This window comes from Prunus avium, chromosome 3, assembly GCF_965620075.1.
Source record: "Prunus avium chromosome 3, drPruAviu1.hap1.1, whole genome shotgun sequence".
In the NCBI taxonomy this organism is placed as follows: domain Eukaryota; kingdom Viridiplantae; phylum Streptophyta; class Magnoliopsida; order Rosales; family Rosaceae; genus Prunus; species Prunus avium.
The window spans coordinates 1,969,809-2,248,862 of record NC_142286.1 but is presented as its reverse complement, the minus strand read 5'-3'; the positions used below and the strand labels follow the sequence as shown (position 1 = coordinate 2,248,862).

General features: G+C 36.9%; 26 protein-coding genes, 1 long non-coding RNA gene and 1 pseudogene across 55 annotated transcripts in view; 18 read left to right on the top strand and 10 right to left on the bottom strand.

Moving 5' to 3' along the window:
* Positions 1 to 6,109, bottom strand: part of LOC110761676 (ATPase 10, plasma membrane-type) — a 6,792-nt gene extending 683 nt beyond the window's left edge. Inside the window, exons 1-21 of the mRNA XM_088250161.1 lie at positions 5,884 to 6,109; positions 5,224 to 5,306; positions 5,023 to 5,142; positions 4,788 to 4,886; positions 4,557 to 4,694; positions 4,331 to 4,469; positions 4,017 to 4,192; positions 3,706 to 3,912; positions 3,384 to 3,503; positions 3,130 to 3,249; positions 2,926 to 3,048; positions 2,606 to 2,710; positions 2,280 to 2,424; positions 1,979 to 2,146; positions 1,539 to 1,777; positions 1,274 to 1,306; positions 1,106 to 1,187; positions 858 to 1,018; positions 562 to 735; positions 261 to 443; positions 6 to 143 (exon numbers count right to left, since the gene is read on the bottom strand). Of these exons, the coding sequence (XP_088106287.1) occupies positions 6 to 143; positions 261 to 443; positions 562 to 735; positions 858 to 1,018; positions 1,106 to 1,187; positions 1,274 to 1,306; positions 1,539 to 1,777; positions 1,979 to 2,146; positions 2,280 to 2,424; positions 2,606 to 2,710; positions 2,926 to 3,048; positions 3,130 to 3,249; positions 3,384 to 3,503; positions 3,706 to 3,912; positions 4,017 to 4,192; positions 4,331 to 4,469; positions 4,557 to 4,694; positions 4,788 to 4,886; positions 5,023 to 5,142; positions 5,224 to 5,289 (2,736 nt within the window). The 5' untranslated portion in view covers positions 5,290 to 5,306; positions 5,884 to 6,109. The remainder of the gene's footprint in view (positions 1 to 5; positions 144 to 260; positions 444 to 561; positions 736 to 857; positions 1,019 to 1,105; positions 1,188 to 1,273; positions 1,307 to 1,538; positions 1,778 to 1,978; positions 2,147 to 2,279; positions 2,425 to 2,605; positions 2,711 to 2,925; positions 3,049 to 3,129; positions 3,250 to 3,383; positions 3,504 to 3,705; positions 3,913 to 4,016; positions 4,193 to 4,330; positions 4,470 to 4,556; positions 4,695 to 4,787; positions 4,887 to 5,022; positions 5,143 to 5,223; positions 5,307 to 5,883) is intronic.
* A 6,528-nt stretch (positions 6,110 to 12,637) lies between these two features.
* LOC110761628 (Calcineurin-like metallo-phosphoesterase superfamily protein) lies at positions 12,638 to 18,173 on the bottom strand. Of its 2 annotated transcripts, none has more exons than XM_088250935.1 (11): positions 17,723 to 18,173; positions 17,287 to 17,422; positions 15,624 to 15,720; positions 14,903 to 14,962; positions 14,718 to 14,818; positions 14,489 to 14,523; positions 14,332 to 14,389; positions 14,145 to 14,219; positions 13,916 to 14,073; positions 13,562 to 13,822; positions 12,638 to 13,146 (listed from the first exon to the last, which is right to left on the bottom strand). In XM_088250935.1, exons 1-11 carry the CDS (start codon positions 18,085 to 18,087, stop codon positions 12,894 to 12,896), a joined length of 1,599 nt encoding a protein of 532 aa, XP_088107061.1. In that variant the 5' UTR covers positions 18,088 to 18,173; the 3' UTR covers positions 12,638 to 12,893. The 2 variants fall into 2 exon arrangements, with proteins under 2 accessions (XP_088107061.1, XP_088107062.1); XM_088250936.1 differs by having other exon boundaries at positions 12,638 to 13,143; positions 17,723 to 18,171.
* A 1,070-nt stretch (positions 18,174 to 19,243) lies between these two features.
* On the bottom strand, positions 19,244 to 23,612 carry PSY1R (Leucine-rich receptor-like protein kinase family protein). Its single transcript, XM_088250934.1, has one exon. It carries the CDS (start codon positions 22,668 to 22,670, stop codon positions 19,446 to 19,448), a length of 3,225 nt encoding a protein of 1,074 aa, XP_088107060.1. The 5' UTR covers positions 22,671 to 23,612; the 3' UTR covers positions 19,244 to 19,445.
* A 4,272-nt stretch (positions 23,613 to 27,884) lies between these two features.
* On the top strand, positions 27,885 to 36,817 carry LOC110761661 (homeobox-DDT domain protein RLT3). Of its 2 annotated transcripts, none has more exons than XM_021964197.2 (17): positions 27,885 to 28,298; positions 28,685 to 29,047; positions 29,489 to 29,547; positions 29,657 to 29,896; positions 30,017 to 30,079; positions 30,160 to 30,373; positions 30,490 to 30,590; positions 31,183 to 31,269; positions 31,353 to 31,484; positions 32,068 to 32,208; positions 32,780 to 32,902; positions 33,019 to 33,477; positions 34,005 to 34,418; positions 34,524 to 35,138; positions 35,697 to 35,801; positions 35,889 to 36,108; positions 36,292 to 36,817. In XM_021964197.2, exons 1-17 carry the CDS (start codon positions 28,235 to 28,237, stop codon positions 36,294 to 36,296), a joined length of 3,405 nt encoding a protein of 1,134 aa, XP_021819889.2. In that variant the 5' UTR covers positions 27,885 to 28,234; the 3' UTR covers positions 36,297 to 36,817. The 2 variants fall into 2 exon arrangements, with proteins under 2 accessions (XP_021819889.2, XP_021819888.2); XM_021964196.2 differs by having other exon boundaries at positions 27,886 to 28,298; positions 36,216 to 36,817.
* A 16,480-nt stretch (positions 36,818 to 53,297) lies between these two features.
* Positions 53,298 to 55,445, top strand: LOC148295430 (uncharacterized). 2 transcript variants are annotated; one of them, XR_015834626.1, is made up of 4 exons: positions 53,298 to 53,568; positions 53,609 to 53,695; positions 53,801 to 54,403; positions 55,016 to 55,445. It is a non-coding gene; the product is annotated as an uncharacterized LOC148295430 (long non-coding RNA). The 2 variants fall into 2 exon arrangements; XR_015834625.1 differs by having other exon boundaries at positions 53,299 to 53,695.
* Positions 55,446 to 55,656: 211 nt separating this feature from the next.
* Positions 55,657 to 58,762, bottom strand: LOC110761662 (mannan endo-1,4-beta-mannosidase 1-like). The gene is made up of 5 exons (XM_021964199.2): positions 58,412 to 58,762; positions 57,063 to 57,257; positions 56,633 to 56,755; positions 56,343 to 56,548; positions 55,657 to 56,225 (listed from the first exon to the last, which is right to left on the bottom strand). Exons 1-5 carry the CDS (start codon positions 58,760 to 58,762, stop codon positions 55,841 to 55,843), a joined length of 1,260 nt encoding a protein of 419 aa, XP_021819891.2. The 3' UTR covers positions 55,657 to 55,840.
* Positions 58,508 to 62,156, bottom strand: LOC110761663 (knotted 1-binding protein). 4 transcript variants are annotated; one of them, XR_015834624.1, is made up of 7 exons: positions 61,999 to 62,156; positions 61,809 to 61,904; positions 61,581 to 61,715; positions 61,376 to 61,449; positions 60,966 to 61,103; positions 60,442 to 60,500; positions 58,508 to 58,644 (listed from the first exon to the last, which is right to left on the bottom strand). XR_015834624.1 is itself a non-coding variant. In XM_021964202.2 (6 exons), the coding sequence occupies exons 2-5, from the start codon at positions 61,854 to 61,856 to the stop codon at positions 60,968 to 60,970; spliced, it is 393 nt and encodes a 130-aa protein (XP_021819894.1). In that variant the 5' UTR covers positions 61,857 to 61,904; positions 61,999 to 62,156; the 3' UTR covers positions 60,346 to 60,500; positions 60,966 to 60,967. The 4 variants fall into 4 exon arrangements, 3 of the variants coding, with proteins under 3 accessions (XP_021819894.1, XP_021819893.1, XP_021819892.1); XM_021964202.2 differs by lacking the exon at positions 58,508 to 58,644 and having other exon boundaries at positions 60,346 to 60,500; XM_021964201.2 differs by lacking the exons at positions 58,508 to 58,644; positions 60,442 to 60,500 and adding an exon at positions 60,629 to 60,845.
* A 718-nt stretch (positions 62,157 to 62,874) lies between these two features.
* On the top strand, positions 62,875 to 91,655 carry LOC110761714 (vacuolar protein sorting-associated protein, putative (DUF1162)). Of its 2 annotated transcripts, XM_021964265.2 has the most exons (47): positions 62,875 to 63,279; positions 63,537 to 63,614; positions 64,508 to 64,620; positions 64,880 to 64,973; positions 65,496 to 65,533; positions 65,731 to 65,799; positions 66,134 to 66,195; positions 67,387 to 67,588; positions 68,664 to 68,732; positions 68,818 to 68,897; positions 69,558 to 69,707; positions 69,821 to 69,884; positions 70,870 to 70,971; positions 71,114 to 71,311; positions 71,389 to 71,513; positions 72,695 to 72,845; positions 73,339 to 73,434; positions 73,575 to 73,676; positions 74,221 to 74,279; positions 74,403 to 74,505; positions 75,526 to 75,708; positions 75,796 to 75,912; positions 77,160 to 77,467; positions 77,953 to 79,532; positions 79,674 to 80,773; positions 81,177 to 81,305; positions 81,387 to 81,536; positions 82,773 to 83,345; positions 83,418 to 83,489; positions 83,576 to 84,037; positions 84,183 to 84,366; positions 84,453 to 85,221; positions 85,304 to 85,420; positions 85,591 to 85,864; positions 86,260 to 86,373; positions 86,454 to 86,537; positions 86,918 to 86,968; positions 87,053 to 87,232; positions 87,308 to 87,630; positions 87,710 to 88,051; positions 88,144 to 88,207; positions 88,486 to 88,632; positions 89,665 to 89,769; positions 89,841 to 89,951; positions 90,031 to 90,135; positions 90,218 to 90,287; positions 90,454 to 91,655. In XM_021964265.2, the coding sequence occupies exons 1-47, from the start codon at positions 63,183 to 63,185 to the stop codon at positions 91,140 to 91,142; spliced, it is 10,455 nt and encodes a 3,484-aa protein (XP_021819957.2). In that variant the 5' UTR covers positions 62,875 to 63,182; the 3' UTR covers positions 91,143 to 91,655. The 2 variants fall into 2 exon arrangements, with proteins under 2 accessions (XP_021819957.2, XP_021819959.2); XM_021964267.2 differs by lacking the exons at positions 62,875 to 63,279; positions 63,537 to 63,614; positions 64,508 to 64,620; ... (7 more) ...; positions 69,558 to 69,707; positions 69,821 to 69,884 and having other exon boundaries at positions 71,164 to 71,311.
* A 1,969-nt stretch (positions 91,656 to 93,624) lies between these two features.
* Positions 93,625 to 97,921, top strand: LOC110761683 (Enhancer of polycomb-like transcription factor protein). Of its 2 annotated transcripts, XM_088251110.1 has the most exons (12): positions 93,625 to 94,229; positions 94,313 to 94,415; positions 94,693 to 94,816; positions 94,956 to 94,976; positions 95,203 to 95,268; positions 95,473 to 95,511; positions 95,623 to 95,703; positions 95,815 to 95,862; positions 95,970 to 96,020; positions 96,125 to 96,193; positions 96,839 to 97,066; positions 97,331 to 97,921. In XM_088251110.1, exons 1-12 carry the CDS (start codon positions 93,941 to 93,943, stop codon positions 97,580 to 97,582), a joined length of 1,371 nt encoding a protein of 456 aa, XP_088107236.1. In that variant the 5' UTR covers positions 93,625 to 93,940; the 3' UTR covers positions 97,583 to 97,921. The 2 variants fall into 2 exon arrangements, with proteins under 2 accessions (XP_088107236.1, XP_021819918.1); XM_021964226.2 differs by lacking the exon at positions 94,956 to 94,976 and having other exon boundaries at positions 93,626 to 94,229.
* Positions 97,922 to 102,235: 4,314 nt separating this feature from the next.
* Positions 102,236 to 114,668, top strand: LOC110761699 (histone acetyltransferase HAC1-like). The gene is made up of 17 exons (XM_021964245.2): positions 102,236 to 102,606; positions 103,264 to 103,576; positions 105,201 to 105,309; positions 105,494 to 105,788; positions 105,869 to 106,354; positions 106,500 to 108,319; positions 109,249 to 109,545; positions 109,642 to 109,920; positions 110,743 to 110,871; positions 110,959 to 111,159; positions 111,266 to 111,408; positions 111,506 to 111,818; positions 112,081 to 112,220; positions 112,621 to 112,699; positions 112,807 to 113,199; positions 113,677 to 113,894; positions 114,005 to 114,668. The coding sequence occupies exons 2-17, from the start codon at positions 103,380 to 103,382 to the stop codon at positions 114,117 to 114,119; spliced, it is 5,214 nt and encodes a 1,737-aa protein (XP_021819937.2). The 5' UTR covers positions 102,236 to 102,606; positions 103,264 to 103,379; the 3' UTR covers positions 114,120 to 114,668.
* A 451-nt stretch (positions 114,669 to 115,119) lies between these two features.
* Positions 115,120 to 119,985, top strand: HCF173 (high chlorophyll fluorescence phenotype 173). The gene is made up of 13 exons (XM_021964237.2): positions 115,120 to 115,878; positions 116,005 to 116,217; positions 116,388 to 116,592; positions 116,678 to 116,753; positions 116,877 to 117,012; positions 117,094 to 117,198; positions 117,477 to 117,557; positions 118,301 to 118,390; positions 118,529 to 118,594; positions 119,114 to 119,170; positions 119,319 to 119,396; positions 119,472 to 119,519; positions 119,637 to 119,985. Exons 1-13 carry the CDS (start codon positions 115,243 to 115,245, stop codon positions 119,706 to 119,708), a joined length of 1,863 nt encoding a protein of 620 aa, XP_021819929.1. The 5' UTR covers positions 115,120 to 115,242; the 3' UTR covers positions 119,709 to 119,985.
* Positions 119,986 to 123,090: 3,105 nt separating this feature from the next.
* Positions 123,091 to 124,519, top strand: LOC110761701 (uncharacterized). The gene is made up of 3 exons (XM_021964249.2): positions 123,091 to 123,657; positions 123,739 to 123,783; positions 124,235 to 124,519. Exons 1-3 carry the CDS (start codon positions 123,200 to 123,202, stop codon positions 124,290 to 124,292), a joined length of 561 nt encoding a protein of 186 aa, XP_021819941.1. The 5' UTR covers positions 123,091 to 123,199; the 3' UTR covers positions 124,293 to 124,519.
* Positions 124,520 to 130,216: 5,697 nt separating this feature from the next.
* On the top strand, positions 130,217 to 132,027 carry LOC110748078 (coniferyl alcohol acyltransferase-like). The gene is made up of 2 exons (XM_088250084.1): positions 130,217 to 130,677; positions 130,878 to 132,027. Exons 1-2 carry the CDS (start codon positions 130,270 to 130,272, stop codon positions 131,850 to 131,852), a joined length of 1,383 nt encoding a protein of 460 aa, XP_088106210.1. The 5' UTR covers positions 130,217 to 130,269; the 3' UTR covers positions 131,853 to 132,027.
* A 9,440-nt stretch (positions 132,028 to 141,467) lies between these two features.
* Positions 141,468 to 149,564, bottom strand: LOC110761710 (ubiquinone biosynthesis protein (Protein of unknown function, DUF547)). Of its 2 annotated transcripts, none has more exons than XM_021964259.2 (13): positions 148,931 to 149,564; positions 147,493 to 147,648; positions 147,267 to 147,369; positions 146,976 to 147,065; positions 146,122 to 146,235; positions 144,847 to 145,032; positions 144,036 to 144,173; positions 143,438 to 143,943; positions 142,842 to 142,941; positions 142,677 to 142,736; positions 142,424 to 142,516; positions 142,206 to 142,325; positions 141,468 to 142,099 (listed from the first exon to the last, which is right to left on the bottom strand). In XM_021964259.2, exons 2-13 carry the CDS (start codon positions 147,528 to 147,530, stop codon positions 141,782 to 141,784), a joined length of 1,866 nt encoding a protein of 621 aa, XP_021819951.2. In that variant the 5' UTR covers positions 147,531 to 147,648; positions 148,931 to 149,564; the 3' UTR covers positions 141,468 to 141,781. The 2 variants fall into 2 exon arrangements, with proteins under 2 accessions (XP_021819951.2, XP_021819952.2); XM_021964260.2 differs by lacking the exon at positions 148,931 to 149,564 and adding an exon at positions 148,191 to 148,300.
* Positions 149,565 to 150,565: 1,001 nt separating this feature from the next.
* LOC110761631 (uncharacterized) lies at positions 150,566 to 153,917 on the bottom strand. Of its 3 annotated transcripts, none has more exons than XM_021964163.2 (3): positions 153,627 to 153,917; positions 151,387 to 153,155; positions 150,566 to 151,164 (listed from the first exon to the last, which is right to left on the bottom strand). In XM_021964163.2, the coding sequence occupies exons 2-3, from the start codon at positions 153,050 to 153,052 to the stop codon at positions 150,773 to 150,775; spliced, it is 2,058 nt and encodes a 685-aa protein (XP_021819855.2). In that variant the 5' UTR covers positions 153,053 to 153,155; positions 153,627 to 153,917; the 3' UTR covers positions 150,566 to 150,772. The 3 variants fall into 3 exon arrangements, with proteins under 3 accessions (XP_021819855.2, XP_021819854.2, XP_021819853.2); XM_021964162.2 differs by having other exon boundaries at positions 151,315 to 153,158; positions 153,627 to 153,910; XM_021964161.2 differs by having other exon boundaries at positions 151,315 to 153,155; positions 153,627 to 153,910.
* A 3,395-nt stretch (positions 153,918 to 157,312) lies between these two features.
* Positions 157,313 to 162,096, bottom strand: LOC110761712 (myb-like HTH transcriptional regulator family protein). 3 transcript variants are annotated; one of them, XM_021964262.2, is made up of 9 exons: positions 161,828 to 162,096; positions 160,380 to 160,451; positions 159,356 to 160,056; positions 158,820 to 159,027; positions 158,556 to 158,632; positions 158,421 to 158,460; positions 158,194 to 158,266; positions 158,034 to 158,103; positions 157,313 to 157,895 (listed from the first exon to the last, which is right to left on the bottom strand). In XM_021964262.2, exons 3-9 carry the CDS (start codon positions 159,983 to 159,985, stop codon positions 157,569 to 157,571), a joined length of 1,425 nt encoding a protein of 474 aa, XP_021819954.2. In that variant the 5' UTR covers positions 159,986 to 160,056; positions 160,380 to 160,451; positions 161,828 to 162,096; the 3' UTR covers positions 157,313 to 157,568. The 3 variants fall into 3 exon arrangements, with proteins under 3 accessions (XP_021819954.2, XP_021819956.2, XP_088106484.1); XM_021964264.2 differs by having other exon boundaries at positions 159,356 to 160,451; XM_088250358.1 differs by lacking the exon at positions 161,828 to 162,096 and having other exon boundaries at positions 159,356 to 160,531.
* A 5,086-nt stretch (positions 162,097 to 167,182) lies between these two features.
* NIAP (Major facilitator superfamily protein) lies at positions 167,183 to 172,174 on the top strand. 2 transcript variants are annotated; one of them, XM_021964269.2, is made up of 6 exons: positions 167,183 to 167,549; positions 168,243 to 168,519; positions 169,281 to 169,518; positions 169,981 to 170,512; positions 170,612 to 170,814; positions 171,764 to 172,174. In XM_021964269.2, exons 2-6 carry the CDS (start codon positions 168,251 to 168,253, stop codon positions 172,007 to 172,009), a joined length of 1,488 nt encoding a protein of 495 aa, XP_021819961.1. In that variant the 5' UTR covers positions 167,183 to 167,549; positions 168,243 to 168,250; the 3' UTR covers positions 172,010 to 172,174. The 2 variants fall into 2 exon arrangements, with proteins under 2 accessions (XP_021819961.1, XP_021819960.1); XM_021964268.2 differs by having other exon boundaries at positions 168,220 to 168,519.
* Positions 172,175 to 173,824: 1,650 nt separating this feature from the next.
* Positions 173,825 to 180,545, top strand: ECT5 (evolutionarily conserved C-terminal region 5). 6 transcript variants are annotated; one of them, XM_088250401.1, is made up of 9 exons: positions 173,825 to 174,076; positions 174,945 to 175,083; positions 175,480 to 175,660; positions 175,783 to 175,957; positions 176,363 to 176,439; positions 176,527 to 177,045; positions 178,344 to 178,877; positions 179,036 to 179,248; positions 179,826 to 180,545. In XM_088250401.1, exons 3-9 carry the CDS (start codon positions 175,613 to 175,615, stop codon positions 180,195 to 180,197), a joined length of 1,938 nt encoding a protein of 645 aa, XP_088106527.1. In that variant the 5' UTR covers positions 173,825 to 174,076; positions 174,945 to 175,083; positions 175,480 to 175,612; the 3' UTR covers positions 180,198 to 180,545. The 6 variants fall into 6 exon arrangements, with proteins under 6 accessions (XP_088106527.1, XP_021819898.1, XP_088106526.1 ...); XM_021964206.2 differs by having other exon boundaries at positions 174,936 to 175,083; positions 175,623 to 175,660; XM_088250400.1 differs by having other exon boundaries at positions 174,936 to 175,083.
* Positions 180,546 to 181,683: 1,138 nt separating this feature from the next.
* LOC110761680 (Polyketide cyclase/dehydrase and lipid transport superfamily protein) lies at positions 181,684 to 185,916 on the top strand. Its single transcript, XM_021964225.2, has 6 exons — positions 181,684 to 182,010; positions 182,547 to 182,691; positions 182,903 to 183,163; positions 183,626 to 183,707; positions 184,171 to 184,367; positions 185,069 to 185,916. The coding sequence occupies exons 1-6, from the start codon at positions 181,733 to 181,735 to the stop codon at positions 185,342 to 185,344; spliced, it is 1,239 nt and encodes a 412-aa protein (XP_021819917.2). The 5' UTR covers positions 181,684 to 181,732; the 3' UTR covers positions 185,345 to 185,916.
* Positions 185,472 to 193,249, top strand: LOC110761678 (protein STRUBBELIG-RECEPTOR FAMILY 5-like). 9 transcript variants are annotated; one of them, XM_088251009.1, is made up of 18 exons: positions 185,473 to 185,526; positions 185,704 to 185,789; positions 186,881 to 187,467; positions 188,296 to 188,428; positions 188,562 to 188,633; positions 188,733 to 188,798; positions 189,047 to 189,118; positions 189,199 to 189,270; positions 189,657 to 189,728; positions 189,805 to 189,870; positions 189,976 to 190,038; positions 190,120 to 190,433; positions 190,795 to 191,042; positions 191,259 to 191,530; positions 191,682 to 191,802; positions 191,898 to 192,034; positions 192,125 to 192,281; positions 192,641 to 193,249. In XM_088251009.1, exons 3-18 carry the CDS (start codon positions 187,377 to 187,379, stop codon positions 192,815 to 192,817), a joined length of 2,133 nt encoding a protein of 710 aa, XP_088107135.1. In that variant the 5' UTR covers positions 185,473 to 185,526; positions 185,704 to 185,789; positions 186,881 to 187,376; the 3' UTR covers positions 192,818 to 193,249. The 9 variants fall into 9 exon arrangements, with proteins under 9 accessions (XP_088107136.1, XP_088107135.1, XP_088107133.1 ...); XM_088251010.1 differs by lacking the exon at positions 186,881 to 187,467 and having other exon boundaries at positions 185,472 to 185,526; XM_021964221.2 differs by lacking the exon at positions 185,473 to 185,526 and having other exon boundaries at positions 185,707 to 185,822.
* Positions 193,250 to 200,683: 7,434 nt separating this feature from the next.
* Positions 200,684 to 205,788, top strand: LOC110761679 (beta-amyrin synthase). The gene is made up of 16 exons (XM_088251004.1): positions 200,684 to 200,927; positions 201,198 to 201,461; positions 201,935 to 202,120; positions 202,255 to 202,344; positions 202,446 to 202,643; positions 202,741 to 202,825; positions 202,928 to 203,094; positions 203,179 to 203,370; positions 203,467 to 203,580; positions 203,731 to 203,850; positions 203,936 to 204,058; positions 204,145 to 204,243; positions 204,521 to 204,577; positions 204,704 to 205,072; positions 205,174 to 205,338; positions 205,428 to 205,788. The coding sequence occupies exons 2-16, from the start codon at positions 201,261 to 201,263 to the stop codon at positions 205,545 to 205,547; spliced, it is 2,286 nt and encodes a 761-aa protein (XP_088107130.1). The 5' UTR covers positions 200,684 to 200,927; positions 201,198 to 201,260; the 3' UTR covers positions 205,548 to 205,788.
* A 3,785-nt stretch (positions 205,789 to 209,573) lies between these two features.
* On the top strand, positions 209,574 to 215,112 carry LOC110761681 (beta-amyrin synthase-like). The gene is made up of 16 exons (XM_088251005.1): positions 209,574 to 209,833; positions 211,025 to 211,210; positions 211,347 to 211,436; positions 211,569 to 211,766; positions 211,925 to 212,009; positions 212,111 to 212,277; positions 212,362 to 212,553; positions 212,648 to 212,761; positions 212,881 to 213,000; positions 213,106 to 213,228; positions 213,306 to 213,404; positions 213,564 to 213,620; positions 213,737 to 213,927; positions 214,008 to 214,185; positions 214,614 to 214,778; positions 214,870 to 215,112. The coding sequence occupies exons 1-16, from the start codon at positions 209,633 to 209,635 to the stop codon at positions 214,987 to 214,989; spliced, it is 2,286 nt and encodes a 761-aa protein (XP_088107131.1). The 5' UTR covers positions 209,574 to 209,632; the 3' UTR covers positions 214,990 to 215,112.
* A 3,968-nt stretch (positions 215,113 to 219,080) lies between these two features.
* On the top strand, positions 219,081 to 221,059 carry LOC148295429 (uncharacterized). Its single transcript, XM_088250157.1, has 2 exons — positions 219,081 to 219,264; positions 220,332 to 221,059. Exons 1-2 carry the CDS (start codon positions 219,081 to 219,083, stop codon positions 221,057 to 221,059), a joined length of 912 nt encoding a protein of 303 aa, XP_088106283.1.
* An 8,649-nt stretch (positions 221,060 to 229,708) lies between these two features.
* On the top strand, positions 229,709 to 234,540 carry LOC110761677 (beta-amyrin synthase). The gene is made up of 16 exons (XM_021964219.2): positions 229,709 to 229,954; positions 230,156 to 230,431; positions 230,723 to 230,908; positions 231,030 to 231,119; positions 231,267 to 231,464; positions 231,649 to 231,733; positions 231,841 to 232,007; positions 232,091 to 232,282; positions 232,379 to 232,492; positions 232,632 to 232,751; positions 232,858 to 232,980; positions 233,054 to 233,152; positions 233,312 to 233,368; positions 233,485 to 233,853; positions 233,953 to 234,117; positions 234,209 to 234,540. The coding sequence occupies exons 2-16, from the start codon at positions 230,231 to 230,233 to the stop codon at positions 234,326 to 234,328; spliced, it is 2,286 nt and encodes a 761-aa protein (XP_021819911.1). The 5' UTR covers positions 229,709 to 229,954; positions 230,156 to 230,230; the 3' UTR covers positions 234,329 to 234,540.
* Positions 234,541 to 246,885: 12,345 nt separating this feature from the next.
* LOC148295428 (uncharacterized) lies at positions 246,886 to 247,930 on the bottom strand (annotated as a pseudogene).
* A 10,118-nt stretch (positions 247,931 to 258,048) lies between these two features.
* On the top strand, positions 258,049 to 263,667 carry LOC110761667 (beta-amyrin synthase-like). The gene is made up of 16 exons (XM_088250010.1): positions 258,049 to 258,456; positions 258,663 to 258,956; positions 259,909 to 260,094; positions 260,229 to 260,318; positions 260,438 to 260,635; positions 260,726 to 260,810; positions 260,913 to 261,079; positions 261,163 to 261,354; positions 261,438 to 261,551; positions 261,724 to 261,843; positions 261,949 to 262,071; positions 262,145 to 262,243; positions 262,403 to 262,459; positions 262,588 to 262,956; positions 263,054 to 263,218; positions 263,383 to 263,667. The coding sequence occupies exons 2-16, from the start codon at positions 258,756 to 258,758 to the stop codon at positions 263,500 to 263,502; spliced, it is 2,286 nt and encodes a 761-aa protein (XP_088106136.1). The 5' UTR covers positions 258,049 to 258,456; positions 258,663 to 258,755; the 3' UTR covers positions 263,503 to 263,667.
* A 302-nt stretch (positions 263,668 to 263,969) lies between these two features.
* Positions 263,970 to 271,467, bottom strand: LOC110761668 (cycloartenol synthase). Of its 2 annotated transcripts, XM_021964210.2 has the most exons (18): positions 270,968 to 271,465; positions 270,034 to 270,219; positions 269,730 to 269,819; positions 269,261 to 269,455; positions 269,088 to 269,172; positions 268,677 to 268,843; positions 268,148 to 268,336; positions 267,396 to 267,509; positions 267,131 to 267,253; positions 266,926 to 267,048; positions 266,761 to 266,859; positions 266,533 to 266,589; positions 266,073 to 266,119; positions 265,831 to 265,974; positions 265,251 to 265,428; positions 264,960 to 265,040; positions 264,626 to 264,709; positions 263,970 to 264,215 (listed from the first exon to the last, which is right to left on the bottom strand). In XM_021964210.2, exons 1-18 carry the CDS (start codon positions 271,178 to 271,180, stop codon positions 264,102 to 264,104), a joined length of 2,289 nt encoding a protein of 762 aa, XP_021819902.2. In that variant the 5' UTR covers positions 271,181 to 271,465; the 3' UTR covers positions 263,970 to 264,101. The 2 variants fall into 2 exon arrangements, with proteins under 2 accessions (XP_021819902.2, XP_088106135.1); XM_088250009.1 differs by having other exon boundaries at positions 266,761 to 267,048; positions 270,968 to 271,467.
* Positions 271,468 to 275,236: 3,769 nt separating this feature from the next.
* On the top strand, positions 275,237 to 275,746 carry LOC148295427 (uncharacterized). The gene has a single exon (XM_088250156.1). It carries the CDS (start codon positions 275,237 to 275,239, stop codon positions 275,744 to 275,746), a length of 510 nt encoding a protein of 169 aa, XP_088106282.1.
* Positions 275,747 to 279,054: the final 3,308 nt, after the last annotated feature.

Here is a 279,054-nt window from a genome sequence, read left to right as displayed (position 1 = left end):
CTGGCCTGTTCTGCGATCAAAGAAGATCGCTTGCCAGTCTTATTGATCTCCATGTCTGCCAACCCTTGTAAACTTCTCTGAGAAAGTACCCACTTAGCTGCCCTATCTTCCTTCCCATAATCTTTCTTAGAAGTGAAAGCCGTCTGTTGAAGATAAAAAGTACATAAAAATCAGAAGTTGTCATTTCAAGCCAAGGCTTGTTCCTCGTAGAAACAAGTGATAGCAGCAAATTTTAATGAAACTTATAACATTGCACAAACCTTCCTATCAAACAATAGATTCCAGGCATCTCCAGTCAAGGCGTAGCGAATTGCAAATTTGATGATATCCAGGGGAATGTAGAAAATCAAACTGTACAACCATATGACACCAGCCCATCCCCATCCAATGCCACTGATATAAGCAAAGCTGATGCTTGCATAGACAGCAATTAAAGTAGCCACCTAAACAACAGACAAATTTTTTTTTTTCATAAATGAAAATCTAATTCAGCTTTGGTTTTGTTACCTTGAAAATCGAGTTTAATGCATATATTTAAGATTTGGTTTGCATAAGTCATACCAGTTGAGCCAGCACAAATGCGCACATCAAGAGAGTTCCAGGCCTTTCAAGAAATGACCATCCCTGGCTTCTTGTAACAAATATGAGAGCCTGGCTAATGATGCTAACTTGCAGATATACAGCAGATGAAATTTCCTCACTGTTGCTGGATAAATCTCTTACATGGAAGGTGGTCTGCAGCCATATAAAATCAATAAGCACTGTAGAAGTAAACCAAGCAATTGTATCTTCTGCTGTTCATGTTGCAGAGGGTCTCAGAAAACAAAGTCAAGAAGCAACATTTCTGTGTTTCATACCTCAAAGAAGTCGGTGTCGACTACAACCCAGTAAAATAATACAGTTACCAAAGCAAGATATGTGCCAATGACAATGCCAGTTGCAAATATCTCTTTAAGCTTCCAACTGTCTGGCTTTGGAGAGGGCTTTACACGATCCTGGGAAATCGTCATGATGGTTCCTGAATTTAAAATAATGCACAGTCATGTACTCCTTTTCGATAACCAAGAAGAAGAAATAGTAAAGCTAGAGCTAGTTGAAATATTACCATCATTGAGTATTGCTATAATCAGAACCATGAAAGGTGGGAAGTCATATTCCCATATCAAAGCAAGAAGAACGAAACCAAGCTGCAACACGATTGAGTTTAACATTATGAAAAGTTGAAACCTAGTAATATTACTTGAATATGGAGATGATAAGAATATAAGCTTACCACTATCCTTATGGTTATAGAGACAGCATATATCTGTGTATGCAAGTAGGCTAGTCAGTTTTACCATCAAACCAATGTAGAAACGTAGAATAAAATTACAAATAAAAACAAAAAATGCAAGTAAAAATCCTATCTAGTAGAAATTGAAGAATTTCTGGTTAAAAGGCAAAGTAAGCACTGCTTTATGATTTTACTGCTCTCTACCTGGTATTCTACTGATACAAATGTACCATTATTTGAATGCAGGGAAAAGATTACTACTCACTGTATAATTCTTCATTCTTTGGAATATAGCTCTACTGGTCAGGACAGCACTGACAATCACACTTAAGCCAGGCTCAGTTAAGACTATGTCAGAAGCACTTCTTGCAGCATCTGTGGCATCTGCCACTGCTATACCAATGTCTGCTTTCTTTAAAGCAGGTGCATCGTTAACACCATCTCCGGTCATTCCAACCACATGCTTCTTTTCTTGTAAAATTTTTACGATTTCGTACTTGTGTTCTGAAAGTGAAAGCAGTGATAAGGTAGGTGAGTGATCCAGAGATGGAAATATGTATGAAACAAATATGTGCTACAAATGTTACATGCACACACACCCCACCAAACAGTAACCTGTCTTTCATATTTTCAAGTCTCTAAAGAATTAGGGAGCCTTAGGGAGAGAATTTACTTATTTCGTGAAACAGGTGTTCGATTATTTACCAGGGAAGACTCCAGCAAAGCCATCAGCCTTCTCAATCAACTCATCCACCGGAAGAGCTTCGTGTTCTTCTTTGTCACGGTCACGGCCCAACAATGAAGAGGAAGGGTACATGTTTGTTCCCATCCCAAGTCGTCGCCCTGTCTCCTTTGCAATTGCCAACTGATCACCTAATGTGAGAACAAGCATTTAAGAATCAGTGTCTATCTTTGACATTTATGCTAAACGATTTACAGTTTTAATCAAGAAACAAAGATGATATTCACATTTTTTATGTAAGGCCAAGATGATACATGTATGTACCTGTAATCATCTTCACACAGACTCCAAGGTTAAGTGCTCTTCGAATAGTCTCAGCACTATCATGCCTTGGAGGATCAAACAAGGGCAACAACCCACAAAATGTCCAAGGACCTCCAGGGCTTTCTTTAGTTTTTTCTGGAACTTCCTGGCAGTACCATAACATGGGAGTTGAAGTATGTCAGAAATTTCATCTGGTGCTGAAAAACTGTTGTTACCTAAATTTTGGATTTCCATCTTCTAACTGATAATTTAAACTCTTCCTTTTTTTAAGTTCATTACAACTCTCACACCAGCACTAAAAGGATTAGAGCATAGCTATGGCATACCTGATAAGCAACTCCAAGAGACCGCAATCCCCTTTCAGCAAATTTGTCAATAATGTTATGCACTCTTCCAGCAATCTCATCTTTCTCGGGGCATAGATCTAGAATCTGATTTCAGGATGAGAATGGAAAAGAAAAAACAAAAGAAAAATAATTCAGGTTTTGGCATTGCAACAACAAAAGAATTTCTTCTCATACACCATTGGTTCTCATAAGTGATCAGCTATTGCTTCTAAAATGTAAACTTAATTGTGTTGTTTACTACTTTTCTGTTTGCAGGGGATCAAAGAATTAAGGTACTTGTCCTCTGAATACATCAGTACCTGTTCCGGAGCTCCTTTGCTGGCCCGATACCAGTTACCATCAGCATCAATGTATGTAATTGCAGTACGCTTGTCCACTGGATTGAAAGGTAGAAAATGCACTTCTGTGATGTTTGCTCTTGCCTATAGATCAAAGGATATTTTTATGCATAAGTAACCATCACAGAATAGAAAACAAACAAAACAGCAGGATTGTATCCCTACCTCCTTCGGATCAGCAAGCATATTGACGATGGCTGCATCAATAGCATCCTGATTCTCCAGTCTTGCTGCTCTGGCTGCAAACAAGATAACCGCATCCTTGTCTATATCTTTGTTGAAAACCTGCAAAGATGCATATGTTTTATGTTATTCAGCCAAACCATATGGCCAAAACATGATATATCAAGGACACTTAATATTAACTTTTGCCTCCATGGTTTGAAATTAAGAAATTCTCATGGAGTCAGCTTTCATACCTCGACTAGATTTCGATCAACAGTGAGGCGATTAAGGGTGAGAGTTCCAGTTTTGTCACTGCAGAGGACATCCATTCCCGCCATTTCTTCAATTGCTGTCATCCTTTTTGTAATGGCACCCTGAATTAAAGAAAAATCAAAGGTATGCAAACATTGTCAGTCTGAATATGTGGGATTGATGCTATATTGTTTGCAGAACAAAGCACAAAATTGGAGGCTTTTTCTTCCACTGAATATCCAAAGTACCCCTTTTAATATGTGGGAGCATAAATATTTTTTGACTTCCAAAATGTTATGTGACTTAAACTATAAAGAGATGCACCTGTTGAGAGAGTCTATGAGAACCAATTGCAAGTGTCACAGATAACACTGTTGGCATAGCAATCGGTATTCCTCCAATTAAGAGAACAAGAAGGTTGTTGATCCCATCCCTGTAAGAGCGGTGCTGTATGGGGAACATGACAATGATTTCAAGAATCATTCCCACAGCTATAGAGCAAATGCAGAAGTTCCCAATCGCGGTAAGGACCTGCAGAAAACCGCGTCACTGATGTCACCTCATGATTTCAAACTTATGAACTATGTCACTGTGAGAATTTAACATCAGGAGGAGCATGTTAGGCGCTCAATTACCTGCTGGAAATGTCCAACAACCTCTGTGGAGTCAACTAAATGTGCTGCTTTTCCGAAAAAGGAGTGAACCCCAGTTGCTATCACTACAGCTTCAATCTCTCCATGCTTACATGTTGAACCAGAAAACACTTCATCTCCTGTCCTCTTGGTGACAGGTAGAGACTCTCCTGTAAGAGCTGACTGCAGGAACAAATTCCACAAAACATTACTTCATTCTGTGGATCATATCACTAAGCCAACAAACAGGTCACCCGGAGAAAGTGACAGCTATATAATTGCTGATAGTTAGACAACAAAGTTGGCTTTTCAAGCACTTGCCTGGTCAATTTTTAAAGGGTCTCCTTCAAGTAGGCGAGCATCAGCTGGAACGATATCCCCAAGCTTTATGCTGATTATATCTCCTGGTACCAAAATAGCTGCATCTTGCTCTTGCCAGCGCCCATCTCTGAGAACCTGCAAGAAAGAAATGTGAGCTAATCTGCTATTATGGGCATAAAGGTGACATTCTCTGTGCCAAATGCATCAACCAAAGGGGCATACCCTTGTCTTCGGAGCTAAACGAGCCATAAGAGCCGATGCAGCATTCCCTGCATTGTTCTCCTCTATGAAACTAATTGTTGAATTGATTATTAACAGGATAATAATCCCCACAAAGTCCTGCCAGTCAGGACCCTCGCCCTGAAATATCATTTCATCACAGAATAAAGTTATAAACCAGAATTTACATTGCCCTGAAATGGAAATGAATACTTAGTGTAAGACTCTACTTACTCCACCATTAGCAAGGACAAGTGCCATAATTGCTGCAGCTTCCATAACCCATGACAAGGGGTTCCACATGAAACTAAGAAACTTCAAAAATTTGTTCTCCTGCATTGAAATTAATGAGGGGGCTTTTAATAGCAATTACTCTGTCAATCTAGCTTTAAGCTGATATTGAGTATTCTACTTGCCTTAAAACAATAAAACTGAACTTATAAACATATTTAGGAACTGTGGTGCTTACCGTCTTCTCTTCAAGCTTGTTAAAGCCAAAAATCTTCAATCTGGCTTCAGCATCTTCGGATGAAAGTCCTTGCGGTGATGTCCTCAGTTGTTCGAAAACTTCTTCCAATGGTAAGCGTTCCTGTTATATTTGAAGTGTCTTAAAATGCTATTGTAGGGAATGAATTCCAAAATGTGGTTGTCGTAATGCAACTAAACCTACCAAATCGACACCTTCTCTATTGAAATTCTCGGGATCCAACAGTGGTTTATCTAGATCTTCAGCCATGATTCAAGCTTCAAATCCTGTGATTAAGAGAATCAAATGTGCATTGCAACATTAGGCAGGCATCAGTGCCACAAGTAAGTAGGCAGAACTGACAGCATGATTTGGAAAGAGAAAATCAGCAAACATAGTGTCCTTGATTTTTTGAATTATGGTGAAGGATAGGCCTTAGGGTCAAATCTCACCGAGAAAAAAAAGGAAAAGCAATCACTGCATTCCCTAAAGGTATGCATCAGAATCAGAACCAATTCAAACTAGTCTTAATCTTAACATTAGTAATAGAATAAAAGAAAGCTCAATGTCTTTGTTTTGTCTAAAATTCCCTGAGATCAATGCCATTTGAGTAGATCATTATGTCAACAGTTTGAGCACAGAACTGAATCTATATTCAACTTCTGCATCACCTCCACAAACTTACAAGAATTCCACATTAACTTCATTGCATAACAATTGGCTCTAATTAAGACCAAACATTACCAATAAGAACTAATCCTATCTGCCCAAATCATCAATTAGCATCATGCACACAACCAACATAAAGAATCAAATATATAAATGCAACCCAGAATAGAATTTGAACTTGAGAATTGCACTTACTGAAGATTGAATCAAACTTGGAAGTTTGGGAAGTGCCCTAGAACTTGGGAGAGTTGGGATGGGAAGCAGAAGAAGGATGAGATTTAGCTCTCCTCCTCTGGTATTGGTGAAGACTGCAGAGGAGTGAACAAGTAGTAGGATGTATAAAGAGTGATTAGTGTTCCCACACGTATCTAATTGATTTGGTAGCTGACCGTTGGTTGAGCGAAAAGCGGATGATGATCTGCTATTTGCATCTTGTCTTAATTTGGGTCTTGCCATTTTATACGTATTCTTGTCCTTCTCGATTGAATATTGATTGGGATTTGGTTGACGAAACAAAGGAGAGTGTGTGTGTGTGTGTGTGAGAAAGAGAGAGAGAGAGAGAGAGTGAGGAAACTCAAGAACTGGGTAGGAAGAGCCGTTGGCTTTAACTACCTTTCAAAAGCTTACCCTTCCAACCTAACGGTCTCTCCCTCCAAATTCTCAAGCTTAAAAAAAGAAATGTGGAAAAAAAAAACACAAATACTTTGTTGGGTCTTTAGCAGCCACCGGTAACGTGCTTACCAGTTACAACTTGCAACATATGTGGCCTGCATGAATTAGGCTCGCGCGAGATAGCGACATGACATAGCAAATACTAGATCCGCCAGAAAAATTTGTTTTTGTCAAACAATGGATTGAGCAACGTGTTGTTTGAAGTTCGAGTAAATAATATATAATAAATGTTTTTAACCACTCAAACTCAAGTCGAGTTATAAATTCTTGCAAATAAGTTTTGATATTAAGTTTTTTATTAAAATTAGATAGTTAAGCGGCCTTTGATTTTATTTGTACAGTAATTTTCTCACACACCCTGTCAAGGAAGGGGAAATTCAAACTTGAGACCACCAGTATGCAAATTAAATCCATGTTTATCGGGCTAAACCCCGTTGGTTTTTACTGCAATTTTGAAACAACTATTCACTATAATATTATTGGATGGGCAAAACTGGACGGTTAGACACCAGCCCCCTCCATTCTGCAAAAGGAAATATACTTTTGAAGGCCCTGCATAAACTTTCCAACCTTGCTTAGCTATCATTAATTCCTAAAATAAGAAACCCACCCCCATACGGGAAAGGATGACAGTTGGGAGGACTTTTTCCTCACCTACCATCTCTCATCTTGATGACACTTAGTATTGATTTTTTGTCTAAACTCTAAAGTAATCAATTATTGCATTAGGGTTATGCATGACCATTTGACCACCTGTATTATTAGGTGTGTTCCAATTTGTGTTTGGACTCTTTCTTTCAGAGGACTTTTATTACGCCATTGAAGGAGGCTTTCGTGTTGTGTTGTTAGGTTCAAACACCATCCAATCTATCATCAATAAGCAAACACACTATTTCTCATTCTCATCTGTGTGTTTGCTGTCATTCATTTCCATTTATGTTATTTAATTTAGCCAGCAACAAATCTCACTACATATTGTTTTTAGCCAATAATTAATGTATTCTATAACTATGCTGCATATGCATAATATTGTTTTGTTCCAGCTGAAAATGAGCATTTAAAAATTGCATGTGACCATTTCATCTTCACCTGAAAAAATAAATAAAAACAAGAGTGTTATAAGTACGTGACCAGATTCACTTTCTCTACCATACACAAAAATTTATCCTTTTCTTATTCTCCTCTTTACTAACTTAAGAAAAGAAAAAAAAAAAAAGAAATAGTAACATGTGGTTATTCAGGATTTTATGTAATAACATAGATTCATATTAAATATGCACATGCCCTCCCCTCGAATGAAGATGACACGAATTGTCTATAAAACTACTGCAAATTTGCAAGATGATTAGTAGTTCTTTTTACGTACATCTAATCATGATCATTTATTACGTTGAATGAAATATGAAAAAATCTATGGCAAAAACTCCGGACACATTTTTAACCCTTGCGTCTTAGAGCAAGTCCAGCGCAGGAGCCCTGCCTGGGCAAAAGGCCCCCTGCCAGCCCATTTCTCCCTCCAGCGCAGCAAATCCAGCCCGGGCAAGTGCTGGGGCCCACCGAACCGAGCAAGCCCACGAGCAGATCCTGCCTGGGCTGCAGCTCGAAGGCGCTGATGTCAACGAGTGAAAAAAAATCCAAAAAAAATACCAAATTGGGGTGGATTCTTTTTTTAAAAAAATACCAATTTTTTTTTATATTTTGTTGCATAATATTTTTTTTTTTTTGGCCCTTGCCCTAAGCCTTTTGGGGTAGAGCCAAAAAAAGGCAAGGCTGCCACTATTCACGTGAATCGTGGCAGCCCTTGCCTTGCCTTTGCCCTACCTTAGCCTTTTGGGGTGGATATGCTCTTAAGAGGTTTGTTTTTCCTTACTAGGGTATAGATTGTGATCTAATCAACAAGGATCATGTTGGACTCCAACCCAAAAAAAAAAAGGTGAGAATTCAACAGAAAACCAAACCCATTGGTCCTTAGCAATTAGCGGGAAGAAGTCTTACATTGGGTTAATGGGCTTAGCTGATAGGACTACGGGATCTACAATGTATCTATTTTTGGGCTTAGCATATTGGGCACATCGATCCTACGAACCAGGTTTGCTATCAAATCCTTCGTTGAAATTGAGCTCTATTAAGGCGAATTCTGTCACTTATTGTTTTTTGCATTTTCAACAATGATGCTTATCTTACTTCTGTTTTACAAATGACAGAAGAGATTTGCAAATTAAGAGAGTCATCCACATCCAAACTATTAGTTAGTGTGAGACTCTATTTAACCAATGAGATTCATATTTAAAAACAGTTGATAATCACTCACGTGCACGTAAACGATTAACAGTAGCATTTAGGGTATCATAATACATACATTTTAGATTGTCCGTAGCATTTCTTACGATAAAATTATCATACATTTTAGATTGTCCAACCATCTACTCTAGTAGGAACAAATCTTGCCTATTAAGACATCCTCCTTGTACCAAATACAAGGTGCTACAAATCAGGTCAATGATTATTTTGTTTGAGGAGTACACAACTTTGTACTAGTAGAATACGAAAAACCAATCTCATTAACAACGTTGCTTAAGTAACAAATCTAATTAGTTAATCATACTATTTTTGTCTTGGTACAAGATTAAGTTAACAGGCTGGGGATGATGGCTACTTGTAATATACTCTACTACTTTAAGATGTACATTGCATGAGGATATAATATTTTCCATGGCATTTTCCCCTTCACAAGTTAAGAAGGCATGTTCCTCGAAGGAACAATCAAACCCTCTTTGGATCTTCTTCATGTTCCATCGAATTTGGTACTCAAGCTATCAGTAAAAGAGCAAGCACTATTCAGTCCCCCCTCCATCTTTACGGGAACTCTATAAAATCGAAGTTCGATTTTCTAAAAATTTATGAACCAACTTGAAGCCCTTTAGATTTGATTCGAAGGAAGTCAGATTATGAAACCAATCACATGGTTCCTTCCCTAGTTTTGAAACTAACCCTTCGAGCCAAATATAATGGGCCGGGTTTGGTTTGGTCTCGCTAAAAGTATGACATGTTATGTTGATGGTCGATTTTGATTTGGTCTAGTTAAACGTATGGCATGTGATGTTGATCAGATCATATGAATGTTGCAAATTCAAACATTGCTTACTTAACTAACAGTCTATATGACAATAAAGAATTACTCTATATACACATCGTTTTGAACCATTAAAAAGAAATTTAGACTTAAATCATGCTAATTAGCATCATATATTTACTAGATCATTGAACAGCCTTACATATCTATTGAGATTGGGGTTGTCTGCATTGGCCAGCTAACCCCAATGTGATATTTGGAGAGAATATGGATCCGGACACCAAATCTGAAATTCACCTAAGGTAAGATTTGCCACTTCAAGTGAATTAAATGATTGTAAAATATTCAATTCAAAAATTAGTTGACCCCTTATTTAATTGATGAAAAGTCCATGAAGCCTCCATATATATTTACTAGCCAGCAGCCCACATATCACATCCTCTAAGATTTATTATATAGATAGATATGCAATTGGCAGCACTGTAGACACATGACTGAATAGGATCATATACAGCTAGCTTCAATCTATACAGCTAGCTATTAATTAAGCTTGTTTCACCTAAGATTATATAATTAGTTCCTAATCTCTTTTCAATTGAGCTAAATTAATCAACCAATCAGGCTTTGGTAGTAGTTGTCTCTACTTGGTTCGATAATGTCTCATGTTCAACTGACATGGATGCGAAGACGATATATATTTCTAATGAGTTAGATAACTAACTGTGATGAGTCATGTTGTAGATGTATTGTTACGTTTTAAAATTATATGTGTAGATATCGTATCGTTAGTCATATATTCATAGTTTATTGGGATATTGAGATGTGTGACGACTAATATGGTAGATGAGAATGCTAGAATCCAACCAAACCAACGTACCTCAGAATTGAGGTCAGATTGCCGGTCTCTGGTTCCCAATACCACATCCCCTTGCCTTGTCTTGATTAAGCAGCCCTCCTGTTTTCAAGTTTTCATGCCACACCTTTGCCACTTTTCTAATCAACCTCTCACTTCAACTCCACACTCCAACCAACCTACGTTACTCTGCTGAAATTTATAAACAAGTCCCTTCCATAATTTTATATTACTTTGAACCCCACGTTCACTCCCCCTTCTTGCATAGAAAACTATGCTGCTGAGGCTGCATATCCCTCAGTTTCCGAGCTTGACCATGTTCACTCCCTTCCTTCAAACTTCAGCCAACCCCATGCATTTTGAAATTGTATATATACTTCAACCCTCCTTAACCTACACAACTCCCTCTTAGCTCTCCTGAGCTTTGTCTTCTTTTTTGATCTTTTTTTTCTTTTCTTTTTCTTTTTCTTTTTCAACATCATCAGCTACCAGCCATCAGCCATGGATATGGTTCAAGTGCAATGCAACAAGGGTGAATCATCATCAGCCACAGCCAAGGCTCATGCAAAGCGAAGCCTGCATGGGTTTAGCCGGAAATGTGCTGCCTTGGTGAAGGAGCAACGTGCTCGTATTTACATCTTGCGCCGCTGCGCCACCATGCTCCTTTGCTGGTACATTCAAGGAGATGACTAGCTAGCAACCTTCTCTACTTTACCTTCATATTCCACAAAACTAATTGTCTGAGTCCTGCCATATGCGACTTTCTTCTCAGAAGAACATGTGTACGAGATGACACTCGCATACATATATTGTGAGAGGAATATCGTATATATGACGGGTTCATACAAGAATTACTCAATCAACCTCACCACCTGGTCTCTTGCTTTTAACTTTTTTCCTTATACCTACACTACACTACTCCATGAAAGGATGCCTGTTTCTGCTGGTCTGGTTGGTTTTAACTGTTGTGTGGGTTATATTCTACTTGCTCTAGAGTGCCAACTCTATTTTTTTACCTGATTTGGGGCAAACCCAATTAGGTTTTTGGAGCACAGAAGAGGTTTATGCCCACACTCTTGCTTTTTAACTAGCTGGATCTTTCAAGCATGGACACTGATGTAAGCTGACATGGAGGAGTATCTGTATCTGAAAGGCTGTTTGATTGGCTCATGTTGCTTCAAGAGTCAATATTATTACAACTACTACCACTGGTGTATGCTTTATTCTCTTTGCTGTTTTTTTCCTTCTCCTTTTTCCTTTTCCCCTCATTTCTTTTGAGTGGGAGAAAATGTTTTCACCCTTCTTGTCAATGTGGGGGGATATATAGTATGCAATAATTTCTGGTTGCCAAGCTTGAAATGATGCATTGGCCAGAAAAGATAAGAATTTGTAATTGTGGGTTGTGCAATGATTGTGTTTAAAATTAAAATGTGACCTTAATTAGATAAGTTGACTCAACACTCTCAGTTACAACTTTATAATTGCCTGCATTAGGAGAGATTCTGTGACTCTAAACACAAGGTATGAAATCCACTACTGTAAGCAGTAAGTTCTACATCCATTCTTGCACTCCACTCTTAACACACAAGGTATGAAAATCCACTAGAAACAGCAAGTTCCACATTCATTCCATGCTTGTGACCCCACTCACCATCAGATACAATTAGATATGCTGTCAAGTTGAGGAAAGTATGTAGAGTCAATCAATACATGAGTATGTCCTCCCACTTCCACTCTAGAAGCCAAAATATGGCGACTCATGTGCAAGGGTACATTGCCTTGGCCAATAGGTCTAACCCACATTTGCAATAAGCGTGCTCTTTATAATGCCTGACAATATACACGGCTCTGGTTGTTCCAAGTGAGTTAAAAGAATTCACGAGAGCTATTATGCTTGGGATAGGTTCGACCTATCTGTTTTCTTTACTCCACTTGGTTCATCGCACTTGGAAATAGGACGGGTGAGTCTAAACAATGATTTTCCTGTTCAGCCATACTATCTGAATCTTCAACTACCAATCATGTTTTGAAGATAATGCAGGCTTCCTCGATTATGTAATTGGACTTGATCTTAATCCTATTTTAAACTAACCCCCAGTGTAATTAATCTTGCCCTTATTTCTACCAATTCCATCATCACGGTTTAAAAATTCCTCGGACGCCATCAATTGGATTTAGAGGAAAAATAACAATAATCATATTATTTTGTCCGATAACTAGCATCTGGTAATTTCCTTATTTTCCTTTCTACCAGTACGATTGAGGTTCTGTTGTTATTACATTTCTGTTTGAACTTTGTCTAAGCCAAAATTTGCTAAAGCTGTTGTTCAAATTTCAAAAGGATATGCTGATAAAAGTGAATGAGGTTTCTTTATATAACATAAAGTAAAATAAGATCCTGATCCAGTTTACATCCCTTTCACTCAATAAATGAAACACTTCCATTTACCACTCAAAAGTACAAAAGCACGATGGGATCAGATCATGGACATCAGATCAAAGCGATAAAGATTCACCTGATTAACTTCCAGATGGGAGCTATACTTTGACATGCATGGTATTCCTTTTTTGTATTATGCAGAGCCCACTGAATGCGCAAATTGGATGTCATTGGTCAATCCAGTCCTTGAAAAGTAACATCACATAGAGAGGTACATTTACTGCAGCGATGATTATGACCATTCTAAACATCCGCACTAATCTTTTGATCACTCTCTTTGTCCATGATCTGCTTGCTCTAGGCAGTAATTTTGCCATAGGATCAAACACAGCATCGGTGTCGGTGTCTGCGTTCACAGTAACCTCTATCTCCTGGGAACTATTCTTTCTAGCTGTGGGCCGCATCACAGCAGTGCCTCTGCTACAAAAGAATGAAAGAATGTAAAGCAAATGTAATAATAAATCAATGGACCGAACAGTAATATAAATAACTACCAAAGTCTAATTGAGGGTAAAATAGATCCCTTGTAAAAGAAATTGAAGTGCATATTGTATAGCAACTAATGAAGCTTCCCATAATCACTTATACAGTCTATATCAACCCACCACACAACCATTGTGTCCTTTTCAAGACCCACTAATACCATTTGTCACCGTCCTAAGAACGCACTTGTTACATGGACACAATACTCCAAAAAGACTACTGTGGGGCTACCCATAATAGCTTATATAGCTCACATTGAATCAACACCCAACTGACGTGGGACTCAATATATATAACTACACAGCTGCATACAAATAGAAACAGGGCGTACAAATGTAGCACAGAAACAAACCTTTCTACTAAATTTTTCTCGCTTGTACGTGCAATAGGAGTGCTCAAGGCTTTCTTGACAAGATGCATTGATCCTTCTGCATCCCAAATCATCTCATACTCACAGTTTAGATCTTCATTTTTCTCTTTTGTTCTACTTCTGATGCTACTTATTAGTTGTTTTCCAAGCCCCATTAAATCACTAAAATGATGCCCAACACTAACACCACTGGATGGCCAAAGCAGGAGGGCAAGGAGGGTCAAAGCAAATAGAGAGAGGTACCTGGAAATTTGAGAAAAGACAAGTAAGAAGTAGGAACAAAACGAACTGAAAAGCTTAGCATACAAATCTACACACAACAATATGGAGAGTTACCATATGTAAATGTGTGTTTGCATAGGAAGAAAGCACGGCTGAGTTAAGATTGCCTCTTCAGCATTGGATGCAGTTGAAGTTACAAAATTACTAGTTGACACTAACATGAAAGAGGGATACAAGTTTCCCTGCTGCCAACTTACTGTCCCTACAGTGTACTGAAAGGTATTTATCAATAATATATCAAGCCCTGGTAAGAGTTATACATGCAAACAAATTGGGTGCTTACCTCCCCCACAGGCCCATATTTTGACTCATGGATCACATGGCACTGATCATGATCATGACCAGATAAAACAAGTACCTGTAAACAATGAACAACCAAGGTGCAACTTGAATCCAAGGTGCAATGGACAATGGACAAACAAGTACCATCTCATGGACAAGATGCATCCCAGAGAGAAAAGAGAAATTACCGGCTGAATTGAATCCAATAAGTATTTTGATGATTCCTCTGTAATGTAATTCTGATACCTGTACAATGGTAATAATTGTCAAACACCAACCATACTTGCAAGTTAATTTAGTTTTATGATATCAATTTAAAAAAACACAAGAGAAGAAGAAGCTTACACTACTTCTTGACCATCAGCAGAGTGCAGAATCCGCTAAACATTTCAAATAAGAAATTAAAAAAATAAAATTAAAAGAACCTCGTGAGTTTATATACTGAGAGAAAATTCAACATCCACAAACCCATTACAATATGGTGAAATGCGCTAGAAAGTATAATGCCAATAATATACATACAAAGATATACTTCGCTTAAGTCTTGCCCCAATAAAATGCAATAAATCCGTACCTGGTTGACGATTTCTGAATTACGATTGGGGCCACAGTCTGTCCAATCTTGTCGGTACAATGGAATATGGGTCAACAAAACCCTTGGATACGCTTGAACATCTACAACGATGTAAATAATTAGATGAATTAGTTCAATATATGATGTGCAAAGTTAACAACATACAATGAGCATATATGATATACCCATGGAGACATTCTTGATAAAATCATGAGTAGAGGAAGTCAGAATTCCTTGAGGATTTCCTGCAGATGATACATACACGAGATTAATTGTTTTAAATGGACATTAGTAAAACTCAATATGCACCCATCTAAATGCAATTGCAATTACAGTGGCCACCAAGCAGAAAAGAAGCTGCAGTTTTTCAGTCCAATTCCCTATTAGAGATTTAATTTCAACTAAATTAAGCATGATTTGACTTGCCGTTTCTAAAAGCATAATGACAGACGCAGATGCATGCACAAAGTACATTTTTACACAGATAAGAGGACCAAAATTATTGTGCCTGTATAACAAGAAAACTTCTTCAAGAGTACCTCCTGATATATAGGCACATATGAAATTTAAAATATGCCCCTACTATTTCAACTGATTTTAATAATAACTTAAAAACCAAAGATCGTATGTTATTAGGTGTTCTTCTAATTGGTTCCTTATTTTACTCTCATTTTCTTCTTCCAAGTTCCAACCAATCCACTCTCATCCCACATAAGCTACCTTCTCAGCTTCTCTTACTATATCAAGCAATCTTGATTCACTATATTACACTTTATGCAGTAAATCATGACAATTTGATGCAGGAAAGAGGAAAAGTAGTGCAAATATATATATACACACAGAGATATTTACAGGAACAAAACAGAAAAACGATACAAACATACAGAATGTTGTTTGCATGCATACCATCAATAGTTTGAGCGTCAATGGCAATAAACTGCACTTTTCCAACTGCAAATCGATAGTTTCTGCTACCAAATTCCTTTTCATATCGTTTGATTGCCTGGTACAACCATATAAGAAACTATTTAATTAAAAAGCAAGTAAATATGATTAAAAGATGACAAAATTGCTGAAAGGGTGTCAATAAAAATCTAGTCCATGACAAGATTTTATTACACCATAATAAGCACAACTCAGAAAGTCATCAACTAGACTTTGTGAAAACATGCAGATAGCCAAAATACAGCTTAAATTCCATACATACTTGGACAAATGAGACCTTCCTCAGAGTCAGAAACAGAAAACTATGCATAAAAACAAATAAGGAAGATTCAGGATATACTTGCAGATACGATTTGATAGAGGTGAAGTTATTATTGCACACAATTTCATTTTTATAACATGCTAAGACCACCTGATGCAGGATGCATAGGACCTAAATTTATTAGTTCCCTAATATATTTGTTAGTTTCCTAGATTCTCTAGTTTTCCAAATTCTAGTAGGATTTCTACTTTTCCAGATTTCCAGATTTCTAGTTTTAAGTTTCCTATTTTATTTGGGTTAGGATTTTTGTTTAAGCAAGGGATTTCTATCCTATTATGTCTAGGTTTTAGTTTGCTATAAATACCCCCATGTAGTTCTTTAAAATTCAGATTTGGATATTGAGTAAACCTTCTCTTAAAACTATGTGATTTCTGTTCTTCCTTCTCTGTTCTCTGATTTCGGTCCTTTCTTTCGTCCCTTCGATCTATATTTTCGTCTCCTCGATCTTTTATATTCTTCTATGTCCTATTGTTTGAGTGCTTAATCTAATACCTACGGGCTGTACTACATCACCACCTCTTGCTAAATGCGACTCAGTCACAAGCACACTCATCCAGTTCTAATATTTCCAAGGGTTCTCTTTTCATTTGTCAAATTTCCACATACCTGTTTCCTCATTTCATATGGAATTTCCTTTAACATAGTCACACACACATACATTGAAATATACATGCATTTCTATACATGTGTCATGACTGTAGATTGTAAAAACCTTATCTTACTTTTAGAAATTCACTCAGACACATGGTCTTGATCATACTGGGGGCCTTTACTCCTGTGGCCAGATCTCGCCGATCTAAGTGAAATAGTTTACATGGCTCAATGCCACGTGAAAATCAGTTAGCTAATATCTTTACTAAGACCTTCCAAAGCATGGTTAAAATATTTTTGCTGATATCTTCTCTCCAGCTTGAGGGGAGTGTCAGTAGTATAAACTGCAAACATCCTTCTTAGCTTATCTTTTGGGGGTGATCTCTAGGACTGCTTGAGCTGATTTCTACGGGTACTGATTGAGCCAATACGAAACTTGAGGGCTAATTTCTAGGAATAGTTGTTGATCTTTTCATGTATGGTTTCTCTATAAAACTATGTACATTACTCAGTTCAATCAGGGATAATGATATTCTTCTCCCTTTCTAAATCTTATTTTCAACAGTATGCGTGCAATACTTATTTTGTCATGCACACAGAAACACACACACACATACGGAGATGTTTTTATCCATGCACACAAGTGCACAAGACAACAAAATCTAGACCAAAAACTTAGGGTATCATTTAATGGCAACATAATAAAAGTACCTCTGCCCTACGAGAGTGGAGAATTCCATAGCCAATGTCATGGTTTCCAGAAAGGTAGTAAACTGGGATATTTGAATATCTTTCATGCGCACTCAGGGAAAAAATATGTTTGAGACGGCTTAAAGATTCCTTCCACCTAATCAAGCAACAAACGTCAATGCCATTCTACAGCAGATAGCAAATACATTGCACTAGTTTACTAGCAATCTAAGATTAGAAGAAGAAGCGGCTAACTAAAGCAAACCAAGTAACAATTTTTACAGGACACCCAAAAATTCTGAGCTCATTTCCATGTTAAATCACATGATGAAGCTAGAAAATACACTAAAACACTAAAAAAAACCAAGTGCATTGCATAGAAGCAGCAAAAACCCAACTTTTATTTGAAATTGAAAGGACAAAACAAAAGAAGACAAATTTGCGGTGCCTTACTTACTCTTCATCCGAAAGATAAGGACCGCCATCGAAATAATCACCTAAAAAGAAAATAACATCGGGCTGCAGAGGAAGCACAGATTGATGAAAGGCTCTGCGCATGAACAAGTCGGCGAAGAACTGAGCCAATTCGAGAGCAAGTGATTTTGGGGGAAGAGGAAGCGAGGTTCTGTCCATGAGCTGTGGGTCTGTGAGGACCGCCACTCTGACATAATCGCGGTCAGCAATGGAAGAAGAAGCGTTGTTGCTCTGATGAGGCCATGAACAAGACCCGAGAGAGGGCCTCCAGAAGGCCACCATCTCGCCATAGAGGAGAGTCACCGCCCATATCACGCAGAGCAGCCCCGTGAGCTCCGCCTGCTTCATCTCTCTCTCTCTCCACTGTTTATGGTGGACTCATTTTCTGTCCTGTTTCTTCTTTCCTTTTTCAGATTTCGTATTTTTAGATTCCGATTTATGTTCAACCCCAAAAATAAATTTTTTTATTTTTTTATTTTTTAAAATTTACCCTACCCTGACGGTAAAGCAAAGCAAGATAGTTTGACTTATGTTTTTCAAATGGCATCTCGCCACGGGTGTAGTCTAATGAAAAATGACATTGACTTGATACGAGAAAACCCTCCTACCTTTACTAATGGCCAAAAAAGAGTGAGTTGGATGGGGATGAATCTAACTTACTGTGTTGTTCAAGAAAAGAAAGAGTATCTAAATAATGTAAAGCATTAACTGTTTTATCACATTATGCTTTCAAAATCAGATTTTTATTTTTATTTTTTTGTACAAAATTAATGACTCACCAAGCATTTGCTGTGTGCTGGAGTGGTGTTTTTACACCTCCAGAGGTCAGTGTTTAAACAGATTGATATTTTGCCTCCCCCACACTCTTCATGATGTCTGCCTCATGAGGTTGACAATTGTGCCATAAATAAATCAGTCTTAAGCACTAAGCAGCTTGCTGTTCCTTGTGTATGTGATCTTCATGCAATGCATGTGTGATATTTGACCTAGAGTTTTTCCCCCAAACTGAGGCTCTAATTTAATCCATATATATTATGAAAGAGGGATAAAAAAAACAGCTCAGCAAACATTGCAGTTCACTGGATTATCCAGACAAGGAAAAGAACAGAGTAACTTGCCAGACCAATTAAAGATTCATGTCGAAAATTTCGGTTTGAACTTTGAATCATAAATGACGACATAATCAACATATGCATTGCCGGAAAATCATATAATTTGTAGTTTGTAGTCCAGATTCAGACAATTAGTGTTATGCATAGATGAACCACCTCTAGATTTTTCCTTTATTTGAGAAGAGGAACTGCATAGTTTCAATTCACAGAGGTCTCACAAAAGCCCTTTTGAATTGAAACTATGCATCAGCAGGTGTCATTAGAGATTTACACAGAATCTGAAGTAAGATAATTACCAAAAATATTGAGCATCAGAAATTATAAAATTGCTGATTTACAGATGCATGTGTGGCCACTTTCTCATTACACCACCTTGATTTGCAACATCATCAGAGCTGTAATCTTAGACATATATATACTTATGTACTGGGAGGCTCAAAATTAACAAGCAAACCGCTTGACTATTGCTGCCTCATAGATCTGTAAAGCAAAATATCATTTACACAAGTGATTTTGTGAAAGTCTGCAATAATAAACCCAAATATTTATGTGCATGTATACATATAAATACTTTCTTAGGAAATTTGTTTTTCCTCACTGGTCTTTATTTTGGTGTTGGTGGGATGTCCCTACATTTTTCAGCCAATCGACAACTTCCTTGATGGTTGGTCTCTTAAGAGGGTTCTGGTTGACACACATGCAAGCCACATCAAGCACCTGCAGCATCTCTTCGTCAAAGCCCTTCCCTCTCAGGAGAGGATCAAAAACTTGCTCTGGTTTGCCCTCTCTCCTCATTTGCTGCACCCAGCCAACCAACTCTCTCGATGCCCTTGGCTTGCATACCTCAAAAGGCCTTTTTCCGGTTAGCAGCTCAAGCATGACAACCCCAAAACTGTACATATCTCCTCTCAATGTGGCCACCCATGCTTGTCCATACTCTGGAGGAATGTAACCAAGGGTACCAACAAGCTCAGTTGTAACATGAGTCTGGTACGGAAGAATCAACCGGGACAACCCAAAATCAGCAACATGTGCTTGAAATTTATCATCCAGGAGGATGTTGCTGGACTTGATATCACGATGCACAATGTGTGGCTCACATATTTGGTGCATGTAAGCCAACCCGCAGGCTGCTCCCTGTGCAATCTTCAGTCGAGTTGGCCAATCTAACTGGGAAGCACCATCAGCTTTCTCATGCAGCCAGTAATCCAGACTTCCATTTTCCATATAGGAATATATTAACAGGCGAACTCCATCATGCACACAATAGCCTTGCAGGGAAACCAGATTCTCATGTTGGGCAGTGGACAGTGCCTCAACTTCTGCTTTGAATTCCCTTTCCATCAGACCCAAGTCTCCTGAGAGTTTCTTAACAGCTAGCCTGGTCCCATTTGCGAATGTTGCACTGTAAACCAGACCAAAACCTCCACAGCCAATGATGTTTGCTTGATTGAAATTGTCAGTTGCCTTTAAGATTTCAGTTATAGTAAGATCCTTGATTTCATTGGTATTGGTTGGGAACACTATGACTAAGCTGGTATCCTTGTCAAGCTCAGGAGTAACAGCAGTGGCTGAATGGCTAGACATTGTGTCAAAATCCATCTTGTCAGTATCTCCTCCTGGAATGATCCTTCTCTTAGACAACATCCACACTACTAGCATAACAACAATAAATACAATTCCAAAACAGATCCCAGAGGTGAGTCCAATAAGAAGATTTTTGTTAGACCTTCGAGCAGCAGCCGGTGGTAATGGTTGAGGGCATGTGCGATGCACAGTTGGAGGACCACATAAGCCTCGATTCCCTTCAAAGCTATAGATGGTAAAAGTATCAAACTGACCTCCAGATGGTATAAGTCCCTGAAGATCATTGTATGCCACACTGAAGGAAGACAAGAAATGCAGACCTTTGAGAGAAACAGGGATTTCACCAGATAGATTGTTATAGGAAAGATCCAATTTCTCTAAGTTAGTGAGGTTAGAAATCTGATCTGGGATGCTGCCAGAGAATTTGTTATGACTAAGGTCCAACACATGAATAAACTTCAATCGGCCAATCTCAATGGGGATACTGCCATTAAGGCTGTTGTTACTCAAATATATGGCTGGGGGGAGGTTGGACAGTTGATTGTACTGCTGATCAGTAGCATTATTGGGCTTCACAAATACTGGCAACTCTAAATAACTTCTGTCCACCTTATCACTGGCCTCTTTCGATGTCAAAACTGGCATCCCACAGAGGTCATTAGGAAATCCGCCTTGAAGGAGGTTATTGGACAAATCAATGTAGAAAAGGTTGGGCAGACTAGCCAACCAACCGGGTAGAGAACCAGTTATAAGATTAATTGACAGGTCCAAGACTTGAAGATTTTTAAGCTTGCCTAGCCAGGTGGGTACTTGACCTGTGAATTGGCAACCCCCCAGCGCAAAAACCCGAAGACTCTGAAATCCATCTGGGTCTCCTAGGCTTTCATCATCTGGCACAGGCTCAAACAGAAAATTCACGGACAGGACCAGAGTGGTCAAGTTCTTGCAACCCTTTAGAATCCTAAAAGCCCCAGTGGCATTTGTCAGATTGTTGGTAGAGATGGAGAGGAAAGCCAAGGATTCTAATGCAACTATTTCAGGTGATATCTGTCCTGTGAGCTGATTATTGGCCAATCTAATAGCTGTTAATGACTTGCAAGAGTAGAGACTTTTGGGTAACTCACCAGTGAAGTTGTTGTTGCCAAGGTCCAGAGTGGTGAGGCGTTGGAGAGGGGAGAAGTTGAAGGAAGAGAGGTCTCCAGTCAAGTTGTTGACCCTCAAATTCAAAGTGGACAGCTTTGTACTGTTGGCGAGAGATAGAGGTAAGGGACCTGTGAGGTTGTTGATGTGGAGCAGCAGATTTTCCAACCTGGAAAGGTTACCAATTTGGCTTGGGATTGGCCCAGAGAACTGGTTTGAAAAGAGCTCCAGGGTCTGGAGATTGGTGAGGTTCAAGATACCATCGTTGATGGGTCCTGTAAGACTATTGACAGGCAGAGAGAGCTGTCGGAGATCAGCAAGGTTGAAAATTTCATCAGGGAGAGAACCAGAGAGGCTATTGAAGCCTGCACGGAAAACTTGGAGCTTGGAACATAATCCGATTCCAGGAGGAATTGTGTCATTGAGTTTATTGTAGGACAAGTCCAAGAAGGTAAGGGATGTGTGGTTGCTATCGTTGTCGATGGGTATCGACCCGGAAAAGCTGTTGTTGCTGACATTGAAAATGGACACCGATGGGACAAGGATCGAAGATGGGATTGTTCCATTGAAGAAATTGCTAGACAAGTTCAGAACCTGAAGCTTACTGATTTTATTTGAAGAAGGTGGTAGGCGGTCAATGAGACGATTGAAGCTCAAGTCAATGACTTGGAGACTAGAGAGAGAGGAAAACAAATCATCAGGGAGAGAACCCAGGAAAGAATTGTGGGAAAGATTGAGGTGGGTGAGATGGGTGAGGCTTGTGATAGATGGATGGATGACACCAGTTAAGCCTCTCCTAGGCAGCCATAGCCGGACGACGCGTCCTTGATCATCTTGGGCGCAGGTTATTCCTTCCCAAAGGCAACAGTCAGTGGAAGAAGACCAATTCAAATTCAAAGGGAGAGCCAAGGACAATAGAGCGTCCTTATCGAGCTGGTTACAAGCAGCAGAAGCAGAGCAAGGAAGAAGAAGAAGAATGAAAACCCATTGACCCAAAAAGAGATGAGGAAGGAAGGTTGGTATTCTTCTTGTTATTGTCGGTACCTTCACCTTCCTCTTGTCGTGTTTCATCGGAACAAGAGAAGAAGACATGAAGACTCTCTCTTTCTCTCTCTCTAACTCTCTCACTTAATCATACACAACAACATGCTGTAACACATATCACCATCAGCATCATCACAATCTATTGGAACCATATCAATTGGTAGAAGCAGCACCAATCTACCAAGATCCTACAGGTGTTTGAATAAATGGTCGAGAGAGCTAGCTAGCTAGCTAGCCAAGCTAACCTGGTGCAGAAAGATTGGGTTTTTGGGGATTGCAGCAAAAACCCAATTGAGCAATTGACCCAGAGAAACAAAGACAGAGAGAGGTTGGGTTGGGGGAGCTGCTGTGCCTATGTGAAGACAACTGACGTTGACATGGAAGAGACGATAATAATAATAAATCACAGGAAGAAGCGTTTACTTTGTGGGCGGCTGGTAGTGGCTGTTGGTGTTGTTGGTGCTGTTGGACATTTTCTAATCTAGTAATCATGATGATGGCGATGATGATGATGATCCTTCACCACAAGAGCTTAGCGTGTATAGTAGGATTAGGATATTCACATATCAAAGGCAAAAGCTTTCTTCTTTATTTTTTCTTTTTCAAATATTCGTTTCAGCACTTGCCCATTATTTATTTTCTTCTTCTTCTTTTTCTTTTTTCTTTTTTCTCATTTCTCTTTCTCGACGTCTTCTTCGGTTGCTTTGCTTTGCTTGGCTTGCTGCTTAAGCCCGACAGAGAGCTGAGGAGGAGACCGATAAGCTAACGCAGCAAATGGGTTTTGCATCCGGCAAGTGACAGATTGGAGATTTGGGTTTGGTTGGTTGGTCAATTTGGTAAATGATGGGGTTTGGAATCTTTCAGATTGTTGGAGATAGAGAGGCAGTCAAGGTTGTAAGTGGCAGGTCAAGTGGTTAAGAAACTAGGGATTTGGAAAAAGAATTGGGGCAAAATGTAGATTGCATGAATTTTTTTCCTTTTTTGAACCCACGCAAGTGAGAGTTATTTGAGGATATTTACACTTTAGCAGATTAATTAGCACACTCATCAACTAACCAATATTTTTGAGAGGAGAAAATATATATATATATATATATATATATATATATATAGCAAAAGGAAGAGAATTGTGAAACATTTAAAATACTAGAAAATGTCATCCGTTAATGTAAATATTAAGAATTGAAATTATTAATTAAATAAGGATAATATGGTAAATTCACATTTTTTCATATTAAAAAAATTTAAAATTTTTTTAAAAAAAAGATAATAGACCCTCTTTTTATGGAACACAACTACCCATTATCTTTTTTAATTCTTAAATAAATTTAATTTTTTTTATAAAAAACCTCTAGCAGGCACAGAAACACGTGCTGAGAGGCTAATAGAATACTAAGGAAGTTCAATTTCCCTATTACCATTTTTCATGTGTCCGCATATTACCTATCTAACTTTTTGACACATGTCCTTCCACTTAACTCCAAATTAATAATGTTAACCTTTAATTAAGGGTGTGATTTTCCCACTCCCCTTTTATCCACCTACACTTCCTTTTGTTTTTTAATACTTTTTACTATAGGATAAAAGGGAGTGTAAATGAACAAAAGAATAGTAATAACATACAATTTAAAAAAAATGGAGTGTAAGTGGATAAAAAGGGAGGGGGAAAATCAGTACCTTTAATTAAAAAACACTTATAATTGAAGGAAGAAAACCCAACAACGAAGGAGTTCCTTTCTCCTTAGCCAATCGTCGCCCAGCCGGAACATCCTGAGCCATGAGACGGAGGCAGCAACCATGTTGATGACTCAATGGGCACGTTAGAAATCGGATTCGCTTGTTTCTGAGATTGGAGATGCTTCTGAGATCTTGAAATGACAGTAAGTGGTTAAAAGTATAGGTGTCTTAGGTTTGCAAATGCAAAGAAATGAGCCACTAGAAAAAGGAAGCTGAAAAGAGAACCTAACTAGTGGCTTGATTATGCTTCATTTTCTACTTGGTTATTTTGCAAATTTCATTCTTTGTACGATGCTCCAATTATGTATATCCACGCATCTTATTGTCACAAACAAAACCCAACAACGAACTCCTACCCACCTCCAACCCTCAGCAACCCCAAACCAGCCACCAAAACTCCCACCTACCCCACCCGGCCGGCGACAACTCCTTCTTATTCTCGCCACCGACAAAGCCTCATTTTCTCTTTTCTCTATCTTCTTTTTCATTCCTTCATCCTCAATCTATCTCTCTCCTTCAAAGAATAAGCTAGAAGAGCAGGGGAAGAAGATAGATCTAGATCCAAAATAAAGGGGGAGAAGAGAGAAGATGCTTTTTTGACGGCAAAAAGGGGAGGGGCTGCACCGGCAGGATAGGGTTGTTGACGGAGAAGGAGAGTCGCTTCGCTGTTGGGTTTTTCCCCCTTCAATTATTAGTTTTTTATTTTTTAATTTAATTAAAAGTTAACATTGTGAATTTGGGGTTAATTGGAAGGACATGTGTCAAAAAGTTAGATACGTAACAAGGTGGGCACATGAAAAATGGTAACAGGAAAATTGAACTCATACTAAAATAATATGGTCACGTGATACACTTATAGGTTTAGGATTGTTTGTCTCACTTAAGGTCTCTACTTCCTTTTTAGTTTAAATACATTTTTATTTTTAGGATAATGATTCTCACTTTCCTTCGTGGAGACGGAGATAATAATGACATATTTGGCATCGATCCATCTCATTGCCGTTCATATTATCAAAGCTAATTTTGCATGACAATGGTTGTCAAAAAAAAGAAGAGAGGTTGGTTTTATTAAGGGTATTTTTGGTGTTTACTTTGAGCAAAGCAAATGATTTATTTTAAAAATATTTTAAATATACTTTAAACTAATCTAAATTATAGGGAGGGAGATTCAAACTCGAATACAGAGCGGGGAGCACATCCCCTGTAACCAACTTAACTAAACTCATGTCTGCAAAGCAAATGATTTTACATATGAATGAAGGGTGTGAAAATAAAAGATGGTACCCATGAAATACATTTTTTTATACAAGAAAATTTTGTGGCCATGGAACATTGATAAGATAAGTGGGTCCATTTTTTGATTCACCTTGATAATTTTCCCATTAGCATGACTTTAGAGCAGGGAGGATACTTGGTGGCCATGAAATATTAAGGGAGTTACCATTGTCCAATTCTGATTTGTTCATCCATTTTTCACATTATCATGATGATTTGTGCGCACTACTTCATCTATATATATAAAGCAAAATGCAGAGAATGGTGAAACATTCAAAATACCAGAAAATGCCCTTGATTAATACAAACATTAAGAATTGAAATTATTAATTAAATGAGGTTAATATGGTAAATTCACACTTTTCATATTTAAAAAATTAAAATTAAAAGAAAATTCAGATAATGAATCCTATTTTTATGGAACACAACTACCCATTCTCTTTTTTAATTCTAAAATAAATGTAAATTTTTTTAAAAAAAACCTCTCGCAAGTGCGGAAGCGCATGCGGAGAGGCTGGCTGTTTTTACGTGCAAAGTCAACTTGTTCTGACCAGCAGTTGTCCTAATATATTTAATTTAAAAAAATGTTGGGAGACAAACTTTTTCTAAAAAGGAAATTACCAGGTAGGAGGCATAAAGTCAATATAATAGATAGTGGAACATAAAAGAATGCATTTGTCAAACTTAACTACATGCATATGAATGTGATCCAACTATAAAAAAAAAAAACACACCTCCAATTTATTATTATTATTACATAGATGATAATGTGAACCGACCCTTGTTCTTGAATAAAATATTGAGATGTGAATCTCTGATGGATTGGGTTTTGGGTTTTTCTTTATGCCCACCACCATATAACCTGACTTGGACTCAGCAAAAATGGCTTGAATGAGAAAGTGGGAAGATTTGAAACTTTGAAAGGGAGGGTTAGAGGACGAGTCAATGGTTCTGGAGGCTTATTAATATTATTGTGTTTTACTTTACACAATAGATATATATTTGTTTCACCATTAAATTAATTAAAACGCCCTCCATATTCAACTGCTCCACTTTGTTTGTGCCTTGCCATTGAAGACCATCTCGGGGCTTCAAATTTGTACCACATGCATAACACAAGTTGAGAGAGTCCCTCATATTTTAAAGTTGTTTGACATTACGATATTTTATCATCCTTCCTTGTGAATTGTGATTTCTCATGACAAAATGATCTGTTTTGGTTTAAACTTTAACATGGGAGGCCATTCTCGAATTCCAGCCTTACGTGTAGGGTAATGCTCGCTACTATTTGAATTACAAGTCTCTATAATATGAACTTTGTCCTCCTTTCTCTTTACAACATAAATAAATAAATACATTCTCACTTGCTACTTCCCACAAAAACTTAAAAACTTTATTTCTTCCAGATTTAAAACCTTCTATTCAAATATATAGTTGTGAAAAATTGCCCATAAGATTGTTTTTTTTTTACTACAAATGTGGGTTCAATTGACTAGGATTGTGCATCCAAGTTCAAGTATCCTTTCCTGTAGATTTAATTAAATCATAGTAATTTAGATTATCACTTATATAAAAAAAAATTATTTTTGACTGCTCATTTAGTTTTTGAGACTACACATAATCGCATGTTGTCAGTTCCAACATTAAATTCACTAGACAATTTTTATTTTTTTGACAAAGCAATATTTTAAACTACTCGTATAATGGGAAGGGTATCGAACTTGAGTGCAAAGCCGGCACACTGCCTTGACTGCTAATTTCACTGAACATAGATCAAGATATCAAACAAAAATGCTTCCTAAATAAGCAAATTTACTGAACATTGATCAAGAACTTAGTCAAAAAAAAAAAAAACTTCCCAAAGAAGCAAATCCAAACAAGGTATCCAAGCTACTTGAGCAAACAAGGTATCCAAGTTGAGATGGTAAATGGGCTGACAGGAGGATAGTTATCCCCAAACTCAATTTTAAGCCCATATTTTAAAAGGCATTCAACAACGACAAAAAAACTATAAGGATGACACTGAAAAAATAAAAGTGTGAGGACGAAAGTGAAAATTCGAATAAACTATAGGGAACCATTGGGCCTTCCAAAAAAAAAAGGGCCCAAAACTCCAATGTAAAACCCTACAATTATCCAACCAGAATATTTCCTCTTCTTGTTGTAAGCCAAAAAGTGAACCCGAAAAAATTAAAAAAGAAACAAAAAAAAAAGATGATGATATAAATATTGAAGCTAATTAATTTTTTTCGTCAAGAATTTGATGAAGATATTTTTTTGGTAAAACCCAAAACCCTACTTGGTTAGTTTCCCATTTCGTTATCTGCTGCTTCTCGTCCCCTTTCGCATCACAATTAGACGGTGTCTAAGGACAAGCATGCAGATTACAGAGCTCACTCTCCCACCTCCATTTCCCTGCGGCTTCGACGCTGCCACTCTCACTCTGATATCGCCACCCACAGTCTCGCTCTGCTAATTTGTATAGTTTGCTTCTGCGTTCTCAACCGCCCCAACCATTTCTGCTTTGGGTTCTGTTCTTCAACTCCTTCTGGAAATGGTTTTGAAATTTCTGTGATTTTGGGTACTTGTGGAAGAAGAAGATGATGGAAAAGATAAAGAGGAAAACTCAATCACAGCTTGAAGCCCTTGAGAGCTTCTACTCAGGTACGCTTCTTCGCTAATTGTCCTCTCTCTCTCTCTCTCTCTCTCTCTCTCTGCGTGTGTGTGTGTTTGATATATGTAGCTTTTGTTATTATTGCTCTGTTTCTCTATTGGGTTCAGAATTAAGCCACCCAATTGACAGTTTAATTGAAATCAGCATTTTATACGTGCAATTATTGGCTCAAATTTGGAACAGACAACTGCAATCGTTCCGTTGTTTGTTTTGATTTTAGAAAGCAATAAGGATATAGTTGCAGAATACAATTATACAAGCACTTAGGATTGGTCGTGCATCTGTTGCTATAGATTCTATAAATGGTAGCGAACTTTTAGTGTTAATCACAAGAGAGCGAAACCCAATATTTACAACCTTTTTGTTTTCTTCACAGAGGATAGGTATCCTTCACGAACGGCAATGGAATGCCATGCTGCTGCCTTCAGATTGACTTACAAGCAGGTTCGGGGTTGGTTTGTTGAGAAGAGGAGGAGAGAGAAGCGAGAAAATAAAACCACTGAGGAGTTGGGTGGAAGAAATGGGTCGGGAGCTGGTGCTCCAAGGGTAGTTAAACACTGCCTCTCAAAAGCAAAAGCTCCTTCGTTGTCGAGATACAAGCAAACAAAAATGAATGGGAATCATATTCAGGAATTGTTAACTCCAGACTACATTCTCAAGAAGGTGTTCCGCAAAGATGGTCCTCCCCTTGGTGTGGAATTTGACTCTCTCCCCTCTCGGGCACTTTTCCATTCTACAGGTAAGAACTGAGAAACTTTCAGGTCTGAGAAATCATAGGCAAAATGAATCATTTCTATTGTACATTTTTGTCTATCTGAGATCTATTCTCCTTTTCCGTTTGTTTAAAAAGTAAACTACACATCAGTTGTAAAATTTTCACTCAGAGTGGTTTGGTGTGTTGATGAGAACATTCTCTTTGTTGATTTTTATATGAGTTGTGAAGGGAGAGGACTTGATTCTTTGAGATATTGTTGTTTCGTAATGTTTAATGCCATTCAGAATTAGATGTTTTTGGTAGTTTGCGTCTAAACTTCTTGACAGAGTTAATTTGTATTGGTGTTGCAGTAGCTGTTCGGAAAATGTTCTCTCTTTGTTCTTTTCGATGCTATATTGTAGATTTTTTCTTTTGTTGCACTACATATTTTAAGAAGGTTTCACTCACATTGTTATTTCCATTTAGATCCCGAAGATTTACATCCCCCTTGCAAAGAGAACCAAAGAGAAACTAAAAGGAGGAAGGTAATGGATAAATTCTTTTGTTGGCACCAGCTTTCATGATTCTCTTGTTTCTACCTTAAGTGTCCTTAACTGGTCCCACAAATATTCTTACCCTTTTGACTTTTATTAGGTTACCGAGCATGCTGTCATTGGTCATCAGAATTGCGACAAGAGTGCTCCAGTGAAAAAACATGGTGTTGGAAAAGGTTTGATGACGGTCTGGCGGGCAACCAATCCTGATGCTAGAGATTTTCCTGTTGACATGGGTTTTGCGAACGGTGAAGTCACTAGTGTATCATTAAATCCAACTTCTGTATCACGAAAACCAGTAACTCGGAACAGAAGATTGCAACAAAAAAAATGTGTTCCTGTAAGTGATTTAGTCTGTATTGCTTGCAGATATGTGAGAAAGTCTTTTGGGATGATCATCTTAAAGGTCGATCTGAGTGGTTACCTTTAGACAGTTGTCTGACATTTGTTGCCTTTACAGAAACAGGGACGGGTACGGAATAAGGTACAAGAAAAGAGGAAACATTTCGTCAAAAGAAGAGAAGTAAGTGAAAAAATTGTTCTTGCAAATTTATGGTTTAAGTTAGCAGATTTAACAACATTCATTTTGCTTTTGGATGCAAGGTGGAATCTAACAATGAGAATCAGACTCTGCCAAGCAAAGAAAAATGTGAACTTGCTTTGGAAGGAGCAGGTTCCCAAGAACACTCGGATAAGATTGCAATGCTTGTGGAAGATGAAGAGCTGGAGCTGAGACAATTACAAGGAAGGCCAAATGCATTGGGGTGCTCTGATCATTTTACTACTAATGGAGATCATGCCTGTTCACTTTGCAAAGGTTGGTTTGAAGGAAGAACGGAACAAATTTTCCACTCTAAAATGAAATGCTGTAATATGTATGTGTCTGCATGTATGGTATTTTGAGCTGTGGATAAGGAATTTTTGGGATTTCAGATTTCCTGGCCAAGTTTCCTCCAAATTCTGTCAAGATGAAGCAGCCATTTTGTATGCAACCTTGGGATTCTTCTCCAGAGATTGTCAAGAAACTGTTCAAGGTATGTGAATTGCAAACTGTTTGTGGCCTGATTTTGTTAAGTTCTTTTGCAAATATAGGACATCGTTCATGAAAGATGTCATACACTCCATCTATTATTGCATTTGCCTTTTCTTATTTATGAGGTCTGTTTTCTTATTCATGATTGTACGGTGTATAAAAGCTTGGAATAATTATTTTGTGCTCGCTAATACTGCCTAATGGTCTCTCATTACTCTTACCAATCTTTTTTGTTGATGCTCTCATTGCATAGATTGAAGTCATAGGTTGTTCTTGTAGAGATGTTATGCAAACAATGATATACTCAAGAAAAACATATATCAAGTACTAGAGATATATGGAATGTGGTCTAAATTTGATATTGGAATCTACTTGTAAGTTGTAATTCTCTTTTGTGTAGTTCGTACCGAGTGTAGGAAATTTATTATTATCTTGTCAACTTTATGATTCCTTATGGAAACTAGAGAGTGAAAAGATCTGCAGTTTTTTTTTTTGGTTTGTTAACAAATGTGTCTAGGGGCCATCAATTCAGATTGCTACATTTTGTTTAGTTATTGTACTCAAATATATTCTGGGTTGACTTTCTTGGGCAGGTTTTCCATTTCCTTTGTACTTATGCCGTTATGGTAGACATAAGTTCCTTCACTATTGATGAGTTTGCCCAAGCATTTCAGGACAAGGTTATATCTTATCTTTGATCCAACATCGGATTTATTGTGTCTTCTACTTGCTCAACATCTTTGTTTTGTAAAATGCCTTTTAGGATTCCTTGCTACTTGGAAAAATTCATGTGGCTCTTCTGAAGCTTCTTCTATCTAATGTTGAAGCCGAGCTTGGCTGTGGATCTATACCTCATTTGAGCAAATCATGCAATTTTCTTGCATTTATTCACTCGGTGAGTTATGAACAAACAGCATATAATCGTGCAGATCACAGACATTTAAAGTTCATTTAACTTATGATAATGTTGTATAGTCATATTGACCATTTCATTTGGGTACATATATGTCACAGCAGTTTTCTAAAGGCTCATATGTTTGGAACTTTGTTGGTAACAAAAAGAGAATGCAATCTATAAGACTGTTGACATGTTTCTTTACAGGGAAGTTAAATACCGCTGAAAGTAGCAATATGATATCAGAAAAATTTAAAGAATACAGGAAAGAGGATATCATCTAATAATCAAAAGTTTGGTGTGACTACAGAAAAGGTGTACACTCCAGAATTTCTGATAGATATGCTTAGGCGACAAGAAATTTTCCGAACAAAATCATAATCAGCCTATTAGTAGTCCATCCATATGCACGTTTAGAAGATCCACTTGCTTTTTGTGGTATAGTTGATCAGAGATACTTATTTTTGTCAACCTCTTTAGACTTTTTTGCTCATCTCTTAAATCAATTGTTATTTCATATTATTATGACAAAATTGAATGCAAGTACTCAATAACTAAGCATCTTTGTCAAATGATTTGGCAGGTTGAAAATCAAGAATCCACTCTGGAATTCTGGAAGAGATCACTTAACCCTTTAACATGGACAGAAATACTGCGTCAAGTACTGGTTGCTGCTGGTTTTGGTTCAAAGCAAGGTGCAATGCGAAGGGATGCCCTTAGCAAGGTCTTCTAATTTAACTACCGTAGTTGCAATTGATTTTTCTAAGCTCCATTTCCTCTCTAGTAAATGTATTTAATTAACAATACATCTGTATTCTGCCAGTTAAGTGCTACATATGCCTAATAATATGTGTTCATCACCCAAAGCCTTGAGCATTCAAAGCCTTATTGGCAATCGTCTTTTAAGATCTGTCATTACCCTGAATAATCTGTTTCTACCTTGAGGCAGAGCCCCAATTGGATAGATTCATTTTCCATACTAAAGGACCAAATCAGAAATTTTAGGTTTTACATATAACATGTAGTGATTGAATGTTAAAGGAAATAGTTTCTTCAGTTTTGTTTGTTGGCATTATCATGCATTCCTAAATAACATCTGTTGAGCATATGCATATTTGTCTCCACTTGTCTCTGGAATTATTTGCTTTAATGAACAGACATGCGCAGGAGCCTTTATTTACTTTCTTATGGTGGTTTTATTTATGTTCTACAATTAATAAGCTTTATCTGTTGTTGCATAAACCTATCTATAAATGTAAAATTTGGTTTTTCAAATTGAATCTTCTGTTATCTAGGAAATGAGCCTTATGGTGAAGTATGGTTTACGCCCTGGTACTTTGAAGGGTGAATTGTTTAGAGTTCTTCTAGAGCAAGGAATTCATGGGTTGAAAGTTTCTGAGTTGGCGAAGTCATTGCAGGTGCTTTTCTTGAAAATGTTATTATCATAATCTCTCATGTTTTAATCATTAAGTTGATACCAGCCAAGCACAGCATTCCACTTGAATTAGTGATGGACTTTGTTTTTGTTTTGCAGATTTCTGAATTGAACCTTTCCAGTGGAATAGAGGAACTAGAGTCTTTAATTGGTTCAACTCTTTCAAGTGATATTACATTATTTGAAAAGATTTCATCATCCACATATCGTGTGCGTATTAATTCTTCTGAAAAGGAAGTGGAGGAATCCCAATCAGATACCGAAGACTCTGGAGCAGTTGATGATGACCTCAGTGACAGTGGTACATGTAGCAGTGATGATGATTCTGGGTGCAATTCAGGAAATTCCCAAATTAAAAAGCTGACTTATATGAACCATGGAAAAAGTAAAGATAACATGGTGACAGTATACACCGAAATTGATGAGAGCCATCCAGGAGAAGTATGGTTGTTAGGACTGATGGAAGGCGAATATTCAGATTTAAGCATTGAAGAAAAGTTGAGCGCAATAGTGGCTCTAATTGATCTTCTTCATGCAGGTTCTAGTTTTAGAATGGAGGTAACATATAGAATCTTTGCATGGACTTTGAAACCTTTTCTTTGTTTTTATTTTTCCCCCTACTATGAGGTTGCCCTATTAAATGGAACGTGTTCAGTCCTTTGTAAGATAATATCATCTGAACGGTGCAAACTGCATTATATATAAAATACTTTGACAGTAAATATTATTTGAATATTCAATGAGATTCAAGTAGCCGTAATTATAATGGTGGTTTATAAGTTTAATATTGGTTCGTATTATTGTTTTCCTTAAAATTTGATCTACCTTTTGTGTTCCACATATGTGACCTGACTGAAGTCCTGACGGGTTCATTACGGCTGCCTTCTTTGGCTTCTCCAAATAAAAACAAAAAAACAGAAACTGATAGCTTCTAGTTGTCTATGCTATTGTTATGTATCATGTATTTCCCCACTGAGTTCTTAAATGTTCTTCAATTGTAACTATAGTTTTCAACAGCATTTAAACATGCATGGTATTTAAGTAATTTTCAGCAGATTAAACATGTCTCTCTTATTCCTTTATAGGATCCTATAAATGCCATTGCTGAATGCATTCCTAGCAGTCTTCATTCTGGTTCAGGGGCGAAAATTAAGAGGTTATCAACTAAACAACATGGCATGCCCAGGCCAACCTGGGTCCATGCAGGACATACGAGTGGTGCAAAAGAAGATTATACATTAAAGTTTCACCCTATAGATTCTTCAGGGTCAATCTCAAAGTTCTCTGACGAGAGATTCTCTACAAAAGAGAAAAATGGAAAAGAAAGAGAAGTGCGGTTTGACTTACACCCAATGCAATCTGTGTTTTTGGGGTCTGATCGTAGATACAATAGATACTGGCTTTTCTTGGGCCCTTGTAATGCATATGACCCAGGACATAGAAGGGTTTATTTTGAATCTTCAGAAGATGGTCACTGGGAGGTGATTGATACAGAAGAGGTATTCTGCTGAACTTTTGTTATTCGATCAATGTGATTGTTGTACATATTGCTTGACCTTGTATAAGTTATGATATTTACTTGCTTTTTCCTAAACCAAATGCAGGCTCTGTGTGCTTTGTTGTCAGTTTTGGATGACAGGGGTAAACGAGAGGCTCTTCTTATTGAATCCCTAGAGAAACGAATAGCGTTTCTGTGCCAAGCGATGTCAAGTAGAATGGTAAATAGTGATAGAATTGACAACTTGGCGCAATCTGATCAATCTGAGCTGGATAGTGTTAGAGAAGACACTTATTCACCAGTATCTGATGTAGACAACAACTTATCTGGAATTGCAAATGATTCTCTGCCTTCATCTGGAGTTGTGGTTCTTGAAGTTAGAAAGAAAGGAGAACAACAGAAACAGAAATGGAGCCGAATCCAAGCATTTGATTCATGGTTATGGAATTCCTTTTACCTAGATCTTAATGCTGTCAAACATGGTAAACGATCCTATTTTGATACACTTACTAGATGTGAAAGTTGTCATGATTTGTATTGGAGAGATGAGAAGCACTGCAGGATTTGCCATACAACATTTGAGCTTCATTTTGATCTGGAAGAAAGGTATGCCATCCATGTAGCCACATGTAAGGAGAAAGAAGCGAGTGATACTTTTCCTAAGCATAAGGTCCTCTCATCACAGATCCAATCACTAAAAGCTGCGATGCATGCAATTGAGGTAACCCATCATTTGGATTTTAGCTTTCCATTTTCTGATATTTGTTTGTTATAGTAATGAAGATGTCCTCCAGTTAAAAAGATTTCAAGCTACACATATCCTTGATAGACTGGAGGAGAATAGGACTTCAGTTGAGGATCAACCTAGGAATGAATTAAGTGTTCATGGTTTGGATAATTAGAATGTGACTTTGAGATTTATGTGCAATCAAATCCGATAGCTTTTATATAATAAAAAAAAGAAGAGAAAATCTCTGAAGTGCAATAAGATTTTAGATGAAGGGATGGGGGATGGCGGGAAAACAAGGCCAAAAGAGGAATTTAGCATGTGTTACTGGGAAGGGATTGATGAAAATGCATACTGCTGTGAATGGAGCAGAATGGTTGATTAGTATCCACCTGCCCTGTCTGATTAGTTCGGGCCCCTGGTAGCTAACCCTAAATAGTGGGATTATTTTAGTTGGATTTTGGGGCCTGAACCTTCTGATTTCTATTCGCCCCAAAGTTTTTAATGTTTTTCCGTGCAATATTGATCTCCACCTCCCTCTGCTTTGTGCAGTCAGTCATGCCAGAAGATGCTTTGTTGGGTGCTTGGAAAAAATCTGCTCATAAGCTATGGGTGAAACGACTGAGACGTACCTCATCTTTGGCTGAGCTTTTGCAGGTTTTCTATTTTCCTCTTTTCACACTATCTATTTTTTGTTTATTTTCTAGTCAGAACCATCAGTTTCTTTATTGTTTACTCATGCAGGTTCTTGGTGATTTTGTTGGTGCCATCAACGAGGACCGATTATATGAATGCAACATAGTGCAAGGTTCTTGTAATTTTAGTGAAGAACTGATTGCGTCCTTTGCCTGTATGCCCCAAACAACATCTGCAGTTGCACTCTGGTTGGTGAGATTGGATGCCTTAATTGCTCCATACTTGGAAAGAGCCCATTCTCAGAAAAGGCTGGAAATTAGTGTCAGAGGTAATGATTGAATATAATGCAGATTGGTGCTTGACAATTGAGTGACTTCTTAGTTGTTTTCATAGCTGTTCAAATTTTCGCCATCTTAAAAGCTTCTTTTACTTCAGGGAAGCATGCTCCAAAGCAATAGCACCGCCTTTTTTCGGTAGATTAGCCAAATTCAATCCCACATTTTTTTGACAGATTGAGGAGCAAATATATGTCCATTGTACTGCCAGATCAGTGGAACTGTTGCAGGCTTTGAAACCGCGGTACTTTGTATGAAGCTATGCTTCAAGTTTTCTATTTAGTTGCCATATATGGCTATTGAGCCGTTAGATGTACAGCATGAAGGAAAGTTGGACGTTTAATAGATACAAGAGTTTCATATCACTGAAGCCTGCTCCAGAGAAATATCCACACGTTTATCCTATATTCTCTTGTATAGAATATGGCAGCCTCTTTACTGTCTCAGTCAATGGAGGATTCAGATTTTGTTTCATGTATGCTTGTTCTAGTTTTTTGAAGCAGGAATAAAATGTTGTCAAATGTACATTGTTGTAAAGAAAAACAAAATACTGTTTAAAAAAAAAAAAAAAAAATGAAGATTTGAAAGTCATCTTTGTGATAATCTTTTGTAGCTAGAACAATGTTTGTTGTAGTTGAATATCCTCGACCTCACAGTTTGTTGCCAAAGACTTGTTGGTTTATTGAAATTCGTATTTCTTCATTGTGGTTCTCGTAGCTATTGATTAGTAAAAAAATAAACATTCACCAAGTATGCTCGAATTATATTACACAAGAATAGGGTTTGGCTGTACTTTTTCTATGGCGTTTTTTAAGATAATAATTGCTGCATAATTTCACGAAAGACTCCATGCATTCCTCGAAGCCGCCTTCTTGGTTTCGGTAGCAATTCTCAGTGCCTTGAGCAACAAACTTTATATATGCCTCAATCTTTGTGGCCATTTTAACCTTAAAATTATCAGTTGAAGAGGAATGAAGAAACTGAGAGGGATGATGCCGAGGAGGAAATAAATATGGAGAGGAAGAAATATCTTTATCTTGCACGGAATAATTATCACCTTGAATAATCTCAAATGAGTTCTCTTCATTGCTAGCTTTTACAACTTGTTTCGAGAGGTTTGTATATTTTGTTTTAAAGTTGAATAAATATATAAAATGTACTTATGGAATTTATTTTAAAGAGTATATATGTTGTGTGTATAGTGACTATTTTTGGGCCACCTATTTTACTAATTTGTTTTTTTTTTTGTTGGAACCTATTTTACTAATTAAAAATCAATTTAAAAATCAATGAGAAATGAAAAATAGTACATGTCCCTTTGTTAGAGACATAAGTTATCTTCCCAGTGTTTATTTTTTGCCTTACACATTAAGGATTAAATGTGATAATTAATTGGCTTATAAAAGGCATGTCACTACCTATATTATAGAAAGTTGCATATACCGTTAAATGTAAGTTTATTTATTTATTTTTTGTTGGAGCTTAAATGTAAGTTAAAAATCACTCTTCAATTAAAGGTAAGTATCTTTATAGAGCATCTGCTTCAGCAAAAGACAAAATAACGGTAAGAAAAAAAAAGGACCCTAAACTAGCCTAGGGGCTAGGCGCCCGCCTAGGTCTTTTAAATTTTTTTTCCTGACTTTAAAGAAAACCTACGTCAATAACGTGGTGATCAGAGCATATGCGTGTACAAAAATCAGTGATGCGAATGAAACTCTTTCTTCGTTTGGGTGGTTGTTATTGTATAAGCAAATGCTCTGCGATGGCATTTCCCCTAATTGTCTCACTTTTCCGTTCCTTGTAAAATAATGCACAAGTAGGGTTGATGGTGGCACATGCCGGAGTTTCCATGAACAAGTCGTTAAGTATGGGCTCGACATGATGTTTTTGTTCAAAATTCGTTGATTGGTATGTACTATGCATGTGGGTTTCTGAATAGTGCACGTACATTATTTGATGAAATGTTGGAATGGATGTTTTGTGGAACCGATGATTAAGGGGTATTTGAGAAGTGGGAATCTTGATGAGGCATTGAATCTGTTTAGGAAGATGAACAAGAGAAGCATTATTACTTCGAAGCAATAATAAAAATAAAAATTTAGTTTTATACCCAATCTTAGACATAGTCTTATAAAGAAATCCTATACCATTTAAAAACTATAAACACACCTAAAAAAAAACCCAAAAATCGACAGCTGTCAATTTTTTCAATTTAATAGCAGTTTTTTAGTTTATTTGTGTGTTAAATACCTATATTGCCCTTGTACTACGGATTTGAGAGAAAAAAATCAGATCTGCCCATATCTGCCAAAAAATCAAAAAACTAAATCTGCCAAAAAACCAAATCAGATTTATTTTCTCCTTTCTCGCTGGTGCTTTCTCTAGTGTTGGAGTAAGATGAGCTTCCATTGAAGCTCAGTCTTAGGTCCAACTATATTCTTCATCTTTAATCTACAATTTTCAATATTCCACCTTCGATTTCTTGTTCTAAAATTGTGCTTCTTTTGATATATATATATTTTTTCGGATTGTTCAAGACCTCGAACAAACCTAGATCAGATGCTCTTAGCTCTACTCCTCATCTTCGAGCTCTACTGCTCTTTCGCCACGTCGTCGTCGTCATCGTCGTCGTTGTCATTATCATCGTCATCGTCGTCGTCGTTGTCGTTTGGTTTGGACTTGAGATTTTTGATCTTTTGCTTCAATTATGTGTTTCTCTTCGGATTTTAGTTGATTTTTGAAATGTATTTTAAGCTTTGATGATCGATTTATCTTTTGTTACTATTTAAGTTATGGATCTCATTTTTGTTTAACGATGTACTTCTATGATAGAGTATTAACAATGTACTTCTATAACATAGTATTAACAATGTACTTCTATGACATAATAGTATTAACAATCTGGGCTCAGCTTGTTTTGAGTTGGTATGGTTTGTTCTTTCTTCATCTTTTCTTTGGTGGACATGTATTAGAAATAGCAACATGACAAGCATTAATCAACATGACAGTAAACTAGCAGTGTTATTACCCTAGACTGGAACATTACAGGGGTAGACATGCATTAGAAATAAGATGTCATAGAAAACTAGCAGTGTTATTACCTAGATTGGAACATTACAGCCATTAATCAACCTGACAGTAAACTAGCAGTGTTATTACCATAGACTAGAACATAACAACCATTAATCAACATGACAGTAAATGTGTGGAACATTATAGTCATTAATCAACATGACACGTAAATGACGCTATGGTTTTCAAGACGTTTTGTTTGTAATGAATTATTTGGGTTTTTTTTAATAAATAAAATTGGGCTGGGCTTGTTTTGGGTGCTATTTAAGTTTTTCTGTGTTGGACTTCTTTTTTAAGTTGATCAATGACAATCATGTAATTTATAGGAACTTAAACACCAATTTCTTTTGTAGTAAATGAGTTTTAGGTGTGTTTCTAAAGTACATTCCATGTGGGTTTTTTATTTATTATTATTTATAATTTCAACCCTTATTTTGAGTATATTAATGAAGCTCCTAATAAAAAACCGTAGTATGCGTCACAATGCGGCTATACTATTTTTAAAATCGTAGTATTAGCGTCGTTCAGATAACTCTCTCCCTTCTTCCTCACGCAGAGTCTGAGCCTCTTTGGCTGTGTTTCCAGACATGGGGAAGAAGACGAAGAAGCCAGGAAAAGGCAAAGAGAAAGCAGTGAAAGCTGAGGAAAAGAGAGCTCACAGAGAGACCAGGAGCTCTCACCTGAGGATGACATCGATGCCATTTTGGTAATTTCATACTCGAACTATATATATGTCTGTCATTTTGTGCTTGTTAATTATAGTTATGGATCATTTGAGAACAGCTGAAATAGTTTGTGGGAGTTTTAAACAGTGTGGGGAAAAGGCCGATTTTTCACAATCGTTGTCTGTGATTCTCATATGTATGTCATTTTGTGCTTGTTAATTAGAGTTATGGATCATTTGAGAGCAGCTGAAATAGTTTGTGGGAATTTTAAATAGTGTTGGAAAAATCTGCCTAGGCGGCGACTAGGAGCTTGGCGGCCGATTTTTCGCAATCGTTGTCTGTGATTCCCATATGTATGTCATTTTGTGTTCGTTAATTAGAGTTATGGATCATTTGAGAACTACTGAAATAGTTTGTAGGAGTTTTAAACAATGTTGGAAAAATCGGCCTAGGCGCTGGGCGGCCGATTTTTTGCAATCGTTGTCTGTGATTCCCTCTCCTTTTTTGTTATTGTTTTGAAGATTCTGTTCCCTATTTTCTATCTGATAGTTTATTTGCACCAAGGGTATGATGATTGTGGAAATTCAGAATTCCCATCTAGATTCATTGCAAGAATTTCCTAAATTGTATGTATTTTGCAGAGAGATGAGAACTTAATAATATATGTTACTGCCTCAATCTAAAACTATTATTATACTCAAGTATCAACGGAGACCAACTTTTACATCCCAAAAGATAAGTATCTTGCTGTAATTTCATTGATATTATTTAATCTACTATGTCAATGTAAATTACAATTTTCTAATATATATTTATGTGATGCTTTGCAGGAAAAGTAGTATCCATAAACCAAAATTTCCAACAGAACATATGGCACTATCATGGAGTGTGTCAAGTTGGGAGGGTTGTTGATAAAGGATATAGAGTTCTTGGTATTGATTCTCTGAGGGTTACTGATGGTTCAACGTTTTATCACACCCTGGGTGCTAATCCTCAAGCTACTGTCATGATGCTTGGAAGGCAAGTATGCTTGGAAAACATATCATATATACATAATCTTCACGAAAATCTTATATTAATTGCTGATTAAACCTGCATTTTGGTTTCGTTTGTTGTGCATGTGCTGCAGATACATGGGGCAAAGGATTCTGCATGACAGATTAGTCCATGGATCAAAAAAGAAAATTGATCTGGTCACTTGTGTTTCCCAAACATAATTAAAGTCAATTAGTGATTACTGGAATATATGTCTCTGAGACATTTGAATAATATTGTAGAGATATATTGGAACCTAAAATTTTAAATTCTATATAGTTGATGTCAAGTTTATTTTAATATCATCACATTTGGTGTTGAATTGATCAGATCTGGTATGGTTCAAGCAAAACTTTCTGTACTCAGCTAGACTAGATTAGCCTTCCTGTGATTAAATATTTGCCTTGCTATTAAAACTAAATTAGCTATAAAAATAATTAGTTAGTTTTTGTTTATTTTTTTAAGAGTGTAATTAGGAAGGAAACTAGTAAGGAGGTGAGGATGACACAACACAACTGCTGGCAGTTTCAGAACTTTTGATCACATGGGCTGCTCTAACTTCATGAAGTCTGTTCGGTTCATTTTTACACATGATTTTTCATGTTATTCACCCACTATTTTGAGTTAGTTCTTGACATTTTATAGCTTTTTACTTCTTTTTTGTGTTTTAATAGGTTTTACCTTGGTTTGTATGAAAATGAGCTAAAAGTGCATTATTTGATATAAATTCTGTTTTTGTTCATTTTCGTAGGTCAACTTCGTGGCCTTGGATCAGCATGTTCCGGTCCTTGGATGAGGTGATGATCTTCATAAGACTTGTTCCAATGGATGTTAACTACAACATATCCAAATTTGAGCTCCATTGGGCAAGTGTAGCCTATCCAGCTGATCGGACAATTGACGCTGGCTCTGGATGTTTGTTTTGGCCCAGTTTTCACCCCCACTTAATAGCATTTTATTTCTACTTGTTACCACACCTTTTGGTAACAATGGATTGCATTTGAGTGGCATTTCCTGAGTCAATTGGAGCCTTGGATTATACCTTAAAACAAGGTTTCATCATTTGCAAGGGGACAATGGGCAATAGCTTTAGAGAAAGAATAAGTTTTATACTAAAAGAAAAGCTGGAAAGGAGGAGAGAGAGAAGTCAAAAGGGATTGCAATCAGATTTGGGGGAGTTTTTGCAACGGGAGAGAGGGTATTCCACCATTCTACACAATTGAGAGCAGATTTTGGAGCTTGGAGCTAGGAGAAAGACAAGGTGCAGTCAAGAAAAGTGGAGAAGAAGACTTCCACCATTGATGATCTTGAAGCTTTCATCATTTTCTGAAAATCTGTAAACTCTTTCTAATTTCATTTTGAATTTGTGTTTGAAATGATTATGAGGAACTAAACTCCATAGCTAGGGCTTAGGTTGAAGCCCTAAACATGATTACCTTATTGTTTTGATGCTTGAGTGTATGAATTTCTAGATGTTGTTGATGAACCCCATTCACTAATTGAATTTTATGATATGTGTTTGCTTCCTTTGCTTAATCACCTTAGGTTGTATGCATGTAGCTAAAGTTGAGAAGTTGTGTAAGATAACCAAGAACACAATTTCTAATTAGCAACAAATGATTGAACTTGTTTAAGTGAGCATCATGTGAATTGGTTTCTTGACAACAATTGATGAATTCCAATTCACCAAATTAATCTATCCTTGATGTGTGTTTTCCTTGATTGATTACCTTTGAAAGCATGCTTCTTGAGGTTGTTGGGATTATGTGTATCTTCATGTTTTCCTAAGCAATAGATGGATGGAGTAAGAACCATCCATGTGAATTGGTTTCTTGAATACCTAATGTAAACACCATGCTATTAGGGTTCTTGTGATGTTCATATTCTCTTTGAACTTAATGGGTTTTCCTTGCAATCGAATCGAAGTACGAACCATACCTAGGTTCGGTTATGAGGAGGGCACAAGTATTGTAGCACGAACCATGCACTTTACGTATATTAGAGAGAATCAATGCGTCTTGAGCCACGACCCATGGTCTTGATTGCGAACATCTTCATCAATACATTTAGAGTTCATCACTTGAGTATCCATGAACATTGGTAGAATTGTTTAGGGTGGATTCCGAAACCCTAGTGTTTGTTACATTTTAATTTCACATTTTGATAATTCATCTCTGCCATTCACATTTAAATTCAAAGTCCATTTACTTTCATGCAATAGAAATAGGTCACTTGAACCAAATCAAAAAACCCCCCCAATGTGTGTGTGAGTTGCGTGTTTGACACGTTTTGTGTCTTTGTCACTGAATTTTGTTTGTTTCGTAATTGTTTTGGACTTTTGGTCCGCGTTGTGTTCTTGCATTTTCTGTGCTGATTCCAACCGTATAAAGAACGTGAATTTTGGATAAACAGTTGGAAAGTTATAGGTCAAAAACTGGACAGAGGTCGAAACTGAAAAACAGAGAAACGAATCTGTCCAAATGGTGATAAACGGGTGATAGAAAGTGCTGTTTGTGTTTTTCTTTGTTTTCTTGTGTTGTTTCATTTCTTTTATCTTCCTTACTTCATTTTTAGTTTCCAATTTGTATTGTGTTTGTGTGTTGTGTAAAATTAGTGTTCTTTACGTACTCAAATTAGAACTTATAGGAAACCGACAAGTTCTTCGTGGGATCGACCCCGTACTTACATAATCTATACTTCATTAGATTCGTGCACTTGCGGGTATTTTTAATTGGTTGTTTGCACATTAATTTGTGTCCTTTTAGGAATGCAACAATTTTTGGCGCCGTTGCCGGGGAACTGGCACGGTTGCTTATTTGTTTTGTTTGAGTATGTTTAGAGTACTTAGTTTTATTTTTGTTTATTGATTGTTGTTTCATTTTATCTTGATTTATTTTTGTTTCTTTTTCTTACAGGAACATCCGAGGAGTCACCTCCACCATCTCCAATGGCAGCCGCAACTGAAATTGTGGAACTTACTATGTAAGAATACTCCAATAAATTTGTGATGGAAGAAGCAAATGTTTTTGGCTCATTTCATAATGAATTGCCTATGAATGAATATTTCCGACAAACATACAATTCGGAGTGGAGAAATAATTCAAACTTCTGGTGGACCGACAATCCAAATTTTCAACAAGGGTCATATCAACCATATCAAGGCCAACATAATACTTGTCCACCTTATGGTCAACCCCAATATTATAATCCACCACCACTTAGTCAATCTCACCAACCACCTCAAGGACCAACTTTGGAAGAAATTGTTGCTTCAATGGTTAGACACACAGATAGTTTCATCATGCAGAGGAATGACACCCATATGCAGAGGAATGATACCCACATGCAGAAAATGGTTAAGGCCATTGCCAATCTAGAAAATTAAGTGGGGCAAATTGTCACATCTTTGAGTCAAAGGGAAGCTAGGATAATGTCTAGCCAAACAGTGATACAAAATGGGCGTGAGCATGTTCAAGCAGTTACCTTGAGAACTGGTAAGGTAATTGGTGAAATTGATGGTTCTAAAAATTTGATTCACAATGTTGATGAAATGCAGGTTGAGCAAGTGATTGGGCCTAAGGAAAATGATGAAATCAACAAGGGGGAAGATAAACAAGCAGCATCTTCACCTGAGTGGATCCCAAAGCATGAACTTGCAAGAAGGGCAAGAAAGGAGAAGGTAAGTCGTGAACCTACTGATGAAGATATCTTACATGCTCCTTTTCCTCACAGGTTGATGAGTTCTAGGAAAAATCAACATGCCAAGGACATATTGGAAACTTTCAAGCAAGTGCAAGTCAATATTCCTTCCTTGGATGCAAACAAGCTCAAGGAATGCGAAACTGTTGCATTAACGGAAGAGGTTTCTGCTGTTTTGCAAAGGAAGCTTCCTCCCAATTTGCAAGATCCAGGAAGTTTCACAATTCCTTGTATAGTTGGTGATAAATTATTTGAGGAACCTTTAATTGATTTCGGTGCTTCAATTAATCTAATGCCATATTCTGTTTTTGAAGTACTAAAGGAAGACAAGCTGAACATCCATGTTCCAAGCACCAATCATATGTTCAATGTCACTCCTTCTACTCAAATGAGAAGGCCACCCGACCCTAAATTTGTGCCTCCTCCATCTAATCCACGTATTGAAGAGCGCTTAAAATTGCTTTTGAAACCTACTCATGTGCATAAAAAGAAAAGAATACGAAATGGGTTGATTAGATGGCAAAGGGATTTGAAGAAACTTCATGTTCGGCACAAGGAGGCGATTGAGCCAAAACCCCCCAAGTGACCCAAGTATGTTGGAAGTCCGGCAAAAGACTTTAAACTTAGCGCTTCTTGGGAGGCAACCCAAGGTGAATAGAAGAAGTTTGTTGTCGTCCTAATCGCTTCAAAGTGGAGTTTCTCTAGACTCAAACTTACTTTTATTTTACTTTATTTATTTATTTTCCTTTTGAGTTAGGATTTCAATCTCCAACCAAGGTAATTTCGATTTTCTTGTTGTTTCTCTTTGTTTTTCTTACTTTTACTTTCCTTTACTTGTTTGTGTTTCTATTTTGTTGTTAAGTTTGGGAAGTAAATTGCTTCATGATTGCACACACTGAACTTTGGCTCAAATGTTTATTTCATTCCATACATGTGATTCCAAACACAAACTTGAAAAAAAAAAAAAAAAAAAAAAAAACATAAATTTCTCAATCACATGTTCATTGTTGCATTTTGCACCACCTGAGGCTTCTGCTAATTGCCTCTGTCTGTTCTTGCTTGTAGAACCTGCAAAAGTTCTACATGATCTTCATTCCTCTTTTGCAGCATCTCTACATGCTGGCTGGCACTGTAGAGCCGCTTCTGCAGGTCCGCCACCAGAGCTTTCAGGGCCGCCACCTCCTCACTCAGTGCCCCGCACTCTCGTGTTCTCGCCAGTAGGCGCATGCCCAAATTTGTGGCCGAGACCGCGTTGAGTACGGTTAGATTGTGGGACTCGTCCACTGCCATCTGGTCAGACCTCTGCGCCACATGCAGGTGATCTGCAACTGTCAGTCTGCTGACAGTCATGCCCTCCGGCATTACTGCCCTTCGCGGCACCACCTCAGAGAAGTTTGAGGCCGAGCCATGGTGGTATGAGGAGTTTGGGAAGATAGGGTTTGGAGGAGCCCTTATCTGGGAATTTGGTGGTGCTAGTGACAGCTCAAGGTTGAGATCATCAAGGTGAGTACATGTGGATGCCATTGTTTTGTTTTTGGATGTTTTTGATGGTTTTCCTTGAGTTTGCAGAAAGAATTGCAGGGTACTCTTCCGCTTGCAGAGGCGTGGCTTAAATAGACATATGCAGATGAGAGGGAGAGCCAACGCCATTTCGGATTTCCCGGGCATGCTCGACCTAATCGCTTCAAGGGGGAGCACATTAACTTTCACTTTACTTTTCTTTTTTCCGTGTTTTTCTAGTGTTTTGTGTTTTTGCCTTTCCCTTTCGGCTATCACCTTTGTCTTATTTTAGTTAGGAAAGTGTGTTTTCCCTTTCGGCTGTCGTCTTTGTTTTGTTTGGGAAGTGTGCTTCTTTTTCTTTTGCAACTTCATTTTCTTTTATTTCTGAAAAAAAAAAAAAAAAAAAAAACAACAACAACAAACAAATACACGGAAAGGGCAAAGACAACCAGGCACACCACTAATACATTAGAAATTATTCTTTCACAGTGCTCGGTGTCTCGGCCATTGGACCTTTGAGTTTAGCCCTATGGCTATCCTCTTCCGGGGCTTCACGCACAGCCTCTTGGGGCTCATCACTCGAGCTCCCAAAGATCGCACTCTTAGCTTGAGCATACCTACTCTCGCGATCGGTTTTCTTGCGTTTACCCGGTTGGTCCAGGTCCTCCAGCTGCTTTCTCATGTCATGGGCGTAAACACTTACCATCTTTGAGAGATTTTGGTTCTCTTCCCGCAACGCCTCTAGCTGGTGTCGATTCACCTCCACTATCCTTGCCCTTTCCCTTTTTAAACTTTTAATAATACTCTGGCACTCTTCCACCATACTTCGCTCCGCCGCCAACTGACCTCTTAGCACCTCCACTTCATGGGACTTCGCAAGTAGGCGATGACCCACACTTGCGACTGTTGCGGTGCTTTGCACGCTTAGTGCCAGAGCATCGCTCACGACCCGGTTGTCATCCCTTGATCCCAGCACCCGTATATCCTTGGGAGTTACTAGATTTCTAGCAACTCCAAGGGCAACATCGTTGTCCAGCAGTATCGAGTCATTCACTGTCACGTGCCCCCGTGCAGAGGCAAAGTAGGGCATCCACACTGGTGCCACTGCTTGGCCCCGAGTCTGAGTCGGTGGAGCTAGGTTGAGATCCAGCGAGAATGGGTAGGAAGAAGCCATTTGAACTTTCTTTTCTTTTGTTCTTTCTTTTCTCTGTTGTGTGTTTCTGCGTTTGTGTGTTTTTCCCCAACTCTTTCTCTTCTTCTTTTATAGAGTTAGTTTCTACGTAACCCTAGACACGGCGCTTCTGCGTTTTGCGCGGCCCTTACGGCCTATCCCCTTAGGTCACCTCACCTGGTCCCCAACCCCTTTAATTACAGTTCTGCCTTTCAGCACTTTTGAGAAACAAAAGTCGTCACACCTTCCTATGAAGCCAATAATTCTGGCTTGGGACCGAGAGAGAGACCGCTGCTTGTCGACACGTCTCTCACTTTGTTTCCCGTGACTCACAGGTGCCGAGACTTCAGGGCCCACTTTTTTCTATTTTACTGAGTCCTCGCTCTTTGTGCTTCTGACTTGGTTTCTCTGTTTTTTATTTTTTTTATTTTTTTATTTACTTTCTTCGCTTTTGGGCTTTCGTTTGGGTTGGGCTTTCATTTGGTTTGTGCATTTCATTGGGCTGGATTTCTGCATGTGTAAGATTGTTGTTAGGGCTTACTGTTTGGTTTTGTTTGGTGTTGTTTTGTTTTGTTTTGTTTTGCAACCGTGTTGTAGTTGTTTTTCTTTTTTGTTTTTGTATTTACTTGCTCTTTCCCTTTATTTCTTGTTATAACGTTGTTAATGCCTGAATTCTTTAACATTGAGGACAATGTTTATTTCTAAGTTTGGGAAGGGATAGCAAGTCTTTTTCGTTTCGCTTAAATTCTTGCTTTAATTTGTTCTGTTTTCTTTTCAGTTTTGAGTCTTTTTTGTTTTCAAGTCACTTTCCGGACATATATGATGAGATTGTGATGAATGTTTACATGACTTGATTGAAGATGTTAAAAAAAAATAAAAAAAATAAAAAAAAAAATTTGTTATTCACTAAATGGCATCGTTCTAGCATGATATGTTTGAAACCCTCTATGCACTTGCCATTTGTTTCATAATTCTCCAGTTGAGGGACTTGCATGATCCAAAGAATTGTATCAAGCATGAATTAGACTTGTATAACCATATAATGTGAGCTTTGAGCCTTGTGCTTCAATTCATGAGTGTTATACACATATTCTTACTTTTCTTGTCATCTGAGTTGTTGTCTGATCTCATTATTCATTGATTTGGTTGAGCACTTAAAAGTTACTCATTCTTGTGCAATTTGATTACATGACATTTGAGAAATGATATTAAGGCCCTCTTTGGACCGTTTGTGCCTTTCAAGCTAACCCTATGCATGCTTAAGCATGATTTTCCATTGTTAACCACCTTGAGCCTATATGTATGCCTTTTCTTTCAAGTAACCAATTATTACTTCTAGCCTTAGCCTGAAAAACAAGAATTCACCTTTCTAAGGAACTCGTGAGCTTTAATTTAGATGTGTTTTTCATGCTAAGTTTGGGAAGGGTTATTACATTCTTTAAAAAAAAAAAAAAAAAAAAAAAGTACTTCACTCAAAGGGTGAAAGAAAAGAGAAAAGTCGTGGTTAAGTGGCAATGGTTTCAATTTCAATTCCATGTTTCTTGGTTGTTCAAATGGAAGGAAGGAGTGTGAATCATAATTAGTGGAGGTATAAGGCTTTGTGGTCTATTTGATCACCAAAAACTGAGTGAAAATCTCAAGCGTGATGTTTCAAAGTCTTTTAGTCAACGATTATATGCTCTTACATTGTGAGTTCCTTGGACTTTGTTGTATCCATATCCTTCATTTCTTACTCACCTTACACCCTTAGCCCCATTACAACCTATAATAAAGACCTAAATTGATCCTAAATGTCATGTGGTTGATTTGCACACATTTTTCAGCTTTTAAGTGTTTAGCATCCTTCTTGAGATCATATTCATGCATGTTTTTCATCTTGCTAATTTTGAGTTAAGTCCCGTATGGTTTAACTCTATTCTCATATTTATTATTGAGTGATGCATTGTAACCCTCTTCCGAGTGATTCATTTGTGAGAGGACAACTTTGGTGAGATTTGAAGTTACATTTGTGCTTGGTATGATTTTTGAAGTTGTGTGAAAACTGAAATTGGAGAATGAGTTCCATTTGGCCATCACACAACTACACTTGAGCATGTTGTGTTATGAATTTTGCCGCTTTGTGAATAATGTGTAAACTGAGTTTTTCTTGTGAAAACTTTTGAGTCGTTTGCATGAGTTGCTCTCTCCTTAGAAAGTGTTCGGAAAGTTTTGTTTCGAGTCTTGTTTTAATTTCTGTTTTGCTCGAGGACTAGCAAAAGATAAGTTTGGGAAGTTTGTTCGGTTCATTTTTACACATGATTTTTCATGTTATTCACCCACTATTTTGAGTTAGTTCTTGACATTTTATAGCTTTTTACTTCTTTTTTGTGTTTTAATAGGTTTTACCTTGGTTTGTATGAAAATGAGCTAAAAGTGCATTATTTGATATAAATTCTGTTTTTGTTCATTTTCGTAGGTCAACTTCGTGGCCTTGGATCAGCATGTTCCGGTCCTTGGATGAGGTGATGATCTTCATAAGACTTGTTCCAATGGATGTTAACTACAACATATCCAAATTTGAGCTCCATTGGGCAAGTGTAGCCTATCCAGCTGATCGGACAATTGACGCTGGCTCTGGATGTTTGTTTTGGCCCAGTTTTCACCCCCACTTAATAGCATTTTATTTCTACTTGTTACCACACCTTTTGGTAACAATGGATTGCATTTGAGTGGCATTTCCTGAGTCAATTGGAGCCTTGGATTATACCTTAAAACAAGGTTTCATCATTTGCAAGGGGACAATGGGCAATAGCTTTAGAGAAAGAATAAGTTTTATACTAAAAGAAAAGCTGGAAAGGAGGAGAGAGAGAAGTCAAAAGGGATTGCAATCAGATTTGGGGGAGTTTTTGCAACGGGAGAGAGGGTATTCCACCATTCTACACAATTGAGAGCAGATTTTGGAGCTTGGAGCTAGGAGAAAGACAAGGTGCAGTCAAGAAAAGTGGAGAAGAAGACTTCCACCATTGATGATCTTGAAGCTTTCATCATTTTCTGAAAATCTGTAAACTCTTTCTAATTTCATTTTGAATTTGTGTTTGAAATGATTATGAGGAACTAAACTCCATAGCTAGGGCTTAGGTTGAAGCCCTAAACATGATTACCTTATTGTTTTGATGCTTGAGTGTATGAATTTCTAGATGTTGTTGATGAACCCCATTCACTAATTGAATTTTATGATATGTGTTTGCTTCCTTTGCTTAATCACCTTAGGTTGTATGCATGTAGCTAAAGTTGAGAAGTTGTGTAAGATAACCAAGAACACAATTTCTAATTAGCAACAAATGATTGAACTTGTTTAAGTGAGCATCATGTGAATTGGTTTCTTGACAACAATTGATGAATTCCAATTCACCAAATTAATCTATCCTTGATGTGTGTTTTCCTTGATTGATTACCTTTGAAAGCATGCTTCTTGAGGTTGTTGGGATTATGTGTATCTTCATGTTTTCCTAAGCAATAGATGGATGGAGTAAGAACCATCCATGTGAATTGGTTTCTTGAATACCTAATGTAAACACCATGCTATTAGGGTTCTTGTGATGTTCATATTCTCTTTGAACTTAATGGGTTTTCCTTGCAATCGAATCGAAGTACGAACCATACCTAGGTTCGGTTATGAGGAGGGCACAAGTATTGTAGCACGAACCATGCACTTTACGTATATTAGAGAGAATCAATGCGTCTTGAGCCACGACCCATGGTCTTGATTGCGAACATCTTCATCAATACATTTAGAGTTCATCACTTGAGTATCCATGAACATTGGTAGAATTGTTTAGGGTGGATTCCGAAACCCTAGTGTTTGTTACATTTTAATTTCACATTTTGATAATTCATCTCTGCCATTCACATTTAAATTCAAAGTCCATTTACTTTCATGCAATAGAAATAGGTCACTTGAACCAAATCAAAAAACCCCCCCAATGTGTGTGTGAGTTGCGTGTTTGACACGTTTTGTGTCTTTGTCACTGAATTTTGTTTGTTTCGTAATTGTTTTGGACTTTTGGTCCGCGTTGTGTTCTTGCATTTTCTGTGCTGATTCCAACCGTATAAAGAACGTGAATTTTGGATAAACGGTTGGAAAGTTATAGGTCAAAAACTGGACAGAGGTCGAAACTGAAAAACAGAGAAACGAATCTGTCCAAATGGTGATAAACGGGTGATAGAAAGTGCTGTTTGTGTTTTTCTTTGTTTTCTTGTGTTGTTTCATTTCTTTTATCTTCCTTACTTCATTTTTAGTTTCCAATTTGTATTGTGTTTGTGTGTTGTGTAAAATTAGTGTTCTTTACGTACTCAAATTAGAACTTATAGGAAACCGACAAGTTCTTCGTGGGATCGACCCCGTACTTACATAATCTATACTTCATTAGATTCGTGCACTTGCGGGTATTTTTAATTGGTTGTTTGCACATTAATTTGTGTCCTTTTAGGAATGCAACAAAGTCCTTCAGGTATAGGCCTTATTTTTCTTTAGTTGTGATGATTTTTTTGTACATCGTTTGCAAAAGAAAGATTTGAAAAATGATTACCAAATTAACGAATGAGGCATTGCGCACAATCATGGCATGGTTAGAAAGAGATACCCATAGAAGGACTGAAAGTGCAGCAGATTAACTAAAGTCAAACTAATTTGGAGATCCTATAATGATGGCTCACTATAAAAGTGAGGCTCTTTTGTATTCAAGACAGAGATTACTAATATACAGACGTACGCAAAAAAGAAAAGAAGACGAATAAGATTAGGATGTGCTGTTATCCCTTCTTTCTCAGCCCCTCATAATAATATGGGGAGGCATCTCCTTTCATTTACTTTTTTCCTGCTTCAATTTCATTGCACATTTTCATGGACACATAGAGTGGAAGAATCTCATACGCTAGGAAAGACAAGGCTCAGATAATGAGGAGAAAAATCCAGCAGCAGAATGAGCCCTGGCCCTAACAGAATCCCTGAAAAGCAGCCCTTGATGGATGTTCACAGCATAATACTGGTTTATTCCATCTCTTGGAGTCTTTGAGCCCTTAAAACACAAGCAGAAGCAGCTATGCATACTAGAAGAATTATACTTGTCAAATAAGCAAAGCAGTCATAGGGCTCCTCTTTCTTGGCAGGCACAGGTGACTAATGCAGCTACAAATGTACAATCACTTTCATTGACCTGCCAAAGAAGAGTTGCCCTCCGATTGCTTTGGCTTAATGAAATTTGCAGCCTGTCTGATCATGTAGTAGAGCCCTGTCATGCAAAACATATACGGCAAGGTATAATATTAGGCTAGGCTAGCCAAGGATATACTTAGGTTTTGTCATATTTGAAAATAATTGTAGAGGTAGAGCTATAATACTGAAGTTATTTTTGTTGTACAAAGTTGTTCTGCTTTGTGACTAAGCAAGCAGGCTAAGTGACTTTACCATGTGGCTTTGCACAATGCAGGGAAATAGTGTGATTTTATATAGGTGGAATGGAAGGTGGAAGCCATATATACAAGCAATTACTAATTTCCCTGGTCCATTTTGTCAGTTGTGGCCATATAGCAAATTTGTCTGAGAGGATGTTCTTGTTTTGTGCTTAAACAGTGCGTATAAAAATAAAACAATTCTGTATAAAAGACCAGTAAGTTTCTTTTCTACAACTATTTTTGACACCCAAGGGAAGTCTAGCCGACCAATCAAGCCACTTTTTCAAAGTAATGGACTTATTTTTGCTTCTTTTTGGATAAAGCGAAGAAGCAAAATGTAGTTTGGTTTGGGATAATTGTGATCATAGTTATATATCCCCCACTCCAGGTCTGGAAAGTGTTTTTAGGGCTCTTGTTTCTCGTAATGTCCTTCTCCGAGACTTTACGGTCCATCTTTTGAAAATCTTTTTCCTTTCATCGGAAATGCACGTAGTATAGCCGACCGGCTATATGTTTTTTAATTTTAAAAAACGTAGTATAGCCGGTTGGCTAAACTATTTATTAAAAAATTAAAAAGTTTATAGGGCCATTTGAATACAATGTTAAGCTCGTTTTACAAAACCCAACTCGTTAGGTTAGTTGTTTTCTTCTTCCCAGCGTAGTCTACACTCCTTCCTCTCGCTGTTTCGACTTCATCTCCCTCTCTCGGTCTTTCTTCATAACAAGCAGCGCCTCAGTGCCACCTTAAGGGTCGCCGCCTCCTGCGCCCTTCAACCGGTCGTCGCCTCAACGGCAAAATGCCAGCCCAGGCCAGCCAGGCGGGCGCTAGGCGGCCTAGGCGGGGGCTAGGAGGCCTAGGCGGGCGCTAGGCGGCTTAGGCGGCTTAGGCGGCTTAGGCGGGCGCTATGCGGGCGTTAGGCGGCGCCCAACTCCCTGGCGGCTACTCCTTACGATTAGGATGAAATCGCGACGGCGCCCAACTGGGAGGTGATTGATACAGAAGAGGTATTATGCTGAACTTTTGTTATACGATCAATGTGATTGTAGTACATATTGCTTGACCTTGTATAAGTTATAATATTTACTTGCTTTTTCTTAAACCAAATGCAGGCTCTGTGTGCTTTGTTGTCAGTTTTGGATGACAGGGGTAAACGAGAGGCTCTGCTTATTGAATCCGTAGAGAAACGATGCCAAGCGATGTCAAGTAGAATGATAAATAGTGATAGAATTGACAACTTGGCGCAATCTGATCAATCTGAACTGGATAGTGTTAGAGAAGACACTTATTCACCATTATGTGATGTAGACAACAACTTCTCTGGAATTGCAAATGATTCTCTGCCTTCATCTGGAGTTGTGGCTCTTGAAGTTAGAAAGAAAGGAGAACAACAGAAACAGAAATGGAGCCGAATCCAAGCATTTGATTCATGGTTATGGAATTCCTTTTACCTAGATCTTAATGCTGTCAAACATGGTAGACGATCCTATTTTGATACACTTACTAGATGTGAAAGTTGTCATGATTTGTATTGGAGAGATGAGAAGCACTGCAGGATTTGCCATACAACATTTGAGCTTCATTTTGATCTGGAAGAATCGTGTGCCATCCATGTAGCCACATGTAAGGAGAAAGAAGCGAGTGATACTTTTCCTAAGCATAAGGTCCTCTCATCACAGATCCAATCACTAAAAGCTGCAATGCATGCAATTGAGGTAACCCATCATTTGGATTTTAGCTTTCCATTTTCTGATATTTGTTTGTTATAGTAATGAAGATGTCCTCCAGTTAAAAAGATTTCAAGCTACGCATATCTTTGATAGACTGGAGGAGAATAGGACTTCAGTTGAGGATCAACCTAGGAATGAATTAAGTGGTCATGATTTGGATAATTAGAATGTGACGTTGAGATTTATGTGCAATCAAATCCGATAGCTTTTATATAATTTATAAAAAAAAAGAGAAGTGAAAATCTCTGAAGTGCAATAAGATTTTAGATGAAAGGGATGGGGGATGGCGGGAAAACAAGACTAAAAGAGGAATTTAGCATGTGTTACTGGGAAGGGATTGATGAAAATGCATACTGCTGTGAATGGAGCAGAATGGTTGATTAGCATCCACCTGCCCTATCTGATTAGTTCTGGCCTCTGGTAGCTAACCCTAAATAGTGGGATTATTTTAGTTGGATTTGGGGCCTGAACCTTTTTGATTGTCTGATGCTTAAAACAGGTTTTCTAGGTTATATATCGAAGACATTTCAATTCGCCCTAAATTTTTTAATGTTTTTTCGTGCTATATTGATCTCCACCTCGCTCTGCTTTGTGCAGTCAGTCATGCCAGAAGATGCTTTGTTGGGTGCTTGGAAAAAATCTGCTCATAAGCTGTGGGTGAAACGACTAAGACGTACCTAGGAAATGAGCCTTATGGTGAAGTATGGTTTACGTCCTCGTACTTTGAAGGGTGAATTGTTCAGAGTTCTGCTAGAGCAAGGAATTCTTGGGTTGAAAGTTTCTGAGTTGGTGAAGTCATTGCAGGTAATTTTCTTGAAAATATTGTTATCATTATCTCTCATGTTTTAATCATTAAGTTGATACCAGCCAAGCACAACATTCCACTTGAATTAGCGATGGACTTTGTTTTTGTTTTGCAAATTTCTGAATTGAATCTTTCCAGTGGAATAGAGGAACTAGAGTCTTTAATTGGTTCAACTCTTTCAAGTGATATTACATTATTTGAAAAGATTTCATCATCTCCACATATCATGTGCGTATTAATTCTTCTGAAAAGGAAGTGGAGGAATCCCAATCAGATACCGAAGACTCTGAAGCAGTTGATGATGACCTCGGTGACAGTGGTACATGTAGCAGTGATGATGATTCTGGGTGCAATTCAGGAAATTCCAAAATTAAAAAGCTGACTTATATGAACCAAAACAAAAAAACAAAAACAAAAACAAAAAAAACAAAAAAACCGAAACTGATAGCTTCTTGTTGTCTTTGCTAGTTCTTAAATGTTCTTCAATTGTAACTATAGTTTTCAACAGCATTTAAACATGCATGGTATTTAAGTAATTTTCAGCTTGAGCCTCTTCGCTTTAGCAATTTATTGATGAGTAATCAGCCAACACTAGATTCTAGCTTCTTTAACAGATCTCAAGTCCTTGTGACATTAATTGCTAGACTAGCCTTTAACCCATTAAGCTTCCTAGACTGTTGAGCAATGACAGTGGCAGTGGTAGGGCTCTGCTCCAAAACGACTTCGTATCCATCTCTGAAAGTGTCCATATTTGGAGCCATGAGCTGCCAGAAAAGCCCACCTACACACGAGCCCCCTCTGCTGGCACTGCTGTAAATGTCACTGTATATTTTTCCAAAGTAGGCGTCCCTCTTTTGTAGGACATAGCCCGGCAATTTATAAGACTTGCCGAACTCAGCCACGAGCAGTGGTTTCTTCACCACTGTGTTGCAGTCTTGAATGTGTGCTTGCACCCATCTGTCCACAAAACCAGCTTGAGCCTCTTCGCTTTGTCCTGATAACCTATCCATCATCATGTTCTCATATATCAGACCTTTTTTGAAGTTTTCTAGTAATGTACTTGGAATATATACCACAAATTAATGAAATAGCTAAGGGGGATAGAGGTTTTGAACGTACCATTGATCAGCATAGATATGTATAGTGGCAAAATCGATTTGGGGAAGCAAGTTGGTGGCTATGAAATCAGAGCCAAACTCTAGGTTACCAGGGTTGTACTGCTTCTTGTCCGGCGTCGTTTCCCCATAAAATCCTTCAAGCCCTATTTCTAGTAAATGCTCACTATCAATGGACTTAACGTGTGCGGCCATTTCTGTCACCCATTGCTGCACAATAATAATTTACCAAAATAAGTTAAAAATAATTTATTTTTTTTAAAGGAAAAACAAATAATATTTGAAGAGAGATACCTGAAGAAGGGCTCCAGAGACATCAGATTGGCAACGAGGTTCATTTATTAGTTCCCAAGCAAAGATGGTTGGATCATCTTTGTAGGCCACCCTTGTTATGGAGTTTATTCTTGTGAGCACAGTCTGCATAGGAATTAGGATTGTTCTTGTGATATCGGAACAGACTAGAAGATTTCCTAGCAGGTCCAACATTCTCACATACTCGTATGCAAAAATACACATGGGAAAAAGTAAATCTATGCAACGTTAATGACTAATAATTCATAACAAATGGGAGACCCTTCTAAAGTGGTATTTAATAATTTGTCTAATACAGGAAACGGATTGAAAAAAGAAAACATTTAATTGATAACTGAAAAACTAAGCCAAAAAATTAGTAAATTAATTAATTAATGTGAAAAAATTAAATAGGAATTAATTAAGCACCTACCTTAATATGATCTTTATAATATCCTTTGATGACAGCGTTTGAATAGAAGTCGTCATCGCTGCTGATGGGTTGGCCACGGTCTCTTGCCCACTGCACGTATTGCTTTCTACCCCCAAAGTCGCTAAAGTTGTTCACAAAGCTTAGAATCACATATACTCCGAATTTTTTAGCCTCTGATATCACAAAATCTAATCCCTACCTCAAAAGAAAATTTATAACTAATTAATCATATAAGATCGACCATAACCCAAAATTCAAGAATATCTTTAACAACAAGAAAAGGGGGGAAATTTTAATTAATAAGTCATACTTTCGGCGGCCATAGAAAAGGTTAATGCTGGAATTGATTGAGTGAAATTTAAGACCCGTTTGGAATTGTTTCTATATGAAGTATTTTTTCTAGAAGCGCTTTTAGTTGTTCCCATCTCAATCATGCACTTATTTTTGAATGACTATGAATATGAACCATACATATACTCAAATTAAATTTCTACTTTTGTGAAATCAATAGTTCCAATTAACAAATTTTTAGGTCATCTCAACCCATGAGGCCAAACTCAAAATATTCCAAATTTTAGCAAAATTCCTCTCCCAACCCAAGAAAATTAAGAGGCTAGAAGTTGGGAAAACCCAAACTTGGGGCCAAATACTAGTCCAACTATTGCTTGGATTGGAAATTTTTTCTATGGAGCCCACTAAAAGACGTAGGCCATGTACAAGCAGCTGTGAAAGGGGCCCGTGCTGCTGCTGTTGTAGACCTCCTTGTACCACGTATTGCGTGCATGTGATGTAGCCATTGGAATCCAACAACACAATTCAAACAACCCTTTTATTTTATTTTATTTTTATTCCCATAGTAACCCAAATCAATGATCTAGATTAAATCCAAGCTATTTTAATGGTAAAAAGATATCAAACGGCTGAAATTTAAATCCAATGATCAAAATGATATTTTTAAATTAATTTAAATTAGATTCAACCCCAAAACTCTATAAATACCCACCCATTTCTCAAATAATCTACCAAAAGTTATATTTATGGAATTTCAATTTTTTTAGGTCAAATTGTTCAAAAAATTAAGTTATGAAATTTAAAAAGATTAAATGAAGAAAAATTATCTATTTAAAAAAAAATTAGACTTAAACCATTCTTAAATAATTTAATAAAGTTTCGGACTTAAAATTTGAGTCTGAATGGTTGGGGAAAAAACGGTTTGAATCCGAGCAAAACCCAAATAGTTACTTTTTGAAGGGGGAAAATTTGGGTTTAGCCCCAAATGAGTTGGAGAAGACCTTACAACAACATAACATGTGAAACTATATTGAAAGAACATAGCTACATATATGTACCTTGAATGTGTCCTCGTTATAGGAGCCAGGAGAAGGCTGAAGGGGTCTGTCTGTGCCGTTGCCATCATTGAAAGCCCAAGTTCTAGCAACATTCATGCCATACCTGGAGGCTTGTTGGAATGCAGAGGTGACCTTGGCTCTTGAAGATGGGTCAGATGCCATGTACATCATCCAATATGAATTGAAACCATTTATGTAAAACGGTCTCCCATTCATAACAAAACGGGTTCCTTCTGTTCGAGCAAAAGCACCACCATTAGAGGCATGTTTGGCATCACCTTTACAATCTCCAAGTTGAATGAAGATCAACACCAAAAGAGTTGACAAAACAAACAAACCCTTCCCCGACATGGTTGTTTTGTTGAGTACTATAATTTTATGCCTTAATTAACTTTTCTATTTAGTAGCTAGGGCTAAGCTAATATATATAGTAATATAATGGATAATTAGGAATAAAAAGAAATTAAGAGAAAGAAGAATTGGGAAAGCTTTGTGTTGTTCATGTATGCATTAATAATACCATATCTTAGTTACTGGATTGTACATATATACATTAAAAATTAAGATATTTTACCATATTTAAGAGATTTGGTTGGTTTCTGTTTTAAAATATATACCATAAACAGATCTCTTACTGGGATTTGCCTAGCTTCTTTAATAATTAAAAAAAAAACTACGTGTTCAAAAAAAAAAAAAAAAATTACCACAACTAAGCACTCTCTGGATTTCCTTTTAAAGAGATACCATATTAATGAGAAATTCAGGACTTGTTATTATCAATTCACACGTGTTATATTTAGCCTTTGGTCTAGTGGTAATTTTCTACATTCGGTTGGAGAGGGCGATATATATTGTGATGAGTTCAATACCTAATTAGTTGTGGCTAGCCTTATTGTGGCCGTATTGGCCCGTTGTAAATTGTCGTGACTGTATGAAAAATAAACTAAATTCTATAAATACAAGTCAAAATAAAGTAATATATAAAAAGATAATTGACAAACAAATAGTTTTGTTAAGAAATTCTCATTCAAACACGATAAGTCATTACTTATACGCAAGTTTAATTAATTTTTGGAGTTTGTTACATACATGTCATGAACATGTATGTAACAACCAATGAACAATTTGACCGTTAAACAGTCCAACAACGAGAAAAAAATTATGGAAGCCCAATAGTTTGAAAGTCCAGCCAATACCTCTGGCCCAATCTGTTAGACTTTTTGCTAATATTTACTAACCTTTTCGCACGTGCTTCTGCGTCTGTGCTAATATTTACTAACCTTTTCGCATGCACTTCTGCATCTGTGAGAGTCTGTTTTTTTTTTTAAAGTTTAAATTTTATTTTAGAATTTAAAAAGTTAATGGGTAGTTGTGTTCTATAAAAATAAGATCCATTATCTGATTTTTTATTTAATTTTAATTTTTTTAATATGAAAAAGTGTAAATTTACCATATTATCCTCATTTAATTAATAATTTCAATTCTTAATGTTTGTATTAACCAAAGACATTTTCTGGTATTTTGAATGTTTATCATCCTTTGCCTTTTGCTTTATATATATAGAAGATAAATAATGACAAAATTTATCGTCATGCGCCACCATATAAGTGACTGACAAGTTGTATAATTTTTCTTATTTAATAAACAGGACACATTGATGTTGAGCAAGTCAAGAGAGTCAGTAAATTATGCTATGTTTAGATGACTTTATTAGAGAAGTAGTCGAAATGTTAAATAGAACATCCATTTGTACTAAAAGGACAAGATTACGTATTCTAATACTCAAGTCGTGTTGATATAGAGTACATTACCTTTCGTGTTGATATCAAGATGGATGAGCGATAATATACTAAATTCATATACAATACGGACACTAGGACTCAAACATATAACTTTTCATGGGGAAGTCCAAACCACTACACTAATGGGTCCTATACACAAACATCTTTGTAAAAGAATAAAATCTATTTTGTACATTATCTACTTATTGACAACATCTCTCGTAGAAGTAAGACTATTGTGGATCTTACCTCTATGACAGAAGCGGCCAGCAATTTTGTAGACGATCGTGGTAAATTTGTGTCATTCCCTATTGTAAAAACACATAAGTAACCATGGAAAAAAGGTTAAATAGAACATATGTAACTTGAAATGTTCTATGCAAGGGAAATTTGTTGGTTGCAGTGTGGCCCTATATAAGGGACTTGATCCTTAATCTTAAGAGAAATTATCAAATCTTTAAACTGATAGAAATATCAAAGCTACAACCACATGCTAATTCTAAATCTCGTTCAATGCAACAACAGGTACACCATCAGAACTATCCCATCACAATAAGCCAGTAATTTTAACATGTCTCTTTAGCTTGTAGCTTCCCAACATCAATGGAGACAGCAAAACCTGCGTATCAGTTTCCTAAATTACATTCCAAGACCTATTGAGCCACACAGAACAGCCAGTTGGGTGGAATTTTTTAAAGCCTTCAATAATTGGGGGAAAAATCTGAGAAATTTGTAGAAACAGAGAATTCTTGTAATATTGGGTAGAGTGTTACCTTCAGGAATCAACATGAGCATGGTGAAGCAAACCTCGAGCATTATGCAGAAGAGCATTGGCCTCCTCATTTGAGGCATCAAGCATGCGCAATTCTCTGATCTCTTCCTGCCATTTCTCAATTTGTTCCTTGTGCACCCTGCACCCACAAATTTCAATCATCGAAAACTCAAATAATAAATAACTCTCTGTCTAAATTATTTTGATACATGCAAAATTGGAGGAGGGAGTTTGAAAACAAGACTTCGGGAGCAGAGGTAATTGCTCTTAACCACTTAGCTACAACCCTTTGCGTCTCTCTCTAGAGTATTAAATTAATAATAATATTACCCGATATATATTACAAAAGCAACAGAAAAACAAAACAAAATAAAATTACTCAAAAACATATACTATAACTTTGCAACTGACATAATCATCCGCTCTTCGAATTCATCACCAATCTTCTGAAACATAGCCTTCCCTGATCCCAGAAGTTCAGATACCTATGTAAAACTCCAATTATAACAGAAACAAAAAAAGAAAAAGAAAATTGTAAATACAATCAAACAAGGATTTTTTATTTTTTATTTTTTTGTTTTTGTTTCATTTACACTGAAATTGAACAGTTAATTACCAGCTGAGTGAACCGTTCGATCTTTTCAAGAATATGAGCGACTGCAAGCTCCACCTCCTCAGATCCAGCAACGAACGTCTCCAACTCTTCATTCTGTGCCTTTTCTGGGTCTGAGATCGCTCCTTCTTCTTCCTCCTGGTAATTTCAACAATCAGATTTCAGACACTAACACAACGGCAGAAGAAGCACAAGGCACCGTTCGGAGATCGCAGAATGCGTTATACTTACATCTGGTTTCATGCGCTTTCTTCTAGATTCACTGTCTTTGTTCTCCATTTGGATCGATCGTCGACGAAGCTAATTAAGCGATCAGCCAAACAGAACCTTGCGATTACAAAAACAGTACGAAATTAAGCATAAATCTTCACTATAACATTAATAATATTACTATTAAGCATAACGTAATAAGCATCCGTGCCTTCGATCTCAATCTGATTGACTGCGATGAAGACGACGATTCAAATCTTCGTCTTCGTCTTGTCTTCTCCAACTTTCAGACGCGCGGGAACTCTGCTTCTACAGACCAAATTTTGTGAAGGAAAGCGTGTTATTTATTGGTTCCAAGCAACATTTTGGTTGGGCTTGATCTTTATTTTTAATTTCAAAATAGGCCGAACTGGGTAGGCCCACCTTGGCTCATTGGGACGTGTCTGATCTGCTAAAACTTCTAAATACCAATTTTTCTCAAAAACTGTTGATAAGTGCTAGCAACATAAAGATTTTCTTTTTAAGAATATATTTTTAACCAATAAAGGATTACAAAAGAAAATTGTAGCTCAAATGGTTTAATAGAACAACATCCGAAGTCCAACGAATCCTTCTTTTTCCGATATTACTTGTATCAAAACAAAAAAATAGGTTCCTTACAAATCAATATGTGCGGATAAATCATAGTGATAAAATTTGACATTTAAGAATTTGTATTGCTCAAGTTTGGATAAAGGATTTGAAAATTACATAGAATTCTAAAATGAAAGAATTTAGATTTCCATCATTTCAATTTATGGCAATTGAAGATTTCAATGTTTAGATTTATATACGGTCGAATTTTGTAAATAATAGACTTTGCAAATGGCATTATGAAAATTGTGAAATGACGCATATTTTGGTGGAAATTAAACTCGAAAATTTGATGTCCTAATTTTCATGTTTTCTCTGCTTATCATTTAATAAATTCCGCATTTAAGTTACAAGGGAATTGTCAAAATATTTGGCTCATATGAAAAGAAAAAAAAACTTTGGCAACATAGTCCAACGGATAAAAAAGAAAAAAAAATGATAATGAATTGCCACACAAGAAAAAGAAAATAATAATTGGACTGGGGAGGTGAGCGCTCTATTTCTCGGTTTCTTATGCAACCAACTACGGCGGTGGCCGCTTCTTCTTCTTCTTCTTCATTCTTCTTCTGGAAATTTATCTCTTGGAGGCTCTGCCTGAACCCTAAACCCTAAGACTTCCATCTCTCTTCCTCTTTGTCAATGCCTCTGAGTCAAAATTCCTTATCTTGCTTTCGGTCCTGTTGTGGGCGTGAGGTCTAATTGTAATTCTCAAATGGGAGTGAATGAAAGCTGAGAAGGGCGGGAAGCCATACACGAAAAGAAATGTTCGAAGGAGTTGTTAATCAGGTCATTTCGGGTTTTCTCGGTCGCTACTTCAGAGATATTCAGAGACACCAGCTCAAGTTCACCCTATGGGAAGGTATAATTTTTACACAGAGACATAAACCCAATTTTTTTATATTCCGTATTTAATTTTGGGTTTTATGATATTGGTTTCATGTCTGTTACTGAGAATTGATTGAATTATGCAGCTGTTCTTTGATTTGCACACTTGAAAATACATGGGCCACACACACAAAACACAAAATGTTTGGCAAAAAATTGGTCATAATATAGCATAGGTAAGGAATCTTAATTAATTGATGTGTGAATTGAATTTCATATGTTATCATGCAGGGGCATTGTTCTTGGAAAATCTAGAGCTAAGTCTTGAAGCCTTTGATTATCTCCAGTTGCCTTTTGCTCTAAAGCAAGGTATTTTTGACCTCCTCTTCTTACTATCGTCGTTCTTAAAAGTTCTTCCAAGTTGGACATCTGTAAATTTTTTTATTTGTTAATTTATATACGAATGAACCAGTGTTTTGGGGTGTATACATTATGTACTGATGTAAGTAAACTTGTATCTTATTGACCCAGTAATTTGGGGTTTCATGTCCTTGGTTTAGTATTGTTCAGCAATGCTAATTGGCGATCTTTTGAACTTCAAATGGATTCAACACACTGAAAAATGTCACTTGTTCCTGCACATGTATTTTTTAGTGATTCCAATAATTATTTTTTCTTCTAAGTTTAACTACATTGTGTCTTCGTTACACTTAGAAAATCAGATATGCACGGTCCAGATTTTAATTTTTATGGGAAGCATATTTGTTTATTTTACATTATTATTGTAGAGTCAATGTTTGGGACCAATGACCATACATTTAAGGTTTGTATGGCTTCTAACATAATTCTTTAGGATCATTTGGTGGAATAATTCTGTGAGATTGAGATTACTGGGATAACTAATAGAATAATATTGAATTTGTGCTGAAACTATTAACAGGGTTTATTTGGCGCTGTAGTCTTATGTCTAATAACATGGCACAATGGTTCTATAAGTGCATTAGGAATATTATTGAGAGCAGTAGGTGTAACTTTCTACCTATGATTTTATTTTATTTTTTGTTTTATCTTTTGGGATGGATGGATATCTTATGTCTCATGCGGTACAAACCGGATGTGGTGCTCTCATACCTAGAATCCTGCATGATAACTTCTTAACTGGTGGATTAGGAGAAAAATACTGTGATTTTCATGGCATTATTGTCTATATGTGTTCACAGTTATTCTTAGTAACTACATCTAATCATGGATTTCATTGATAGGGCGGGTTGGAAAGCTAAGCATCAAAATTCCTTGGAAAAAGCTTGGTTGGGACCCCATCGAAATTGTTTTAGAAAATGTCTTTCTTTCTGCATCCCAACGGGATGATCAAGAGGTAATTTTCACTCTCAGATATGTTTGTTTGAAAGAAAATGTACTTGGATTTGACAAGCAGAATTCATTGGTATATATAGTGAAAAGAAAATAAATCGTAAGACTTAACTGAAACCATGAAAAATAGAAAGAAATCTGTTTTACAGATAATCTAAAGGTATCCAATATCATGTAAATTTCAAAAAGGAGAAAATTGAGAGAGTATCTGGAAATTTTTATTTATTAAAAACATTGTTGTTAAGTTATTTTCTCTGGTGTAGTGGAGTTTGGATGAAGTTGAAAGACGAGAGCTGGCTGGAAAAAAGGCCAAACTTGCTGCAGCAGAGCTGGCAAAACTATCAAAACGTGTTTGTGGTTAGCTTCTGAAATACCATTTTCAATAATGTTAAATTTTTTGAAAATGTAGTTATTCTGTGGTAATACTTCGATAATTATAAGGGCTGCAGTGACATTTTAAAAAGAGTTAAGTCAACTCATAAGTTTAGGCAAACAAATCATCAAATGAGGTACCACTATATTATTGTTATTTTAATGTTTGAGTGAAGTCTGGTTGGGCTTTTGTTTCATCTTGGTTATCAATTTTTTTTTTCATATACGAAGTAATTGTTCTGTTTACTACAAAAAAAAGTTCAGATTGTGTTAAACCAATTAGGTGATAAGCTATCACCATATCTTGTCTGTACTCATGGAACGTGGCCTACAGTTCATGGGTAGCTCCTCACTGTCTAGTACAGATTGCAATGATCTCATTCTTGTCAAAATAGTTCTCTTAGTATTCATGGAAGTTCTAGATTTTTAAGGGGAGAGGTTCTTTACAAATTAAAGTTTGGCAACTACTTGAAACCATTTGTGCTTATGTGTTTCTTTTTTGGGCAGAAAATCAGGCTGGGCTTATATCATATATTTCTGCAAAGGTGACATTACCTTCTGAACTTCAAATTTTGGTTGATTTTTGTGATGCATTTTGTTCTTTATTATTCCATCTCAATACTTTAAAAGAAAAAGAGTTAATTGTCTAATTTGGTACTCTTGAAGACATCTTAAGATCAATTTTTTTGGGATTTATGATCATTACTGGATGGCACTGATGTTTATTCCTTTCCCCTCCTAGGCTCTTGACAGCATCCAAGTGTCAATCAAAGATTTTCATATCTTGTACCATGACAAGCTGAGTGACTCGGTAAATTTTCTCCATGTTAGTCCTTGTTAATTTTTTTTTAAAAAAAAATCTTTGGTGTAGCTAGTTGTTCTGTATTCAATTCATGGTTTTGGTCTTAACATTTTTTGTTTATTATGTTTCCTATTAAATAGAAGTTATTTATTATACTAATAAAAAATTTTATTTGTAATTTAATATTATTATACAAGTTAAAAGAACTATTGAAAAACCTACTTTATATTGTTGTTTGCTAAGATGTGGATGTTATATGGTATTTGAAGTTGCTTTCCCCTCTTCACAACTTTTTTCTTAATTAACAACGCATAAATTTCCAGTCTTGCTTATTGTTTTCCAGGCGTATACTGTATTCGGGTTAAAGTTGTCCAGCTTGAGGACAATGAAGCAAAATCCTTTTGGGTAATTCACAGTTTCTTCTGGTATATTGGTAGTTTCGACTGTTTTTCTTAAAGTTATTCTTTTTCGTGTTTACATTGGTTCAAACTCAGGAGAGTCTTTGAATAGGCGTATGGATTGTTCAAGTGTGTTTTTTGGTCCTACATTGTTTTCAACTGCAGTAATGTTAGCTAGAATTTCATAGTTGCATTGTGCCCCCTTTTCCATCTCTGTTAACTTATATGGACGAATGTTAGCATGCAACTGGTTTATACAATGCTTGGATGTTTTTGTCAGTTAACAGTTTCAGGAAAATAAAAAATCTGATTTGATTGTTTGTGAATCACCATTATTGTCTTCCTTGGTTTGATGAAACTGCTGAAACTGCAGAACTCTTAATAGGAAACGAAATACTGGAATAAGATGAAAAGTGTACGACAATTAGTAGGATGCGAACATCTCACAATCACAGGAAACCGTAATGACATAATTAAATATGAAAACATAGAATCAACTCCTGAAAAAATCCACTCAATACAGCAGTTCTCCCAATAAAAAAGAATTGCAATAAGGGGAAATTCTTCCAAATGTTTGGATAGAGAATCCATAGCGAGGCTAAGAACGTAATCCTATCCCACATTAATTCCACAAAAGAGCCAAATCAGCACATTGCCGAAGGGTAATCACTTTGCTTTTAGCCCCTAACCCAAGAAGTTCCAGAAGCAGCCCATAACAGCTTCTAGGTTGCACCCACGACAGACCAAACACATGGAGCACACCCCAGCCCCCGAACCCTGGATCTGACTAGTAAGCCTACAAAGCAGAAAATGTAGCCCCAGATCTGAAAAGTAATATAACTTTTGTGTATTTCTGAACTAAGAATGAGGTCGACAATAGCAGTATTTGACCATGGAAACTTCAATTGATAGTGCAAAGTTGGTGTGCTTGTTGGCATAGGTGGTGGTAGTGAACTGTGGAGCTATGAGGTTGTGGTTTGGGTTATGGGGGTCATCACGGGCTATGGATGTGGGTTGGTTGTGACGCTAATGGTGTTGAATGGGTGAGACTATGGGTGGGTTAGTGTTCTGGTTGAGTGACTTATATTGCTTATTTTGCCCTTCATAAACAAAATATATGGCCGTGGATTGTGGACCTTTTATGTTCTTATAGCATGTGCCAAATGGCTTTTAATTTTATCAATCTCTAATGTCTCAGGTCATCAGGTGGAAAAGGGGGCCAAGATAATAAATATGTGGATATTACGGGTTTGGAATTTTATTGTGGCACATTTCATGGAGCCATGGAATTGATGACTATGAACAATGGTGGGGACTCTGAATTGTGGCACGATACAAGATCGGACAGGGAAAGATATGACTCTATATTGTCACCTTGTGATGTTTCCCTGTCACTTTCGGTATGAAAGTCAATTTTTTTCTATCTTGTTTCTTCTGTTGTAGTTGTATATCATGAGCTTTCTCTCTCTCTCTCTCTCTCTCTCTCTCTCTCTCTCTCTCTCTCTCTCTCTCCTTGTTTTTTTTTGACAAAGGTTTGTTTATGATTTTTCACAGGATTTCAATTATTTTGTATCAACTTGTCTTTGGAATATGAGATAGGTCATTGAAGAGTCTCTTTGTTTTTTACCCCATCTGAAACCTGAAAAAAATTCCACCACCACCCTCAATTTTGAGTTGTAGACACCAACTTCCATGTCCAATATGTCAGAAACAAATGCATCTTTATCAACTACCAAATTTTTAAATACCTGATGTTGGGTTTCTTTTTATTAGTCTTATTGTATGTAACTGCTAATCTGATGTTGTAGCTGGTATAGTTGGTTGGTGTAAGCAGGGTTAGTTTCTTAAGCTCTCAGGACATCTCGTCGACTGTGTTATACATTTCATTTATTTATGAAATTTTGTTTCCTATAAAAAATAATAATATAGAATTACAGATGAAATTGTTCTCAGTCCGTTGATAGTCTGACCAATACAATGTGTTTCTCAAGACAAGAACAAGAAAAGAATACAAAGAACACAACATCAAGCAAAAAAAAAAAGCCACCATAAGAGAGGGAGGAACTTGCTCTGACACCACGTTAAGAAAAATAAAAGAAAGAAGAGAGAGGGAAACAACCATATTATCAAATGGTTGCATCTTGCAAAGAATGATAACTAATGCATAAAATACAAGCCCTTTAAATTAGGCAACCTTGAAACGCTAAAGATGCTAAAAATACAAAAATACTCTTGACAATATAAATATTTTTTATTAGTAAGTTAAATATTCTCATGGTTAGTAAGTTATTTTTGATTGTATTGTCCAGGTATATGCATATATATATATGTGTGTGTGTGTGTGTGTGTGTGTGTCTTCATGGCAGGGAGTCCTTCTAATTATTCAAAATGAAGTTGTACTTTGTATAACAGATGTTAATAATTATAGACTTTTTTCTCCTGTATACGGAGGTTGAGTGACATACTTCAATGCAGGTCAACAGATCGGGACAGCTTGATAACAATAATCCACAGTACTCTATCAACGCTGAGATAACTGGCTTGGTTGGTAACTTGTCTTTAAGGTGTCTGTAAATTAAGTTTAATTGGTGTACTATCTTCTCATATATTTTCATGATGTGCATGTCAGGTGATGTCTTTAAATGAGGTTCAGTTGCAACAGATTTTAATTCTGTGGGATTACCTATGCACATCTGAATTGAGAAATAAGTAAGTTTTTTTGTCCATACTTCTTTTAGCCTCTACATTTGTAACCACTTTGTTGATAAACTAAAAATTTGTTCCACTTCTTTGTCAATAAGACTCTAGTATATAGAGGGGCTTCAAGAAGATGGTGCCTAGCGCCTTCTGGGAAATTTTCTTGTAAATCCAATTTAAATAAGTTGAGACATATACCAGGCAGTCCGCCTTTTCTTCCTTTCAGCATATTTTGGAAATCAAAGGTTCCACCAAGGTTAAGGTGTCCTAGTTTGTGCCCGCATCAGTGTATCTTATGTAAAAGATCAGGGGAGAGTGTGAATCATGTTTTCTTATCATTCCCTTTTAGCTGGAAGTTATGGTGTTCTTTATTTAATGAGATTAATTAAGGCCAACCTACTTCTGTCTTTATTTCAATTTTTTTTTTCTTTTATCTTAGTTATCAATTTTATAAAAGTTGGCGATATTCCAAAAAAGGAGAATGTGTTTCGCCTAAGACTTTAATATTTTTCTGCATAGCTGGCTCCCTGTCGTGATACTACTGTTGTTTCTGTTGTTGTAAAGTTTATGTTCAGCTGAGGCATTCCTGGTTGAAACTTGAAACTTGCAAAAATAAGTAACATCTGAAGCTCAAGTGGGTTTAAATTGATCTCTGGTGTTTGAATTGTGAAGGTATTGGCGGTATCGTCCATGGTGTAGTTTGTTATCCAAAAAAATGAAGGGCTGGCAAATACTGTGGTGGCGTTATGCGCAAGAATCTATCCTATCAGATGTTCGTAAGAGATTAAGAAAATCCTCGTGGAGATACTTTGGACAGAGACTGTAAGTCTGTTTCTGTTTATACTTTACCCTCTGTCATACCCATTGAGGCATAACAAGTAATTTTTTTTAAAAAAATTTAATGTTAACATTGCCATATTTATTCCTCATTGCAGAAGTTCTTGCCGGAAGTATGTTAACCTATATAAAACTAAGCTGGATTTTCTTCGCCATTATCAGGTGATTGTTGTTCTTGTTTACCGTCTTCGTCTGGGTGTTTGGTGTCATTTCTGCCTGAAAATCCATATTGTATATGGTTTGATAATATTGCGCAGGGCTCTTAATGCACATGCAAATGTGTGGATGTATCTAGTTATTTCTGGTATGATTGTTTATCATAAATGTTTTCTAGTTACACTAAATAGTAAGAGCAGTGGATATAACATCATATTTGTTGAAAACACTTGTGTTCTCTAGTTGTTCTGCTTTTGGCAGAAATATATTCAAAGCTCCCCTCTTTACCCCCACTATGGTGCGAGAACTAAAAATGGCCTTTGTCGAGGAATCCAGCTCAATCAAGCCAGAAGAACAATTATGTTAGAGGCCTTTATAGTTGAATTTAACTTCATGAGGGCCTTAGAGGTCAATGATAATTCGAGTCTTTCTCAAAGAGAAAGAAATTTTATTCAATGCAGACAAGGCTTCGACTATAAACAAGTACATTCAAACTACACTCACAACAGTTCCGAAATCAAATCCTAGATCAGCTCGTAACAGCCACATTAACAGGCAGCATTCGGTTTCTCATAAAAAAATTATACTACATTAAAGATGAACTTATTGTAGGGCTGGTTGTGTAAAAGTGCTATTATTGTAGTTATATTATGATAGTTGAACTTGGATGGATAAGAATTCGTTCAACTTTATCTTTTTTGTCTCCCTCGATAATTTTTTTGCGACTTTTATTTTAGAAGGTAATGAAGAAATCTACGAGGATTTTATTGGAAGTCATATTTTATGTCCTGTGCGCAGATATTAATCTCGAATAGAAAGCGATATTAATATCCTGCACACTGTAAGTCCGGGACCATGTTGTACTGGATACATATGATGTTACCTTATAGGGCTGGTTGTGTAAAAGTGCTATCTTCTTTTTTAAGCTTGAGGTAGGAACATTCAATTTAAAGGTTGGTTTCAATCATGATATTATGTTTCTTGTTATCAGCCAATTGACGAAAGTACTCAATGGGAATTGGAGCAAATGGAGAAAGAATTAGACATAGATGATATTTTAAGTTACAGGTCTACTGCTGAATGTGAGCTGCAGGTATGAGTGGCATTCCATTATCATAAAATTTGTTTCTTAAAAAGAAATTTCATTACCTCTAGCCGTTTTTAGTATTAACTTATGAGAAGTTTTGCTTGTTAAATTTAGATATTTCTATCCATGTGGTTGTATGTTCGTTCAGGAATTTTTGTCGAACTCTTCAACTTCACACACAATTGAAAATGTTGCCAGTATTTCTGTGGAGAGGATGCCTAATGATGAGCGTTCAGCGGGCAAATCCCGTGGATGGCTGAACTGGCTATCCCGTGGCATGCTTGGTGCTGGAGGAACAGATGATTCGGGTCAATTTTCTGGTGTTGTTTCTGATGAAGTTATTAAGGTATTTCTCATCCAATTAGGTAGCAGTAAACTAGGTTGTTGCTAAATTTTAAATACTGTGTTTTATTACATGTGCAGGATATATATGAGGCCACAGAGTTCAATCCTCCGGTTTTATCTAATCGGGATGCTCCGACAGACAAGATCAGTATATGTGCACTCCAGTTCAGCATTCATCAAATTTCTGCAACGCTGAGAAACATGTATGATGCCTATTTTCAGTACTTAATCTGGCTAAAAAGAATACTAAGTTACTAATTGGTTAAGTATTTGGCTGCTGGAGTTTGGATTTGCATTATGCTTGAGCTTGGCATGAGTGAAGAAAAACTTGACAAAACTGAGGTGAAGCTGAGCAGAGTTGGATGTTATTTCTGCATGTCACTTTCACTTTTGACATTGTCTTCCGGTTGAAGATATCTTAGTCTCACATATAAATTAAATTGAAAACTTGTATCGTAATTGGTGAACAGAAAATAGTAGCTAAACTTTACTAAAAATGTTCTTACTAGTTTTGGAAGCATTCCCTTGCCAGACGAGAAAGTCGAACACTGGATGTTGCCAGACTGTTAATTTGATTCACTGATAAGATGACAGTTTGATGGCATAACATGCCTAATGGTCTGAAAAATAAAATTACCCTAGTAGTGTTCATCTCATTGAAACCTAATCCCTGGATCCATGAATTACACGATTCCAAAATTTTGTTGAGATCGTAGTTCAGATGTATTTGAACAAAGAACTATCCCAGAAAGAAAGAAATGTTAGGGATAAGGGTTCAGGCAGATAGCAATTTGCTGTGATAGGGGGCATTTTTCTATTTTTCTGTAAGAGGTCAAAGAATAGCTGCATTTGATGGCGCATTCTATCCTAACTCGTAGACAAGCGGAAGCCATTGTGAAATGTTTGTTTTCTATGGTTTCAGTAATGTTACAAAATGCCTCTGTTGATTGTACAGTACCATTAGATTAGAGTTAAATCTTCTTTTTGATGTTCTGTCGTCGTGGATTTCCAATCCATCGTTTGTATATATTTATAAATTAATTATTTGATGTCTCTCTTCTGGAAGCTGTTATTGGCAGTCCAAAAACATACCTTGAACTCATTCCTTGTAATAACACAAGGGAGAAATTGCAACTGCAAGAGTGCATGATGACTTTTTTGGAGTTTCAAATACAGTCCCCCACCCTTCTATTTTTTTTTCTTTATATGCCAACCAAAAGGTTTTATTTTTATAATAGTTGCTTCATCTGTCTCTGTAAGTGATCTATTTTATCTTTCACGAACAAAAGATGCATGCACTGGTGTTTTTTGTCTTTTTTTTTCCTGGTGTACTATTACCTTTATCATTTACTTATTTTAGGTACTATATGGTTTAATTTGTCAGGAAGTATGGCCAGGAAATTGCTGAGTTGATGTTGAATGGGGTGATTGTAGAGTGTAAGTTTTGGGAAGAATCTGCTACCATTGTCACCACTGTCAACTCAGGGCAGATGGTTTATCCTTGTAGCAAGAAAGTCATTCTGCATATGAGAAGGGTTTGTAATTGATTTTTTCGTTTTCCTTTAGTTGATGTTTCTTTTTCTATTTTTTGGGTAAAATTGCAGAATTTTTTTTAAACAAAATTTATAAAAAGAAACAAAGGTTTTCTTTTATGGGGAGTAAATGACTTTCATATTAGGTATTAAGTGTTTCTGTGAAACTCCAGTGGATAATCAAAGCTCATTCAACCCACCTTTCTGATGGTCTTACGTACTGGGGCAATATGCCTGAGTTAGACAGAGATGAAACTTTCTATGCCGTTTATTATATAATTAATTTGTTACTCGTGGGTGTTTAGATACTGTTACTTGCACCACTGTGATTCATGTATCTCAAGCCATGCTAATTTCCAAACCAGTTGACCGCATACTCAATGGACTCTCTTTCCACTAGGAAATGTTGCTTAAAATAACATCTTTATGGAATCGTTAATTTCTAGTAAGCAATCTTATAGAAGACAGTTCCTGTGAATGATCATTTTCTTTTCAGCCTATTATTGAGAAGAAACTATTGGACAATGTGCATCCTTCCTGTAAATTGCAAGTGGATGTGTCACCAAACCTTGAGGTTGAATTGTCCATTAAGGTACCATTACCATCTATTGTGGTTAGATACTGAGTAGGTTATTTAAGGATCCTCTATTGGATATCTAGATATGTTTTGGTGGTTATTATTTGTCTGGAAGTTGTTTACTGACTGTTGCATTATCCAACCCCTGTACCTAGGGCACGCTTCAACCACTGGAAGTTACTATTGATGCAGAATTTTTCCTAAATCTGATTGATTTTTTTGGAGTTTTGAAGTCCTTTGAAGGTCAGCATGGAAGGGTAAGAATTGATATAAATTTGTTGCTACAAGTTTCTGTTTTATTATTGGTCTTTTGCCATGCATGATTATCAGCAACTCTGTTGAAGCTCGATATCACACACACACACACACATGTGTATATATATATCTCCCCCTCTGGTTTGCTTTTCGTCTATTTTGCTAACAAAATTGATTCTTTGTTGCTACTATTGTTTTCGGATCCAGATTTTTTATATATAAAAAAAACATTTAAAATGCAACTCAGAGTGTGAAGTTGCTCGAATTTCTAAAGTTGGAGAGTTTTAATTAGCAAAGGTTGCAAAGGTTATGTGAGAAGAAACCATTTTAGTAGTGTTCTAAAGTTGGGGAGTTTTAAAAATAGAACATACCATTTTAGTAGTGTTCTCTCGCTTTGCTCACGGAAAAATGATACAAGAGTGAAAACTTTGTTCACTATGCTTAATGAATTCCTTCCCTTACCACATTGATAAGCTTTTGGATGTTCTTCTTGACTGGAGGTTTTCTCCCTTCAACCACTGACACTTGAAATATGAACTGCTGCAGGTCCTCTTGTCGCTGAATGGGATTGAAAATGTCAATGGTCGACTGTTGTCAAAAGCTGAGTAAGTTTTCTTGTTGCCACTCGCAATGTTCAATTGCTTGTCTCTACCCTAAGAATTATCGACATCCTTGATATTGTCAAGGCTTGTACAAACTGATGAATATATCAATGTTATTGTTTGCAGATACCTTTTATCCCATCTTAGGAAAGTGTTGTGGGATGTTAGTATCTTCAATATTATCATAAATGTTCCTTGGAGAGATGCAATATCTGAGCAGCATAACTTGGTAATTCCCATGATGCATGTTACATAAAATGTTGCTTTTTGAATTTGACATTTCTTGATGCTATTTTATGGATAAAAAAAAGTACAATAAATGCGGACAAGAAGCCCGCATCAGAATTACAGAGCAGATCTACAGTAAAAGCTACAACATATCCCATACCAGCGCCAAAACAAACATGTAACTACCCAAGTGCAGCCTTCGCTTAAAAATAATAGAAGATAATATAGATTCCCAAAATGAAGCTCAAAACCCAATTCTAGCCCAAAGCGATACGCACCTGCCTCTCTGTGATCTCACAGTTCCTCCTTTTCTTCTCCATCCAAATGACCTAGAAGACAGCCAAAATGCTGCACCCCCAAGAGGACTTCAGCCATCTTCCTTTGTTCAAAGGCCACATGTTTTTCGCTTAACAAGGAGAAGCACCTTGCCGATATCACTCAGCGCACCCCAAAATCCAAAAACAAATTCTCATAAACTGAAAGCTACCATGCAATGCATGAACAAGTGATCTGCATTTTGTGCCTGCATCTTGCACACAGTGCACCAATGACGTGAAAACTACAATATGGTCCACTTCTTTGTAGCAGATTAAAACAATTCATCCTGTAATGCCCTGCAAGCCAACTGAAGGTTAAACTTAGGAGGAACCTTTGCTTTCCAAATTGTACTAGCTGGCCAAAGTTCTGATAAAAAATCTGAAAAGAGACTTCAGAGAAAGCTCCAGATGATTCCAGCCTGCATCTTCTCATATCAGACCTGCCATCGATCAGTCCAACTCAATTTTTTTCTTTCTAAAGGATAAATGAAATCTTAGTAATAAATGGAAAGGTCACAAGGTGTCATCTGACAACCAAAACTAACAAGCCACCAACCAAACCATAAACATTCAATGCAATAGCAGTCCACCCTTCTTGATGTTTAACTATTTTTGAGAAAAAATATTGTGTAATGTTTTTGGAGTACACTGAAGATCTTTTATTTTTGTCTTCTTATTTTACCCTTCTATTGCAATTTTGATAGGTATTTGAAGCAGGCTCTCTTATGTTTAGGACTAAATGTGATATGGGGTCTAATCCATCAGATAATGAACAAGCATATGCTCTGAATAACTTATTAACTTCCGTTTCTGAGTGTAAAGTTCCTCTAAGCTTCCTACTTCAAGATCTATACGATCACTTTGAGGTCAAGTTAAATGATTTCGAGGTTAGGTTCTAGTCAGATACTCTGAACTCCTATCTATTCTTTCAGATTTTTGAGGATCAAATTAGTGATAATCATGTTATTGTGCAGATGAAGATAACTATGCCTTCTCATACTTTTCCAATCTCTATCTTGGAGAAACTCAGTGCTTCTATCTCCTTGGCACGTTGCTTGATCCAAGATGAATCTGTGTTGAAACAGTTGGAGGCATGTTTACTAGTAAAAGATTTTTTTAAAAATAAAATATCATGCTTACCCTGTCTTGGTTATATCTTAGCTGAATACCATTGTACTTCCTTCTCTTTTAATTGTTGAAAACCTTATTATAGTCTTTTGCATTGTACTTTATGGTTTACGAGTTTGGGCTGATGGTTTATTTGCACATTGCATTTTCTTTTTCTTTTAAATCATCGTCCACATCTCTGGATGGCGCGTCCTATTAGGAAAGCACATAGTACATGCTAGGCTGAATTTCTGACCATGCCCACCTGAACTAAAGTTAGACCAATCTAGTTAATTTGAAGAAGAATGACTCACTGATCCAGGCAAGAAGAAGCTTATACAAGAAAAGAAAAGTTCAAAGGTTAATCTATATAGAACAATGGTTTGATTTATGCTTGCTTAATGGCATAACATGCAGGCTAGTAAAGTCCTGTTGTACTTTATGTTTGTATTTTGAAGCTGTTGTTTTAGTTTTGCTTAAGTTTTCTCAACACTTTAAAATTCAGGGGTGATCTGGAAAATTCAAAATACGCTAGATGCAGTGTACAGATCCTGCTTATGTATCATACTGTAGCCTTCTACTCTTCGTAGTGTTACAAGTGTTAGTTTTGTCTTGTGTCTTACTGATATTTCAATTGTATTGCTTCAATTTATCGTTTTTAATAGTATTAAAACTGACAACGTGAAACAAACAAAATGAAGCAGATATTAAAGTACTGTTTTATCATTGTTTACTACATAAAAATGCTTTAATTGCCCATGTACCGGCTATGCATACATGTGTAGAAGTTTGCATATGCATATATAAACATGTCCTTGGTGTTAGAATATAAAATAACTGTGGGCTCACATTCTAACAATTTAAGCTTTTAGGAATAGTGTAAACCAACAAACTTATCATGGTGTTAGAGAAGGAGATCCTAAGTTTGAATCCCTGTATTTTCATCCCCTAATGTAAGTTATATTCCACAGTGGGCTCTCTACTGGTGGGAAGAGGTCCACATGTGAGTGGGACTGTGGGAGTGATTGAATATGAAATAATTGTTCATTCGTATCCTAATAGTTTCAACTTTTGAAAACATTGGTGAACCAACAAAATTTATCAATTGGTAGACTGCTTAGCATCACGAAACTGCTTTTAACTTTTTATTTTTGCTAGTTTAAGTAATAGTTTGGTTGTTCTCAGTTGGTTTGTTGTTTGAAAAGATTCTCAGTTTTTCTTTTAATTTCAGGTTTATATCAATGTATCATCACTTAATGCTCATTTCTCCCCATCCATATATGCTGCAATTCTGGGATTAATTGCTTACCTAGGTGCTCTGCAATCAAGCTCTGAATCTGTATCCTTGGAAACTATTGATTCATTTAATGTCGCATCAAAGGGATTGAGGAGTCCTGCTGCATCAAAGGGATCGAGGAGTCCTGTTTTCGGTTTCTCTACCAATGTCAAACTGGAGACAGTCAGCTGTCGTGTAGAACTTGAAAATGAGAAAGAAAACAGTTCATCCATCATGCTTGTGTTCCAACAATTGTATATCAGGTATTTTTGTTTGTTTTTTATTTGTGGTGGTGTATACATGTGGGCTTGCCTATGTGCATGCACTCTTGAAAACAGACAATTACACCCACTTGCATGTTATACCATTGATTGCGTAAACTGATAGCACATTGCATGCCAGAGTTGCAAGTATCTCTGGCACCTGATTGTAATGGACTACCCTTGTATTTTCTTCTTTTTGATTTGTAAAGTTGGAAATGTTATTGGCACTCCAAAAGAGTCATTATGCACGCCTCCCTTAAAAGAACATAGGGAGAACTTGTATATGAAGGAGTGCAGGATGGCATTTTTGGAGTGCCAATAAAAGCTTCCATAAAGTTTATATTTATCCAACAAAATTGTATGTTGCTTGTAGCACACAGTACCCATGTATTTGGGCATTGAGGTTACAATTTAATTTTCCAAAATTGAATATCATCAGCGTGCTCTAAAAAATGGAGGTTCATGCTGAGTTGTTTAAAATGCAGCTATGCTCTTGCAGAACTTGAGAAGTTCTGGATCTGTATGGAAGCATTGAGGATCACCACTTCTCCCTTGACTGGTGAAAGTGATAGCCATATTCTTCATTCAAATGGGAATCAATCTTCTACAAGTGCCTTACATCAACATGGTATTGGGTTGAGCAACCGTAGTGATGATTTTGCCAAAAACATTTTAAATACTGAATCATGCTTTATTTTACAGTATGAGTCTCTTAGGAAGGAGTCAGTTCATAAAAAATGTAGAATATGCTTGAATAATGCTGATGTACACTGCTACCCAAATGTAATCAGGCTTCTGATTGGATTTTTTGATAAGCTATCTACCTATGGTGCATCTGATCATGGTAACCTGCCCTCTAGCTCATCCGTGGATGCTGGGAATCCAGAAAAGGTTAATGGTTTTGGGTTTGAAAGGTTTGGTTTCTCGAACTTCATTGAAACTGGGTCCTCTGAGCATGCAAGCATACCTTTAGATCATTTTCCTTTTGTTACGATATGCAATTCTGGTTCCCTTGGTAGCCTTGAAAGTTCTTTGCTTTATGCCAGTCATGAGTGGAGAAAATATTTCTGTTTAAGGGAAGGCGGAATCTGCTGTCCACAATCCAATACAAAGAAGGTATCTGAAAATTTTCAAGCCACACCATTAGAGTCCACATCTGTTGTTGAAGCATCTGATGTGGATGGGAGTTCTGCTGATACCAGTAGTCTGTTTGCCATTGATATAACTCTCTCTGAAATCAGAGTGCATTTTCATGATTCTTCATGCATCATTGGGATGATTACCTTGCCTACATCTAAGTCATCTGTACTCATTTCTGAAAATTGCTTCGATATATTGTGTTCTACAGAGGGATTAGTTCTCACGTCATCATGGTACCCACAGAACTTACGTCAGTTTCTGTGGGGGCCCTCACTTCCCAGTTTATCTCCTATTTTAAATGTACGAGTGAGGAAAGAAAAATGTGGGCCTTTGAGTTCTCGTATTGAAGTAAGCTTCAGCGTTCAGCATGTATATTGCATTTTACCTCCTGAGTATCTGGCAGTACTAATTGGTTACTTTTCGTTGCCTGATTGGAGTTCAGATTCAAATGAGCAGCCTGTCATTGTAGGGCATGAATATACTGAAACTGAAAATGAGTGTTCCCTTGTATATAAGATTGAGATACTGGACTCTACTTTGATTTTGCCCATGAAAAGCAATGAGGGTCATTTTCTAAAGACTGAACTTCAGCAGTTGTATTGTAGTTTTATTGATAGCAGCAGTTTAAATAATGTATTGAAGGATATTCCTCCTGAATGTTGGGTTCCTGCACATAAACTTTCTGAAAGAAATCACTGTTTAAATTTATTTGGACGAGACTTGTTCCTGTCATTCCTTTCTTTAAAGGATGATGGACACAGTTACTTAAAGTTTGATCAAGATATTGAGCATGTAGATATTCCATTAGTTGCGCCCCTATGTGCTGATGTTTGGGTGAAGATACCATGTGAAAATGAATCCTCAAGTTCTCCCTCAACCATCTGTGTCATGACGAGGATTAAAAACTGTCAACTTATGGCTGAGGGTAAGAGTTTCATATTTCATATTCAAGTTCTTAACCAAAATCATTTCAGTATTAATTTATTATGTTACATGTATGAAGTTCTCTTCACAATAATTTTTTTTTGCATGTATGAAGTATTAACCCTTCTCTTTTTCTTTACAGATGCTCAATTCTTTCATGGATTTGAGGGACTGCTTGATGCCATAAATCAATTTTCTGAAGTTTCTGATGTATCTAAATGTTTCAAATCTGATGTTCCGCAGTTTCTTCAGTTAAAGAGGACTTTAGAACAGAATAATGCAGTTTCACCTGTCGTTTCAAGCATTACATTTACAGAAGTCAGATGCTATTGCGATTCTTTGTCGATGCAGTTAAATCGCTTTGGAAAAGACTTAAAAGAACCTATTGCTAAGGCGGAAATGCAATTTATGTGTTCTGCATCATTGAGAAATGACGATCTCTTAAATGTAGTGATTAGTTTTTCCTCGCTAGCTTTATATTCATTACCTGATTCTGTCGTATTAGCAAGATTCAAATCCATGTGTTCAACCTCAGCAGTTCTTGATTTTTCTCTTTCGAAAGAAACTCATGGTGAAATGGAGCTACTGGTTTCTTTGCCTTCTGTGGATGTGTGGTTATATTTGTCTTACTGGACTGACGTAATTGACTGTTTGAAATCTTATCCTGGACAATTATCCATAAATGAGCCTGACAATTTAAAGCAGGATGCTGATGTTCTGTTTGTGAAGTCAGAAAATATTTGTGTTACATGTCACTTTCCTGTCTGGATTGGTGATGATGGTTGGGAGGAATATCAGGTAGATGAAGGTCATGGAGAGGGCCATCCAAATTATTCATCTCGCACGATTAACAGAAAAAACTTTAGATGCCCTGCAGTTACTGTGTGCAGTAAAAGTAGTGAACTTTTGGTTGATGGAAGAAATGTGAAAGTGAAGTCCGACATGGAAAAACTGAGTGGCATGGTATTGCTGAGCGAGGAAAGTGGTCAATCATGGCCTCTTTTCCAGATTTGCCAAGTTTTTGTGGAAGCTCAGATTAATAATAACCAGGTGGAGCTTGCGCATGTTGAAGTAGATGTTCAATGTGATCATTTAGATGTATGGATTTCACATAGGATGCTCTACTTTTGGCACGGCGTACCATTCAATGTCGGTGAAGGAAGGCCTTCTCAATTTTCTTATGGAGGACTTGATTTTAAAGTTCAACTTAGGAAGATTTCATTTCTGCTAAGTGATGGAAGGGTATGCAGACCTTCTTCAGTACTGAAGCTATAAATTTTCTTTATTTCCATAATTTTCATATCATCTGATTTATATTCATTGTTATAGGTAAATCAAGGGTATGTTTTCCTAGTTTTTTACTGTTCGCTCTTGTATTTTTGTGATGCAATGATTGGTTTCTCATGGCGTTTTATTTTGTGTGATTGTCTTTCTTCAACAGTTTAGTGCTTGATCTATTTTATAGTAGAGCACTGTATTGAATATCATTTCGATTGGTTTCATCACACTTGCAACTTTGGAATTTCTTACTGCTGAGGAGAAGGAAATAAAAAGAAAAATAAATTGCATTTGTGATAATCGACATGTTTGTGTCCTAAATGCATGAGGCTTGCCATTCTAATGATTCCTTTTTGCATTTATGTAGTGGAGTTGTAGTGGACCGCTGTTTCAAATTCTTATGGGGAACATCTTTTTGCATGCTAATGTGAATCAAAACAACCTCAAAGGTTCAGTCAATGGTGACCTTCAAGTGAACTACAATAACATTCACAAGGTATATTTTGACAAACAATTACTTTCACGTGCATTTCAATAACAATGATATTCTAATAGCTTCTTTCTTTAATGACTGAAGGTCTTCTGGGAACCTTTTATTGAGCCTTGGAAGTTTGAGGTTGATGTGATTCGAAAGCAAGAAATGAGTCTCAACAGCTCCATTTTGACAGATATCAATATCAAATCAACTGCGCACCTTAATCTGAACTTCACTGAATCCCTTATAGAGGTGTGAACTTCACCGAATCCCTTACCCTGCTATATCCTTTAGTTTGCAGTACATCTAATCTAAAAGTCTCAAGCATCTTATAAAGGGTGTTATTGTCAACCTACGAAATGTGAAGGAGCAACTTTTTATATATATATATATTTTTATGCAACCTGAATAGAGCACCTGTTTGATAAACCTTGAATGTAAGTCACATTGGTATTCATTGCACAACTGAAACACACACATTGGAAAGGAATGAAATGGGGGCTTGTTCATATAAAACATTTGTACATCTTACACCTATCTGTGAGGAATTGAAAAGATGATCCCACTTCATGAATACTAAGTATGGCTATCATTTCAGTAGTTGCCTTCGTTGTTAGTTATGGATTTGTGCCCCCTCAAATGCTCCCTAGAAAGAAATGGTGCCTGTCATATATCCTTCTCAGAGAATATTCAAGTATATACATACTATATAATGTATAGTCCCCATATTAAGAGATATTCCTTTTGACGATAACCATAAGGGATTGCACTGTTGGGGCCATCCTGTAATGTGGTACAGTCATCTTAACCGTCTAATTTTTAGATTCCCATTCCAAAATCATCCGTTCAATAAGTCAGCAAAACCAGAAATCGTTTGACCATATCATTATCGTAATGGACTTTTCAGTACCTATCAGAAGCAGTGTATTCATCTATTTATTTTGTCATAGCTAGATGAGATGACCAAATAGTTTCCGATTTTGTTGATTATTTTTTAGGATGATCCTTGAATGGGGTCTTTTTTAGGATGGCTCAAATCATTGGATCACATTGAGGGTGGTAGCCACATTCCCTTTGGTTCTTATCACAATATACAAATCATCTTTAGACTCCCTATTAATGACATGTTACTTACCTAGAACGGTTAATAGAATTATTCCGATTACTGACTTCCCTTACGTTTACTAAACATGGAATCAACAAGTATGTGAGTCCAACATTACGATTTGTAATCTAAAACCTGAAAAACCAGGAATTAGGTTGATTAGGGGGTAGTTGATCTCCCCTATTCCATACTTCCCCGATTCATGACTTGCCCTATTTCAAGTAAGTAAACATGCCCTAATGACCTTTGAAACCATGCAAGAGTTGCATAAATCTAGAAGTTACAAATATTTTAGCAACTATGATGTTTTCTGTGTAGTGAATTACATTGGTTTTCAATAAGTTGTCAAATTTGTAGCCCATCTCATTATTGTTTCTTAACAGTGTGTGTTCAGGACATTTGAGATGATTAAGGATGCTTGGGTTCTAATAGGTCCAAATGATCTTCCTGAGAGCCAGAAGTTATTAAATTCTCCTTATTCTGAATATACGTATGCAGGAAAATACGCTCCTTATGTACTTCAAAATTTGACATCTCTACCTCTATTATATGACGTTTACCGAGGCCCAATTAATCCTGATGATTTTGGTGTCTCGGAAATGAAGAACAGAAAATATGTGCAACCAGGTTCTTCTATTCCAATCTATATCAACGATACTCCCGAGGAACAACTTATTAATGTTAAGCCAGCTCACTTTTCTGAGAGGCTTTTTGAGCAGAAGGCAAATGGGGTTGCTCATCAGTATATTACCATTCAATTTGATGGAACATCAGTATCTTCTGATCCTATCTCAATGGATCTTGTAGGACTTACCTACTTTGAGGTTGATTTTTCAATGGCATACGACAACAATAGGGGAAATAATAGAACAAATGCCATTGGCGGTTTTGTTGTTCCTGTTGTGTTAGATGTTTCGGTGCAGCGTTACACCAAGTTAATACGACTGTACTCGACGGTATTATAACAACTCAATTTATGATATGATTTTATGTTCTTAGTGTATCCCTTACACTTTATATCCATGCAGGTTTTACTTTCAAATGCAACTTCAATGCCACTGGAGCTGCGATTTGATATTCCATTCGGTGTGTCCCCAATGGTAGGAACAGAAGTCATTTTTCATTTCTATGACTATGATAGTTAATTCAATACATTAACAATGTCATATTTATGTTACCGTTTCAGATCCTAGACCCAATATACCCTGGTCAAGAGTTACCACTGCCTCTCCATTTGGCTGAGGCTGGTAGGATTAGGTGGCGTCCAATTGGAGATTCTTATCTCTGGAGTGAAGTTTATAACCTCTCCAACCTGCTTTCACAGGAAAGTAAAATTGGATTTCTTAAGTCCTTTGTCTGCTATCCCGCTCATCCAAATAGTGATCCCTTTCGATGTTGCATTTCGGTTCGAAATATCAGCTTACCTTCATCTGTTAGGTCAAGGAAGACCTTTTCTCCGCATCTGAAAAGTACTTTAAAGCAACCGGTTGTAGGTGGTCAAATATCACAAAAGTTAGAGGAGTCAAAGAAGCAATTTGTTCACCAACTGACTCTCAGTATCCCTTTAGTAGTGAATAACTACCTTCCCAAGGAAGTGACATTGACGATAGAAAGCGGTGGCATTACTCGGACTGCATTTCTTTCAGAGGTTTGTATTGTGATGTTGCCAAGTATATCTGTCTTTCACTGAATAAGGAGTTCTCTGCTACTTTTCATTTTCTTCATCCTTATGAAGGTTAATAGCATTACCCAGGAGAGTTTTATTTTTTGTTTGTGTTTTGTGTTTTGTGTAGGTGGAAACTTCCTTTCATAATGTTGATCCTTCGCATCACCTGAAATTGGAGATCCTTTTGCATGGCTTCAAGCCAGCAGTTTTGAATTTCCCACGTAATGATACATTCTGTAAGATGGCTAAGTTTGCTGGAGTGAAGTTTTCACTCTCTGAAATTGTGGCCTTTTATGCAGACTCATCAAACGGTAGTTCATTTATTGTTATTGTTTCTGTTGAATGTAACTTTATGCTCAGTAGGATTGTTGATGGTGTTGGTTTTACTATGTTTTAGGTCCTATATATGTTACCGTGGAAAAGGTGTTGGATGCATTTTCTGGTGCCAGGGAACTTTTTATCTTTGTTCCCTTTCTGCTGTATAATTGCACTGGTTTTCCTCTCGTCATTTCAGAAGCTTCCAGTGAAATGAAAGGAGTAAGCTGCTCTGTTCCGTCTTGTTATGATATGGCTGAACAAGAACTGCTTCAGGGCAAAAAAGATGGTCTCAGTCTGGTATCATCTAGCCATCATCTGCATGCTACAGATTCACATGGTCTGGGGAGTTCCTTGTCAAGAAGTCACATTGTCTCAGTTAGAGAGAATGCTAATCCACACAAAGAAATATTTCTTAGCAAACCTTTGAATCCATCGAAGTCTCAAGAAAATTTTCAAGAGCTTTCAAGCAAAAGCGATTTAGACCGTCAGAATTCTCTTTTAAATAGTTCACAGAACCAATCGAGTTCAAGCTGTCAGTTGACCTTAAAAGATTCCAACTTTAATGGTTATGAGCGTGGAAGAGCTAGGGCATGCATGTTCTCTCCTAACCCCGTTTCTTCTGCTAGTGAAGTTACGGTTAGAGCGAGCAGGTGTCTGCCTGAATATCTAACAGAAAATATGCCAAATTATCTATGGTCAAGTCCATTTTCCCTTGTTCCACCTAGTGGTTCTACTACTGTCCTTGTTCCTCAACCATCATCAAATGCCGCATTCATGTTGTCTGTAACTTCTAGTGCAGTCGCTGCCCCATTTGCTGGGAGGACAAGTGCCATTACTTTCCAGCCCAGGTAACAGTAACCATCATTCACCGATATTTTAATTCATATGCTTATTCATTTTGTATCTTGTTAAAATTTCTTTATTTTGCAGGTACATTATCAGCAATGCATGCAGCAAGGACGTGTGTTATAAGCAGAAAGGAACTGATTTTATTTTTCATTTGGGCATAGGAGAACATTCTCATCTTCACTGGATGGATACAGCCATGTAAGTTACGTTTTAAATGCTGAATCATCTTGGTTTTGTTGAATAGGTTGAATGCATGCTCAAGTTTAAACTTTAAAATGAGAAATACATGAGATGAGATATCTTTTATGTATATTATCTATCAGCCTTCTTCCCTCTTACTTGCTTGTTCATATTTCAATCTTCTGCAGGGAGTTACTGGTTTCCATTCGTTACAATGAACCTGGATGGCAATGGTCAGGTGGCTTCTTGCCAGATCATCTTGGAGATACGCAAGTGAAAATGCGGAATTATCTTTCTGGTTCATTAAATATGATACGTGTTGAAGTGCAGAATGCTGACGTCTCCATGGGAGATGAAAAGATTGTTGGAAACTTCCATGGAAATTCTGGCACAAATTTGATTCTCATATCAAATGATGAGACTGGGTATATGCCCTACAGAATTGATAATTTTTCAAACGAGGTTGGTATAACAATTAATTTTAACAGAAAACTAGTTTATATTGCAAAATAGTTTATGTATTACCTTGAGTTTTACTTCTATTTTCTTGTTATCCTGCTTCATAGAGATGTGATTGTCAATTGTCATTTAATTCCTTAGTTTATCTGTGTCTCTCTCTCATAAGTATTTGATAGCAGTGTCGTGTTTTAAATTAGTAGTTGTTCATTATCTGGTTTAAGGAAAACCTCTGTTTGGTTTCACATTTAGTTGAGCCGTAAGCAAATGCCAAAATGCATTGTTGTGAACTACTATTGAGTGGAGCATTCTTTCTAAAGCTTAGTGAACTCGTTTTTGCATTTTAACCTTATCATACCATTTACTAAAATGGTTTTGTTGCACGTCTTGGCACTTTTTAGAGGCTAAGGATCTACCAGCAGAGGTGTGAAACTGTTGAAACTACTGTTCACTCTTACACATCTTGCCCTTATGCCTGGGATGAACCATGCTATCCACATCGTCTCACTGTGGAGGTACACCCTTTTTTTGTTTGTGTTAACTGTAACAATAGATAGTTTATTGTGCTTACTAAAGAGTTTTTTGTTTTTGTTAGGTACCTGGAAAGCGTGTTTTGGGGTCATACGCTCTTGATGATGTAAAAGAGTACAGTCCAGTGCAATTGCCATCATCTTCTGAGGTATCCCCTGAATAAATTTTCGTAACTAGCACAATTAAATTTGTTGTTTGAGAGCAGTTTGTTGCATGTTGTGTCAAGATTTTCTCCCATCTACTTCGTGTGTTTCAACCCACACATAAATTTGGAAAGATTATTTGCATAACCAATCTCATTGTAGTTCACTTTTTGAAGCTTGTTTGCTACAAATGGTGGGATACCTATTGTTAGCTGGTTGTTTGAATACTTGCTAGAATTTATTGTATTTGGAAATAAAGTTGTGTGTTTTACGTTGATGTTGTATCAAATCACCACACACGCTTCATATGTATGATTGTTCTCCTTCTAAGCTTTGATATCTGCATTCTATTTGGATGTTAATTTGTGCTAACTTTTGTAATCAGAAACCTGAGCGAACATTGCATTTATCCATCCATGCCGAGGGAGCAACGAAGGTTCATTTCTTATACCTTGGCACATGCCACAAACTATCTATCACTTATCTTCATTAGCTTAGTGATTGTCTTCCTTTATTGCAGGTCCTCCATGTTATTGACTCAAGTTACCATATTTTAAATGACATGAAGAAGACAAGTGTCCCTCGCTTAAGAGAGAAAAGGAATGATGAACAGAAACAGGACAAGTGTATAGGTTTCATGGAAAGAATTTCAGTTGTTATTCAACACATTGGTATCTCCATGATCAATATTCATCCACAGGTAGGGAAAATTGTATCTTCTATCAGGTTCCATGGAGCTTTGTCAAACTATGGCCAACTGTTGTTTCTTTTGTAGGAATTGCTTTTTGCTTGTGCAAAGAACATTACAATTGATCTCGTACAGAGTTTGGATCAACAAAAACTCTCCTTTCAAATGACATCATTGCAAATTGATAACCAGCTGCGATCTTCCCCATATCCTGTTATTTTGTCTTTTGATCGTGATTACAAAAGCAATCCCATTGGCCATGTGAATAAGGATGATGTCACGAAACAAAGAAGTGAAAGAATGCTGCAAAGGACTTCTCACAGCTCTTTCGAACCTGTATTCTACCTTGCTGTATCAAAGTGGAGGAAGAAAGATGTCTCATTGGTTTCATTTGAATATATAAGCTTAAGGTGTACATTTCTTCAATTAAAACAGTTGAGATAATTTGATGCCTTTTAGTGCTTATTGTTGTCTGTTTAATGATTGCAGAGTTGCTGATTTCTGTCTTGAGCTTGAGCAAGAATTGATATTAAGCCTCTTTGGCTTCATCAAAAATGTATCTTCAAGGTTCCAGAGTAGAGTCTTGCCATTATCAGATCCATTCTTGGGCTCTCATATTAAGGATACAGGTTTAATGGATTCCTATGCAACAGAGAACCAACTTCACTTAATGACTGTTCCCGTTTTTAATGAAAGCCACAAACCCAGACTCTCACTACCTTTAATAGTTCCAATTGGAGCTCCATGGCAGCAAATTTACCTTTTGGCTAGAAGACAGAAAAAGATCTATGTTGAAGTGTTTGATTTGTGCCCCATCAACTTGACCTTAAGGTGGCTTGCAAATCCATTAAAAAATGCCTCTGGAATAGTTGGAAATATCTTAAAATTTGCCACTTGACAAGTTATGAATTTTGTCTCAACAGCTTTTCCAGTGCTCCATGGATGCATAAAAATGGGATTCTTACCGCCGGAGAATCTGTTATCCATGTAAGTGGCATAAATATTACCCTAAGAGAAGCTTTAAATAGTATATAATATAATTGCATAAAAAGTAAGTTTCAAACTATTTATATTGTCTGAGCTGTGTACATGCATTTGAGGCAAAGGATGAGGTAATGTATGAGTAGATGTCATATAAGAACAAATAGGCTTTCAATCTCACAATGCACTGTACACAGACACAAACACCCACATACCATGTGCCCGAAGACATACATAATCTCCTTTGTTTACTTTTTCATACTTACAATGATACTTAATTGCAGAGAGGTCTTATGGCTCTTGCTGATGTTGAGGGTGCACGAATCCATCTCAAGCAGTTGACAATTGCACATCAAATTGCTAGCTTGGAGTCTCTTCAAGAGATCCTTGTAAGGCATTATACACGGCAACTTCTTCATGAGATGTATAAGGTAAATGTTAACATTAGACCCTAAACATTTACCTACTAAGGTGTCTAGAGACACTTGGCAATAGTGAGCAATTTTATTCTCTTAGTCACAATTGGTTAGTTAAACAGGTTAATTATTTTGGCACCCCTGAGTTTAGGGGCAGTTTTTTCTTTGCTATCTTTCCGATTGGAGAGCTGCTGCTTCCTAGTAAAGCCTTGTTCTGTTCTGCTGAATACATTTTTGCTATCTTTTTGTTTTGTTTTGTCATGTATGTGCTTCTTTTATTCAATGAATTTTGTTTCTTAGTTATAAATAAAAAAATAAAAAAAATCATTATAGATTTGCACCCCTTGAGATAACATGTTTTCTCATAACCATTGTAATATCCGAATTTACACCCCCAGAGATTTCAAATTTGTTGCTCATAACCTGTGCAAAACACAGGTAACTGACATGAAAAATGTGATCAAAAGATTAAAACACCCTTACAATGTTTTGGGTTAATTACACAGATACACCCCTAAGGTTTAAGGTGTTTTCACATAGGTCCCATACACTTCTGAAATTACAGGTTTATTGATTATGTAGTTGTGATCCACTTCTTGCAAGTTTTTGAGAACTTTAACCTCATCAATTATGCTCGGATGCCACCACATCATGTTTGGTTGAAATTTTTTAAGACTCTACCATTCACACTTGTGCTTAAAGCTGGGTTTACCAAAAGGGATATCTTTAACTTACACCTGCTGGTTGCATTTGTGCTTCAAACATACTTTGGGGCTCATATCTTGACCTATATATGCAACTGTATGCATAATTCAACATCTGTTCAGATTCTACTAAATCCATAGCCTAGTATTTTGGCACTTTAGAGCAGGGCATGTAAGTTTTTTTTTACTTTTGCCCCCTCAACATAGGGCGCATTCCGCTAGTCTCTAAAGAGTCTATGCGTAGACTAAATTTCAGTCTGTGTGGACTGCTGCTTCTTAGGACTTGGATTGCTCATTCTAACTGTTACATTGCTTATCATGCGATGAATTACCTATTTTGCAGGTGTTTGGTTCTGCTGGTGTTATAGGCAATCCCATGGGATTTGCAAGGAGTATGGGGCTTGGCATTAGAGATTTCTTGTCAGTGCCTGCCCGGAGCATTTTTCTGGTAAGTTTTGGAAGAAAAAAAAACTGCTTTCCTCTTTTTATCAGTATAATCATTCTTTTATCCTTTGATAGAGCCCCACTGGACTTATTACTGGCATGGCACAAGGCACCACTAGTCTTTTAAGTAATACTGTCTACGCTATAAGTGATGCTGCCACACAGTTCAGCAAAGCTGCACACAAGGTAACCCCATACCTAACGACATTTTTGTGGTCCATAGTTTAGTTTCTTCTTTTATTATTAATTGGATTTTCATTTGTAGGGCATTGTAGCATTTACATTTGATGACCAGGCTGTTTCAGGAGTGGAACAGCAGCAGATTGGTATAGCAACTCACTCTAAGGGTGTGATAAATGGGGTGTTTGAGGTATGTCGATAGCATATCAATTTGTGCAGTAATTTGTTAGATGCTGAGATTTATTCAATTAATTTCTCTTTGTTGATTCCAGGGACTCACAGGTCTTCTTCAATCACCAATTAAAGGAGCTGAGAGACATGGTCTTCCTGGTGTCCTGTCAGGTAATGCAATACAAGGATGCATTAGTAATAACATTATCTTGTTTGCCTTCATTATGATCGGCAGCTAACAGAATAAAGGATGTTATCACCTTAAGATGCTCAGGTGTTTAGCTATGGTTGCCTGTGTGTTGATAATGTTCTCATGTTCTCCATATCTATGGTGCAGGCATAGCTTTAGGTATTACAGGACTTGTGGCTAAACCAGCTGCTAGTATTCTTGAAGTTACTGGAAAAACTGCACAGAGTATCAGAAACCGGAGTAGGTTCTATCAAATGGGACAACAGCGCTTTAGGGTCCGTCTTCCAAGGCCTCTAATCAGGGAACTTCCCTTAAGACCTTACACTTGGGAAGAAGCTGTTGGAGCATCAGCACTTGTAGAGGCGGATGATAGTTTTAGGCTCAAGGATGAGATTTTGGTCATGTGCAAGGAACTAAGACAAGCTGGTAAATTTGTCATCATTACACAGAGGCTTGTATTAATTATAAGCTGCTCAAGTCTGGTGGACTTAGGTAAGCCCGAATTTCGAGGTGTTCCTGCTGACCTGGAGTGGGTAATTGAATCTGAAATTCGTTTGGAGAGTGTTATACATGCTGACTGCGATCAAGGAGTAGTACATATAGTTGGAAGCAGTTCAAATATTCCTTTGCGGCAAAACCAGCAAGCTAAAAGAAGCAGTGGAACGGGAGCAGTGCGTTGGAACAATCCTACTGTTCCTCTCATTCAGACAAACTTGGAATTGGCGCACCAAGAAGAAGCAGAAAACTTGTTACAGATTTTGTTGTCTACGATTGAATTGGGAAAGGAGCAAGGGTGGGGTTGTAGGTATCTTCTGCATCGAAGTAACATCAAATAAGTCGGGCAGAGCATAATTATACACTTGTTTGAAGGATTGAATTTCTCACAATGCTAGCAGGCCGGAGGACTTGTTACAGATCTTGTGATGTTTTACAATGGAGTAATGTCAACTAGGTCTAAAGTCGAGCTTCTTTATCACAGTTTGAAGGATTGAATTTTGTAGGAAGCGTGGTGAAGGGAGTGAGAAATGAGTCACTTGTATGATTTTTATTTTATTTTATGAACTCCCCCGATAGGAAAGCAGCATTAAGAATGCCAGCCAGAGACCTTTCCCCTTGTTATGTCTTACACAATGTAGACTTGGAATTTCCAGTCTGGTGTTCGATATGTAATTTCTACAGAAGCCAAAATTTTGTACAGTAGAAAGGTATAGGTTAGTTTTTCATTTCCTAATTTGAGGAAGTGTTTTGCATATATTTACTTGTAAATTTGTGGTTACTGAAACATTTAATGTATAAAATGTTAGTCAGAAGTTCAAATCAAATGAATTCTAAAAATAGTTATTTTTTTATCAACCTCTTCAGGTGGTATGTCTAATTTATGTTGCTTGGGACTCTTGATTTTCACCTGTGTTCTACTCAGAGTCTGAAAAATCTATATTTTCGCCGAACGGATTTTTGGAGCTGTGATATTTTCAGCACCACCCAAATGGATTTCGTGATAATGTCGAAAATATCGCCGAAATATCGCTGCCGATATTATCGTGAAAATCCAACCTGAAATGGGGAGAATATGGGGAGAATCCAACCTGAAATGGATTGCTGTTGGTGTGGGTTGGTGGGGTGAGAAAGGAAGAGCAGCATTTTGAGGAGGAGAATGAGACATTGGGAAGAAGGGAAGAAGAAGATGAAGCTGAAATTGAAAGGATTGACATCTCTCTTTGCTTCTAGCTATGCACTCAAACGCATAGCATGAGCTGCTTTGCACACTTCAGACTCAGAGAGAGAGAGGAAGAAGAGTGAGAGAGGGTTTTCTTATCCTTTCGGAATTGGGTTTTGGGAGAGGATACTGGTATTTGGGACCACCGAAACTAACTTAGGCTTTAGAAAGAGTGACTTTTTGTGTAATTTTTTCCTTGGCAATTCTTATTTCTATTTACACCTCACGACAAGACCCAAAAGAAAATTTTATGATGTCTTCTTTTTTTATTTCTTCAAATTATCCCTTCCACCACGTCTTCAAAAGGATCAGTCATTTCAATCCATGGTGTCATGGCCACAGTCTGAAAAATCAATATTATCGCCGAAATTAGGCGTGTAATATTTATAATGTCTGTAAGCTAATGTTTATTATATATGATAAATTTCTATATTAAAAAAGACACCAAGGGGATTCGAACCCCTCCCATTTTACTCCTTCAACACCTTAACCACCATATCACTTATGTTTTTGTGAAAATATGCTAAAATATTTATATATATATACATGGTTTTATTTTGAATTTCTTTGCAAGAAACAAATTGTTTTGAATTCTTTTGACCATTCCTTTTCAAGTTTCTACTTTTGATTATGGTGTGTTTAATCTTTTTTCATTAATTACTACATATTTTCTACACTCACAGTGTTTGCCAGCTCGCTATGTAATCAACTTAAATTAATTAAATCCATCATGCAATGCATTTCTTTCCAATTTTTTTATGATAAATTAATAGATAATTGACTAAATAAACATCCTGCAAAGTTTTAATAAAAATTTCCAAGTTTTTCTTACAATTTCTGTGGTTTTTATTCAATTTTTATCGATATCGATAATATCCCGATATTTCCATCGAAATTTCCGTGTTTTTGGCCTACCGATATTTCCGATATCACCGATATTTTAGACCTTGGTTCTACTTATATTGTAGTTTCTAACTGGAAAATTAGGAGCATAGGTAAGGAAAGAGAGTGGGGTAAAACTTACATAAAACAGGTGTATATATACCCCATGTGACACACATAAGGAGAAAATACACATGGATATACACCGGGTTTCATGTAAGTCTCTCAAAAGAATAGGAGAGGCTTGGTATAAGTTAGATCATGTTGTACCACTATAAAAACATTTCTCAGATGAAGCTTAAAATGCTAGTTTTTTGTTATATTTAAAATATGCCCAGTCGGGAGTGTTTCGGTAGGAAACGCTTTTGTTCATGAGCATTTTTATTGAAACAACTTTTTAAATTTTTTTAAAAATCTAAGTGATTCCTTGAAGAACACTTAAAAGTGGGTTATGAAGTAGCAACTAAACAAATTGACTTTTTTTTCTGTCAAAAACTGGCATAAGTGTTTCTGCTCTTCTAAGCTCCAAGCAGGGTTATGAAATTGGTAAAAGAGGCGCCATAATCTCTTCTCGTTCTCTTTAAAAATTTACAAAGTATTAAATAAAAAGTTTGAAACGAAAAATATTGAGATAAGGGGTAAATAGATCTGCCAGCTGTGTTGGGCCGAAGTTTCAAAGAGTTTTAATTCAAAAGTGGGCCAATAATTTTCCAAAAGATTTTGAACCCAATCCAATCCAATCCAAGCCGGTCTCTGCAGAACTGCTTCGTCTCCAACGCCTGAAACACGAAAACCCTTTTCTCTGTCTCTGTTTCTCGGAGAAGAAACATTTAGGGCTTGATTGATCCGAGTTCTTGATTCCTGAACATCCAAAACCGAACCCTAATTCCCAATTCAATACGCTGTCCAAGTATCACAAGTAGTTCTATTCCTTCTGAAGCAAACCCTAATTGAGCCCTAAGAACCCCAACAGGCTGGTTTATTAGTCTCGTGTGGAAAACAAAAAGGATTGAAGAGCTATGAGCAGAAGCCGAAATGAGTAGGCTTTCATTCAGACCCCGCCCTCTTGATATTCACAAAAAGCTCCCCATTGTCAAGTCTGTTAAGGACTTCGAAGACGATGACACCCCAACTTCTACTCGCAATTCTCAGCTTCTGCGTCTCGCCGCCGATGCCGCCATTGAAACTGAGGTGCCCCAAACCCCCACCAACAAGAAACTCGCTCCTGAAATACCAACTCCTCAGTTTGTTGTTGTTGACACTTATGAACGCGACTATTCTCGCACTTTTGCCCAACCCAATTCGTACCTTCGCGCAAGAGGAGGTTTTTCTAACTTCAAACTCATTGCTTACCTTCATTTTCTTCTTCATATTCTGTTGCTGACACCTTGTTTCCATCATTTGCAGCTCGGGCCGAGCTCGGAGAGTTTGTGGAGTATGACCTAGACAATGAGGATGAGGACTGGCTCTACGAGTTCAACAAAGAAAAGAATATTCTTGCTCCTGACAAGTAATCATTTTACCCGTTGTTTTTAGCAAGCAATTAAGGACAGTAGAACTAGCCCCTTTAAGTCCTTCATTCTAATTCATTTGATGCATTTAGGCTGTAAGTTGATAAATCCAATTTCAAAAAATTGATGTTCTCGAATATGTAGACGACCAACCATTCACGCTTGAATTTTGCCGCGTACCCCTTTCCAAAAGAAACTGTCTTATGCTTTTAATCTGTTTTCTCCAACTTCTGTTGGTGATAAGCTGATCATCCAGGTGTGTGCTTATACATGCAGGCTTGAGAGTATTATTTTTAAGTTGGAGGTTTTGGATCATAAGGCGCGAGAAAGAGCAGGAGTTATAACTCCTACACTTGCTTCACCAATCCCTGTACTTCTACAACATGATGTTGCTAGTGAGGTGATGTGCGTTTTTTTTGCTTTTTCCAGATGAACTGACCAGTGCCAATGCTAGTTGTTAATAGTTCCTTTTTGCATTCATTAGCTGTATCGCAATGGTTGTGCTATTCATTTATTTGTGTCAATTTGGTTCTTGTTAGGTCTTACTATATGAGACTGAGGTACATACTTTCATGTTCCTAAACAGAAAAGGTTGCCATTCTCTCTGTTTATGAAGATCCTAAAAGATAATTTCTGGTCATCTTTTATTAAAGATAGAAGTTATATTTCTCTGTTCATAAGAGATCTATTATGTTTGCATTTTGATGCTTATTTTTCTAGTTTTTGGTCTTGTTGAATCCTTTTATGAAGTTACTAAATCGAAATTTTTTTTCCCTTTGGATGTAGGCTCTCCAACCTCAGTCCCTCAGATATGCTGTTATCCAATCTATTTATAATTATTGGAAAGAGAAGGTGCGTAATATATACAAGCTTGAGAGTTTTAGAACCTAATTTGATTACTCAATTTCAGGCAGCTAGACTACCCTGATTTGCATGATACTCAATTGAGTTTCAGGCTAATTGTTTTTCTTTAAAAATAATTTTTCATACTTGACCAAAAATATATATATATATATTTTTTCATGAATATGTATTCTTTTCCCCTATTTTTGGCAGCGTGAACGATGGCAGAAGCCTATTTTGCGTCGTTTGCAGGTTAGTTTAATTACTTGATTATGTGCTTATATTGTCACTGCCTTTATGTGCTCGCAGATCATTTTATTCTTCATCATGATTTCTTGGTTCTCATCTACATTTTTTGTACAGCCTCCTCCACCGGTTAATGACACCAACCCATACAATGTCTTTAGGCCAAGGGAGAAAACCCACAGACTGCACACAAGAAGGGTAGGTGACAACCGTGTTTGTGTTTCCATTTTTCCTTGGGTGAAGCTTTTAGTTAATGGTTTTCTATAAACATATTTGTAAATTTGTTTTTATTGCTTGTCTTGCTTTTAGATGCAAAGAAGGGAAAACAATGTGCAGTCATTTGAAAAGCTTCGTCAGGTTTGTATTGCTTTCAAATTTTCTTTTTCTAGAAATGTTTTTATTTCACAATTTTATATTTGACCATCATAATCACAAGCTTTTCTTTTGGAATTGACTATTCTCAGGTCAGACGCAACCTGGACCAAGCCAAGACCATACTGGAGGCTTTAATCAAGGTGCTTCAATTGAAGTGTTTATAGTTTCCTTGGGTGGCATTATATTCATCTGGGGATGAAATTCTCCTCAATGCTACTGATTGCTTTTGTACAAATGTATGCAGAGAGAAGAGAAAAAGCGGGAAGTCATGGAGATTGAAGTTAGTCTTCAAATAATCCAAATGAAGTACAAGGTATGCATGGGGTATATTATTCTCTTTGGTTGCTTTAACTACAACAATGCTGCTGTAGCTTTCTGTTTAAGATTGACCTTGACAAACCCATTGTACCATTTGACTTTCATCTAAATCTACTTCCTGCATGAACTATATCACAAGGTTGTATGAACAAGTTTGTTATATTTATTATAAATGAATTAGATAAAACTGGCAGCTCAATTGTAAGTTTCTCTATTTTCTTTGTTGTCCTTTTACCTCCCCTATTTCAGGGAGGTTGCTACCAGCGTTTGGTATTGTGGGTATGTAGCATAGAGATTGTTATTCCTATTTGGAGCACCCTATGCTGCTGTGAAAGAAAAGTAAAAAGAAATTGTGAAGGAAAAGTAAAAAATTAATTTCATTTTACCTCTAAATATGATATGCCTTCCATGAGGTATATAATGCTGTCCACAGAATCATCTGTGTATGAAGCACTCTTAAGTTAAAATCACATGTATGGTACTTGTGTAAACTTTTTCATATACATATATATCATGAAGTTGATATTGGAAAGGTAATTTTCAGGTCAGTTGTAGGTAAATTTTCTGGGCCGTGTAATACATAATGGTTTAAAATCTGTTGCTGATTCATGTTGACCTTTTTGGTTCCTTTGGGTTTCAGCATGAAACTGAGCTCCTGGAAGATAGCTTGGCCCTTCCGGGATTTCCACCTGTATCTTGCAAATTTGGTTCAAGTGAGGATGAATTTGTTGATTCAGATGATGTTGCAAACAGTCGGCCCCGCACACGACCTTCTGCAGTACAGAATCCGCCTTTAACTGACTCCAATATGGTACAGAAGCAAGAGTTTAGGCGGCGGCATGCCCCACAAGGGTGGCTTCATAAAATGGTACTTCAATTGTCTTCTTGTGAATTGGACTACCTATCTGGATTTACCATTATTCCCCCTTCCTTTCTTATTTCTTCTGTCTTCTAGGGAGATATATCCATAAGTGATTTCTGAAGTTTGTCACTGTCATGAATTCAATATCTAGTAAGCTACCGTGTCAAATGTTAGGGAGTTCTAGCAAAATTAATTTAGAATGTAGGATCTTCTTTGTTTTTTTGTTATTATATATGAGTGAATCTGAACTCTTGGATGGGATTTATGCAGGATCCCCTTGAACCAGTTTTGTTATTTACAAGACCTCTAGTTCCAGAGAAGTTGGCAGCTGCAGGCATTGTTCCACCATCAGATTCTTCAACGAAAAATGGAGTACCGACACCACCTTATAAATTTCGAGGAAGAATTGGCAGAGGAGGCCGATTGGTATTTGATAGATGGAACCCCTTGATGCATACTCCAATGGACTGTGGGAATTCTTTTTATATACCACCTAAACCTCGACCTACAACATACAATTGATTTTATTGCCTCTCGTGTTTCGTCTTCCAGTTGTGGCAGACAACTCACTGGAAAGAGGTGCAATTAACTATTTGGAAGACATTGAGGGGGGTTCCTGGGGAAACTGTGTGGTTGTGTTAACCTTCTCTCACGCCAGGATATGGGTATCCATGGAAGCCTGCCATTCTTGTAATTTTGACTAGAGATCAAGGGTACTTATGGAAGGGAAGGAGGGTTGATGTATTGTATTTTCCTTCTGTTAATGCTTGTTAAAATTGTATTCATCTGCCCTGCTCTTCCCCATGTACAAAGCAACTCTAAAATTCTTGAGAGGCAGATCCAATGTCTCATTTCCCTTTACCAATCTTCTTCGGCAACAGAGTGATGAATGTTTGGCAAAACACCGCCATTAGCAATAGTAAGAGTCCCCAAAAGCGTGGGGACAGAGCTACAAAAACAGTCATTAATCAGTTCCAAGTCTTACTAACAGGGATTGTGTAGGAACAAAGTGGAAAATGCAAGACAAGGCTGGGTGGATGAATGCAAGCAAATATTGATGAACTTTAAATTTACATCAAGCATGCATTTGCATACACCCATTGTCAAATTCGTGTCAATCTGCAAATTTAGAGTAATGTGAAAGCAAAATCCCAAAGGTCAATGAATCTGATAAAGATCAATGCAATCTGTCTGCAATCGCCTTTAAGCTGCAGTTAAACATTCCATAACTCATCACTCAGCACAGCATAACACGAGGAACAAATTTTCACACATGAGAAGTGAAAACCAAGCTGGCACACCATTATTAGCATGATCTGATGCTCTCAGAGCTACTTTACAACCTTGGTGGCCAAAACGACGCTCCTTGCTTCTCCCCTGAGTCTGGGCTCGCTAAACCACTGGATACATTTCTGCAGAGTCGAAGAAATTGATGCCGGCCTAGAAAGCTTGGTCGAGGGCAGAAACGTGTTTTGCTCGCCAAAAGTCATCGTCCCTGCGAAGAACGAATTTATACTTGAGGATTAGAGGGAGAGGCACCGCTATTGCTTCGCCTGAACGAATTTTCTGGGATCAACAATAAAATCATATCCAAGCAACCATTTTCATTAATTAAATCTCGGAAAATACTTCCCTCCTCCCTGTAAATAGGAATTCCTACATTCCTGTCAATGGCAATGTGCCATGCAGAAGTTTTACTTTTGGTGTTTTTGATGAATTATTTTTGCATATGTGCTAAACCGTGATTTACAGAAATGAGGCAAGCAGTATCCTTAAATCTCCATAAATCTCCAAGCTTATGGATGAGAATCAAGGTAATATGGTATTTGACATTTTATGCGGACTTAACAATTTTACAAATGTCAAAATGCTACATAGGTTGTCAAATTCAAATCAAACATTTTGTATTTAACCAAAAAAAACAAAAAAACAAAAAACAAAAAAAAAAACCTAGCCTCTAAGAGATAAAGAAAACGAGAGAGAAAGCTTCCCATCAAATCTTTAGTGTTCTTCCATTTTTGGTGGACCTATTTCGATGTACTCTTTTTTTGTCAGATCTAGATCTTGCGAGATTGCTCTTTGAGGTGTTACGGCTTGGTCATGATAGATCCACTATTCATTGATGTTTTGAGGCCCTGGAGTAACTAGGTGGTGCTCTCTATGTCATGCCCCGAAGGAAGATTATCGGCGATTTGTTTTCCTTTTGCTGATGTTGTTTTAGTTTTTTATTTTTATTTAGTTTGTTCAATAAAGTCTAAAAACTTTGAGTTTTCGGTGTTTTTTTCTCTCATGATTCCAGAAACTTAGTTGAGTTTGTTTGGTGTTCTTAATCTCTTTAAGAGAGTCGTGCCGGTTAGCGGCTAGTTTTTTACTTTGAAGTCATTGGACTCGATTTAAGGAAATTATGGCGGTTGAAAGGGGTTTTAGAAAAATTATTGTCAAGTGTGATTCTCTACAAATCGTTTCAGCTTTTCAACTGGGTCATGTCACTGGGGAAGTTTTACCCATGGTTGCCATATTGTAATTGGGATGGCTCCCTTTAGAGTATGTGTCCTTTGTACTCTTTATTCTTATTGATTTTATAAAATTCTATGGCATTTTTATCACAAAAAAAAAAATTTGTATTTAACATATCTCTTGAAGATGTTCTAAGAAGCATAATTCTATCAAATAGTTTATTACAAATGAGAAAATAATCCAAAGTTGCATTCATTGCTAGATTCTCATAGAGTTCCGACTAAAACTTAGATTAAAAGATATTTTATGATTGACAACTGTGACGAATAATTGTTTTGTCAGCTATTTATTTCATTTACAAGAATAAGGAGTGCAAGAGTTAAACAATTGTTGTTTATATTTTTGCTCACCACTTTGGCCCAATATGTATCATCATCACCCTTCTCAATACTTGACATGTATATATTAATATAACCATAGTTAATTCTTTGCTTTGTATTTGTGGAACTATGGTGATGACTATGAACACATGTCAAGTATTAAAAAGGTTAATGATGATACACATTGGATTAAAGTAATGAGCAAAATACGCTTGTGGATGAAAATAGACCATTCAAAGCATACAAACATTTTACAAGTTAGCTTGTTAAAGATTTCATGTATTATTACAAGACAAATAATATGTAATTTGCTTTTTGTTTTTACACAAAATTGAAGAAATGCGAGAATCAAAATATTGCTAAGAGTGAATGGTATACTACTTCCTATTTACCACTAGAGTTCTAACAAGAGTTCTAAAAACCCCAATTTGTGTTAAAGTGTTTTGGTCTTAAATAGTAACAATTTATTAGTAAATTGATGTATTTATATGGAGGAAGCCTTTTTCTATATGTACAATGGTTTTAAATATATTAGGGGTATTTAGGGATGGCAAAAATCTCCGTGGGGGTGGGTCCCCATCAAGTCCCCGACTCTAACAGGGGGAGATTTCGAGGCCAAACGGGTATTGGGTACGGGGATCCCTGAATTTGAAAAATCCCTGACGGGTATGGGGAGGGGATGGTATAGACGTCCCCATCCCCGAACCCAACCCGAAAATATATATGTTTATATTTAAATAAATATATATATAATTATAATATTTATGTTTAACCCTAAGTTAACCTCCCTCTCCTAATTCTTCCTAAACTTCTCTGGAATTTCATATTGATGTGATTTTGAATAGTTGAGTTGAACTTTATAGTTAATTTGGATGTGCTGAATGATAATTTAATATGAAACTGAATGTTAAAATATATGATAAATATTTTTTATGGAAAAAAAATAGGGGCTTCGGGGCAAGTATAAGGGATAGTCCCTCGACGGGGACGAGGACAAGGTTCCCCGAAATCTATTAAATGGAGATGGGTTCGGGTACGGGGGCAATAATAGAGAGTGGGGACGGGGATGTTATTGTCATACCCGACACTTACCCGACCCGTTGCCATCCCTAGGGGTATTCTTGGGATATTTAAGGGTGGGCATAGAGGATCATTATTTCTTAAATATGGACGTTGAGTGAAAATATAAAATGGATGTGTAAATATGACGTGTGGGTGGAATCAACATTCTATTTTTGTCACACCATACACATATATGATTATATACTTTCCTTTTCTAGAAACAAGTGGGAGATAGGGGAATTGAACACAAAATCCTGAGTGACATAATAAAAGGCGACATAATTAAACCAAGCTAAGAACCCTAGCTGCGTACGAGGAGGAGACCTCCTTCCATTTTCTTATCATTTTTTTCCTCAATTTTTCTTTTCCTGTTGAGTTGGTTTCTTGTAGTGATTTTCCTTGAGCCAAGCTCAAATTTGAGTACTTCATTACCATTTTTATGCTCTTTCTTATAATAAATCATTCTCTCAAAATGCCCCCACTAAGATTTTTCATTTGATCTAAATCTAGTGTTACCACGCTTTTAGAAGGTTTTACTGCTATCTACTTGAGTTTTTTTGGCCATCTTCGTCAGATAAAGATCTTTATTCGATGTTATGCAAAGTTGGATTGTTGGAGACCTTATTTTCTGCTAATCCAACCCATGTTCCACGTTAATTTATTGGTTAGATGCGGTGAGTTTAATGTTGGCATTACTTCATATGGTGCAATTAGTTCTCATGATTAGTAATTAGTATTATGAGTTGTTTTAGGATTTTGGTTGTTTTGGATTATGTGTGCGCGTTGCTTGAGATAAAGCTTAATTTTGCAGATATGGATGCTTTTAGTTATTTATGTGGATTTTGTTGTATTGTTGACAATTTTGATTTTCGATTATAAAAAACACACATGACCTTGTACATATGGATGAATACTATTAGCTACTTGAACTCCAAACTGCTAGTTTATAGTTTTCTAGTAGAGAAAAAAAAACCCAAACCCCTATGAAAAATTTGGTGATGGAGCAGAAAAAAGAAAAAGAAAGGATAATATATCATTTGTGAAAATGTGGATAAAATCAGGGGTATTTCTGTAAATTTGCGTGCTTGGTTTAATGGTGTGGAGGAGTGTGGACTTGGAAACTCCCATCTTCTCTCTCTTTATCTTTATCTATCTGCGGTCTCTTGTCGTCCCTGTTGGTTTCATTAATTTATTTTTTTTGGGTGCTTACTTCTCACTGCGCGTAGTAAATAAAATAACCACACAAAAAAAAAAAAAAAAAAAAACCATTTCGCAATTAAACTCATAAACAAATAAATAAATAAAAAATCAAATTTCAATTATAATTTGGCAGCAAATTAATCCCAAATTGAGCGATTTAGATTTGAGCCCCAAAACCCAAGCCCGAAAAAATTCGACTTCTCTCGCGGACCCTCGCTGTCTTCATCTTCTTCCTCTTTCTTCGTCTTCGATTTCGACCCCTTTTTGTGCTTCGTGTCAATTCGCACGTGTGTAGATAAATTTGGGGACGGTGAGAACCGACCTTCTCTCTCTACTACTCGCAATCGCCGATCGTCGTCGTCGCCGTCTCGCATACTGGTTGTGCTTTTTCAAAGCCCTCTAGCAATTCGGAGCTCCGATCGCTGCTGCTCTTCGTTGTACCTTCAGGTGGGTTGCTTTCATTTTCCGATTCGATTCGATTCGATTTAGTATCTTAGGGTTACTTACTGGATTGGGATTGTTGTGAAATTATAAATTCAGCTTGTTTTATTTATTATTGAATTACTTAATTACCCCTTACGACTGCATAGGTTTTGGTTACGATCTTCTTAGCCCCAATTTTTCCCCTTTGTTGATTGACCCCAATTTTCCCCTTTGCTGATTGATTGTTTTATCCATTTCTCACAAGCTCAATATTTCACTGCTTATCATATCCCATTGTAAATATGCAAAATTTGCAATGTTTACGTGAAAATGGCATTTGATTCTGCTTAGTTCAATATCAATATCAATTTCGAAGCTATTGTTATTGGTATAATTTTGCTTCACATTTTTCATGTATTGTTTTCCATTGCATTCGCACCTGCCCAATTCTACATTTTTACTTGGCTTTCCGCTACTAATTATCTTGCAATTTTGAATGGTTGTTTTTTTTTCGGAAGAGAAAATGGTTGTTTTTTTCATCATGTCGTGATAATTCTGTTTTTCTTCCCAAGTACTAGTTTTATTTGTTTGTGCTATTTCTCCTAGTAAATGAGACTCATGATTTATTTCTTTAGTTGACTGAATATATATGATTCCTTTGTTTTGTCACTGTATGTACAGTGTGGAGGGAGTTTATTATGGCTAAAGCATGAGTAGGCAGTGCAGTTCAAAAGTTTTGGTTTTTTAAGTTATGCGTTACTTGGTAGTTAGAGTCAGTGTGGTGAAGGATAAAGGAGATGAATGTGCAGACACACATGTCAGGACAGATATCTGGGCAGGTGCCCAATCAGGCAGGCACTCAGATGCCTGTGCTGTCCCAACATAATGGAAATTCCCTTCCTCCCCAAATGCAAAACTTAGGTGGGCATGCTCGTGCTATGTCTAACATGGATCCTGAGATTCCCACATTACGTTCAATTATGCAAGAAAAGATGTAAGATGCATTTCCTTTGTGTTATATCCTTATTTATAAGGATATTGAATTGCTTGTTATCATGTCGACTTCTTTATTCTTTGCTCATTTTCTTTGAAGTGTGCTATTCCTTATTAATTGTCACCATGCAAAGTTCGTATTATTTACTTTAGTTTGGAATTAAATATCATCTTTCCCCAGACCTTAGAAAATTTACATCAGTTGTGAGAATCTCTGAGTTGATATTTGCAACTTAAATTAACAATGAGATATACTTGACCATCTACATATATTATTTCTTCTCCCTACACTACATTACTCGTATTTTGTTCTTTCATGTGGATTGCCTTCTAACCATTCACAATTGCAAATATGACAAGTCCTTTTATTGTTTATTTTGTTGTTTATTTCCTTTTTCGGGTAGGAAACTACAACTTTATTGAAGAAAGAAGAATTTACAAAAACGAGATTTGGTCCATTAGGAACACAACGGTGGAATCCGAATCTCATTTTATTTTATTTTTAAATTTTTTTATCTTTATGATAAGAAACACAAATTTTATTACTCAAATGGAGATGTACAAGTAAAATGGACGAGAAGTTCGTTAGCTTTAGGATATATTAAAAACAAAACACAAACAACATTGAAGTTAATACACCAAGAAACAAAAGTTAATGTTCAAGTCAATACTCCCATCCATCCTGAAATCAAGATGGATTACACTAAAAAGAAAACCCACAGATAACATTCGTTGTTAATTTCTTTGAAAGCTATACAGCATAATACAACCTTATTTCATTTGAGTATAAACTACATAACTATATGGACATTGTATTATTAGTGCGTTCAAAGATATTTTGATATATGATTATTCTTGTTTGATTCATTTCTTTTAAAATAGTAGCTGATGTGCCTTTATCTTGAATATCAGATGCATTGACTTGTACATATGCTTTCAGATCCTTGGGGAAATATTTAGAAATGCTTGATTTATTTTTGGATGAATAACATACGCTTTATTCATTTGAAAAGAGTAAATACAAAGTGGACAAGATACCCACATGCTACAGACTAAAAAAATACAAACTATCAAAGTGTCCATATAATCTTAACCAATATGATTGACCAAATAATTCAAGAAACAGTTAATGCACATATAACGAAGGCTAAACTGTTTTTTCTGTGTCACACGGAAACCTTATTAAGCCTTCTATGGGGAGTCAATTTTGCATATCCTGATTGTTCTTGCATTTTGAAGTGGATTGCCATTTCATGACTATGTAGTATGCTTTATGTGAAACAAGATTTGGGTTCTGCAGACCACATATGAATTCTATGAGTGCAGCACAATATCTAGTATTTGAAGCCTTGTTCTCTCTCTCTCTCTTCTTCCATATTTATGAAAATATTCCTGATTTCTTAACAATGAACATTACATTTTTGTTTCTGTTGCTTCAGATCCAATAATGCATGATTAATCAGTTCTTTTATTTATTTGAAAGGGAAAACAAATTTTGGAGTTTTCTTTTGCTGTTTGTTTTTTAGTTCTCATAATTGTACTTTTGTTGATTGAAATGTAGTATTCCACGTTTTATGTTTGAGCATTGTTTACCTGAGTACTGATGTTACCATCTTGCTTTTCAGCTGTCAAATTATACAGCAGCGGCAACATCCCCAGCCAATGAGTGACACAAAGTTTAGGGAGATTGTTAAAAAATTGGATGAGGGTTTGTTGCGAAATGCTCACACAAAGGTTTCTCATTTTCTTTCTATCTGTTTTTCTATTCACATCTCTTTTAGCCTATTTAGGCAGATGGTGTTTCTCTCTTTTATCAGTCTTATTGCAAAAGGTTCTTACCTGGTATTATTCTTATTTTATCTGAAATAATTATCATTTTAGTAACCTATGGTTGTGTTGTTTGCAAATACTATTTTAGGACGACTATATGAACATGGAAACATTGGAGAGTCGTTTGCACAATTTGATTAAGAGACCCCAAAACCAGAGCCAACAGTATCAACAGCTTGTTAATTCTTCCTCTCCTATTGGTACAATGATACCGACCCCTGGTATGTCACACAATGGGAACTCAAATATGATGGTTACTTCTTCTGTGGATGCTTCTATGAACACTACAAGAGGAAGTACTAGCATTGCACCTACTACAGTCAACACAGGGAACCTGTTGCCTGCTGGCCCCTTACATGGTGGTTCATTCAATAGATCTGACGGTAAATTGTATTTTTTCATCATTTCTCTAAATTATTTATTCTGATTCTCCAAACAACTGTTACAAAATCTGCTTTTGTAGGTTCTATGTCTAATGGATATCAGCAATCTCCTGCCAGTTTCTCCATTGGTACTGGAGGAAACATGTCATCAATGGGTGTGCCAAGAATTACTAGCCAGATGATTCCTACTCCTGGGTTTAATAGCAGTAGTAATCAGTCTTACATGAATTTGGAATCTTCTAATAATGGGGGTGGGTTCTCTACTGTTGATTCTTCAATGGTAACACAGCCACAACAGCAAAAGCAGCATATTGGTGGTCAAAATAGCCGTATACTTCATAACGTTGGCAGCCAAATGGGCAGTGGAATAAGGTCTGGCATGCAGCAGAAACCTTATGGGTTGCCAAATGGGGCTCTAAATGGTGGGTTGGGATTGATTGGGAACAATTTACCACTGGTTAATGAATCTGGCACTTCTGAGGGCTATATGACATCAACACCTTATGCTAACTCTTCTAAACCATCACAACAACACTTTGATCAACATCAGCGGCCTATAATGCAGGGTATGCTTTCTCTCCCCCTGTTCCTCTTTGTGTGTGCATCACATACATATATGTATATCATAAATGTCCAGTTTATCTATAAAACTGCAGGTTATTCTGTGTTCCATTGAGCAGTTTATCATAACAGTAATAATTGTTTTACCAGGTGATAGCTATGGAATGAGTAATGCTGATTCGTTTGGGCCTGGAAACTACTATGGTGCTGCAACGCCTGTTGGGTCAATGTTGAATGCTCAGAATTTGAATTCAGTCAGCTCAACACCTATATCCAAGACCAGCTCTCCCCTTATAAGTAATCAGTCGAACATGCACGGTGCACAACAAAGTGTACATGTGAAGCCTCAACAACTTGATCAATTAGAAAAGATAAATTTCCAAACTCCTCTATCTTCAAGAGAGAATATCCTCCATTCTCATCAACAGCAACAATTTCAACATCAGTTTCAACAGCAGCAGCAATTAGTTCACCAGCAACGCCAACAGAAGCAGCAGAATCCGCAGCCCCAGCAGATGTTAAACAATGATGCTTTTGGTCAGTCTCAAATGACATCTGATCTCAGCAGTGCAAAGCGTGATATGGACCACCATAATGAAGCTATGCACCAACAAGCTACAGAACCGTTTCGATTATCGGAGATGCATAACCAATTCCATCAGCACTCTGTTGAAGATCGTTTGAGGAATGCTCAGCATATCCCATCCGGTCAACATGATATCTCCTCTTCATTGTCTCAAACTTCTCAGCAAATGCAACAAATATTGCAGCCTCACCAATTGGTTGCAGAGTCTCAAAATGATTTCAGATCTCTCTCTGTTGGAGCTCAATCAGAACCAGTACTGCAAGGTCAATGGCATCCTCAATCGCAAGATGGGAGTCACAGACAGGCCAACATGTCCCATGAGCAGCATGTCCATGAAGATTTCCGTCAGAGGATATCTGGGCAAGATGAAGCTCAGTGTAATAATTCATCTTCAGAAGGACCTAATGTTGTTCAAAATATGGGGTCTAGAAGCATATCTCGTCCCCTCAATTCATCGAGTGCTGCTTCTAGATCTGCTTATGTCAATCGAGATAAATGGTTTCTAAATCAACAGAGATGGCTTTTGTTAATGCTCCATGCTCGTTGTTGTACAGCCCCTGAAGGGAAATGTCGAGAAGCTCGTTGTGTAATTGTTCAGAAATTGGTGCAACACATGAAGTCCTGCGAATCTTCTCAATGCACATATAGTCGTTGTCGTATTTCAAAGTTATTGGTTCTACATAGCCAGACTTGCAAAAGCAAAAAAGCTTGCCCCGTTTGTGGCCCTGTCTTGAATTATCTGAATAAGGAAAAGAACCGTCGAGTTTCTGATTCCGGTTTGCAGAACTCAATAAATGGATCCAGTAAAGTCTATGATAGTGGGGACACTTCTGCTAGATTGGTTTTAAAGACGGCTCCGGTTGTTGAAACTTCTGAGGATCGGCAACCTTCTATGAAACGCATGAAAGTAGAGCAGTCCTCTCAATCTGTTGTTCCTGATAGTGTTAATGTTAGTTCTGCAGTAAAAGTTTCTGCCATTAGCGAACCCCATGTATCTGAGGATATACAGATTCAGGATTACAAACATAGTGAGATTTCTATGCCAGTTAAGTCTGAGTTTGCAGAAGTGAAAATGGAAATTCCTGTAAGTTCTGGGCAAGGGAGTCTTGATGAGATGAAGGATAGTGTTGATGATAACTGCAATTCAAGGCATGATGGTGAACCTGTCTCATATAATGATCCTGCTGGTTTAGCGAGACAAGAGAACATCAAACTTGAGAAAGAAACTGATCCAGCTAAACAAGAAAATGCTGCTCAGCCTGTGGAAAATGCAGCTGCAACCAAGTCTGGGAAGCCTAAAATAAAGGGGGTGTCAATGACTGAACTTTTCACTCCAGAGCAAGTAAGGGCGCACATTACAGGTCTCAGGCAGTGGGTTGGCCAGGTTAGTTAATGGATGCTCACTCCTTCCCACCTTACCCCCTCTCTTCTATTATGCTCCGTTTGGATGGAGGTATTTGAAAGAAAGGATTTAGATTTAACAACAAAGCTAATTTGCTAAAGAAAACTAGAAATCATTAGATTGATGAATTTGAAATAACTAGATGTAGTACATTTAGAATGGATTTGAAATGACTACATGCAAGGAGTCATTTGAAATCAATTTGTTTTCTTCAGTCCCTTCTTATTCAAATCTTGGCATGCATAGATTGTAGTAGTCTAAACAAACAATTTAACCTTATAATATCATCTAAATCCCTAAGATTTGAAATCACTTTATCCAAATGGATCCTTAGTCTCACTTTTGTAGATAAATTAATACATGTAAGTTTATGATGCAATTCAAACATGTTAGGACATGTTTAGTTTGGTGGAGAATAATTATCATGTTTGATTTATAGAAAGAAAAAAGTCCTGTATAGAAGAGCCTGCAGGGGTTGTACAGGATTCTCTGTATATTGTAGTACTTACTTTGTCTTTCTGTCCTTCAACTTGGCAAGTTTTCATATGCAAGGTTTTCTACGTAGTACTTATTTTTTGTCAAAGATTATCCCTGTTCTTTCCACGCTGGCCTTCCTGTCTCTCTTCAAATATATGTTTAGGGAATCTCCTCATTGCATGGTCTGTTTGTCAGCTCTCTTGGTGTTGTGGCATTAGCATCATGGTTTTCACTTTTATTTTCGTAACCATGATACTACAAAGAGTTTTGATTACTTGCTGAGAAGTCATAATATATACTTCTAACAGTTGTCATTTTGTTGGCCTTTACCATTTTTTGCATGTACACTTCTTTAGGAAAACAGCTATTCTTTGTTTTGAATACTCCATCAGATGTTGATTTTAGAATATAATTAATTTCTTTTCTACTCACAGAGCAAAGCGAAGGCAGAGAAAAATCAAGCAATGGAGCATTCAATGAGTGAGAACTCCTGTCAGTTGTGTGCAGTTGAGAAGCTTACCTTTGAGCCACCACCGATATATTGCACACCTTGTGGTGCTCGTATCAAGCGCAACGCGATGTATTATACTATGGGGGCTGGTGACACAAGACATTATTTCTGTATTCCATGCCATAACGAGGCTCGTGGAGACACTATAGTCGTTGATGGGACTGCGATTCCAAAGGCAAGGCTGGAGAAGAAGAAAAATGATGAGGAGACTGAAGAATGGGTATGTCTATTGCTGGAACAATATTTTTTGGGTTCTGTAGTTAAAATGTTCTAGACAGTCAATGTTATGATTTTCACCTCCAATGCTTATATGCAGTGGGTCCAATGTGACAAATGCGAAGCTTGGCAACACCAGATTTGTGCTTTGTTTAATGGCCGAAGAAATGAGGGTGGGCAAGCTGAATACACTTGCCCTTATTGCTATATACAAGAGGTTGAGAGAGGAGAGCGTAAGCCTTTACCACAGAGTGCTGTTCTGGGGGCCAAAGATTTACCGAGGACAATACTGAGCGACCATATAGAGCAACGGTTATTTAAGAAACTGAAGGTGGAAAGACAAGAGAGGGCGAAGCAGCAAGGAAAAAGTTATGATGAGGTGATTTATGTAGTATTATGCTATGTGAACTGTTATGAGGGATCACACAACACACAATGCATTATTTATTATTAATACTTTGTTTTCTCCTTTGCTAATGGTATTCTGATGCAGGACAGGAACAAAGGAATTATACATAGAAAATTACGTGTTCGTTGAACTTGAGTCTCTTGATCGCTGTAACTTGTTGGTAGATAAGATCAAGGGAAATTCTAGGAAAGCATAGAAACTACTAGCATAATGCTGGTAGGATCCTAGGAATCACTCTTTGAGGCCTTTCGTATCACACCTTGGGTTAGGCTGCATCAGACATCCTAGCAAGAAACACATGCTTGCTGGAGAAACCAGTTACATGAACCAACATTAATTTTTCTAATAGGACCATGCATTTACTATCCCCAACAGGTTACTTTGGACAGACATTCTTTATTATAGGACTACGTATTTATCGAGCACATGAACCCTGACATTAAAATGTCTTGGTTGCTGCTGTAGACTGCCACCCAACATTATCCATATGCCAATTAGGGCTTTGGTTTTTGAGCCCTCCTTGCTAGGCCTTTGGCGAACTTTTGTCGGAAACTGCCACTTACGCCCTACATCATTTTTGCTGAAGTAGGTATACATTATTTATAGTGTCAGAATCAGCTAGACTGTTCCCTTTAAGACTTGGAGGCTGGACCAGTTAAGATGGCTGATAAAAGCATAAATTTGAAAGAAATACTTTTAGGATAAATTACCATAGAATTGAAAAAAAATTGATCCATGAATTAATCAAGTTTTTTATTATTGGCTAATTTTATCTTTTACTGTTGCTACTAGGTTCCTGGGGCAGAATCACTTGTAATTAGAGTTGTTTCATCAGTTGACAAAAAATTGGAAGTAAAGCAGCGGTTTCTTGAAATTTTTCAGGAAGAAAATTATCCAACAGAGTTCCCATATAAATCTAAGGTTGGGAAGATATTCAAGGCTTATCTGATAATAGAATGGGTTACAGGGAATGGTTTCAATATGCTAATTACATAATTTTTTGTCTAGGTTGTATTATTGTTTCAGAAAATTGAAGGTGTAGAAGTATGCCTATTCGGCATGTATGTTCAAGAATTTGGAGCTGAATGTCAATTTCCAAATCAGCGCCGTGTATATCTATCGTATTTGGATTCTGTTAAGTATTTCAGGCCCGAAGTTAAAGCGGTGACGGGAGAAGCTCTCCGCACATTTGTTTACCATGAAATTCTCGTGAGTCCTAGGCTTTCACTAGTGTTGTTATTCACGTTATCTGTGTTTTCTTTAGTTTGATATGTTATCTTGGAGCTTTGGCCTTAGTTTATGATTCCCTTTCCAGATTGGATACCTTGAATATTGCAAGAAACGAGGGTTTACAAGCTGCTACATATGGGCTTGTCCTCCTTTGAAGGGCGAAGATTATATTTTATATTGTCATCCGGAAATTCAGAAAACACCAAAATCAGATAAGCTTCGTGAATGGTGAGCTTATAGAACTTTGTGAATTGGCTTGCTGTTATTACTAGCATCAAGTATTCTGTTTCATACTTTTCGTTTTCTATCTCCCTGTTTCTTTCAGGTATTTGGCAATGCTCAGGAAAGCTGCCAAGGAAAGCATTGTTGTTGAACTCACTAATCTATATGATCATTTCTTTGTTACTACTGCTGAATGCAAGGCTAAAGTCACTGCAGCTAGGCTGCCTTATTTTGATGGTGACTACTGGCCTGGTGCAGCTGAGGATCTGATTTATCAGATGCGTCAAGAAGAGGATGGTAGAAAACAGAACAAGAAAGGAACAACCAAAAAGACTATAACAAAAAGGGCTTTAAAAGCATCTGGTCAGACTGATCTTTCTGGTAACGCGTCAAAGGATCTGCTACTAATGCACAAAGTAATTTTATAGTCTTGGTCTTTCAACTGAGTTATTATCTTCAGTCTTTATAGCTTTTGCTGTTAGATATTCAGAGTTCTAACATCTAATAAGCCCAGGTTTTTAATTGATTCTAGTAGCACGTTCACTTAGATTTATGAAATCTTATTATAAAAGAATCAGTCTATGAAATCATCTTTAAAAAGTTTAATATATGAAGGCTGTTCAATGTTATTAGATTTAATTGCACTTGGTGCTGACTTTTGTATTTATGTTTACCCAGCTTGGTGAAACCATTTGCCCGATGAAGGAAGATTTCATCATGGTTCATTTGCAGTACGCGTGCTCTCACTGTTGTATACTAATGGTATCAGGAAACCGTTGGTCCTGCACCCAATGCAAAAATTTTCAGCTTTGTGATAAGTAAGATTCAATCTTGCATTTTTCTGTTACCTCCTTCCCCTGTAATAGCTTCCTAATACTATATTAAAGTTTGTTTGTATTACCCCTTTTACCATATTATACATGCAATGCTTTCTTGCTCATTCATATACAACTGCATTGTGTTTATAGTTTGTTTATAGAAGAATGGGTTAAGGCCCCTTGTATAGTTGCTAATTGAGTTCAGGGTTTTGTTAGAATTCAGACAGTTTGAGCAGTACTCTCCTCGATTATGAAAAGTTCACTTTTTCCGTGCTGCTTCTATTCTTGAAGTTCCTCACTTAATATTTCATAATCCAATTTTATCTTTCTTTTCTGGAATTGCTGTTGGACTAACATTTACTAATTTCATTTATTCTGTTTACTTTACATGGGACCACAGGTGTTATGAAGCAGAGCAAAAGCGGGAAGAAAGAGACAGGCACCCTTCCAATCAGAGGGAAAAACATGAATTGCGTCCTGTATGTGAATTGTCCTTCCCTTCAGTTATCATGGCTCTGCGAGTTTCTTATTTTCTCTCTTTTGAACTTTTTTTTTCACTCAATGCTGACATCATCATATATTGCAGTTTGACATTACTGACGTACCTGCTGATACAAAGGACAAAGACGAGATTCTTGAGAGTGAATTCTTTGACACCAGACAGGCATTTCTCAGTCTTTGTCAAGGGAATCATTATCAGTATGATACTCTACGGCGGGCTAAACATTCCTCTATGATGGTCCTTTACCATCTTCATAACCCAACTGCTCCTGCATTTGTGACAACATGCAATATATGTCATCTCGACATTGAAACAGGTCAAGGTTGGCGTTGCGAAGTTTGCCCTGAATATGATGTATGCAACAATTGTTATCAGAAGGAAGGAGGTGTAGATCATCATCATAAATTGACAAATCATCCATCCATCGCTGATCGTGATGCACAAAACAAAGAAGCTAGGCAAATCCGAGTTTTACAGGTGCTTTATATATGTTTTTTCCTTATTGAAGACTTTTTTTTATCAAGTTTTTTCCTCATTAAAAATGGTCACAGATTTCAGTTACAACACTACCCAGTAAAAATTTCCCATTTATGTAACCAAGATGATGTGATTCCCTTCTTGAACATCTTTTCTACGTTTCTTTTCACTCCATTTTATGACTTAAAATCTTTCCAAAATGTATATGTATTTATAAGTTTTGTGTTCCAGAGGTTTCCTGCAACTTTCTCAGCCTTCATTCACATCTTTCAGAGTCTATTATTTATCTCTAGCTTCTCTAGAATGTTATTACAAAATGACCTAAGATGATCTTGGTATTGCTTTGTTTTAATAATAATTTTGCTGTTGTGTTTTCTTAATCATGCCGAATATGGGATTTAGTAGTGGAGGAAAGGCTTCGATGCCAATGTATCCTGAGTTCGAATTCTTATAATTAACACTTTTTTAATTTTGCAGCTTAGGAAAATGCTTGATCTTCTGGTGCACGCATCGCAATGTCGTTCAGCACAATGTCAGTACCCTAATTGTCGTAAGGTGAAGGGGCTTTTCCGCCATGGAATTCAATGCAAAGTCCGGGCATCTGGAGGATGTGTTCTCTGTAAGAAAATGTGGTATCTCCTTCAACTTCATGCTCGAGCTTGCAAAGAATCTGAGTGCCATGTGCCACGCTGCAGGTTTGTGGATTAGTTTTTTTGTATTAAGAGCTGTCAATTAATCTCCCCTAGTTCTCTCTCCTGATTCCCTTTTTTAAAGAAATATATTTAATACATGTGCATGCTTTCAGAGATTTAAAGGAACATTTGAGGAGGCTGCAGCAGCAGTCTGATTCACGAAGAAGAGCTGCTGTTATGGAGATGATGAGACAAAGAGCTGCCGAGCTACACAGCAATACTGGGTGACCAAATTGTAAATATAGAAATGGATGTTTTGGAGAAGGAGAACCTTCGGACAGGGCAATAGTTTGCTTGTGCTCCGCTAACACACTACCGGGAGCCAGGCGGTGGCAGAAAAAGTGGGGTGCTTAGACGGTTAGAAGGGGATAAGCATTACAGTACGGTATTGGTTTACATTCACTTTTTAGGGAACAATTTTTTTGTTTCTTTTCTCCATGACTGAACTCTCCCTAAGAGGAAGACAGGTGAAGTTCATCAACCAGAGCTTGCCCTCTTCAACAGCTGCTAACCATGCCTCCAGTGTGAGCGTGCAGATGTGTGGCCCGATTGGTGATTCTTTGATTTTATCCTCTTGTAATCTGTCAAATGCCATTTGTTAAGTGGCAAATGTACTATAATTGTTCTAATCTATCTTAAATGGTTTCTTACAAAGAAATGCGGGAGGGAAGTTAGTTTCAGATTCTTGTTTTTGTCCCTTCTCTCCCTTTTAGTATATTATTGACCCTTTTTGTAGATTGTGCTCTTGTTAATGGAAGGAATAAGTAGCTTCTTCAATACTGTTTCAGTTCATTCTCACCGACATTGGATTTCATGTTCATATATTGTTCCCAAAATTATTAAATTGATTGTTAATTGTTGGCTCTCTCTCTCTCTCTCTCTCTCTCTGATAGTGTTTAAACAAGTCACTGATGACAAAGCAAACGAAATTGCATTGGTATTTAAGGTTTGTTTCTCTCCACTTAACCCAAAGCCAAACCAAGTACACAACCCAACCGTTGGCTGGCTGCGTATGCCTGCCTGCCAACAAATGAAAGGAAAATTGGACCTCTACGTGTCCCTTTTTGTCTCATAACTTTCAAACCTCAAATTATGTCTTGTGGATGTGGTGTGTGCTGCAAATTCCATCCTTGTCTCTCAGATTTTGATATGTCATCAAACTCAAAACACCAACCATTCATTTTCCCTTTTTACAACTATTTATATGTTTTATTTTTATTTTTATACCAACTTAAAATACCCAATTATCCAATTCCAAAATAGAAAAAAAAACATTAAGAGCAAAAACCTTGTACTGAATATTCATAAACGGCTTGTTCCTTGTGCTTGCCTTGTTGGCGCTAAAACCATCATGACCGTCGCTAAAGCCGTTATTAGCTCGAGCTTGAGCAATAGCAGCAGCAGCAGTAGTAACACTAATATCACGTACCAATGGGGCGGCCAAAGATGTTGGAGACCCATTTCTCTCCCAATCCCAAAACCCAACTCCCAGAACCTGACAATCACCACCAGAAACCGCTCCTCACTAATTCCCAGGGCATCTGGAGCTCCCTCTGAAAGCAACAATGGCGGCAGTAGCAGCAATAAAACCAAAACCAAGAACAAAACCATTGATCCTCCTCCGTCTGCTTCTTCTTCTGGTAACGAGAAAATTGATACCAGTAATAAGATTCAAGAAGAGCAAGAGCAGAAGCAGAAGCAGCAGCGGAGATTGGACCTGGAAGATGTGAACCCAGTTGGGCTCGGTCGAAGATCGCGCCAACTGTTTGATGAAGTGTGGCGCAAGTTCTCTGGACTCGGGCAGATCTCGAGAACCAGTCGTGCCGATGAAAGAGACGCGCTTGACGCTCTTCTCATCAGGGAAGGACCCATGTGCGAGTTCGTCATTCCCGGCGCCCAAAACACCACCGTTTTGGTCGTCGGAGCCACTTCAAGCATTGGCCGCATAGTGGTCCGCAAGCTCATGCTCAGAGGCTACACTGTTAAGGTGTTCATTTCTATCGAAGTCTTGAGATTCTTGATGCTTTGGTTTTTTTGTTCATTTGGTTTTTGGGTTTGTGGGTTTGTGGGTTTTATTGTGTGTAATGGGGTGGGTTTTGTGATGGTGACTTAGGCTCTGGTGAGGAAGGCTGATCAGGAAGTGGTGGATATGTTGCCGAGATCGGTGGAGATTGTGACTGGGGATGTGGGTGATCCTGCTACGCTATACGACGCCGTACAAGGCTGTAACAAGATTATCTATTGTGCTACTGCACGCTCTACTATCAGCGGGGACCTCTACAGGGTTGATAACAGAGGGGTCTACAACCTCACCAAAGCATTTCAGGTAAGAACCATATCCTCCAATTGCTTTTTTTTTACCAAAATTAAGCCTTTTGTGTGATGGTTTGTCATCTGATTGGTTCTATGTTTGAGCTTATGGATTGGTTCATGGTGGATTTGAATTGGCACTCAGAGAGTTGCTTTGGGTGAAGCTGATGACTCTGTGCATTGCAGGACTACAACAACAAAATGGCGCAATTACGAGCAGGGAAAAGTAGTAAGAGCAAGCTTACAATTACAAAGTTCAAGTCTCCAGAGTCGGTTGATGGATGGGAAGTTCGTCAGGGGACTTACTTCCAGGATGTGGTTTCTTCCAAGTATGATGGAGGAATGGATGCTAAGTTTGAGTTCACTTTTACGGGAGATGCTGTTTTCTCAGGTAAAGAAGTCCTCTAATGGGCATTTGGATGCTAACTAACAACTGCGTAATAATTGTTTTGACTCTGTTCTTTGCTCCATTGTAGGATATGTTTTCACCAGGGGAGGGTATGTTGACCTGTCGAAGAAACTTTCACTTCCTTTGGGTCGTACTCTTGACAGGTATGCCATATTTGCATTCTCAAGCTTATTAGAAGCTGGTTATGGTAGATTCTGTATAGAAACATCCATTACCTAAACTGCTATGGCTTATCCACTTCCATTATCTATATTTCCAATATACAGGTATGAAGGTCTAGTTCTTTCTGTTGGTGGGAATGGAAGGTCTTATATATTAATTCTTGAAGCTGGTCCATTAGCGGATACATCTCAAAGTAAATTATACTTTTCTAGATTCAGCACAAAAGCAGGATTCTGTAGGGTAAGTATCTATTCACTGTGTTTCTTTTGGGTATAGTTGCAATGTATGCTGTCCCTAATTCTCGTAATCTGTCATTGGCAGGTCAGAGTACCATTTTCATCATTCCGCCCCGTGAAACCAGATGATCCACCATTAGACCCATTCCTAGTACATACATTAACCATACGTTTTGAGCCCAGAAGACAGGTTTGTTCATTTTCTGCTCGTAAGAGAAGTTGGTAAATTTGGTTCATATGTTTGCCCCTTGCTGCCTTGTTTCATAATTTAAATGGATAGGTGATTTTTACTTGCATTACTATTTCTTGTACAATGTTGGGGAGGATAATCTCCCATTTGTTATTCTAATCCAAATCACTTATTCTAAATCCGCAAACCCCAATGCAACTTAAAACTATTTTTTCCAACATTTGTTGAAATGCTTTTCTGCTCGTCTTTTCTGAATCTATTTATTTTTTGTGGCACAGAAAGCTGTTGAATCACGTACAGGAGTGAAGCAAGACCCAAGAAGCTTTAAGCTTATTCTGGAATACATAAAAGCTTTGCCAGTAAGTCTTTAAATTCGAGTTATGCTGATTGTGCTGTCAGTTTATGTTCTATAATTCTAGTTATGTTATGTTCTGCTGTGTTAGAACTCTCTCTCTCTCTCTCTCTCTCATAACCAAATAGATTCACATACATGTCTTTTGCAAAGGAAATTTCTACATGATGAAGTCACTTAAAAAGTTATGCATTATTCATTTGAAAATCTCAATGCCAAATAATTGTTTAACCCTTTCAGTCTTTCGCCATATCAAAGTGACAAGATAGGATGTACCAGAGAACTTATAGTCACTTGACTATCAATGAGATTCTTGCTAATGGTGCTAGGTTTTCACATTTACATCATAAGAGCCATTGTCTTGATCAATGTCGTAGTAAACCAAAGTCATACCCTTTCAAAACTGATTGTTCTTCCAAATGAACCCATTTCTGATAGTCCAAGTTTGAGGAAATTTTTTTCGTCATTTTATTAATGACTGGTGTGCTGACATTGGCATCCAATGACCATATATGTGGAGCCTCCTTCGTTATTGGCTTGCTTGAAAATTATATTTGCTGCGGTTTCCTGGAACTTTCCCATTTGAAGATTATGCAACTACATATTGAGTGTGGTTAATGAGATGGAACAAAAAGTTGAATTAGTGTTAAGATATGGATGGTACAGAACATGCATAATGATGTGTCGTGTATATAGGATTGCATAAATATATTCACGGCCTTAGATAAATTTGAATGGGATGTTTTGCAGACTGGACAAGAAACGGACTTCATTTTAGTTTCATGTACGGGATCAGGAATAGAACCAACTAGAAGGGAGCAGGTTCTTAAAGCCAAGAGGGTTAGCTCTTTTTTTTCCTATTTTTCATTTGATTAAGTGTGAAATTTTTATTATTATTATTTTTTCCAGATGTGTCGTCTTTTTTTAATTTTAGATCTTATAACATAGCTAATTCATTCAACGTTGAAATTTCTCCAGGCTGGAGAAGAGTCATTGCGAAAATCAGGGCTTGGATACACAATCATTCGTCCTGGTCCCCTAAAGGTGGAGTTCTTACTCTAAAATTCATGGCTTAGTAATCATTTGGTAATGCTAAATGACATTACGCATATATATAGGTTCTGTTTGTTGAAGTTTGTAGAATGGAGGCGTACTTGGAGAAGAAGAATATGGAAAAATGTTGCAGAGAAAAGAGAGAGACGTTGTGAGAGAGAGAGAGAGAGAGTTTGTTACTCAGCTCCAATCATAAGAATGCACACATCCTCACACTGATTTCATTCCAACAGAAACATTCCTTTTACAAGGCAGAGAATGTGATCTCAGCCATACAATTTGTGTCAGCAATATGAGCTGTACACTTGGCATAAGCTAGGACATATGAGACCTACACTCTAGGATTAAATCTAAGCCTTACACCTGTCTAGCTAAGAAATTAAACCAGGAAATAATTTACATTTCAACACTGTTAACAGCTGATTTATCATTTCTGCTGCAAAGCACGGGCAATGTACTTTCACTTTTTGTTCTCTTTCCATCTGATGGAAACCAGTTTGGTTTATACAGGAAGAACCAGGTGGACAACGTGCTCTCATATTTGATCAAGGAAACAGGATTTCTCAGGTTAGAATGATCGACTTTTAAAAAACCTTGCTACAGCTACTAATTGAAATCTTCTTGAATCCCTTTTCACCAGACGATAAAGAGATTTATCTTTTGACTTATATTAACGTCATTGAACATCTAACCTCAACTACCATTTCTAAATTAGGGGATCAGCTGTGCTGATGTAGCTGACATCTGTGTGAAGGCATTGCATGATTCAACTGCAAGGAACAAAAGTTTTGATGTGGGTGACAATCTATTTGCCTTTACTATATTACTTTCAACTGACATATACTAAACTGGTCTTCAAATTTTCTAGGTATGCTATGAATACGTTGCCGATCAAGGGAAGGAACTTTATGAGCTGGTAAGGACCATTAAAAATCAATCATCAGATTCTGTATATAAAAAAGAAATACATATCCCTTCTTTTGTATGTAAACTTGTAACCACTTGGATTCTCACATGCCTATTCCCTCTGCAGGTAGCACATTTGCCTGACAAAGCCAATAACTATCTGACACCGGCACTGTCGGTTCTAGAGAAGAATACCTGATCATGCTGAGCATGGATGATGTACGTTAGTAAGATAAGAGTACATTTGTAAAGCTGCATATAGAGCATATCTTTTTATCTTCGCAACCCAGACACAGGCAATTGTCTTTCTATAGCGCTCGTGAATTGCTGTAAAATTCATATGTCGATCCCCAGATGGGTATGAATTTTTCATTGTCATGAATCAAGTCAAAAGTGTAAATAACAAGCACTACAATTACATGCTTAGAAAGCTCAGGTTCTGATTAATGGTGACAAGACACGAAGATAGAAGTAAACAGTGAATGATTTGAGGTAAATGGAAGTTAAAACTTTATGTTATCTCATGCAGCCAGCAAGTAGTGGGTAGTGGGTCAACCACTTTCTCCACCTCAAAAAGAAAACACCAACGAAGATTAAGAAGAATATGTATCGATTTTAATTTGTTTTTTGATTTTTTGTTTTGTTTTTTGTTTTGAATCTGAACTATAAATGAATAATAAAATATATAGACAAGGACACTAATTTACAATCGAATAGAATATCAAATTGTCAAAAAAAAAAAAAAAAAACAAAGAGTTCTATATCCACATTTTTTTTGACAATTGGATATTCTATCACTTTTATATAAAAGGTGGTAAGAGTAGGATTATTGTTTTTTGAATGATATACCCACTCGGATTCCGAGCCTCCGCATTTAGCATCTACGCATAAATGCGGATCTAAGCATTTACACGTATTTAAAAAGATCTTAACCATTTAATTAATCTAATGAATTTGATCAATCCATGTCACAATAATTGTATTTGAAAAAACCCTCACCCCTTTGCACCGTATCCTTTTAGTCTAATACCAGATTAGTGTCTTTCCACACAAATTTGAGCACAAATCTAAAACTCAAATATGAATTGGCAGACCAAAAGGCATAACATACCAAATTTTCCTAAGAAAAAAAGAGAACAATTGAATTGGCTTAATGGGTAATTCCTTAATTCTTTCTTCACTGCCTACTTAAATTAGAAAATTTATTGAATTTTTGGGATAATTGAACAACTTGGGTTTCTGGGCTAACTCCTTAATTATTTCTTCAGTACCAATGAAATTTGAAAATGCGTGGAATTTTGTGGACAGTTTCTTCATCCATCGTGGTTTTGGGTTGATTCTTGGTCCTTCATGTTTATCATATTTCTTCTAAATCTTCTTTTTATATACAAAAATTCGATTTAATAAACATACTCCAGTTAACAATGGAGGGCCAACAGGCATGAGAGAAAGGAGGGGACACTTTGAATGGATAAGTGAAAACGATAAGGTGCAATGGGTGATTGTTTAGTCTAATACAATTATTATGACGTGGACAGATCAATTCCATTAGATTAATCAAAAGGTTAAAATAGTTTTAAATGCGTGTAAATGTGTGGATGCTAAATGCAAAGGCTCGGAATCCGTCTCGTCCTAATAAAATAACAAATTGTCAAAAAAATAAGACATCTATCCTTCCTCCAAAATCCTGCCATTATTTTTAGGGGACTTTACCATATAAAGACAAATAGGAGAGCATGAAGACAAAATGGTAAGTGCCTCCAAATAAGAACAAGCAAGTCCAGTTATTATGACCATGCCATTATCCAACAGTGACATTGACCATCTCATTCTTCGACATTGACATTGACCATGGTGCATTTTGTTTGTTAAAATGATTGGTCTCTAATGGAGTTTTTTATTCACTTTTGTACACTTGACATAAAAAGAAGAATTGCGAGGAAAAACATAAAATAAAATGAAGGAACAAAAAATAGATAGTCTGCCCAACAGTGGCATCCAATAGATTATTATTCAAGAGTGACATCCATGAATGTTACATTTGAAGTGGACCAACATATCAATTAGTTTCCTTCGCTCACACCAAAAAAGGATATTTTCAATTGCTTGTATTAATTTAACATTTCAAGGTCAGAAAGGGGCCATTTTTTATTATCTTTAACCGATTATGAGTTATGACCTATTTATTTTCGTAATTTTTATTTCTGCATATGTTTTGATAAAAGAAGGAATTATGGAGCCGCCTTTATATCAAGGTGGCTCCAATACTGCAAATATGTCGAACAATAGGATGTCGTGGGGATTCGAACTTGAGAACTATGGTCTGCAAGCCAAAGCCATTTTCACTAGACTAAACACCATTGACTATTTTATTTTTTTTGTTTTGTTCTTGGTTTGGAAATGATTTGGAATTGAATTGAAAGCCTTTTTTTTTTGGTCTTTTGTGCAAAGAACTGGAGAAAAAGAAAACAAAAAAAACCAATGTCACCTAGATGTTTGAAGAGGGCAATTTCATTTTGATTTTCCTTAAACTTTTCACATATTTCAAGTTAATATTACTCTGATTTTGCTTTAAAAAAATGTCCAATAGTTCTTATTATTTGTGTTTAGATGTTTTTTGGTATACTGTTGAGGATCAATTTGACATTACAAATGTTTTTAAGTTGATATCAACGGGTTGAGTAATGTGAAAAGAAAAACAGAAAAACCAGGCTATTATTCATAGTAAACTTTTGGGTTATTCGCAATAATGGTCCCTTAACTATACTCCAAGTTACACTTTGGTCACTCAACTCAAATATTAATTGCAGAGGTCACTCAATTAGGTGTTTTGTTGCACCGTTAGTCCTACCGTCAAGTCTGTTACTTTTTCTGTTTAAAATGATGATGTGGCAAGCATCTCTTAGATTATTTATGGGCAAATGTGACTTTTCAGTTAAGATTATTTGTAGCAATGATCCCTCAACTATACTAGGAGTTGTATTTTGGTCACTCAATTAGGTGTTGTGTTGCACCATTAGTCCATACCGTTAGAGAGACTTGACGGTAGGACTAACGGTGCAACAAAACACCTAATTGAGTGACCTCTGCAACTAATAATTGAGTTCAGTGACCAAAGTGTAACTTGGGGTATAGTTGAGGGACCATTGCTGCGAATAATCCTAAACTTTTTAAAGTAAATTGTGAATATATGCAATCACCTCTAAACCATGCGTGTCAAAAATTACTATCATTCCTACAATCATATTGATCTTTTTTCTATATGATGTGAAAGTTTAAGTACTAATTAACAATGAGGGTTGAAATCCAAGATATGTTAAATTTCAATTCCAATGGTAATTAATCCCAAAATCAAAACGGTAAAAGCACCCTAATTCCAAGTACTAATAAACACTACTTGTTTGTCACATGAACACATATCATGATGAGGCCACAAGAGTTGACACGTAGCACAGAAATGAGAGTCTTGGCACAGCCCCATCTCACAGAGGCTGAAGGGATAAGGAAAATCTGAGAGAGTAGGCTCGCTCTCTCTCTCTCTCTCTCTCTCTTCCTCCCACCCCCACCCCACCCCCCCCCCCCCCCCCCCCCCACACACACACACACACACACACACACAGAGTCAGTTGCACTCTCTTCCTCTTAAATGAGCCTACCAGAAAAACAGGTTTCAGAATCATAGCACTTAAGATGCTAATTTATGGCCCAAAAACTCCAACCCTTGTCAATAAAATCCCACAGCCCTTTGGAGGACAAGTCAACATTAGCACCAACAAGATTAATATAGCAAATGACATCAACATCAGATTCAGAAGAAGCACTTGTCATCTCCCCAGAGCCACCACCAGCACCAACAGCAGCAGCAGCAGTAGAAGCAGAAGCATTCTCTTAGCAACTGCAGGCTTGCTTGCAGCTGCTGCAGTGATAGGTTCAGCTTCAGCAGCAATGGAGTCTCCTGAGAATTCTGAGACTCTCTCCAACATACCCCAGACTCTATCTGGTGAGTGTGCTTTGCCCACAGATTGCAAGAAGGCAAGAATTCAAAGACCAAAGTCAAGAAAGGCAGAGTCTTGCACTATCAAGTGTGTCACTACTTGCATCAGAGGAGGTGATGGCTCACCTGGTGAAGGCCCCTTCAATGTCAGAAGGTATATATATAAATATATTACAATCATTTTCCATTGCATTAGCATTATTTTGAGTTACCATTTTGTGTTTTGATGCTGCAGGCCTCTGGTTGTTTTCAAGCAAGGATTCAGAAGTCGTCAATATTGGTACTTGCTCCTCTCTTTTTTTTAGCTTACAAAACATGAGCAAGTTTTTATAGACTTATATGCCCTTCACTTCAGTTGCTTGCTGTCTTTAAATGCTTGGCACTCAACAATACTATTCTCATTAGCATCACTTCAATACATGTAGAGATATTTATTCAAAAACCCATTACAAGCCAAGTTGATGCACAACCATTGAATTTTTCCTTGTATATGCAACATGCTGCTTGATCATTCTTCTGAGATGCCACTGGCCACAGATATATAGTTTTGTTCTTACCCCTAAATGTCACTTTAGAAGCAGAGCTTCTCTTATTTCTGTTTTCTTTCCATTTTGGCATAATAGTTTCCTTGCATTGTTGACATAATATTTATATTTTACTTGAGTTGCAACTCTGAATTCTCAGTTCTGTTTTCTTCAGTCTGATTCTTTGAGAAATTGGATTTCTTGCAGTTTGGTGGAGTGCTCAGATATTTGCAATTTGATTAAGGATGGTGACGATGGGCCTTGATTGATTGAATATATATATATATATATATATATATATATATATATATATATATATATATAAGATCTTTTTGTAACCAGAAATTGTATAGCCTTCAGTTTGATTTCTTGTAAAGGAAGCAAGAAATGTTCCTTTTATTTTTGGGTTAAGAGTTTAAGCGTTTTACTCAAATCAAATATTGTAAATTTAACCTTATCATGAAACTGCATGTGTAGGTAGTGGAAAGTGTACATTGCTATATATTTTGAGATGTTAAATGGAAATATAAATTAAAAAAAATTAGCATCAACAAAAAAAACAAAAAAACAAAAGGGTTTAGTTTATGTAGCACAGTGTCACGGGATGAGCGACCGGCGCAGCACGGTGGAAGCGAAATACACATTTCGCTCACTCCAAGCACGACCCGTGCGGCCCAGGATCCCTTCAAATCCTAGTCAACCTTATCCCATTTTCATGATATTCATGACTCTCACAACTCCGTGAGAGGTTCACCATCAAGTGTTGTCCCCATGGGCGTCATGCCTCATAGCTAAACAACGAGTCACACTACCTTGTGATAATACAATCACCCCACATCCGGCAATGAACTCTCGACGCCCATACATCAAGCTTTGCATAAGACACGTCAACTGCATTGACCAAGTTGCATGCCTAACTCGTGGCTCTCTCATGTCCAAGTTAAGACATAACGATCCAACACACTATCGGTTTACCCACACTTCTGTCGGTCATTTCGTTAGTAACCAGGATAGCCCACATCCTCAAGCTGTCATACTCGCATGTCGCCCAAGCCTTAGCGACATATGTATTCTGAATGTCCCACATAATCATTTATGCATTGCAGGGGATCACAACTCATGTGTACCAGCATCCGAATATGTTCCCTCTGCATTGGACAAGGCCGAACCCAAGCCAAGTCCATTGAGTATTGTCAAATGCCTCGCTCGCCGAAGGCATAGCGAATGTCATACGTTGACCTCACTCTTCACAACGATCCGCAATATGAACTACCCCGCGTGTTCGTACTATCCTCGGGAGTCCTTTTCCTTGGAGATATAGATTGTCCTTCAACAATCGCATGCCCGCCCCTATGACTACTTCCAATGTCATAAGGATACTCCCTTAGTGCCACAAGGGTGTAAGCATCAGGGGTGGTGGAGAGCATGACACCATGTCACCCCTATATAGCATTTTATGCATTTAGCCTTCTGTCAGGAGGAAACAACACCTATGCACAATGAGTCATAATTGGGCATAACTAATTCATATGAACTCCGAATTGCGAACCGTCAGTTGCGTTGGATGCATCTCAACATCACGAACGTCACAATATTCTTAGCTTCCTCAGATTCCTCCTGTAACATTCGAAAATATCTAAAATACCCTTCACAAGTGCAACCCAGCCAACACAAACCATTTTAGCTCTTAAGCCCTTGCCCTTCCATACTTAGACTACCTCGTAAGCGCATAGCTGTCCCAATGGAGTCACGATAACACTCGCTTATGTGTGATCCGTGACAACAGGGAGACTTGAAATTTGTACCAAGAGAGGTGGAATTGAAATAATATAATTGAACATGGATTAAAGCCTTGATGTAGAACACAAGGATGAAGTGGGAGAGGCATAGGGGACCTTTCCAATTCCACTACTTTGATGCCCTTCTCCTTCATCTTTTTCGCCCTTCCTATCATCTTTTCCCCCTCCATTGTCATCAACTTCCTTTTCTGCCTCATCCACCATCTGTCATCATTTAAATGAAATTACTCTTTAAATATAGGGAGTTGATTTTCCCACTCCTATTTTATCCACTTACACTCCCTTTGTTGGAAATTATATGTTCCCACTTCACTTTTGTCCACTTACATTCCCTTATATGTTATAGTAAAAAATAATAAAAAAAAACAAAAGGGAATGTAAGTGGACAAAAGGGGAGTGGAAAAATCAACACCCTATACATAGAAATGTACATAATAGTATAATTGAATTTTATTATGTATGAATGGTTTAAGTAGTCATATATTCAAATACTCCGCAACATCATGAGTTGATATAAAACTATTTGTACCATTTCAATTGACCGTCTTCTATACTTTTAACGGAGGCAACACTCAAAATCATCAACTAAGATGGTACAAATGCCAATGTATTCATCTAAATTTACTTGAGACTTTTTCTCTTTTTCTTTTTGCTTGTTCTTTTTCCTTTTTCTTGGATTTGTTGAGAGGTTAGGAGCTTTGATGGTGATTGTAATTAGAACAAAATGTCACTTAAAATAAATGAAGGGGTTGTGTTTTGAAATCAAGACAATAAATTATAATATACCCTTAGAACCCCTTCATTTTTTTTTATACCTATTTATTCTTTTAAAATGAAGGGGTTGTGTTTTGAATTATTATTATTATTGGGTGATGATTTTCCCACTCCCCTTTTGTCCACTTACAATCCCTTTTTTTATATTAATAGTTTTTACTATAACAAAAAAGGGAGTGTATGTGGACAAAAAAGGCATGGGAACACACAATTTTTAACAAAATAAGTGTAAGTGGACAAAAGAGGAGTGGGAAAATTAGCTCCCTTATTATTTTGATCAAGAGCCTAAAGAGTTTATTTGCATGAATTTATGCCCAGATAGGTTGGGCCAAATTTCTTGCCTTGGTTAGTCTGGGCTGAGCTACCCGCCCAATTAGCTTTTGTTGGCAGATCCAAATTGCCCATGCCTTGGTCTGTTCTTGGTTGATTCTCTCTCTTCTGACTTCGGAGTAGTATTTGCAGGTGGAAGAATGATAGGGTTAGTTGCAAGGCCTGATCTAGGAATTTTACTAGGGGTTGCTTTAAGAAAAAAATTTAGTCCACCCCTACTGCGAGTGCGGGAGACCTTTTTCCCATCACGCGTATAGCGTGACTTACAATTTTTGAAAAAACAATTTCCTAGCATGAGCGTAGCGTAACTCAAAATTTAACAAACAAATCCAAAAGCTTAAGAATAACAATTAAAATTGAAAATTAAATAAAAATAAAGAGACAAACTTACTAAGATTGAAGAACCCACTAAAAATATGTGGACACAATTTTACAGAGGAAGAGAGTCACTTCTTTTTTAATTCTCTCGTGCCCTTAGGCTTTTAGGCATTTCTTTTTTCGTTAGGCTTGGGTTGCTTCCTGGTTGGAGGGGTATTTTTTTTTGGGTCAGATGGTTGGAGGCTTTTGTTCTATTATTTTCGTTGGTGTTTTTGGGCTTAGTGGATTCCTTATTCACTCCTTGTGTGTAAAGATGGCTAAGTGGGTAGCCTTCTTTTTTTATAGAGTGATAGGCTGACTTATGTATAGAGGGGTATGATGGTTTCTAAAATTCCTAAGTTAGACTGCACCTTTAAGCCTATTTACTAAATCATGAATGGGCTGGAGCCCACTCCAGCCCAAGTGTAGATCCGTCCTTGGTTAGTTGTACCGGAATGGGTGAATTCTGACCTTCGATATATTGTGAGGGACTAATTTTAGCACCGCTCGTGTTAGGTACATGTATGCTATGTTGTTTGACCCGATTTTATTACTATAAACATATGATTAGTCTTGTGTTTGTTAAAGTTTTCTCGGTTGTAAAAACTAAGCAAAAATGAACACATTCTTGTTAATAAAAGCACACAATGCGGGAATGCCAAATATCGGCATTGATTATTACATAAAAACCAAATTATGCAACATTACCCTCTAATATAACTAATAATAATAATAATAATAATAATAATAATATCATCCCTTTACTATACTAAGTTACCTAATTTTATGCATTAATTTTCCTAGTATCACAAATTTAGCACCGCTTGTGTTAGGTACATGTCATACTATGTTGTTTGACCCTATTTGATCACTATAAACATATGATTAGTCTTGTGTTTGTTAGAGTTTTCTCGGTTGTAAAAACTATGCAAAAATGGACACATTCTTGTTGATAAAAGCACACAATGCGGGAATGCCAAATATCGGCATTGATTATTACATGAAAACCAAATTATGCGACATTACCCTCTAATATACCTAATAATAATAATAATAATAATATCATCCCTTTACTATACTAAGTTACCTAATTTTATGCATTAATTTTCCTAGTATCACAATTTTAGCAACGCTCGTGTTAGGTACATGTCATACTCTGTTGTTTGACCCTATTTGGTCAGTATAAGCATATGATTAGTCTTGTGTTTGTTAGAGTTTTCTTAGTTATAAAAATTTTGCAAAAATGGACACATTCTTGGTGATGAGCACACACAATGCGGGAACGCCAAATATCGGCATTGATTATTACCTAAAAACCAAATTATGCGACATTATCCTCTAATAATAATAATAATATCATCCCTTTAATATACTAAGTTACCCAAATTTATGCATTGATTTTCCTAGTATCACAAATTAGCATAACTAACATATGGTATAATGTTGGTTGTATCTCTAGTTAGTTAGGAGGTTTCTTTTTTTGAAGTACAAGCGATAATCTAAATTATTTTAAATTAATTTAATTTACACGGAAAGGGACTCGAACTTGGGTGCAAATGGATGAACTCACTACCCTGACCAATTGGCCTAAGCCATATTTTCTTGTTGAGGGGTTTAAATTGCTCACAATGTTAATTATCCCATTATGTGAACCAATTTGTTTCACAACTGTCCTTTTTTTTAGCAAAAATTAGTACCTATTTTATGGTTGGTTGTAGAACTGTGGAAAAATGGGCATTGCTTGTTGATGGACGCACCAAGGTTAACTAGTGGAGTGGAAATTCATGAAAGTGAAGTGACAACATCAATGGCTACTTTTACCTTGACGCATGCATGTGCAGTGCTACCCCTTCTCCTTTCCGTACTGCTAAAAGCTTGGTGTCAAATTATTTGGACTTATGCCAAATTTGCTATAGATGTTATTTCTATAAACGATCAACTACATCATTATAATACAGTGAATCTTTATAGAGTTCATCGTACATTATATTTTGATGATCCGAATTGTCTATTCATTAAGTATTTTCTCATATATTATTTATGCAAAAATTCACTTGAATTCGATTTAATCACTCAATTAAATGGTTATTATTTTAATATTTTCTTGAAACATTATTTTCGTCTATTTTGTTAATCATAATTAAATATCTTAATAATTTTCAATTTAACTAACTATATGAATGAACATTTAAAAACATACAATTCGGATTGTTGAAATAAAATCTGTAGTGTACTCCGCAACGTTGGTCACAAATAAGGTTATATCCTTATACATGCACACACGAGGCGCACATTTCAGTGGGACCGGAGCGGGATAAAATCCCCACGCCAGAGTCCTCGAGGACCAATTTGCTAAAGCAAGCATCGACAGCACATTGACTCAAGGTCCCATTACTCAAACACTTTGTCCTTGTTTCTGAGTATGAAGTGTGTGAGTACAAAACGTGTTGTGTTTGTGTGAGTACCAAACGTGTTTTGTGTGTATGAGAAATTCAATTTTTATAGTTGAGAAATTTTAAGATTGTATTCATAATCCAACTAAAAAAGTCATTAGTCATAAATGGTCAATACAAATTAGTCATAAAGAGTCATTACAATAATAGAGCGGTCTAACATCAAAATTAAGATAATTTGGTGCGCTTCTACTAACGATCACATATAATCCAAGAAACCTTTGCATAGGCATCCCAACTAAGATTGCAAACTCAAAATAATCAAAAAGAGATAATGCTTGAAAAAATCCAAGCCATAACAATACAAATTTGAAACCATTTTTCCGCCGCACAATACCAAAACATCTTCCAGGTTTTGAGGGCTTTTATTGTCCTTTTAATCCCCATAGGAGGGTAGTTGGCTAGCTAGTCTTGCTAGAAAATTCTCGTTTTAGACGTCTTGAGCATATTGGCTGCTTATAAATTGCCTCCCTCTCTTCCTGTCTTGCTCACAAAAATATCAAACCACATAGCAATCAAATAATCAAACATGGAGAGAGGAGAGTTCAAGGTGACCATGAGCAAGCAGGAAGTGGTGGCTGCTGCCTTGCCATTGCAAGAGCATTGGCTGCCACTCTCCAACCTTGACTTGCTTCTGCCTCCTGTGGACGTGGGGGTGTTTTTCTGCTACAAAAATGAGCAGAGCATGAGCTTCTGGTCTATGGTTGGGGTTCTGAGAAAGGCCATGGCCCAAGCTTTGGTCACTTTCTATGCCTTCTCTGGTGAGGTGGTGCAAAACTCTGTTGGGGAGCCTGAGATCTTGTGCAACAACCGTGGTGTCGATTTTTTCGAAGCCTTTGCAGATGTTGAGCTTAAAGACCTTAACCTTTATGACCCTGATGAGAGCATAGAGGGCAAATTGGTTCCCAAGAAGAAGCATGGGGTGCTGGCTGTCCAGGTATCTGTCTCTCTAGATAGGTCATTTATGTCGACATAGATAAAATCTGGACCAGCTAGAACTTGACTTTGGGAACCTTAGTTATATCGAATGCCACGAGAAAAACTTGACTCATTAATTGCAAACACAAAACCTTAGTTAAAATCATATTTACGTTATAACAAAATATCCTAACACTAAGGAAACAAAATGAATTGCAGGCAACTGAGCTCAAGTGTGGAGGAATGGTGCTGGCATGCACGTTTGATCATCGCATAGCAGATGCCTACTCGACCAACATGTTTCTGGTCTCATGGGCTGAGATGGCTCAGTCAAAATCACTCTCTCTGCTACCAACTTTTCGTCGTTCTTTGCTCAACCCTCGTCGTCCTGGTCACATTGATCCCTCCCTAAACGACATGTACGTGCCCATCACAGCTCTGCCACCTCCCAAAAATGACACTGATGTTGACCAAGACCATCTCATCAGCCGCATATACTACGTCACAGCAGAGCAACTTGATAATCTGCAAGCCCTTGCAAGCTCCAATGGGTTCAAAAGGACCAAGCTCGAGTCGTTTTGTGCATTCTTGTGGAAGATGGTGGCTAAATCTGACACTAAAATTGGTTGTGCCCAAAAGTTATGCAAAATGGGCATTGTTGTTGATGGACGAACAAGATTAAGTGAGCGAGGAAATTACCAAAGTCACCAAGCCTCACATATGGCTACCTACTTTGGAAATGTGCTATCCATTCCATTTGGGGGGGAAAAAGTGGAAGACCTAGTTGAAAAGTCGTTGAATTGGGTAGCTGATGAAGTCCATGATTTTTTGAAATGTGCTGTAACAAAGGAGCATTTTTTGGGGTTAATAGATTGGGTTGAGGCTCATAGACCGGTGCCAGCCTTGGCCAAGATATACTGCAGTGGGAGTGAAGAGGGGCCCGCTTTTGTCGTGTCATCGGGGCAAAGATTTCCAGTTTTGAAGGTGGATTTTGGGTGGGGGCTGCCGGTTTTCGGGTCGTACCATTTCCCGTGGGGCGGCAATGCCGGGTATGTGATGCCAATGCCGAGTCCGGCTAGGAAAGGTGACTGGATTGTGTACATGCACATCTTCAAAGAGCAGTTGGAGTTCATAGAGAGAGAGGCTGCTCATGTGTTTAAACCCTTGACTTTTGATTATCTTAGTCAAATTTGAATATTAGATTAGCTAGCTAGCTATGTCATTATCTTTAATAGTAGCATGATTGCTGCAACGTTATATATGTATGTCATGGTTGTATCAAAAACATGATTGCTGCATATGGTTCATATCATTATCATATGTTAGCCAATTATCATATATCCAAGTGTTACGCCTACTTACTCTTTAAGTGAGTGTTCATTAGTCATATCAATCTCATTCTACTTTTCGTACAACTCAAATAAAAGCAAATCTTGCTTTTTTTTTTGGGGATATTATGCCACCTACATTTTGTTAGTAAATTTGGATATTGTTACTGAGCACGACGGCCCATGACTTTTTCTAGTATCTCGACAAGTTACATTAAACATTGTATTTTAATAATCAAAATCGTCTAATTTTTAGATATTCTTACAAAAATAATCTATGCAAAACATCACTTGAATTTGAAACCATTTGACCATTCAATTAGATGATTGTTATTATAGTCTTTTTTTTTAAGTACCACATTAGTCTATGAATGAATACTTGAAAAATAGACCATTTGAATCGTTAAAAAAAAAAAAATTATGGGGAACCTTAAAGGGTGTCCCTCAAATAAAATTATTTTAAGAATCCATCGATAGAAGGTTTCCGTGGGACTATGTTTTTGACATAAATTTTGACACAAAATTTCAACCATTAGATTAAATTTTGACACAAAATTTTGACATAAATTACTTAAATTAAATTAAATCTCTAATGCCAAGTAAATTTCATTTTTCTTTATTAGTTATGATAATCCCGAAAATCACTCCATAATCTTTCTCCCTTTTGTTTTCTTATCATTTTCTCACTTCTCAATTAATATCATGCGAAACCTCACCATTACCTTCCCCTTGTCATTGTCGTCTACACCAACCGAGCGTTCTCTCACCTTCCCCTTGTCTTGTCATCTACACCAACCGAGCATATTCTCCCAGGACATAGAAAAACTGTCACAATAAGCAACCAATATTGAAGAGAAAATAGAAAAACTGTCTCTAAGGTTTGGTTGGTCTAACTCTGTGTGGCTCTCTCTCTCTCTCTCTCTCTAACATCTTAATGGCTTACAAGATTTAGCTTGTATTCATTTTGATTAATAATAACATTAAAAAATATATGGCAAAAGACAATTTGCTTGAAGTTCATTGTGTGTGGGTGGGTGGGTGGGGTGTTATCCTCAAGCCTTTTCTTCAAGAGTCATAATCCATGTATAATTGTAACAACCCAAAAAATAAGCAGTAAAAAAAAAAGAGCAAAAAACAAAGCTAGGGATGGAGAAGAAAAAAAATCAGACAAATGTAAAGCTTTAGAAGAAAGAGAATGATGGGAAAGTCATTACCTGAAGAATTCTAGAGGATAGAGAATGACGAAATAAGCGTCCAATAATGTCTACAAAATAACATAATAGTTGCTAAGGTACTAAAAGTCTACTTTTCTTTAAGCAAATAGTCATTCAAGTCAGCAAGTAAAATGCGTGCAAGGCCTTGTGCTTGTCGTCAATTCATTGCATCTTTTTCTACCCTGGGAAAGGCCTATATACCAATCCTTAATCCTTTTTTTGGTCGAAATCCTTAATTCTTTGTCATTGACCTGCATGTGAGATCGTTTGAAAACCGCCTTCTAGATTCTAGAGTGTAAATTTTTTTGAAAAATAGAAACTTGATGTTAAATTTCTTATGAAAATCAGCTAAATCATTCGCAAATAATAAACGAGGAACTTATGAAAATTCTTGATTCCGCTTTTAGAAAGTACTTGCCAAATTCTCCTTCTTTTTCTTCTTACTTCTTGTTTTTACATTCAATCTCACTTTCTTTCTGTTTTGTGACAAAAGCCAACTTGTTTTATTAATTGAAGAAAGTTGCTCCTTTTCAATTTAGATCATGCACGCGTCCGAAAGTAATTACCCAAGTGCCTTGCACTTCCCTAATAAATCAAAGTGTTAATAACGTTTTTAACGTTAGAGGTAACATATACACATGCCGAAAGTGATCCTTGTCATATGCCGAAAGTGATCTTTAACACTAAGCTCAAAGAAATTAGTTTATTGGAAAAAAAGAAAGAAAGAGTAATTACTTGTTTTTAACTTCTTTTTTAAAAACAAAAAACAAAAAACAAGCAATAATTAATTCAAGAAAAAGTTGCTCTTTTCTACTTTTACTTTGGTTTGCAATATATATATAATAACTGTACACAAAAATTCTCCTATGCAAATATCCGGATGTTATTATCGTGCGGACGTCCTTGTATTTTCTATTATCCCTCCCTACTTTCCTTCTTGTTTACAGTGGCATCCACACAATAATAACGTGCGAACATCCGAATATGAGAATAACTATATATATATATATAGTAGCGTTCACACTTTATTACCGTGTGAATGCCATAATAAACATATATAAAAAAACAAAGAGAAGTGGTACAAAATATACGAAGTCCACATAATAATAATATCTATATATAACCGAAATTGATCTTTGTCAATATCTTCACTGAAAGAGTCAGTCATATTTTTTTATTAGGCTTATTATCACAAAAGGTCCTTAAGGTTTAGGAAACTATCAGATTGCATCCTTAATGTTTTTTTGTGTCATTGGTGGTCCTCAAGGTTAGTATGTGTAATCACAAATGGTCCCTGCCGTTAGGTTCCGTCAAAAACTCTGTTAGTTTGCTGATGTGGCATATATATATATCACAAAACATCCATGAGGTTTACACATCTATCACAAATGGTCCTTGCAAATTTTTTTAATTTTTTTCATTTAAAATTCATAAAATTTTGGTTTTCTTTTTTAAATCTTATGAATTTTAAATTATTTTAAAATATACTTTGTATTTTAAATACACATGATACTATATTATTTTAGATGTGGGCTCCACATATATGTCACATCAACAAACTAATGGAGTTTTTAAAAATTAATTTAAAATTCATAAAATTTAAAAATGAAAAAAATCAAGGGTTTAGGGTTTATAAATGGTCCTCAAGGTTAAAATCCTTATATAAATGGTTTTTTCATTTTTAAATTTTATGAATTTTAGATTATTTTTTTTAAAAAACTTCATTAGTTTGTTGGTGTGGCATATATGTGGAGACCTCATCTTCAAAAATATAGTATCATATGTATTTAAAATACAATATATATTTTTAAATATTATAAAAAACAAAAACAAAATTTTATGAATTTGAAATTAAAAAATTAAAAAAAATTGCAGGGACCATTTGTGATAGATGTGTTAACCTCAGGGATGTTTTGTGATATGTATATATACCACGTCAGCAAACTAACGGAGTTTTTGACGGAACCTAACGGCAAGGACCATTTGTGATCACACATACTAACCTTGAGGACCATAAGTGACACAAAAAAACATTAAGGATGCAATCTGATAGTTTCGTAAACTTTAGGGACCTTTTGTGATAATAAGCCTTTTTATTAAGTTCGAAGTCATTACTTCATTGGAAAATAGAAAAGACAGGGCAAGTACTTGTTTTAACATATTTGCAATCATAAATTCAAGAAAGTTGTTTTTGTTTTTGCTTTTATTTAGTTTTGCATGTGCATGCACCCAAACCTAATTGTCAGTTTCGTTCACCTAATCCATGGGTACCAGGGGCCGTGTACATATTTGTGTACACAGTCCAAATACACTTTGATACGTTTTTATTTTTCTCCAACTCATCTCCATCTTTATCACCCTTCCACAATCACGACATTTCTTCATTGACCAAAAAAGACCACAACATTGGAGAAATTATTTTAAATGTTTTTAAAAAAATTGACTTTATAAAAAGACTTAAAAACCCAGCATGCACGGGGACCAAGGGCACCCAAACCTAACTGACAATCACGTTCACCTAGTCCACGGGGACCAGGGGCCTTGTACATATTTGTGCACACAGTCCAAATACACTTTCAAACGTGTTGATTTTTTTTACCTCCAACTCTTCTCCATCTTTATCACCCTTCCACAATCATGACATTCCTTCATTGACCAAAAAAGATTATGACATTTTCTTCGGGCTTTCTACAAAGGGTAATACTAGGCTTACCACATTTTTCATACCACATTCATACCACCTCTCTAATAGAGGTGGAGCCCACCAATACAATGGGGCCCAACTCTATTAGAGAGGTGGTATGAATGTGGTATGAAAAATGTGATAAGCCTAGCATTTTCCTTCCACAACTACGACGTTCATTCTAACATAACATATTGTAAAAAAAAATTTATAAAGTCTATTTGGAGAGAAAACCCCTAAATTAACCACTTGTCATTTTCTAATGACTTATTTGTTCAGATGCCCCCTGTGGTTTCAAAATAATCTCAGTTTGTCCCATGATGTTTTAAATGACTCATTTCCCCTCTCAACTTCCATTCCATAACCAAGGTTGCCTCATTCCGTTAGTTTTCAGATAAAAATTGTTAAATCAGCTGACGTGGCATAGGTAGTTTTAAAATAAATATTTTTTCTTTGGAGAAATTATTTTAAATATTTTTTAAAAATTGACTTTTTAAAAAAATTTAAAAACCCAACAGTCCTTCCCAACCCCTTTTTCTTTCCGATCCCTGCTACTCACCACAACAGTCGACCTCGGCGTCAACGTTGACTGCCATCCTTTATCCTCCTCGTCACCTTCCCCTCCTCCATCGTCATCAGGATCGTCTCTCTCCTTTTCACCGGCTCTCTCTCCTTCATTCCCCGTTCTCTTTCCAATCACTCCTCCTCCATCATCATCACCCACACACCCCTTCCTCTTTTCCTCTTCAATCACCCATTATTCATCACCCACACAGTAGCTATTGATTTCTCTCCCTTTTTATTTTTAATTTTATTGAGTTATTTATTAGAGAGTTCTGTAAATTTTTTAAATGGGAACTTTGGGTTGGCTTCGGTTTTGTGGAAGAACATAGTACAATTTGGGGGAGATATTTCCCTGGCGTCACTCTATCCTCCAGCAAGAGCGAAACTAGAAATTTTTCAATGGGTGGACTAGCTAAAGTTAGTAGCTTAAAATATAATGATAATTTTTTTTTTTGTACTTACATTTTCTATAGTTTTTCTAGAAATAAAAGTATATATCAAAACATATAAATCATGCTAATTGTAAACACAAGAAAAAGAAAAAAAAGAAAAAGAAATTAGAGCCATATTATTCGCGAAAGGATGAATTTCATTTAGAAAAATGATTCTCTTTTGGAGATAAATTAATAGAAATTTTTTTAAATTGATGTTGGGACAAACTTCGACACCAAATACAAATGTGGAAGACCTAGACCTCTGACTATGCCTATTGGTGTTGAAATTGTATTTATTTTTAGTTAAAATGTTAGGCTATATGTATATTTAATTTGTTTTTTTCCCAAACCTTCCCTGGGTTACAGCCAAGGGCAGCCCTTGCCTTGGTTCCGCCCATCTGAGTTGCAAGGGAAGAGAGGAGGGAGAGAGAGAGAGAGAGAGAGAGAGAGAGAGAGAGAGAGAGAGAAGATGAGAGGTTTGACGTTACCGTCAAACTTGGGAGTTGGGAGGGGCTACTGGGTATTCTTAAAAAGTTATTCCTAATTTTTTATTATTTATATATATATATTTTTAAATTTTTTAATTTTTAATTTTTCATAGTTAAATTTACCAAAATATCCATGCCGGGTCAGCTGATTTAACGATTTATATGAAAACTAACGAAATGGGCAATCTTCGTCGCATAATGGAAGTTCAAGGGGGAGATTGAGTAATTTCATTCGTCATGGGGCAAACCGAGACTATTTGGAAACCACATGGGGCATTTCAACAAATAAGCCTTTTTTTTTTTGGGTTATATTGGGAGGAAAGAAACCCCTTGGGGTTTCGAACCTAGGTTGTCAAGCAGGGGGAAGGGGGAGGCCACCTCTGTGGTACCTGCTCTCGACACAAATAAGCCTTTTTTAATTGGTTCTTAGAAAATTTTAACACACGAAGAACCAATTAAAAAAATGACAAGTGGCTAGTTTTGAGTTTTTCTCTCCAAATAGGCTTTATATGAGTTTTTCTATAATATGTCATCTTAAAATGGGCTTATTTATAAGAACCTACTTCAATCCTGCTGATTGTAAATTCTTTTTTATTATTATTATTTTTTCTTACAAAATCTATGCCTGTCCTCAAATTGATAGCTCCCTTAGCAGAGTAAAAATTCCTAATACTTATAAATGAAAAGAACAAAAGAAAGAGTTTGATAATTCTTTTGTTGGTCGAAAAAAGTTTGATAATTGATAAAAACCAAATTAGCGAAAGGCAATCCTAAAAGCAAATTGGCCACCTTTGTTATTTCTACAAAGCAAAACCACACCCGTTTCTACTTTTTCTTTGGAGAATCTAACTCGAGAGGAAATGTAAAGATGCCTCATCATGCACCACCCTCACTAAGCTTGAAAAAAGGAGAGAACTACAAGCATGAATAAGAGCCTAGTCAATTGGTGGTCAAGTACCATGCACTTCCTTAAATCAAATCAGGTTAATTTGTAATAACGTTTTTAATACTAACATATGAAGCTAATTAAAGTGATTTTTTTTTAGTCAATGAGGGTTGGTTGAGTTGATGAGGATCGTTCTCTTCGTTATCAAGACTTAAGTTCGAGTCTCGTTGACAACAACCCATCTTAATAGATAATTTGTAAAAACTAAAAAATATACTAAACTTAAGACCCCCTCAGTAAGTTCTCAAAGAGGCCCCTAAACTTTTTTTCACCAAAAAAACAAAAGTGATATGAGCATAACTTTTCTGAATGCTAATCAAACTTTTTTTTTACCAGAAGCTCAAAGGGGTTGCTTTTTTTATTTTTTATTTTTTAAAAAAACAAGGGTAATTACGTCCAGTGACAAAATTTGAAAAGGATCGAAAGAGAATATGGAACAAAGTGGATTTTTTGTTATCATTTGGCCGTCACATCACAACCTATGGAAACATAGGAGACTTTGTGGTACTGAAGGTTAAACTAATAGCATCATATAGGTTTATTTTTCTATTTGGGTTTTTTTGGTCCAAATTAAAAATTCATCCAATAAACCATTTTAAGTATTAATAATTAATAGCCAATGAGGTCCAACCTAGTGAAAATTGGTCTTGATTTGCAAATTAGTGGTCTTATATTCGAACCGTGTGTGAGAAAACCTGATCCCCTTCTAATTTAGACTAACACTTATATTAAAAAAAAAATAGTAATAACCAATAAGATAAAATTAAAGGTACTTAGGAGGGGCCCAAGTAGTTTACCTATTATCAGCCAACCACTCTTATCACAGTTGGTATGACATTAGAAAGACCAAACCCATAAATTACATCACATAATCTCTTAATTAAATTCACCTAACCAACTCACATTTTACACTCTTAGTTGGGATACATATGCTAGAGTTTGCACTTTTAGTTGGATACCTATGCCAGAGTTTCTTCGATGCTGCGTGATCATTAGTGAAAGAGCCCCAAATTGTCTTAATTTTGATGTTAGATTGCTCCGTTATTATAATGTCCATTTGTGGTTAGTTTGTAGTAGTCCTTTTTGCATCTTATGGCTGAATTATGAATGCAATTCCATAATTTTTTCATTTAAAAAAGACAAAAAAAACCAACCCACATTTTACAATACATATCCCATTTTGTGTCATAGAAGAGTGAAGCAAGATTTCCATCAATAGAAAAAAAAAATCATATAATAAATAAATAAATAAAATATACAAAAAGAAAAAAAGAGGTCCCTAATAATGTTGGGTTGCTAACTTGCTACTGTGGTTGTGGAAGGCCAACAGAAAGGATTAAATATATACATCAGCTTAACAACTCCAGACTTTTCACTACATAATATTTTGCGTCACTAGATTAGGTCAATGCTAACTCCATGAGGAGCAAAACCTACCTCTATGAAGATAAGAATTTTATATCTTGATTAGATTAATATAGAGATTAGTATAAGGAGAAGATGTTAATTAAGCAGCTTTCACTGGTAACTATTCTATGCTCATGATTGCTATGGCTTGTGGTCACTGTCGTCAACCGCCAAATAGAAGAAACTTTTCAGTTAATAATAATAATCATAATAATCATAAGTATATTCTATTGACTAAATATATAGTTTCAAGAAAATGCTTAGTATGAAATTACACTTTAGCCCCTGCATAACAGTAGTCGTTTTGCTTGGTACTTTATTATCAAAACCTTACTATGTAGACCTTAATGTTTGCACGGTGTTTCAATTCTGGTTTCGCTTATGAAGGGAATTAAGAAACTAATTGAATTTTTAGCAGACAAGTAGAGAGACAGAGAGAGTGCCATAGCCATAGCCATAGCCAACCCTAAAACATATGCCCGTGGGGCCCACTTTTTTACGAGGTTCAAGTCAACACTTTGGTCACGCAATAGTGGTACCGTATAGCTTATCTACTTGTTATTCTTAATTAACTTAATCCAAATTAAACAAAGATTCCCAGGTTTTCCATTCATAGTTGTTATCGACGGCTTAAACAACTTCGGTTCAAGTTTGGTATGAAGTCGTCACTCTGGTTAGCTACTCCTAACATGATAGGTACAGGGACGGACTCAGAATTTTAAAATGGGGTGGACTAAATTTAGGTACTAAGTAGATAGAAAACTTAATAATACCATGTGATTTCATTGATAACAAAAAAAATAAAATAAAAATGACAGCAAGAACAATAAAATCAATTACAAATCCTATTTGATAATTCATAACTCATAAACTGAAACTAATGCCCCAATTGCAAATCCTAATTGATACTTCATAAACTCCAAAAAAAGATCCTCAAATTAAAGCATCAAGAAATTGAGAGAAGCTTACATGACGAATATAGAAACTTGGTTCACTTGAATTAAGTCTTGAAGGTGAGTGCAGCAGCAACAAGAGCGTTTTTTTTTTTTTTCTCTACATGCGAGGGTAGGGTGGTGCTTCTTCTTCTTCTACATGTTGTGTGTGAGTTATTTTATTCTCTTTTTTTTCTTTTGATGTGCTGTGTGTGAGTTCCCCCACACCCCAACTAGATTAGGTTAGGTTATTTAAATTGGGTGAGCTAGGATTATTATTTTTTGGCTGAAAAAAAGAAGTTGTGCCCCCCCCCCCCCCCCAAGATGAGGTTAGGTTATGAGTGAGCCTAGGAAATATTTTTTTTGGCTGGAAAAAAGAAGCCACTTGGGCTATAGCCCAGGTTTGCCAAACTATAGGTCCATCCCTAGATAGGGATTTGCTCATCAACTTGACGAGCTAAATTATATTCAATCCGAATTCGCAATCTGTCAACCGAACATGTTAGATATCATTTTGTCGTGTTTCTTACAATTCAGCACTCATATAAAACAATAGAACTTCATAACTCTTTAATTTGTTTTTTACTTTTTTTTTAATTCAGAAATTTGTGGTGCACCGGGGTGAGCTTCGCCTATCCGGTAATTACACCGTGGTGCAGAGACTTGGAATTAAACCTGAAAAATCTTCTGAAAATCCAGGCAGTTGTATGTTAATGTAGCACATTGTCAAATAAGAGTTTGATGTTACTGGATTGAAGAGCAAGACCAACTTTACAAGAACTTGAACAACCAAAATTCCTCAAAGGCTTATAATGCAATGAACACTTATTTCCAACTCTTATTATAGAAACACAATCAAAATACACATCAGTTACCTACAAGCACTCTATCTTCAACTCCTGTTATCCATGAACAAAATGTACAATACCCCCATTAGGGGTAGCGGTCTATGAGGTGAAAGACCCTAACTGCCACCGTCTGGTTTTTCTTCAAGGAGGCTTATACTCGCATCGATGCTAAACTCATCCAATCTTTTTAACCGTCGCATCATTTAGGATCAAGATAACTTTAGCTCAATGTCACAGATTAATCTGAGGTATTTAGCAGTGCAGTATAACTAGGCCTCATCATAAAGGAATTTTGTCTGGCAGAAATAGGTACCGGAACCGTGAATCAAATGGCAGAATGCCACAGTTGCGCGAACCAAGCAGACTTTGTCGCCGCTGTGATATGCATTGTTCAACAAAGGCAGCTTGGTGGGGTGGAAGGTAATGTGATATCCATACAGCCAAGTTTGAATCATCCACAATGCCCTTGGCAAAGCAGTGCAGCATTTTTGGCACCAACAACCTCCCCTTGCTGCTAACCCCAACTGAAGCTCTAACGAAATCACGCTGTGCTTCCTGAAGCTCATCCCTCACATTTTCAGCAGTGTAGATCCTTACCTGTGTTTATTTATTCCATGTCAAAACATGTAAAATACAGCTCAACTTCCAAATGGAAATAAAAATTAAACGATCCTTAAGGAGATAGCAGAAGTGTAGATATTACCGCTGGTGAAGAGTACATTCCACAGCTTAATGCAAAGGTTATGAGTGGTTCATACGCATCAATTGCAGATTTCCGTTGCTCATCTGATACCTTCAGCTTGTGAAGGGCAAGAAGCAAAGCCTGATAATTTATCACTAGAATTGTCAGTCAGGGAATGAAGTATATTAAGGTAATAAATTCAAAGTTAGTTGGATGAGATTGTTAGGCAAAGTTCTTACAATTTGTGGTCTATGGAGTGGTGGTTTCATCTTCAGAATTACATACTCAATGGCAGCTGCGCTGAAAGAATGACCGCCAACAGTGTAAGCTGCCTGTAAAAGTACAAACCAATTAACACACTCTAAGCATGAAAGCCAGTAATTCTTTGTTGAGTAGTAGATTTGAAATAACAAACTTTGACATAACAGTTTCATTGACATCCAGAACTTGAGAAATGCAAAACTATAGAAAGAATAATTTAAGAAATCAGACCTTTTGCATCAAAGAGAAAAGCTTCAAGTCACTTCTAGGAACTCCATAAGCTAAGTAAGCCTGTTTACAGGAAGACATATTCAACTCCACAATTTTGCATGCATGCTTTGCAAAGTTGACCAATGCGACATATACTACATGTGTGAGAAAATAAAGGAAACTTACATGCATAATTAGTGCATTGTATAAGTTAATCCAGAAAGCGAGCTTCTCATTGCAACTCAAATGGATAGGATTTACTTTCGCTAGTTGCTCGACAAGTACTCTGTTCGCACAATAATTATTTCGAACCGAAAAAACAAAGAAACAAAGAAATTATTTTCAGAACAGCTCTATATTCAAACAACAATTTAGCAATTCCCAGAAAAAGGTAAGCGTTAATGAAGTTCAAAAATTGTTTATACAGTTTTACTTGTCTGACCTATCTACAATCAGAAGCTTAGATGCCTACATCAAGTGAGTTACAATGGAACCTTAATTGACACTGAAATTGACAGAATATTAACTGAAGCAAATGCAAGTAAGCTATTTAGGAAAAATGAATTAAAATCTTTATGACTTCACATCTACATAATTTTTTTAATATATGAGCTAAAGGTAAAGCCTGCAAATTTCCTAGAACATTTTGATATAATGACCATTTGAAGTATATATATATATATATATATATTTTTTCCAGAATAGCAGTTTCTTGATAATTTCATATAGTTTGCCAAAGAGAGACAACAAAAATTCAAAACAAGAGCTTAATAAAATTTTACCTGAACCTCCTCAGTGCTCCTGCAGCATATTCTAATTGCTTCTTCCCAACTGACATCCAAGAAACTTCACTTGCTAATCCATAGTTCCCAATGTCAGCCCAACTCAGTTTCCCTCGAACTCTGTAGGGATCACAGGCGTTCTCTGAGGCCAATACTTCAGAGTTACTCTGTATATCAACCTGTGGGCTCTGCACCCATGATGAAATCATTGACCGTTCAGATGATGACCACCATGAGGAATTGGAAAGATGCCCTCGTGGTGACAATGACGAGGAGTAGCTCTCTTGTGCCGAAGATTTTGATGGTATAGCTGAATCAGCCAAAGATATGAATATATTTTTCATGCATCTGACCATATCCTGTGACAGTTGATTTGGATGATCCCAGAGGCCCTTGAGGGGCATCCCTTTAGGAATCTTCCTGTACTCAGCAAGTTGAAAAGATTTGGGATCCATCTTCCTAGACATTTTCATATCATGGCAACTTGCAACCGAGTCCTCTGCATACTGATAATCACAATAAAATGTTATGCCATGGGTTTACCATTTAAGCTCTTCAAACATTAAATACTATCTGAACATTAAACACTAACAGATACCTCAGTTACTGACTGTCTAGAAGATGCTTGGCCACTAAGTTCTGATGGTTGATCATTTGTCTCCTGGCATGAGCCATCTTCAGAGGAATGATATATTTCAGGACTGGAATGATCTGAAGACCTCAAAGAAGATGAAATCTGGATAAAGTAAAAAGGAAGTTCATTACGCTGCAAGCCATTTCGCAAAGACAAGATGTTATGGCAACACTTTACTACTAAAAAAAAAAAAAAAAAGGAATTCAGTTAAAACCTGAAATAATTAGCTGCTAATGGATGTTCGATCATCCAGAAAAAAATCCTATAAGCTGCTCATGGGTATTTTTTTAATAAAACTCCCTGGTGCTCAAAAAGACTAGCTAGTGAATGAGTTCACCTTTTAAAGCATCATTTCGGGAGTTGGAATAATTCCACATTTTACTATTTGATATCATTTTATTATCTAAACTTGAATATAAAACTTTTGACTTGAGTAAAACACAAATGTTACTTTGAAACTTAAGCAGCTGGTTTCAACTTAGAACTTTATCTGAATTGAAGTATCTTACATGCAAACTTCACGACAGTAACTAAGGATATTTTCAATTCTAAGGAGGAAAAAGTAATAATAAATCTTGCAAATTAAACAACTTGATATCTGCAAAGCAAGTAGAAAGTATACGTTCATAAGCTCAAAGAATAATAGCAATGCCATCAACATCAGCAACATCCTTACTCTTTTTCTTTTCAGACATTGGACAATCTTGAAACAGTTTAAGAAGAAATCGAAAGGTGTCCAAAACAAGGAGGGAAAGAATAACAGCAGAAAATATACCGGTAGTTTCATAATGTCAGAGGAGTTAGGAGACGTTGACTGAGGAGATGGATGCTTCAGACGATATTCTGCAAGCCTTCGTTCATTTCTTTCTTGACTAAGTTGGAAATGCAAAGCAACCAAATCCTGTTCAAGTTTTGAAACTGTAACCTCAAGTGCAGAAATATTGCTTAGGAGCTCTTGGGCCTGTACAAGTGGGACAAAAGACTACATCACAATCTAAAATCCCAATTTGAAACCTGGCCAATGGTTAAAATGGGAATAGGGATGGGATATCGAAAGGAGTAGTTAAGGAAATCATTCAAGCTCAGAAGAAAACAAACACATAGGTTTCCCCATTTCATGTAACTCTAGCTCTAAGAAAAAGTTAACTATAAAAGTGACGGGTTATACTCTATCAAACAGTTGGTGTAGATCCCACATCATTCCCAAACCACGCCCTAGCATTGTATACGAGTTTGATGTTGCCTCTTCCCAATAGCCTATGCTTTCAGGACAGGCCTGGGAGCATTATAGTTGGTATCAAAGCCATTACTAGGCTGCATCAAATTGCACAGAGTGGAGCATTAACCAACCAACAAGGTTCTCTTTTTCTGTACAGATGGGCCCGACATAGTGTGGCAAACATAGAATCCAACCAAGTCCTGGTTTAGTACATGAGTTTGATGTTGCCTCTTCCCAATTATTTGGGCTTCTGCGAGAGGCTTGGATACGTTACATTTGGAAACATTTTAGATTCTTTCATGTAATCATTCCACAATTGATTTATTATAGTTAGCTTTCATTTACCTTCTATAGCAATGGAGTATAAAGCATGCCTCATAAAGCAATTAAATTTTCTGGGGGGATTCCTGGGCTAACTAATGATCAACCCAACCAATAAATAGTTTAGAATAAGCGATTACACAGAATTGCCCTTCCCACTCTGCCGAAATGCAACAACAAAGGGGAAAGACAAGAAATACTAGTGACAAGATCAAAGAGCTTGAACAATAGATATATCCTCTACAAAGAAATGTAGCATATAGAAGTAATGTAGTGTGCATTAAAGAAATGTAGAGCTTCAACAATATATCTTCAAAATTTCCCTCCACATGTCAATAGTATGTAGAAGAAATGTAGTTGGCATTGAATTACCCTGAACTCCATGATTGAAATGTTTCATAGAAGGTTAGTTTTAGGACTTTCACAGAATGTTTAGCTGATGATTTATGAAAAGGTGAAGTTAAATAAAGAAGATAAAAATAAACAAACAGGACAAAAAGGAAAACATACATAGTAAGGAAGGCCTGACCAACTGGAGCATTTAATAGCATTTTGCTCAATTGCATTTTCCAGAATAGCATGTAGCTCTAGTTCTTCTCGCAGCTGTTGTTGCAACCTTTGTACCTATAACAGAAGCAATTAAATTGGTGAATTGTAATTTGTGACTATGAAAAGGATGTCCTTCTAAAAGGTTAAATATTGGCTCTTTGACATTATGGAATATATTTAAACAATTAGATGTGCCCTAGCTGCGACATTCCTATCCAGAAATCATATTCATATTTTTTAATTCCTATCTGCAAAATTCTGTCATGATATCATCAGTGTAATACATCAATTCAACAATTAGATACACCGAATTCAAACTTTCAGGCATCTTCTAAGTCCAAATTTGCACGACATTGCAGATCCCCACCTTCACAAGTTACCAACAACTCTCAGTGGCTTGACACTTGGGGAGATCCACTGGAAATTCCTTTAGCATGCCATTAGAACTATGACATGTTACCTATAGGTTAACCTAAACTAGGAATTTAGCAAGAGTTGAAGAAATGTTATCTACTGCAATAAAACAGAAATCCCTGGGGATGGAAATAGACATAGAGAACAAGCCTACTAAAATCCAGGTCCATATGGATAATTAAGCATCCAGGACACAATCGGAAATTTTATACACTCTCACTGGATCATAATGTTATACATCTATCCCCTAAGTCACAAGTCTTATTGAAAGTCAAAAGCAATCTTTCAATACCTACTCTGCTCCCAACACTTTGCACTGAACCCCATAGAAGATGCATAAAGAATAGTGGTACAGAGACACAATTGGTTGTTTTTTGCTTCTTGGTACGAAGAAAACTTACATCCTGTTCAAGCTGAAATCTGTAAGGGTAAGTATCAATGTCTTTAGTGCACGATCCAAATCTTCCAATACTTTCAACAGGATTGCTCACCTAAAGATAAAAACAAGCAGTGAATTTTGAAGCAATTGACTTCAATCATGGAGCCCAAAAGGAAAAGGGGGAGAAAGTGAAGACTAAAGGAAACTATCTAAATAGCATAAATTCAACTAAATATAATTTCCAAAGAGGCCTCAATTTGCTGAAACACAAATCAAGTTTACCCACATGGAAGATGAGTCCACCAGTTCTTACCTGTGAAATTGTTTTATCACTCTGAAGTTCTTTCACAGAATCTGACTGAATTTCTGAATTGCATGTGATGCTAGAATGCGAATATTTGCAAAGAGAAACACTTCTGCAAAATGCAACCAAAGAAAAAAGAACAAAGCATTATTAAGGAAATAGCTTAGAGATCCACTCCATGTATGAAAAAAAAGAAAAGGTAGAGTAACTACAAAGAACAAGAATGAAAACTTACTGGTTCAAGCCAGTTTGCACAAATGGTGAGTCACACATCCTGCGATCATAGACTTTGGCGTTTATCACATAAAGCTCCTCCTGCAATCACCCAAAACAGCTTGGCTTCTGGTACTAGAAGCTATATGCACGTACATTCAAACAAGCATCCCCAATCCTGCAAATCCACTTCAAATGTAAAACATCTGGCTCCTTTGCATTTTCAAAAATGCGGAATTTCAAGACTGTTTTCTGGTAGAGTATGTCAGTGTAGCTTGGAGGCATGCCTAATTGAGATGTAAATTTTTTTTTTAAAGCACTGTACACCTGTGAGCCATATAAAGACAAACAAACTCATGAATGCACAGCTACCAGTCATTTTCAACACAACCATACAAATATTATCTGGACAGATTTATTAGCCCAAATTTCGGTTTCGAATTAAGACAGAACCAACCAAAACCCTGAAAGATTATGAAAAATAGGGAAAAATTGGCAAACAACTCTTCTGCACTTCCATCATACAGCAATCAACTACAATTTACATTTCATGAAATTCAGAGCTGCTAAAAAAGCAGTCATTTACAAAGATCATGAGAATATGATATCTCCGACAAGAAAAAGGCAGAATGATTAGATTAGAGTAAAGGGGCAGTTGATAGGACACGAAATGCAAAATAATAAAAAATGCTAAAGAACAGAAGTGGGGCACTCCCTAACCCTTGTGCAAGTCAAAAGTCGCTTCCATTGTGAGTTAATAAGACGGCAATCTCAAACCTACCCTCTGAAAGTTTTCTAAAGTTCATTTGGAGAGAGGAAGTGGTTGCTTTTTGCCCCATTTCTTTCCTTTCTATGGAATTAAAGGAAAAAAATTCTTTTTGATTGATGCCCATGCCCATGCCCCATTTATTTCCTTAAAAAAATTCTTTTTCATTTCACACATATCATAAGCTGACTGAGAAGGGTACTGGCTGGTTGACCCAAAAAAAAAAAAGAGAAGGGTACTGGTTGTATCACTGTGTTTTCAAAAGTGCAAGTCAAAAAAGGCAAAGGGGTTTGCTTTGCAAAAGCTTCCAATCTATAGGATATGATGAACTAAATTACTCAAAACAAAGAAGCAGCAGAAGATACAATTCCAGAGGACGGATCTCAGTGGTCCCTGTTGCGTTCATTTTGACACTGATCACAATCTGACCCATGAAAAATTAAAAGATCCCTCTTTTTCTGAATGTTCAACAAGACAACAAGTAAAACAAAACAGGACCATGCAGGACCGTTTTTCAGCTGCTAACCTCTCTTTGATTCAATTGGGTTTTGAAGAAAGCTAGCTAGCTATATATTTTTTAGGGGAAAATGAAAAAAAAAGAAAAAAGAGAGAGAGTAAAAATTGGCTCCAGAAATGAAAAGGGGGTGTTACTTGTTAGCTCAAAAATAAGTAGAAAAGCAGAAAAAAAGCATACATATAGCCTAGAGGAAGATTCACCAACTAGCAAAAGAACCTCTGCTTCTTGAGAGAAATGCACAAAGACCCTGAATCTGAAAAGACCCCAACTTCAACTCAAAAGCTTCTCTCGGGATCCCTCTCTAAAACGCCAACGAGGTAGAGTGCCACAGTGTTGCATCAACCATATTCTCCCTCCAGAAATTCAAATCTTGTACACCTCAAAAGTGACAAAGATGCGGCTAAGCGGCTAAGCGGCTAAGCAGCTAAGACTTTGATTATAAGAAGGATTTCGTGTAAACAAAGAAACAAAAAGTTTGGAGAATATGGAACTACCTCCAAACAGCTAAACACTAAAATAGTACCTGCCCTTTGACTAACAGTGACAACATATTTAATAAAATATATAGGATAATGAGCTTCTTGTTTCTTGTTTGCTCTTGTTTTTCTGTCTGTTTATGCTCAGAGCCTAGTGCAGCCAAAGAGAGATGCTTGGTTCAAATTTGGTCATGGAAAAAATGGTTTTGCATAGAGAGAGAAACACACACACACAAATAACTAGATATTTTCAGAAGAGTGTTTGAAATTTGAAATTAGGAGAAGAAAAAAAACCCATTTGCCAGAAAACCATGCTGATTATGTTACATGGGTATTTGAGCTCTTGAGTGAAATTGCACTCTCCATCTCCATCTGGTCTGGAGATGCGTGAAGTAGAGCATTTATTTGATACTTCATTACAGTAACAGACCTACAGTTAACACAGCACGAGGAATATAATATAAGGCTTGGGCATATTGGGTAATTTAAATGTTCCCGTTTTAATGCCTTTGTGTTTGACTTGGGGATATTCTGACTTAACTTATTTACCGAAATACGTAAATTGTCTTAAATAGTTTTTATTTTATTTTAATATAAGCGGCAATAAGAGAGGGGAAATTGAATTTAGGACGTTGGGTACAGGGATAAATGTTCTTAACTACTTAAATTACAAAACCTTTATTAGCTTCTTTTTGTTTAGTTTATATATATACAAATGATATTTTACTTTAATCTAATATAAATTATGGAAAGAGGGTTTCAACTCAGGTGTAGAGTGAGAAACACATTCACTCTAGGCAACTTGTCTAAGTCTATGTATGCTCTTTTTGTTTAGTTTTAATTTTGTGTGAGTTGAGTTTTTTTCAATGAATATTTTATATCAGTTTTAATTTCTCGAAAGAGGGAGTTGTTTAGTACTTCTTAGAAATAAAATTAAACACTTTAAAGTTTGGAAATTAGGGGTTCAAGGCAACAACGATAGTTTTGAGTGTCCATAAAATAACCCTTGGGCTATTTCTTCAAGGCAATGATTGGTCTGCAACAGAATGGCCCATTGACACAATTTAATTTTTATTTCCTGAAAATCACTGCATGAAGCCCAGAGAGAAGCACAAGACCAAACAACCTAGGCCCGTTGAGCCTTTAGTCACTGCTCCATTAAATTTCTGATTGCAAATTGAGGCTAATTAAAGCACATAATTATAAGTGATTGGCGATGCAGATGCTTGAGTGGTGGCGCGTGAAATGTTTTTGACAGATGCCTCTAATGCAATAAATCAAGGCAATGCCACCATTTCCTTGGCGAACTCCCAAGAAACTTTTGTTAGACCAGAACTTATTTAAGTTGGTAAGAACAATTTACAGATTGAGTTGCTGACATAAATCACATATATGTCCTACCAACATACACACTAAAGGAGAGAAAACATAAACATAAAAGATGTTCTTGCTTTTTCCACCCAAAGCAAAAGAAAACAAAAACAAAAACAAAAGATGTTCTGGTTTTGATCCTGTCCAAAATGTACTCATCTTTTTCGGAATCTTACATGGACTCTGTCTTTGCTCGAGTTCTGGGAAGTCCTTCCTCATTGATAGCCCCACGAGTATAGTCCAAGTTCATCCATGAAACTGAAGTTTGAGGCTCAATATCTGGTGCTTCATCAATGATCCAATCATCCATTGGATCAATTTCCTCGGCCATAATGCCAGTCTTCACGCCTGAGCAAAACTGCTGCAGGTGCAAATTATAGTGAACAAATGCGAGATCTTTCAGCCGTTGTTGCTCGATAGGATTCCTTCCATTTGTAACCAGCTTCTCAGCTAGAGTCCTTTTGAGCCCATATTTTGAAGCGCCATCACAGTTTTGGCTCAGAATTCGAATGGCAAACCGCTGCAGTTCAGGACATTGATGTCCATAACAAGACCACCATATAGCTGCAGTCAATTTAACATAAAAACTTAGTTTCAAATCTTGGTTTTTGACTGACCTCAAAACTACTGGCTTAATGCCTAATTGTAACAGAATAAGAAAACATACAACAGAACTTCCCTTAATCATTTGTTTATATTGATATCGTCTTTTACCTGGAGGAATGTTTCTTCCTCGATTTCTGTCTCTCCCCTCTTGAAAACTCCCTTTAGCAAGTCTATACTTACCGAATTGACGCGATATTAAGACTTGTGTTTGATAATGCTGCACCATTTGTACAAGAGAGTACAGAAGGGCAAATGCAACCTCAGGATCACCATTGAAATCCTTTGAATAGAAGAGACTTGGATTAAGATAATAAGCAGCCCCATGGAGAGGACTATGGAGATGATTGTCCCAAATCTCATCAATAACTATCCAGAAAGGCATGTACTTGGATTTTTCGTTTTTAAATTCTTCTTGAATGGTCTCCTTCACTTGATCCATGGTTTCATATATGTACCCCACAAGTGGCTTGTCAGCCTTAAAGATCAGATCAAGAATGCGGACGAGTGGCATAGCTGCTTTCAAGACCATCCAAGCTCCAGTCCAGAAAGAGTGATCCTCCACCAAATCTGCAACCTTCTTGCCCTCTGCTCTTGAGGCCCAGGGTGACATGTTCCACTCAGATGAGGAGAACATGTCTTTCAGATTCTGCTTTTCTGATAAAATATTCTTTAAAGTCATAACCGGCATTGCTGACCTTATCTTGGAGGGCTGAATTAGGTCCCTACCAAGGGTATGTTTCTTCAAAAGCTTCAAAACTGTTGCATGTCCATGAATGAACTTTGTAATAACCTTGGCCTTATCTAATATCCTTCTAACAGAGCCCATCATCCCAATCTTCTCGAATATCAGCTCAATGCAGTGAGATGCACTCACTCCCCAAAATACACCTTTGAACCTATTGTTGAAGTCCTCCTCCACAATACCAGCCCAGCCTGTTGTAGAATCTGCCACTACCTGGACCACATTTTCTACCCCCACATCCTTCATAATTTCCTCCAAAAGTGAATATATGGCATCAATATCGAAGGATGAAATATCATGGGTGCAAAGATAAATTGCGCCTTCAGGGCAATTCACCAAAAAGTTAACAAGCTTTCGTCCCCTTTCATCGATCCAACTGTCCAACAAGATGCTGCACCCAGTGGTGGCCCATGATTTTCTAATCTTTGTCACATATTCTGTAACCTCCCTTACTTCATCCTCAAGTATCCAACCTCTGAGCTCTTCATAGCTGGGGATCTTGAACTCCCCCAGACCCGGACCGAAGGTAGAATGTATCATGTTTTTGAAGCTAGGTGAATTTGCAGCAGCAAATTCTAATCCTGTTTCATATAAGAATCTCCCGATGCACTTCCCGGCTTTCCTTGATGCTGTATCATCTATTGTTTCCTCATTGCCACCTCTTTTTGAGCCTCTACTTCCATTGGAAACAAAGACATTTCCTGTTTCACCATCTTCCAACGAAAATTCCATCTCTTCTTGTTCTTGGCTTCCTTTCTGAGAGCCAGAAGTCTGAGAAGTTTGAGGCTTATTATGCTTAATGCCATTCGAGCTAGGACTGCAATTCGTCCTCCGGGGAAGATCAGGGAAATGCAGCTCCATATGTTCCATGCCAAATGTTTCTCTTTTTCTCTCCATCAACCGGTTTCTCATCAGCTCCCTCACATCAGCAGGAGCACTTGGACATGGCACTACATCCCCCCGGATTCCTCCTACATGGCACTTCAAACGGAATGAACCACTCACCACCTTACCGCAGTAGTTGCACGCCACTCTACCCTTTTTTCCATCAACAACTGTACAATGCTCATAAACGTTGATGGCTTCACTACCGCTACCATCCATTTTTCTTTTCAAATAAAACGCCCCAATTTCACCAAAAGATCTTTATGTCCAATGTGTACATCTAGTGTTTCAGCAAGCTAGGACTGCAAATTCACCTCGAACACTACTAAATCATACAATCAGTAAGTATACATCATAAACACAATGCATGTAACTGATATGAGTTTGTGATCACAAAGCAAATAATTAGACTGACAAAAAAAAAGGGATTCAAACAGAAAAATTATTCCTTTTGCCCACCACTTAGCCACCACAAGAAGAGGAAAGAAAAAAAAAACCCCATCTTTTTCTGGCTCATAAGGAAAAAAAGAACCATCTTTTGGGCCTCATCTGTTATTTATTTTCTCATTCTCTCACAGAGAAGAGAACCAAAACACTAAGAACTGGAACCAAAAATAATTTTGTTATGTAGAATGCCAGTACATGGTATCATGGTAAGCAAAAAGCATCAACAAAAATGGCACTCAACAGTCACACATACATGCGCACACAAACAAATAAATTTTGAAAAAAAAAATAACAAAAACAAAAAGAAGAACAGAGGAAGAGAGCCAAGAGACATTGGTATACATACCTTGACAAAGTGAAGAGTGAAGATGGAGCTACCATGGCTGTGATCAGGAAGAGAGATTAGATTAGAGAGCAAAAGGGTAGAAGAAAGCCAGAGTCTTGATCAGGTGTGGCTTAGTTTGCAGGGGGCAGTTATGAAGAAGAGTCAAGAAGATTAAAAGGTCACTTGGCTGGTGCACAGTCTATGACACGCGCTCTCTGTATCAGTCGCCTCGTCGTCTCTCCTCTCTCTAATGCATTTTTTTGCCCAGTAGTGTTTGTGGTTTCTCAGCTCCACGCGCAGATGTAATGTGCCTGTGACACAACGCTCCACCCAAAATTGAATTGGTTCTTTTTTCGGTCTCAAGAAATTTGAATTGGTTTGAGAGCATTGCTTTGTACAATTTTTTCTTGTGCTTTGAATTTGTAATTAGCAATATGGATTTTTTTTTTCTTCTCAATTAGGAGTTTATCAAGCAAACCAAATTGTAGCCTATTTAGTTTGTCCTCTTCATTAGAGAAAATGAGAAGGATGATAGTCGAATTCTTATCGTAAGTGGTGTGGAGTTAGTGTTTATATTAATTGAACTCTAGAATTTTTCTTACTTCTCTTTTGATTAGTTTTTCCTTCTTTCATTACAATGCATAAAATTTCCATGTATTCTACATTATTTAATTAGATTTTCATTGTTTGATTGATGTTAAGTATCTCAAAGTTAGTGTGCACATTAGATGCATATAATACACGTGAAATTTGGTGTCAGATGATGAAACTCACATATTAGTGTCAAATATACCATTATTATTATGGAAGTTAGACGCATGTAAGACACGTAAATCCAATATATGTTTACTAGTCAGTTAAACACATATATTGTATGCGTTAGGCGCATGTAATACACGCGGAATCTAATGTCAGATAATGAATCTGATGATACTAGATGTGTTATGTTAGTGTGCGATATACCATTGTTAGTGTGTACATTAAGTGCATGCAATACGTGTGGAATGTATCCAGCCAAACAACAATAAATTATGACTTTAGACTTCAGATTTTGATGCTGAGCTCTAACTCTTTTTAATATGATTTTCTTTTTATTAATGTGCACCCTAAATCTTTATTTAACAAAAAGGGAATTGAATTCAGTTTTGGAAACCCTCCTAAATACAAGAAGTGTATTGCCACCAACGTGCCGTCTCCTCAATTTGTTTTTCCAATTCTTCCATCGATTGCACCATGTTGTAAGCTTTCTGCCCAAGCAAATAAAGGGTTACGTGAGCTAGAATGCCCAAAACCCTAGCCGCCACTTAGAAAACCCCTTCACTCCTTGGGAGAGACGTGTTCTTACTTTCATTATAATGTTTAAAATTTCATTGCAATGTACAAAATTTCCATGTATTATACGTTATTTAATTAGATTTTCATTGTTTGATGTTAAGAGCATCCACAATAGGCTCCCTAAACCACCTCCTTAGACAAATTTTAGGAATGAATTGGAAAAATACAACTCCAACCATGCTCCCGATCCACCTCTTAAAATAAGAAAACCTCTAGGAGCTCCTACATCTGTGGAGAGACAAAGAACTCCTAGTGGCTCCCTATAATTTAATTATACTTTGTTTTATGCATAGTTTAAACTTTTAATTAATGCTAACTATTTTTTATAGGTTTTTTTTTATATATAGAGATGGACCAATCATATTGAATTAAAAAAATATTATAGTATTTATGACTCCCTAAACTAAGGAGTATGATTGTAGTTCAAATTTTATAGATAGTTCCTAAAATAACTTTTGTGTGTTTTTAGTTAAATTTTAACTACAAAATAGGGAGTATGATTGTAGATACTCTAAGTATACCAAAGTTAGTGTGCACATTAAATGCATGTAATACGCGTGAAATTCGATATAAAATGATGAATCTCACATATTAGTGTCAAGTATACCACAATTAATTATTATGTAAGGTAGACGCATGTAAGACACGTAAGTCCAATATGTGTTTTGTGTTTAGTAGTCAGTTAAACACATATATTGTATACGTTAGGCGAATGTAATACGCGTGGAATCTAATATCAGATAATGAATCCGATGATACTAGATATGTTATATTAACATGTGATATCATTGTTACTGTGTACGTTAAATGCATGTAATACGCGTGGAATGTATCAAGCCAAACAACAATAAATTATGACTTTCAACTTCGGATTTGATGCTGAGCTCTAACTCTTTTTCACTTATGTGCATCCTAAATCTGCAGTTAACAAAAAGGAACGGGTTAATTGTTTTATTAGTCCCTGAACTTAGACCTGATTTGCATTTGAGTACCTCAATTTCCAAAATGGTACCCGTGGTGCTTTAACTTTAGTTTCATTTGGACAACTAGTCTCACCGTTACTTCTGTCAATTTTTCTGTTAAATGCAGTGGCAAAATGGTATTTGTGTATCAAAATTGATTAAAATATGAATAAAAAATTAAAATTAAACTCTCTCTCTCCCCTTCTATCCCGATTTCTACTCCCCCTAATTTTTTTTTTGTTGGTTTTTTATTTGATTTGATTTTATTGTTATTTTAAAGATATGATTTTTTATTCATTTTTTTGGTTTTAATATAAAAATACCATTTAGCCCCTGCATTTAACAGAAAAAGTTAACAAAATTGACGGCATGACCATTTGTCCTAACGAAAGTGAAGTTAAAGGACCACGGGTACCATTTTGGAAATTGAGGTACTCAAATGCAAATCGAGTCTAAATTTATGGACTAATTAAACATCTAACCCAAAAGGACAGTCCCGATCTCTTGGACCACAGGAGTCCAAGAGATTGTGGTCACCCACCGTTGGATATTAATGCAATGGTTTTAAAAAGTTTCTTAAAAGGAGTAGATATCCAACGGTTTAAAAAAGTTTCTTAAAAGGAGTGTAAGAGTGAGTGAACCGTTGAATTTACATCCAACGGTGAGTGACCACAAATCTCTTGGACCCTTGTAGTCCAAGAGATAGGGATTGCCCAAAAGGAATTGAATTTTCAATTAAATCAGTTTTGGAAACCCTCCTCAATACAAGCCCGCATTTTTAGAAACCCTCAGTTTTTTATGTCAATTTTTGCTATCATAGTGAGGTGAAGAGTCAAATATTCAATAATCAATACCAAGGCTTCGTGGATTGGGAATTTGGGACCCTATTTTTTTTTGGTCAATGGGCTTTCCGATTTGGTTTCAGGTTTCAAACCATTTGGATTCTGCATCGGGTTTTTGTCCTAACGCAACTCTGGTGTGACATTTTAAGAAAGAATTTTAGCTTTAAGATTAAATAATAAAAGAAAAAAAAAATTGTGTTGTATTTTTGTTAGGTGTAATGTAATTGGCTCATAGAAAAAAAAAAATTATAATATATAAAGCAAACAAAGAATTTCAACTTCAAATTTAGATGTTTAATAACGACATTTAGTCTTCACTTTGTTCGAGTCAATAGAGTTTTAAGAAGTGTGAAGGCCGCATCTAACACAAATCCGTGACAATTGACAACCCTTCGGTTTCAATACTTAATTTATTTGCTCTGATGTCAATTTTTGCCATCACTTTGGATTAGAGTGAAGAGTCAAATTATTGAAAACCAAGGCTTCATTGATGTATGTTGATGATTAAAACAGTTTCTTCTAGTTTTCAGACCCTGCTAGCTTCATCTCCAAATCACATTGATAAGCATGGTTTCAAATAAATAATTACCCCATGTTAACATATGGATTCATAAACAAAAAGATGAAGGGCAATTCAGACAAAAGTTCGTGGAAATTTGAACTAGAATTGCTGATTTCCTCTTTAATTAAACTACTATTAGCTGTCAAGAGAGAGATACAAATCAAGCAATCTCAATTCAATTTCTAGTTTTACCTACAAAACCTTGGAAGTTCTATACAAGATACAAACAATGGACTTTGGAGTAGTGCTGGAAAGGTAGAAGTTATTGCTGAGGATTTTCAACTACACCCTCATCTGGTTTCTCTTCAAGACGTTGCTTTTTGGTGCATGCTGGTGGCTCAGAGTCACTGCTATCAGTAGCTTTATGCTTCAATGATAGAGGTGATGATGAGTCAGACTCAGCAGGTTGCGTCGGAGATACACCAGCTGATGATGAAGGTTGTTGTTCAGGCTCTTGGATGGAATTAGTCGTCAGCGATGACAAGGCTTGTGGAGAAAGTAAGGCACTGCCAGCTTTCTGTTGCTCCTCCAAGATCTTCTGCAAGTACTTTGCATGATCTTCTATGCGTAGCTGAAGGGCCCTTTGAACCTATGTATGGATATAGAATAGAACCATAAAAGATTGAAACCAAAAGTTGTTTATGGGCTCAAAATCTGAATTACCATGAAACAGAAAATGCAGCCAAAAGTGAAAAAAAAAGGAAGATACAAAAGCAAACAATCTCACCTCAAGCTGCTCATGCAGTTGCTTCTGAACTTCCATTTGCATGCGCAGAGCCTCGGTGATTTGAATGCTCCTAAGACAAGAAAGATAACAGTTCACAAAACAAAACAATAGCAAACAACATTTATTGAGAAAGATGAAATATATCAAAATAAATATTCACCCTTTTCTTTGTCCGTCACTTTCGCCGCTGCTTGAAGCTGCTTTCTTTTCTTCAGAACTAGAGGCCTTTTTATCTAAAGAGAGAACGGGATAAGTGCAAGTCAACAATTTGTCAGACCATTCAACTACCATAATACTAAAGCACATCTAATCTTCTATCCATCATCTCAAACACGTTGCAAAAAGATGATGGTAAGGATGTTTCTACTTTCATCATCTCTTCCTTACCTTCTCTTTTCTCTGGCACGTACTTGGCAAGTCGGTATTTCTGCAGATGCCATGAAAATAACAATATGTGGTCAAATAGCTAGAAGTAACTACAAGATTTATTCTCAAATCACCAAATAAATTAAAGATGAATACCTGTAAGTGGCTTTTCACATGATAAATGGTTAAGCCCTCAACATTCATGACCTTTAATACACCTTTTGGAGTAGCCTCTACAATTCAAAGTAAACTGATGAGCATTTTATAGAAAAAAATTACTAATGTTGGCATCTTTCCTAATGGTTCACTTGATTAACTGAGAAATTTGTGAATTGATAAATAGACTAACTTATAGAACTAGGACTCTGACTGAAAGGGGACTAAACCCCATTACAGTAGAACAGAAGTTGTTGTATTTACTTTCAGCCCCATCAAGCTTGTTAACAGCCTCTACAAAACACTCATGGAGCTCAGGCGTCCATCGCATTCGTGGTCTATGTGCAGGTGAAGGTCCAGGAGAGGGGTGACTTGAAAGAGCATCAACAGGTGGTGTTGTCAAGCGACAACTCTTACTACATGTCAATCCTATGGCCGGTTTTGGTGAGACTTGAGGAATTTCATATATTTCCTGAACAAACAACATATTCAAACACAAAGTACTAGTAAGTATATGACAAGCAAAATATCCCCAAGAAATTCGAAACTGGCTCAAAAAGAAATCATTTGTAATTGCTTCATTCTTCTAAGGATTGTATTGATATGCAAAGTGAGAGCAAACAAATTATTTTTTGGAAGGCCAAACATTTGGTTCTCACACCACTCTGGATTGTATAACATAATATGTCAAAGCTTACACTTTATGTGGTTGAAAATACAAACCAGTAATATCTTGAATTCTTTTTTTTTAATGCAAATCGCATTTGATCAAAATGTAACTAAAGGTGACTTGTACTTACGTCAAGCCCGGGATTTTCTCCATTGTCCGTGATAGCCATGTCAAGTTGATCTGACAAAAACTGTAACTCTAATTGCTCTGTAAGTGCTAGAGTGTCACTTCCACAACTAATAACATGAAAGCTACCATGAGAGCCATCTCCATGCAAATTAAGAAAGTCTTTCATGAGATCCTCTGATTGTTCGTCATCATATTGATTGCTCATATCGTCACTTAAGAGAAATGGCGATTTCGAAGCAACAGCAGAAATGGACTGGCTGTATGTTGGAGGATGTGGAAGAAATGGCAAATTTCCAAGCTGCCGAGAGGTTTCAGAGGTCGATGAAGATGACTGATACAAACTGGTACAGAAAACAGAAGACCGCGAAAATGTGTTCTGGGAATGTTGAACACTAGATCCTCGAATCTTTGTAGGAGAACCAAGAGATTCTGCCCGTATGAAAGGTGACAGGCGTGCAGATGAGCATTCACTGGCCACTAAACTCCTGCCTTCTGATTCACTACCCAAAAAATCATGCATCTGGGATTTGGGAGTACAATATGATTGTTTCACTCCTTTGGTAGTCTCACTTTGAGGTACAGAGATTATATCATGGTGACTCATGATTGTAGATGGAAGCCCAACCTTCATCAATCTATCAAGTAGATGGTGCAATATACCACAATTTGGTAGCGGACTTCTACAGGTTGAAATCTATATATCTAGATTGAGATAGAATGAATTAGAAATCAAAGCTTCAAATGAGTGAAATCCATATATGGTTGCATAACAATGAAGACCAGGCAAGCAAAGTTTGAGTTTCATTTAAGTTCAAATTCCACCCAAGGAATCAGCAGAACCAAGAAGCTACATTTCTACTACAAAAGTTTTCTTCAACACAACCTACAGGCTAATATTTCCCACACCATATGCTTATGTCACTAATAACATAGACCCCGAACCAATAATTCGGTTACATTTAAATGGAGGGAGAAATTAGACCACCAACTTAGAGGCCAAAGGAACTAACTCAAATCTAACCCACCAGTAAGTTGTATAAGGACACACATTGAGCATGGTCTTCTCAGGTGAAAGACCATCTTCTAAGGTAGAAGATCTGCAGAAAAGACCACCAAAACAGGTGATCAGCATTGTGGCATCTAATAGCAATTTGAAAAAAATATATATAACCAAATAGAATCAATCCAGTCACTGATTGACATGCTAACCAAGAAAAAGCAGAAAACCATTCATGAATACTTCACAATCATCTGATAGGTAATGTACATAGCATAGAGTAGATGACTAACTGTAAATTGATCACCACAAAATTGAGTCAAAATTATCCTAAAAGGCTACTTAGAGACTCCCATTTACATTGTTCTACAACTCAATAGTTTTTTAAAAGAATATTCCCCCATTTATACTCACAATTTAAAATTTTCAAACTATTTGTGCCACATGATTCTTAAGGGAACAAACTTTCAAGCAAAAGAAGTTTTAATTCTTTTTTCCTTCTTGGGTCGTCAAGATTTTCTGCCTTTTCCTAATGAGAAGAAGCATTCCGCCGTAACTTGAACCCTTCTACTGTTCAATCCTTATATGCAGGATTTAATCACAAATTTTGGGTGCAATACCAAAAGACATTACCAATAAACCAGCTCACTTTATACAACAAACATTAGATTTTAACAGTTCACACTTATACCTTTATCAAAAGGAGACATACAAACAAAATTTAATTGCTACAAAAACCACATTGACCATAAACACAAAAGTTTTGCATTCCTTAGTCAAAAAAAGGTTTGCAACTTTATTTCTTCAATAAATAAATAAAACAATGTATATGGTATAGGGTTCAACAATTACTCAGAATTTCTCCAACCTTCACCTAAGAGTCAAAGAACGTTTAAACAGCACATGGAACCCTTTAGTCACTTGAACAAGGTTAAAAAACAGTCAAACAGGACAAAGCCCCTTTTACCCAAACCAATAGGATGATTCACACAGCAATCATATCTTTCCAAAATGGGCAAGTCTTCAATCTATTACTAATTTTGAAAATCACCTTCAAGTTTAATTTGTGTATCACTGAGTTGCTGATGATTAGTACTGGTTTCTCATTTATTTTTAATTGAGATTCCATCAAAAAATTAAATGTTTTAAGAAAACTTGTTCAAATTCAAAGAAAGAAGAACACTAGAGCATGGCAACAGCTGCTAGCAATTGAAAATCTTCCTTCATTTTATAAATAATTGGACAAAAAACCATCTGATTCACCACAGAAAAGGAAAAAAAAAATCACTGATTTGGGAAAAAGATACCAAATTGATAAAAGTGTGGTGGCAAAAACTGATAAAAATCTAACTTGATAATAAAACATATATAGAGATATACATATACAGGAAAGAGAAAAAAGATGAAATCTTAGCTTAATCGAGGGAAAGACAGAGAGAAGACAGAGAGAGAGATGAGATTTAGAAAAATACTGACCTGAGAGAGATCTTGTACTTTGAAAGAATTCTGAGACAGAGCAAATGAAATGCTGACTCACAGAGAGACAGGTATAAACAAATGTCTCACAAAGCAAACCCAAACGTAAATAACAGAACGTTGTAGTAAAACAATGTTATATGAACTAAAATCTGATAAAATCTTGGCTCATGGGCAATTGGGTATGCAAAGTTATCTCTATAAAATGCAAAGCTTGAAGCTTTTGTAGTTGGCTTCTTTGCTCTTCGCTCTTTGGCTGCGCGCAAATGATTGAGTTTTGAGCATGTGAAGACAAGATGATGAAGAAGATGGTGTCTTGCTTCACGTGCTCTTGTGGTAGAGGTAAGTGCACGCGCCAATGGGAGGTGCCAAGGTGGGTAGAGCCTCTTCAATTGTCGGATGTGTCAAGTGGCGGTTTGTCCCGCTAGCAATTTTGATGTCGTCACCTTTGATTTATTCCGTTTTTGTAATTATTACAGAAAGCACTAATAATCTTTAATTAGAGTACCATAATCATTTCTATGACGTAACTACTTTTTTTACTTTGACAAATTTCTATGCGCATACAATCCTACTTTCCTATCTTATGGGCGCATGCGGACCCTACTTATCCATGTCGATGAATGTGAATTCCGTATTACATCTTATGAGACTATGAATTGACGACTATCAATTATTGATGAATGCGAATTTCATATTACAAATTAATCCTAACATTACTTACCCATTGTATAATGACAATTTTTGGCATTGGTTTCTCAAAATATGTAATGCAAGGATAAGGAATGGATTGAATAAATAATAATTTACATGTGATGATTTTAACATCTCTACTATTGGTGTATGAAAAATTAATTCTTATAATTTATAACGATCAAGCATTTTTTTTTATAAACCATTCAGTGCTTATTTATTACATTTGGTCAAATCACTAATATCAAAGACTTCATCCACCTGGCCAGTTACTCCAAAAGGCATATACTTTTTTATTTTGGGGTAAACAAAAGGCATATACCTTTTTTTTTGGTGAGAAAGGGGGGAAAACCCCAAACAAAACAAAGTAAGCAGCAGCAGGAATCATGCGGGGTGTAGTGATCCCAAGGATATCATCAAGAATGATATTTTCCAGCCAGCTTGGGGCCTCATCAAGTAGACATCCACCTAGCGCTAAGTTATAACCCCCAATTTGCAATAGCATCTGCAGCATATAACTCCTAAAGGCATTTACTTTGACTATACAGAAATTGACTATTTCTTGATTGTGTCTGTTGGATAAGGAATACACCTTTACAAGCAAGTGAAGATTTTGGTTTGCTTGTATATCTTTATAAATTCATATACAATACTCTTTGTATAATATCTTATATCGTTCTTAAAGACATGACGTATTGAGAAAATCATCATTTGGAGCTCAGATTTTATGTTTCTCCCGTGTTGATTTTAAATTTTAAATATCCCAAAATTTGATACTTAAAACATTAGATCAAAGCTCTAAATTTGAGTATCCAAAGCTAGCCATAGCCAGCTTACAAGAAAAAAAAAATGTCACAATAGATCCTCTCAGCTAAGACGGCAAATGTTAAAATAATGTGATTAAGAACTTGAAAAACAGCAACTATGATTTAATTAAAGACAAGGCAAGTGGGCCTCTTAGGCATCTCAGATATGATTTGTAAAAAGAAAAAAAAAAACCTCAAGCAACTTGGTGAATGAATTTTCTTGGTTCTTCAGCCCCCATCCATGGTCTCTACCATTTCAACCACTCTCCTCCCCCCATCCACTAGGGTTTCACCCTCACAATTTGCAGCTGTCAATTAAAGGGTTATTTTTATGCATTGTTTTTATACTTGACGTATGGTATAGGAATTTTGAGATAAAAGTATAGCTAGGCAGGCTAATAGATACCAAAATGATCACAACTTTGTGTTTCCATTTCCAAAATTGTTACTATAACTCCAATAATAATTTATTCCTAGCCTTAGCTACAACTTACTTAAATAATACAAATACGTAAAATAGACTCAACATGTTCTTTTTGTGAGTATCTAGTTGCTAGTTTCTAATTAGTCATCTCCTAATATTTTTTGTGTTAAAATTGTACTTTAGAATCATTTAGAATCATTATGAGTCTAATACGGAAGAGTCTTCTCGATTACACCCTCCACCACTTCAACAATTAATGCCCCAAATCGCCAGTCTAAACCAAGTGCCAATATTTGGTCCCTCTCTTTATCTAACACACAATTTTGCTTTTAAATAAAGAGAGAGGCAAAGCATAATCCTATTTTATTATGACGTTATTTAATAGAGGCGACACTCATATGTGTTTTGGTGAATCTTGAATTTATTAAAGAGGTAGCACATAATGTGGTATAGTAGTATGATCTCCTTAGCATATCCGTCATTTTATAAAATGACAACGTTGTATGATACTAGACTACGACCTATATTAACAACACATGAACAATTTATACAACGTAACCGTACTCCAGCATGCAAATCATATCGCAAACAGAGACAATTTTATGTGACTATCATGGTAATTGATGTTATATACAGACCGACTTTCTGCAAAACTAGTGTTTTAGTCTACACCATTTATAGCATTCAAATCATTAACCCATCACTTGCTTGAAGTTAACAGTCAACCTAACAACCAATAAAAACCCCCAAAATAAACAAGTTGGTTCATTCAGATTCCACTTAGGCAACAAAGTACATCATTTGACAGAATGCATGAATAGACTTTACATTTTGGATGTTGCAATTATTTTATTTTCTTTTCTTTTCTTTCCAACGTCACTGGTAGTCCCCACTGTGTGCGGTACTGAGTGGTACAGATTGTCAAACATGATCAAACAACTTGGTTATCACACATAAACCAATTATCAATTAAACTTTAGACTATTTTGCCAATATTAAAGAACGGATGGTATTTTTCTTCACTTTATTATCAAACATCTGAAATTTGAATCTCTTTTCGTTTGATACGACAAGTGCATGAATGATGCAAGAAGCGAGAGTAGCCCTTGATACGCATGAAATTACTCAATGTTCTTTAGATATTCTAGTTGATCATGACTTGCATGGGGCAAGCTGTCCCACAAAATGTCTCAAAGAAGCTGAGGTAGGGTAGGCAATGGAGTCTGACGTGTGTGCTTCATCTTGTTTCCAAATAAAAAATTCATGAATCCGTTACTGTATGTGATGATGCGTTCAAAAAGAAAATCAGTAATACTTCGAGTTTTTCTTATGTCTTTCACTCCCCTAGCATTATTAGCATTAGACTGATGCCATGCCATGGATATAACAAGATTGGTGAGAGATATAACAAGATTTTTTAATAGTGAAGGAACAAAAGGTTAAAGGGTATGAGGACATTCGTTTAGGCAACAGGGACAAGCTTAGAATAGTGTTGCCTCAAGGAGGTTGGAAATGGCCATTGGACCAGCAAAGTCATTGTCTCCTAACTTTTGCTCTGGATGTATGGTCACTTGTGATGATGGGTCACAATCTAAAACTTTCTGGTACTGGTATGTATGCTTCCTGAGCCTACATTTAGGCAAACCAAATGTGCTTGGGCCCAGATGGGTCCAAAATTATTTACTGATTTAAGAAGCAAATGATTCTTTTTTATGGACAGCAACAATCCCTACCAAGACAGATTCCTACCTAACATATCAAATGCCCTTCTTCATTGATTTGTGCTTTCAGATTTGAGCGTTGGATGAAAGGAAGAAGAAGCCTGGGAAGTGTAACAGAAATTCACAGCAAGATAGTGAGTGAGTTGTGATTTCTATCAGCTCAGAAGAGTTCAAAACCCAAGTAAACAATAATATTGTAGGCAAATTTAGGGCTCGTTTGAGACTACTTCTCTAGGAAGTATTTCTACTCATAAGCATTTCTAACAAAAACGCTTTTATTATAAAAATCTTGAATTTTCTTAAAAAATTAAAGTGCTTCGTGGAAAAGTATTTGGGAGTGCTTCCTAAAGAAGCGCTTAGCAGGAAGCACATAGTAGGTGCTTCTCCAGGAAGTGCTTCTATGACCTAGAAGCGCTTCTATGACCTAGAAGCGCTTCTAAACTTTTCTACCAAACGCTGTGAAAAACGTTTTTTATAACATTCCACATCGACCAACGAAGAGGGGGTGATGTGCCTTATATGTACATGTCTGCCTCCATCTAGCATGAGACATTTTGGGAGCTCACTGGCTTCGGAGTCATAGGAACTCCGAAGTTAAGCGAGTTGGGGCTAGAGTAATCCCAGGATGGGTGACCCACTGGGAAGTTGCTCGTGAGCTCCCAAAAACAAAATCTTGAGGGTAGAGAAGGGGGCCCCGAAGCGGACAATATCGTGCTACGATGGAGCCAATCCGGGATGTGACAATTTGGTATCAGAGCCACTCTGCCGTGTGGTGCGAATGTGCCGACGAGGACGTCGGGCCCCTAAGGGGGGTGGATTGTAACATCTCACATCGACCAACAAATAGGGGGTGATGTGCCTTATGTGTACATGCCCGCCTCCATCTAGCACGAGGCCTTTTAGGAGCTCACTGGCTTCGGAGTCATGGGAACTCCGAAGTTAAGTGAGTTGGGGCTAGAGCAATCTCAGGATGGGTGACCCACTGGGAAGTTGCTCTTGAGCTCCTAGAAACAAAACCGTGAGGGCATATAAGGGGGCCCGAAGCGGACAATATCGTGCTACGGCGGAGCCAATTCAGGATGTGACACTTTTAGTTATCAAAAAGAGTTTTTTGCCCTTCCAGAAGCACTCCCAAACAGGCATAAGTTACACAAATTTTAGTTATCATAGTATATAAAATTTCGAAATTTATTTTGGTGTTTCTAGCATCCCACCAAGTTAGGGGATCACTACTTATATATACTAGTGGCATAATGTAGGGACCATTCATCAAAAGATTCAAATTGAAAGGCACTTGACGTTTTATGATATCCATGATCTTATTACACATATGGAACTACTAATTGGAGCTTCCTTTTACAATAAACAAATTCAACAATGCCATGAGTAAACTTTGGTTTCAATCTTCCACCAATGTAGTTGACGATCCAAATGTTCATCTTTAACTTTAAACATGAGATTTACATGTCAAGGATATTTCAGCATATGAGATTTCTTGAGTGTTTAAGATCCATAATTTTTTTAAAATAATTAAATTTATATGTAAATTTTATTAACACAATAAATTAATATTTTAAAACTTGAATAAGGCAATTTACACTAAAAATGTAAATCTAAATGGACCTTAAAAATAAAATGAAGGTACAGATTTTTAGATCTAGCAAAATATATTATTAAAAATGCGTAACGTATGAAGTCATGCGAAAGACAAACGGTCATAAGAATGTGGTACAAAAGTCAAAAGAGAGATAAAGAGAGAGTTGGGTTAGAAGGAAGCGGGAAGCCGAAGAAGTCGTCAAACCCCACAACACCAGAAAATCAAACTATCATTGATGAATGAAAGATTCATTCTTTAGTCATTTTTCATGTTAATTTTGTGTTTTGTTAATTACCCAAATCGTTTCTCTCTCAGAATCTCAGACAAAAATTTAAAACTTGAGGAAATCTTGAATTTTAGCTCATTCAGAGCAGAAAGTCACTTCCTCAAGATTCTGACTTTCATTACTTTCTCATTTCCCAATTCCCAATTCCCAATCCCAGCGACAATCGGGGGAAGATCTTTCTTTCTAAAATTGCAGGTTAGTTTTTCATATCAGCTGTTTTTTCATTTGCTTTTATTTAATCTTGTTCCATAACTTTGGGATTATTTGGATCCTTTATGTATACAGTATTTGGTGAATGGGCATCCATTTATTGACTTTACAGTTCCTTCTCAATACCCATCTTGCAAAGTAATCAAATTTTTTTTTTTCAAAGAAAGAAAGAAAATCAGAAGGTAAGGGATAATCTACAGAGGAAAGGAAAGTTAGAGTTGAGCTTCAGAAATTTGTTTAAGATGCATTTATGTAATAATTCCTCATTTTTGGGATTCACAAACTTCAAAGTGTTGGAAAGAATAGAGTTTATGTGTTCCCAAATATTGGGTTGGTAAGTACTAAGTAGTAATTTAGGTCAAAACCTTGTGCAATAGGAACATTGGAGTGTCTTACTTTGTGCAGTAATGTTAGCACATTGTCTTTGTGTCCTGCTTCAACATCACCAGCATGCCCCATGTTTCTGTCTGGTCAGCTTAGTATATTTAGTTCTGTTCACCATTTCTTTCTCTATGTAAATATTGTCCACATTGTCTCAATATATGGCCTATGAATAAGTGACTTAGAAGATGTGAACTTTTTGGTAGTCTTCATGGGAAACTATCCTTTCTGATATCATTGTATGGTACTAAGAATTCTGTGTAATTCTACTTAGGTAAAATAGTCTTGTCGTCTCAGACTTGTAGATGGGAGATGAAAGCCCGGAATACACTGTCGATGAGGCTCTTGTGGCCATGGGGTTTGGAAAGTTTCAAATTCTTGTGCTTGCTTATGCTGGCATGGGTTGGGTCTCAGAAGCAATGGAGATGATGCTACTCTCGTTTGTTGGACCAGCCGTTCAGTCTGCTTGGGGTCTTTCTTCCCAACAAGAAAGTTTCATAACCAGCGTGGTTTTTGCTGGAATGCTAGTTGGAGCGTACACATGGGGCATAGTATCTGATAAACACGGACGTAGGTGGGCCATTTTTTGTTTTCTTATTTTTCTTCTCTTTGGTTAATTCAAACAGTCTGAACCTTTATGGGATCCTGTCTATTATGTTGGGGCCAAAAAGGTGGCTACTAATATCATGTGTTTATCATTTTATTTGATTTAGTTCAGGCTCTTCTCTTAATGTCAAAATGCCTTAGATGATTCTATAGACATGTTTCAATTGACTACATAAAGTCATTATGCAACATGGTTCGAAACTGTAACTTCAATAGCTGCGTGGTTGCTCATTATCAGACAACTTTTGATTATAAGAAAGACAAAATTTGTATTCATCACATAGTGATTGAATATTTTTCTTTTTAATTTTTAATTTTTGTTTGGATTTTGGTCTCAGACTTTGGTATGATCTTTTGATTATGGTTATTTTCCCTAAATCTTCTATCTACTGAAAAAGAAAATGCTAATTTTCAGGCATGTGATATCCAGTTGAGCTATATTACTTGAACCAGAACTTTAAATGACAGGGTTTTATTCTGCTAGTACTGATCACTCCTGCTTGGATTTGTTATTTGTAGCATCTGCTTGCCATTTCTGATGTTCTAGTTTTTCTGTCCATGCACCTGCACATTGTAGTAACTGTAGTTTTCCTTTTCTATTCTTAATTGGATACATATTTGATTCTTTATTCCTTTTATAGGGTTCACTGTGATCTTGAATGCACCCATTTTTCTGACTTAATGACTCTATTGGTTCTTTTTTTTGTCGGTACACTTCTATTCTTTCAGGAAAGGTTTTCTCATTACAGCCACAATTACTTTTGGAGCTGGATTTCTGAGTGCTCTTTCGCCTAATTATACATCCTTGATCCTTCTTCGTTGTTTGGTCGGTGTTGGTTTGGGCGGTGGCCCTGTACTCTCATCCTGGTTTCTGGAGTTCATTCCTGCTCCTAACAGAGGCACCTGGATGGTTGTTTTTTCAGCTTTTTGGACTCTTGGAACAATTCTCGAGGCTTCACTTGCATGGGTATGCTTTTGAGTACTTTATTTTATTCGTTTGAGTTTAAACCAACTTTTCTAGATTTGATTTCCCGGAATTGTGTTTTTCTTATGTTTTGATCTTTCGATACTGGAATTAAAGGAACTTTGGCATCAATACTGTTACTAACTAGGCTTTAACAATTGTGTCAAGTAAATAATGAACATAACAAACGTTAGTAGTAACTTCTATTGTCATTCCATAAATAGTGGATAATAAGCCAGTTGAACATTGGGTTAGCATCTTTCCTTTTCTTTTCTTTGGGTGAATAGCTATTGTAAATATATCTAATTGCATAACAAGTTGACAAACAGATAGCTTTCCTTATTCAGCTTACATGTTCAGCTGCATGTAATTTTAATTTTCCCTTGTTTTGGGGTTGTAATGCCAATATATGTAATAAGAATTTAAGATTGGTGCCTTCATATATTTATGTTGTGTTCTTTGCAGTTTGTCATGCCAACACTGGGCTGGAGGTGGCTACTTGGACTGTCTTCACTCCCTTCGTCGCTTCTCCTTGTATTCTATTGGGTAGCACCTGAATCACCGAGGTATTTATGCTTAAAAGGGAGAACAACTGAGGCAATCAATATTTTGGAGAGGGTAGCAAGACTGAATGGAACAAAACTCCCTTCTGGAAACCTTGTCTCTGATTTAAAAATCGAGTTATCTGAAAAGAGTACTCTATCAGAAGATGCACGTTTGATCTCACCAACAGAAAATGAAGATACATCACCTAAGGAGATGGATTCTTCTGATATTGGGGGCATCTCTTCACTGTCAATGCTTCTTTCCCCAAAATTAGTCAGATCTACCTTGCTCTTATGGGTAGTATTCTTTGGGAATGCTTTTTCATATTATGGCCTGGTGCTTCTGACCACTGAGTTGAGCAATGGACATAGTAAATGTACGCCGGATAAATTACAGTCAGACAAATTGCTGGATACTGGCTATAGAGATGTTTTCATCGCTAGTTTTGCAGGTAAATTTATCTTCAGTGTTTGTAATTATTTATTTATGGAAAGTGTTATCCTATTGCTAGAAAATGGTTGAATGACATTTAACTTTGTTTGGAATGAAGAGTTACCTGGGCTCTTCATATCTGCTGCCATGGTCGATAGACTGGGTCGTAAGCTTTCAATGTCAGCCATGTTCTTCTTGTGTTGCATTTTTCTACTCCCCTTGGTAATTCAACAGTCTCAGGGCTTGACCACTAGCCTTCTTTTTGGAGCTCGCATATGCATCACAGCGACCTTCACAATAGTCTATATATATGCCCCAGAGGTAAATTGTGAATGCATTTATCATTTTAAAAGCCAGTGGACATGAAAGTGTTTTTTAAGTGTGCAAATCCATGCTTTTCTTCAATGCATGATTGTCTGAGATTTTTAGTTTTTTGGGTTTCTTTATTATACAATTTTTTATTTGAAGTTAGGCATCTTTAACTATCAGAAGCGTTTTCAAACTGAATGAGTTTTCTTTCTTCCTTTTTATTATTATTTATAAATAGTACTAAAGCTGGTGCTTAACTAGTTGTAGTTCTGGAATTAGAGCCTGCCAACTAAACTCTCAATCCAACATGGGGATAAATAAATTTCTAGGTTTAGAAATACCCTTACATGAGATTTATGTTCAAAAGGCATGGCACTGAAGCCAAGTTCAAACATCACACAAATATGTCAGGTCTGTCTTACTTTGGAAATTCCATGATGGCATCTTAGAAATTGCATAAAATGACTCTAAAATGATTATATGGCTTTGATTGACATGAAAACACATCAAATGTGGAAGATATCTAGAGCTCGTTTTCCCATTTTTAATTGAATGTTAACTAGTTTAACTAAAATTTTCAGTTATTTATTCTTTTATGGTGGAGACATTATGGGAGTGCTTACTTCTAAGGGAACAGTACTGTGAATCTAAACCACCTGTGTCCTAATTTTCATATGTTGGTATGTGTCGTGTGTGTCACTGTCAACTTCTTGCCCATAACCTCTAATTTCTCCACCACATTTAAATAATCTACGTAACTGTAGTGGTAAAACAAAATGCACTCACTGCTTAGAATATGGAAAAAAAAACTTGGTTAATCTAAGAAAAAGATTGTGAAAAACCTTGCTTGTAGATTCACATTCTCGGTCTTCTGTTCGTATGGATTTCTGTGCTTATCCATGAAAATCATTTTGAACGAGTACCAAGTACTTAATATCTATATCTTTTGTTTGAACTGTAGATATACCCAACTTCAGTCCGAACAACCGGCGTCGGAGTTGCAAGTGCAATGGGAAGAATTGGTGGAATGATATGTCCTCTTGTGGCAGTAGGTTTGGTACATGGATGCCATCAGACAGCATCCATTCTGCTCTTTGAGATTGTAATTTTTCTTTCGGGGGTATGCGTATTGCTCTTCCCATTTGAAACCAAGGGCTGTGAATTGAGCGATACTGTATCATCTAACTCAAAGAATCAAAGCCAGTAACATTTGTATGAATATCCCACATACAGTAGAGGGGGCTTTGCCCCCAGTCCTTACACACTGTCCATTTGATAAACATGAAGGACAAAAAGAATTAGGCAGGGCTTCACTTGTTCATTATACCAAATGCAGCTTGTGAAAATTAAGCAGCTCAAGTAGTGTTTTATTATTTCCTTAGAACAAACTCCGTTCCTGAAGATCTTAAACTGATTTAATGCATTTCTAAGTTAAAACTGAAAGATAGTACAAGGATGTCAATTTTCATTAACTTTTGTGTTTTAGTTAGAATGCTGAAATGTTTCTTCAATTACAGTTTGTTGGTTCTCATGAAACCTAAAAAGAAAAAAAAACATTTTGTCAGACCCTTGAGGTCAAAATCAGAGACCACCATTTGTGTCCTTGGTTGCATCAATGAGTTTGTCCAGTATTTTTAACAAGGCATCAAATACTTTGTTACCTATGAGCTGGGATCAAATTGACATTCATTAGAGAATTGAGATTTTGTTGTTGTTGTTGATGTAATATCATTACCAGCGATATTGAGAGACGGGAGAATCCAACTTAGAACTTTTGGTACAGAGGTAAATACTCTTAGGAGAGGGGAAAGACAACATTTACAGGATTACAATAGGCTTGGAGAACACAACTCCCTGCTTATTTGTGGCACATGGTTACACAGCTTTCTGACATCTGCTGGAGAATCGCTTTAGCACGGATCACGTGACCTGGTTAGCCACCATGTACACTCTCTACCACATCATAAGGACCACTTGGGAAATACCCAAACATTTAGAAGGTCTCACAAGCCCCTTTTTATTTTTATTTTTTATATTTAACCCACATAGTACTATAGAGATTTTTGGGACACACCTTTTCTCTCATGTTAACCCACATAGCACAATAAATTGAAAAAAATAGTTGTGTTAGAGATTAACAGTGATGAATGAGCATAGGTCAAGCTTGTTAGACAAATAATAGTCCCAACAACTACATATAAGTGTAGGGTATAAAACCCATAATTACTTATAAATAAGGCTCCATGTTAGACAATCACTAGCTCTAAAAAGCTTAAGCTGTTAGAGAATAAGTCAACAATAAACATTCATCCTTGACGAGTTAAGACAATTCAATTTGGTTCAAGTTATCAAAGATCCATATGAATTGCAATATGAACCGAAACCGAACTATCTTAATTAGCTGGGAATGAATCCAAGCTTAAGCCCTTACTAGAAATCTTTCACAATTCATTTTCTCTCAAATATTTATGTTGAGGATTTGCATTGGTTATTTGTACATTTCAAAGTCGATATCAGAAATTGATCATTTGGTCTATGATAGCCATTGCACGAGTGGGTCAGCCTATAGCAGGTACACAAAAGTATAGCGTTGCAGATGTCAAAGACTCTGACTCAAGACTCAAAAAAGAAGTAACTTTTTTTTTATAAGGAAAAAAAGAAATCTTTTGTTCGTAAGGAAAAAAAGAAGTAACTTACAACCCAAACTATTTACTGTTTTATTTATTTATTTATTTTATAATTTATTTAAACTAGTGGTCATTAATTTATTATTTAAACTTCTTTTTAATGAACAAACAGTCCCCAGAGAAGTAAAAGTCACTCAGTGCTCGTTACATTTGCATATTTCTCATTCCGGGTACCCACTGTTCTTTTGGAACTCACCATAAATTTACCATTTTAGTGACTTCCACGCCCAACTTTTCTTTTCTAAAATTCCAATTAATATTAAATAAATAAATTTAAAAAACCCAACAATATAAAATGAAAATGAAAATTGCTTTATTTTATGATGGGATACAAAAAAGAAAAAAAATAGAGAAGGCAAAGCGAGAAACTTCTTGTTTCTGCAGGATAAATATGGAGTACGTTATAAATATATAAGAGATATAATTGTTAATAATGTTATGAGGAGAGAGAGATAGGTACATATACACATATAGTAGATACTCTGCCTCTGCTTAGATTCTCGTGCGCGGTGTCTCTTTGAAAATTGAAGATCTTTACTTCAGATTCATGGCGGCAAACCAACCGCAGGCTCCAGATCGTACCTCTGGTACGTCAATACCATCAAACCCATATCGCAAATAATCTTCCTTTTTGTTTTTTGTTTTTTGTTTTTTAAATTCTGCTTGCTTCTTCTCTTCCCCTTATCATGATTTTTGATGATTTTTGTTATCTGTGTTGTGGTGTTAATCTTTTCCTCTGATGGGTTTCTTTTGTTTGTTTGTATTTTGCCTTGATCCTGTGTAAAGTCAATGAATTGGATAAATTTTTCATTTACTTGAACAAGTTTCTGTATTTGTTGGGGAAGTTGGGGCTTTAGCGTTTTTTTAGTGTGAATTTTGGCATCCATGGTTGGCTTTGTCTGTAGAACTGTGCCCTGATCTGAGTTGCAGGCACGCTTAGGAGTATCTAAACATTGGAGATCTAGTTTCTGGTATTGTTAGATGACAGAATTATTGCAAGCTTTGGTTGTTTCATTTTCTGTTTTCTTGTTTGGATGTTGTGTTTGAGAGGTCATTGCTTATTGATATGTCGGGTCATATGATTCGGTTACTTCGAGATCAGTCATCATTTAGTCCGAATGCTTGATATATGTATAATTGTATATGTATTAAGTTATGTTTGCTGCATGTATGTATATGCATATAGTGAAGATGCAGTTTTGATGATTATGTTTGGTTTGTAGGAGTCATTTGGTTATTCATTATTAGAATTGCTGTCAACAAAAAGCATGCACTAGACTATAGTGTGGTTGTGCAATCAATTAATATGTCATGCGTGTAGTTACTTGCAGACTCAGCTTTTGTTTTTAAGAAGCCTCTGTTTGATATTGCACGAAATGCCAACTTTCCTGAACTAGAATTATATAGGTAGAGCATCAGGCTTTTTCTAATTTCTCGTTGTTGTAGTCTTTATAGGTGTATTGTCATGTTCTGGTTTACTGGGGACTGGGGAGAGGCAGATAGAAAAGGGAAGATATTTTCTCCGGAGTAGTAGGAGGTGGATGAATTGGAACAGTTAATATCAGACTAGCTTAAGATGAAAGAATTAAGGGAGGTAATGAGGCTGTTGAGGTCAATACTTTTTTTCTTTTTTTTCCTTTTCCTTTTAAAATTTGTGGGAAATTTTTCTTAACTTCTTTTTTCAATATGGGTTATCACTAGAAGCTCTCTGGATAACTTATACAGTTGGGCATCTTGTTTCATTGTGTATCCATAAACAATTCCATGAATGTCATTATTTATAGTTTGAGAGGTTAGGGTCATATCTATGGCAGCTTTTCAGTTTCCTGAAGTTGAGACCTTTATATCTATCAAGGCTTTTTTCTTCTAAAGAATTCTATTACTGGTGGCCAGCTCGAAATTTTGTATATTTTATAACTAGATTTCGAACCTATTGATGTAGACATGACTGAAATATATTCATGTACTTCTATTTATCATGTGTGCATAGGTGTGCACGCGTGGATATGTGCGCACATATTCATACCTTCAAGTTTTCCTATCACCGAATTTTGCTTTGGTTGGTCAATAATTTGTACTGCCTGTGTTTCTAAGACTCTACTAAGTCACTGAGCATACTGATCATGGATGCAGAAGAGAAACCTGCTGAACCAGATAACATGAAGGAGCAGGTAGTTGTGAATCCAATACAATGCTCTTCTGATCCATTGCAATTTCTGTGCAATTGAAGTTAGTTAGTTTTCTTTACTCCCTCTTGTGCATGACAGTTTTCTGTTTGTTTATCTGTTATCAGCCCCATGTAGCAAAAATTGAGAGGTCAGTTTCTCCTAATCCTTCTCCAGATGCTGCCACAATAGGTCATCCAAGGGATGCAGCAGGTCAATCGGGTCCTTTTGGTTCAGGTGGAGATCACACTGTTATCCCACCTAATGTCTATGCCCCTCAGGCCCAGACCTTCTACTATAGAGGTTAGTCTTTTGTTCCTCTGGGTCTGGATGCGCAGCCATGGAAATGGGGGCCATTCACAGCTGTACAAAGTCTGAAAATAAACTTCACTGTTTCTTACATTGATTCAGCTCCATCAGGGAGGAGCTTTTTTTCCCATTTTCTGTGTGGAGTAGAACCAATCAAAATCTGATTTACATTAATTTGTGAGGTTGGAATATATATAAATTTCAAAATCTGTGCATTTTTAGCTGGCCTAGGAAGTCAGGGTTCATAATTGGCTTTTTAAACTTAAGTTTTAAGGCAGTGATAGTTTTTGACTCGTATAAGGAAAAGAGTTGTTGTTATATTCTTTATTTAGTTGTGTCTTATGTTACTGTCACTTATAGAAGGTAAGTATCGATATAATGTTATCATCTGTGATGTAGGTTATGAAAATGGAACTGGTGAGTGGGATGAATATGCTCCATACCTCAACGCTGAAGGGTTGGAGATTAGTTCTCCTGTGAGTGTATTTTTTTTCTTCTTCAATTCATATATCAACATTTCTGTTAATTTATTGTAATTTGATTTGATATTTAATCTTGATTAGGGTGTCTACAATGAGAATCCTTCTCTAGTCTTTCATTCTGGATATGGCTACAATCCTCAAATGCCCTACGGGCCTTACTCCCCGGTCACAACACCTATGCCGTCTGTAGGTGGTGATGCACAGTTATATTCCCCCCAGCAATTTCCATTTTCGGGACCACCTTATTATCAGCAGCTTGGTCCTCATAGCATGCCATATATTACTTCACCAACTACAGTTTCACAGCCAGAGCTCACCACCTTAGTTAGCATTGACCAACAAGGTGACAATATGCTTTTTGGACCAAGGCCTGGTTATCATCCACCAGTGGGATCTTTCGGTAGAGGCAATTTTCCAGGAAATCCGGGTAGTCATGGTTTTCATGATTTGCAGCAGGGATTTGATGGATTAAGATCTGGAGGACTTTGGTCAGATTGGTCAAAACCCTCAGACAGGCACAGGTCTTTGACTCCCTTATCGCCATCAGTATCTCCACAGCCGCTTGGCCCACTTGGGTCATTTGGGCAGAACGTTGGAATGGTTTGTTCTTGTACCTGTGTATATCTTCTGATGACGTTCTTTTGAAATCTTGTTGGTCTTTTCTTCATTCTTCTTGCAACAATTGTTTGGGATATTATTTGGAGGAAGTTAGATTTGGTATATTAGGTAGAACTTGTATATTATCCTGGGTGCTTTTGCCCAAAATATTATTTGCAATCTGTCGTTAATCACATGTGTGTCATGTGATGAAATTTGACTGTATCCTTGTGCTTGTTCACAAAAGCGAACCAGAATGTTGGAGCAAGTGCTTTAGAACTAGGAAACCCGGGGAGCACAATGGCTGTCATGCTCCTCTAGGTGTCATAGCCAATAATTGTATTAGTTTTGCACGCAACCTAGGCATATGACCTGATCAAGCCGATTAGAGTGGAGTTGAATTGACTGATTTGGCTGAAGATGTGCTTTAACATGATAGGTCTTCTGTTTAAATATATCCTTGGCCTAAAGCTCCGAATATTTTGTTCTCAAAGAAGTATGGTAAGGGGTTTACTGTGACTTCCTCCCAAGACTTCAAGTTTAAAAGTAATTAGAACTTCTTAAAACTTAATGATAGCCTTTTTTCCTATTTTCCAGGCTCTCAGTGTACCGCTGACCGATCTTTATCTTTCACATTTTTCATATAGAAGTGTTTGAAGACTTGTATGAATAAAATATTATTCTCTCTCTGTGTCCCTCCCTCCTCTTCCCTCCTTTTAACAGTTCCTAAAGCTACTTTCGACTTCATTACCACATCCGCTATTGTTGACCCTTATATTAAGTTGTTTGCCTTCTGTTTCTTCTTATTTATGAACCCAGATTTTGTATTTGTGTAAATCCATGGTAATTGAGATATTATAGTTTGCCAGACACCATAACTAGATCTTCATCGTTAGTAGTTCTATTCTTGCAAGGAAAATTTATTGTATATACTGTAAACCATGATTCCCAGTCAGTCATGGGATTCATTGGCATCCAAATCAAGACCTGCAAATTTATATCAATGGAATTTTGGAATGCAATATAGTTTATTGATCTAGGCATGGATTGTTTGAATTGAATAACTATGGGTATCTATCTACCAACAGTGGAGCTCAGGTGTAACCCTTAGGTCATGGTCGTCTTCCATCTTTGGTGTCATGCAACTTTGGCTTATCTTTTATGAATGCATATCTTGGCAATGATGCCAGTCTATAAATGCTTGTGATATGGTTGATTGTTACTGACATCATCTGAAACTTGATGAATCTAATTAGACTCATCTGTTTTAGTATTAATGCTGATTAATGAATTTTCTTCAGGCTTCTCAACAACAAAGGTCATTGTATGGGTTTGGATCTGGTTCAAACTCTTACAACAGAGGCTACATGCCCAGTGGTTTTAATCAGGCCTCTAGCCTTGGAAATGCATCTTTTTCTAGTTTTGGAGCTAACAGTCGGGGCTTTCTATCGTTAGAGAATAGCAAGCGGCATGTGAGGGGCAGTGGTCCTATATGCAGTTGCAATGCCCCCCTTGATATTCTTTGTGAGCAGAACCGGGGACCAAGGGCCTCAAAGCCAAAGAGTCAAATCATGGCTGATAGCTCTGTGGAGAATACCAAACATAACACTACTGCAACCAAGGTCCATGATGAATCATACAACAAGCCAGATTTTGTAACAGAGTACAACGATGCTAAGTTCTTCATTATCAAGTCTTACAGTGAAGATAATGTCCACAAGAGCATCAAATATGGTGTCTGGGCCAGCACACCAAATGGGAACAGAAAGTTAGATGCGGCTTATCGTGAAGTTAAGGAGAAGCATGATGGCTGCCCAATTTTCCTCTTCTTTTCGGTAAATACATGGTCTTTTTGGTGAATACATGTTCGCAATATAATTAATGTATGCCATATGATTTCTTCTTTTTTCTTTTTCTGTAATTGTTTCCATTCTTTCTATTCCACCAATGCTGCCCAGTTTTTCCTTATATGGTTATACTTAATAATACTCAGGTGAATGCTAGTGCTCAGTTCTGTGGGGTGGCTGAAATGGTTGGACCTGTGGATTTTGACAAGAGTCTGGATTACTGGCAGCAAGACAAATGGAGTGGCCAGTTCCCTGTCAAGTGGCATATGATTAAAGATGTCCCCAATAGTCAGTTTCGGCACATCATTCTTGAAAATAACGACAACAAGCCTGTAACTAACAGTCGAGACACTCAAGAGGTGACAATTTGTGAAAAGCCTGTTTTTATTATATAGGAATTAATATTGCACTCAGTTCTTATTTTTAACAATAGCCATAACCAGACGGAAACTAAATGTTTAGTTTGTTTACCTGAATACTTATAGTAGCTTGACTGAGCTTTTGACTATCGAACCAATTGCAGTTGCTGACAATCTGTATGGACTATTAAGTGTGGTGGATTAGGTAGATGTTTATCTTTACTGGGAAAGGCCTTGGTTTTTTCTCATTCTCTCAAATCCCTCCAAAAGTTCTGTCTGAGATGTGCCACATATGCTTTTTGTGTAAATTCTGAGGTTCTAGAGTCTGAATTTTCATGTTGTTTTCTCCCTTCTTTTTTCTTATCTAATTATGCTCAAATACTGATTCTCTGGTCTTATAAACCAGGAGCCTCTTATTTTGAATCATTTGCAGCTCTTCTTGTCCTATGTTAAGGAGATTACATTATAAATTTGATGAAATTTTTTGGAGTTGTAGATTAGGAATCTCTAAGCACACAGTATTTCGGCAAGTGTTGTACTTTCGTTTACAATGCCGTTTTTGCTCCCATATGTGCAGGTAAAATTGGAGCATGGGATTGAGATGTTGAACATCTTCAAGAACTATGAAACAGATATGTCGATTCTAGATGATTTTGATTTTTATGAAGACCGGCAGAAAGCAATGCAAGAGCGAAAGGCAAGACAGCAAGCCAGCCTGATTGCTGTAGGTGTAGTTGGAGAAAAGGAGCCCAGAAATACTGTTCAAATACCCAGTGATTTCATTAAGCACATGTCAAAGAGTTTTGCTCAAGTTGTCCGCTTGGATGAGGGTAGTAAAGAAGCTAATCTTTCTGAAAGAGCTAGTCCTGCTTCTGACGGCTCCATTGGCACCAGGGTAAAACTTGAAGATGCGATCCCAGTACCTGTGTCTTCTGCTCAGACCAGTTAGGAAGAGATGAATGCTCGGATTGTATGTGACAGACTTAAATACTACTTTCAGTTTTTGATTAACTTGTGATTAGGTTGCTGATGTCTCTGTATTCATAAGGAGTGCATCAGTATCTGAATGAAATGGGGTTTTACCGGTTCTACGAAGCTGATGGCGGGCTTCATGTATCATATGCGTCGTGCGTGCTACTTTTCAATGGTAGTCGTTAGTATCATAAGACTTGCATTTCGAGTGAGTAGTTTTCCTGAAAAAATTGGATAATGTTTTTGCTTTTTTAAGGTTCCCCATCTTTGCAGGCAGTTTAATAAGAAGTATGCAGCAAAAAGACCTTGATGGAAAAACCTCCTATATTATGCTTGTTCAGCATTTGATTCATTGATTTATTTCATCAGTTGCAAGCAATGCTGCCCCCATTTTGGAACCATGCCTTTTCATCTTCCATTGCACTTTAATTCATGCTTTTGTTGAATATTGCTTCATTGGTTCCAAATGATACTTTTCTTTTAAAAGAACTAGACAAGAATTGACTAACAAGCCATGACCCAGCTTCTTTGTTCCTTGAAGTAAGCCCCTCAGCAGAATCTCTGTTCCCAAAATACATAACATGATGCATGTGATTGGAACATAACTCAGTTCATAATCCCATGATCATGCTTTTTCTTTGAAGAGGAGTTTCTGTTTCAAACTTTTCTCTTCTTTTCTGGTTTGTGTGTAAATGTATTAACTGTAAACTGTATAGAGGTGGAAGTGCATGTTTGTAGCTGCTGCTGTCGTTTTCCCTCTTTGTTTGAATCAATGAGAATTTAATTCGTGCATATCTTCCTATCTTATCCACCAAGACACTGAAAATGCAATCCCATTTGTGGCTTCTAAATATAGGTGACAATGTTGCTTGTCACATCAAGTTTGTGGACTTTTGTGCTTCAGGATCAAGACCCATCTCTTGAGAATTAGTCAAATTCTTTAGAAAACATGTGTACACGATGAATGGTGAGGCTGTGTATTAAGACTTAAAATTTCAAGTAATTAAGGAAAGTGCTATCTTAAATATAATTTATTCAAGAAAAACAAAATTAAGCCCCTACACGTTAGTTGAATGAAATTGAGATAGCAGTTTTCCAAAACAACCACCGCACATTTTGTTTTCATACAAGCGATGTTCCGGGACGACTGAATGCATGAACTCGAAATATAAGGGGAGATTTAATTAATCAATTGAACTACAAATTTCTTATAGAAAAAAAGAAAAATTAGATGGGGCTTTTCAGTTTATCACTTGCACTGCATGACTTATAAAACAATGCCACGTGTCAGACAATATGAATCTGAAAAGACTACATCACCCCTCTTATCCAAATATGAAGATGATAGGACTCCTCCTCACAGTAAGATACGTTGAAGCTTAGCACAGCGGATTATATCCCGCCAACAGTCCCATCGGCGACTTCTATGCCTTCTTGTTTCTCGCAAAGGACAAACCGAAGTTGCATAGTATATAACACAGAAAACAGAGGGGCACAACTTCAGAGCTGCTTATGAGCCTCTATAACTATGCGATTAGCGAACCAGAGAATAACAAAGAAACAACAGAGATGGTGAAAATCGTGGATTTGAGGAGAGTTCACGGCATGTTCCAAGGATCATCGGAGGAATTTTGGCGGGAAAATGTTTATGGCGGTTTGGCGACTCTTGTCGCTCTTCTTTTCGTCTTGGCTTGGCACTGTGCCAAGAGGTTCGTCTTTAGGAAATCCTCTTCCTCCAAGTCTTCTCCAGTTGGTGTCTCAAATTCTGATCCAACCAGTTCTGGGTTCAGGTCAAGTTTCTTAATTTTCCTCCTGGGGTTTGTCTATGCTCAATTGGGTTCGTCTTGGTTTTCTCTAATTTTGTGCTTTGTGGTTTAAATATGAGATTTTGCTAATTGGGTTTTATTTTCAGTTTTGTTGTCTTACTTTTCCTTTTGGGTTTGTATTAATTTTTCTACAATTTGGTAATCGGGTTCAATCAATTGGGTTCGTCTTGGTTTTCTCTAATTTTGTGCTTTATGGTTTAAATATGAGATTTTGCTAATTGGGTTTTATTTTCAGTTTTGTTGTCTTACTTTTCCTTTTGGGTTTGTATTAATTTTTCTACAATTTGGTAATCGGGTTCAATTGATTTTAAGATATCTGATAATTGAGTTTTGATAAGCTGTTATCTCAAATTTCGTTGCGTTTTTCATGCTCTTTCTCCCGTTTTGGTAAAAAAACTAGTAGAAGTTTGGGGTGTTTGATATTGAGTTTCTATAAACCAAATTTTGTGGGATCAACTTGTGATTGTATTACTCAAGTATTTGTTCTGTTACTTCTGCAGCATCTCGGAAATGGTCACAGATGCAGATTTGAAGTTTCTAATTGAAAATTTGGAGGAAAAGACCCGTGAAAATGAGAAATGGGACAATGTCATAGAGAAAAGAAATGATCTTCTATCCTACTATGCAAAATGCTGCAAGCCTAAGGTCGTTCATACCGGTGTTGTTTTTCTGACAAGTTAAATCTGATTCTTGTGTCTTGTTGTTTCATGAGTATCACCCCAAATTTGCTCGAGGCATCTACTCTCGGTCTAGTATCTGTTGCTAGCACAACTACTTGTTTCCTTGTTTTACTCTACTGGTTCTAGAGAATAAAGGCTATGGAATTGAGTTAATGCATATTTGTTCTTGCTTTCAGGATGGCCCTGTGAAATACTTGAGCTCAACAATATTTGAGAATTGCTCTCCTGAGAAGCTGAGAGACTTCTACATGGACAATGATTACAGAAAGCAATGGGACAAGATGCTGATTGAGCATGAGCAGTTACAGGTGGACAAAAACAAGGGGGTTGAAGTTGGTCGGTCAATAAAAAAGTTTCCACTGTTGACAGCTAGAGAATATGTGTTAGCTTGGAGGTTGTGGGAGGGGAAAGATAATACATTCTACTGTTTTATCAAGGTAACTGATTCCAACAAAATCGTTCACATGTAAATTACTTCTAGGCAATTTTGAGCCGTGCATCGTTTTTATTTTCCATGTGCTGGTGCTCCAAATGTTGTCTAGTGAATTCATTTATGCAGTTATGCATCTCTCTCTCTCTCTCTCTCTCTCTCTAATCCTTTACTGTTCTTTACCTTGTGACAGGAATAATCTATTATAATCTATTAAACAGGGATTGCTTTAGGAATATTCTTGAAAGAAAAGTTTATAGTACATAACATCAGAAAATACCCTTTATTTGCTTGTAATTCCCATCACTAACATAATACCCTTTGTTTGCTTGTAATTCCCTGCACTAACATAATGCCCTTTGGTTTTTTTAGGGATTAAGTTTTTGCCTTTGATGCGTTTGATCCTTTTAGAACTTCTGCCTCTCTTTGTGAGTTGCCTAATATGTTTTCCAATTTTTGGTGATAGCAGGAATGTGAACATCCTTTGGCACCACCCCAGAAGAAGTATGTGCGTGTTGGTATTTTCAGATCTGGTTGGCAAATCAGAAAAGGCAAGCTCCCAACGAATCCCTCTTCATTTGTTTCCTTTCTCTCTACCTTATGAAAATAATTTTCTCTGTCTTTACAATTACTTACAATTTGTCAGTTTGTCCAGTTTGGGCTGCTTTTATTACTCGTACAATACTACTGTGAACTATAAGGCCTATTCCAAATAAAACATATGCTTCATTAAGCTTTATCCTATTCAGCATGATGCAGCAAATATTCCAACAAGGATCATATTAGTTTTGCTTCATGTACTGGTGGTGGATAAAGGAATAATTTTCTTCTGCTTTAGCGTGACTTGCACTTTTCAGACCAAAAAGAAAGGAACCACTTACACATAAAAGTTAAAAGGCTTGTTTGGCTGACATTCTGGCAGACTGCATTATATCTGTAAAAGTGGTACTTGATGTCTTAAAATGAGAAAAAGAAACTGTTTATAATTTTGTGATTTTTAATAATCTCCTACAGTCCCTGGTAGAAATGCCTGTGAAATCAAAATGTTTCACCAAGAAGATGCTGGTTTAAATGTGGAGATGGCAAAATTAGCTTTTTCCAGGGGCATATGGAGTTATGTATGTAAGATGGATACTGCACTTCGCAGATATTCTACAATCAGCACTCATCAGTTAAGTTCTGGTGCTACTGCTGTCACTTTGATTAAAAAGGTCAGGACAATTCTCTTCAATATAGTAATATTGTTTAACTGTTTATATACATTGCTTGTCATGTTACATTTCTTGATAGCAATTGATATCATTTATCAGGGTACTTGGCTAGTTGTCATGTATTAATTTCGGTTGGGAGTTAGTTGTGGTTGATGAATTGTCTTGGTGTATGTAATAAACAAATTTCACTTGATGGTTAGTTGTCTGGAACAGCTGTGTGTAGGCATCATGTTTCCTAAATCTTGGCTTTATTGTGCTGTTTAGTAAGGGTTTCATGCCTTTTAAATTAATGGTTCTAAACAACCGTGTGCATTTTGAGTGTTGACTAAACTTGGGTTTGGTTGACCTAGACAAGGTCCTATTACATCCAGAGCCCATATTAGTACAAGTTTGTAGCATTGTGCAGCCGAGATGAAAGCATCATTTGAATGGTTGTGTTAACTCAATTACTCCCCTCATGCGTGTGTCTGGTGTTTTATATTGGTGAAATGATACTTACCGTCATTTTACAGGGATCATTAGCATGCTTCCTGGTCATAGAAACAACTAGAAGGATTCAAAGGAACTGTCTGGTTCATATTTATAGTTTAGGACAAGTCATGCCTGGGTTTTTTAGTTCCAGAGATTATAACATATCTAATCTTCTACATACTTCATCTGCATGCTGTTTTTGCTGTTGATTGTTATTCTCCTCCACACAGGTTCCCCCTGGATTGGAAGCCACAGATAGTATGACTTCTCAAGAAAACTCTGCAGCAACTTCTGTTCACAGACCTATCATTGGTGGGGAGAGGAAATTGTCAAGAACACCATCAAAGAAATTGCTTGCCAATGGCTTGCTGATTCTTGGGGGTGTGGTCTGCTTGTCTCGTGGTCACTCTAGCCTCGGTGCTAAAGTTGCCATGGCGTACATCTTAACCAAACTGGGTAAGCGTGGTGCGTCATCAAGTGAAAGCAGCCCAAGTTCAGGTGCATGACCTCGTTGGCATCACAACTAATTTTGGAGGGCCGAGTAAAGTTATGTTGTATAAATTATAGACAGGGCCCATCTACCAAGAAGACCGACTACTACACTACTTTTGCAAAATGAGAAATGGAGGAAAGGGTAGGGGGTAGTTCCTCCTTAATGATTTTCTGTACATCATGCCTCCCAAATTTCGTACGTATCTGCAACCCTTTTACCAGATTTACATTCTGAAGCCTAGCAATTGGATTTCACACTGATAAATAGGAAAGGCTTGTTGATTCTGGTGCACTTTTTAAGTTGTAGTCCTGGAAACTAGTCATTATATATGAACTCTTGTGGGTTACAGAGTGTAATGGTGTGTGGCTGCAGTTGGGCTCATTACTCCTGTATGATAACTCAGACTTTCTGCAATGAACTCAAAGCTGCTTTAGAAGTTCTCAGAACTACTGGCATGGGTAAGGCGTTTGGACCATGATGTTTATATGTATGTGAGTACCATACTTACATCCTTCATTTTGTGTATTAATTATTACCTTGAGGAAATGCGTTGATATCCTAATAATGTAAAATTGTTCTAGACTATTTCTTCTTGGTGAATTATACTCATCCACTGGAAATTAGACCCAGCACCTCACCAGTCAGGCAATTGGCCCAAAGTGCATAGACTTTGTAATCGATGCCCTCCCTACATGAAGGAACTCGACCTTAGATAATAGAAAGGGCTATTGTTTGCTGGCAGCATAACACTAACAGATGCCCCATCTGCATGCAATTTCATCAAAGGAAGGTCGTTTCATTTTATCATTTTATGGCCAAATCTGCATATGGTACTCATTATGTTTGGAATGGTTAGGTACTTTCGTCTCCTTGGTTTCATAGCTTTTCCTCTTCTTTCTTTGTACCTCAAAAGCTACTTAGAACGTTCAAAGTCAAAATGTCTATGTTTATCAATAAGTTTAGAGTTCAGCCCAAATCTAGTCCTCACTCTATTTGATCTTATTTAATATTGTGTTCTGAGAGCATTGACATCATTATTTCTGTGTGTGCAACAAAACTTTCTTGTTGCCGTCAAAACTCACTCCCACCTCTCATGGAATTGAAAAGAATGCGCGCATAATTTATTTTGGAAAGGGATTAGAAAATTTTATTCTCTCCCACATACAAATTTTCACATCTGCATATTTCTGCTTTTATGCTGAACAAATCATCTTTGGACATAATAATTTCTTCAATGGAGAGGGATCGTGACCTGCATAGCTACCTTCTTTTTTAATTTTTTTTAATTAATTTATAAAATCAACGGGAAAGGGGATTTGAAACTTGGGATATTCTAACATTGGAAAAAAAAAAAAAAATACAGGAGACCACTTGCTGTGAGAAGAAATTCTTTTGTATAATCGCCTTCTGACAATATCTAATAAGATAAGGTTGGTTTGTTGTGAGAGGATGATTGTATACAACGATCTTATATAAAAAAAGGTTAATATATATTTATTCTTTTTGGGAGAGGGGTTGTATATAACAGTTGTATACAAAAATGAAACAGGCAGCAAAAGGGTATGATGGGTAAATTTCCAGCTGGGCATTTGAAAAACAGTTGAAAGAGGCGGAAAAACGTTGGGTCTCTCGGGAGTCTCTCATTTGGTCCTCACGTTTCGCTGAGACTGTTGCAAATGCTGTCTTTCTCAACGATTTTTAACTGTACATTGTTAATGCTGATGCCTCTTCTTTCCTCTTCCTCTCTAATTTTAGCCAACTCACATCATCTCTCTCAGAAAACCAACCCAAGAAACACCCCACTAACAACAACATTCACCAACAAAAAACATACAACAAAACACAAAACAAGAAAATATAAAGTTTAGGATGCCTGCTCTTTTTTTTACCTTAATCAATCTATCAGCATCTTCACCCAAAAATCCTCCTCTTTTTCTGATTCAAAACCCATAACCCACCACCCTTTTCTTGTGATTGTTTTTTTTAAAAAAAAAAAAATTGTTTTTGCTTTCTGGGTTTTGCTTCCCTTTTTGTGCTTTGAAAGGATGATCCACTTCCACAACATTCTGGTGTTGTGGGTTGTTTTATTTGGGTTCTTCACAACTGGGGTTTATTCCAAGACTAATTCCCAAGATGGTAAGCATATCTGATTTTCTAGTCTAATGTATGTGTAATATGTGTAGTTTCTTGTGTTTAGATTTTAAATGTATAGCTTCAATCTATTTATGAGGGCTCAATTTGATCCTGAGAGGGAATATCTATATAAATTAAGATTACTGGGAGGTAAGGTATATCTATGATGAAGTGAGATTACAAATTTTACAATCCAACGAGAATTTCTTGTTAAATAAAAAAATGTGTTTGAACCATATGTTAGTTCTGGTTTTTTTTTAGTAGATGACTGGAATTACAACATTATCAGGCGAAATTTTCACCTGTGAGAGATGTTCCTCATATGATCATATGATCAATTGAAAAAAAAAGAAAAAAGAAAAAGGAAAGCCCTCAACCCTTGGCAAAATTTCAGAAATGCCAAGTCAGTTTGTTAACAATTTTCATAATGGCTTCTAGCTAGGCATCTACTGTCCTGATTTTGAGCTTCCTTGAAACATTTCTAATTTGTAATTCTCTGGGCCTGTCACCTTTACATGTCCTTAAATGTTCTTATGAAGATAAACAGAAATCAACTAATTGGAACATTCTATTCAAATACTCAGTTTAATGTCAGAAGTTTCATTTGAATATTTGTTTTTTCTTTGTCTATACTCTATACCACTGTATTACAAGTTTCATCAGAATTTTGTCTCGTCTATTGCGCCAGTTTTTGAGCACCTTCATGACATGAGTTTCATTTGAATGTTTACTTATTTTTCTGTCCCACTGCACCATCTACATCATATTTCCATTTTCCTCCATGAAAAAGATAAGTACTTCAATATTCTGATGTTTTACTGTGCTTTGCAGTCACTTCACTTAATGTGATGTATAACAGCATAAACTCTCGTTCGAAACTAAGTGGTTGGAAATCAAGTGGAGGAGACCCTTGCGGCGATTCCTGGAAAGGGATAAAATGCTCAGGCTCATCTGTAACTGAAATGTATTTCTCATTTCTTACATACATATATACTTACATTATCCAAATCTATGGTGAAGAGAGCGAACAGTTCGATTATTTACAAGATATATGCCTAAAATGTACAAGTTCAACCTTTTTTCTAAATTTTATGCAGAGATCTGTCTGACCTTGGGCTCAGTGGATCAATGGGCTACCAGCTTGCAAGCTTAACATCTGTCACTCGCTTGTAAGGACCAGTTCATTAGAATAGGCTTTTCTTTTTATACATATTTTTGTTTTCAAAGCTCATAATCTGAAGGATATGCATTTGTTCGTCATAGTACAGTGATTTAAGCAAGAACAACCTCAATGGCGATATACCGTATCAACTGCCTCCGAATGCAAAGTACATGTAAGTCCGCAGACAAACACTTCATATTATATAACATTGCATGTTATCATCAGGGTGTGTGTGTGTGCGCGTGCGTGCGTGGATGAATTTAATACGCGTGAGGCCATAAACTCTTGTTTATTTCCTGCAGATTGACAGTTTATTATTTCGTCTTGCTATACTTATTTGTTACAATGACTTTATCCAACAATCAGACCTCAGTTTATTTCCATCATTGTCAATACTAATCTAATTCCGTTGATCTGCAGAGATCTTTCTCAAAATGCCTTCACAAATACTGTGCCATATTCAATATCTCAGATGTCTGACCTTGAAACTCTGTAAGTAGAACTTGTTCTTGTGTTAGCATAATCTTGTAAGGAGCCACTCCCATTTCTCACAAATTTGTGGGTAAATGCAGAAATCTTGGTCGTAACAAGCTCAATGGACAGTTGACTGATATGTTTGGGAAACTTACTAAACTCAAAGAGCTGTAAGTTCTTCTAACTTTGCATTAAAGGTTGTACTCTTTTTTTTGTTGTTGTTGGTGCTTTTCCCTATTGTACATTTTCTTTTCAAGAAGCTAGGGTATTTGAGTTTAGCTAGCACCAAGGTTTCATGTGTGTTTGTTATGTCTCTTACTATAATACAAACTTCAACTCCTCTTGAACTTTTGTAAATGGCTTCTACCGTCCATTACCCCTCATTGTCCTCTTAAGCTTTGGAAATTCTATTCGTACCCTGACTGCCATGAAAGAATGTGACCGGTGGTAATGCCATTTTTGAATTAGATAGCTATTCTTGTATTTAGATATGACATAGATACGTCAGTACTTGAAGGATTATTGACTAACTCATATATCATGAAATGGCGTGCAGGGATTTATCGCACAACTCAATGACTGGCAACTTGCCTCAGAGTTTTGGAAAGCTCTCAAGCCTGAAAAAATTGTAAGAATCAATAAAATTTAAACCTGCATGTGTGTCCAAGGTTCCTGGTTGCTAAGTCCTCTATGTCTCCATGCAGGAATCTGCAGAACAATCAATTTACTGGTCAAATCACTCTACTTGTGTACACTCCCGTTGAGGACCTGTAAGTATACTTGAGCTAGATTTTGTTCTATAAATGATAGTTCTATATGTACCTGTTAGAGTTAGTAGTTGTTTTCACTCAACGAATTCATTATCATGCTGGCAGGAATATTGAAAACAACCGCTTTTCTGGCTGGATCCCTAACGAGTTGAAGGGTATAAACATAAAGTGAGTATCCTTTTCAAAGATCAATGTCAAGGATGAAGCTCTTAATGATTTGCTTCTGACTTTTTTATTATCTAATTGAAGGTCTGGAGGAAATTCTTGGTCGTCTGGACCATCTCCACCTTCTCCCCCTGGTGCACGCCGTAATAGAGGAGGAGGGTCTTCCTCACAGAGTGGTGGGGGGAAGTCTTCTGTAGCCACTGGATTAACCATAGCTGGGATAGCTCTGGCCATATTGTTGGTGCTTGCAATTATAATTGCCCTTTTTTCAAGAAGAAGACGTTCTTCTACTTCACACCTCCTTGATGATGACAGGCTTAGCCAGCGTAAATCCTTTGGTGCCTCCTATTCATCTAAGGAATTATCTAGAGAACTGAATTCTTCATTCAGAAATAAAGGTAATTTCTTCATTCAGAAATTTTTTTGATGGAAAATTTTGTTAGAATTGTCTTCGAAATATCTTTGATTACGAGTTTCTGATAAAGTTTGTTATATTCTTATTTGGATTTTCTTTGCTAATTTATTTGTATTTTAAGCTGTTCTAATGAAATTCTGCGACACTCTTAACATAGAACTGAACTACTGTAAATCTACTTGCAATGTAAGTCAATGTGTATGTGATGAGCTTTCCACCTGATATTATTTCTTGCCCCCCAAGTCTAGGTTCCTGCCCCATTGGTCATGCAGTCAAAATAATGTATCAACTGGCTTTTCAATATCTGTCACTTTACAAATGTTTATTAACTTTCTACTAACCAGATGATATGCCGGTGACAGATCCTGGAGCCGTTTCAATTGACATAAAGCCTGTTTCAAAATCTCCATCAATTGGTTTTAAGTCGATTTCTGGACGTTTGCAATCCTTTGCCAGAAGAAGCACCTCTGTAAAAGCTACGAATTACGCTTTGGCAGATTTGCAGGTTGCTACTGCTAACTTTGCACCCACTCGCCTTCTTGGGCAGGGTACCATTGGACGTGTCTATAGGGCTAAATATGATGATGGGAAGGTATAGTTTTTTATTACTATATAGTTGCTACTCACCACCAAATCTTCTATTGGTTCATGTTATAATTTGTGTTTAAACATAAGTCCTAGCATAAAACTTCATTTGGAATTACTGATGTGGATATCTTTATCAACCGGAGTTAGAGATGGTCCTATCTTATTATTAAGAGGTGTCTCCCAATTTTTACTCACAGTTCTTATGCCATATGCATGTCAGGTTTTGGCTGTGAAAAAGATTGACTCCTCATTGTTTCAAGGCTCAGCGCCACAAGAATTTTCTGACATTGTTGTAAATATCTCCAAGATTCGCAATGCCAACATCGCCGAACTTGTTGGTTATTGTTCAGAACACGGGCATAACATGTTAATTTACGAGTACTTCAGGAATGGCTCGCTTCATGAATTCTTACACATGTCAGATGACTACAGTAATCCCCTAACTTGGAACACAAGAGTCAGAATTGCTTTAGGCACTGCCCGGGCTGTTGAGTAAGTGACTATAAAACCTACTCCAGAAATTGCTCATACATTTTTCTATCAACCTCATTAGCCAATATGTTTAGTGATCTGAATTGAGCAAATTTGGTTTACCAGGGTTTCTTGCGGTCATTGAAATCAACTATTTGTGAACTTTTTTCAGGTACCTCCATGAAGGCTGCTCTCCATCCACAGTTCACAAGAACATCAAATCATCTAATATTTTTCTTGACATTGAACTCAATCCTCGTCTCTGCGATTATGGCTTGGCAACCTTCCATCAGGTTAATTGCATTCTCTTGAAACTCAGTGAATCATTGTGTTTATAGGATCAATTTCTTATATGTTCAACCTGAATGGTGCAATGTACTCTTTTCAGCGTACTAGCCAAAACCTTGGGATGGGATACAACGCTCCAGAATGCACTAAGCCATCAGCCTATACAGCAAAGAGTGATGTTTACAGTTTTGGGGTAGTCATGTTAGAGTTATTGACAGGTCGTATGCCGGTTGACAGGTGTGTTACATTGGCGTCTCGCTCTGCCTTTTATTCATAAACCTTGCCAATGTCTTGCCAGTCTTAACCATTTTTGTTTCCTTTCTTTAGTTCAAAACCACCTGTGGAGCAGTGCCTTGTCCGGTGGGCAACCCCACAGCTCCATGATCTCGATGCCTTGTCACAAATGGTGGATCCTGCTCTCCGTGGACTCTACCCTCCCAAGTCAGTCTCGCGGTTTGCTGACATCATTGCCCTCTGTGTTCAGGTGATTTCTACACACCCAAAAATACACACACATATCTACCTATATAGGGAAATGTAGCATTTATAGGGCTCTGGTTAGGCTTGGCTTTGGGCATCTAGAACTGTAAGAGTGCTGCTATTTGTACCACATTTATTAACAGTCTCTCTGCAACAGAGAGGCTGTCAGCAAGTTACTCAATAAATATGGTACAAATAGCATCATTCGAACGGTATTATCAACAATTCCATAAGAATAAAAAAAAAGAGGCTGTTTCTGCAAGTATTGGTTCACCTATGCATTTACGCTTTTATATTGAGTACTGGGAAATGACAGAAGATTGTCCTTGACTAACATTTTCATTCTTTAATTTGTATCTACAGCGGGAGCCTGAATTCCGGCCACCTATGTCAGAGGTGGTGCAACAGTTAGTGCGGTTAGTTCAGCGCTCTAGTATGAACATGAGAGAGGATCTTGGTCTCGGGGCGTCTCGTCACTCGAGTGCCATGAGCAGCATGAAAGAGGATCTTGCAGCTTCTCGCAGGTTGACCGACTTTTGATGGTGATTTGCATTTTGATCAATATCATGTAAGCAAGCATATAGGAGACACAGATTGAGTCATTCCATTAAATGTTTTTCTCTGTCTCTCCCAAAGCTGCCCAATATTTGTTAATAGACTTACTTCAAAATTAATCTCATGAAAACCTGGGCCCTAAAGTTGTTCAAGGCAGTTTAGCTAGTTCATTATTGGAGAAGCAGATTTGAGAAAGAGGAAAAAAAAAAAGGTTATTGGAAATTGTTCATGGGAGACTACAAAGCCAACCTCAGGGAGAGTGTATGCTTCAACATGATGCATTTTGGGGGATGGTTAGGAATAGTTTGTAAACTTGGTCTTGTCCCCCAACCGAGTCTTGGTTTTGTTCATTGCTCAAATTGATGAATGTTGATATCAACTTTAAACAATTTTCAAAAATTGCTTAATTTGCAGAGATCTATCTGGCTTGAGGAATCAGACATTGAGATTGAGTTATAATTTCCAATTTAATTTGGCTTTTGTTGGATTGTTCTTAGAAAGCCACAGAAAGCTATAAATTTTCTGTCATTTTCTGTCAGAAATGAGTGCAACCAGTATATGGGCTACAGTGGGCTGTAGCCCAAGGACCTTTAAAAAAAAAAAATTAGACTTAAGCTAAAGTTAACACGTCTTCTCCTTGTTTTCTGGGCCGTCATTTTGGGGATGGGTATTGTATGACTACTTTCTTTATACTAGCCTCTCTGCATGCGCTTACGCGCTTGCGAGAGGCTTTTTAAAAGAAAAAATTAAATTTATTTTAGAATTAAAAAAGATAATGGGTAGTTGTGTTCCATAAAAAGAGGATCTATTATCTGATTTTTCTTTTAATTTAATTTTTTTTAATATGAAAAAGTGTAAATTTACCATATTATCCTCACTTAATTAATAATTTCAATTCTTAATGTTTGCATTAACCAAGGGCATTTTTTGGTATTTTCGATGTTTCGCCATTCTCTGCCTTTTGCTTTATATATATAGATTATACCCCAGCCAACATGAATTAGTTCATTACGTGTAATTATTAATAAATCAAACGTAGTGGAAAAAAGAGCATGCAAATGAAATCTTTATTTGATGATCTCTTTGCAATCTTACCCATTCATGTTTGACCGTCTAAGGCCCCGTTTGAGATTGCTTTTTTTTGGCCAAAAACCTGCTTCACTTTAAAGTTAAGCAGTTTAAGGTGTTTGGTAAAAATAAAATATCCCGATTATTTTAAAAGCAGTGGCCTTTTGACAGCAGCTTTTAAAAGCAGACTCTGGGTTGCTTTTCAAAGCTGCTTTCAAAAGAAGCAGAGATGAACCTTTAATGAATTTTTTTAATTCCCAAAATACCATCATTCATTTTAAAAAATGGCACCACCTCCACTTCCACATTCCACTCCACCACTTGCACCACCACATTCACTACCTCCACAATCATCGCCACTGCCACCACCACCACCACCACCACATCCTCCTCCACCTCCACCTCCACCACCACCACAACCACCTCCTCCTCCAAAACCTCCACATCCACCACCACCACCACCACCATGTTGCCACTACTACCACCACCACCACCACCTCCACAACTGCCATCCCCACCACCACCACTACTATAACCACCAACTCCACCTTCATCGCCACCACAACCTCCACTCCATCACTACCACTATCACCACATGATTAGTACACAACACTTTTAACATCATGTTTATTTTAGTCATTATTAATAGTAACAACAATTTTATATTAAAATTTACCAAATGGTTTTGACATTGCTTTTTGTACTAACAACACTTTAAAAATATTGTTTACCAAACATGGAACTGCTTTACTTTACAGCTAATTATTTTCAAAGCACAACATAAGCAACTTTTTTTTAAAAGTGACAGCAATCCCAAACTAGGCCTAAGTATAGTGGTTTAAATTTTTCAATGTCAATTCCTTGTGCGGCCAGTTTCTAGCATATTTCTAGCCTAGTTTAAAGTAAATTGTTTTGTTTTTTATATGTGTTATTAGATTATAATGTCACATTAGAACCAAGTAAGTAAAAGGGCAAAAATTATTCATTCATTCTTCAAGAAAAAAAATGATGGTGATAAATTAGACAATGATAAGGCTTCACCATCAATTGAGTCACCTCATCACACATCTCCCCTAGTTGAACGTAAACAATTTGATGTTGCTTTTTGGGAACGAGACCCTGGAAAACGTATTCAAATATCTAAATACCCTATTAATCAACGTGATGAGGTTTGATGTGCTTATATCAAAGTTGAACTTTACCAACCAAAATTTTCAGAATATCCAAGGTCTCAGTTTGGATCGCAATATCGTTGATTTCAATATTCTTGGTCTCCCAATTTCCATGGTTAGAATATTCCTCTTCAAAAGATAAAGTCTATTATTTTCCATGTTTTGTTTTGGGTAATGGTCGTCCTGCATTAACTACTGAGGGTTTTAATAATTGGAAAAGAGTTAATGATGAAAGAATTGTGTATTTTTTACTCATGTTGGAGGTCCATCTTGTTATAAAAATTATGGTTTTCCTTTTCCGTAAAGCCAAATACAAAAACATTTATATTATAAATAACATATAAACAAATTGGAAAGCTTTTAAGGTACAATGAAATTGAAGAAAACAAATTAATAGGTAAGTAAAAGTAAAATAAATAATAAGTAAGAAGGTGAGTTTGGTACGATGAAGCACGTCAAATACGCTGTCTTACAGCCTTTGTAGTCTCCCTACGTGCAGGTACTAGCGGTCTGCAAGACTCCAAGATATTGTACACAAACTCAAGATCCGTTATGAGCACGTTGATAGACGGATATAGGTATCCAAGTCACATAACCATTGCCCAAAATAATAATATAAGTAGAGAAAATATAAAAAGTAAAAAAAGAGAGAATCATATTGTGGTGGTGATTGTGGTATGTGATATTCTAATGGTGTTGTGGTTGTTCAAATGTGAAGGAGGAATAGCCTTTTATAAGCATCCAATAACATGTAACCTTCACTACATTAAACCAAAAAATTACAGCATTCAATATAGAAATAATACCTGAGAAATTAAATATGTATAACCCCACAATAAATAAAATAAAACTCCCAAAATAATTGAATAAATAAACGATTAAATTTTTAAAACCTTTTAAAATTCCAACACATCTTCATCGCATAATACTTGTGAAAGATATATGGAGGATTTGATGAACCCATCTCACCATGTCGACGAAGTTATTAATCGACAATTAAAGGAATAAATTTTGATGCAATAGATTTTACTGCTCTATATTTTATAGCCATGCATAGCTTTTTGGTTGACACTAATACTACAGTGTTTTAATGCAAGCTGGAAGAAAAGTTTGCAACTTTTTTTCTTTAATTTGGACCATCAGAGAGTAAGAAAGAAAGAAAATTCAAGTGATTTGAAATTGAATCAAAAAATGACTTTAAGAAAACCCACTTGATTAGTTGACTTAATCTTGTATTTATTAAGTGCTGATTAGCCTTTGATTTGTATCTTGTACAAAACCAAGCAAGGCAAATGATTTGAGAGAAATACCCTTAATCAAGGTTGGCAGTTTTTTTGTGGGGAGGTGAGGGAGAGAGCGACAAATAGACAGAGAGGGCGAGGGATGAGGAGGTTGCACATCGGAAAGAAGAGGTTGGGCTGGGTGGATGCCGCTGGGAGCTGGATGGGTTTAGGGTTGATACTCGGGGGAGGGGAGAATGGATGTTGGGTTTTTTTTTTTTTTTTTTGGGAATTGAAGAATTGTTTATTATTTATTTTGCCCACATGGAGTCCATCTCATTAAAAAAAAACTAAGCCCATATATTAAATTACAAAAATACCCCTACCACATCATCAGATTCAACAGAGTTTTGGATGGAGTTGACTCCATGAGGTAAAGTGGATCACCAAACCTTGGTCAAGCGGGGAAAGTGGGTCACTTTAAGTTTTGGGGAGCAAAATGAGATTTGATCGTAATTTCAGGGACATTGGTGTAATTAAGCCATTAAAATATATATAACAACAAAAGGCATGATACAAGCACCCAACTCAAATTGTGGTCCTAGTTGAGTGTTGACGTTGATTTTTTGACATTGCAAACCTAGTATGTGGCCCTTAGCATTAGCACTAGCCCTCACCCATACTTCACCCCCACATGTGAGCCATTCTGTCTCTTTAACAATGTACCCCCACATGTGAGTCATTCAGTCTCTTTAACAATGTACAAATATCATGGGATCACACACACTAGTAAGGGGTTCGAACTTGTGATTATTGATCTGCCATATACCGACTAATGTGAACCCTTGTCATGTTATAGTTGAAATGGCAGAAGCAAAGATTTGACCATATACTGAAAGAGAACTAATGTGATCGCAAAATTTGATTAAATTGGGGGAGGCGATCCATGGAGCCGTACCAAAGAGTCCCATGCCAAGATGAAGCTAGCAGCTGTACCCACAAATAAGACCATCCCCACCGTTTATTTTTGCTCTTGATTTTCAAACTGCGGTGGAAACTTGGTGGGAACTTGAATGATTCTTTTGAATTAATTAACATATATAGGTAGGCTCACTGACTTGGACTTTGGTGGGTAGGAGGAATATCGAGTGGTAAGACTTGCTTTTGCTTTGGCTAATATTTGTGCACGTCCACATTGACTTAATTGCTCCCATCTTTCCTTTTAAGTTTGAATTATAAATGTAATTTATCGCTTCTTTTTTTAAGGCGAGACAAGAAAAGAACCAAATAATGCACCATAAACCTGTACACTTTTGCTAAGGCTCCCCATTTAGGTTAGCCTTTTTTTTCCGCTGTGATCTGATCATGCACGTTTGAAATTATGTAGGCAATTATTTTTGTTAGGTTTCTTGGTGCAATATTGTTGACTTCCTGATCTATACTTTTTCAGTGACAGGCTTGATTCTTATATGAGATAGTTAGTTATATATTCATTCTTAGCACTAGTGATATAAATAAACCTTACACTATTTAATTTTCATAAACAAACTCAAACTCACCCAAAAAATGACAACTAACCCTATTAAATTTAGGGAGATTCACTATTATACTCAATATAATAGTCCAAATTATATATACAAAAAAAACCACTATATAAAATGGACTTTAGAAATACACCAAAAGTCCATTTACAATATAACAAAGAGGCTTTTAACTTTTTATAAATTACAAAACTGCCATCAATTTTTTAAAACAAGCCCAATTCAAAATCCTATATGAAATGTAATCTATCACTTCTTTTTATTTTAAAAAAATATTAATAATTTCAGGCGAGACTATAAATGAACCAAATAATGGACCAAAAATTATTAAACGTAGTTGTCATATTAATTGTTTTTGTACACGTTTTCTAATTCTTCCCATTTGGGCTAGCTTTTTCTTCCACCGTGATCTGATCCTGCATGTTTGAAAGCAATTATTTTTCTTAGCTTTCTTGGTGCAATATTATTGATTTCTTGATCTATACGCATTCAGTGACGGGCTTGATTTTTATATGAGATGTTTAGTTATATACCCATTTTTAGCACTAATGATGTAGAGTACACCATTTAATTTTCATAAACAAACCAAAAAAAAAACCTCAAAAATGACAATTAGTCCTATTGAATTTAATTTTGATTATTAAATTACTTTGATGCCCTATTGAGTGTTTTTGGTTTTATTATGAGGTTTTGAGGTTAGGTTTGTTTTAAGATATCCATGGCAGTTTTATAATTTTTAGAAAGTTCGAAGCTTTTTTATTATGTTGTAAATTTGATTTGGGTGTGTTTTTAAAGTCTATTTCATATAAGTTTTTTTATATAATTTGAATCGGGTATAATAATGAATCTCTCTTTTTATATTAGTTGCACACATGCATAGGTACTTGTGCCGGCTTCAGCTTGCAAAACTCACACAAACACACGGAGATGGAGACACACATGATTGGGCAATCCAAAAGTGATTTGGTTTGTAGGAAATGGACTCTACTCTCTATTAGGGCTCGTCAATGGGCCGGGCCGGGCTAGCCCGGCTCAAATTTAATGGGCTTGGGTCGGGCCGGGACGGGCTTTAAAGAGGAGAGAGAAAATAGCGGGCCGGGCCGGGTTTTTTTAGAAAATTCAAAGCCCAAGCCCGACCTATGAGTCGGGCTTGAGAAAGCCCGACCCATGAGTCGGGCTTGAGAAAGCCCATCGGGCCGGGCTAAGCCCAACGGGCCGGGCCAAAACGGGCCTACTTCAATCGAAAAAAAATCATAAACTTAATCATAAGGGCATTTTAGTCCAAATTTAAGATTAAACTCACTTAATTCCAATATTTTCACATCAAACCAAATTCATAAAACACCTAATAAAGTCACACAACTTAATAAGAGTTTCTACAAAAATAATAAAACCAAGTATTGTTTTTGAGGTTATTACATAATTAGACCGTAATACGTTTTAAGAAATAATTTTTTTTTTAAAGGCCTTGGGCCGGGCTGGGCTTGGCCAGGTACAAACCAAGTATTGTATGAATAAATATGCAAATGTTTGGTGATGTGTTCAAAAAGCATGATTATATTTGGTGGTACGATTATGTTTCGTGATATGATTATATTTGGTGATATGATATGTTGTTCATCTTATTTATATATATATATAATTGTTGTATTAATAATTGACACAAATTAAATTAATGTGTTAATCATCCAATTATAAAACTAGGAATGAGTAAAGAAAAGTAAATGAAATGAAACAAATTATATATGTGATTTAAGTAATATAATCCTAATCCTAAACTCTTATTTATACATAATTATATATGTATGCTGGCCTAACGGGCCGGGCTTTTGTGGGCGGGCCAGGACGGGCTTTCTTGGGCCTAATCGGGCCGGGCTTCAAAACTCAAGCCCAAGCCCGGCCCGGCCCAAGGCGGACCGGGCCATCTCAAAGCCCATAACGGGCCGGGCCGGACTTTTTTTCGATGGGCCGGGCGGGCCCCCATCGGCCCATGAGCCCGCGGGCCAAATGATGAGGCCTACTCTCTATACCCAGTCAGTCAAAGTGCCGCAGACCCATTCAAAACGTTTATTTAGAAGGAGAAATTCAAAACGTTTATTAGAAGGAGAAATTCAAAGCGTTTATTAAAAAAATAAATTCAGCTTTCATGTTCCCACACACATAACCCAATTATTATATTGGGCTTTCATTATTATAAGTTAGGAATTAAGAGCTGAAAGTTTTAGTGACCCAGTAGGAAGTTCACTACTTGTACAAACCAATTGTTCGATTCGTTACCTTTAGGTGTGGAGTTTTAATTTAAACAAGTGTTACTGCAATTAGGAGTGGATTATTTATATTTTAATTGTAGATTATTGTTGTATTTACATATGTGGGATTTACACAGTATGACTTGTATCGAGCCACTTATACCAACACATGACACGTTGGTAGTGTGTATGAGAAACCCTCTCCCATTGTAGTTTAGCTATCACTTATATTCAATATTTTAAAAAAAAAATTTGAGAGATGAAGATCACCAATTTATCAAATCAAGCCATACACGTAATTAAGGGATCTGTGGTGGCTTGTCCGTGGCCTGCACTTTTAGGCCACACCGCGTCTGTCTGTCCTTATTTGGGGTCAATGGCCCTAAATGGCGACGATGAGTAAACTGCCCTTTTCCGGCACACACACACATATTATACACCGGGCTGTTTAATGTTGACTTCGTTGAAAGAAAATGACGTATAGCTGATCAGCTTAATTACCAAAAGACCAAAAGACCAAAAACAATAACATCTCATGCCTATTCATACCTCATATTTTCTCTATTGTTATTTGTCTATAAAGTTCTCCTCCATTTCATCTCGCTATAACCTCATTCTCTACAATCTTCTTTGCAAACTGCACTTGCGGGGTTTCTCTCTCTCTCTCTCTCTCTCTCTCTCTGCGCGCGTGTTAACCATACATATATATACAACATACACACACATATATATATCTGAGCTAGCTAGCTAGCTGGCCAACCCCACCTCTCTTTCATTCTTAGCTATATAACCAAACTCTACAATAAGGTTTCTGCAGCTTCTTCTTTGCAAACTGCAAACTGCACGTACGGGTTTTCTCTCTCTCTCTCTCTCTCTCTCTCTCTCTACCTCTCTGTCTGTCTCTATCTCACACAAATATCCGTACACAGTACTATATATACAACAATTGAGACATTTACAAAATATGGAAAGCTAGGGGATCCTATGATTGATCTGCGCTATACATAAGATTTTCTTGAATATGCACTTATATATGTATATATATATATTCACCTAGCTACTTAGCACATCTTTATGGTGTATTGTTGCTTATACATTGCATGTGCATGAAACAGGTTCTTACTGAGAAGATATATATATACCTTGATATATAATTAATAAGAAAGAGATATTGAAGAATGTGGAAGCTTAAGGTTGCAGATGGAGGGAATGACCCTTACATCTACAGCACAAACGACTTTGTGGGGAGGCAGATATTTGAGTTTGATCCCGAGGCAGGAACTCCCGAAGAGCGAGCTGAGGTGGAAGAAGCTCGTCTTAATTTTTACAATAATCGCTATGAGGTCAAGCCTAGCAGTGACCTCCTATGGCGTATGCAGGTATTTATCCATTTAATTTCATTAGTACTCGGTAATATTCTCTTATTACATCTCAGACCAAAACGAAACTCTGATTGCAGTATTCAAAGCTAGGATAAGCTTCTTTCGCCTATGATAGGTTTGAGTTTAGCAAGAGAACATGAGTGTAAATTATAAATATTGGCGTATGTCGTCAAACTGTAAATTTGAGTTTAGCAACAGAACATGAGTGTATGTGGGTATAAAATATGATAGGTTTGTCTTGGTTTTTATTATTATAAAAATCTAAGGGGTTCCAAACTTGATATCATATCTTACCAAAAATAAATAAATAAATAAAAATTCAACTAGACAGATAGTTAGCTTTGAACCTGTCAACTTTTGAATTCCTTTTCTTGTTTTTAGCACTCATAAGTTTGTTCTATAATCAGCATCATGAATTAACTTACTTTTTCTCTAATACCAATCATAATCCTCTGTTCACTAAACTGCAGTTCCTAAAAGAGAAGAACTTCAAGCAGACAATTCCCCCAGTAAAGGTTGAGGATGGCGAGGAAATCACATATGAAAAGGCAACAGCCTCACTGAGAAGATCTGTTAACTTCTTTTCAGCCTTGCAGGCAAGTGATGGCCATTGGCCTGCTGAAAATGCTGGCCCATTGTTCTTCCTTCCTCCTTTGGTGAGTATATAATTTCTAATTTCCTTATAATTACAGTTATTTATTAGACACTTAGTTAGATTTTTTGCTAAAATTTGAATGTTTTGGAGCTTTTTAGTAATTTACCTTTTTAATTCCTTTTTTTTTTTTTGCAGGTCATGTGTACATACATTACAGGGCATCTTAATACTGTATTCCCAGCAGAGCATCGCAAAGAAATTCTGCGTTACATATACTATCATCAGGTACATACTTATTTGGTATATTTGTTCACACAAATGGGATCAAATTTTAAATTTAATTTCCACTCCTTGTGCGTATATAAAGAATGGTAATGTATTTTCAGAATCAAGATGGTGGTTGGGGATTACATATTGAAGGCCACAGCACCATGTTCTGCACAGCCCTGAGCTACATTTGTATGCGCATTCTCGGAGAAGGACCTGATGGGGGCCAGGACAATGCTTGTGCCAGAGCAAGGAAGTGGATTCTTGATCATGGTAGTGTCACACACATGCCCTCTTGGGGAAAGACTTGGCTTTCGGTACATATGGCCTTGTTGAATAATGAATGGAAAAAATATGAGTACTAGTTGCATTTATTAGGCTTCAATTAATATGAGAATTTTGCTTTTGTTTTAGATACTTGGCGTGTTTGAGTGGTCTGGAAGCAACCCAATGCCGCCGGAGTTTTGGATGCTGCCTTCATTTCTTCCTATGCATCCAGGTTAGCACACCTGCAGATTGAAGAACTCTGCAAACTCAAGGAGTGTCCTTGTGATTTAGTTAGAAGTTTTCATTTTTAACATCTTTTATCTTGAAAATGCAGCAAAAATGTGGTGCTATTGTAGGATGGTTTACATGCCTATGTCATATTTATATGGGAAGAGGTTTGTTGGCCCAATCACACCTCTCATTCTGCAATTAAGGGAAGAACTATATGCTCAACCTTACGATGAAATTAATTGGAAGGGAGTGCGCCATCTTTGCGCGAAAGTGAGTTTAACTTAAATTAAATTAGTTAATCAGTTTATGTTTCTTGTTTAAGTACAGAACCTGATTACAGGTATTTAATTGCAGGAGGATATCTACTACCCACACCCTTGGATACAGGACATCATGTGGGATAGTCTCTACATATGTACAGAGCCTCTTCTTACTCGCTGGCCGTTTAACAAGTTGGTCAGAGAAAAAGCTCTTCAAGTAACAATGAAGCATATTCATTATGAAGATGAAAACAGCAGATATATTACCATTGGATGTGTGGAAAAGGTAATGTGGATAAGGACACTGATATACCTAGTAGGACTCTGGAGAAAAATATTATCTTTTCAGATTCTCATCATGTTATTTGCATTACTTGAACAGGTGTTATGTATGCTTGCTTGTTGGGCTGAAGATCCAAATGGAGACTATTTTAAGAAGCATCTTGCTAGGATCCCAGATTATTTATGGGTTGCTGAAGATGGGATGAAGATGCAGGTTAGTACACATAGCATCCCAGATTGTTTATGCATATGATTTTAAGGCAGAGTTTTGCTCCTTTGGTAATTAATTCAAAGTGTAACTCACCTAAAAGAAGAGGAAAAACCTTAGAAGTTGACATATTTATTGTTTGATTGATATATGCAGAGTTTTGGAAGTCAGCAGTGGGATACTGGTTTTGCCATTCAAGCTTTGCTTGCTAGCAATCTCGCTGATGAAATTGGACCTACGCTCGCTAGAGGACATGACTTCATCAAGAAATCTCAGGTTCAATTTTAACTATAGTTTACATATGAATGTGTATCCGTTAATTTGTTCAGACTAATGAATCCTTTGCGCTCAAACTGTTCAGGTCAAGGACAATCCATCTGGTGACTTCAGAAGCATGCACCGCCACATTTCTAAAGGATCATGGACTTTCTCAGATCAAGACCATGGATGGCAAGTTTCTGATTGCACCGCAGAGGGTTTAAAGGTAACTAAATTTTCTCAAATGCTTCAATTTGACTTATCCACTCTGTCTGTTTATCTCCATGTTTCTCACAATCTCCCACACTACAGTGTTGCCTGCTGTTCTCGACGATGCGACCAGATATAGTTGGTGAAAAAATGGAACCTCAGAGGTTATACGATTCTGTCAATGTCCTACTTTCCCTACAGGTGAGAACTTGCCTGCAGAAAGGATTGTGTCTGAAGTATTCTTATCCTGCACCCCCTAGTCATAGATATGAATTTAAAAGCTTGTGCTTTCCCGGCAGCAATTTGATCTAAATTTGTTTCACATGATTCTTTCACCCTACAGTTGCCACTCCTAATTGTTGCTTTAGTTTGAAGAATTTAATTAACTTTTAGCACTTCAACCCTTCTCTTTTCAAGTGCATTGCTCTTTTATATCTAAGTACTCATTAACTAATCACCATTTTTCGGATCATTGCAGAGTAAGAATGGTGGTTTAGCAGCCTGGGAACCAGCAGGAGCAGCAGAGTGGTTAGAAGTAAGAATTCTAACAAATTTGAGCCATGTTCTTGTGCAAATCTGTCAGATGAACAGAAATTAGTGCTCTTGAAATAATCATCAGCAGATACTTACTACATATTTTCCTCTTTTTTATTTCCCTCAGATGTTAAATCCCACAGAATTCTTCGCGGACATTGTGGTTGAGCACGAATATGTTGAATGCACTTCATCTGCAATTCAGGCTTTAGTTCTGTTTAAGAAGTTGTATCCCGGGCACAGGAAAAAAGAGATTGATCATTTCATTACCAATGCTACAGAGTACCTTGAAAACATACAAATGCCAGATGGTTCATGGTATGGAAATTGGGGAGTTTGCTTTACATATGGTAGCTGGTTTGCCCTTGGAGGGTTAGCGGCTGCCGGAAAGACTTTCAATAATTGTTTAACCGTGCGCAAAGGCGTTAACTTTCTACTCACGACACAAAGAGAGAACGGTGGCTGGGGAGAGAGCTATCTTTCATGTCCAAAAAAGGTAAGGTGTTGGAGGTGGATTGCATTTTAAGCAAGCTTCAAATTTCTTAAACAATCCCAATGTCTTACATGAAAATATTTCTCTCTTGCTGGTTGATACAGGAGTACGTTCCTCTCGAAGAAAACCGATCGAATTTAGTACACACTGCATGGGCTATGATGGGTCTGATTCAAGCTGGACAGGCAGAAAGAGATCCTGCACCTCTTCATCGTGCAGCAAAGTTGATTATCAATTCTCAAATGGAAAATGGAGATTTTCCCCAACAGGTATCTTTCTTAGCACAACATTACTTGCATTGCAATCTTAATTTTTACTTGTAACTTTTTTCTAACCATTAATCACTGAACTATGGCAGGAAATCACAGGAGTGTTCATGAAGAACTGCATGCTACATTATGCAGCTTATAGAAATATCTACCCTCTGTGGGCTCTTGCAGAGTACCGCAAGCGGGTTCCATTGCCTTCGGAAGCCTAAATCGCTAACCGTATTGTGTAGCTCATCCAACATAAAGGATTAAACATATATATAAGAGCCAATTGTTGAAAATCAATTTTATGAGGGTTCAGCTTGATGCTTAGTGAGAATATATGTCTTTTTCATGTCTTCATTCCTCTCATCTTCCGGATATTTTCCTTTCTCATTCACACAATCACGGTGGCATGAGGGTTCGAATTTTAAACTACTGGTCTGCAAGTTAATGCTATTTTTCACTGAATTTAGGCTCTTACGTTGACATATATTGTATTCCTTAATATTAAAAGACGTGTCAAATTCGATTTCTAAAAAATTATTAAACATGGTATCAAAGGCAAAGATATTATTGGGAAAATCACACCGACATCAACATATATATTGTACACCTGTTCAATTATTATTCCACCTAGGTCCTACATGCTTAGAAAACGTAAGACTTCTTTTATACCTTAGACTATTGTTCGCTTTGTTTTAGTCTGAGATTCAGAGATTGTGTTCTTTGTTTAAAAGTTCCTGCATTTTTCATACTTTTCATACTGCTTCCTATTTTAATGTATATATGCCTCAGTAATTGCGGGAAACTTTGATTAGGTGCCCATTGACCTCATGTAACTCTGTTCATATTTTTTTTGATAAAAAAGCGATAGCATTTTATTGATAAAATAATTAAAAACACGTGCAAAGCAACTAATGTATACAACTTCTTCCGTGAAAAATATTATAGAAAATTTGCCATAAGTCCAATTATGAGGAGAGACTTTGGGTGCAATCCACGCAGAAATTGTTGTTGATCCAAGTCCTTTGACTTTTGCGCCACATAAGATTATATGCCTATTTCAATTTATTGATATTTACTTTTTTTTTTTTTTTTTTTTTTGTTCCAGTTATGCACCTAAAACATAAATAAGGTAAATTATGAATTCCTAAAACTGGTAAGTTATTGATTTGTAGGATATTAATTATCATATTTGATTTGAATTTAATTGCAAATCTATTTATTGAATTCTGAAATTTTCCCAAGGTATACCAACATCACAATTTGTAATAAGAGTTCATAAAAACTTCATACCTTAACAATAGGTAAGGTACCTATGCATACACCTCGTATGCAGTATGCATGTAATTAAATCCATAAATTACCTCTGGTCCAGGTAATTAAATCCATAAATTACCTCTAATCTAGGTAGTTATACCCTCTAACCCAGCTAATTAAACTCATATAATATCTTGGTATGGATCTTTAAACTCAACTGAGATAAAAATCCATGGAAGACATGTACGTATGTATATAGATATGAACCTCCAGAAAAAACTGCTTAAGAAAACTCAAGAAAAAAACACTTACTTGTAAGGCAGGTACATATATACCTGTATGTATTAACATTATTTACCTGTATGTCAGTTACATAATTTAATGTGGGTGCTTGTCTGATAAATTGGTATAATATGTGAGTCTTTACTTTTTATTGATTAAATTGTATTTTATCTATATATTAGGAATATTATCAAGGAAAAAAAATTCAAAATTCAAAATTTGGAATTCAATTTCAAGGAAATAATGCATTAAATTTAAATTTTCAATGTATTTTCCTTATTTACCTTAAAGGGTAAAATCGACACAACAAAAAAGTAATAAATGTCAAAGGACCTACATCTAAAACCAAAAACACGAGGACTAGACCCAAAGACAGCTAATCGTTTTGGACCTAGATCTAAGAACCCCAAAATATTAAGATAGCTTTCTCCCAACTGGAGAATCTTTTTCCAAATTTATGTGCATATTCAAATGTTGCTAAGCCCCAAACATATGCATGTGATCTTTTCATATGATGATTTGATTTCATTAATGTGATGTATCAAGCTGATTCACTTGCTAAGAATTAATTCTTGAAGAATGTTGGCACCAAAACTGAACAGATAGAGATGAGTGCAACTTACAAGTGATATGGATGATCGAGAGATCGATTGAGTGTTGGATGCAGATTCTTCCTGTCCTCAGATGCTGATCCTGAATAGAAGGAAGAGATTTGTGAGGTCTATGGAACCGGTGTGGAACCAGCCTAAGACCCTCCGATGCTAAAGTATGTTTGTTTTCTAAGAGCTTTCGCTGTTGACAATAGAAAACAAACTTACTTTAGCATCGGAGGGTCTTAGGCTGGTTCCACATCGGTTCCATAGACCTCACGAATCTCTTCCTTCTATTCAGGATCAGCATCTGAGGACAGGAAGAATCTGCATCCAACACTCAATCGATCTCTCGATTGTCCATATCACTTGTAAGTTGCACTCATCTCTATCTGTTCAGTTTTGGTGCCAACAAAGAAAAAAAGAGTGAAGTGAATACAAAGGAAGAAGCTTTTCACTATTAGAGATTTAATTATGTAAGATCCCACATCGACCAACGGAGGGGGGGTGATGTGCCTTATATGTACACACCCGCATCCATCTAGCACGAGGCCTTTTGGGAGCTCACTGACTTCGGAGTCGTAGGAACTTCGAAGTTAAGCGAGTTGGGGGCCAGAGCAATCCCAGGATGGGTGACCCACTGGGAAGTTGCTCGTGAGCTCCCCGAAACAAAATCGTGAGGGCAGAGAGGGGGGCCCAAAGCGAACAATATCGTGCCACGGCGGAGTGATCCGGGTCATGTCAATTTGGTATCAGAGCCACTCTGCCGTGTGGTGCGAGTGTGCCGACGAGGACGTCGGGCCCTTAAGGGGGGTGGATTGTAAGATCCCACATCAACCAGCGGAGGGGGGTGATGTGTTAAGCGAGTTGGGGGCCAGAGTAATCCCAGGATGGGTGACCCACTGGGAAGTTGTTCGTGAGCTCCCAGAAACAAAACCGTGAGGGCAGAGAGGGGGGCCCAAAACAGACAATATCGTGCCACGACGGAGCGATCCGGGATGTGACAAATTATGTTGGTGAATTGTTAGTCAATATGGTCATTATATATGGATTACGGATAATCTTTCAATAAAACTCTTTTTGTACCTACCATCTCCACTAACTAAAAGTTCAACGCCATAATCTAATTGTAGAGATTCCGTGTACATTTGAGTCTTGAGATATGACTTACGATGTGATATCTCCACAAACTCAAATCAATGGCCAAAGAAAAAGACAAATTCAGATCATGCATTTCCCCCAAAACCATATGAACAAGCATTTTTATTAGCTTTCATTTTTAATTACTCTGTATTATACAAAAATCTTTCATAAAGATCGTAAGTCTAAAAATTAAAATAGAATAATGCCTTAAGTCTTATTGTATATAGAAGTTTTTGAAAATCCTCTGTATTGCTACCGAAATTGGGAGGCTCAAGTCATTGTGATAGTTTTTACCCATGTTTGCCGTAATATTGCATTTTCTTCATCCGTTTTAAAAGAAGGAATGCAAAATAAAATTTTTGAAATGCCAATTACAATTCTCGTTATTTTTCCAATAAAATGAAAAAACAACTCCCATTAAAAAAACTCGTGTATTTAATCTTTGATGCGCAAATATTATTATAATTTTGTGTCGCGTGGAAGTGACACTAATATTCAATCATTCTTGGGTGGACCGTGGATGGTGGAAGTGACGCACCCTACTCTAGAGGAGGGCTGAATTCACGACAATCGGAAACAATAAGAAAATGTTCTTACCAGAAAGTAAAATATATAATAAGAACTACATGGCAGAGTGGATGCTTGTTTAATTTCTCTAGATCTATAAATGTTATATATATATGTACAAATTTAGGAAGGAGATATGCATTATTCCTCTATCGAAGTATATTAAAGAATGATTAGTTGCTGATCATGAAAAACTACTCTCCCATGCATTGTACAAACATACACACACACACATATTATATATATATATATATATATATATATATATATATAAACTAGCTAGCTGGCCAACCCCACCTCTCTTTCATTCTTAGCTATATAACCAACCTCTACAATAAGGTTTTTGCAGCTTCTTCTTTGCAACCTCTACATACATTGCATGCATGAAACAGGTTCTTAGGTAGAACAGCAGTGGCAGCTATATATATATATATATATATATAATAATAATAAGAAAGAGATATTGATGAATGTGGAAGCTTAAGGTTGCAGACGGAGGGAATGACCCTTACATCTACAGCACAAACGACTTTGTGGGGAGGCAAATATTTGAGTTTGATCCTGAGGCAGGAACTCCTGAAGAGCGAGCCGAGGTGGACGAAGCTCATCTTAATTTCTACAATAATCGCTATCAGGTCAAGCCTAGTGGTGACCTCCTATGGCGTATGCAGGTATTTATCCACTTAATTTCATTAACTCGATCGTGTGTTATTTTCTTATAATTTGAAGTTGTCAAACAGTAATTTTAGATCACACGTGCATATAAAAATTAGTTTGACTAATATGATTTAAATTCAAAGTCTGATTACAAACAATATTGTTTATCTTATTTGGGTTATATTTTTTGCGATTTTGCGATTATCTTAATGACGAGAATTTTTTATATGTTCCGGGTACACCACGTGGCTGGTGTACCATCCAATAAACATAGGACATGTGGAATTATTGTCCAACTTACTGCATTCTTTTTATGACATGTGGCGGGCTGCATTGGAAATATTCCATATGTCCTCCGTCTATTGGATGGTACACCAGCCACGTGGTATATCTGGAACACCCAAAAATTACTCCTTAATGACTGCCTTTCTAATCAACATATAAACGTGAGTTCTAGTTATGTACGGATTCCACACTATAGTAGAAAATTGATCGGTTGCTATTTTAGGAAGTTTTGAGCAGATAGACAAAATGATGATTATAAAGGTTTATCAGAAAAATAAATAAATAAATAAAAGATGATGCCTGAGAATTGACCCAAATCAAGAAATAAATAAATAGTGTTCCTTGAATCCACCATAAGAGACTCTAACAACCATCCCAACACTATCCTTCACGTCAACAAGGTAGACAAGAGACAACAAGAGAGTATGAATAGCGTCAAACCTTTTTAATTTTGATCTGTTTGTCTTGTTTTTAATTTTCAATTTTAATAATGTAGAGACGGAAATTCAAACTTAGAACCTCTTCAAATTTTTTTTTAAAAAAAAGGAATATTACTAGACTAATAGTGACGTTTACACCTTTGAACTTTTGTTCTCTTTGTCTTGTTTTTAGCACTTACAAGTTTTCATTTCCTTTCTTTTGATGGGTAAAACCATTTCAGATATGAGGAAAGTGGTAATAAGAGAAAAATTAAAACCAAGGAATGATTACATAATAATAAATTTTTGGGAGTGTCAACATCTCCCTACTATTCAAATCTCGTAGTTTCATCTGAGGTCCTAGATTCGATTCCCCCTTTCTTAAATATTGCTGATATTCTTGTGGACTAATACTAAATTAGAATGTTATAATCAGCATCATGAATTTTATTTACTTTTTTCTCTAATACCACTTTTAATACTCTGTTCACTACACTGCAGTTCCTAAAAGAGAAGAACTTCAAGCAGACAATTCCCCCAGTAAAGGTTGAGGATGGCGAGGAAATCACATATGAAAAGGCAACAACCTCACTGAGAAGATCTGTTCACTTCTTTTCAGCCTTGCAGGCAAGTGATGGCCATTGGCCTGCTGAAAATGCTGGCCCATTGTTTTTCCTTCCTCCTTTGGTGAGTATATAATTTCTAATTCCCTTGTAATTACAGTTATTTTTTAGAGATTTAAAAAAAAAAAAACCAAAATATGAATGTTTTGGAGCTTTTTACTAATTTTCCCTTTTTAAATCCTTTTTTTTTTTTTTTGCAGGTCATGTGTACATACATTACAGGGCATCTTAATACTGTATTCCCAGCAGAACATCGCAAAGAAATTCTGCGTTACATATACTATCATCAGGTACATATTTGGTACATTTGTTCACACAAGTGTGACCAAATTTTAATTTTGCAGTTGTGCATATTTGTGCTAACTAAACTACTGTATACAAAGAATGCTAATATATATGCATAATTTGGGTATAAATTTCAGAATGAAGATGGTGGTTGGGGATTACATATTGAAGGGCACAGCACCATGTTCTGCACAGCTCTTAGCTACATTTGTATGCGCATTCTCGGAGAAGGACCTGATGGAGGCCAAGACAATGCTTGTGCAAGAGCAAGGAAGTGGATTCTTGATCATGGTAGTGTTACACACATGCCCTCTTGGGGAAAGACTTGGCTTTCAGTACGTATGGCCTTTTGTTCTGCACAAATCTACATGCTTATAGTTGTTGCATGAAAAAAACAAAAAAAAAAGTTATGAACAGTTATTGCATTATTAGGCTTCAATTGTTGTGCTTAACCATATAGGAAGATAAATTAATGTTGCTTAACTTGTTGCAGATACTTGGTGTGTTTGAGTGGTCTGGAAGCAACCCAATGCCCCCAGAGTTTTGGGTTCTGCCTTCATTTCTTCCTATGCATCCAGGTTAGCACAATTAATCCAAGTATTTCCACCTTCCACATGTTGATTGATTTAGTTTTTACTTGTAGTCTTCATTTTAAACCTCTTGTATCTTGAAAATGCAGCAAAAATGTGGTGCTATTGTAGGATGGTTTACATGCCTATGTCATATTTATATGGGAAAAGGTTTGTTGGTCCAATCACACCTCTCATTCTGCAGTTAAGGGAAGAACTTTATGCTCAACCTTACAATGAAATTAATTGGAAGGGAGTTCGCCATCACTGCGCGAAAGTGAGTTAAACTTAGTTAAATGAAATTAATCAGTATATGATTCTTGTGTAAGTACAGAACCTGATTACAGTAATTTAATTGCAGGAGGATATCTACTACCCTCACCCTTGGATACAGGACATCATGTGGGATAGTCTCTACATATGTACAGAGCCTCTTCTTAATCGCTGGCCGTTTAACAAGTTGATCAGAGAAAAAGCTCTTCAAGTAACAATGAAGCATATTCATTATGAAGATGAAAACAGCAGATATATTACCATTGGATGTGTGGAAAAGGTAATATGGATAAGGATACTGATGTATCTTATAGGACTGGAGAAAAATATTAGCTTTTCAGATTCTCATCATGTTATTTGCATTACTTGAACAGGTGTTATGTATGCTTGCTTGTTGGGCTGAAGATCCAAATGGAGACTATTTTAAGAAGCATCTTGCTAGGATCCCAGATTATTTATGGGTTGCTGAAGATGGGATGAAGATGCAGGTTGGTATACATATCATCCCAAATTATTTATGGACTGTTGAATATTCACAAATGCTTTTAGTTTTAAGGAGTAACTCACCTAGAAGTTGACATATTTATTTTTTGATTGATATATGCAGAGTTTTGGTAGTCAAGAGTGGGATACTGGGTTTGCAATTCAAGCTTTGCTTGCTAGCAATCTCACTGATGAAATTGGACCTACGCTCGCTAGAGGACATGACTTCATCAAGAAATCTCAGGTTCAATTTTAACTAGAGTCAACTAAATTATCATTTTTTAAAAATGTAAATGTGTAACCATTCATTTTTTCGGACTTATGAATCCTTTGCACTGAAACTGTACAGGTCAAGGACAATCCATCTGGTGACTTCAAAAGCATGTACCGCCATATTTCCAAGGGATCATGGACTTTCTCTGATCAAGACCATGGATGGCAAGTTTCTGATTGCACTGCAGAGGGTTTAAAGGTAACGAACGCTTCAATTGAGATATCCACCCCGTTGGTTAATTATCTCCATGTTTCTCACAATAGCCCCCTCTACAGTGTTGCCTGCTGTTCTCGATGATGCGACCAGATATAGTTGGTGAAAAAATGGAACCTGAGCGATTATATGATTCTATCAATGTCCTACTTTCCCTACAGGTAACAACTAATGTGTCTTCAAGTACTCTTATCTTGCATCTTAAGTCATAAATATGAGTTTGAGTAGCATGTGGTTTCCCTGCAGTAAGCAAATTGTGTCTTCTATGTCTATGTATTCAACTCATAAATAAAAAGGCTTTATTTTAAAAATCATTGCAGAGTAAAAATGGTGGTTTAGCAGCCTGGGAACCAGCAGGAGCTGCAGATTGGTTAGAAGTAAGCATTTTAACAAATTGGAGTCAGATTGGTTAGAAGTAAGAAGTTAATGTTCTTGAAATATCCATTAGCAGATACTTACTCTATATTCTCTCTCTCTTTTTTGTTTCCTCTAGATGTTAAATCCCACTGAATTCTTCGCGGACATTGTGGTTGAGCATGAATATGTTGAATGCACTTCATCTGCAATTCAGGCTTTGGTTCTGTTTAAGAAGTTGTACCCTGGGCACAGGAAGAAAGAGATTGATCATTTCATTACCAATGCTACGCAGTACCTTGAAAGTATACAAATGCCAGATGGTTCATGGTATGTTTAGATAATCAGATGTGTAAATATATATATGTAAATATATGAAAAAGAACTTAGTTGAGGAACATTTTGCACAGGTATGGAAATTGGGGAGTTTGCTTCACTTATGGTTCCTGGTTTGCCCTTGGAGGGTTAGCAGCTGCCGGCAAGACTTTCAATAATTGTTCAGCCATGCGCAAAGGGGTTAACTTTCTACTCAAAACACAGAGAGAGAATGGTGGTTGGGGAGAGAGCTACCTTTCATGTCCCAAAAAGGTAAAATGAGGGAGGTGGATTATATTTTGAGATATTTAGTCATATAACCATTCTTAGTACTAAAATTATAAATAAACCCTACATCATTTAATTTCTATAAACAAACTCAAAAAATGATAGCTTGCCCCATTGAATTTAATTTTGATTATTAAATTACTTTGATGTCCTATTGAGTGTTTTGGGATTTTTTATGAGGTGAAATCAATGGCAGTTTTGTAATTTAAAAGAAGTTAAAAGCCTTTTTGTTATGTTGTAAATGGACTTTGGGTGTGTATCTAAAATCCATTTCATATATGGTTTTTTTATTTATAATTTGGGCTCTTATATTTGGTATAATAGTGAATCTCCCTTATATTTTTAAGCTTCAAGTTTCTTAAACAATCCTATTGTCATACATTAAATATTTGTCTATGTGGTGGGTGATATAGGACTACGTTCCGCTCGAAGGAAACCGATCAAATTTAGTACACACTGGATGGGCTATGATGGGTCTGATTCATACTGGACAGCCAGACAGAGACCCTGCACCTCTTCATCGGGCGGCGAAGTTGATTATCAATTCTCAAATGGAAAATGGGGATTTTCCCCAACAGGTATCTTTCTTAGCATAACATGACTTGCATTACAATATGCTTAATTTTTACTTGTAACTTGTTCTAACCATTAATCACTGAACTATCGCAGGAAATCACAGGAGTGTTCATGAAGAACTGCATGTTGCATTATGCAGCTTACAAAAATATCTACCCTCTGTGGGCTCTTGCAGAGTACCTCAAGTGGGTCCCATTGCCTTCCAAACCCTAAATACTATATTGTGCAGCTCATCCAACTTAAACGGAGCATTTTTGCTCACCACTTTAACTAAAGGTGTATGCTCACCACTACTCTTAAAGCTTGACACCTGTCCTATAATTAACCTTAGTTAACTTTTATATGAAAAATAAAAATAAAAAATAAAAAGAGCCCTCAGGCCAGCATACATCCCGATTATCTCCCCTTTTTTTCTCCTTCCCTTTTTTTATATATAATTTCTTTCCTCCTCCTGCCCCGACTCGTGTCTTCTCTCTTTTCTCTTTCCTTTTCCCCCCTCTCTCCCTCTCTCACTCTTCACCTGAATATTTCCATTCGGATTTCCAGAATCCGCATTTAATTTTTTCTTCCACATCATCAACTGTATTGCAATTTACATTTTTCTTTTTCTTTTCTTGTAATCATATTTAATTTCTCAATTTAATAATTAATTACTATTAGTATCGTGGAAGGAAATTGGAGACTCTATTATTATAGCGAAGCTTCTGTATTTTGTCTCCAGTTTGAAATCCATATGCATACATATGCAACTTCTTTATAGTATTCGATTAGCAATTACATATTTACTTGATTTACGTTGGTTCCTAATAAAAACAAGAAAATGGGTAGATTGTGTTTTTTTTTAAAATGAACTAATCTGCATTTAAATTTCATTGATCAATCTAATCATACTTAGATCATAAAAAGCTTAACCTCAATAAGATCAACCATGCAAGACCCTTTAATCAAAATTTAAACTGAGGGAGAGAGAGATATAGAGTGAGAGAGGGAGAGAGAAGGGTCGGAGGAGGGGAGGACATAAATTTTTTATTTAAGAAAAAGGAAGAGAGAATCGGGCTGTGGGCTCTTTTTCAATTTTTTTAATAAAAATTTTCATATAGACATGTGTCAAGCTTTAAGAGTGGTGGTGAGCATACACCCTTAGTTAAAGTGGTGAGCAAAAATGTTCCCCAACTTAAAGGATGCAACATATATATATATATATAAGAGCCAATTGTTGAAATTCATTTTTATGAGGCTCAGATTGATGCCTAGTGAGAATATCTGTGTATACACAATGTGTCAATAAATCTGAGAAAGTTAATTTACCTATACAATTCAATTTTAATTAAAGAAAAATCTATTTGTGCCATATACTAAATTATGCTTTTCTTAGTCGATGACTACAATTACAACATTAACGAGCAAAAAGACGTGTGAGATGTTCTTAAAATGATCAATTGAAAAGAAGCAAGAAAGTCCACAACCCTTGGTAACCTTTTAGAAATGCACCAGTCAGTTTAAAGTCTCACAAACGCTAGCTCTCTTTTTTCTCACCCTTGGCTCAAATGCAATTTGATGCCTTAATTTTTTTACGTTATAATAATCTAGCGCTAAAGTGACTATTTATATGTCATAGGGTGACAATCTATCCTAATTCGCCAAGGATCCACGTTGGATTCGTGCCTCCCGCTCGAGTGCCTGGGTCGGAGCGTGAATTCTCGCTCTGTCACTCGAGAGCCTACAGGTTTCGCTTGAGTGCCAATGCCTGGGCAAGAAACCACCATTATGCCGCTCGAGCCGTAGAGCCCAAGCAAAATGACTACAGCTCTTTTGACCGTCTGTTTCCTTCACTCCTTCCACATTTTTAGGTGAGCCAACATCAACACTACCATCACATGCAGGAGCATGAACTGCACGATGGCATTGTTCAACAAAGAGTAAGAGAGCCTCAAGATCGGCATATGTAATAGGGGTTTCACGGGCTTGAGCAGACGCAACATTAGACTCATATAAGGGCCCAACATTATTCATAATGACAACAAGAAGATCAGAGTCAGGAATAACATAACTAGATAACGCGAGGTTGTCGGTAATAACATTGACCTTGTCCAAGTTATCAAAAATGAAGGAATCACCATGAGCAGTACGGAAGAGTTCACTATGAAGCTGCAAAATCCAATTTTGATTCGGAGAGGCGAAACATTTTTCAAGAGCCACCCAAGTAGAATGAGCAGAAGTAAGACGAGCAATAGTGGCGAGAACTGTAGAACTAGGAGAACTATTGATCCATGATAAAGCCAATTGTTCTTGTTGAATCCAAGTATCGTAAGCATGATTAACGAAATCAGTAAGCTTGCCCTTGTCATTCGTAAGAAAAGGAAGAGGAGCGATGGCATCATCTTTGACAAAGGAAATCATATTGCGGCTCTTGAGGAGAGGGAGAATCTAGACCAACCAAATGAGATAGTTATTTCGATCAAGCTTGAAATGAACAGCATGAGAGAGAGAGGGAAGAGCATCACCGGAATCAGAAGAAGAGGCCATGGGGAATAAAAAATAAGAAAAATTTCAAACTGTAAGTCAATATGCTCTTAATACCATGAGAGAACATATTAGCCTCAATCTTCATGAGGGCATGTTGTATTGATTTATACAATATTATAGATATAGTCCTATACAAAGGTATGATAAGAATACAATGTAATCAGATAACCAAGAGAATACAATAGTCATCTAATAATTTTGTGGTTGTAGATTCTCAGAGCATAGTTCAATTGTACAGTCAAGCAAGAGACTATAAAGTTTTTTTTACGTGAACAAATTGTGGCTAAGAATCAGTTGTGTTTTTAATGAGCTTTGGGCCAAAAAGTCAGGGTTTCTATACAACAAAAGGGATCAGGTGAGAACGCTTATGTGAGAACATTATATAAGAATAAATCGCAGCCATTGAAATGCATCTGAACGGTAGAAGAGAAAAAGCGAGCTTACGGTACATTAGAGTAGGCTGCAGTTTCCCCTTAGCAGAGGTGTCAGGTCGCGCCTGGTTCGAAAAAATCGCGTCTTTCTTATTCCTGACAGTGGCGCCTTTCTTGTCAATGGAGTGATGAATGAACCCTAGTCATAACACCCAAATACCTACCAGACATCAAGTTCTCTATTCGTCATCTCTTCTCACAGAAACTCCTTTGTGTACTGTTTCTTTTTGACTTGCTTTTCTGTTGTGGCAGAACTTCCATGATCGAGTAATTCTGATCTGAACGTCTGAATCGGTACATTTCTGTCAAATTTCCTCCCTGTCTTTGATATTAAAGTTTGCATGTTATACTGCATTAACTTAATTGAAATTGGTTTATGACTTTATGGAGGATTTGAGGGCTTTGATTTTCTGGGTAAGAGTAGGCTGTCTCTGTACGGAGTGTTTGCAAAAATATAAATTGGCCTGAGTAATTTGTGTTCTGTGTTGTAGTTCGTATTTTTGTGTGCATTCTGGTTGTTTGTTGTGTTTTCGTAAAATTCGAGGAATCTTCATCTGTTCCTCATTGTAATCCTGCTTTGGGCATGTAGTGGTGTGAGTGTTGGGCATAATTTTAGGGATTTAATGGGGCTTGGCAAACAAATAATAATAAGTACCAGTTGAAGTAGAACGCATAAGAGAAAATTGAATCTTAACTCTGAATATGAGATGATTTGGGATGCATAAGGAGCAATGCATCTTGTAGTAGGTATCAATTTTGTATCTGAATTTGTTGAAATTAGTGTTTGTAGGTGAAATTATGTATCTTAATGTGTTGAAAATAGTGTATCAATTTTGTAACTTGATATGTTGAAGATTCTGTTAGTAGGTATCAATTATGTAATGTGTTGAAAATAGTGTTTGTAGGTTTAAAAATGTGTAGATAATATTGTGAGTTGGTATCACTTCTGTATGTTAATGTGGTCATAATATTGTCAGCACGTATCAGTTCTGTTTCTGAAGCAAAAGGTGTCTTTTGCAGGTATAAAATGGATTGTGGGTTTGAGCTTTGTTTCCCGGAGTCAGAGGTCTATTCTGCGCGGGTGAATAATCTGTGTGTGGCGCAAACAGTCCTGTGTAATTTTGGGGCGCATTTCAGTGAGTCGCTTATGGAAAGATTTAGAGAGAGCTGTTTTGGGCACCTGTTGGGACTCCATAAATTTGCATTTAGTGGTCAAATTGTGCATGGTCTGGCACTCCGGCGAGTCGGAGGACTTGGTGTGAAGGACATGATGGGCCTTAGTTATGCAATAGGGTCCAACATTGCTCAATTCAGTGTAAAGGATTTTTGTTTGATAAGTGGTCTAAAATGTGGAAGCGAGCTGACATAACGACTGCCGGGGAAGATCATAAGCGATTTATGAAAGCACATTTTACCAACATGAGTCACATTACTGGCCAGGACTTAGAAAATGCATTCCTAAAGTCCGAAAGAGGAAGCGAGGACTCGTTCAAATTGGGACTGCTGTATTTTGTGGAGTCTGTGATTATGGGTAGACCCTAAAATGTAAAGATAAATGATAGCAAGATCCGGCGAATCGGCTGGGAACCCATCACCTTTTCCGAAGAAGAAGACAGAGGCATTATCTTCCCACACTCCAATCCCATGATCATAAGAGCCAACATTGCCGATTTCGACATAGGCTGAATCCTCATTGACACCGGCAGTTCGGTCAACGTGCTATTCGCTGATGCTTTCAACGGCCTTGGAATCAAACACTAGCGCCATAGCAAGGACATCACCCCTCTGTTGAGCTTCTCAAGTGACGTTGTTGAACCGATCGGAAGCATCCAGCTCCCCATTGCCATCGGCACCGCCCCCAGACGATCAATTGTCTACACTAACTTCATGGTAGTCGATTGTCCGACAACTTATAAACGCCATCATCTGCAGGCCAGCACTGACCCGAATGAAGGCCATACTGTCGCCACACATGCTCTTCCTCAAATTCCCCACGCACTCTGGCCTTGGCCAAGCGCGAGGAGATCAGTTGAGTGCACGAACGTGTTACGTGTCAGCAACCAAAGTATCGGCAAGGACAACGACACGCGAGTCATACGCAGTCTCCACCATTGTGACCATACCGAACGGCAGAGGGGACTGAAGACCCTCGAGACAAAGTCGTCACTCAACAGGCCTAGCTAGTCGAAGACCTAGAATCAGTAGCCCTCTCTAATATACAGCCCGATCGGCAAGTCAGGATCGGCACTACCCTCAATTCGCCACTGCGAGCCGAATTCATCGCTTTCATTATCAGTCAACGAGGCATTGAGGCCAACCCTGAAAAAATCAAGGCGTTACTCAATATGTAGGTGCTGAAGACACAGAAGGATATCCAAAGTCTCACCGGGCGCGTCGCCGCTCTGGCCGGATTCATATCAAAGGTCACCGACCGATGTGCCCCCTTTTTTAAAGCCCTCAAAGGGAGTAAGCGACAAATCCTCTGGACTACCGAATGCGATTAGTCCTTCCAAGACCTTAAAGCCTACATGAGCAAAGCACCACTGCTGTCTACACCTCTCCCTTGAGAACTTCTCATCCTTTACCTTTCGGTTTCAGCAACGGTACTCAACTCCGTACTCATCCGTAAACTGAATGGTACAGAACTCCCAATCTTCTATACCAGCCATGCCCTGCAAGATGCCGAGATCCGGTACCCGCAGCTAGAAAAACTCACCTACGCTCTCGTCCTCTCGGCACGTAAGCTTCGGCCCTATTTTCAGGCTCACACCGTTGCAGTACTCACCAATCAGCCCCTACGCCAAGTCCTACAGAAGTCGGAGACATCAGGAAGACTAGTCAAGGGGGCCATCGAGCTCGATGAATTTGACATCCACTATCACCCTCAGCCTGCCGAAAAAGGGCAAGCCGTAGCCGATTTTATCTCCAAACTGACACTTTCATTAGAAGGCAAACATTCGGACGACTTTGTCTCTGAACCACCCTCGGCAGCCCTGGATGCTCACCCAGCCGAAGGGACATTCGATCCAACAATCCCCCTTTGGACATTATATGTAGATGGTTCATCCAACCGACAGGGCAGCGGAGCAGGCCTAGTCCTAAAGGCACCTGACCAAGCTACAATCGAATATGCCATTCGATTCCAATTTCAAGCCTCCAATAACGAAGTCGAATACGAAGCCTTCTTCGCAGGCCTTCGGCTTGCTAGAGACATGGGAGCCAGACAGCTCAAGATCTGTAGCGACTCCCAACTAGTCGTTAACCAAATAATCACTGAATTTGAAGCTAAGGACGAGTCAATGGCTGCCTACTTAGCACATGCCTGACGATTGCTCAGCCAATTCAGGTCATACCAGATTCGGCAGATCCCCATATCCGAAAACAGCCACGCCGATGCCCTGTCACCAGTGGTGGATTCAGGATTCTCGAGCCAAGGGGTCACAGTGTAAAAGTTCTAAAATTTTTCTACGAAGAAAATAACACTAAAATGTCAATCAATAATTTTCTTTTATAGAATCATTCCATAATTCTACACATGAATTAATTCAATCAATCAATAATTTTTATCCAAATTATCATATGAATTTGAAAATATCAATAAGTTAATCCACTACCAAATTATCAAAGAATCAAAACAAAACATTATCAATAAATAAAAGGGTTTGGGATAATGATTTGGGAATGAAAAAGGGTTTGGGGGTGTGCTGGAGTCAGTTAAAAGGGGGGAGGGATGATTATTACTTTTAAAATAAAAAAAAAACTTGGCCCAAAACGACGTAGTTTTGTGGCCAGGTCAGTTAAGAATTTTTTTTTAAATAGCCGTGGACCAAACGACGTCGTTTGGCCAGGCTCTTTAAAAAAAAAAATTAGAACGCACGCGCACAGCAGCTGCTGGCACTGCGCAGCGCAGTGCAAAGCAAGCCCCTACAGGGGACTTTCATCAAACACCTTGTGTGCACACAAGGGTCACTTCGATGCTATCCAAGGGGTCACTCATGGAGTCCACAACCAGATTTTCGAAGTTCCACGGGGTCGTGCGACCCCTCTTGTCCCAACGTACATCCGCCTCTGCCTGTCACTACTTGCATCCGCAATCAACGACCGAGTAGGGCGTCACGTACCGATCAAAGTACTCGCTCGGCACAGCACTACTGAAGCTCAGATACATGCCGTTCACCAGAACCCAAGCTGGATGGATCCAATTCACGCCTACCTAACCGATAGCACAGTACCGACTGACAAAACCGAGGCCAAAACAATCCGCCGCCGGTCAGCAAGGTATCTTCTACTGCACAGAACTCTCTACTGACGTGGCCATTTCTTACTGTTGCTCCGATGCATCACACCACAACAAGGCAACTATGTGCTACGAGAAATTCACGAAGGTGCTTGCAGCGACCATTCGAGTGCCCGATCCTTGGCCTTCAAAACCGTTCGTCATGGTTACTATTGGCCAACTCTCCACTCTGATACTCTCAAGCTCGTACAAAAGTGTGACCAGTGCCAACGTTTTGGCTCAATTCCGAAGCTGCCTGCCGAACCACTCACCCCAATGATCAACCCTTGGCTGTTCACGCAGTGGGGACTGGACCTCATCGACCCCATGCCGCAAGGCAAAAGACAGCTCAAATTCACAGTCGTTGCCGTGGACTGCTTCACAAAGTGGGTTGAAGTCGAAGCCCTGGCAACAATCACCGCTACTAAAATCGAGCATTTCATATGGAAGAACATCATTTGCCGGTTTGGCCTCCCGAACGCGATCATCACTGACAATGGCAAGCAGTTCGACTCCTCTCGCTTTCGGCACTTATGCTTCCGATTCAACATCAACATATTCTTCGCGTCTCCGGCGCATCCACAGTCTGGGAAATGATAGAAGATTGTCCTTGACTAACATTTTCATTCCTTAATTTGTATCTACAACGGGAGCCTGAATTTCGGCCACCTATGTCAAAGGTGGTGCAACAGTTAGTGCGGTTAGTTCAGCTCTCTAGTATGAACATGAGAGAGAATCTTGGTCTCGGGGCGTCTCGTCACTCGAGTGCCATGAGCAGCATGAAAGAGGATCTTGCAGCTTCTCGCAGTTTGACTGACTTTTGATGGTGATTTGCATTTTGATCAATATCATGTAAGCAAGCATATGGGAGACATAGATCGAGTCGAGTCATTCCATTAAATGTTTTTCTCTCTCTCCCAAAGCTGCCCAATATTTGTTAATAGACTTACTTCAAAATTAATCTCATGAAACCTGGGCCCTGAAGTTGTTCAAGGCAGTTTATTTTGTTCATTATTGGAGAAGCAGATTTGAGAAAGAGAAAAAAGAAATGGTTACTGGAAATTGTTCATGGGAGACTAGAAAGCCAACCTTGGGGAAAGTGTATACTTCAACATGAAACATTTTGGGGGATGGTTAGGAATAGTTTGTAAACTTGGTTTTGTCCCCCAACTGAGTCTTGGTTTTGTTCATTGCTCAAATTGATGAATGTTGATATCAACTTTAAACAAGTTTCAAAAATTGCTTAATTTGCACAGCTCTAGCTAGCTCGAGGAATCAGACATTGAGATTGAGTTATAATTTCCAATTTAATTTGGCTTTTGTTGGATTCTACTTAGAAAGCCACATAAAGCTAAAAAAAATTCTTTCATTTGCTGTCAAAAATGAGTACTGTACTTGTGTCTTTGGTGGTTGTATCGTGCTTGTACTCAAAACTACGTCGTTTCGGGTTGAGTTGATCGTTTTTGGATAGAGTTTTATATCAGAAGATAATTGAATCAAAATATATATAAACAAATGGCATGATACAAGCACCCAACTCAAATTGTGGTCCTATTTGAGTGTTGACGTTGATTTTTGACATTGCAAACCTAGTATGTGGCCCTTAGCATTAGCACTAGCCTTCACCCATACTTCACCCCCACATGTGAGCCATTCTGTGTCTTTAACAATGTACAAATATCACGGGGTTTTTCTCACACAAACTACTAAAGGGGTTCGAACCTGAGATTACTAATATGCAAATTAATCACATATTTTTCAACTGTGACTAAAAAAATGACGATAAAATAAGTTCACATAACAATACGTAATTAATTTATTTGACAACTACTGTTGTCCACCTTAGCTAATCGGAGAAATTTTTAAAAGATGGCAAAAAAAGTGTGTATGAACAATGAACCAAAACGACTAAACCAATGTAACGACTTAACACACGACATGTCATCAAACATTTAGGCTACATACATAACTGCAAAGACTCGGGATTCATTGTGTATAATGTTGAGGCTCGGGTTCCATTATTGATCTTCTTGCCCTTGGTCCATTATGTATGCATTGAGTTAATTTTAAATAAATTTGTTATTTTTCTCAAATTAAGTTGCACCGTTCCAATTAACATGCTTCAAAATATTAAGACTTGTTTCATTTTATTTTAACTTTTAATACTCACTTTGAGATTTTTTTGTTATGGAAACTTTGAGAAATTTTTGTAGCCATCTAATATACATAGGACATATAGAAATATTTTATTTTTATTTTTAAAAAGCAGTGTAGTAAGTTGGAGAGTCCAAATTACATGCCCTATATATGTATAGAGAAATGCTAGCAACCTTTTCTCTAACCTTCTCCTTTGGACCTTCTCCATTTTTTGCTTGACATGTGTCATTCTTCTTACACTTAAACAATGTCATTAATATATTATACAAGCTAACTTTTGCTTTCAAAGTTTACCCTTATTAAATGTATTCAATTTATCCAAAAAAATTTCACAACTTTCTTACCATCTTATTAAATTTTTTTTTAACGGCAATTATATTTTTTAAAGAAAATGTATGCTTTTTAAAAAAAGAGAAAATGCCCCTTTTTTTTTAACGTCAAGTTTAGACTTTTTTTTTTTTTTTTCTATCTAAACCCTTTGTGTTAAAATAAATAAAAAAAAAGGGGGGGGGGGGGGGGGGAATTTCCTCTTTTTTTTTTTTAAGCAGACATTTTCTTTTAAAAAAAATAATTGACGTGAAAAAAATAATAATAATATGGTAAGAAAGTTGTGGATTTTTTTTTGGATAAATTGAATATATTTAATAAGGGTAAACTTGGAAAGAAAAAGTTAGTTTGTATAATATATTAATGATATTGTTTTAAGTGTAAGGAGAATGACACATGTCAAGCAAAAAATGGAGAAGGTCCAAAGGAAAAGGTTAGAGAGAAGGTTGCTAGCATTCCCCGTATGTATATTGGTGTACCTAGAACATGCAAAAATTTATCAAAAACTTTAATACAAAGCCAAAATCATTGTAAGCCTTTACATGTTAATGTGAACCCTTGTCATGTCGTAGTTGAAATGACAGAAGCAAATATATGAAGCTAGCAGCTGTACCTACCAATAAGACCATCCCCACTGTTAATTGCGGTGGAAACTTGGTGGGAACTTGAATGAATTGACATATACATGTAGGCTCACCAAGGTATTAAATATCGATATTATCGGCGATATTTTTTCGATAATATTTGATTTTTGGGGGCCGATATTTTAGCAACTAATCATGGTGTTATCGTCAATATACCGATATTATCCCGATAATATCGGGGAGATAACTTCAACATATTTTTATGAATGATTTGGGCAATATATCGAGATATTATCGATAATATCCCGATACGAAACCCAAAAAACACATGAAATCAAGCGACTCATGGAAAGAATCCGAGACTCAATCTTCAAATGATTTTTCTTATGGACAACGTCAACCAATCTCGGATCCATATAGGTGGCATGTTAACAATTACATGCAAAACTATTTTGGGGATTTATCATTTGATGACTACTCTTCAAAATATACTTACTCTACACATAGAGATGATGAAAATAGTGAAAATTTTGAACCTCATAGGAACTCTATGTGGTACTAAGTCACTCATGTATCTTACCATGCAATGTATAAAATGTAAAATATTGTAGTAATTCATTATATATAAATAATTATAGTGTGTTTAATCTTCTTTCATTAATTACTACATATTTTCTACACTTACAGTGTTTGCCAGCTCGCTATATAATCAACTTAAATCAGTTAAATCCATCATGCAATGCATTTACTTCCAATTTTTTGTGATAAACTAATAGATAATTGACTAAATAAACATCCTGCAAAGTTTCAATAAAAATTTCCAAGTTTTTCTTACAATTTCCGTGGTTTTTATTCAATTTTTACCGATACCGATAATATCCCGATATTTCCATCGACATTTCCGTGTTTTTGGACTTTCGATATTTCCGATACCATCGATATTTTAGACCTTGAGGCTCACTGACTTGAACTTTGGTGGGTAGGAGTTTTGAGTGGTAAGACTTGGTTTTCCTTTGGCTAATATTTGTGCACGTCCACATTGACTTAATTGCTTCTATCTTTCCTTTAAGCTTGAATTATAAATGTAATGCACCAAAAATTGAGGCGAGATAATAATGCACCAAAAATTGAGGCGAGATAATAATGCACCAAAAATTGTTAAATGTAGTTATAATATTAATTGTTTTTGTACACTTTTTTTAAGGCAATTATTTTTCTTATTTTTCTTGGTGCAATATTGTTGACTTCCTGATCTATACGCATTTAGTGATGGGTTTGATTTTTATATGAGATATTTAATTATATACTCATTCCTAGCGCTAATGATATAGATAAACCCTATACTATTTAATTTTCATAAACAAATAAAAAAAATAACAACTTGTCTTATTGAATTTAATTTTGATTATTAAATTACTTTGATGCCATATTGAGTGTTTTGGGTTTTATTATGAGGTTTTGAGGTTTGGCTTATTTTAAGAAATTGATGGCAGTTTTGTAATTTATATAAAGGTTCAAAGCCCCTTTGTTATGTTGTAAATTGAATTTGGGTGTGTTCTAAAGTTCATTTTATATATGGTATTTTTCTTATAATTTGGGTATAATAATGAATCTCTTTTTTTCTATTAGTTGCCCACATCATGCATAGGTACTTGTGTCGGGCTTCAACTTGCAAAAGTCACACAAACTCAATGGAGATGGAGACACATGATTGGACAATCCAAAAGTGATTAGGTTTGTAGGAAATGGACTCTACTCTCTATACCCAATCAATCAAAGCCCCAGACCCATGATAGAATGATACTGTACTATCACGTCAGCTGGTGATATTTTCATTCAAAATATACCATGTGTCATATTTTTTACAGCTGGATTCAATACTTTCTTTTCAACTTTAGAATAAATTTTTTTTATTTTAAAAAAGAAAGAACCCAAAGAAGCCTTCGGAAACCACCTCCCACCACAACCCAATCCCCATCCTCGCACTTCTTCCACCCAACCCAATAGTCCATGGATTAAGAAAATAAAAATTAAGAAAGCAAGCTCATTTAGGGACTCGACAGGTTTCTGTAGTGTGCTGGTTATTTATTTTTGGGTTTGTTGATAATCATTTGAACAGAAACCACAAAGGGAATAATCAGTTTTTGTTATTTCCAGTGATTTCTTTATGTGGTTCTTGTTTTAGATTAACAAGGTGGCCAACCAAAACCCTTGGGCGATTGGGTTGGGTGGTTGGTAGTGCAAGGTAGGAAGATTTGGGTTGTCGTGGGAGTTGGTTTCCGGCGTCTGTGGTTTTTTCGTTTTTTAAATATTATTCTAGAGGGCAAAAGTCCGGCTGTAAAAAAAAACACTATAATTTTTTGAAATTGACACACGGTATATTTTGAAAGGAACTACTAGTTGACGTGGTAGTATAGTGCCATTCCATAATTTCTCCATGACAAGGAGAAATTCAAAACGTTTATTAAAAGGAGAAATTCAAAGCGTTTATTAAAAAAATAAATTCAGCTTTCATGCTCCCACACGCATAACCCAATTATTATATTCGGCTTTCTTTATTATAAGTTAGTTGGGAATTAAGAGTTGAAAGTTTTGGTGACACAATAGGAGTTTCACTACTTGTACAAATCATGTGGGGTTTTACCTTAAAAAAGCATTAGTGTAATTAGGAGTGGATTACCTATATTTCAATTGTAGATTATTATTCTATTCACATATATGGGACTTACATAGTATGGTTTGTATCGAGCCATCTACGCAAACACATGACATCTTGGTAGTATGTATGAAAAACCCCCCTCTAACAAGATCACCAGTTTATCAAATCAAGCCATACACGTAATTAAGGGATCTATGGTGGCTTGTCCGTGGCTTGCACTTTTAGGCCACACCGTGTCTGTCTATCCTTATTAGGGGTCAATGGCTCCAAATAGCGACAATGTGTAAAATGCCGTTTTCCAGCAATGTCTGTGTAGTGTTTATTTCATTAATATACCCAAAATAGAGGCTGAAATTTATTTATTTATTTTAAAAACCCCATATGGAATGCACTTTAGAAAGACACCAAAACTCATTTACTGCATAAGAAATTTGTGTTGAAGTTCTTGTAAATTACGTGACTGCCATTGATCAACTTAAAAGAAGCCCAACACAAAAAACTTAAAAAGCACCCAAAACAAGCCCAACCCAATTTTATAAAAAAAAACCCAAACAATTCATTGCAAACAAAACGTCTTGAAAACCGTAGCTTCATTAATGCGTCATGTTAATTAATGACTGTAATGTTCCACACCTTTACTGTCATGTTGATTAATGGCTGTAATGTTCCAGTCTAGGGTAATAACACTGCTAGTTTCCTATGACATCCTATTTCTAATACATGTTTACCCTCTGTAATGTTCTAGTCTATGGTAATAACACTACTAGTTTCCTATGACATCCTATTTCTAATACATGTCTACCCCTGTAATGTTCTAGTTTAGGGTAATAACACTGTTAGTTTCCTATGACATGCATATCGACCCTTGTAATGTTCCAGTCTATGGTAATAACATTGCTAGTTTCCTATGACATCCTATTTCTAATGCATGTCTACCCCTGTAATGTTCCAGTCTAGGGTAATAACATTTCCAGTTTACTGTCATGTTGATTAATGCTTGTCATGTTGCTATTTCTAATACATGTCCACCAAAGAAAAAATGAAGAAAGAACAAACCAGACCAACTCAAAACAAGCCGAGCCTAGATTGTTAATACAATTATGTCATAGAAGTACATTGTTAATACTCTGTCATAGAAGTACATTGTTAAACAAAAATGAGATCCATAACTGAAATAGTAACAAAAGATAAATTGATCATCAAAGCTTAAAATACATTCCGAAAATCAACTAAAATCCGAAGAGAAACACATAATTGAAGCAAAAGATCAAAAATCTCAAGTCCAATCAAGATGACGACAACGATGACAATGATGACGACAACCACGACGACGACATGGCGAAAGAGGATAGAGCTCGAAGATGAGGAGTAGAGCTAAGAGCATCTGATCGAGGTTCGTTCGAGGTTCCAAACAATCTGGAAAAAAAATATATGTATATGAATAGAAGCACGATTTTAGAACAAGAAATTGAAGGTGAAATATTGAAAATTGTAGATCATAGATGAAGAATATAGTTGGACCTAAGACTGAGCTTCAATGGAAGCTCCTCTTCCTCCAACACCGAGAAAGCACCAGCGAGAAAGGAGAAAATGAATCTGATTTGGTTTTTTGGCAAATCTAATTTTTCTCTCTGAAATCCATAGTACAAGGGCAATATAGGTATTTTACACACACAAATAAACTAAAAAATAGCTATTAAATTGAAAAAATTGACAGTTGTCAATTTTTGAGTTTTTTTTTTGGTGTGTTTATAGTTTTTAAATGGTATAGAGTTTCTTTATAAGACTATGTCTAAGATTTGGTATATAACTAAATTTGTATTATTTTATATTATACACAATGCTGACTTCGTTGAAAGAAAATGACGTATAGCTGATCAGCTTAATTACCAAAAGACCAAAAACAATAACATCACATGACTATATATACCTCATATTGTCTCTGTTGTTTGTCTATAAAGTTCTCCTCCATTTCATCTCGCTAGAACCTCATTCTCTACAATCTTCTTTGCAAACTGCACTTGCGGGGTTTCTCTCTCTCTCTCTCTCTGTCTCTCTTTGCGCGTATTAATCATACATATACAACATACACACACATATATATCTGAGCTAGCTAGCTGGCCAACCCCACCTCTCTTTCATTCTTAGCTATATAACCAAACTCTACAATAAGGTTTCTGCAGCTTCTTCTTTGCAAACTGCAAACTGCACGTACAGGGTTTCTCTCTCTCTCTCTCTCTCTCTCTCTCTCTCTCTCTCTCTCTATATGTATATATATATATATATATATATATATATATGTACACTCAAAATGTATTGTAACTTTGCATGCATGAAACAGGTTCTTAGGTAGAACAGCAGCGGCAGCTACTTAATTAGTATGATGTATTGTTACTTATACATTGCATGCTTGCAGCAGGTTCTTATTGAGAAGATACATATAAAGGTAGATCAGAAGGGGTAGCTTGATATAATAAGAAAGAGATATTGAAGAATGTGGAAGCTTAAGGTTGCAGATGGAGGGAATGACCCTTACATCTACAGCACAAACGACTTTGTGGGGAGGCAGATATTTGAGTTTGATCCTGAGGCAGGAACTCCTGAAGAGCGAGCCGAGGTGGAAGAAGCTCGTCTTAATTTTTACAATAATCGCTATAAGGTTAAGCCTAGTGGTGACCTCATATGGCGTATGCAGGTATTATCCACTTAATTAACTCATAATGTTCTTTTTTTCAAACTTATGTTGTTGTCATATTGTAAACTTAGATCACAAGCTCAATTCAAATTAGATATTAACCAAAAAGTTCAAGCATTTGTTGGGAAAAACCATGATAAAATGATAAAATAGAATTTGTTGCTCAATCAAAAAGTTTTTTGCAACACGAATTAACAATGATAAAATAGAATTTATAATCAGCATCATGAACTTAACTTCTTCTTTTTTTCTTTCTAAAATCACTTTAATCCTCTGTTCACAAACTGGCAGTTCCTACGAGAGAAGAACTTCAAACAGACAATTCCCGAAGTAAAGGTTGAGGATGGCGAAGAAATCACATATGAAAAGGCCACAGCTTCATTGAGAAGGTCTGTCCACTTCTTTTCAGCTTTGCAAGCAAGTGATGGCCATTGGCCTGCTGAAAATGCTGGCCCATTGTTTTTCCTTCCTCCTCTGGTGAGTATATAATTTCTAGTTTCCTTATAATTACAGTTATTTATTAGACTTAAAAATAAATAGTATTTTTTGGAGCTTCTTACTAATTTTCCCTTTTTACTTCCTAAAACAAAAATTGCAGGTCATGTGTGCATACATTACAGGGCATCTTAATACTGTATTCCCAGCAGAGCATCGAAAAGAAATTATGCGTTACATATACTATCATCAGGTACATGCTTTTGGTATAATTGTTCACACAAAAGTGACCAAATTTTATTTTGCAATTGTGGATATTTGTACTGACTAAAGTACTGTATTTATAAAAAATAAAAATAAAAGGCTCATATATATGCATAATTTGGGTTTTAAATTTCAGAATGAAGATGGTGGTTGGGGATTACATATTGAAGGCCACAGCACCATGTTCTGCACAGCTCTGAGCTACATTTGTATGCGCATTCTTGGAGAAGGACCTGATGGAGGCCAAGACAATGCTTGTGCAAGAGCGAGGAAATGGATTCTTGACCATGGTAGTGTTACACACATTCCCTCTTGGGGAAAGACTTGGCTTTCGGTACGTATGGCCTTGTTCTGCAAAACTCTACGTATACATGCTTGTAGTTGTTGAATGAAAGAAATAAATATGAACACTAATTGCGCTATTAGGTTCGATCCAAAAAAAAAATTGCGCTATTAGGCTTCAATTGTTTTGCTTAACCATATATGAAGATGAATTAATGTTGCTTCACTTGTTGCAGATACTTGGTGTTTTTGAGTGGTCTGGTAGCAACCCAATGCCCCCAGAGTTTTGGGTTCTGCCTTCATTTCTTCCTATGCATCCAGGTTAGCACAATTAATCCAAGTATAAGTATTTCCACCTTCCACATGTTGATTGATTTAGTTTTTACTTGTAGTCTTCATTTTTAACCTCTTGTATCTTGAAAATGCAGCAAAAATGTGGTGCTATTGTAGGATGGTTTACATGCCTATGTCATATTTATATGGGAAAAGGTTTGTTGGTCCAATCACACCTCTCATTCTGCAGTTAAGGGAAGAACTTTATGCTCAACCTTACAATGAAATTAATTGGAAGGGAGTTCGCCATCACTGCGCGAAAGTGAGTTAAACTTAGTTAAATGAATTAATCAGTATATGATTCTTGTGTAAGTACAGAACCTGATTACAGTAATTTAATTGCAGGAGGATATCTACTACCCTCACCCTTGGATACAGGACATCATGTGGGATAGTCTCTACATATGTACAGAGCCTCTTCTTAATCGCTGGCCGTTTAACAAGTTGATCAGAGAAAAAGCTCTTCAAGTAACAATGAAGCATATTCATTATGAAGATGAAAACAGCAGATATATTACCATTGGGTGTGTGGAAAAGGTAATATGGATAAGGATACTGATGTATCTTATAGGACTGTGGAGAAAAATATTAGCTTTTCAGATTCTCATCATGGTATTTGCATTACTTGAACAGGTGTTATGTATGCTTGCTTGTTGGGCTGAAGATCCAAATGGAGACTATTTTAAGAAGCATCTTGCTAGGATCCCAGATTATTTATGGGTTGCTGAAGATGGGATGAAGATGCAGGTTGGTATACAAAGCATCCCAAATTATTTATGGACTGTTGTAAACTTCTTTATTATTTTGTATATTCACAAATGCTTTTAATTTTATGGAGTTACTCACCTAGAAGTTGACATATTTATTGTTTGATTGATATACGCAGAGTTTTGGTAGTCAAGAGTGGGATACTGGGTTTGCAATTCAAGCTTTGCTTGCTAGCAATCTCACTGATGAAATTGGACCTACGCTCGCTAGAGGACATGATTTCATCAAGAAATCTCAGGTTCAATTTTAACTAGAGTCAACTAAATTATCAATTTTTTTAAAATGTAAATGTGTAACCATTGATTTGTTCAGACTAATGAATCCTTTGCACTCAAACTGTACAGGTCAAGGACAATCCATCTGGTGACTTCAAAAGCATGTACCGCCATATTTCCAAGGGATCATGGACTTTCTCTGATCAAGACCATGGATGGCAAGTTTCTGATTGCACTGCAGAGGGTTTAAAGGTAACGAATGCTTCAATTGAGATATCCACCCTGTTGGTTATCTCCATGTTTCTCACAATAGCCCTCTCTACAGTGTTGCCTATTGTTCTCGGTGATGCGACCGGATATAGTTGGTGAAAAAATGGAACCTGAGCGATTATATGATTCTATCAATGTCCTACTTTCCCTACAGGTAACAACTAATGTGTCTTCAATTACTCTTATCTTGCACCTCTAGTCATAAATATGAGTTTGAGTAGCATGTGGTTTCCCTGCAGTAAGCAAATTGTGTCTTTTATGTCTACGTATTCAACTCATAAATAAAAAGGCTTTATTTTACGACTCATTGCAGAGTAAAAATGGTGGTTTGGCAGCCTGGGAACCAGCAGGAGCTGCAGATTGGTTAGAAGTAAGCATTTTAAGAAATTGGAGTCAGATTGGTTAGAAGTAAGAAGTTAATGTTCTTGAAATATCCATTAGCAGATACTTACTCTATATTCTCCCTCTCTTTTTCGTTTCCCCAAGATGTTAAATCCCACTGAATTCTTCGAGGACATTGTGGTTGAGCATGAATATGTTGAATGCACTTCATCTGCAATTCAGGCTTTGGTTCTGTTTAAGAAGTTGTACCCTGGGCACAGAAAGAGAGAGATTGATCATTTCATTACCAATGCTACGCAGTACCTTGAAAGTATACAAATGCCAGATGGTTCATGGTATGGAAATTGGGGAGTTTGCTTCACGTATGGTTCCTGGTTTGCCCTTGGAGGGTTAGCAGCTGCCGGCAAGACTTTCAATAATTGTTTAGCCATGCGCAAGGGGGTTAACTTTCTACTCAAAACACAGAGAGAGAATGGTGGTTGGGGAGAGAGCTACCTTTCATGTCCCAAAAAGGTAAAATGAGGGAGGTGGATTATATTTTTAAGCTTCAAGTTTCTTAAGCAATCCTATTGTCCTACATTAAAATATTTGTCTCTGTGGTGGGTGATACAGGAGTACGTTCCGCTTGAAGGAAACCGATCAAATTTAGTACACACTGCATGGGCTATGATGGGTCTGATTCATGCTGGACAGGCACACAGAGACCCTGCACCTCTTCATCGCGCGGTGAAGTTGATTATCAATTCTCAAATGGAAAATGGGGATTTTCCCCAACAGGTATCTTTCTTAGCATAACATGACTTGCATTACAATATGCTTAATTTTTACTTGTAACTTGTTCTAACCATTAATCACTGAACTATGGCAGGAAATCACAGGAGTGTTCATGAAGAACTGCACGCTACATTATGCAGCTTACAGAAATATCTACCCTCTGTGGGCTCTTGCAGAGTACCGCAAGTGGGTCCCATTGCCTTCCAAAGCCTAAATACTGTATTGTGCAGCTCATCCAACTTGAAGGATGCAACATATATATAAGAGCCAATTGTGGAAATTCATTTTTATGAGGCTCAGCTTGATGCCTAGTGAGAATATTGTTGGCGAGTCTTTGTTTGACAAATATCTGTGTATACACAATGTGTCAACAAATCTATGAGAAAGTCAGATTACCTATACAGTTCAATTTTAATTGAAGAAAAATCTATTTGTGCTATATACTAAATTCAGCTTTTCTTAGTCGATGGCTACAATTACAACATTAACGAGCGAGAAAAGACGTGTGAGATGTTCTTAAAATGATCAATTGAAAAGAAGAACAAAGTCGACAACCCTTGGTAACCTTCCAGAAATGCACCAGTCAGTTTAAGGGCCTTTAACCCTGCTAATGACTCTACTTTGGGGCCACAAACCCTTGTTCATTTGGACAACTGCTTTGATGCAGAAGATCCTTGTTGATGTCAAGAATGGTGTATTGGACTCTGTTGACGTGAGTCTCCTAATTAATCAAGGAGATTTATTTCCTTGATTAATTAAGGGACTTAATTTCCCATTCTATTTAGTTGACTAATCTTTGTATAATTAGGAGATACTTTCCTAATTCTTTACTGTATCTCAATCCTTGTAAAGTACTCTGTAAACTCATATATATACCTTCTTATGGAGAAGAATAAAGTTAACCTAATACATTCAAACCCATATTCATATTTTAGCATGGTATCAGAGCAATCGATCCACGGTTGTCTCTAAATCTTCATATCAAAGTTCTTCAAACACAAACCCTAAATTGTCTACCGCGCAGATCTCACGGCCTGGGTTTCCGGGCCGAGGGGATATGCGTTGACACGCGGCTTCCTGCTTTTGGGTGCGGTGCGTTTGTGCGCGGGCGTGCCAGCACGGTCTACCGTGCGTCGAGATGGTTGATGTGGATAGAATCCGAGAGAGGAACTAATCTCGGCTGTTAGGTTCACGGCCTGAGCTACAAGGCCGTTTAGTGATGGTGTTGGTGGTTTTGGGCGGTGCTCCGGCGCGCTGCTCAGGGAGCGACGGTCGTATGATATATGGGGTGAATGAGCGAATAACAAGGATGATGCTCCAGCGCCTTGAAAATCAAGGGTCGTATGATATATTGATGAATGAATCTTCCTTATAGTCTAACACTACTCCTAGGAAAACAAGTAAAGATATTGAAAGTGCATTACAGGAAAATATAAGTTGCTCCGTGGGAGGCTTTGGTTTGGTGTTTGAACCCTTTGAATGTAGCTTGAGCCTCGTATTTATAGGAAGGGTTCTTGGAGGAGTACTCGAGGCTGAAAATCCGCATGGTGGAGCCTGATTAGAGCAAGTGGGCAGTCTAATCGACATTTGGGATCGTGAAGTATGGTGGTGTGACCCCATAAATCCTGGTGAATCTCAGCCGCCGCCTTGATCGTGGGCTCTGCGCTTCTAGCCGTGGAGACGCATTTATTGTTCTGATAGCTGGTGACCTAATCTCTCAAGCTGCAAGAATTCTTGTGAGAATGTCCACGTCTAATCACTCTGTTTCCTGTCGCCAAACCCTGACTTCAGTCACTTCCCACATTCCCTCATGCATTAAATGCTTATTCGTGGCCAGTGGGTTTGCTGTAATAAACAGAGGCATTACTTCATTAAATGAAGCATAGGACCCTGATATCACGTGATGATTTGATTCTGATATCTCTGGCCATGATTTTGCTCGGCCTCGGCCTCGGCTTACAATCGAGGCCGAGATGATCATGCCTTGGCAACTTTTCTTTTGTTTTCAGGAAGGCAAAACACCTTGGCGAAACGCTGCGCTTTAGCTTCTCGAGGAAGTGCTTGGGCCGAGAAAAGGGGATCCTTCGGCCAGTTCATGGCCGTGATTTATTAGGCACAAATATAAATCCTCATATCAAATTTCTTCCAACACAAAAGCCTAAATCAAATTCCTCATATTTAAAGATTCAGATTCAGATCTTCATACCCAAATCCTCATATCCTCTTATCACAAAACCCTAAACACATCAGTTTTCTCTTATTCTTAAATCCTTCCGCTGCCATGGATATCGTTTCCACAACCACCGACTCCACTTCCTCATCCCCCCAAATTGTTACTATTCAAGGCGACAACGCTCCGTTTCCTACCAGCATCATCTTGACCGAGACCAATTATGCCTTATGGTCTCAAGTCATGGAGTTACGTATTGCTGGCCGCGAAAAACTGGGGTACCTCACCAACGAAACTCCGCAACCCTCTAAGCTCTCCTCCACTTACAGGAAATGGTGTACGGAGAACTTTCGGCTTAAGGGGTGGCTCATCGACTCCATGTCTCCAAACTTGATGGGTCGGTTCATCCGTCTTAGTATAGCCAAAGAAATCTAGGATGCCATGAAGAAAACCTACTTTGATGGTGGGGATGAAACTTTCCTTTTTGATCTCAACAAACGGGCGTTCACCATAAAACAGAATGGTGCTCCTGTCCACAAATACTAAAGCCAGCTGCAAACCATCTTTAAGGAGATTGATCATCGCACTCCGAATCGCATGCATTGCGACGCCGACGTGACTGAGCGCCAGACTGAATTGGATCGTCTTCGTGTTCACCTTTTTCTTGTCGGGCTCGATCCTCAGTTTGATCAAGTCCGGGGGGAAATCCTACGCAAAGATCCCAAATTAGATCTTGACCAAACCTTTGCATATGTACGTCACGAAGCTCAACAACGACTGACCATGGCCAGTACTCCAGACACTGCGCTCCTGGCCACCCAACGTCCGCGGGGCCCTCCGCCCTCTACCGGTGGTGCTTCTCAAACTCAGGCCACAAGCTCTCGTCCGGAGCAGAAATGCACTCATTGTGGTGGAAGCAAACATACCTGTGCTGGCTGTTACGAACTGATTGGGTACCCGGATTGGTGGGATCACTCCAAAGCTCCTCGCAAGAACAGGAGCAAATCACTCCACACATCATCCGTCGCGGATCCTGTAAGTCCTGCTGCTCCAACTGCACCGGCTCCTGCCTCTGCCTCTGTAGCCACAACAGGTACCCAAGGTTATGTTTTGCATAGTTCCTCAAAGAAACACACATGGGTCATTGACACTGGAGCCACTGATCACATGACCTTTGATCCGGGACAAATTACCCCTCATACACCACCTTCTCAATCAATGGTGTCTAATGCTAATGGTACCCCATCTCCAGTAATTGGGGAGGGTTTCCTCTCTCTATCTCTGACTCCCTCACCTTAGATTCTGTGTTGATTATTCCTTCCTTACATCATAATCTCTTGTCTGTTGCCCAAATTACTACGGCTTTGAATTGCACTGTAACCTTTTGGCCTACTCATTGTGTTTTTTAGGACATTCTGAGCAGCAAGACAATTGGTTGTGGTACTAGGAGGGGCAAACTCTATTATTTGGACCTGGCATCTGACAGTGAAGCCCGTCTCAGTCAAGCTTACAAAATTGGGGGTACGATTGTTGAAACGCAAACTTCCGAAGTATGGTTATGGCATCGCCGTCTTGGACATGCTTCATTTGGATATTTACAGAAGCTATTTCCTTCCTGATTTTCCAATTTAGATAGTTCTGGTTTTAAGTGTGATATTTGTGAACTGGCCAAGAGCCATCGTGTTCCCTTTCCCTTAAGTTCAAATAAAAGTTTGATTTCTTTTTCCCTTGTTCATTCTGATGTTTGGGGCCCTGCTAAAATTACCACTCCCAGGGGAGCTAGATGGTTTGTTACGTTTATTGATGATTGCACACGCATGACCTGGGTTTCCCTTCTCAAAACAAAAGGGGAAATCAATTCCAAATTTCAACAGTTCTATCACATGGTGGAGACTGATCGGTTCATAATTGTATATCATTTTGTACCCTTCTAGCTTATGATTTGGTTATGTTTTTGAGTTAAACTTGTGCTTTTAATCCTTTTTGTGTTTATCTTTCAGTTCATTGAGCTTTAGGTAATAATGATGGCTTTAGAGAGCATAATTCATGCAATCCATGCATGTTAGGGCCTAATTTGGATGAATGGATGAAGAGCTTAAAGACAAACTCAATTTTGGCTACAGTCCCCTGCCAGCCCAGTTTCGTAGGTCATATTGCAAGCTTTGTTTCAGCAACCTACATAGCTCGGATGAGGCCACATTCTTCATGAAAGTTGTTCCAATGGGTGTGTAATATAACATATCCAAAATTCAGCCCCATTGGATAAATATGGAGTCTGTTACCTAGCAAACACAGAGCCATGCTCAGGATGGATTTTATCAGCGCGCAAAATGAGTTAGCAATTTGTTTTGGCCTTAACTTCCTCCTCCGACCTTGGATTGGCCCAAATGATATATGGCTGGAAAGAAGACATTCTGAACTTCAAGTTTGAGTGCTTAAAGTCTTAATTTGCTTAAGGGAAGCCCAATTCGTAATCCCTTGAAGTTGCTGGTCATGCTGACCTCAGGATGAGCTATTATTTCTGGTTGGAAGCTTGGTCATGGTGACATGAAGATGAGCTAGGGCTGCTGGTGGGATTTATTAGTGAAGTGCATCAACCATTTCAGATTTTATAATGGAAGTGTTGTATGCATTAGTGAAGTGCATCAACCATTTCAGATTTTATAAAACAAGTGTTGTATGCATTAGCCATACTTAATTCAGATTTTCAGCTTCCTTAGGCCTATATATAGTGAGGTTTCCCAAGCTTGTAAACACACCCCAAGGGGGGGAGCTCTCAAACACTTCTCTAGAGCTCCCTTCCCTTCTCTCCCTCAAATTCTCTTAGTTTTCCTTTCTAGTTCTCAATTCTAGCTTTCTTTAATGTTTTCTTAGTTGTGATTTATTTTTCTTGTAATGTACATTCTTTCTTAAGTATTCAAGTTTAATTAGTTTCCAAGTTTCAATTATAGTTTTTGTTCTTATTCATTATGCTTATAAGTTAATATGCTAGTTTGAATGATTGATCACCATTTAGGCTTGCATGTTAGCTATCTTGGTTTGAATTAAGAGTATACACCATGCTTTAATTCGAATTGAACTATGAATAGGAAGAGTATGTATGGACATTCGACAACAGGGATTAGATACATGCTTGGTTGTTTAAAATGTTCTTCTATGCTTAATGGGTTCCTAATGCTTAATTTTAGGTTAGACAACAAATGATCAAATTAGGGAATTAGGAACACAAGGTTATGACCACAGACCATGGCTTAATCATACTTTAGCTAGAATCAATCCATTAATCTAAATTGAACTTGGGAACTTATTTGCTTGAGTTACTTATTTCTTTCTTCCTTGTTTTATGTTCTTTGTTTTTGTTTCTATTTTGTGTAGGGAAACTAAATTGGATCATTCAATCACCAATCCCTGTGGAATCGACCTCGCACTTACATATGCTATACTACTAACGGTTCGTGCACTTGCGAGTATCACAAGTTGAGGATGCAGCTTAATCCATTTTGGTGCAGCTGAAATCTACACAACAAGTTTTTGGCGCCGTTGCCGGGGATCGGTAACATTGTTTGATTCTATTTGGCTTTCCTACTTTATTTTTTTTTCTTAACTGGACAATTTCAAGTTTTAAAGTTAATGACGTTAATGGACAAGTTGTGTTTGTAGTCCAACAGAAAAGGACAATTGCCCAACAAGCAAGAGAACTGGGTTTAAGTCCCAGCTTACACAACCCATTGGTGCTTGTTGCTTTGAAGCATGGAATTGGACGTGTGTTGATTTTTCCTTTTCATTTTTAGTTTTTTTTTATATTTCGTAATCCTTTAATTCCGTTTCAAGTTTTTGTGTGTGTTTGTTTTAGCAATGTAAATAGCTCAATAAAAATGGAGAGAGATGGCAACTTCAAAGATAGGAAGTGTTGAGTAGTGGGAGAAGTCGCGACCTCCAAATGCATCACGCTCGACCTAATCGCTTCAAGGGGGAGCATTTCAATCCTTTCTCTTTACTTGTTATTATTTTAAATTTCTGTTTCTTTTTTTTATAAAAATTTAAAAAAAATTAAAATTTAAAAAATTAAAAAAGATTTTTCATATGAGCTGACTTATGGTAACTCCAGTGAGCACTTCCGTCAATACAGTGTCTAGGAGTTCTTTAGGCGACACCTTCGGTGTCTAAGAAGTTTGGGTTTTAAGCGGGACCATTATGACCCCTCCAACCTTCCCGGATCCCCTGGCTGTGTTTTCTGAGGCCCTTAACTGGTCATCCGTGAGTTGCTTATATATTCATTTTTTTTTTTCTTTCTAAACCTTCTTCTTAACTTTTCCCCTTATCATTTACATGTTCTCAATCATCTTTACTTTGCTTTAACATTGAGGACAATGTTTCATTTAAGTTTGGGGGTGCTGGAAAGTTTTTAGCTTTTGTGTTTGTGTCTGAAAACGTAGGCTTCTTCATTGCTACAATTTTTTTTTCTGCTACTGTTTTGAAAGTTTGGTCCACGTTGTGTTCTTCATTTTTTCATGCTGAATCCAACGACGTCAAGAACGTTAAATTTGACCAAGTGGTTTGAAAGTTACATGTCAAAACAGATTATATGTTGAAATTGAGCAAAACAGCAATTTGAAACCTCACGTTTTTCTTTTCTGTTTCTTTTCTTTGAGTCATTTTCAGTTTTCCTTCCCACACCAATGATAAATCATGAGTCTAACTTCTAATATGGCTCTTAGGAATTTGATAAGCATTGTGTTAGGTCTGAATCTTATTCTTTTGCTAGCTAAGTCTCACATAATTATGCTTGAGCTTTCTATGCACTTTAGCCATGATTATACAACTCTTGCATGTCTTACCCAATTGTATGCATTTTTGCTTGTGTGATTCACTGGAATGTCAAGTTAGTCGACATACCTGTTCCCAACAATGTAACTGAGGCACTAGAAAACCAAAAATGGAAAGAAGCCATGATTGAAGAAATGCGAGCTCTCCAGAAGAATGGCACATGGGAACTCGTGCCATTACCTCAGGGAAAGAAGATAGTGGGATGCAGGTGGATTTATACTGTGAAACTCAAAGCAAATGGATCCATTGAAAAATATAAAGCTAGATTGGTGGCAAAGGGATACACACAGAGATATGGGATAGACTACCAAGAGACCTTTGCCCCAGTAGCCAAGATAAAAACTATCAGAGTCCTTCTGTCTCTAGCAGCAAATCTCGATTGGCCATTACATCAGTTTGATGTAAAGAATGCATTCTTACATGGAGACCTGGAAGAAGAAGTATATATGGACTTGCCATTAGGATGTAACTTCGCTCGTGACAAGGAGAATCAAGTTTGCAAGCTCAAAAAGTCATTATATGGGTTAAAGCAATCTCCCAGGGCATGGTTTGGTAGATTCACTAAATCCATGAAGAATTTTGGATATACACAGAGTAATTCGGATCACACTTTATTCTTGAAGCGTGATGGAAAGAAGCTTACTGCACTGATCATTTATGTGGATGACATAGTTGTGACTGGAAACGACACAGGAGAACAACTGAAACTGCAGAAGTATTTGTCTCAAGATTTTGAGATGAAGGATTTAGGTGATCTGAAGTACTTTCTCAGAATTGAAGTAGCAAGGTCCACAAATGGTATATTTCTGTCACAAAGGAAATATGTATTGGATCTGCTCGCTGAAATAGGATTGCTTGAATGTAAGCCTGCTGACACACCCATCGAGATGAATCACAAGTTGTGTGAAGACATGGATCAAGAACCAACCAATAAGGAACAGTACCAACGCCTTGTTGGAAGGTTAATATATTTAGCCAACACAAGACCGGATATTGCATATGTTGTGAGTGTGGTTAGTCAGTTTATGCATTCACCCAGTGTGTCTCATAGGAATGCAGTTGATCGAATCTTAAGGTACTTAAAGTTAGCCCCTGGAAAAGGATTAATGTTCTATAAAAAAAAAAAGAGATCTTGAAGTTGTGGGATATACAGATGCTAATTAGGCTGGCTCCATTACTAATAGACGCTCTACTTCAGGTTACTTTACCTTCGCGGGAGGTAATCTAGCCACTTGGCGGAGTAAAAAATAAAATGTGGTTTCTCGGTCTAGTGCAGAAGCAGAGTATCGAGGAATGGCCCATGGAGTTTGTGAATTGCTATGGATTAGAAAACTATTGACAGAATTGGGTTTCAAGCCAAGAAAGCCAATTGAGTTACATTGTGATAACAAGTCAGCTATTGACATTGCACATAATCCAGTCCAGCATGATCGCACCAAACATGTTGAAGTGGATAGACATTTTATCAAAGAGAAAATTGAGAAGAAGATCATCCGCCTACCATTCATAAAATCAGAAGATCAACTTGCCGATATGTTAACAAAAGCTGTTTGTAGCAGAGTGTTTCATGACTCACTTATCAAGTTAGGCATTGGTGACGTATATGCACCAACTTGAGGAGGAGTGTTGACGTGAGTCTCCTAATTAATCAAGGAGATTTATTTCCTTGATTAATTAAGGGATTTACTTTCCCATTCTATTTAGTTAATGAATCTTTGTATAATTAGGAGATACTTTCCTAATTCTTTACTGTATCTCATTCCTTGTAAAGCACTCTGTAAACTCATATATATACCTCCTTATGGAGAAGAATAAAGTTAACCCAATACATTCAAACCCAAATTCATATTTTAGCAGACTCTGGTGGCATTTGTTGTCAAGAATGATTTTCCTTGGTTGTGGATGCCAATTGTTACTCTAGTGGCATTTGGATTTTGTGGGACAATATGTTGTGCAAAAGCACTCCAAGACCTTGTCGTTGATTGACTATGCAACTATCAGATATAAGCCACGCAAAGATAAAGCACACACAAACCGAAAAGTAAACAAGCACACAAAGAACACAAGAATTTATAGAGATTCAGCATTATGTCTAGGTCCTCTTAGTGATCCCCGAGAAATTCACTAGTATGAAAGAACCCCTTTGATTACAATGAAGAACCCCCATTACTCTCTCACAAACCCTAGCTCTCTTTTCTCTCACCCTTGGCTCAAACTCAATTTGATGCATTAGTTTTCTCACGTTATAATAACCTAGCGCTAAAGTGACCATTTATATGTCATAGGGTGACAATCTATCCTAATTCGCCAAGGATCCACGTTGGATTCACACCTCCCACTCAAACGCCTTGCGTCCGCTCGAGCGCCTAGGTCGGAGCGTGAATTATCGCTCTACCGCTCGAGAGTGTGCAGGTTTCACTTGAGCGCCAATGCCTAGGCAAGAAACCACCATTTTGCCGCTTGAGCGGCAGAGCCCAGGCAAAATGACTGCAGCTCTTTTGACCATCCGTTTCCTTCACTCCCTCCACATCTTTAGGTGAGCCAACATCAACACGACCATCACATGCAGGAGCATGAACCGTAAGATGGCGTTGTTCAGCAAAGAGTAAGAGAGCCTCAGGATCAGCATATGTAATAGGGGTTTTATGGGCTTAAGCAGACGCAACAGTAGACTCATATAAATGCCCAACATTATTCATAATGACAGCAAGAAGATCAGAGTCATGAATAAGAGAACTAGATAATGCGAGGTTGTCGACAATAACATTGACCTTGTCCAAGTAATCAGCAATGGAGGAATCACCACGAGCAGTACTGAAGAGTTCATTTCAAAGCTGCAAAATCCGATTCTGATTCGGAGAGGCGAAACATTTTTCAAGAGCCACCGAAGTAGAATGAGCAGAAGTAAGTAAGACGAGCGACAGTGGGGAGAACTGTAGAACTAAGAGAACTATTGATCCATGATAAAACCAATTGTTCTTATTGAATCCAAGTATCGTAAGCAGGATTAACGACATCAGTAAGCTTGCCCTTATCATCCGTAAGAAAAGGAAGAGGAGTGATGGCATCATCTTTGACAAAGGACATCATATTGCGGCTCTTGAGGAGAGGGAGAATCTAGGCCAACCAAATGGGATAGTTATTTCGATCAAGCTTGAAATGAACAAGTTGAGAGACAGAGGGAAGAGCATCACTAGAATCAGAAGAAGAGGCCATGGGGAATACAAAATAAGAAAAAATTCAGATTGTAAGTGATCGGTGCATAAATTACATATCATTTTGTACCATTTTAACTTATGATTTGGTTATGTTTTTAAGTTAAACTTGTGCTTTTAATCCTTTTTGTGTTTATCTTTCAGTTCATTGAGCTTTAGGTAATAATGATGGCTTTAGAGAGCATAATTCATGCAATTCAAGCATGTTAAGGCCTAATTTGGATGAATGGATGAAGAGCTTAAAGACAAACTCATTTTGGCTACAGCCCCTTGCCAGTCCAGTTCCGTAGGTCATATTGCAAGCTTTGTTTCAACAACCTACATAGCTCGAATGAGGCCACATTCTTCATGAAAGTTGTTCCAATTGGTGTGTACTATAACATATCCAAAATTCAGCCCCATTGGATAAATATGGAGTCCGTTACCTAGCAAACACAGAACCATGCTCAGGATGGATCTTATCAGCGCGGAAAATGAGTTAGCAATTTGTTTCGGCCTTAACTTCTTCCTCCGACCTTGGATTGGCCCAAATAACATATGGCTGGAAAGAAGACATTCTGAACTTCAATTTCGAGTGCTTAAAGTCCTAATTTGATTAAGATAAGCCCAAGTTGTAAGCCCTTGAAGTTGCTGGTCATGCTGACCTCAGCATGTGCTGGTTGGATGCTTGGTCATGGTGAGCTAGGTATGAGCTATCATTTCTGGTTGGAAGCTTGGTCATGGTGACATGAAGATGAGCTAGGGCTGCTGGTGGGATCTATTGGTGAAGTGCATCACCCAATTTAGATTTTCTAATACAAGTGCATCAACCATTTCAGATTTTATAAAACAAGTGTTGTATGCATTAGCCATATTGAATTCAGATTTTCACTTCCCCTAGGCCTATAAATAGGGAAGTTCTCTAAGCTTGTAAACACACCCCAAGGGGGGGAGCTCTCAAACACTTCTCTAGAGCTCCCTTCCCTTCTCTCCCTCAAATTCTCTTAGTTTCTCTTTCTAGTTTTCAATTGTTGTAATGAAATCTTTTGTGTTGAAATTTTCCTTAAGTTTTTCTTAGTTCCACTTTACTTTTCATTATGTAAATTCTTTTCTTTAGTCTCAAGTTTGATTAGTTTCCAAGTTTCAATTATGATTTTTGTTCTTATTCATTATGCTTATAAGTTAATATGCTAGTTTGAATGATTGATCACCATTTAGGCTTGCATGTTAGCTATCTTGGTTTGAATTAAGAGTAGACACCATACTTTAATTCGAATTGAACTATGAATAGGAAGAGTATGTATGGACATTCGACAACAGGGATTAGATACATGCTTGGTTGTTTAAATTGTTCTTCTATGCTTAATGGGTTCCTAATGCTTAATTTTAGGTTAGACAACAAATGATCAAATTAGGGAATTAGGAACACAAGGTTATGACCACACACCATGGCTTAATCATACATTAGCTAGAATCAATCCGTTAATCTAATTGAACTTGGGAACTTATCTGCTTGAGTTAGTTATTTTCTTTCTTCCTTGTTTTATTTATTTCCCTTCTTTTTCATTTCTGTTTTGTGTAGGGAAAATGAATTGAATCATTCAATCACCAATCCTCGTGGGATCGACCTCGCACTTACATATGCTATACTACCAAACGGCTCGTGCACTTGCGAGTATCACAAGTTGAGGATGCAACTGAATCCATTTTGGTGCAGCTGTATCTACGCAACAGTAAGTCAATGGGCTCTTGATACCATGAGAGAATTAGAACATATGGGGTAAAGCCTCAATCATCATGAGGGCATGTTGTATTCATTTATACAGTATTATAGATATAGTCCTATACAAAGGTATGATAAGAATACAATGTAATTAGATAACCAAGAGAAATCCCACAAGGAATAAACATAAATACAAGATAGAGCCCTGAGTACAAAGTCATATAATAATTTTGTGGTTGTAGATTCTCATGGCATAGTTCAATTGCACAGTCAAGCAAGAGAATATAGGGCATGTTTACGTATCAGTAATGGAGAAAGTAAGGAATCAGAGAATTTATGAATCGGGGAAGTACTGAATCGGTATAGGAAGAATCATTCCCATTAAGTTGTCTACTAAACATATGGAATTAGCAAGGGAATGGGGTTGATTCTCATTGTTATTGTTTACTATTTTTCATGAATTAGAAACCAAATTAATTTGATTACTAAAATGCCCTACACATTTTCACCACAGCACATATATAATTCTCAAATTGGCTAAGGAGACCAAACTAATCCTGTAGCAAACCAGTAAGGCGGTGTAAACATCAGGAATCAATATGCTTAAGAAGATGAACAACAAGAGCCCAACTCAATGATAATGTTAATAACACCTTTGTCCAAAGCCAATTTCAAACGAAAAAATAAACTCCAATAAATATATATCTTTCATCTACGTAACTAGTAACAATCAAATAATAATAACCTGCATAATCTTCATACTACCAAAATAAATATATATATATATATATATATATATATATATATATATATATAATCTCCACAAAAGTCATTCACCCATTACTCATCAATCATAATCACTGTAAGCCATGCTCCATAAGATTAAATACGTAATCTTTTTTTTCTCCATTAGTCATGGTAAAGAAGACCTTTAGCAAATCGTGCTCTTTGGCTAAAACGTTGGTGATACGATATACTTACAAAGAAGATAGGAATTCTATTTTCCTCAGGTCACTACCAAGTTTAGATTGCATATCAACAGGATCCTTCTCTGTTGAAAGAACATTAACCAAGCCTCCAAGCTAAGGTGACATTCCTGCTACAGCTTCAGCCATAAGTCCAAATTTGTTAGACATATCATCCAAATCATTTACCTTCCTACGAGGATGATTTGGACCACTTGCTACATCTTGTGCAGGTCTCTTCTGTTGGGCACATTGTTGGGCATTTGAGGGTTGGGGATTTGGTTGTGTAAAGGTTGTCTCATCAACTTCCAAATCCTCAACATCCTCAAATTAAGATCCCCCATATTCTGAACCCCCATATTGTGACCCACCATCAGGATTAGAAAACATCTCCTTAATAAAGTCATCACCCACACTTCTATTTTGATGAACACTTGCATCATCTCGCCTAACATCTTCTTCATCATCATCAACATTTCCAGCATTTGTTCCAATAGCACGATCTTTTCCGTATATCTCTCCAAGTGCATAGTAATGTGGAAACGACTTGCCATACAAACCACTTGCATCCTTTTTGTTCTATAATTACAATATATATATATATATATATATATATATATATATATATATATATATGCATTAGTATTCTTAAATAAATATTAAAGACATAGCATAACATAAGTACTTTTTTAATTCGATAGGATATGCATAGATTTACTTTCGCCCACACATCAAATACACTTTTCTCACATGTCAACATCATCTCCTCTTCATTCCACCCAAAACCACTTTGAGATAATGCATCAGCTAAAGCACCATATTTTCCCTTCAAAGTCTTCACCCTTAATTCAATATGGGATGATGCCTTCAACCCAGAATTCGGAAGTTTAACTTCTAGCATAGTTTCTAATTTATTCTAGTATCCATTTTTATGCATAACGGAAAATGCACTAAATTAAAATATTGGTTTTATAATATTACCATTAGAGACTTTTAGTCTATTTCTCATAGTCAGAGCATCTTTAAGGACACGACTATCATATGCAGGACCCTCCCATCCAGCCAAAACATATATAAACAACAAGTCTTGAGAGCAAACTCCCAAAACATTCGTTGCTATTACACCTTTCCTTGTTCTGTACTTTGGTTTCTCTCGTTCTAGTACCTTCACTCTAATATAGGTTCCATCTAATGCTTCTGAACAGTTCCATATCAAAATATAAAAAATTATTGATAAGGTTCTTAAAATAAAATAAGTATTTTTGTTTTGAATAATTTCATAGCTATAAATAGTGCATACCTTAAATCACTTCCACCTATAGTCTGTTGAGTTCTCAGGTATAGGTTCAGGTGATTTCCAGAAATCCTTTTGGCATCGAATCATGCTTTCAAGCACTCATGAAAATATTTACTAACAGTTTGTCCTGATCTAGTAAAATTAAATTTTGTGACGCGATTCTTATGATGGTGTGCAAGTCTACGTATATATGCACATGCACAAATATATATGTGATATGAAAAATAGTTTCACATATGTGGAAAAATTCTTATGCTGCTGTTGGTCACAGATTGTTTGTTTTTTGTTTGTTTTTGCATTATGATGTTGGTCAAAATGAATTCATTTATTCAAATGCAAGGAGGCCATTGCTATGTTGTTTTGTGTAACTTTCTTTCTTCAAAAAAGACCTTAAAGCACATAAGAAGCCTCCAAGTGTTCTATATATGCCACCAATCAAACTTTCTGCAGAACTGCCCACACATTAACATAGAACACCTCATCCAGGTAGTTAGGGATCTTTTTCCAGACTGTTGTATTAGCAATGCATGGTTTCCATTCTGGTCAACATAGGATGAGTAGCAGAATGCAGAAAAACAAACAAGTCTAGACAATAAGAAAGTACGGATATCCGCACTAGAGAACTACTCTGATCTTGCATATATGATTCACTCAAATTATCAAAAGCAGGCACACTACAAGCCTTTGTGAAAGATAGAGTGCCAAACTGAAAAACAGGCTTTCAGTTACAAACTATGTATGGTACAAATAAAGATTAATAAGATTGATAGATAGGGTAGACAAACTATGTTTGTTTTCTCAACACAAATCAACACCATATGAATTAGAAATACAAGGAACATGGGCAAAATATGAATTAGAAATACAAGGAACAATAATTCGGTTTATTTTCTGCACCAGCTACAAGATTTTCCAAACCCAATGGAAATAAATTCTGAAATTCACACCATCGTGATATTCTACTATCAAACTTCATTCATATACTACCAACATGGTCAACTATGACAATGTCATCAATTTCTTTATCCATGACTGTACTTTGTTGTGCGATGAATGTGAAGACAAAAGATAGAAGAAGAAGAAGAAGATAGATAGATAGATAGATAGATAGAATGACTTACATAGCACAAGGCGTTGCTGCTGCTTCTAGTAGGCTATGTCTGCAATGCTAATGTGAAAAAGAAGTTGGAGCGTCTTGGAACTTCTTTGCGTGATTTTTTATTTTTTTTAGGGTTTGGGGTGTTTTGGAATTATGGTAAAGTGGTAAGGGTATTTTTGGAAGTTATTAAGGGACAGGAATGAGAATTGTATCGACTACTCCCCCTAGTTGATCTGATACCTAGTTTTGAAGGGATGTGATTACGGATTTTGAGGTAGGGCTGTTGTATTTGTTAACTAAACACAAATTAATGTGCAAACAACCAATTAAAAATACCCGCAAGTGCACGAATCTATTGAGGTATAGATTATGTAAGTACGAGGTCGATCCCACGAAGAATTGTCGGCTTCCTATAAGTTCTAATTTGAGTACGTAAAGAACACTAATTTAACACACCACACATGCACAAATGCAAATTGGAAACTAAAAATGAGTAAAGAAAGGTAAAGGAAAAGAAACAAAACAAGAAACCAAAGAAAAACACAAACAGCACTTTCTATCACCCTTTTATCACCACTGTATCACCTATTTATCACCTGTGAATAGTGCATGAACAGTGATGATCGGTCTTTTTTTGGCAGATTGGATGGCGACCGGTCGGTTAATGGTGACGACCGGTCGCTTTCCCTGTTTTTGCAGTTCCGACCTCTGTTTAGGTTTTAACCTATAACTTTCCAACCGTATGTCCAAATTTCACGTTCTTTATACGGTTAAATTCAGCACACAAAAACAAAGAACACAACTTGGATAAAAATCCAAAACCAAGTACAAACATAGACAAAAAGCGATGACAAAAACACATCACATTTCAAAACAATGTAAACACACAAACACAATTTTGGGGGGGGGGGGGGGGGTTTGATTTGGTTCAAGTGACCTAATTCTAATGCATGAAAGTAAATGAAACTTAAATTTAAATAAGAATGGCAGAGATGAGTTATCAATGTGTGAAAGTACAAAGTAACAAACACTAGGGTTTCGGAATCCACCCTAAACAATCCTACTCAAGTTCGTGAATACTCAAATGATGAACTTTAAACATGTTGATGAAGATGTTCGCAATCAAGACCGGGTTTAGTGGCTCAAGATGCATGATTCGCTCTAAAATAAGTAGAGTGCAGGGTTCGTGCTACAATACTCGTGCCCTCCCCATAACCGAACCTAGGTATGGTTCGTACTTCGATTCAATTACAAGGAAAATCCATTAAGTTAAAAGAGAATATGAACATCACAAGAATCCTAATAGCATGGTGTTTACATTAGGCATTCAAGAAACCAATTCACATGGATGGTTCTTACTCCATCCATTTGTTGCCTAGGAAAATATGAAGATAGACACAATCCCAACAAGCTCAAGAAGCATGCTTTCAAAGGTGATCAATCAAAGAAGAACATACATCAAGGATAGATTATTTTAGTGAATTGAAATTCATCAACAAAATCTAGAAATTCATACACTCAAGCATCAAAACAATAGAGTAATCATGTTTAGGGCTTCAACCTAAGCCCTAGCTATGGAGTTTAGTTCCTCATACTTATTTTAAATACAAACTCAAAATAAAACTAGAAAGAGTTTACAAATTTTGTGAAAATGGGAGCTCAAGGTCTTCAATGGTGGAAATCTCTTCCACTCCTTGCTTTGTTGCCCTTGTCTTCCTCCTTGAGCTCCCTAGCTCTAAGCTCCCAAAAATCTCTACAAAATTGTAGAATGATAGAATAGAATTCAAATTCCAATGGCTGCCTCCTTCTTTGCTCCCTTGCCCATCCTTCACCTCGCTTTCCAGCTCTCACTTTTAATATAAAACTCATTCTTTTGCCAAAGCCTTTTGCCTTGTCTCCTTGCCATGATGGGTTCTTTTGTTCTTGTCTTCACCAAGATGCTCTTTGTTTCAGAAAATATATCTCAACCAAAGTAATTTCTTGTTACCAAGTGTTATGGCAACAAGAATAATCAAGATGACACTTATGGAGGTAAAAACTGGAGCAAGACAAATCTCTAGAGCTACTGTAACATGTAGGATCAGTTGGATAGGCTATACTTGTCCAATGGAGCTCAAATTTGGATATGTTGTAGATAACATCCATTGGAACAAGTTTCATGAAGATCTTCACCTCTTCCGAGCACCAGAGCATGCTGATCTAAAGCCAAGAAGTTGACCTACGAAAATGAATAAAATCAGAATTTATAACCAATAATGCACTTTTAGCTCATTTTCATTCTAACCAAGGTAAAACTTATGAAAACACAAAAAGGAAGTAAAAAGCTATAAAATGTCAAGAACTAACTCAAAATATTAGGTGAATAACATGATAAATCATGTGTAAAAATGAACCGAATAGGGACCCACTTATTTTTTCATTCCTGATTGCAAGTAAATGCAGGGGAAGTCAGGAATGGAAATCATTCCCTTTTCTCCCATACCCATTACTGATACGTAAACATGCCCATAGTGAAAAAATTGTGGCTAAGAATCAGTTGTGTTTTAATGAGCTTTGGGCCAAAAAGTTAGGGTTTCTATCCAAGCTAAGAAAGAGATAACTTTTGAATTTGGCCAAGTCATGGACCTAATGGCTGCAGCCCAAACTTGTTTGATCTTTTACTTAGTACTTTTACCCACAGTCTAAATGGGTTTACTCAGGTAAATACACTTTACCCAAAGGATTTCGTCTGATCTTAACAATTGGGGGGGATTTTAGGTGGTAAACCAAGGACTAAGCAACCGCATTAAATGCAATTTGAACGTTAAGGCCCTGTTTGGTGGGCTGGACTGGACCAGACTTTTGTAATTAAAATGGACTAAAATCCTATCCGTTGTTTGGTGGGTCTAAATGCACTCTTGGACTGGTTGGGCTTCATATTTGGCTTGGGATACCAATCCAGCAAATGGGGGTATTATAAACCCAAGAGAAACCATGGGTTTGGAAGCCTCCGCCTCCCCCATTCGCTGCTTAAAGCAACGTTTGCTCTTCTCTTCTTCCCATCACCCACCCCACCTCCAAACCCAGCATCACCACCGCCATCCCTAGACCCAACTAACCTCATCCCCCCTTCTCCTCCGGTGAACCCAACCCACCATTTATGCTTCTTCTTCTTTCTCTGGTTTTTATATTTTGATTCTTTTTTTCGTTTTTTATAATTTTTTTTTCTCTGCTTCTTCAAACCACCACCGTCACTTTCACATAACCTGAAATGGCGCCGGCGTCAACTCTACCCTTGGGTTTTCTTGTTTATGTTGCAGTGGTGGCTGGGTTTTCTTTGTACTGTTTAAGTGGTGGTTGGAATCGGGATTAATGGTGGTTATGTGGAGGTTACTGTTTCAATTTAAAAGGTTGGGACCATGAATCTTTATGAGGTTACTATTCATGGGCTGGGTCGGTATGCATATTCTATGAAAGTGGTTATTGTTTGCTGGGGATAGGGATGTGTAGAGAGGGAGGTTGACTGGGGATGGGGATGGCTGGGTTGGGGTGACGGTTCAGGGGTGGGGTTGGGAGGGGAGGGGGTTAGCTTTTATTTTTTATTTTTATATATATTTGATTTTATTGTTTTAAAATTATTTTTAAAGAAAATAAAAATTTGTTGACTGAATTGCCCCTTCACCACTAAAGAAAATGGTCTTTTGCCTTTTAATTTTATGTGCATGTTTTTTTATATATTAAATTTAATTATTTCTGATATTAAATAATTTTAATAAACATTAAAATAAATTTTGTTTGAAGTTAATGTAGTCCAATCCATACTTGTACCAAACAACGGACTGGACTTTAGTCCAATGCAGTCTAGCCCAACCTAATGTACCAAACAACTTATTAAAGTCCAACTCAATCCAAGCCAAACCAGTCCAATACTCAAAATCCAATCCTAACCAATCCAGTCCAGCCCACCAAACGGGGCCTAAAGGCCTACTGAACTAACTTGTAGATAAAAGACCGGACTAAGGCCAGTTCTCACCGTCAACTTAAGAATCAAGGCATTCGAGTTCACCAGCTCACCCGTAAAAGAAGGATTGATAGCAGATTCAGCCATCTTATCACCACACGTGCATATACAAATACCAAGAGAATTATATATACTACCAATTTGGAAACGCATGGGACATAGACAATCTCTCTCACATTTAAAACGAGATCAACATTCAAACTTGATCAATACCTAATCTCGTTGAATTCAAATTACACTCTCTTCATTTTAAGATTTCCAGTTGACCACTCTTGAGATTTCTTTTGTTTATTGCTCTGTCATCACTTGGTATGATTCCTAGTTTATAGAATTAGTCTTATAAGTTTTTTAGTTATCATCAACTCTTTGTATCTTGAACTGAATAGAGAGATATTTAGTTCCAAGTTGTAATATAGCCCGTTTTAATCTCAATACAAGGCTATTTACTCTTTCTTATATCTTAAAGCTCAAATTGGGCAACGTCAACAGTGTAAAGGTCATATCTGGCAGTGTAACCCGATTTGTATACTGTTGTATTAGACTTTGTCTTATCATCATACAAAGTAGAATATTGAAGTTCTTAATCATACAAGGCATTAAAAAAAACTAATCAAAGCCAGTTCCTCACTTGTAGCACAATGGCTTGATTAGATGTTAAGAAATTGAGCGTCAATTTTAAACATTTCAAACAACATATTAGTTACACATCTTTTTATTGATCTTAGCCAAGTACCAATAGTGGCATGCCTATTCATCAAGGTACAAGGATTATTCCAAGGCCCATTCCTCAGGCCCAAAGTGAGCTCTTTATTCAGCTTGATCCAACGTACAAGGGCATCAATACTTTCAAGATATAGTACACCTGCCATTTTAGGGGAATAGTAAACTTGTGGGCTCTGGTTGAGTGTAGTTTTTTGTTTTTTGTTTTTTTGTTGAAATAAGGGAAACCCCCATAAAACAACTAATCCCCGCACATTAGTCGAGGCCTAGCAAGACCAAGTAAGTCATCCATCAACAAATAGCTAACCCAGACAGGAGCCTCATCAAAGAAGCAAATTCCCAAATCCAGATTATAACTCCAATTTGCCAAACAATCCGCAACACAATTCTTTTCCCTGTAAATGTGGACAATGTGACAATTTCCAATTTGTCTCATGAGATCACAACAACTATGCACCAAAGCAGCAAGAGGATGGCATTGCAATGAATTGATTTGTTGAACAAGTGAGACAGCAACAGCAGCATCCATTTCAATAGCAAGGTTAGTGACACCTTTCTCAACAGCAAGCTTTAGACCAAAATATAGGCCCCAAACCTCAACCTCCAGGATATGACCTTGGCCCAAAATCACAGCAAACCCGGCAATCCAGTCACCTGAGGAGTCACGGATAACACCTCCTGCTCCAATAATATTAGTGGCAGCCCTTCTAGAACCATCCACATTCAGCTTAACTTGACCAATTGTAGGAGGTTCCCAAGCCAAGAAGACAAGTACTCTATCAGGTTTCTTGCCAAAGCCAATAGCGGCTTTAACCCACTCAATTGTAGTTTTTGTTAGTTTTTGTCTTGCCCCGTAGTTCATAAAAAAGAAAAAAAAAAAGAATGAAGTAAGCTTTGGGCCTAGAAAAGACGACGAAAGGATATTCAAATTTGAGGAATTACGATTACTTAGGGTTTAGGGTTTAGGATATTCAAATTTGAGGAATTACGATTACTTGTGGACAATCCAATGAGATTGAATTTCTTGTCAAATCCAAAGAGATTACTTGTGTACAATCCAATGAGAGAGGATCTAGCACCCCAATACTTGTTAATAGCTTAATTCAAAATTAATGTCATGAAATATGGGCCCTAAAGTTCTTCAAGGCAGATTAACTTGTTCATTATAGGAGAAGCAGATTTGAGAAAGAAAACAATGGAATAGTTTGTAAACTTGGTTTTGTCCCTCAACTGAGTCTTGGTTTTGTTCATTGCTCAAACAAGTTTCAAAAATTGCTTAATATGCAGAGCTCTATCTAGCTTGAGGAATGAGACAATGGGATTGAGTTATAATTTCCAATTTAATATGGCTTTTGTTGGATTGTACTTAAATGAGGTAAAAATGAAATTTTGGTCAACTTCAAACTTCATTAGAAAGCCACAGCAGCCTTGACGAAAAATGAGTAGTGTACTTGTCTTTGGTGGTTGAAACTTGTACTTGTATCTTGCTTATACTCAAAATAACGTCGTTTCGGGTTGAGTTAATTGAATCATAATATAAAAACAAAAGGCATAATACAAACACCCAACTCAAAGTCTGGTCGTAGTTGAGTGTTGACATTGATTTTGGACATTGCATACCTAGAATGTGGCCGCTTCGCATTAGCCCTCACCCATCTCAGAGTTTTCTCACACACACTACTAAATTATCATAACGGTTCAAATTTGATATCACTGATCTGCAAAATAAGGCCATATGTTTAAACTCTGGAGCTAGACCTCGTTAACAATTTTCACATATTTTAAAACTCTGGCTTCAGAAATGACGATAAAATAAGTTCACATAACAATACATAATTAATTTCTGTTTCAACTACTGTTGTCCACCTTAGCTACTAGGGGAAATTTTTAAAAGATAGCAACAAAAGTGTGTATGAATAATGAACCAACAACGAGATTGTATATATGAACCAAGCTAGACCTTTGCAAAGGTCACAGCAGCGAGGGAAGGGAATCGTATCATAAATATATTTTAAATTTTTCATTATTGATTTTCTTGCCCTTTATGTCTGCATTGAGTTAAATTTAAATAAATTTGTTCATTTTCTAGAAGCAAATTAAGTTGCATCGTTCCGATTAATATGCTTCAAAAGATTAAGATTTGTTTCATTTTACTTTAACTTTTAATACTCACTTCGAGATTTTTGTCGTGAAATTTTTTTTTAAAAATTTTAAAAACGCAGTGTAGTAAGTTGGAGAATCCAAATTACATGTTCTATGCATATTAGATGGTACCGGAACATGCAAAAATTTATCGGAAACTTTAATACAAAGCCGAAAATCATTGTAAAGCCTTTTCATATTAATGTGAACCATTGTCGTGTTGTAGTTGAAATGACAGAAGCAAAGATATTATTAAATTTGGGGGAGGCGATCCATGGAACCATACCAAACGGGCCATCCCCACCGTTTATTGTTGCTCTTGAATGAATTATTTTGAATTAGTTAATATATATTTGTAGGCTCACTGACTTGGACTTTGGTGGGTAGGAATATTGAGTGGTAAGACTTGTTTTTGCTTTGGCTAATATTTGTGCATGCCCACATTAACTTTATTGCTACTGTTTTGGAAAATCCGAAGTGGTTTGGTTGGTAGGAAATGGACTCTACCATCTATCCCCAATCAGTCAAAGGCCCCAGACCCATGGCGAGGAGAAATTCAAAGCGTTTATTGGAAAAAGAAATTCAGCTTTCATGTCCCCACACATATAATCCAATTATTATAAGTTAGTTAGGAATTAAGAGTTTAAAGTTTAGTGACCCAATTTTATTCGATTCAGGATTGGACCACTTATAATTCGATCCTTCTAGAAGTGGAATACCTATATTTCAACTGTAGATTATTATTGTATTCATATATATGAGACTTACACAGCATAGCTTGTATCAAGCCATCTACACTAACACAAGACATCTTGCTTCTAGGAGTGGACCACCTATATTTCAACTGTAGATTATTATTGTATTCACGTATACGAGACTTACACAGAATAGCTTGTATCGAGCTATCTACACCAACACAAGACATCTTGGTAGTATGTATGAAAAACGCCCTCCTATTGTAGTTTAACTATCACTTGTATTAAATATTTTTAAAAAATTGAGAGATCAAGATCAGCAGTTTATCAAATCAAGCCATACACGTAAATAAGGGATCTGTGGAGGCTTGTCCGTGGCGGCACTTTTAGGCCACACCGCGTCTGTCTGTCCTTGTTAGGAGTCAATGGCCCCAAATGGCAACGATGGGTAAAATGACGTATACCTAATCAGCTTAATTACCAAAAGACCAAAAACAATAACATAACGTGGCATATACACCTCATATTGTCTCTATTGTTACTGCACTCTCTCTCTCTCTCTCTCTCTCTCTCTCTCTCTTTGTGCGTGCGTATTAACCACACACACATATATATATATATATATCTCTCTCAAATAAACTCATTTTAACATGACATAATGTCTAATTGGTTCTTATAAAATTTTAACACATTAAGAACCAATTAGAAAATGACAAGTGGTTAATTTTGGATTTTTCTCCCCAAATAAACTTTATATGAGTTTTTGTATAATATGTCATGCTAAAATGTGTTTTTGAATAAATATTGATTATATTTGGCTTTCATTCTTATTCACCTTATTATAAGTTAGTTAGGAGTTCACTACTTGTACAAACCATCGATATTGTTCGATGTCTCTAGGTGAGCTTTTAAATTAAAAAAGTATCATTGCAAACGAGAGTACCACCTATATTTCAACTGTAGATTATTATTTGTATTTTTAAATATGAGCCTTACACATCGTGGCTTGTATTGAGCCACCTGCACCAACACATAACACCTTGGTAGTGTATATAAGAAATCTCCTCCCATTCTAGTTTAATGACCACTTGTGTTTATCAAATCAAGCCATACACGCAATTAAGGGATCTGTGGTGGCTTGGCCGCGGCAATAGCAACGATGGGTAAATGCCGACGTCATTGAAAAAAATGACGTATAGCTCATCAGCTTAATTACTAGAAGACCAAAAACAATAACATCACATGGCATGTAATGTATACCTCATATTGTTTGTTTTGTCTATAAAGTTCTCCTGCATTTCATCTCGTTATAACCAAATTCAATCTTCTTTGCAAACTGCACTAGGGCTCTCTCTCTCTCTCTGCGTGTATTAACCATACATATACAACATAAACTGTACACACACATATATATATGAGCCCAACCCCACCTCTCTTTCATTCTTAGCTATATAACCAAACTCTACAATACGGTTTCTGCAGCAGCTTCTTTGCAAACTGCAAACTGCACGTACGGGGTTTCTCTCTCTCTCTCTCTCTCTCTCTCTCTCTCTCTCTCTCTCTCAAATATCCGTACACACTATATATACAACAATTGAGACATTCACAAAATATGGAAAGCCAGGGGATCCTATGTATATATATATTCACCAAGCTACTTATCACATCTTTATGGTGTATTACTTGTGACTTATACATTGCATATGCATGAAACAGGTTCTTACTGAGAAGATATATATCAAGGTAGAACAGCAGTTGGTGGCTATATATAGCTTGATATATATATAATAAGAAAGAGATATTTGAAGAATGTGGAAGCTTAAGGTTGCAGATGGAGGGAATGACCCTTACATCTACAGCACAAACGACTTTGTGGGGAGGCAGACATTTGAGTTTGATGCCGAGGCAGGAACTCCCGAAGAGCGAGCCGAGGTGGAAGAAGCTCGTCTTAATTTTTTCAATAATCGCTATCAGGTCAAGCCTAGCGGTGACCTCCTATGGCGTATGCAGGTATTTATCCACTTAATTTCGTTACTACTTGGTAATGTTCTCTTCTTGGACTTAAGTTTAGCAAGAGAACATGAGTGTGTGTATGTTTGTCTTGGTTTTTATTATTAAATTATTATAAAAAATCTTGAAAGGGGTTTCAAACTTGATATCATATCTTATAAGAAAAAGTAAAATAAAGAAATAAAGAAAAATACAACTAGACAAATAGTTAGCTTTAAACCTGTCAACTTTTGAATTCTTTTTTCTTGTTTTTAATTAGCACTCATAAGTTTGTTCTATAATCACCCAGAGGATAGGCGGGCAAGGCGGTTGTCTAGGGACTCCAAATTGGGAGGGCCCTCGATTTTTATAAGCCACTATATATACATATGTATGTTAATTTTTTACCATATTGATATTATATTAAGCCCAAGTATTGTTTTTAAAAAAGCCCAATTATCTACACTAAAATTTAAAAAGGAAACTCAATAAAGGACCCATTATTATTATTTTTAAAAAAATTTAAAAAGTTTAATAAGTTAATCTAGTTGAATATATGTACTGCAAGAGGAAGCGCTCTTGGAGGAAGAATAAGAAGGTAAAAACCCTCAAGACTATTGCTTTATATTTTATATTGAAAAAGACACGGTAGTAAAACTTGATTATGTAAAGTTAATTGATATTTTTTGCATCGAAAAATGGAAGACAAGTGATGTTTTGATGTATTTTATAAAGTTTTAATGTGAATTACATTTTGTTTGTTTCTTTTTAGGTTGCAATTGTGACTTTGAGTTCATATAATATTTTTCTACTTATCCAAAAAAAATCACATAAATATACATAAAGGGTAGAAAGTCACATTTTGGTGGTTCTCCTAGGCCTCCAAAACCTTAGTACCCCCACTGTAATCAGCATTAACTTACTTTTTCTTTAATACCAATCCTAATCCTCTCATCTGTTCACTAAACTGTAGTTCCTAAAAGAGAAGAACTTCAAGCAGACAATTCCCCCAGTAAAGGTCGAGGATGGCGAGGAAATTACATATGAAAAAGCAACAGCCTCACTGAGAAGATCTGTTCACTTCTTTTCAGCCTTGCAGGCAAGTGATGGCCATTGGCCTGCTGAAAATGCTGGCCCATTGTTTTTCCTTCCTCCTTTGGTGAGTAAATAATTTCTAATTCCCTTATAATTACAGTTATATTTTAGAGCTTTTAGTTAGATTTTTACTAAAATATGAATGTTTTGGAGCTTTTTACTAATTTTCTCTTTTTAATTCCTTTTTTTTTTTTGCAGGTCATGTGTACATACATTACAGGGCATCTTAATACTGTATTCCCAGCAGAGCATCGCAAAGAAATTCTGCGTTACATATACTATCATCAGGTACATACTCATTTGGTATATTTGTTCACACAAATGGGATCAAATTTTAAATTCAATTTCCACTCCTTGGGCATATTTTGTGTTATACTAGTATATAAAGAATGGTAATGTACTTTCAGAATCAAGATGGTGGTTGGGGATTACATATTGAAGGCCATAGCACCATGTTCGGCACAGCCCTGAGCTACATTTGTATGCGCATTCTCGGAGAAGGACCTGATGGAGGCCAGGACAATGCTTGTGCCAGAGCAAGGAAATGGATTCTTGATCATGGTAGTGTCACGCACATGCCCTCTTGGGGAAAGACTTGGCTTTCGGTACGTATGGCCTTGTTGAATGGAAAAAATATGAGTACTAGTTGCATTTATTAGGCTTCAATTAATATGAGTATGTTGCTTTTGTTGTAGATACTTGGTGTGTTTGAGTGGTGTGGAAGCAACCCAATGCCACCGGAGTTTTGGATGCTGCCTTCATTTCTTCCTATGCACCCAGGTTAGCACAGCTGCTGATTGAAGAATTCCGCAAACTCCAGGAGTGTCCTTGTGATTTAGTTAGAAGTCTTAATTTTTAACCTCTTTTATCTTGAAAATGCAGCAAAAATGTGGTGCTATTGTAGGATGGTTTACATGCCTATGTCATATTTATATGGGAAGAGGTTTGTTGGCCCAATCACACCTCTCATTCTGCAGTTAAGGGAAGAACTATATGCTCAACCTTACGATGAAATTAATTGGAAGGGAGTGCGCCATCTCTGCGCAAAAGTGAGTTTAACTTAATTAAACTAGTTAATCAGTATATGATTCTTGTTCAATTACAGAACCTGATTACAGTAATTTGATTGCAGGAGGATATCTACTACCCTCACCCTTGGATACAGGACATCATGTGGGATAGTCTCTACATATGTACAGAGCCTCTTCTTAATCGCTGGCCGTTTAACAAGTTGATCAGAGAAAAAGCTCTTCAAGTAACAATGAAGCATATTCATTATGAAGATGAGAACAGCAGATATATTACAATTGGATGTGTTGAAAAGGTAATGCGATTACAGAATCAATGAAGGATGCTAATAGTTTTGAGGTTCTCATGTTATTTACAAATTTTGCCTTACTTGAACAGGTGTTATGCATGCTTGCTTGTTGGGCTGAAGATCCAAATGGGGACTATTTTAAGAATCATCTTGCCAGAATCCCAGATTATTTATGGGTTGCTGAAGATGGGATGAAGATGCAAGTTAGTGCACATTTTGTTTAAACAGTAGCAGTTAAACACCATACAGTGAACTTTACTGTGATTTTGAATTTTCAAACATTTACTCTTCACTATATAGTTGTATGCATTTAATTTTGAGACAAAGTTTTGCTCCTTTGGTCATTAATTCAAAGTGTAACACAACTATATGCAGAGTTTTGGCAGCCAACAATGGGATACTGGTTTTGCCATTCAAGCTTTGCTTGCTAGCAATCTCACTGATGAAATTGGACCTACGCTCGCTAGAGGACATGACTTCATCAAGAAATCTCAGGTTCATTTTTAACATCAGTCAACTCAATTATCATTTTTTTTAAATGTGAATGTGTAACCATTAATTTGTTCAGACTAATGAATCCCTTGCACCCTAACTGGACAGGTCAAGGACAATCCATCTGGTGACTTCAAAAGCATGTACCGCCATATTTCCAAAGGATCATGGACTTTCTCTGATCAAGACCATGGATGGCAAGTTTCTGATTGCACTGCAGAGGGTTTAAAGGTAACGAACACTTCAATTTAGATATCCACCCTGTTTATTATCTCCATGTTTCTCACAATACCCCCCTCTACAGTGTTGCCTGCTGTTCTCGATGATGCGACCTGAGATAATTGGTGAAAAAATGGAACCTGAGCGATTATATGATTCTATCAACGTCCTACTTTCCCTACAGGTGACAACTAATGTGTCTTCAAGTACTCTTATCTTGCACCTCTAGTCATAAATATGAGTTTGAGTAGCATGTGGTTTCCCTGCAGTAAGCAAATTGTGTCTTTTATGTCTATGTACTCAACTCATAAATAAAAAAGCCTTATTTTACAACTCATTGCAGAGTAAAAATGGTGGTTTAGCAGCCTGGGAACCAGCAGGAGCTGCAGACTGGTTAGAAGTAAGAATTTTAACAAATTGGAGTCATGTTCTTGTGCAAATATGTCAGATGTGTAAGAAGTTAATTTTCTTGAAAAATCCATTAGCAGATGTGTTGAATAACACTGAATTCTTTTTTACTTCCTCTAGATGTTTAATCCCACTGAATTCTTCGAGGACATTGTGGTTGAGCATGAATATGTTGAATGCACTTCATCTGCAATTCAGGCTTTGGTTCTGTTTAAGAAGTTGTACCCTGGGCACAGGAAGAAAGAGATTGATCATTTCATTACCAATGCTACAGAGTACCTTGAAAACATACAAATGCCAGATGGTTCGTGGTATGGAAATTGGGGAGTTTGCTTCACATATGGTTCCTGGTTTGCCCTTGGAGGGTTAGCAGCTGCGGGCAAGACTTTCAATAATTGTTTAGCCATGCGCAAAGGGGTTAACTTTCTACTCAAAACACAGAGAGAGAATGGTGGTTGGGGAGAGAGCTACCTTTCATGTCCCAAGAAGGTAAAATGTGGGAGGTGCTATATTTTTAAGCTTCAAGTTTCTTAAACAATCCCATTGTCTTACATTATAATATATGTCTCTGTGGTGGGTGATACAGGAGTACGTTCCGCTCGAAGGAAACCGATCAAATTTAGTACACACTGCATGGGCTATGATGGGTCTGATTCATGCTGGACAGGCACACAGAGACCCTGCACCTCTTCATCGTGCGGCGAAGTTGATTATCAATTCTCAAATGGAAAATGGTGATTTTCCCCAACAGGTATATTTCTTAGCACAACATGACTTTCATTGTAATCTTGATGACTTGCATTGCAATCTTGTTGACTTGCATTATAATCTTGATGATTGAGAAAGATCAAATACAAAATAACATACCATGTTGGAATACGCTTAATCTAACCACTAATCATTGAATTATGGCAGGAAATCACTGGAGTATTCCAGAAGAACTGCATGCTACATTATGCAACTTATAGAAATATCTACCCTCTGTGGGCTCTTGCAGAGTACCGCAAGCAGGTCCCATTGCCTTCCAAAGCCTAAGTTACTTGCTGTATTGTGTAGCTCATCCAACTTAAAGGATGAAACATATAATAGCCTGTTGAAATTTTTTTTTTTATGAGGTTCAGCTTGATGCCTAGTGAGAATAACTGTGTATAAGCAATGTGTCAATAAATCTACGAGGAAGTTAGGTTACCTATTTACAATTCAATGAGATTGAATTTCCTGTTCAAATTATAAAACAAAATAAAATTTCTATTTGTGTCATATGTTAATTATGCTTTTCTTAGGTGATGACTACGATTACAACATTAACGGGCAAAAATACCGTGTCAGATGTTCCTAAAATGATCAATTTGAAAAGGAAGAAGGTTCACAACCCTTGATAACTTCCTAAAACGACTCTACTTTGGGGCCACAAACCCCTGTTTATTTGGACACTGCTTTGCTGCAGAAGACCCTTGTTGATGTCCAGAATTGTTACAACTAATGCATAATGAAAACTCATGTGATCAAAGACATGTTGTAAATTGATAAACATTAATTTATGAAGTACATTGATTTGAGCTGAGTTCAAGGAGCTCTCATAAAGGTTGATGAAAAACAATTCATTTTATGGAGTACTATGCATTGAACATCATTCAGAGGGCCTCCAATACCTGACAACGATATTCTCCAAGGGCCCAAATGGGAAAAATGTTTCGGTAGGCTGAATAGCTGATCATACAGTTCTTGTTGAAGACTCCCATGATCTCCTGTAAGCGAAGTGAAAGAATTACTGAGTTCATGTACCAGTGGTAATTGGTAATCACAGTTGATTTATTTTTGGAATCACTTAGCGCAGAGGTGACTCCTTTCAGGTTATTTTTCAAGTTTACTGACAGTACTCTGTGGGAGGAAGTGACTGTTGCATATCATATGGGATGGTCAGGGAGTGTGTTCCACTGGAACACAAATGTGTGGCAGGTATCCAAGACTAAAGGTGTTGAGTAAAATTACAGTTAGCATGTACAATCAAACCAAAGCAAATGTATTTCTTTGACCATAGAGTTGCATGTTCTTTTGTAGTTGTAGATTCTCAGGACATAGTTCAATTGCACAGTCAAGCAAGAGAACATAAAGTTTTTTTACGTGAATAAATTGTGGAGAAAGTGGCTAGATTTACCTTTTGAGGAAAATCTCCATTTTCCATTTGAGAGTTTATAAGTACTCTAGCTGCACGGTGCAATGGAGTTGGGTCTCTCTTAGCCTTTCAAACAAGAGAAAATAACAAAACATACGGGTACAAAAGTCAGTAACATTTAGTAGTAGTTCATATAGTTATTCATAAAAGCACCCAAAAACTATGTTGCTGCAGTTTTAGAATACACCCAGCTTTCTTTCCCTCCTCTTTTCCCACTTTCCATCCTTCCCCCCTCTCCAATAGTGTTAGTACGAAAATGCCCCCCACATTACAAAAGAAAAAGAAAAAGAAAGAATACGAGTTGATATCAATGTACCTGTCCAGCACCAATGAGGGCCAACATAGCCCATGCAGTATGGACTATATGTGGCCTATTGTCTTTGAGATTTGTATACACCTGGCATAGAGATAGTCGGCATTAGAATCATGTAAGACTAACTTAGATCATACATTTTGTCAAATGTGTATGTGAGTGAAAACCAAAAATTAAGAAAAGGGCCAAATCACATGCCGTCAACATGATAGGAATTTTTCATAATTGAAAGAATGAAGTAAGCTCTGGGCCTAGAAATGACAAGGATATTTCAAATTTGAGGAACCATTGAACCTTGTTCTGACATGACAGATAGCTTTCTCCCCATCCACCTGAAGGAAGCTCTTTGGATAACAAAAAATCACATGCTTTACGGATACTAGAGCAGTCTTTATATGTCCTTCCAGCAGCAGCCAACCCCTTTATCCCAAACCACCCAGCATAGGTGAAGCATACTCCCCAGGAACCGTACCTATTATAAAAACTCCAAAGTAAATTGGTGCAACTAATCTCATAATCATTATGTTCTTTTGTTGTTCATTGTCAGAGAGAGAGGTGACAGATTCTGTCTGACTGGACAGTTTAACATGTTATGTTGTCAACCAGTTGATCAAGATCATTGATGAGATGGAATTACGTTTGAATGTGCAGTGTTGTTTAAACACGAAAAATTTGTGTGCATGTGTGTCTTTTCAATTGTGGTCTGACGCAGATGTCATAGATCACCACAAGCCATTGATTGTGTTGACTTTGTGGATCGCTTGGACTGCACAAAGAACACATACAACCAACAATATCCACCGGCACACATCCAGACTGTGCAGTGAAACAGGTACATGTATGAATGAATATTATATTGAGTTTCAAAACAAACCAAGAGCCATCTGTTGCTTGTATCTTTTCAATGAACTTTGCAGCACGAGCAATACAGCTTTCTATTTCTTCCCTCCTATGTCCAGGATATAATTTTCTGAACATTGTAAGTGCTTGAATTGCTGCCGAGGTGCATTCCACATATCTGCATTGCCGCTCCAGTCAAGATGACATCAGTCATTTTCCACAATACAGGACTAAATGTATGAACAACATTCAAAATGATGTGTGCAGAAATCTTACGGATAATCAATAACAATGTCACCAAAAGTTTCGGCAGGGTTGATTAGCTGAAAATAAGATAGATTTAACAAATCATACAGATCTAATCCAACCATCATCAATATAACAGTATATCGACACTTGAACACAAAAGTTTCGGCATAATGCAAACAGAATAACATGGCATAGGCTGAAACCCAATAGACAGTTAAACGCAATCCAACCTCATCACCAGTCTACAAAAATAATAAGATTCCACAATGACCATGAATATAAAAGAACCTGTTACAAAATAGCGTTCAAGGGCTCAAAGTACATAATGGTAAAAAACATGAGGAGACTTGGCAGCATATTCACAAAACTTGTTAGACAATGGGTTTGCCATTGAAAGCATACCTCTACAGAGAATACTCATACGGTCTATATCATAAAATAAAAAAGGGAAAAGAAGGAAAAGAAAAGGAGCATAAATGATTCATACCTCCAACCACTGGTATGATCTGGTTAATTCATAAGTCGCAAAACCACCATCCTCATTCTGCAGTACTTCCAAAATCAAAAGATTAGGGAATTGATAAAGTACTCCTAAAACCAAAATGCAGGAATATGTAAACATTCTGTCAAAATATTAAGACACGAGCTGCCTAATTTATAATTTCCATCAATATGTCCTGTGTCAGATTCCAACTCCCATATAGCCAATCATTACCTGTAAGGAAAGCATAACATTTACGGCATCATATAATTGCTTCATATCCAATGATTCGCCAACTGTTCCTGTTGGAAGTTTTGATAGTAATAAGACAGCCTGCACAAAGAAATAAATATTACTAAAAGAAATGTATGTATGTGAAAAATTGAGTGTCCAAGCTACCTTCAGTCCTTCTGCTGTGCAGTCAGAGATGGGCCATCCATGATCTGCTGTTGAGAAAGGCCAAGCACCTTTTGAAATGTGACGATACCAAAAATTCAGATCTCCAGGACAATCTTCTAAGACCTTCAAAAGCAAGGTACTAGTCAAGCAAGGATAATTAGCATAATTTTTAAGTGATACAGTATGATTTTAAGCCCCCAAGAACCTGCGAATCTTTTATGTATTCATGTGCTTTTCTTAAAGTAGGTCCAAATTCTTCAGCAAGGTTAGTTGATATGATCGCTTGAACTGCAAAAGAAGTATCCCATGATTGACTTCCATTGTAGCCCTGCAGCAAAAGAAAAAAAACAATTAACAGCATATTTACAAAGTAACTTTAATGATACAGGACCAAAATTGAGATTGCTTCAGGTGAGAAAGAGGGAGTGGGGGAAGAGATGGGGAGAAACAATTGAATGCTATTACTGAACCTGCATTTTCATGCCATCCTCAGCAACCCACAAATAATCCGGGATTCTCGGAAGATGCAACTTGAACGCGTCTGAGTTTGGATCCTCTGCCCAACAGCAAAGCATATTTAACACCTGCATGGTTTGGGATATAGAAAATCAAGAGCCACACAACTACTCATTGCATCTAAGTGAATCAGTGAACTAAAGAAAAGTGTCAGTTGCGCAGTTCCATTGGCAACCATGTCCATAGATGTATGAGATCTATTGGCAGATGATGACAGATGTTTAGGATAGTCAATTACTAATCCAACTTGTAAATTAATTGTTAGATATTTGAAATGTGTTGGAAGATTTTTTGAATGACTCATTAATTCGTAACCGATGGATGTGTGAGACTTGTTGGCAGCCATGGAATAATGACAAAAAGTCAAGCAAACAATTCCAATAGAAGGTTACTAGTAGGTTAGAAAAAATTCAAAGAAAAGGCGTATAACTAGCAAAAAGTTTCTTTTCTTTCATTTTCCCCGGACTTCTTATGTTCTAGAGTGGAAACTTTCTATACAATGTAACGGGTTAGTGACCACATCCGTGAGTATGACTTATTTTATGTTCTTTCAAATATAACTCTTTGAATCATATTGTTCTATTCCTCAAAAATGTGCTTGCTGTCAGTTGTACAAGATCTCACACACATTAATGTACACCAATAATTTCTACATACACTGCTCACTACTACATATAAACCAAAAAGTACTTGATGATATGCATACCTTGTTAACAGGCCCTATGCATATATACCGAGTATTTTCATCTTCATAATGAATATGCTGCATTACAGTCTGCAAAGCATTCTCCCTCAATTTCTTTGCAGGCCAGCGTGTGAAAACAGGTTCATATACATAGTGAAGAGATGCCCACAAAATATCCTGAACCATTGGGTGTGGGTAGTACAGATCTTCCTAACAATTGTATCAAGCATCCCATGTAAGCATCAAAAGAACATTTGCATATAAATTGTTATAAATAGATTACCTGTACAACTACAATTAGATGAAAATATGCATACACCTATATAAATAGATGCAGTGCACATGTGTTGTATTTGTATTCAAGGAGTTAAAGGAAAACAATCTACCAATTAATCATATATGTACTTGCACAAAGAGCTATCATATATTTCACCTGTGCCTAAATTATGGAAAGCGGAAGTGTACAATTAAACTCAAAGACATGGAATTCTTTATGCAGGGAGCTGGAGGAAGAAGGACATATTCAAAATGGCAGATGTCTCTTACCAACCTTTGCACATAGATTGCGAGCTTGATTCCAATCAACTTCATGATAGGGGACTCCATAAAGCTCCTTCCTCAATGACCGGATTGTGGGTGTGATAGGTCCAACAAACCTCTTCCCATACAAATATGACATGGGCAAATACACCATTCGACAATGACACCACATTCTTCCTATAAGTGGAAATTTCGCAAATTCATAACCAATGAAGAGTAAAAGTTACACAGTTAACAAAATGCACAAATGTATGTTCCCTAATAATGCTAATGGGACCTCACTTATTAATCATAATGGAAAGAAAGCATATTCATTTTCTTGATCAAGATTTGTTAATGAAAGGAGACTTGAATTTCTTGTTATCCTGCCTAGAGTGAACCTATAGCATCAATGTCAAATGTAACAACAATGATGAGAGACCTGGATGAAATGGGAGAGAGTAAGGACATAGCCATACTTCTGGCGGCAGTGGATTATTCCCGGACCATTCATATGTCCCAAGTACCTATCACCATCAAAGATGCATGTCAACTAATATTTCCAACGGACTACGTATTTGGCACAATCCAACAATATAAGCATTGAGTTCATACTGAAAGCCACATTTTCCCCCATGAAGTAATTTTAGTCACGCCACCATGGTCTAATATCCATTTTCGTGCTAATTCCATTGCCCCTTCTCCATCATCGGCACCTTCACCAAACAACCTCAAAGTCACATAATTTAGTGCAGTACCAAACATGGTACTTGGCCCCTCAATATGTAGACCCCATCCCCCATCTTTATTCTGCAAAAACAATTCATCAGTTCTTCTCTTCATTAATTCAATATTAGTTAAGACGAGGATGTAATGACATTACTGGTATAAAAACAAACTGTATAACTTATAAGCAATTCACTGAGTTTGATAAAATGTTAATATTTTCCTTTAAGAAAAGCAGAACGAATACGAGTCATATCAGTTTGTCATCTTATTATCATACAGGGAGAAAGTAACCTGGAATTCTATGTGCAAATAAGCTTTCTTAAAAAGCATTAACTTCATGAGAAACCATTCTTGCCTGATGATTATAGAGATATCTGCACATTTCATGTTGATGCTCTTTTGACAACACAGCATTTAGAGCTCCAGTAATTGAAAGTGTAATGACCTGTTGCAAATTGCAATTGGTAAGTAATACTTAGTTACCCAACTATTACCAATTGGACCATTAATATGAGAATGGCCATGCAGTTCAAAAACAAATATGCAACCATCTTTTGGAATGTAAAATTTCTTTCTCATATTCAGCCATGATATATAGATTTGCTGTGTTTTGATACAAATATTGATGGAAACAGAGTGTTTACTAGTTTCTCCCTTACCAAACCAGGAAGCAGAAACATTGGACCCCCATAATCTCCAGGCCAATGACCATCATGTGCCTGGATTGTTGAATAAAAACTGATAGCTCTTCGTAAGGTCGTTTTCACCACCTCTTCCGTCACCTCTTCTTCATATTTAACTTTGAGTTGTGGCAGATTAGTGACACACTGATTCTCCTTTTCGAACTACATTTCATTAATAAGAAAGAAACATTCGTTAAAAACAAAAACAAAAGGAAAAAGTAGTGTTGCAAAATATAGTAACTAAAAAATTAAAACACAAACTTCAAACCTTATATCCTTTGTCCTGAAATCGCTAAACTCCTTTCCTCATATTGTCAGGGGATTAACAAATTAGGCATGATTGAGGAGACTAATTTTAAGGATGGTTACACGGTTTATGCAGCCATTCTTTAACAAACTATTAAAGATATTCCCAGATGCGACACATGAAAGCAAAAGATACAAGAAACAGAAAAGACGAAAATTTTCTATGACCATATCACCATGGCATGCAAAATGTTGGATGGCATACAATTAAGCATAGGAATGACGACACAGTTGAAAATACAGATCATCCGGAAGAAAGAAATATTCTAACTTACAATGCATATCCCTGCACATGGAATCAGAGAATGCAGTGTGAATAATTTGACCACATTATCAAATTCAGGTGATTGTACATACATAGTTCGATGATCCAGAAGACCACAGTGATATTGTGAACAATTTACATGTAATTGGCATACAGGAAAAATCAAACCAGGAAATAACAAATAAATAAATACCCTTGTCCAGCCATATGCAGTATGATCCATTCTTGAGAAATGTCTTACCCAACAACAAACAAACACCAATGAATTGACAAATAGAGAAAAAACCCAGATGAAAGTTCAAGAAATGGAAGGCTTTGCAGAAAGTTTGTGTTTGTAACCTGAATTCTCATGAGGAGGTCAGAGCTGTGCCGCCTCTCAAAACGGTTGTCCCAGAAAGCCTTGCGGGCATCTTCAATCCGTTGAAGCTCTTCTGGGCTTCCAAGCTCTGGATTGAACTCCCACACTTGCCGTCCCAAGTGATTGTTCACACTCTTCAGCCATTGATAACCGCCTTCTCCAACTGTCTCTGCTCCTATCTTCAGCTTCCACATTTAGATTTTTTTGTTTCTTGAAAATCAGTCCTGAAGAAAGTTTGAATTTTTTTTATGTGGTCTTGGTTTTTAATTGGTGAAATTGGTCATTGAATTTTCAGTGAGAAAGAAAAGAGCAGAAAGTTCATGTTTTTCAACTTGCAATTGGTTTTCTTATCAAAAAGAAGGAAACTTGTAATTGGGCATTGAAATTTTGTTAGTTGCCAGTTGGGATTGGAGAAGAGAAAACTGAAAAGAGAGGGGTCAGCTTGGTTTTCCCTCCTTTGGGATTTGGCCGCTACCAATGAGATTATTAGTTGAAGATTACTTCAATCAATCCACGTGAACAAATTAATTTTTTAATACCAAGCCAAAAAAAGAGAGTTTATTTTTCCTTTTTCTTGGCCATGTGAGCACATCAATAATTGTGGGTTTATATAGAAATAATATATTATTATTCTTTAGAAGGTTTGGTGCACTGAAAGGAAAAGAGGTATTTAGAAATTTCCAAATTAGGCAAGTTTTGAAGATGTTAAAGATTTTTATTTAAGGGGCTTGTAGCTCAAGTGATTATAAGAGTATTTACATTTATACCCGAGATCTTTAGTTTAATTCCCTCCTCTCTCAATATGACTTGTATAAAAAAAAAAAATTAACAAATGAGTTTTAGTTAAAAAAAAATTATTTTCAGATTTTTAATCACTAAAGGGATCCTCGAGCACTACTCAAGGGATCTCGAAGAGGATTAGACCCCCGAGAGGATTTGAGCAATTCTCCTCGAAGGATCCTTGAGTGATTATATTTCTAAATCCTAAAGTTTTAAATTTCCCTAAAATATTCATGTATGATTTCCAACAACTAGCAGTATCATGGGATAATGATATAGAATGCCTATTCAAAACAAGGACACCACCAGCCATGCTGCACCTATTATATCATTGTCACTAATACCAATATGTTTATTGATATTTTGTCCTTGCTCACCCCATTATCATCTTTATTTCTATCTCTATGGTAGGGCCATCATCACCAATCACAACTATGTATTCTCAAGAGATTAATTTAATCAGATCCAAAAAATCATACTTGGCCTGTCAAATTCAACCCAAGTAAAGCCCAGGACCACCTATGTGTTTCACAAGCTTAGCAAAGAAATAAAAACACTCTGAAAATTGAGTTTCTCCTCATAACAGTTGAACTAGCTATAAGCTTATTTTTCTATTTTTATACAACTAAATCTCAGATCTTTTTTTTCATATGTATAATGAGCTAAACAACTCTAGGAAAATAATTAGAATTTAAAATTATTGTTTCCAATAGCACTTTCAAGCTGGCAAGAGATCTTAAGATTAAGAATATGATAAACTAATATAATCTTACAAAAATGTGATAAACTAATATAACTTTCAAGTACACCGAAAGATTTTGTCGACCAGGTGAACTAATATAATTACAAAAGGAAGATACTTTCCTACTTTCCCTGTAAGTAGGAACTCCTACATTCCTGTTAATGACAATTTAATATGTGTGCATAAATTTTTCTTTTTGAGTTTTCCAGTGAGCGAAGCAAACATTATCCTTTACAAATTTTGTAATGTATTGCATCAAAAAGAGTTGGCTAGGATGCCTAACCAACACTCAGTTGGGCCAGCAAGTAAAACAATGCCTATAAATTATAATTATGAAGGAGATTAGTCGTACTTATCATAGCTGGAGACCACATTGGAAATTTGAGACGGCCAAACTTTTTTTTTATATAACCAGGCTTGGCCGACTTAGTTTTGCCTTTTAAGAAAGGAAATGGCATGTTGTATTGTATTGTACCATCCGTCTTCTCAGATAGTTCTAATTCAATACATAACAAGGTTGCGGAAAACAATCCATGGATAATTCAAAGAAAACAACTTTTCTATAGATTCTAATTGATTAGTCAACGTTGGAGTTTGGAAAATTGCCAAGATAGGACTTTTTATATATATTTTTTTTTCAAAAACATTTTGAGCTTCATCTAATTTTGGGCAGAAATGTGTTAGTTTAATTATTCATTTCTATTGTAATGTCCGATTTTGTAATGCTTGACAACCTATGTGTCATTTTGCCTACTTATTTATCATATTAAAAGTTTACTCCTCCTATGGTATATGCACATTCATCAAGTGTTTGCTTTGGTGAATACCATAAGTTTGTGCCCTAAAATACCAAAAAGCCGATTGTAAATTGTTTGTGTATGTTGAGCTCTGTTGTTTGGTGCAAGGGTGGGCAGAAGCCCAAGAACAGAAAACAAAACCGAAACTCAACCAGGAATAGATCTGGGCCTGAGCACGCATCTCACCATGATGGATCAATCAAAGGTAAAGTAAAAAGAAAATCCAATTTTCCTTATGAATGTCAAATTATATAGTAACACCACGTGACGGTGTGCAGGTGAAACTCTGGTAGTAAAATGTGCTCCAATGCGCGAAAAGTTGGTGTACCAAATAGGATTGTTGGTTTCAAGCGAGATGGGCCAAGATCATTCATCACGTTCTTCACTTTATATTTTCTTCACACCTCAAAATAGAACCTCTCTAGGTAGAGGGAGCAACTTTAAAAATAATTTTTCATTTGGAGGCCTCAAAAGTTGGTTTCAAATATAGTATTGACACGGCACCTATATCTAGAATCCATGCAATTGACAATCTCAATACATGATCGTTGTTTCCTCCTAGCTAGTCCTTATTGATAATAAATCAGAATAAGAAGAGAAAGAAAGGGATATATAGGAAAAGGTCCTACTATATATCAATACATAGCTATATTAATTATCAATCACTAAAATTTAAGTGTAAAGATATTTTCGACCAATATGTGTTGAAGATGTTTGGCTCACCTGTAAGGTTTTCATTCTAAAGCAAACACTGAGATGGTCTTCTAATCATATACGGTTAACTAGTTCTATGTCAATTAGGAGTACATATATGATCAGACTTTTAGACTAAGTATAAGTGATTATTTTAGTTCAATACTAAGTGCTAAAGGTTTCCTAATTACATGTGGATTGGAATGGCTAAATCATGATGGCTTAAGGAGAGCTTAAGAAGTCTTTGATGAGGAGGATTCTTAAGCTCAGCCTATAAAAGGAAGTCCTTGTGCTATCGGCAAATACTCAATTAAACACTCACCCCATCAAGAGAGAGTTAAGGTGCCGAGTAGCAGAGAAGATTTCCTGGTTGAGTAATTCTGTCGAACACCTACTGGGCATCTGCCGAACGCCAGTCGAAAGCCTGTCCAACAACTGCCAAACAAAAACCAGAAGCAGATCAACCATCAGCAAACACGTCATGCCTGATCAAGGTGTGTGTATGTGTTTTGGTTCATATAATCTAATAAAGACTTACATGTGGTATCAGAGCTATAGGTTATATGTTCTTAACCTAATCACAAATCAAACAAGACACAACTTGCATCAAAGAATTAAAATATGGTTTTTATGCAAGCATGACATAGTTTAAAGAAAACACTAGTCATTATAGCATGTATATTTCGAATATCACACTTTGCATATCTTATTTGTTAAGGTATGAGATAAGCATAAAGTTTTCTGCTTAAATCATGCTCAAAAGACTGATGATCAATGTTTGGAGAGGATCTTGGATCAATTGAGTGAGCCACAGAAACTCAATTGGTACAGGAGAATTTTCATTCAAAGTTTTGATCAAAATTTCATTACACTCAAACTCTCATGTACAATTCTCTGTCCACAAATGTGAATCGTGCATAGGAGGATGGATGTAATGGAACAGTTTAAAAAACAGGTTGTGTGAGCAAACAAGGAACACTCTTCTGTCTACAGATGTGGAGTTGTTTCTCGTTTCAAGATTGCTCATACAAGATCTGTTTTTCTAAGTACTTTGGAACATGTTTGACTTGTAACCTACAGGTGCAAGACAATAATGTTTAGTTAAAGATTATGGGGGATATTTATATTTATATTTTCTTTAAATTACAGTGAGTGCTTCAAGTTACAACTCCATCGAAATCCTGACTAGATCAAACTATCTAAAGTGGAAAGAAGAACTGGAAATTTCGTTAGGATTGATGGACTATGACATAGCTCTAAAGTGGGATATAATCAAAGAACCTGCTGCAGATGCAACTGCAGATGTCAAAAGGAAATATGAAAGATGGGGAAAAGCCAACAGGATGGCTACGCTGATTATGCTGAAAACCATGACACCTTCTTTAAGAGGTAGCATTCCAAGATCAAAAAGTGCTAAGGACTATCTTGCTGCCATTGGTCAGAAGTTTAAAGAATCTGAGAAAGGAGAGAAAGGTGCTTTGCTGAACAAATTGACTGAGATGAAGTACGATGGGCGAGGTTGTGTAAGAGCTCACATAATGAATATGGCAGACATTGCACACAAGCTAAAGGGACTAAACATGACTATAGATGATGATATGATGGTGCATTTTGCTTTAAATTCACTACCAAAGGAATTCAAAACTCTCAAGAGTTCTTACGTGGCTCAAAAGGAAAGCTGGACACTAGATGATCTCATAACAATAAGTGTTCAAGAAGAGAACAATATAATCATGGAAAGGGGTTAGAAAGCTGTGAACATGGTGCATGATTATCGTGGCAAGCAGAACAAAGATAAAAAGGCAAGTTTTGGAGAAAAGAAAGACAAGGAAGGTACCAATGCAAAAGAGGGAAAACCGACTGGACTAAAGTGCTTTTTCTGTAGAAAGTTTGGACATATGAAGACGGACTGCAAGAGGTACAAGAGGTGGCTAGAGAAACAGAAAACCAAAGGCAAGAATGAAGGTAAGGATGAAAATATTTTGGTCTGTTTTGAATCAAATGTGATTGAAGTTTCAACTGACACTTGGTGGTTAGATAGTGGTGCTTCAATACATGTTGCTAATTCTTTGCAGGGGTTCATAACCAAGAGACCGCTGTTGTGTAGATACAGCTGCACCAAAATGGATTCAGTTGCATCCTCAACTTGTGATACTCGCAAGTGCACGAGCCGTTTGGTAGTATAGCATATGTAAGTGCGAGGTCGATCCCACGAGGATTGGTGATTGAATGATCCAATTCATTTTCCCTACACAAAACAGAAATGAAAAAGAAAGGAAATAAATAAAACAAGGAAGAAAGAAATAACTAACTCAAGCAGATAAGTTCCCAAGTTCAATTAGATTAACGGATTGATTCTAGCTAAAGTATGATTAAGCCATGGTGTTTGGTCATAACCTTGTGTTCCTAATTTCCTAATTTGATCATTTGTTGTCTAACCTAAAATTAAGCATTAGGAACCCATTAAGCATAGAAGAACATTTTAAACAACCAAGTATGTATCTAATCCCTGTTGTCGAATGTCCATACATACTCTTCCTATTCATAGTTCAATTCGAATTAAAGCATGGTGTATACTCTTAATTCAAACCAAGATAGCTAACATGCAAGCCTAAATGGTGATCAATCATTCAAACTAGCATATTAACTTATAAGCATAATGAATAAGAACAAAAACCATAATTGAAACTTGGAAACTAATTCAACTTGAAAACTTAAGAAAAGAATTTACATAATGAAAAGTAAAGTGGAACTAAGAAAAACTTAAGGAGAATTTCAGCACAAATATTTCATTACAACAATTGAAAACTAGAAAATGAAACTAAGAGAATTTGAGGGAGAGAAGGGAAGGGAGCTCTAGAGAAGTGTTTGAGAGCTCCCCCCCTTGGGGTGTGTTTACAAGCTTAGAGAACTTCCCTATTTATAGGCCTAGGGGAAGTGAAAATCTGAATTCAATATGGCTAATGCATACAACACTTGTTTTATAAAATCTGAAATGGTTGATGCACTTGAATTAGAAAATCTAAATTGGGTGATGCACTTGTATTAGAAAATCTTGAATTGGTTGATGCACTTCACCAATAGATCCCACCAGCAGCCCTAGCTCATCTTCATGTCACCATGACCAAGCTTCCAACCAGAAATGATAGCTCATACCTAGCTCACCATGACCAAGCATCCAACCAGCACATGCTGAGGTCAGCATGACCAGCAACTTCAAGGGCTTACAACTTGGGCTTCTCTTAATCAAATTAGGACTTTAAGCACTTGAAATTGAAGTTCAGAATGTCTTCTTTCCAGCCATATGTTATTTGGGCCAATCCAAGGTCGGAGGAAGAAGTTAAGGCCGAAACAAATTGCTAACTCATTTTCCGCGCTGATAAGATCCATCCTGAGCATGGTTCTGTGTTTGCTAGGTAACGGACTCCAGATTTATCCAATGGGGCTGAATTTTGGATATATTATAGTACACACCAATTGGAACAACTTTCATGAAGAATGTGGCCTCATTAGAGCTATGTAGGTTGTTGAAACAAAGCTTGCAATATGACCTACGGAACTGGACTGGCAGGGGGCTGTAGCCAAAATGAGTTTGTCTTTAAGCTCTTCATCCATTCATCCAAATTAGGCCTTAACATGCTTGAATTGCATGAATTATGCTCTCTAAAGCCATCATTATTACCTAAAGCTCAATGAACTGAAAGATAAACACAAAAAGGATTAAAAGCACAAGTTTAACTCAAAAACATAACCAAATCATAAGCTAGAAGGGTACAAAATGATATACAATTATGAACCGATCAACCGCCAAACAAGGATGAGGTGAAGGTGTTCATAGGCAATGGAGTCAAAGTTCAAGTGGAGTTCATTGGAGCAGTTAGGATTCAACTAGATTCTGGTTTTATTTTAGATTTGGTAGATGTAGTCTATGTTCCTTCTATGACAAGGAACCTTATTTCAGTTGCTAGACTTGTTAAATCAAAACTTACTTTAAGTTTTGATGAATTTGGATTTTTGATTTTCAATAATAAAGAAGTAGTTGGGAATGGTTTTCTTGTTGGAAATATGTTTCAATTGAACTGCAAAATGCCTCAAATGGTTATGAACATTGCAAATACCAAACTAAAGACTCAAGTATCATCTAAACTTTGGCATAAAAGGCTTGGCCACATTTCGAAAGAGAGAATGAACTCCCTGTGCAAAGAATTAGTATTACCACAAATGGACCTTAAGGACATGGATGAAAACTGTGTTGAATGCATCAAAGAAAAACTGACAAACATGAGAAAGAAAGGAGCAGTAAGAAGTGAAAACTTATTGGAACTAATTCACACAAACATCTGTGGTCCTTTTCCAAATCCAACACATGAAGGTTATAAATACTTCATAACCTTTATAGAAGATTACTCAAGGTTTGGACATGTCTACTTCATAAAAGAGAAAATTGAAGCACTAGACATGTTCAAAATTTATAAAACAGAAGTAGAAAGACAATTGGAACTGAAAATCAAAGTGGTACGGTCAGATAGGGGTGGAGAGTATTATGGCAGATTTGATGAGGCTGGAAGGAATCCAGGACCTTTTGCAAAATATCTACAAGAAGAAGGAATAATTGCTCAATATACAAATCCTGGAACACCTCAGCAGAATGGAGTTTCTGAGAGAAGGAATAGGACTCTAAAAGACATGGTTAGAAGTATGATGTGTGGTACTAATCTTCCTATTTTTCTATGGGGAGAAGCCTTGAAGACTGCAAACTATATTTTGAACAGAGTTCCAACAAAGAGTGTTAACAAAATTCCTTTCGAAATATGGAACAAAAGAAAGCCTAGCTTAAACCACTTAAAGGTTTGGGGTTGCAAAGCAGAGGCAAAACTCTACAATCCTATGGAAAAGAAGCTAGATTCTAGAACTGTAAGTTTCTATTTTGTAGGCTACCCTGAAGGCACAAAAGGGTATAGGTTCTATTGCCCAAAACACACTACAAGATTTGTTGAAACTCAAAGGGCAGTCTTCATGGAAACTGAGTCTGATGCAACAGAAGATAGAAATTTGA

What these genes read in the sequence shown, in the direction of transcription:
- LOC110761628 (XM_088250935.1), bottom strand. Translation starts at nt 18,087, where the DNA reads ATGAAGCAGGCGGAGCTCACGGGGCTGCTCTGCGTGATATGGGCGGTG. An exon ending in TCCACTCTCGTAGGGCAGAG is followed by an intron (nt 15,721 to 17,286) that starts GTACTTTTATTA and finishes TGGTTGTACCAG; the next exon opens with GCAATCAAACGATATGAAAA. An exon ending in ATTCAGAAATCGTCAACCAG is followed by an intron (nt 14,524 to 14,717) that starts GTACGGATTTAT and finishes TGAAATGTTTAG; the next exon opens with CGGATTCTGCACTCTGCTGA.
- PSY1R (XM_088250934.1), bottom strand. Translation starts at nt 22,670, where the DNA reads ATGTCTTCTTCTCTTGTTCCGATGAAACACGACAAGAGGAAGGTGAAG.
- LOC110761661 (XM_021964196.2), top strand. Translation starts at nt 28,235, where the DNA reads ATGATGGAAAAGATAAAGAGGAAAACTCAATCACAGCTTGAAGCCCTT. An exon ending in GAGAAACTAAAAGGAGGAAG is followed by an intron (nt 29,548 to 29,656) that starts GTAATGGATAAA and finishes GACTTTTATTAG; the next exon opens with GTTACCGAGCATGCTGTCAT. An exon ending in CTTTGGCTGAGCTTTTGCAG is followed by an intron (nt 35,802 to 35,888) that starts GTTTTCTATTTT and finishes TTACTCATGCAG; the next exon opens with GTTCTTGGTGATTTTGTTGG.
- LOC110761662 (XM_021964199.2), bottom strand. Translation starts at nt 58,762, where the DNA reads ATGTCGGGGAAGGGTTTGTTTGTTTTGTCAACTCTTTTGGTGTTGATC. An exon ending in ATTATAAAGATCATATTAAG is followed by an intron (nt 56,756 to 57,062) that starts GTAGGTGCTTAA and finishes ATTCCTATGCAG; the next exon opens with ACTGTGCTCACAAGAATAAA. An exon ending in TCTCTGGAGCCCTTCTTCAG is followed by an intron (nt 56,549 to 56,632) that starts GTATCTCTCTTC and finishes ATTATTGTGCAG; the next exon opens with CAATGGGTGACAGAAATGGC.
- LOC110761663 (XM_021964202.2), bottom strand. Translation starts at nt 61,856, where the DNA reads ATGGAGAACAAAGACAGTGAATCTAGAAGAAAGCGCATGAAACCAGAT. An exon ending in GAAAGCGCATGAAACCAGAT is followed by an intron (nt 61,716 to 61,808) that starts GTAAGTATAACG and finishes TGAAATTACCAG; the next exon opens with GAGGAAGAAGAAGGAGCGAT. An exon ending in TCGAACGGTTCACTCAGCTG is followed by an intron (nt 61,450 to 61,580) that starts GTAATTAACTGT and finishes AGTTTTACATAG; the next exon opens with GTATCTGAACTTCTGGGATC.
- LOC110761714 (XM_021964265.2), top strand. Translation starts at nt 63,183, where the DNA reads ATGTTCGAAGGAGTTGTTAATCAGGTCATTTCGGGTTTTCTCGGTCGC. An exon ending in AGGTTGAATTGTCCATTAAG is followed by an intron (nt 73,435 to 73,574) that starts GTACCATTACCA and finishes CCCTGTACCTAG; the next exon opens with GGCACGCTTCAACCACTGGA. An exon ending in ACTACAATAACATTCACAAG is followed by an intron (nt 81,306 to 81,386) that starts GTATATTTTGAC and finishes TAATGACTGAAG; the next exon opens with GTCTTCTGGGAACCTTTTAT.
- LOC110761683 (XM_088251110.1), top strand. Translation starts at nt 93,941, where the DNA reads ATGAGTAGGCTTTCATTCAGACCCCGCCCTCTTGATATTCACAAAAAG. An exon ending in AACATGATGTTGCTAGTGAG is followed by an intron (nt 94,817 to 94,955) that starts GTGATGTGCGTT and finishes GGTTCTTGTTAG; the next exon opens with GTCTTACTATATGAGACTGA. An exon ending in AAGGGTGGCTTCATAAAATG is followed by an intron (nt 97,067 to 97,330) that starts GTACTTCAATTG and finishes GGATTTATGCAG; the next exon opens with GATCCCCTTGAACCAGTTTT.
- LOC110761699 (XM_021964245.2), top strand. Translation starts at nt 103,380, where the DNA reads ATGAATGTGCAGACACACATGTCAGGACAGATATCTGGGCAGGTGCCC. An exon ending in TTCATTCAATAGATCTGACG is followed by an intron (nt 105,789 to 105,868) that starts GTAAATTGTATT and finishes CTGCTTTTGTAG; the next exon opens with GTTCTATGTCTAATGGATAT. An exon ending in TTGTTTACCATGAAATTCTC is followed by an intron (nt 111,160 to 111,265) that starts GTGAGTCCTAGG and finishes TTCCCTTTCCAG; the next exon opens with ATTGGATACCTTGAATATTG.
- HCF173 (XM_021964237.2), top strand. Translation starts at nt 115,243, where the DNA reads ATGACCGTCGCTAAAGCCGTTATTAGCTCGAGCTTGAGCAATAGCAGC. An exon ending in ACCTCACCAAAGCATTTCAG is followed by an intron (nt 116,218 to 116,387) that starts GTAAGAACCATA and finishes TGTGCATTGCAG; the next exon opens with GACTACAACAACAAAATGGC. An exon ending in AGGTTCTTAAAGCCAAGAGG is followed by an intron (nt 118,391 to 118,528) that starts GTTAGCTCTTTT and finishes AAATTTCTCCAG; the next exon opens with GCTGGAGAAGAGTCATTGCG.
- LOC110761701 (XM_021964249.2), top strand. Translation starts at nt 123,200, where the DNA reads ATGCTAATTTATGGCCCAAAAACTCCAACCCTTGTCAATAAAATCCCA. An exon ending in GGCCCCTTCAATGTCAGAAG is followed by an intron (nt 123,658 to 123,738) that starts GTATATATATAA and finishes TTGATGCTGCAG; the next exon opens with GCCTCTGGTTGTTTTCAAGC. An exon ending in TTCAGAAGTCGTCAATATTG is followed by an intron (nt 123,784 to 124,234) that starts GTACTTGCTCCT and finishes GATTTCTTGCAG; the next exon opens with TTTGGTGGAGTGCTCAGATA.
- LOC110748078 (XM_088250084.1), top strand. Translation starts at nt 130,270, where the DNA reads ATGGAGAGAGGAGAGTTCAAGGTGACCATGAGCAAGCAGGAAGTGGTG. An exon ending in ATGGGGTGCTGGCTGTCCAG is followed by an intron (nt 130,678 to 130,877) that starts GTATCTGTCTCT and finishes AATGAATTGCAG; the next exon opens with GCAACTGAGCTCAAGTGTGG.
- LOC110761710 (XM_021964259.2), bottom strand. Translation starts at nt 147,530, where the DNA reads ATGTGTGACTCACCATTTGTGCAAACTGGCTTGAACCA. An exon ending in CTAGACAGTCAGTAACTGAG is followed by an intron (nt 143,944 to 144,035) that starts GTATCTGTTAGT and finishes TGTGATTATCAG; the next exon opens with TATGCAGAGGACTCGGTTGC. An exon ending in TTTTCTCTTTGATGCAAAAG is followed by an intron (nt 142,517 to 142,676) that starts GTCTGATTTCTT and finishes GTACTTTTACAG; the next exon opens with GCAGCTTACACTGTTGGCGG.
- LOC110761631 (XM_021964162.2), bottom strand. Translation starts at nt 153,052, where the DNA reads ATGGATGGTAGCGGTAGTGAAGCCATCAACGTTTATGAGCATTGTACA. An exon ending in AGGAAGAAACATTCCTCCAG is followed by an intron (nt 151,165 to 151,314) that starts GTAAAAGACGAT and finishes AATTGACTGCAG; the next exon opens with CTATATGGTGGTCTTGTTAT.
- LOC110761712 (XM_021964264.2), bottom strand. Translation starts at nt 159,985, where the DNA reads ATGAAGGTTGGGCTTCCATCTACAATCATGAGTCACCATGATATAATC. An exon ending in GAGAAAATCCCGGGCTTGAC is followed by an intron (nt 159,028 to 159,355) that starts GTAAGTACAAGT and finishes TTGTTTGTTCAG; the next exon opens with GAAATATATGAAATTCCTCA. An exon ending in ATGTGAAAAGCCACTTACAG is followed by an intron (nt 158,461 to 158,555) that starts GTATTCATCTTT and finishes TGGCATCTGCAG; the next exon opens with AAATACCGACTTGCCAAGTA.
- NIAP (XM_021964269.2), top strand. Translation starts at nt 168,251, where the DNA reads ATGGGAGATGAAAGCCCGGAATACACTGTCGATGAGGCTCTTGTGGCC. An exon ending in TCTGATAAACACGGACGTAG is followed by an intron (nt 168,520 to 169,280) that starts GTGGGCCATTTT and finishes CTATTCTTTCAG; the next exon opens with GAAAGGTTTTCTCATTACAG. An exon ending in TTTCATCGCTAGTTTTGCAG is followed by an intron (nt 170,513 to 170,611) that starts GTAAATTTATCT and finishes TTTGGAATGAAG; the next exon opens with AGTTACCTGGGCTCTTCATA.
- ECT5 (XM_021964203.2), top strand. Translation starts at nt 174,037, where the DNA reads ATGGCGGCAAACCAACCGCAGGCTCCAGATCGTACCTCTG. An exon ending in CAGATAACATGAAGGAGCAG is followed by an intron (nt 175,661 to 175,782) that starts GTAGTTGTGAAT and finishes ATCTGTTATCAG; the next exon opens with CCCCATGTAGCAAAAATTGA. An exon ending in GGTTGGAGATTAGTTCTCCT is followed by an intron (nt 176,440 to 176,526) that starts GTGAGTGTATTT and finishes AATCTTGATTAG; the next exon opens with GGTGTCTACAATGAGAATCC.
- LOC110761680 (XM_021964225.2), top strand. Translation starts at nt 181,733, where the DNA reads ATGAGCCTCTATAACTATGCGATTAGCGAACCAGAGAATAACAAAGAA. An exon ending in CATTCTACTGTTTTATCAAG is followed by an intron (nt 183,164 to 183,625) that starts GTAACTGATTCC and finishes TGGTGATAGCAG; the next exon opens with GAATGTGAACATCCTTTGGC. An exon ending in CTGTCACTTTGATTAAAAAG is followed by an intron (nt 184,368 to 185,068) that starts GTCAGGACAATT and finishes TCCTCCACACAG; the next exon opens with GTTCCCCCTGGATTGGAAGC.
- LOC110761678 (XM_088251006.1), top strand. Translation starts at nt 185,660, where the DNA reads ATGAACTCTTGTGGGTTACAGAGTGTAATGGTGTGTGGCTGCAGTTGG. An exon ending in ATGTCTGACCTTGAAACTCT is followed by an intron (nt 189,119 to 189,198) that starts GTAAGTAGAACT and finishes GGGTAAATGCAG; the next exon opens with AAATCTTGGTCGTAACAAGC. An exon ending in TCATTGCCCTCTGTGTTCAG is followed by an intron (nt 192,282 to 192,640) that starts GTGATTTCTACA and finishes TTGTATCTACAG; the next exon opens with CGGGAGCCTGAATTCCGGCC.
- LOC110761679 (XM_088251004.1), top strand. Translation starts at nt 201,261, where the DNA reads ATGTGGAAGCTTAAGGTTGCAGATGGAGGGAATGACCCTTACATCTAC. An exon ending in ACCTCCTATGGCGTATGCAG is followed by an intron (nt 201,462 to 201,934) that starts GTATTTATCCAT and finishes ACTAAACTGCAG; the next exon opens with TTCCTAAAAGAGAAGAACTT. An exon ending in AAGATGGGATGAAGATGCAG is followed by an intron (nt 203,581 to 203,730) that starts GTTAGTACACAT and finishes TGATATATGCAG; the next exon opens with AGTTTTGGAAGTCAGCAGTG.
- LOC110761681 (XM_088251005.1), top strand. Translation starts at nt 209,633, where the DNA reads ATGTGGAAGCTTAAGGTTGCAGACGGAGGGAATGACCCTTACATCTAC. An exon ending in ACCTCCTATGGCGTATGCAG is followed by an intron (nt 209,834 to 211,024) that starts GTATTTATCCAC and finishes ACTACACTGCAG; the next exon opens with TTCCTAAAAGAGAAGAACTT. An exon ending in ACTTCATCAAGAAATCTCAG is followed by an intron (nt 213,001 to 213,105) that starts GTTCAATTTTAA and finishes GAAACTGTACAG; the next exon opens with GTCAAGGACAATCCATCTGG.
- LOC148295429 (XM_088250157.1), top strand. Translation starts at nt 219,081, where the DNA reads ATGTGGAAGCGAGCTGACATAACGACTGCCGGGGAAGATCATAAGCGA. An exon ending in TGTGGAGTCTGTGATTATGG is followed by an intron (nt 219,265 to 220,331) that starts GTAGACCCTAAA and finishes TTTCGGTTTCAG; the next exon opens with CAACGGTACTCAACTCCGTA.
- LOC110761677 (XM_021964219.2), top strand. Translation starts at nt 230,231, where the DNA reads ATGTGGAAGCTTAAGGTTGCAGATGGAGGGAATGACCCTTACATCTAC. An exon ending in TTCGCCATCACTGCGCGAAA is followed by an intron (nt 232,008 to 232,090) that starts GTGAGTTAAACT and finishes ATTTAATTGCAG; the next exon opens with GAGGATATCTACTACCCTCA. An exon ending in ATGGGGATTTTCCCCAACAG is followed by an intron (nt 234,118 to 234,208) that starts GTATCTTTCTTA and finishes GAACTATGGCAG; the next exon opens with GAAATCACAGGAGTGTTCAT.
- LOC110761667 (XM_088250010.1), top strand. Translation starts at nt 258,756, where the DNA reads ATGTGGAAGCTTAAGGTTGCAGATGGAGGGAATGACCCTTACATCTAC. An exon ending in ACCTCCTATGGCGTATGCAG is followed by an intron (nt 258,957 to 259,908) that starts GTATTTATCCAC and finishes ACTAAACTGTAG; the next exon opens with TTCCTAAAAGAGAAGAACTT. An exon ending in GGGGAAAGACTTGGCTTTCG is followed by an intron (nt 260,636 to 260,725) that starts GTACGTATGGCC and finishes CTTTTGTTGTAG; the next exon opens with ATACTTGGTGTGTTTGAGTG.
- LOC110761668 (XM_088250009.1), bottom strand. Translation starts at nt 271,180, where the DNA reads ATGTGGAAGCTGAAGATAGGAGCAGAGACAGTTGGAGAAGGCGGTTAT. An exon ending in TGTTTCTGCTTCCTGGTTTG is followed by an intron (nt 269,820 to 270,033) that starts GTAAGGGAGAAA and finishes AATTTGCAACAG; the next exon opens with GTCATTACACTTTCAATTAC. An exon ending in AATACATAAAAGATTCGCAG is followed by an intron (nt 267,049 to 267,130) that starts GTTCTTGGGGGC and finishes TTGCTTTTGAAG; the next exon opens with GTCTTAGAAGATTGTCCTGG.
- LOC148295427 (XM_088250156.1), top strand. Translation starts at nt 275,237, where the DNA reads ATGGACTATGACATAGCTCTAAAGTGGGATATAATCAAAGAACCTGCT.